Source organism: Peromyscus leucopus, chromosome 3 (assembly GCF_004664715.2).
Source record: "Peromyscus leucopus breed LL Stock chromosome 3, UCI_PerLeu_2.1, whole genome shotgun sequence".
Classification (NCBI taxonomy): domain Eukaryota; kingdom Metazoa; phylum Chordata; class Mammalia; order Rodentia; family Cricetidae; genus Peromyscus; species Peromyscus leucopus.
The window spans coordinates 66,903,471-67,159,420 of NC_051065.1; the positions used below are offsets into that span (position 1 = coordinate 66,903,471).

General features: G+C 45.7%; 3 protein-coding genes across 3 annotated transcripts; 2 read left to right on the forward strand and 1 right to left on the reverse strand.

The window, feature by feature from the left end:
- The first annotated feature begins 32,970 nt into the window (after positions 1–32,970).
- Gpnmb (glycoprotein nmb) lies at positions 32,971–67,049 on the forward strand. The gene is made up of 11 exons (XM_028864174.2): positions 32,971–33,156; positions 41,667–41,819; positions 42,452–42,595; positions 44,519–44,692; positions 46,497–46,655; positions 46,937–47,248; positions 58,220–58,318; positions 59,454–59,556; positions 60,403–60,611; positions 65,579–65,672; positions 66,121–67,049. The coding sequence occupies exons 1-11, from the start codon at positions 33,087–33,089 to the stop codon at positions 66,272–66,274; spliced, it is 1,671 nt and encodes a 556-aa protein (XP_028720007.1). The 5' UTR covers positions 32,971–33,086; the 3' UTR covers positions 66,275–67,049.
- A 24,662-nt stretch (positions 67,050–91,711) lies between these two features.
- Malsu1 (mitochondrial assembly of ribosomal large subunit 1) lies at positions 91,712–105,313 on the forward strand. Its single transcript, XM_028864173.2, has 4 exons — positions 91,712–92,006; positions 93,258–93,436; positions 102,572–102,653; positions 104,120–105,313. The coding sequence occupies exons 1-4, from the start codon at positions 91,769–91,771 to the stop codon at positions 104,314–104,316; spliced, it is 696 nt and encodes a 231-aa protein (XP_028720006.1). The 5' UTR covers positions 91,712–91,768; the 3' UTR covers positions 104,317–105,313.
- On the reverse strand, positions 104,845–239,224 carry Igf2bp3 (insulin like growth factor 2 mRNA binding protein 3). Its single transcript, XM_028864217.2, has 15 exons — positions 238,656–239,224; positions 237,663–237,723; positions 194,079–194,127; positions 153,048–153,099; positions 152,900–152,963; positions 136,883–137,164; positions 132,404–132,538; positions 130,911–131,033; positions 128,573–128,708; positions 126,649–126,774; positions 112,337–112,453; positions 110,612–110,686; positions 108,091–108,222; positions 107,557–107,670; positions 104,845–106,961 (listed from the first exon to the last, which is right to left on the reverse strand). The coding sequence occupies exons 1-15, from the start codon at positions 238,828–238,830 to the stop codon at positions 106,863–106,865; spliced, it is 1,740 nt and encodes a 579-aa protein (XP_028720050.2). The 5' UTR covers positions 238,831–239,224; the 3' UTR covers positions 104,845–106,862.
- Between the last annotated feature and the right edge of the window lie 16,726 nt (positions 239,225–255,950).

Here is a 255,950-nt window from a genome sequence, read left to right on the forward strand (position 1 = left end):
CCTCTGTGCACATTGGTCTGCAGGTCTGCTGTGAAGGTGTCCTCTTCCCCCCAGTAAACTCAGAAGTCGGGTGACTGTGACCAGTCCATTCTCACCAGGACCGTTCATGAGCTGCTTTTCAATGAACACACATTAACTGTACAAAATAATGGGGGATCATTGTGACGTCTCCGTGCAGCATGCACCCATCAAATCCAGCCATTTCTCGCACCCCACACTCATGCTTAAGTAACATCAAATACAAGACACGGTTCAATGTGCATCTCAGATAACAATGGATAGTTTTTAGTTTAAGTTCTGTCCAATATTCAGGGCACTTTTAACCTAGCAAAGTATTTGTCTTTTATCTGAAATTCACTTTTGATTGCCCACCCTACATTTTCCCCCTGGCAATTATATTTTAATTGTTCCAACAAAATCAAGTTTGATTGGACCTAGCTCTCTGCATATTTAGTAATGATTGTATTCTTATTTTTGTTTCTATTTTATTCTTATTTGTGTGTGTGTGTGTGTGTGTGTGTGTGTGCTTGTCTGTATGTGCACCATGTGTCTGCAGTACCCAAGGCGGCCAGAAGAGAGCATCAGATCTCCTGTAACTGGTGTTACAGGAGGTTCTGAGATGCCCATTATGGGTCCTGGGAACCAAACCCAGGTCATCTGCAAGAGCATAAGTGCTTTTTAACATACCTCTCCAGCCCGTGCAATAATGATTTTAAACAGTACAGACAAGTACATAATTAAAAGGAAGAGATCTTGTCATCAGAGTTCAACAACTTTATGAACATATCGCAGCAAGCCATTTACTGGACACTATCCACCTCAAAATGACCTGGAGCGCAGGGCGGTGGTGGCGCACACCTTTAATACCAGCACTCGGGAGGCAGAGCCAGGCGGATCTCCCTGAGTTCGAGACCAGCCTGGGCTACCAAGTGAGTTCCAAGAAAGGCGCAAAGCTACACAGAGAAACCCTGTTTCGGGGGGGAAAAAAAAATGACCTGGAGCACAAGAGACAGAAGAAAATGGTGTCTTTCTCCGGGGAAGCCTTAGAAGCCTCTTCATCTGCTAGCCCTCAGCAAAAATGCAGAGACCAAAAGCTCCTACCTGCTTTCAAGAGTGTGCTTTTCCGGCGAGAATCTAGAAGGATATCACAGGCATGTTATTAAAGATCAAAAGCAATGGCAATAATATCTTGAATGCTTTGAAACCGACAGCTCATTTGAAGCCCGGGGTGCAGCAGAACTACCTTGGGATATGTGTAAGCTTTGAACCAAGCATTGGGCAAGAGAGAAACCAGAGGGGTTTTCTTTCCACATAGACACTGTTGAGAGCCAAGATGGGAGCCAGAAGAGCAAAGGACGTGTTTGAGTTAGTAAGAAGGCATCCTGCCCACACAAGGAGTAGCCCAGTGAGCTGCTGTGGCATCAGCAGACAATGGCAGGTTGGCATGCCCCAACATGAGGTGTGGGCTTCTGTTGTATAGGCAGGTAATGGGGTACCATGGCAGGGTCTCGGGTGTGGACAGCTTCTCAGTTTGGGTATGTTGCAAGGGAGAGGCCAGGCAATAGATAGGTAAGAGCAGGCCGAGCTAGCTGTCATGAGGACCCAGGCTCCTGGGCAGCTACCTGCACAATCGGAAACCATCTCACTGGAAGTGACCTGCATCCCCTTGCCAGTGACCTGCACGCTCGCTCTACAAAGGGCTGCTCTCAGCTGGCTGGGAACACAACCAACCTCTCTCAGTTGGCATCCAGTTGCCACAAAGAGTCTGAGTCCCTTACTTTCTTGTTTAAATGGTTATTCCCCCATGGCCAAAGTCACCCCCCCACGTGATTTCCTTTTACTGCTTCCCACTTCATTCTTGGAGGGAGGGCAGGCAAAAAGCTCGTCCAAGACAGGAGACGGTTCAGTAGAAGTGGGGCCAGTCAAAAAGAGGCCATTGCCCCCTCATAGGAAGCACTCTGGTTCTTCCAATGAATGGCGTCTGTAGAGGCTTCCCCCAACATGTCTCCACTCGGGCCTTGCAAGAAGCCCTCCAGTGAAGCCCTCACCCGGCACAGGCCGGTGCCTTTCTGCTGACTTTACTAAATCCAACATAATGATCTACCTAGGATATAATATATTGATATAACATAATATAATATAATTAATATAATATATTATATAATATAATTGATTTAATATAATATAATAATCTACGGCTGCAGAGTGTCCCATCCCACTGTATGAACCCGGCATAATTTAACCTCTCCTTTTTTTTTTTTTTTATAGTAGGGGGCTTTTGTAGCAATTTACAAACAGAATTTCAGAGTGCACGGTTTTTTGGACCACACACTCAGACACACTCAGTTCTTTCTTCACCAGCCTCATGACTGCTGAGTTATGGTTTTTGCATTTTTAAGGAACTTTATGTCATACCACCCACTATCATGTCACACTGTTGGGTTCCTGTGACCACTGTGCAGAAGGGGAGAGAGCCAGAGGCTGCAGCTTCTGGACCGACTTTCTCTTCACTGTTTTTTGCTCCGCAGATGTAATCCCGTGTTAACACGAGGCAGCTTGATGTGTCCTCCAAATCAAAACACAAAACTCCGCTTTTCTCCGAAAGCTCCACTGGCCTTGTAATTCATCTTGGTCACCTGAGGTAGGGTCCCCCTCTCCTAGTCAATTCTGCTTCAGCCACAGTTCCACCGCGACAGTTCACAAAGTTTGTCGTTGGTGGTGGTCATGGGTTTTTGTTTTGTGAGCCAAGGTCTCACCAGCAGGCTGATCTGGAACTCAGGGTTGCCTGCCTCAGTTTCCAAAGCGATGAAACTTCAAGCTTGGGCCACTGCACTCAGTCCTCCAGAAAATACTGTGGGAAAAAAAGGAAGGGAGGGAAACTTGAAGTGTCTGATTTTCTCTCTTCTTTGCTGTTTCCTAAGGACTACCTATGACCCAAGCTAGAATAGCCTTGCCTTACCATTTCCTCACCTCAGGCCTTGCAGGAAGTCCTCACACGGTGAAGCCCTCACACAGTGAAGCCCTCACACGGCACAGGCCAGTGCCTTTCTGCTGGCCTGCTAAATCCAGTATAATTCATGGTCTACCTCGGTCTTTCTAACGGCTGCAGAGTGTCCCATCCCACCGTATGAACCTTTTGTAATTTAGCCTCTCTTTTTTTGATGGGGGCGGGGGAGGGCTTTTGTAACCTTCTAACATCTGTCCCCAAAGACTCTGTGATAAATGGTCCAGATTGTCCCATAGTGCCCGGTGCCTGCTGTAGTCACACTGAAGCCATGGCTTCCTACTTAGCTGATTTACCAGAGTGTATCTTAGAAAAATGCCATGTGTCCTTTCTGCTTCAGATACCTGATTTCTTCTTTTCTCCTCCTCCTCTTCATCATCATCATCATCATCATCATCTCACAAAACTCTCTAGGCCAGTTCATTTCTGACCTTTAGCATCATCCCGCGAGTTTTCACTTGGCGGGACTTCCCATCTCTGCTAAGTTGCTGCTAAAAGGCTTGTTTTGTTCCAGGGATTGGAGCAGGGGGGTGGGGAGGGCACGGACTCTCCAATTGGTCTGTCTCTCTTGCCTTCATATCCCCCACTTGTGCCCTGCTAAATGCCATCATGTCCAATTCCCAGCTCCATTTCCTACAAGAGACGTTCCCCTCCATCTTCTCTTCCCACCGACCCCCCACTCCCACCCCACCCTGCCACACTCACCCACCGTACTTTCAGCTCTTCCGGTTCCTAGGGAAAGTTCCGTGGCCATATGGAAGGCAGTTTCCCTCGGGCCGTTTGCTGGGTTTTGTTTTGAACACCTTTTACTGTCACAGCGCAAACTGACTGAATGAGAGCTCCTCGTCAATAAGGAAGAAGTTTAAACAGCAACATTGTTTCTAGCGAGTCTCACGGCCCTGCACTGCCGCCAGCATTCTCAGACACACTTGTGTTTGAAGGCTGTTTTAGCTGAAGAGAGGTACCATGGGAAATGGAAATGGTGTCCAAGTTCCAAGTCTGTGATTAGTGTCCGTGTGCAGGAACACTAACCTGCATACACGTGTTATGTCCTGAAACTAGTGCTTTACCCCAGCGTGGAGATCTGATTCCCATTTACTCATGACGTGTAGAAGAGAGGCGCTCTAAAGGAAAAACTCCAACTTAAAAACCATGCATGCATGCACCTTTAGTCCCATCACTTGGGAGGCAGAGGCAGGTGGATCTCTGTAAGTTCGAGGCCAGCCTGGTCTACAAACCGAGTTCCAGGACAGCCAGGGCAGATACATAGAGAAACACTGTCTCCAAAGAGAGAGAGAGAGAGAGAGAGAGAGAGAGAGAGAGAGAGAGAGAGAGAGAGAGAGAGAGAAGGAAGGAAGGAAGGAAGGAAGGAAGGAAGGAAGGAAGGAAGGAAGGAAGGAAGGAAAGAAAGAAAGAAAGAAAGAAAGAAAGAAAGAAAGAAAGAAAGAAAGAAAGAAAGAAAGAAAGGAAGGGAAAGGAAAGGAAAGGAAAGGAAAGGAAAGGAAAGAGGAAAGGAAAGGAAAGGAAAGGAAAGGAAAGGAAAGAGGAAAGGAAAGGAAAGGAAAGGAAAGGAAAGAGGAAAGGAAAGGAAAGGAAAGGAAAGGAAAGAACAAAAAAGAAAAAGAAAATTGCCAAGCCTGGAGAAATGGTTCAGCCCACGCTCCTCCTGCAGAGAACCCAGCACAAATATTATCAAGTGGCTCAAACCACCTGTAACTCTCGCTCCAATCCAATGCCTCTGATCTCCTAGGGCTCCTGCACTCATGTGCACATATTCCCCTCAACACACACACACACACACACACACACACACACACACACACACACACACGTTTACAATAAATCTTTTTTAAAAATCTTTAATGCCGATTTTCTAAGTAAATCATTAATATTTGAAGCAGAAGAAAATCCAGCCTGGGCCACTCTCATTGCTTAGTCAAGAAGAGGGAATTGACATACGTGTTTGCTGATTTGATTTATGTGTTTTGTCACTTAACACTCATGGCATTCAATTATGTCTTGGTCTATAACAGACTTTTGAAAAGAACAGTTTCTCCGGCTCTTGGAATCCTGCTCTAGCCAACAGCTCTCTAGGAAGTGCTGAAGATCGAGGGCCCTGCTTCTTCCCAGTGGTCTGGAATGAGCACATCTACCACAAGCAATGCATGCGGAGACCTCAGAAGCCTCGGGACCCGTTTTTTATACTAGTAGACGAGATATTTTATGTTAGATTAGAAAAATCACAGCTAGCGTATCAAATTCCCAACTTAATGAATAATGTTGCTTAGGATGCAATTAAAGCATAGCTAGTTGGGGCTGGAGAGACGGCTCAGCAGTTAAAGGCACTGGCTGCTCTTCCAGAGGACCTGGGTTCAAGTCTCAGCACCCACATGGCAGCTCACAATCATCTATAAGTCCAGTTCCAAGGGATCTGATTCCCTTTTCTGGCCTCCTCGGGCAGTGAGCACACACATGGTACACAAACGTACATCAGGCAAAACATCCATATACATAAAATAGTAATAAAAATGTAAATATATATAACTAATGGGGTTGGTGGGATGCTTCAGTAAGTAAAGACCCTGATGCCTAGCCCCACAATCTGAGCTTGATCCCTAAGACCCACATGGTGGGAAGAATGAACTGACTCCCGAAAGTTGTCCTCTGACCTACACACACACACACACACACACACACACACACACACACACACACACGAGTAAATGGATTTTTTTTTAAGTGTGGCTAGTAGATACAAAGATAAATATTGAGTAAGAAACTATGGTAAATTGTTCAGATGTGGTGGAACTACACGGTGGTAACCGAACTTGAAGAGGCTCTGCTCTCTCTCACGCTGCCTCGACACCGTGTCTTCATCCACGTGAAGCTCCGCGCTCCTGTTCCTCGCCCATTCTCTCTCCTGCTCCGCATTAGAGCATGAGCCGTGGCACAACCAGGTAACTCAGTGGCAGGCTTTCTGCGCTCCGTTTCTTGCTGAGCTGAGGCTAGGCTGAGGCAAGAGGAGGAACTTACCTGAGAGCCTCACAGTGCCACATTTGGGTATCAGAAAAGGTCACTGGGATTCGTCTGCCCCGTGGCTAGTGAACTGATTTGGATTTGAGATGCTCTTGAGAAGGGGAAGAGCGTGGCAGTGTTTCCCGTGCAGAAACTGACGCGGCATCACAGGGCCGTCTGGCCTGGAGGCGTTGCCACACCAGCCTCGTGCACAAAGAAGCCCCAGGACTCTGCAGAGCTCCCCGCCACTCTCGTGTCAGCAATACTGATTAAGGGAGTCGATTCTGAACCAGCTTTCTGTTTTGTTAGAAGACCGTGCTCAGTCTTGCAGGGCTTTATTTAGTCATTACAATTTATTAACATGATTATTTTCTAAAAGGGCTGTGCAATGACTTACAAAACTGCAGTATGGTTGGGTGCAGCAGCACACCCCTTTAATCTCAGTGTTAATCTCAGAGGCAGGTGGATCTCTGTGAGTTGAGGCCAGCCTGGTCTACAGAGCAAGTTCCAAGAAAGCCAGAGCTACATAGTGAGACTCTACTAAAAAAAAAAAAAAGCGTTACAGTAAGATACAGATTTAGAGGATTTAGAGCAGAGGATGGAAGGAGAAACAAGAAATATGACAGGAAACTGAGGCTGAGAGCCCAAAATGTGTTCTGCGCAGGCTTTTTGTTTGCTGCTGGTAGTAGCAGAGACAAGGTATAGCCCAGGCTGGCCTTGAACACACAATCCTCCAGCCTCCTAAGTGCTGTGATTACAGGCATATGCCACCATGTCCGGCTGAGAGGTTTCTCTTGGACCTGTAATACCGTCAAGGAAGCCCTCAGTGATTTCCCTGGGGTGTGGCAGTGGCTTCCCCGACCTGCGTCATACAATCTCCTCTAGCAGAGGTGGAGACTTCAGGCCACGGTGCACATCAGCAATCACTCTGCAGGAAACTAATATTGGGACCATCAGGGACACATCTCAGCTGTTTATCTTAGCTCCAGGTGGATTCCGGTGGATCTCTCTGCTAGCCACACCACCATAGGTATAACCAGTCAGCCGCTCTGCCCTCCTCAGCAGCAAGGGGTCAGGGAAACAGGTACTTCCTGCCCACAGCCCCTTGGTTTAAGGTGCTGAGCTGCAGTCATGATCAGGACTGGCTGCTTCGCTTGTCAGGTTCAATGTAAAATGAAACTCCCTTGTTCAAAACCCGAGGCTTCTGAGCTGCGGACATCCAACCATTAAGCCAACCATTGATCCTTTCAAAGAGTGGGGTCCCATGAGTCACTCATTTCAAAAGACGCTCTCACCCTTGATAGAATCGACACGTCATGAAAACAAATGAAAACTAAGGGTCTGGGGGACCCAGGCAGAAAAAGCCGTTTCTCCCTGCTCATGCTGACCCCAGAGTTGGAAACCGAGAGAATGCCCGCTCTCTATAGAGGACGTGCGTGTTGAACAAACTAGATGCTGCTGTCTTTTCCCAAGTTACTCTTTTATTCCAGTCCTATCTATATCTTATTGTTATATCTAGTTCTTATTGTTATCAGAACAAACAAGCCAGATCTCCAAAATGACCTTCAAGTGTGGTCCTTCCTGAGGACTGGAGATAGACAGTTTGATTATTTGAGTTTTTCAGGGTGAATTCCCACAGAAATTTCCTTCAGGAAAAGGGGCACATGTCCCCACAACCTAACAGAGTATGTTGAAGAAAGCTGGACTCCTCCACTGGCCTCTGAGTGATAGGAGGGTGTGGTACTAAGAACTGGCTGTATTTTCTAATAGTTTCATTGGTATAGAATTTCTAAAAAGTACAATCACTGACTTGTTCAATTTTGTTTATTTAAAATTACATTCACAGTTATGCAGCCACTGCTATAATCAATTTTAGAATACAATTGTTAACCTCAAGAGAAATCCTACAACCATTAGCAATCGCCCCAACCTCCCCAGCCATGATCCTACTTCTGTCATGTGGCTCTGTGTATTCTGGACACTTCACGTGTGTTGGGTCATGGAATATGTAGCCATGATAGTTTCAAAGCCCATCCATGCTGTAGTACACACCATTCTGGAAATGGTAATGGTAAATGGGATAGGACTCAGCAAGGGATTATATAGCTTATTAAAGTCCAGATAATTGGAATGACTGTCATTTGGGACATTTTGTGTTTGAGACACTTGTTATAATGGGATTGTTCATCCAGATGTAAAGAGTAGTTAATCATTTCCTTATACCTTACATAGAAGTTGCCTCTAAATGAACCATAGACCTGCACAGACCCAAATAGAAAGCTAAAATTGCTGTTAAAATTCCTAGGAGAAAATATAGGTGAAAATCTTTTGACTTGATGGTAGTAAAGATTTCCAAGGTAGAACAGTAATAGCCAGAAAGCATGGTTTTTTTGTTTTGTTTTTTGTTTTGTTTTGTTTTTTTGTTTTTTGGTGTGGTAAAGTGATACTTTTTACTTTATCAACATTTTAATATTTATCCTTTGAAATATATTTTTTAAAAATAAAAAGTCAAGTCAGAAAATAATCACAACACATAAAATACCCTTGTAAATTAATAAAAGGCCAAATAACCTAATTTTTAAAAGATTAAATTTGTGTGTATGTGTGTTCTTGTGTGTGCATGTTTGTGTGTGTGTGCATGTTTGTGTGTGTGTGTGCGTGCATGTGTGAGCACTCACATGTGCCATGTCATGGCACACACCGGGAGCTGGAGACAGTTTTTCAGAGCTGGTTCCCCTTCCATCTGTACGTGGCTTCCAGGATCAAGTCAGGGCTCCAGGCTTTCAAGGCAAGCACCTTTACCCTCTGAGCCGTCTCAGGAGCCCCCAGACAACCCAGTTTTTAAAATAGGCCAAGGATGGGGGTATAACTCAGTTTTAGAGGGTCTGCCCAGCATGCAGGAAGTTCTGAGTTCAGTCCTCAGCACCAAATACAGAGTTGGTGGTATACAACTGCGATCCCAACAATCAAGGCAGAAAGATTCAAAGTTCAAGGTCATTCTCAGCTACACAGAGTTCAAGATCAGTCTGGGATACATAAGACCCTGTCTCAAGGAAAAAAATCATTGTTGTTAATAATTCATAACTATAAAGGATTCTAATACTTTAGTTGAAAACTTTCAACATAGCTCATTATTAAGTTCTCACAATAAACTGTGTAAGACCAAATGTTCTAAACAGACACAAAAGGATATATAAAAATGCCCAGTAAGTACAGGAAAATATTCCAGTATCACTTGCCTATCAGGAAATGAAACTTAAAGCCACAGTGCTGTATCATTGCTATACCCATAAGAATGGTTAAAATTTTAACTTGACAACTGAGTGTCCACAGAGATGGGAAGTAACTGGAAGTCTCTGCATGGCTTTCCAAAATGCAAATGCTTTGTAAAACAATTTGCTGCTTCCTTCCAAAGTGGCATGTACACTTAATAAAAGATCCAACCATCCACTCCTGGGTATTAAGGGGGAAAAAAGAGCATGCATGTCCCTTCAGAGGCTATCTGCAAATGTTTGCTACAGATTTAACTATAATAGCCAAAGTTGGGAGATCAGCATGCAAATAAAAATTCTATTGATGCCCTCAACATGGAAGAACAAACTGGTAATACACATGACAAGAGGATGGATGCAAGAAGCCAGGCGCAAGCATGTTCACACACTATGAGTTCTTTGCACAGATGCAGCCGTGTTCACATGCCCTGAGATCATTTGTATAGATGCAACCTAATCTAAAGACAGGAAGGGATCAGTGGTCCTGGGGTTCAGTGTCAGGGAAGGAGACCTGCAAAGGGACATGGGAATTTTTCAGAGGATGGAAGCACTCTTTGTTGTGATTGTAGTTTGATGAGTATATACAATCATCAGAATGCATCCACTTGTGTACTTCAGATGGATTTAACATATATCATATTTATTGTATGTAAAATAGTCTTCAGTGAAATTGGTGAGAGAAACAAGGATCAGTTCCTGAGCTACCCAGACAAGCTTTCTGTGGAAGGGAAAGCTTGTCTGTATAGGTCAGGAACCCTTCTTTTTCTGTAGACAAATGGCCCACAGGTAACAGTATTGCTTTGGAGTCCAAAGGGTTGTTTTAAGCTGGGCAGTGGTTCTCAAGTAGCCCGATACAGGGTGGTTTTTGCTTTCTCATATCCGTACATCCACACACACACGTTCTGATACACTATCTGAGGAGATGCATCCTGTCTAGCAAGGGCTTGAGGCAAAAGCTTACGCATTCTAGTCTTATCAAGATGAACAGTCCCAGGGAAGCAGGAGTAGCGGGAGCCGTGAGTCAGGGAAGGAGAGGGAGTGAGTCCCAGAGATGCTCTCTCAAAGCATGCCACAACTCACAAGTAGATCCAGGGTTTGCTTTTTGCTGCAGGGCTTCTCGGGGCCCTTAGGAAGTGCTCGCCTTTGAAATAATTTGTTGGGGGTGGGGAGTAAATGGCACCTTCCCATCTCCTCTGTCAAAAATACCCAAGGAGCATGAGCTTCCCAGCCGCTCACCCCGGGAAGGGTGCCTCGGCAGCCCACATAAGCAGACGGGCCCCTTGTCACTGGCTACAAACACATGCTGTTAGGTCTGTGGCGGTGGCTGATTCTTGGGCAGGACTTTTGACCAGTCTGAGATTCTTCCCTGTGACTCCTTGGGCTGAGAGGGAGAGAAGCACGTGTCAGCCAGAGGAGAGGGTGGAGTTTGGTGTCTGTAGCTTGGAAAGAGGTTGTGGAGTCCAGGGAGGTGGGAAACATCACTGCTGTGCTGGTGTTCCCAAGCCCAGCAAGACTGGTAGACGCAAGTGTGGTGGTATCGCCTTTTCTAGGTGATACCAGATGTTATTAATCGTTTGAATATGAAGTATTCTTCAAAAGGCTTTCCCCCTAGCTTGTAGATTTGGTCATGTAGAGATCATCTCTTACTCCATCAGTGGAATCATAACTTGATGGCGTTATTGAGAAGTGGTGGAGACTTGGATGGTGGGGCCAGATAGGAGTAAATTGATCTTTGAAGGATTTATCTTGCCATGGTCCGTCTGTCAGTCTGTCTGTCTCTGCTCTCTGTGAGGTGGGCAATCTTTGTCTGTTGTGTTCTTCCACCACGATGTTTTTGCCACACACCTTAAGGCAAGGAGCCAGATGACCAGCAACTAAAACGTTTTAAACTATGAGCTAAAATAAAACCTGTTTTCATATGGATTTTGTCACGGAGACATAAATGTGATTAAGAATCTAGCTCTACTGGGTTTGATGGTGACCCAAGAAACACGTGCTTACCAGAAGTCTGCAGCCTTGGCTTTTTTGGTAATGTGGTCTGTACAGAAGTAAGTGAGTCAAGAGTCATCTCAGAACTCAGGATGCTTAGGTGGGATTGCCTCAAGTTACAGGCACATAGAAAATTTCTGGCTAGTTCGGGCTATAAAGTGAGACCTTATCTCAAAAGGAAGAAGAATAAGGAGAAGAAGAAGAGGTCACGTTGGACTAGTGTGGCCTCTGAATCTAATAACTGGGGTTGTAATATAAATTATATTGGTAAATTGTCATGTGCTATTTGTGCTTATTCAGAATGGATTCTGAAACCCAGTAAAGTCTTCTTGTCTCAGACTCTAAAATGTGTATTTCAAGTGTTCGCCCAAGACTCCTTGTCCTGGTGTAGGCTGGCCCCCTGGCTCTGTAAGAGAAAAGGAGAAACAGTAAACAGCTAAGGGCATCCAAAAACCACTATGCCCTTGGAACAGCTAGAAGGTGAACCATGTCCAGCGGAGGTAACTTTTCATGCCGTGGTATAAACGCGCGTGGTAAGGGTGAGAAGGCAGGAACTCTTCCAGGGAGGAGGCTCTGTCCTGAATGCTCTCCATCAAGAACTCCAGCAGCTTCGTGACTGTGTCCGTGGGATCCCCCCCCCCATCCTCTCTGCGGTGCATGTCAATGCCGACCTGAGGATGCCCTCCGTCTGCTGCTTGCTGCTCGGCACTTGGCTTTTGCTTATTCTCTCGGTCAGGCCACTCCAGCTGTTCCTGCAGTTGTGGTTGTTAAATTTCAAACCTGGGACACACGGCTGAGGTGTCTATTTAACGTATCAAAGTGGGCCTGGCCACCAGGTTCTCCCAGCATCCCTCAGTGCCTACCTGTTACCAGGTAGGCTGGAATACCCGCCCTCTACCCTGAGTTCTCCAGCCCAGGGGCTGGGCTGCCCTTCCCCCCAGAGGCCCTTCCCTATATACTCCAGACATTTTGGTTACCTGCCCCTTTCATACCTTTGGCCTCCTGGCGGCCGCACCCGGTTCCCCTGCTCTCTGCTCTCCCTTCCCCTCCCCCCACCTCACATGGCCCAGCTCAGTCTGGTCCTGTCCACTCTGGACTCTCCCAGAGGTCCCTGTCTCTGGCCATGCTCTCCCGTATATCTACAATAAACTTTCTTCTCCTAGGAATAGACATGTCCTGCCCCGTCCTTTCCTTCTTACTTCTTTTTCTTATTCAGTTAAGTGCCTGATTCTGTGAACTTCCCTCTCTGTTGCTCACTATTTCTTCTTGTACTTTTTGCTTGCTATATGCCTAACACCTCACTCATTTGAAATCAAAAGTACAGCTATCATAGATCATTCTCCGTGCAGAACAGGGGTCATTCGTTATAAGAATATGGAAATTTGGTCACAGACACACAGGAAGGGTGGCCCTGTGAAGACAAAGGCAGAGATCAGAGGGCTCCAGATTGAGAAACACTGAGGAATGCCAGTAGCCACTGGGAGCTGGAAGAGAAAGAAGTTGGGAACATGGCTGTGCCAGAGCCATGGTCTCAGACTTCTGGCCTCCAAGACTGCCATAAGATGATAGGTAACACATCTCTATTGTTTATCACCTGTCACATGAAACATGCAAAAGCTGAGACTGGTCTGTGAGGTCATGGTGGCCTTGACAAGAGGTGTCACACAGAGTGGTGAGACGGAAACCCTCATTAAAATGCTCTCACAGGCAGATGGGGAAGAGGGTCCGTCCAGCATGCATACTCTAGGCCTGGAGTTGCAAAGTGGCTGGCCACCAAGAAATGAGGAACCTGTCACATGACTGCCAGAAACTGAGTTCTGCTAACAACCACATGAGCTTGGAAGCCAAGCCTGGGATCTAGAAAGAAATGCTACCCAGCTGACATCCTACCACAGCCTATGTTAATTCAAGCTGTGCTAACCGCACACTCACTGTTATGGTTTGAACATGGGCTCACATGGTGAATGGTTGGTTTCCAACTGATGGTGTTACCTTAGGAGATGCTGGAAACCTCAGATGAGGCCTTCCTGGGAGGAAGGGGGTCATGGGAAATGCTCTTTTGAAGTCTATGTCTGGCCCCTACCTATTTCTTTGCTTCCCGTCTGTCATGAAGTGAATAGCCTCCTCCACATGTTCCCCCACCCCCAGCTGTGATGCACCCAAAATCAATGAGGCCAAGGTCTGTGGGCTGACATCTCTGGAGCTGTGAGCAAAATAGGCCATTCCTCCCTGAGTTGTTTCTATCAGGTATTTTGGGGACAGCTATACAAGATTAATGAATACAATCATGGAGATTATGATAGTGATCTGTGGGCTGAGTATGAAACACACTAAGTATTAACTTTTAACGTCCAATTTAGAGTTATACGTGTGTTCCTTAGTGACTCACACTAAAGCATTCAAGAAGCATCAGGAGTTTGTTTTAAAATAATAGTGAAGAAATTATTAGATTTTTTTTTTTTTTTTTTTTTTTTTTTTTTTTTTTTTTTTTTTTTTTTTTTTTTTTTTTTTTAGTTTGGGCTGAGTTGGGCAAGGAGCTTCCAGCGGTCAAGGGCCTGTCTTCCTCTAAGCTCTTTTTGGGTAGAATAGTCCAGGGCTTCTTGTTCCCTAGGCCCTTGTGGACCGTGAGCTGCCCCACCCCCACCCTGCTTCTATAGCCAGATTCACTGTCATATCAGGAACTGAACTTGACAAAGTAGTTGTTGAGGTCATTGGCAGCCCAAGGTCACTGCTGAAGTCATGGGAGACAGTCTGGTCCTCAGTGAAGACCAGGATGATCTTTTATGGGTCCTCTGGTGCCTGCCTCACTACCTTCTTCATGTCATCATAATCAGCAGCTTTCTCCAGGTAGTAGGTCAGATCCACAACAGACACAGTGGACTGAACTCAAACAGAGGTCAGTGTGTTATCACAACCAGTGCCCAAGTCAGGTCCAGCCAACCATCTTCAATGGGCCAATAAAAAGAGTCTAAGTAAATGTGGAAAGCAGAAAAATAATGCAGACATTTATTCAATATGGCCCCATTGGGAAGCGGGACAGAGATCCAGCGAGCCCCTCAAGTCTAGCTTGGGTCCTGAAGTGAGACTGAAGTTTAACTAGAAAGTCTAAAATGTCCACAGCCGAGCTGTCATGGCCACAGTGAGGTCACACACCCACCATTGTCTGGGCTTCAGTCTTATCCTGTAAGGTTGTTAGAACTGTGTGAAATCTCTTTCTGGAAGATAAGCGCGCGCACGCGCGCACACACACACACACACACACACACACACACACACACATACACACACACACACACACATACACCTGCTAGCTGGTGTCCTGTCCTCCCAGCATGAGATTCTTAAGGAAGTTCTCCTTTCTTCTGAAGTCTATTTCAGTAGTCTGATAGATTGAGAGATGCAAGGGTCTCTTTAAAATATCTTCACTGAAATGTAATACCAGTTACAATCCAAGGGGTCACTGATGCCAAAAACGTCTACTCTGTCAGAATTGAAAGTAGCATTGGTGACAAATTGTCCAATATGGCCACACTCATTCTCTCTGACTCTTCACCATCATCAGCTCATCTGGCACGCTGTGAGGACATGCAGTGTCAGTTGAATGGGGAGAAGCAGAGAAAAGATGTAGTGATTATTAAATTGTGTGTATATATGTGTGTTTGTATATATGTGTGTATCAGTGTGTGTCTGTGTGTGTGCATTTGTGTGTGTGAGGTGTCTCTGTGTCTGTATGTGTATCTGTGTGTATGTGTGTGTGGTGTGGTGTGTGTGTGTGTGTGTGTGTGTGTGGTGTCTCTGTGTCTGTGTAGCAGCAGCAAGAAAGATGTAGACAGATGTTTCCTGTCCCTCCTGGTCCCAAATAACCGACTCAAAGGCTACATATGAGTTATAAATGCTTAGCCAGTAGCTCAGGCTTGTACCTAACTAGCTCTTACATTTACATGAATCCATTTCTATTCATCTATGTATTGCCATGTGGCTCATGGCTTTACCTGTCCTCTCGCATGTCTTGCTTCCTCCAGCAGCTGGCTGGCATCTCTCCTGACTCCACCCTCTTTCCCATCATTCCCCATTTGGCTTTCCCACCTAACTTCCTGCCCAGCTACCGGCCTGTCAGCTTTTAATTAACCAAGGAGAGTAATATGTATTCATAGTGTAGAAAAAGGATTGTTCCACGGCAGGAAGAGAGGACTCAAGTCTTTAAACCTGTCTCCTTCGCATCCTCTGTGCCGCTTCCTGATTGTTGCTTCATCTTGTCTACAAGTATCTCTTCTGGCAGCCATCTTTCTGAAATGCATGCCTGTTACGCATAGTTTTATAATCTCTTAAAAGTTGGAGTAAGCCTTTGAACAGCAGTCTGTGTGTTGAGCAATGGGCATGAGCTAACAGAGCAGCAGGTCTGGCTGAGGCCTCAGGGGTTGTGGGGGTGATATGTTGTGGCACAATGGCCCTCATTCGAGCAGGAATGCCTTTCAGGTGCCTGCTGCACCCTCCTGGTGCCAGGCCCAGCTGGCTCGCCACCATTTCAGCTCTCCTTGGCCATGTCGGTCAGCCCTGAATTCCTTCCCAGAAACTCTGCTCTTCTGCCACACACCACGTGTTCAGCCAGGCCCCATCTGACAGCTGGGGCCCCAACCCAACCCCACAGACACCCAGTGTTCCTTTCACAGGCTCCGGTGTGTTCCTGACAGCCAAGTCCACTTCCTTGACGATCTTTTTAAAGGGCCTCCCTTTCTGAGGCCTTGTGTACCATGCCAATGGTACACACTTGATGAAAGGACGCGGGGGCTGAGAACTTGGATCAATGGGGTCTTTCTTTTTGAACATCAGTAAACAACACCAATCAGTTGAATGAGTGCAGCCCTGTTCACCATTCCGATGCTTGCTGTGGTCTCCAGCCAGCATCAGACCTACTAAGAATGTGCTTGTTGCCGCTCGCTAATAAAGAATGTGGCCCTTTCTCCTTCACTTGAACGGACTCCAAAATGCTGGCCCGAAAGATCAGTTTAACACTGGAGAGGCTGAACGGGGAAACCTTTAACTTTGCTTTTGAAACAGTCCACTGGCGTGTCTCATTCTCCTTCCTCTTCCTTTCGGTCCGCTCTCTGGCGCCGTTGGATCAGCTTGGTGCAAGTCTTTTCAAGACTGGGAAAGACATGCCAGCTTCGTTTCCGCTGACTGAACTACAAATTGTGTAATTAGATGAAAAGTTGCGGGGACCTCTAACTTGTGCCTGCGCCTTTGTCCGAATGGACCCCTGTCACTGTGTTTGGGGGTCCGTTCCTGTTGCTCTCGCTGTTTGTTTGTGGAACCGCTCACAGCTCATTCAGTGCGGCCAGCAAGGGGCGCGGCCTCCTCCTTTCGACTAAAAATAGCCACTGGTGTGGTTGAACCGCAAGGACAGTTTCCCTTAAAAAGACTTAAGGTCTTGAGTTGGAGCCAGCCTTGCGTGAGACCACACTGAAATCCAAGAATTTAAGGCCCAAGCACCTGTTCTGTCCCCGGTAGAACTGAATATTTAACAACAAGAAGAAGAAGAGCACTGGACTTTGGTTCCTGTTTGAAATACAAATGGCGTGAAGCACAGGCAGGTACAGCTACCACCTCCCCAAACCCTCCGCATGGCAGCAGGGTTCAAAAGCAAGTTCTGGACGCAGACAGCAGAGGTTCAAACCCCAGTCCCAGTACTGAGTGCTTGCCTATCTATTCATTGAGCAAAACATCAGTAGTACCTGCTCCCCGAGGCCCTGTGACCTCCCCGGTCAGGTTTACAGCATCAGGATACATTCCCTCCTGTGAGGTGGACCTCAAATTCAACCGCGATGCCATGGTAACCCGCCAACACTTCGCAGCGGGTCAGTCTTACCGGATGCGCACAGCTGGAAACCCTTGATGACTTTTCTCCCCCAGGGGCCTGCATAGCTCCTTTTGGCTAGCCAATATGGAAGACTCTTCCGGTTCAGTTCCAGCCTGGTTTTTCCGAGGACACCTATCCTTTACCTTCTGCCTGGAGCCCTGTGGTGCGCAGTCTTAGGTCCCATTACCCCCGGACCCCGGTAATGGACATGCCCTCTCATAAAATGAAAAACCCACCTCACGCTACAGACAAAGTGAAGTCTAGGTCAGTTAAAGGCCAAACTGTGAGCCATGCTTCGTCCTGCCTTCAAGTCATCCCAGCACTTTGGAAGTGGAGGCAGGGAGTCAGGGGTTCAAGGCCAGCCTCAGCTACTGAGTGACCTGGGAAGAAGTTCTTAGGCGGAACTTCAGAAGCGTAAACGTTCCACCACTCACGTTCCTTCCATTCAAATCAGTTTCCCAGGCCTCTCTCCTCTCCTGGTCAGCCCTCTTCAACTGCCTCAGGCTTGTCTTTCAGAAGGACACAAATGAGAGAAAAAACTTTAAAGCCTGCCCGTTCCCTAGTCTTCCCTTCCTGTGTGTGCGAGAGGGAGTTTCGTTTCATTTTGTTTTGTTTTCTAGGCTTCTCCTTTGCACAGGACAAGTCAGCAGACTATGGCCATGAGCTAAATCCAGCCTGCTGCATATTTTAGCACAGCTTTTCCTTAATTAATTGATTGAGCAACCCCACACAATTAAAAATACTTAGTGGCACAGGAACATTTCATAAAGTACAACTTCAATGTCTGTACATACAGTTTTCCTGGACTCATGTCCATGCTCTTGGTGGCTGTGCACTGGGGTGGCCAGGATGTAGGCCGCACTGTCCACAAGGCCAAAGTATTCACCAACTTCACTATTGTATGGAAGAAGATCCCCTACAACCTCTGAACTCAACTGCATGTCCATGGAGCGTAGTTACCTCTCTTTCATGTTATCACTGCTGTTCATATTATTTCTATTTTGGGGTCTCGAGAAATAGGATGCCTATGGCAAGAATTTTGAATTTTCACAAGAAAGTCTGCGCGTTGATTTTAGTCAGTAATGTCAGACAAGCCCCCTCACCACAGTCGTTACCTCTTTTTTCTTCTTCTCTTTTTTCAGTACAGGTGGTTGAACCCAGGGCCACATGCATTCCAGGCAAGTGTTCTGCCACTGACCGCAACCCCGGCACTACCTGTGCCCTCAGGGCTTCAAGATGGCGGCCACAGCTCCTTCAATCATTCCCTCCTGTGAGTATCTTCAAAGACAGAAAGCTGTCGGCAACATGGGAAAAGAACTTGACGTGGTATGCAGGCACACGCCGAGTAGTGACGTTGGGGTCAAGGACAGACACATAGAAGGTAACCCCGTTAGGTTACGAAGGAGCTGAGCTGAGGATACAGCCAAGTCGTAGAGCTAGCACGTACAAGGCATAATTTAAGAACGTATTATAACGGAGCTCAAGATGATCCGATAGCTCTCGTAACATCACAGTGCAGCATGTCACTCTGATTCTGGCGTGGACATGCCAACTGCACCGTCGGTTGCATACAGTACATGATAATTGATAATAGATGACTGGTTACCAGCTCACACACTGACAGTGGTATACGGTGGACTGATTATCGTGTCCTGCAGGGCTGGGTCCTGGACACCTGATCGGAGCAGTGCGGGAATGAAGAATGATGGACACAGAAGGAACTACAGACACACATACAGCAAAGCTGGGGTTGGGTGGGCTGTGCCCACTCTGATGGAGGACACCGGGAAATTCAGCACGTGATGTCCAGAACAAGGAGAAGGGCTTGGCTAGTCTCAGAAAAGAGGAGGACGCTGTGGTTGTTAGTTCTGCATACACTGGTGTTAGCTAAAGGTCCATCCATCCTCAGCATTTGTACTTAGCCCAGAGGAAGGCTTTCCCATCTACCTGGGCCTCCCCCAGGCAGAGCTTGGCCACTCTCATGGCTGAGGCACTGGGGTCCTCGGCATGGCTGTACCCATGTAAACAATACACATTCACTCAGAACTTCATTGACTCCCCACGTTTTTGTTGTTGTTGATTTGAAGCAGTCTCACATTAGCCCTGGCTGGCCTGGAACTCAGCATGCAGACCAAGTCTTCATCTTAGAAAAGAACCGTTGAGTCAGGCCTCATGCCTATTATGCTAACATTCAGAAAGCTAAGGCATATGGATTGCTATGAGTTCAAGGCCAGGCTGTGCTATGGGGTAAGACTCTCTCTCTCTCTTCCTCTCCCTCTTCTTTTCCCTCTCTCTCTTAAGATTTATTTATTTATTATGTATACAGTGTTCTGTCTGCATGTAAACTACAGACCAGAAGAGGGCACCAAATCTCATTCCTGATGGTTGAGTCACCATGTGGTTGTTGTGAATTAAACTCAGGACCTATGGAAGAGCAGTCAGTGCTCTTAACCATTGAGCCATCTCTCCAGTCCTCAAGACCCTGTCTCAAAGAAAGAGAGAGAGAGAGAGAGAGAGAGAGAGAGAGAGAGAGAGAGAGAGAGAAGAGGAGAGGAGAGGAGAGGAGAGGAGAGGAGAGAAGAAAGAAAGAAAGAAAGAAAGAAAGAAAGAAAGAAAGAAAGAAAGAAAGAAAGAAAGAAAGAAAGAAAGAAAGAAAGAGAAAGAAAAAGAAAAAGCAACCTCAGGTTGGACCTGGTGTGTAAGTCCAACACCAAGAGGTTGAGGCAAGTGGATTGCCATGAGTTCAGGTCCTGCCTGGACCTCATAATAAGTTCCAGGCACACAGCAAGATCTTGCCTTTAAAAACACAAAACAAATAATTAAAAAAAAAAAAACAAAGACAATCCAGCAATTTGTATTGCCTTGTAGATAGAAGGAATCTACAGATTAATTCAGCTTTTCCTAAGATAAGTACTTCATTTTAAAAGATAATAAAACAACTTTTCCAAATAATTTCAGGTGACTTCAAACCCAGAAGCACACAAGTCAGCTCCGGGGGTGGGGGAGTGGGGGGTGGACTTCTGTTAACCCTGCTTGGCCTTTGCTGGTGACTCCTCGTGTTCCATGGTCTGGACTCCAGATGGACAGACTTGGGTGATGCAAGGTCAGAGTTGGACAGCATCGCATGGGCCTTGCATGGTCAAAGCTCCTACAGACATAGGCTTGTCAGGACCGTCAGAATTACAGAAGCAATCAAATTGAAGTATCATAATGATTTATAGCCAAGGTACACAGAGAACCTAAAAGAAAAAGCTGGGGCGTGAACACACAGGTTCCAGCGAGTCCCAGAGCCAGAACTGGGCATGTGACCCTGGCCCTGGTGAGTCAGAGCCCACGAGATGCACCAACACACAGCTCCTTTGATGCTCCTCGCTCACATGCTCCATGGCCTATGTATGAACCCATGGAGGCCAGGCTCGGTAGATGAGCCCAGGAAGGCACACTCAAATACAGGCTCCAAGGCAAGCAGTTAGAAATCCCAGAATCCCCACTTCATGAGGACAGAGTTTTGATTTGATATGGTTCATACACCCCTCAAAATTTGTATTGCTGGGGCTCTAGCTAAGTACACTTCTACCCATGACTTTGGTGGACGACGTCCCCACAACACCCCACTCCCACCTCCACCACTTTTCAGACCCAGGTGTGAATACTCAACCCATACAGTCGCCCCTGTACATGCACCTGGATGCAATGGGGGCCATCATGAGCAGTGATGCACATTCAGAGAGCAAACAAAACATTAGTTTTCAAAAAGGCAAATTGTCTTGACCAGTCAAATATATAGCCCTGGCTTTGCACATGCTCCCTGATCAGGAAAGGGTGACCAAAATGTGTCCAATTTGTTGACGTTTAAGCATTGGTTTCTGCCATTAACTCTTAGTTTATACAAACTTCTCCCAGAAATTCAGATATTGGAATGGGCATGCTCTGCTTCAGTCAGACGATAAACTTTTTGCTAGTGACATAGATAACATTTATTATAGAAAAGTATGAGTAAGCTGCACAAAAACAGTCACATGATGTGGTTAGCACAATGCTGTCCCAGGCCTGTGTTCTCTCCAGCTGATTCCACCAGGCCATTCACAAAGGCTTCTCTTCAAACAAATAAAACAATTGCTGGAGACAGGCCTGCCAGCAGTGTGCTAAATCTCATATCTGGTAAATGGTAAAGAAGGGAAATATGCCCCACCATTCTGCAGCTACACAGTTCACATGTATTGAACTCTTCATCAAGAGCCAGTTTCCAAACTCCACTACACAAAACCACAGGGCCAATAGGAATAGCTTTGAAAATGCTTATAGTAGCAGATTTGAGAATGTGGCCTTTCTGATTAAAGACTGCCTGGATATTCTTTTTTCACAGCCGAACTCATGTAGTTATCAGAACAACACTAGAACATATTTGTCTTAGTTAGGGTTTTTATTGCTATGAAGAGACACCATGACCATGTCAACCCTTTTAAGGGAAACATTTCATTGAGGGGGCTTGCTTACAGTTTCAGAGGTTCAGTCCATTATCATCATGGTGAGGAGCATGGCAGCGTGCAGGCAGACATAGTGCTGGAGCTGAGAGTCCTTACATCTTGATGGACAGGCAGCAGGAAGTTGACTGAGACACTTGGCAGTATCCTGAGCATAGCAAACCTCGAGGCCCACCCCCACAGTGACACACTTCCTCCAACAAGGCCACACCCACTCCAGCAAAGCCACACCTCCTAATAGTGCCACTCCCTATGAGATTATGGGGGCCAATTACATTCAAACTACCACATTCCACTCCCTGCCCCCCATAAGCTTGTAACAATATCATGATTGAAAATGCATATAGTCCGACTTCAAAAGTCTCCAGAGTCTATCACAGTCTCAACAATGTTTAAAAGTCCAAAGTCTCTTCTGAGATTCATGCAATATCTTAACTATAATCCCCTATAAAAATCAAAATCAAAAAGCAGATCACATCCTTCCAACATATAATGGCACAGGATATATATTACCATTCCAAAACACAGGGAAGGGAGCAGAGTGAGGAAACACTGGACCAGAGCAAGACTGAAAACCAGCTGGGCACTCTGCAACCTCTGCATCTCCGTGTCTGATGTCGAAACACTCTTCAGCTTTGTGACTGCAACTGTGACTTCTTTCTCTTGGGCTGGTTCCACTCCCTGTTAGCAGCTCTTCTTTCTTCTATCCTTAACTCTAAACCCAGAACTAATTGGCCGAAACTGCCAAGTTCTTCTGCTCACTGGGGCTGGCACATAGCCTCCTTGTTCTCTTACATCTTCACCAACTTTCTGTTTTTGATGGGTTCCTCCACTGCCTAAGCTTGGCTGTTCTGGAACTCACTCTGTAAACCAGGCTGGCCTCAAACTCAGAGATCTGCTAGACTCTGCCTTCCCACTGCTAGGATTAAAGCTGTGCCCTACCACACCTGGCTCTAAGCTTTTCTTCAGTTTCTTTCCACAAGTTAGAAATTTAGCTGGGTGGAATCTTGCCCTGAAGTCACAATTCCCTTTATTCCATTTCTTAATCTGTTCATCTCCTTGAACATAGAACTTAAATCCATTCCACTTCCTGATGCTCTTTTTCTCCTCAAATTTTCATTTTGTAATTTACCCTGCTCAGCTTGCTCCTTTTCATTATAAATCTTCATTAGAATTACCACTGAAACCACATGACAGTCTCTACTAGGCTGTTTTGAGATTTCCTCTGCCAACAGAATTAATCCAAATCTCTTCATTTTAGCTTCAGGCAGACTCTTCAGGCAAGGGCAAAAGTCACTTTCTTCACCAAAATATCACAGGAACGATCTCTAGGCAACATACTAAAATTCTTCTCATCCGAAACCTCTTGAGTGAGCCTCCCATAGTTCAAATAACTGCTTTTTTTAAAAAAGATTTATTTATTTATTGTGTACACAGTGTTCTGTCTGCACGTATATCTGCATGCCAGAAGAGGGCACCAGATCTCATTTTAGATAGTTGTGAGTCACCATGTAGTTGCTGGGAATTGAACTCAGGACCTCTGGAAAAGCAGCCACTGCTCTTAACCTCTGAGCCATCTCTCCAGAGCCTCAAATAACTCTTAACACCACTGTCTTCCATGCTCCTACTAGGATGGCCCATTCAGCAGTGCTTAAAGCATTCCATTGCTTTCCAAACCTAAGGCACTAAAGTCCAAATTCCTTCAAGCAAACACATGGTCAGACCTATCACAACAATATCCCAGTCCCTGGTACCAATTTCTGTCTTAGTTAGGGTTTTTGTTGCTGTGAAGAGACACCATGACCATGGCAACTCTTACAAAGAAAACATTTAATTGAGGGAACTCGATTACAGTCTCAGAGGTTCAGTCCATTATCATCATGGTGAAGAGCATGGAAGCATGCAGGCAGACATGGTGCTGAAACTGAGAGTCCTTACATCTTGATAGGCAGGCAGCAGGAAGTTGACTGAGACACTTGGCAGTATCCTGAGCATAGCAAACCTCAAAGCCCACCCCCAAGTGACACACTTCCTCCAACAAGGCCACACCCACTCCAGCAAAGCCACACCTCCTAATTATGTCACTCCCTATGTGATTATGGGGGTCAATTACATTCAAACTACCACAATATTGGTGTCTATGTATGCATGTTCTCCCCATCTCCATCAAGAAAAGTGAGGCTCAGAAATGTCTACCTTGCCCAATATCACAGTGTCAGTATGAGGCAGAAGCAGGCTGTGGGCCGAAGTTGTCCTCTTACAGAGTGTGCCGTTATCACTGTGCACTCTGCCTCTCAAGCCCTCACTGAGTTCCACCAGGATGGGTGGGAGGAGAACCCTCAATAGTTGCACCTTCCTGGAAGGATCTAAATTCTTCAGAGGAGCACTTACCATCCACATGGGGATAGGATGTAAATCTTGTTCAATGGCCTGGCTGTATTTTAAAATGAACAGCAAATAGGAAGATAAGCTTCAGAAAGCTCATAAATCTGTGTTTTCGACCACACCTGGCTGATGATGAAGGGACCGATTTCTGCCGAGCGAGCAAAGTTCATGCTGACTGTGCAGAAGGATCTAAGTTACAGACATTGAAAGATATGGTCTGGCTATGAGCATAAAAACAGGCTTGGAAAACACCATAGTATTTTAGGAGGGAATCTTACAGGTTTAAAACCAAAGGGTTAATAGCCAGGCAGGCAGGCATGTGTGTTGCTGTCCAGTGCTGTGCCGATCATAGTCCACCCCTGTATCAACCAGCCAACTACAGTGTCTTTTTCTAAGAGTCTCAATCTAAAAGTTAAGTGGATTTTAAGCCAATACTGTGCAGGCTACACAGGCTTCTGTGCTAATTCCGGCCTCAGTGCAATCTTAAAACCCTTTGCTTGGCTTTCAAAATCTTCCCTTTCACACTGGAGTAATTTTTTTTAATTTATAAATCCCTTATTTTGTTATAAACCCTATTTGCATCATAGTAGACCCTGATCAAACCTTTAAAAATTAAAAAGAGCCGGGCGGTGGTGGCACACGCCTTTAATCCCAGCACTTGGGAGGCAGAGCCAGGCGGATCTCTGTGAGTTCGGATCTCTGTGAGTTCGAGGCCAGCCTGGGCTGCAGAGGGAGTTCCAGGACAGGTTCCAAAGCTACACAGAGAAACCCTGTCTCAAAAAGCCAAAAATAATAATAAAATAATAATAATAATAATAATAATAATAATAATAATTAAGTATAAGTGCTGTCATAGGAAGCCCTTCTAGAGCTATGGGATGTGAAAGGGGTTTTTCCGTTTGTTTTTTCTCTCCAAGAACCAGTGGCTCTACGTTTAAGAACACAGCCATGTGGAAGTGGTGATCACACTCACTTAGTAGTTCCAGGAGAGAGTTAACAGCCTGAGAGAACCAACGAGGCTCTTTGGAGACCAGGGGTTCTGCTGTGGACAGTCCTGTCTCCTTCAGTCGGGAAGTTTGTGAGCACTCTCAGAATTCACTCCAGACTGTTGGTGAACCTGTCAGGGGGAAAGGAAGCTATGCACACACACACACTCATTCTCATGCTCTCGTGCTCACATGTACTAGCACACCCTTGGCCTCCCTCGCACAGGGATCTGACTAGACTTTCCGTCTGTGGAGAAGGGGTGGAGAGGCAGAGAAGTGAGGCAGCACGGATGGGTTCCAGGCAAAATCCGGCAGGATCCGAGGTGCAGAGGTGATGCTACCTCCAGGTTCCCACTCTGCCCCGAAGCCTTCGCTCTGCAGCCCCACCTGGGTTCAGCCCCCCCAGCTGAGCACACTCCAGCCAAGCGGATTTCTTTACCTCTGTGTCCACATACAGCCGAAACCTAAAGAGCCTTGAGCGAACTCCCATCCTGCTGTCATCCTGTAAAGGATCGCTGGGGAAACGCCCATTAGCTCTAAAGGCCCGTCATCTTCATGTGCACAAGACTATAGAAAGGGAAGTAAATACGTAAACAAGGCAGTTATTGTCCCAACCTAGTGCACTAAAAAGTGTGGAAAGTAGAGGGTAGGGTGGAACACTTCCAGGTGGTAGCCTTTTCTAGAAACCGACCTGCTATAACAAGGAAGGGTGTGCTATTCTCTAAGTGAACTAAAGTATGTTTCATTACACTTTGTAAGCATCCCCCCATAAAATCACGCTTTAAACATTTTTCAGAGTCCCCTGTATACACTGAAATCAGAACAAGCTTGCTAGCTTTCATTGACACAAAGTGTGAATATATTGTATGAACAAGAATTAGAATGTCCCTCCTTAGTGACAGTTAGTCTCCCAGATTTTATCAGTCAACAATAACAGGAATGTCCCAGGTTCTGTGTCTTGCCCTGCACCATATGTAGTTTTTCAGCTGGCAGAGTGTGTACCTCGCTTACAGGAAGCCCTGGGTGTGATCTCCAGCACTGAATAAAACCTGGCAAAGGGAGCAAACACTTCACTACTAGCTACGTAGTGAGTTCAAGACCAGCGTGAGATACATGAGACCCTGAGTTAAATGAATAAATAAATCCCATCATCTTTAATTTATTGAACAAAAACAATACAAAGGCTACTGAGATGTGCAGTGCACCACAAAGGGATCGAAGTCACATATGTGGTGTCCCTGGCCCCAGTGTACCTGATACCAGCATCAGGCCACTCCAAGGTGAGGAGCCACGCTGCAAAAGCTAGTCTTTACCAGTGGTGATGTCATGAAACAGAGGACTGCGCTGTCAATATTCCAGATTCAAGGGATAAACATGACATAACTAAATCTGATCCGTGACCCCGGATATGATCTTGACTGAGATAGGGGTAGGGCAAAATTGCTCAGTATGTTATTAAGATGATTAGAAATATCAGATTACTGTATTGATGTTACATTCCCAATCTTGCCAATTGAACTGTGCTAACATCAAGAACATCCTCCACCTCAGAAACATCAGCTGAAGATGAGGGCAAAGGAGAATAATGTCTGCAACTTACAGTTCATTAAAAAGTGTGTAAGTGTGTGTGTGTGTGTGTGTGTGTGTGTGCGCGCGCGCGTGTAAATTAGGTACGCAAATATGATGAAGTATTAAAATTGGTAAGTCTGAGCAAAGGGTACATGTGTTCTTGTGTTAGCTTTGTAACTCTCGTGTGTGTTTGAGGTTGTTTCAGAACAAAGTTGTAGGCAGAGGCTCTGCACCCCCAAAGCCCCTTGCCTGAGAGACTGTTACCTCCCAGCTGACACTGAAACATTATCTTGAGCAAGACACTAATGACTAGTTAAGATCAAAAGCTTTACAACTGAGTTTTGCAAGATTCATTTCCACTTTGAAGAGTGCTGGAGACAGGCGGGCGGTCGAGTGTGGGAGTGGTCATTAAGTCAATTATGTGTGATGGGAACTTGGCCTCTGTTACCTCTTTTTAAATATCCACTCCTGAGAAATCAGAGCGGGGGGAAAGTGCCAGATGTGCAGGAAAACATCCATTGGGGACACTCTTTCCACAGGCCACACTCAACTGCACCCCCTCTGTCCTTAACACACCTCTGGGCCCAGCTTCCCATAACTTTCTCTGAGCATCTCAGGCCACCACACCTCAGAAAGCCCCCTGTGTCCCTCCAGAACTGCTGTCCAAGAGAATGGTGCCCGAAACACATGGTTTTTGAATTCTCACAGTGTGCAGGTCTATACTGATGCATGCTGTAAAACACACACTGGTTGGCAAAGGTTTTGCATGGTCTAAAAGAATATCTCCTTAATGAAACCATTGTAACAGCTTCGTGTTCGTTTGTTTGTTTCAATTTATTTTTATGTGCATTGATGTTTTGCCTGCACATATGTCTGTATAAGGGTGTCAGATCCCCTGGAACTAGAGTTACAGACAACTGTGAGCTGCCATGCAGGTGCTGGGAATTGAACCCGGGTCCTCTGGAAGAGCAGCCAGTGCTCCTACTGCTGAGCCATCTCCCCAGCCCCAACATCTTCGTTTTAAAAATGTAGCTAGGGGAGTTTTAATTTCTGTGGCTTTCACTTCATTTGTGTTAAGCAGATGGGCCTGTAGCCCCTCCCACATGCTTCCTCCCAAACCCTCACATGTTCAATCAGAGCATCCGACACACTTCTTCACCTGGCTGATGCTTCCTGCTGGCCAGGAGCCTGACTCTCCTGTGTTCCCTCAGGTTTAGCAAAACCCTTGCTGGTCAAGGCTGTTACTGAAGTAATAATTCGTCTTCACTCTTTGGTGCACATGTGTGTGCATATGTGCACGTGTGTGGGGGTGCCTGTGTGCAGGGTGGGTGTTGCATGTGTTCGTGCACACATGCATGGAGGCCAGAAGACCCTCTTGAATACCATTCCTCAGCTGGCATCCACCTCTGTTTTGAGACAGGGTCTTTCACTGACCTGGGGTTGCTATGTAGGTAGGTTGGTTGTCCTGTCTCTGACTCCCCAACGCTAGGATTCCAAGACACCATCACTCCCTGCCTTTTTAACACAGGTCTGCGGATCAAACTCAGGTCCTCATGTTGATGAGGCAAGTACTTCACTGACTGAAACATCTCTTCAGCCTAAAAAATCCATTATTTTTATCGATGTGAGATTCCCATGACAATATTAGCTATTTTAAGCGTGTGTGTGAGCGCATGCATGCACTTGCTCCAGAGGTAGATACTAGTGTCCTACTCAATTACTTCCTTAATCCCTTGAATCAAAGTCTCTCACTGAACCTAGAGTTGGCCATTTTGACTAGACTGGCTGGCTAGCAAGGGGCTCCATCTGTCTCCACCACCACCACCACCACCACCACCACCACCACCGCCGCCGCCGCCGTTCTCTAGTTATAGGTGTGTGGTCACACCCAGCTTCTTATGTAGGTGCTGTGGATTGAACTCAGGTCCTGTGTCTGCAAGTGCTCTCACCTACCGAACCATCTCCACAGCCCCCTTAATTAACCATTTTGAAGTAAACAAGTCAAGCCCAGACATGGTAAGGCAAGCCTGTAATCCTAACACTTGGGAAATGGAGAAGGGGAGATTTCAGGGCTAGCCTCATCTACCAGCTACATAGACTGAATACTATGTTCAATACTACCCTGGGCTACATGAGGCCTTCTCCCAGAACAAGATATTAATGGACTAACTGAGCAAGCTGGTGGCTTCTCGTACATTCACAACGTGGTGCAGCCAGCACCTCTGTCTACTCCCAACGGTGCCGTCCCTTGGTCCCTCCGTCTCCCTCCTCCCCACAGTCCCTGGCAATCACCAGCCTTCCTTCTGTTTCTGTGGATTTGTCTAGCGTGGGTATTGATACAAATGGAATAATGGTCTCAACAAAAGACACAGGTTCCAGATTGCCCAGCAGATAAAGGTGCTTGCCACCAAACCTGACAACCGGAGTCAGTCCCTGGGACTCACAAGGTAGAAGAATCAACCTCCACACATGCACTGTGGCACACAGATGCACACACACACACACACACACACACACACACACACACACACACACGTACACTACATAAAATGTAATAATAGAAGGCAAGCTAGGAGTGGAGGGAACCTCTTGAAAGGACATGGTGACCTGTGTGTTCCTTTTCTTCTCCTTCCTGAAGATACAGAAAAGATATGTTGGGGGAAGAGTAGGCTCGAAGCTCAGTGAACCTTAGAATCAAGGGCTTTAATTAGGCATTCACGCAGAGAGCCACTGAGATGGAAAGATCCAAGAACTGGGCACAGCAGAAGCCTCTGAGTCATTTGCTAATGCTTAAATCCGAAAACCGTGACTCTGCTCATAACACGTGCAAAAGCCCACATTGGGACCCTGCAGTCACGTGGGCTGCCCCTCTCTTGGAGCTGATCCCTTGTTTGGAGTTTATTCTTACCTTCCTACTGTGCCACAAGTTTCAACAGGTATGTGAAATTTGGGGGTTACTGTCCAATACCATTCCCATCACCCACCTTTATGGTTTTGTTTTTGTTTTTTGTTTTGTTTTGTTTTGCAAGCCACCTTCTGGATAACTGTGAGGAAGGATAATGCCCCCAGAGATGTCTACTCCTAACCCACAGGACCTATGACTCTGTGACATGGCAAAGACCAAAAGGTGGGGAACACCTTTACATCAAAAGTGACTGCCCACTGACAGTGAGTTAATAAATTTTAGTTGTGTTAAGCCTCTGAGTTTTGGCATTTTGTTAAAGGGAACTTGTAGCATGAATTGTTAGAAGGTCTTATTAATTAAAACAAATATAAGGTCAGTTATTGGGGTCCATGCTGGTAGATCAGAGAGACAGAACAAGCCACAGTTAACCTCACCTGGTCAACTTCTCAGCTGGTCTTGTTTCCTCAGACTGGAAACTTCTGTGTCCTCATCCCAATGGCTCTCAGCTGAACTGCTGCTCAAAGCCTAAAAGCTTAACCTGCCAAATGCTTAACCAGCCAAATGCTTCTAGTTTCTGGTCCTCACACCTTATATACCTTTCTGTTTTCTACCACCACTCCCTGGGATTAAAGGCTGGCTTTCTGGGATTAAAGGCATGAGTCACCATGCTTGGCTGTATCCTTGAACACATGGATTTCTGTCTCTGGAATGCTAGGATTAAAGGCGTGTGCTACCTAGTATCTAGTGGCTTTTCTGTTCTTTCACCCCAGATAAGTTTATTAGGGTACACAATATTTGGGGAACACAATACCACCACAGGAACTCTAGAGTAGTTATTTATGAGTCAGGGGTCTATGGGATAAAGAGATGATTCAGCAGTTAAGAGTACTTGCCACATGGTGACTTACGAGCATTTGTAACTCCAGGTCCAGGGGATCTGACACCCTCTTCTGGCCTCCACAGGCACCAGGCACACATGTGGTGTAAAAACATATAAGTAGTGAAAACACCCATATACATAAAAAGAACATTTTTAAGGGCTAGTGGACTAGATGTTAACTAGTTGGGTTTTTTTTTTTAAATCTTATTTAAAAACTCCAGTTTGAACTGAGCAATTTCTAAAATTAAAGGATGTTAATTCAGGGAGCATTGGGGATGAAGCGGAGGCGGTGGGGTGCTTGCCTAGAGCACATAATGCCCTGGGTCAGCTCCCCAGAGCCTACAGGTGTGGTAGCACACACCTGTTAGCTCGGCATTTAGGGGGTGGAAGCAAGATCAGAAGTACAGGACCATCTTACAAGTTAGAGGCCAGACCTGGGGTCCAGCCGTGACTCCTGGGCTCGGCTGCAGCCTGACACTCTGTGTGCCCCTTTGGGTGGCTGCTTCAGGCATCACATCCTAGGCACAGCTCTGAAAGCCAAGACAGCGGCCACCAGAAGGAGGGTCGGCATTCAAGGTACTGAGACACTGAGACACTCTTGGGGCGATTTCTCTGAAGATGACTACAGCTTACCACCCTCAACACCATTTCTAGGCAGAGTAATTGTAACTCCAGAGTCCAGCTGCTTCCTTTCTTTCAGTGAATTATTCCTAACTTTTTACATGATGATTTTTCTTTGAATAAACAAGATGTGAATAATCCTTCTCCCGACAGCTCTGACCTTGGGTACCTCGAGTTGCCATTGTCTGATTGTCAAAAGCAGGTTCTTCCATTTACAGCTCTTTGGAATCACAAACCTCCTTTAAAATTGTGACATGTATGAGTGATTTACCTTCATGAATTGTCTGTGCACCACAAGCATGCTTGGTGCCTGAGAAGCTCAGAAGAAGCTGGGAGAGCCCTTGAACTGGGCTCACAAATGTTTGTGAGCAACCATGTTGGTGCTGGGAATTGAACCCATACCTCCAGAGGAGGAGAAAGATAAAGAGGAAGGAAAAGGAAGGAGGAATAGAGGAGGAGGGGAGGGGGAAAAGGAGAAGAAGAGGAGGAGGAGGATTCCTGCCCTAGTAGCTACCACCTCTCCTGATAGGGCAAGGAAGGCAAAAGGTAAAAGATAATTCGACTGTTACAGCTATCTAAACAAAACTAAGATTTGCTACAGAAAAGTTTGACATCTCCAGTTTACTTAAAGACAGATCGCTCATCTCACAAAAAAATGCAAGCCAAAACTATGTCAGCCACAAAGGGCATTAACACCTGAGATGGTAATAAGACGATTGCCAAAAGTTGAAAACTTGTTGTTGGTTGTTGTTGTTGTTGTTTACATGTATTTGGGGGTAGAGAGATTGGCACATGCCACAGCTCTGATATGAAGATCAGAGGACAACCTAAGGAATTCACTTCTCTTCTGCCCTGTAGGTTCCAGGGATTGAACTCGGGTCTTCAATTGACAGTGGCTGCCTTTACTTACTAAACCATCTCACCAGCTCAAAAGCTTGCTTTTTTCTGTTTTTGTTTTTGAGTCAGGGACTCACTGTGTAGCCTTAGCTGATCTAGAACTTGCTACATAGATCAGGCTGGCCTTGAACTCACAGAAGTCTAGGTACCTCTGCCTCATGAGTGCTGGGATTAAAGGAGTTCACCACAATGCTTGGTGTTTGTTTTTAATTGAAAAGTTTTATGTGTTGTAAAAAGCAAATAGAACTCTCTATATATATTATTTACATTATACAAAACCAGTTTTTCCATTTTTCACTTGCTTCTCTGTATTGGAGATTTTGCTTTCTTGTGACTATGTAGAATCGTCCCTTCATTTCCAATCCATGTGTTTCTACACTCTAGCTCTAAGTCCCTGTGTTACAATGGACCATAAGTCAGTGTGTTCCATAGCCAGGACTTCTCATGCCCAGAAAGCAGCCATAGTGATACACACCTTAGAGACTACCACACCAGTAAGAGGTTCACATCGCCACATTTCCAAGTGTCTATAACCAGAAATGACTTGAGTGTATGAAATTTATGTTCCAGACAAGGTTGTTTCTACACTTAATGCAGTTACCAAATACGAAGTTTGTTCTGAGCAGTCATACTATGGAGTCAAGTAGATATGTCATAAACGGCTTTGGGCTACATTTCTCCACGGCCTGAAGCCTGTGGGCTATCTCGAGCTCATAATATCTGACCCAGCATGTAGTGTTTGTACCCATATATGTATAGCACAATGGCACCTGATTGGAATAACACCTTGGCATCTGTCTGCCCTGGGCGGGGAGGGAATGCTAACTAGATGCTGCTGTCCAAATTCTGGAAAGATGCATTGTGTGAGCATCAGCGAAGAAAGTTCACCAACAAGGAAGAATGTCAGAACAGGATGTTAGGAAATTCCCTTTAAGCTAGGAAAGGGGGAGGAGGGAGAGAAAAGAGAAGAGCAAATGTGGAATCACAAAATGAAAATACCGTGCATCCGAAGTCAATAAATAAACGCCAGGGGCGAGTGAGTCATGAGCACGAGTTCTTAAGAGATGGAATTTGAGAGATCAATCCACACTGCTTAAAACATCACATGATCTTTCCCAAGCCCGGTATTTCATAAAACAGGAGGCTGACTCGGTGACTCCCGGTGGATGGGACTGGGGAGTGCGAGTCAAGCCCTGACTGATTGCGGGCGCTCGGACTCATCATGGAGAGTCTCTTCGGGGTCCTGGGATTTCTGCTGCTGGCTTCAGGACTGCCGCTCCAGGCAGCCAAACGTGAGTCTCATCCTCTCTGGGCGATTGCATTAGCTAGTCCAAGCAATGGACCCGGGCTCTCGAGAGGAGTTTAGGGGTCTGCAGGAAGCGGGATCTGTTCCCGGTGCTGGGACTGCGTTCTTTGCTTTGGGGTTCATGTAGAGCAAAAGGCATGCAGCCACTGGGAGCCTTTTCCACCCTGGCCATATTGTGGCTGGAAGTGGGAGGAGAGCCTGTACCCCCAGAATAAAGCAAGTGTCCCAAACCACCCTCATCTGCTTCCTGCTCACAGGGCGGAGCTCTTAGATGAGGCTCTGGCTAACTTGGCAGAACTCCCCACCCCACCCCACCCCTGCACACAGGAGGGCACGCAGGGCGTGCTGCGGCTCCAGTGAGGATCCTGAGGGACGAGCTGGCTCCACCCTGGGTGGGCTCTACCACAAGGGCCCTACTAACAACGCTGATGGCCGGTCAGTGGCAGCGGCGTCTTCTGGAGTTGGGCGTCCTGGTCCAGCATCCTTGGTGCGCAGCGCGGGTGGAGCAATGCTCCAGCACGCCCACTTGTCCCCGCCGGGGTGTGGCTGTCCCGTTCCTGGCAGAGCTAGTGAGCAAGGGGGAAAGAAGAGCCACCCCATCTCCCTTCCAGGGGCCAGGCCAGGACCGGCATCTTCCCTGAGCCTGAGTGTGGCCGCCTGCCTGGTAATCTCAGCTAACCCGGGTAACCCCAACGCCACCTTGGCTTGGGACAGTTCCAGAGGCGCGGGCCACCTCATCTCCCTGCCTCCTCTAGTGCAAGCCAGTCCCTCTCTTAGGTGGTCCTGGCTGGGGTGGATCCCAGGCCAGGCAGAGTGGAACCGCTGGGGACCCTGCACCAGGAGATTGACTTGGAACCGGGAAGCCGCCCAGTCCCACCACACCCCCGCCCTGAGTGCTCAAAAGCCCGGGATGCTCCAGATTTGGGGCGCCCCGCCCGCCCGAGACTCCACCTCTGTCCCCTGAGGCTGTGACTGTGGGTTTGGACTTCAAACACAGAGACAGCAGCCAGCAGGGTTCCAGGTGGATGTCCCACTTTGTGTCTAGGTGTTACGCCTTCACAGAGCGAGGAGAATCTGACGTTGTGGTTGTTTGGTTTCCCCAGATAAGGAACCCCGCCACAGAGAGGGCCAGGAATTCGCCCTGGGTCACACAGAGAGCAGCTGGAAGGGAAGCATGCCATCTCACCCGCTGTCCTTCCTGCCAGGGTTTAGGGTAGGACAGTTGGTTCGTGCCAGCTGCTAGGCTCTAAGTTACTTCGCTAAGTTTCCTTTTTCCCATTTGCAAAAGTGGGTTCTAGAGTCTTGGGAGATCAGCTAGCAAAGGCGCTTGGCCAGAACACACATTCAGTGGCAGTTCTTAAGGACCCATCTGCGCCCCACCCCGCCCCCCACTCCCACCCCGCACCGTGCCTCCCACGGACAGACTGTTAAGAGCCTGGAGGAATAGGAAGAATAGGAAAAAGCTGTTAGTTGTCAAAGTCCTCTCACTAAAACCCGCGGCTGTGTGGGCTACATGGCTCACACCTTTAATCGGGAGAGGCAGGTAGACCTCCGTGAGACAGTCTAGTGTAGATAGTGAGTTCAAGGACCGCCTGAGCTACATAGGGAAATGCCGCCTTGAAAAAACCAACCAACCAAACAGTAGCCAGAAATTGAGTAATAGGGCTGTCAGCCGATGTCTCAAAGCCCCAGCCATTCTCGGGCTTATACTTGTGTCTGGACTAAACATTCCAGACACAAAGCAATACCTGTGGAGTTAGCAGTCCTGACTCTGGTATGATGGATGAGGAGTCAGAAGTGCAGCCCAGGTATCGGGGAGCCAGAGCGAAGAGCAGAACTCCTTAACTTTCACCCTGCCCCTGCCCCACCCCCCGGGGCTAAAGTTTGCCTGCTCTTGGGCTTCTCTGGTTTTCAGCTGAACTTCATTATTTTAGGACAATTGTGCACGCATGCGAAATTGAAAGAAATAATTCAGACAAGTCCCAATATAACCTTTACTCAGTTTGCTCAAGGGCAAAATTAGACAAAACACAATCAAGTAACACAGCCAAGATCCTAACGGGGTGGGGATGGGGGATGGGGGAGGCAGGACAGTCAAAATACAGGACATGCCCATTGCCACCCCAACAGTCCCATGACCTTTTATAACCAATACCTTCCTCTGCCCAGCTCCAGTTCCTGGCCACTAGCAATCTGTCCTTTAAACAATCTTACTTATTACTCTTATTTCCAGAATGCCACACAATGGAATTTTGTACAGTATGTAACTTTAGATGCTGGCCTGGAGTTTCTCCTTAGTATAGTTTCCTGGGGATTTATTGACATTGCTGTACTAATAGGCTGTTCCTTTTTCTTTCTGAGTAGTAAGTAGTCCATGGTAAGGACAGACCATTTTAACCCCTCACCTGCTGATGGGCATCAGAATTATTCCATTTGTGCTTTTCTGAGTAAAGATGGTATGAATTCTCACGTGTGGATTTTTGTGTGGTTACAAGTTTCGTTTTTCTGGGATTCATACCAAAGAGTACAGTTAAGACAAGTTATGCCAGGCATAATGGCACACGCCTTTAATCCCAGCACTTGGGGGGCGGGGCAGAGGCAGGTGGAGCTCTGTGAGTTCGAGGCCAGCCTGGTCTACAGAGTGAGTTCTAGGAAAGACAGAGTTACATAGAGAGACCCTGCCTCAAGACAACAACAACAAAAAGACAAGTGAGACAGTGGTTAACTGCATGTTGACTTTTATTAGAATTTAGCAGGATGGCTTCACCTTTCCACGTTCTCACCAGCAGTGTGTAGTGACTCAATTTTCCGAGGTCCTTGCTGTCACTTGGCAGGCACGGGCACTCCTTTTTACTTGGGAGGTAGTGACTCATCAGTGACCCTCTAATGTTTGATGTCTACACATCCTCTGTAGTGTGCTCTCGAGTCTTTTCCTATTTTCAAAATGAATTGCTTTTTAATATCGGCAAAAGTGTGGTGTGCTCCTAGCCTGTAGCTCTCCTTTGCTTCTTCCCACAGGATGTCACGGAGCAGAGGTTTCTTACTTGAATACGGGCTCTTACGTCAGTTTTTCCTTTTATGTATTATGCTTTGGGTGTTAATCTAAGAATTATTGTCTAGTTCTAAATCCTGATGTTTTCATCTCTGCTTACTGCTTTTTAAAATGTGTCTTTTCGAGCCGGGCGATGGTGGCGCACGCCTTTAATCCCAGCACTCGGGAGGCAGAGCCAGGCGGATCTCTGTGAGTTCGAGGCCAGCCTGGGCTACCAAGTGAGTTCCAGGAAAGGCGCAAAGCTACACAGAGAAACCCTGTCTCGAAAAACCAAAAAAAAAAAAAAAAAAAAAAAAAAAAAAAAATGTGTCTTTTCTCTATTGGGTTATTTTTCTTGTTAAAACCTTTAAAAAGGTGTATTTTCTTGTGGGGGGGTGGTGCTTGCAGCGTCCACTAGAGGGCGCCAAAGCTCCTGGAGCCGGAGCGTTTGTGAGTTCCCTGACATGGCTGTTAAGATCAGAGCTCCAGTCCCGGGCAAGTGCTGCGGGCACCCTTAACCACGAGTCGTCTCTTCAGCTCCTCTAATGAACCTATGTCTGGTCTGAGCTCTGGAAGGGCAGATCGAACAGGCTTGCGCCTGCCTTCCCTGTTCCTCCACTGTTCCCTGTATTTTTCTTTTCTTTTTTCTTTTTTTGAGACAATTTCTCTGTGTGACTGTCCTGGAACTCGCTCTGTAGACCAGGCTGGCCTCCAGCTCACAGAGATTGCCTGAAAGGCATGCGCCAGCACACCTGGCTGTTTTTCTTTGACTTCTGAAATGCACAAGCGGAGGCGCACTCTGTGTGGTTTTGTCAGCGTTGTTTGTTTGTTTGTTTGTTTTCTGGTGGTGCTGAGGTTCAAAGCTAGGGCCCTTGTATGCCTGCCAAGCACTGTGCCACAGGGTCACACCCTAACCTGAGCTGTGGATTGACTGCATCTCTGGAAACACTTCCTCAGAATCTGAGGGCAAAGACTCTGAGGGCAAAGACACTTCCTCAGAATCTGAGGGCAAAGAGGGCTTGTGGGCATGAAAGGGGGTGGCTCTCCTTTCCCACTGGATTGAAGATGACCTTGCTGAATCCTATCGCTCTAGACCTAGATGTCTTCATCTCTGTTGATGTAACCAACCGTCTTATTAAATAAGAAACACAGAAACAATGTAAAAGAGAAAGCCGAGAGGTCAGAGCTCAGAGCTAAAATCTCACCCTTCCGCCTGCGGTGTCCCAGCTTCCCGAAAAGAGACCTATTTCCTGTCTGTTCATCTATTTATAGTATTTTGTTCTGCCTTCTCATTGGTTGTAAACCCAAACACGTGACTGCCTCGTCACTGTCTGAATGTACAGCCCCCTAGGTCTTAAAGGTATATGTCTCCAATGCTGGCTGTATCCCTGAACACACAGAGATCTATGGGATTAAAGGCGTGTGCCACCACCGCCACACTCTTGCTATGGCTCTAATAGCTCTGACCCCCGGACAACTTTATTTATTAACATACAATCAAAATCACATTTCAGTACAATCAGATTACCACCACACATCTCTACAGTGAGTTTGAATGGAAGCAGCTTAATCCTTTCCACATGACTCCAAAGTGAACCTCCAGTTGTAAACATTGGTTGATAGACGATCTATTCTTCACTTAATGGGAACAGTCAGGTGGGAAGGGTCCTGAGACTTATTTGGGGTTTGTCTGGGTTGAAGGCTGAGGTCACACAGTCTATTTATGACCCAGACCATGCACCATGACTCCTAGTTCAATGCTACTTCCCACTGCCTCTGCCTCTCTCTTGAGAAAGGAACAGGAGGTTAAGGGATGCCTCAGTGGGTACATTGCCTGCCTCACAGGCACAAGCCTGAACTCCGTATGCAGCACCTACAAAAAAATCAGGGCATGCACAAAAACAGGACACACCCCACCTGTTAGTACAAAGAAGACAGAGACAGGCGGATCCATGGGGCTGTGGCCAGCCAGTCTATCCTAATTGGTGAGCTCTAGACCAATGAGAGACCACGTCTCAAAAGGAGGAAGACAGCATTTCTGATAAGGCACTGAAGTTGCACACACACACACACACACACACACACACACACACACACACACACTAAAAATAAACTGGGCAGGGGATGTAGCCCAGTTTCCTAACATGTGAGCATTTGCCTTAAATGTGAGGGGCCCAGAGTTCTAAGTATCCTGTCGAAAAAACAGATTAGTGTGTGCTTTCAAAATGGTTTCTCTGAGTAGCCACTAAATACCACACCTCATGGTATTTCTTCCAGCATCTAAGACATGAAGACAGTTTCTGGTCTACAAGAGTTCATGGCCAAGATGTAGGATCATATAAATTGATGAGAGAACAGTTGCAGACAGTGTGTGGTTAGAGGCTGCCTTTGGTCACAGTTAAGCTTTGGGCTGGAATATAAAAGATTAAGTTTCTTATTATGTCATACATTCAGCCCAGAAGTAGTGTCTTAGGGCTTTATTGCTGTGAAGAGACACCATGACCACAACAATTCTTATAAAGGAAAGCATTTGAGTGGGGCTGGCTTACAGTTCAGAGGTTTAGTCCATTATCATCATGGCAGGAAGCATGGCAGCATGCGGGCAGACATGGTGCTGGAGAGGTCACTGAGAGTTCTGCATCTGGATCTGCAGACAGCAGGAAGAAAGAGACACTGGGCTTGGGCTTCTGAAACCTCAAAGCCCACTCCTAGTGATACACTTCGTCCAAGAAGGCCACACCTACTCCAACAAGGCCACACCTCCTAATAGTGCCACTCCCCGTGAGCCTACGGTGGCCATTTTTATTCAAACCACCACAGATAGTCAGGACATAGCAAGGACTCAATAGTGTCATCTAGGCGGTAGTTCTTTCTTTCAGCATTCTAATCTGACACCACCGATGTGCTGGCAGTTTCTTCATATCTGCATCTTCATGGTTAAACATGGCTGTGATGTCCAAGAATCATGCCAGTTATACACCTCTGAAGTCAGTTCGGAAGAGAGAAGGCTGAGGCTATTTCTCATGTGTCTTCTGTAAAAGAGGAACACATCCCAGAAACTCTAGCAGACTTCTTCTCAGCTTCCCTAAGCCAGGATATAATCATCTTCCCCAACTCAAACTGCAAGGAAAGCTGGGGAAATGAGCCTTTGGAATTATCTTTTACAGATGAGGATCTATTACCAAGGGGATTCAAAGAGGAGAGTAGGCAGGCAATGGCTGCTGGGTAAGAATCAACCAATCTGCTACAATATAGACCACATGCATAGAGACCACATGACCAGCAAAGTTTTCAGGCAAGACCAAAACCAACAATCACCAAAAATCTATCAATTTGGGGCTGGAGAGATGGCTTAGTGGTTAAGACCACTGACTGCTCTTCCAGAGGACCCAGGTTCAATTCCCAGCACCCACATGGCAGCTCGCAACTGTCTGTAACTCCAGTTCCAGGAGATCCGACATCCATGGCGAAACACCTACACACATAAAAATAAATAAAATTAAAAAAAAAATCTATCAATTTAAGATTATAAAGAATTTTCAAAGAATTACAATAAACTTCAGAGAAACCATTAAAAAAAGAGAGGTACAATTAATATTCAACGGTGGAGATAAAATGGAATCCAGTTATAATCTCCCATACTACAAGAAGAGGTAGACTTGGTGCATGCCTATGGTCTCAGCCCTTGAGAGATAGAGGCACAAAGGTCAGAAGTTCAAGGTTATCCTAGGCTGCATAGTAAGATGAGGGCAACCTGGACCACATAAGACTCTGTTGCAAAAAAATAAATAAATAAATAAGAAAAAAAAGTAAAGAAAGATGGGATAGATAGAAAACAAGATGGTAGGTTCAAATAAGAATAAGAATTAAATAAGAATATGTGCAGGTTAGAAGTAAAAGAATGGAGGCTGGAGAGATGGCTCAGAGGTCAAGAGCACTGACTGCTCTTCCAGAGGTCCTGAGTTCAATTCCCCCAACCTCACATGGCAGCTCACAACCATCTGTAACTCCAGTCCCAGGGGCTCCAATGACCTCTTCTGGAATCCAATGGGCACTCCATGAACATGGATCACAAACATATGCAGGCAAAACACCTACACACATAAAATAAAAATAAATCAATCTTTTTTGAAAAAGTAAAACAATGGCAAAAGATAAATGCTAGCAAAGTAGTCTTCAGAGGAAGAAATATTTCCAAGAATCAGAGGGTTAATTACTAATAAGGAAATAGCCAATTCAATCACGAAAGTAATAATTCTAAATGCATGTATACCTAACAACTGAGCTTCAAGGTACATTTAAAAAGAGACAGAACTGGAAAAAGAAATAAGCTACAACCCTAACCCAGATAACATTTTTTTTAAAATTCACTCTATTTAGCAAATATAGACTATACAATGCATATGCTTTGAATGGGGGATGTTTGTTTTTGAGACAAAATCTCTTTCTGTAGCCCAAACTAACCTTGAGTTCATGGCAATCCTCCTGTCTCAGCTTCCTGGGTATAGGTATGATGCAAATGCCTCACTCTACAAATTTACATGGAATATTCACCAAGATGTATACATAGAGTTTTACTATGAACTCTTCCATGCTGTAAAGATATATATCTGTCTGTTGGCATTCTGAGAGCATCTCCAAGCTTGGCATTCCTTTAGACAAAATGGTAAAAGAGGGTAAAAACACTGGGGGAAGGGTGCAAATCTGCAGGAAGAAAATGGCATCCAAGTTTCCCTTTAAATACTATTTCCACATTTAAATATTTGGAGAATATATTGGGAAACTAAGTGAAGCTAAGAAAAACTGCCTCTCAAATTTTTTTCTTAAAAGCTGGGCTTTGTGCCCAATGCCTTTAATCCCAGCAACCCAGGAAGCAGAGGCAGGTGGATCTGCGTGAGACTGAAGCCTGATTGGTCTACAGAGTGAGTTTCAGGACATCCAGGACCATGCAATGAGATGCTATCTCAACAAATAATATTTTTTCTTTAGTTCTCTAAAAACAGCATCAGCAGACTTATTATTTTTACATTTACTTGTTTATTTGTGCTGGGCCGGGGCCTGTGTGGAGGTCAGTGGACAAGCCTCGGAATCCCTGCTTCAACCACGAGAGAACCCTGGTTGTCAGTCTTGGTGGCCAGTGACCTCACCTGCTAAGACATCTCACCAGACATTTTTTTTTTCATTATGTAGTTCTGACTGGCCTGGAAATCACTGTGTACACCAGGCTAGCCTCAACTTCCCAAAGGTCTGCCTTCCTCTGCAGCCTGAGTGCTAGGATTAGTGTGTTCCACTGCACTCAGCCAGACACCTTTTAAGCACCTTTATTTACTTGATATATTGGCAGTACTATACACAGGCTTCCCAATGTTCTAAAATGAAAAGCTTCGTTGACCATTCTCATAGAAGTGCTAAAAGAGAAATGGATGCAATAGACAAAATCTTTTGTTTTCTAAATACTAACATAGGATTTCGTGATGTGCTGGGCCATGAGCAGTATCCAGGTCACATGAGGGTGCACAGCCAGTTACGTGGCTGGTCTTCTGATGAAAATGAGTGGAATGAGAACTTGTACCCAGTGTGGAAGAGGGGAGATGGCAAGTGGAAGAACTCCTGGGAAGGTAAGTCGGAAACTCCACTCCAGAAGCCACAGCCTTGGGCGCCATAACAAGAGTCTTGGATGCCAGGGCTCAGGCTTCTGTGAGCAACAGTCATTTGGTTTTAAGATGAACATCTACAATCTTTAACATGTGCCTCCTCAATCCAAAACACAGACTTTTTTTTTTTTGCTAGTGTGTGTGTGTGTGTGTGTGTGTGTGTATCGGTGTTTTGTCTGTATGTATATCTGGGCACCACATGTGTGCCTGGTGCCCAAGGAAGCCATTAAAGGGCATCGGGTCCCTTGGAACTGGAGTTACAGATGCTTGTGAGCTGCCCTGGAAGTTCAGGGGTTAGACCAGGGTCCTCTGTAAAAACAGCCAGTACTCCTAACCACGGAACCATCTCTCCAATCCCGTTTGTTCTCACCTTCAGTGACTTTTTTTCCATGATTAGAAAATCCTGTAACTACTCTGACTTATTTTTTTTTCTATAATATTGTACTGTGAAAGCTAAAGTTAGTGTCCAGGAAATAAATTTAACCCACTGTCAAAAGGCATATGGACAACATGGTCCTAACAATAGGTATTACTTGGTTTTAAACACTTGGGGGGAAGGCCTTCTGGGGAATGAGCTCCCTTCTCTGTTGCCCTAGGGGGTCGTGTGCAAGCGGTCCTGACCAGTGACTCACCAGCTCTGGTGGGTTCCAATATCACATTTGTGGTGAACCTGGTGTTCCCCAGATGCCAGAAAGAAGATGCCAACGGCAACATCGTCTATGAGAAGAACTGCAGGAATGGTAAGAAGACGAGCTCTCCTCCCGCAGCCCCACCCAGGATTCCCCACCCAGGATGCTCCTCCGTGATCCTAATGCTCGTAGGCACTGTCACCACCCCTTGCCACCTCCTCCTCAGGCTGTCTGGTTCCTTCATCAACGCCAACCTTAGCCAACCCTCCGTAGCAAACTGGTGGCTCTCTGCTCCTTGGAACCTGCTTTTGTGGTGGTGGTGGTGGGGTGTTTCACTTCCTTTTCAATTAGCCTGTGTTCACTGTACAAAATATTTGTCCTGTATGTACACCATGGACTTTGATCCTGTCCACCTCCAATTCTCCTGTCTCGTCCCTCTCGCCCTCACTGGTTCTAGCTCTTCCCAAATACTCCCCTTTAGGCTCTACCATCGAGATGGGATGAACTCAGAGAATTAACACCTGCCTGGAAAGTGCAGGGCCCTGGGTTCCACCCCCAGGACTACACACACACATTCAAAACTCTCAATGTATATTTCCTCCATTATCACACTCAGCTTGTTCTTCCTGTCCACTCCAAGGACACAGACAAAGGGGTGTTCTAGATGACAGACGATGGCCAGGTTTTGCTTAGAATGGGACTAAGACACATTTGGAGGGACTATGCTCAGGCATGCAGTTGCTGGCCACACTGACCCCATTCCAGTGACACTTGTGCCCTGCCCACGAATATCTAACTTCCTTGTAAGTAGCTGCCGGGTGTGGTGGCACACACCTTTAATCACAGTGCTTGGGAGGCAGAGGCAGGCGGATCTCTGTGAGTTCAAGGACAGCCTGGTCTATAGAGTGAGTTCCAGGACAGCCAGAACTACATACACAGAGTAGCCCTGTCTTGAAAAACAACAACAAAAACGTGGTAGCTGAAAACCAGGTAGGCTGCCAGCACCTTGTTAAGCCCCTTGATGCTGCCCCTCTGCGCATTGATGCAATACCGTTGTAACCTCTCTGAAAGGCTCCTGCAATGCCTCTGGGGGTGGAATTCCACATCAGTATCCAGCTTGGCAGCTCTCCAGGTTTAACCTCCATAAGCTCCTCCTTCAGTGGTAAGAGTGACGCCATTTTGCAGTCCCGGTGTCTGCAAAGACGGGAGATTCTCTTTTTAGGCTTATTTTTATTTTAATATTTATTTATTTATTTTGGGGTTTGGGGGACAGGGTTTCTCTGTGTACTTCTGGCTGTCCTGGAACTCGCTTTGTAGACCGGGCTGGCCTCTAACTCGGAGATCTACCTGCTTCTGCCTCCCAAGTGCTAGGATCAAAGGCGTGCGCCACCACCACTCAGCTAGGATTTACTTTTATTATTTACTGATGTGTAGATAGAGGTGTCTGTGTGTGTGCAAGTGTCCTCAGAGGCCAGCAGAAGGGGGGTGGGATTTCCCCAGAGGTGGAGAACAAACAGGCTGTTGTGCATGGATGGCGATTCTTTTTATCTGACTGCTGTGCTGGATAGAGCTTGTGAGGACCTGGCTGGGGTGGGCGTGGCGCGGGCGTGGCGCTGCGCTGCTGTGAGGGAACACACTCTCCTTAGTGCGGTCCTCTTAGAACTGTGACTCAGGACTTAGCTGGGGTATCAAATGAGTGAGGAAAGGCTGAGGGACAGTGTGCCACACTAGAAGACGACGCACCCTGTTGTTTGGTTTGCATAGCACGGAGATTCGGAGACTCAACAGGAAGATAACATGTTTTAAGTAAAACCTGCAGATGGAAGTTTCCTGGAAACTGATAATATAATACTTTTGCACATGGACAGGAAAGTGCACCAGTCGTCATATGCCATGGATGAGGGATTCTGAACATTAAGATGTTAGCTCTGTAGTGGCTTTGACGGTGGTTCTGGGAAAACGAAGGGTTTGAGTGCTGAGCACTGGGCAATTGGAGGCCAGAAAACTAACTCGGCCTGCTTGTTTCTCGATTAGATTTGGGGTTCACTCCTGACCGATATGTCTACAACTGGACAGCAGGGGCAGAGGACGGTGATTGGGAAGGCAGCACCAGCCAAAGCCAGCACCTCACATTCCCTGACAGGAAGCCATTCCCTCGCCCCCACGGATGGAAGAAATGGAGCTTTGTCTACGTCTTCCACACACTTGGTTTGGTTTTTACAAACTCTTAGCTCTTCACATTTTGGTCATACTTTAACGTTGTCTCTCCACATTCTCTAACGAATGACAGCGCCCACCACTCTGTTGCCTTCCTCACTCGGGTGAACACTGAGGGAAAAATGAAATCCTGGTGAGGGAAAAATGAAATCCTGGTGAGGAAAAATGAAATCCTGGGGAGGGAAAATGAAATCCTGGTGAGGGAAAATGAAATCCTGGTGAAGGAAAATGAAATCCTGGTGAGGGAAAATGAAATCCTGGGGAGGGAAAATGAAATCCTGGGGAGGGAAAATGAAATGCTGGCTCACCTCGCCAAGTCTGCAGGACACCACAGAATAAAATGAGAATGAGAAGCAAGTGAATTTGACTCTCTTACACAACAGCAGAAGAATAATCTAACGTAGTGCTATGTAAAATATTTATTTGAACAGTACACGGTTGTTCGTTCACTAATTTGTTAGTGTTCTAAGTGAATAGTGAATGTTAAAGAAGCGTACACTCTATTGGAAATTTGGAAACAGAACACATACAAAATACAAGAATCATCTACAAATGACATCAGAAATTATTGCTATTAAATGATGATGTTTTCAGTGTTGGTATTTCTTGTTTAAGATCATAATGGATACACACTTTTATTTTGCTATCATAGCATTTGACTATATTATGTAACCTTCCTTACATTGTTTTAATGGCTCCATACTACACCACTGTGTGAGTCTGGTACGATCTAAACACCGTTTTTCTCTGGCATGGTCTACTCTCTGGTTTCCAAAAACAGAAAAGGAGTTCATTCACTTCGCCGCATTATTAGTAAAGAGTTACTTTAAGAGGAACAAAATTAATCATTATTAACAAGGCTGCTGAATTCTAGTACATCACTAGACTGCCAAGTATATGGATCGGTGGTAGAATGCATGCCTAGCATGTACAAAGTCCCGAGTTACAAAGTTGGCAACACACACACACACACACACACACACACACACACACACACACACACACACCCCTGAGGCTGAATATTTGGAATCTGCTCCAATTGAGCAACTCTTAGATTTCTAAAGGTTTCGTCCTTTCTCCAAGAACATCCTTTTACCTCAGCATTAGCAAAGCATGCCATTCGAACAGCAACAGAATAGGCCAGACATCACACCTGTCTGAACCTGGCTTTTCCCGGTGCCATCACAGCCCCGTTGGTCACGTCCCCAAGCCTGTCACTCACTGACCTGCCATGTCTGTGGCCAGCAACTGTGAGTTTCAGGATTGGCTGCAGCGGGAAATGGGACGAGTCAAATGTGTTTGTGGAGGCACTCCCTTTTTCTCTGTGATCCACAGTTGCTCTCTCAAGTCTTGCTTGGTTAGGTACAAGTACTTCTAGAAAGTGGAGGTCTAGCATGCCAGAAAAATCTGAACAGCCATGCCCATTTACTTACATAATTGCTTTTTAAATGGTAACAAAACAAGGTAGATTTGTGAATAAAGAGCATTTTCCCCAGACACCTCATCATGACATTAAATGCTTGTCATTGAAACAATAAAATGTTCATCTGCAAATTAGGAACGAATTTTATTGTCCCACCAAGGAGCTCTCCAGCCATAACCAGCCGTGTGCAATTACCTGCATGCAACTGTAGAGTCACTTCATCGGGTTTTGCATAGAGCCCAGCCCAGCCCCCCTTTCTGGAGCTTCCAGTCTGTTCTCTCCTCAAGGCAGCCTTTAACTAGCCTTTCAGAAACAGCTTTGTCTAATGATTGTGTCCTGTCACTAATAACTTGAAATATCCATCTTCCACAGGTCAGTATTTCCAAAAACTGGGTCGGTGTTCAGCACGGGTTTCTGTAAACACAGTCAATATGACACTTGGCCATCAGGTCATGGAGGTGACTGTCTTTCGAAGATATGGCCGAACATACATTCCCATCGCGCAGGTGAAAGACGTGTATGTGATAACAGGTGTGTTGTGTGAACTCGCAGCATTTAGTCCTTTTGACATCAGCAGATCAGGAGAGTCAGCATGTAGTGTCTGGGTGAGGGTAAGACTTACCTGGCCTCTGAGCAGAGCTGAAATATGGAATTCTGCGGTATCCCACCTGTTTCCCAGCTGGGACACTCTAAAGTTTAGTATGAGATGATCTCACTTTAATCTTCAGCCAGAAGGCATCGCTGTAGCCTCCCCCAACACACACAGTCATGCAACAATGTGCTTTCTTCCTTTCTTGTGTTACATCTTCCAGATCAGATCCCTATATTTGTGACCATGTCCCAGAAGAATGACCGGAACGCGTCTGATGAGACCTTCCTCAGGGACCTCCCCATTGCGTTTGATGTCCTCATTCATGATCCCAGCCACTTCCTCAACGACTCCGCCATTTCCTACAAGTGGAACTTCGGAGACAACACTGGCCTGTTTGTCTCCAACAATCACACTTTGAATCACACGTATGTGCTCAACGGAACCTTCAATCTTAACCTCACTGTGAAAGCAGCCGTGTCTGGGCCATGCCCTTCACCTTCACCCACACCGCCGACACCCAGCCCCTCTCTAAGTGAGTACTCTCTGGGTAATGGAGCTGGGGGGGGGATGTGGTGGATTTTCATTAGTTATTAAATAGCTTAGTCAATCAGCTTGAGACACTGTGTAGCCCTGCTGGCCTTGACCTTGATATTGAAGCTAGGCCGGCCTCAAACCTGGAACAATTTCCCTGCAGCTGTTTAGTTGCCATCGTCCATTTTTATTCCTTTATAGAATGTTTTACGTTGTAAAATTAACCCACATTTCTTAGTAAAAATTCAAGGAAACCATGAAGAAGCCTAGCATAAAGGCACATGCGTTCTCTTCCCGAGTTCACCCTGATGTTGCTGGCCATGTTTCTGTCCAGGTCATTTTCTACTTGTTTTTTGTTTGTTTGTTTTGTTTTAGATTTATTTATTTATTAATTATGTATACAGCATGTATGACTGCAGGCCAGAAGAGGGCACCAGATCTCTTTACAGATGGTTGTGAGCCACCATGTGGTTGCTGGGAATTGAACTCAGGACCTCTGGAAGAGCAGTCAGTGCTCTTAACTTCTGAGCCATCTCTCCAGCCCCAATTTTCTACTTGTTTACAAACATCCTGTGTGGACACATAGGTTTTGTCATTTGGGACTTTATGTAAACGGTTCATGCCATATGCTTTGTTCTGCAATCCCGCTCTCTTCACTAAAGAAACACCGACAGCTTTCGGTTATTGCGCAGAAATCTGTCCCACCTGTTTGGGCGGCGGCAAGTGTTCACAGGCTGTACCAACAAACACTGCGCATGCTTGTTGGTGAGCGGCTAAGGGATTCCCGGGTCCAGTCACAAATGTAGCAGGACTGGGCCGGTCCAGACAGACAGCTTCATCTTAGTACGTCTCTAGGAAAACTTCCTTCCTTCTTTCTTGAGTATTCTTCTAGCCTCCCCAAGGTCTCACATAGCCCAGGCTAGCTTCGAACTCCGGGTGATGACCCGGAGCTGCTCCTCCTGCCTTCACCTTACAGCTGCTAGATTACAGATGTGCTACACCACACCAAACACAGGGCTTTTCGAAAGCTGGGCAAGTCCTCTCCCAGCCAAGTACATCCCTAATCCCAAGAACCAGTTTCTTTATCTGTAAGTATGGGTCGTCTTCCTTACAAATAGGAGAGCTGTAAAATTCTAAATAAATTACAGATGCCTTTAGTGTCTAAAAACCTGGTTAAGTCACTTAATTTTGGCTTTTTAGAGCCGCATTTTTATAAAATCAGCATGTTTTTCTTAGAAGCTGTGTTATAGCCTATATCAAAAATATTTCTGAAGGCAGTTTTAAAGGGGGTTTTCCCTATGCTGTACTGTAAAACAAAAGCCAGTGCCCCTATGTGCTCAGTGTTACTGAGAAGGGAAGAGGCCTGCTTTTATGCAAAGGAGCCAACTCAACCATAATCAAGTGAGAACGCCTTAATGCAGCTGGGGTGGGGGAGGGCTGGAAACAGGGCCTGAAGTGATTACAGAAGTTAACCATGACTTTTTACATTTTTAGTCATTTGTGTGTGTGTGTGTGTGTGTGTGTGAGATGTATTCATATATGTGTGGGTCACCTCACTTCACACCAGTCTATGTATGAAGGCCAGAGGTTGATGCCAAGACTCTTCCACTATGGCTATATATATATATATATATATATATATATATATATATATATATATATTATTTTACAATACCATTCAGTTCTACATATCAGCCATGGGTTCCCCTATTCTCCCCCCTCCCACCCCTTCCCCTTACCCCCAGCCTACCCTCCATTCCCACCTCTTCCAGGACAAGTCCTCCCCCGAGGACTGTGATCAACTTGGTAGACTCAGTCCAGGCAGGTCCAGTCCCCTCCTCCCAGACTGAGCCAAGCATCCCTGCGTAAGCTCCAGGTTTCAAACAGCCAACTCATGCAATGAGCACAGGACTTGGTCCCACTGCCTAGTTGCCTCCCAAACTGATCAAGCCAATCAACTGTCTCACCTATTCAGAGGGCCTGATCCAGCTGGGGGCCCCTCAACCTTTGGTTCATAGTTCATATGTTTCCATTCATTTGGCTATTTTTTTCAATAATTGAGTAAAACTGAAATTTATTATAAGCCACAGTCATCCTAGGGACCTCCATGCTATATATATATAGCCTCCATGGTTCTATGGGTTGTGGTCTGATTGTTCTTTATTTTATATCTAGAATCCACCTATGAGTGAGTACATACCATGACTGTCTTTCTGGGTTTGGGTTACCTCACTCAGGATGATTTTTTCTAGTTCCATCCATTTGCCTGCAAATTTCATGCTTTCATTGTTTTTCTCTGCTGAGTAGTACTCCATTGTGTATATGTACCACATTTTTTTCATCCATTCTTCCGTTGATGGGCATCTAGGTTGTTTTCAGGTTCTGGCTATTACAAATAGTGCTGCTATGAACATAGCTGAGCATGTATCTTTATGGTATGAATCAGTATTCCTTGGGTATATGCCCAAGAGTGGGATGGCTGGGTCTTGAGGTAGTTCGATTCCTCATTTTCTGAGAAACCGCCATACTGATTTCCACAGTGGTTGTACAAGTTTACATTCCCACCAACAGTGGAGGAGTGTTCCCTTTGCTCCACATCCTCTCCAACATTGGTTGTCATTGGTGTTTTTGATCGTAGCCATTCTGACAGGTGTGAGGTGGTATCTCAGAGTCGTTTTGATTTGCATTTCTCTGATGATTAAGGATGTTGAGCATTTCTTTAAATGTCTTTCAGCCATTTGTAGTTCTTGTTTTGTGAATTCTCTGTTTAGCTCTTTAGCCCGTTTTTTAATTGGACTGTTCAGTACTTTGATGTCTAGTTTCTTGAGTTCTTTATATACTGTGGAGATCAATCCTCTGTCAGATGTGGGGTTGGTGAAGATCTTTTCCCATTCTGTTGGCTGTCTTTTTGTCTTATTGACTGTGTCTTTTGCCCTGCAAAAGCTTCTCAGTTTCGAGAGGTCCCATTTATTAATTGTTGTGCTCAGGGTCTGTGCTGTTGGTGTTTTATTTAGGAAATGGTCTCCGGTGCCACTATGACTCTTAACCTTACATTTTGATACATGAGCCATTGCTGAACCTGGGGCCTGCTGTGCCAGCTAGGCTGGCTGGCCAGGGAGCCACCTGGGATCTACCTGTCTCCACCCAGCCCAGGGCTGGGGTTACAGGTGTGTGCCACCAGGTGGCTGAGCATGACTTTTAAATGGATTTGTTTCCCTAGAGAACATTTCCAGCTATGTAGACCATATAAATGAGTTTGTATTTTTTTTACAAAATTTTATCTATTATTATTATTATTGGCAGTGGTGGTAGTGGTGTGTGTGTGTGTGTGTGTGTGTGTGTGTGTGTGTGTGTGTGTGTGTAGACACAGGGCATTGGTTTTCCTCTTCCACACAGGACCCAGGGATCAGACTCAGTTTGTCAGGCTCACACAACAATCTTCTTTCTCCACTGGACCATCTCATTGGCCCAGCTTGTATCATTGGACATTATTATTTGGCAATGAAGCATGTGCCCTGTGTTTTTGCGAGGAGCTTCAGGATAAAGTCCAGCTACACTCAGAAGCCAAGGGCTCCAGGAATGTAGCTGAGAAGCAGAGTGCAGGCCTGGCTCCAGTCCCAGCACAACAATAAATAAACAAGAACCAGCTTGAAGCCCTGTCTCAAAAATAATAAATAACCAAGTGCAACCCCAGACCTGAAAAACTGTAGCCAAGTTGAAGAGGGCACTAGGCAGCTGACTGAATCATGAGAGCAGGACACATGTCCTGTTTTTCTACTAAAGAACTTTTCCTTTATCTGATTGCTCTTGTTCATTTTTTAGACTTTTGTGAATAAATCTGAGTAACAGGACAACCTTTGTAAGACAGATGCTGGTCAGTGTAATGTCATGTGTATTACATTAAACATCATCATGTGCATGCACACACACATGCTCACACACACACACACTCACACATACACTCACATCCTATTGTGTCATGTGGTTTCATAGTCAACATCTCTCACATTGGCCTCTGGGTAAGATGGAACTGAATTTTTCTCACCCACCCTTTAAGGTCTTCATTTTCTCTCCAGTGATCTTTAATAAATGTGACTTTACAGATCCAACATCTGTAAACTCCACATGCATCTGTATAAGCAGTATCCACCTAAAGCAGGACCACTGACTCTCATGGTCTTTTTCCTAAGGAAGTTTTATTTTAAAATACAATAGAGTCACAGTTCTATACTCAAATTGACAGCTAAATTCTGCTCACCCTGAACTTTAAAGGGGATCCTACAGCTCTCGGGGAAGAACTAGGATTCTTCAAAACCTTGCACAAACCAGCCTCTAGAGCCCATCAGGAAAGACTGAGTGGATGTCTGCAGACATCTCCACAGGGCCATGGGAAAGTCAGGGATGTTCCCTGTCCTGTCCTGCTGATGAACCACTGCATGAGACTCCAACAGGGTCAGGATCTCTCTGGGCTTCGTGGAACAGCATTCTCCAGGTGTGGGCATGTTACCCTCAGGAGGCTCTGAGAAGCCGTAGAGATCTCCCAGCCGGCTTCCTCCTTACATATTATGAACTTGAGCACAGAACACTTTTTCTTCCTTTCCTTCCTTCCTTCCTTCCTTCCTTCCTCCCTCCCTCCCTCCCTCCCTTCCTTTCTTCCTTCCTCCTCTTCTTTATCTTCCTTCTCTCATTTTTTCTTTAAATCCAGACTCCAGTTTTCCCTCCTTCCTCTCCTCCCAGTCCCTTCCTCCACCTCCCCTCTTCCCCCATCCACTCTTCCGTTTCTCTCCAGAAAAGGGCAGTCCTCCCATGGATATTAGCCAAACATGGAATATCAAGCTGCGGTAAGACCAGGCACTTTCCTTGGTCTCAAGGCTGTGCAAGACAACCCACTGTGAGGAAAGAGTCCCAAAGCCAGTAAAAGAGTCGGAGACAGCCCCTGTTCCCGCTCTTAGGAGTCCCACAGAAGGACCAAGCAACACAACTGTCACATATATGCAGGGGCCTGGGTCAGTCCCGTGCAGGCTCCCTGGTTGATGGTTCAGTCTCTGTGAGCCCAGGTTAGTTGATTCTGTGAGTTTTCTTGTGGTGTCTTTCTTGACGCTCTGGCTCCTACAATTTTTCCTGTTTCAGGTTCTCGAGTCAGTAAAGTTTGATGTTGGTCTCATGTCTTTTTTTTCAGTTGTGTACTCTCTGATCAGCCATTTGCTGCAAATATGCTTCATTGTTTTTTTTTCTCTGCTTTTCTTTTTTTTTTTCTTTTTTTTTTTTTTTTTTTCTTCTTTTGTTTTCAGTTCTGGTATTACTAGTGTGCTATGAACTGCTGACAGTATCTTTGGTATGCGTTCCGGTATGCCAGAGTTCTTCGAGGTTCGATTCCTCATTTTCTGAGAAACCGCCATACTGATTTCCACAGTGGTTGTACAAGTTTACATTCCCACCAACAGTGGAGAGTGTTCCCTTTGCTCCACATCCTCTCAACATTGGTTGTCATTGGTGTTTTTGATCGTAGCCATTCTGACAGGTGTGAGGTGGTATCTCAGAGTCGTTTTGATTTGCATTTCTCTGATGATTAAGGATGTTGAGCATTTCTTTAAATGTCTTTCAGCCATTTGTAGTTCTTGTTTTGTGAATTCTCTGTTTAGCTCTTTAGCCCGTTTTTTATTGGACTGTTCAGTACTTTGATGTCTAGTTTCTTGAGTTCTTTATATACTGTGGAGATCAATCCTCTGTCAGATGTGGGGTTGGTGAAGATCTTTTCCCATTCTGTTGGCTGTCTTTTTGTCTTATTGACTGTGTCTTTTGCCCTGCAAAAGCTTCTCAGTTTCGAGAGGTCCCATTTATTAATTGTTGTGCTCAGGGTCTGTGCTGTTGGTGTTTTATTTAGGAAATGGTCTCCGGTGCCACTATGACTCTTAACCTTACATTTTGATACATGAGCCATTGCTGAACCTGGGGCCTGCTGTTGCCAGCTAGGCTGGCTGCCAGGGAGCCACCTGGGATCTACCTGTCTCCACCCAGCCCAGGGCTGGGGTTACAGGTGTGTGCCACCAGGTGGCTGAGCATGACTTTTAAATGGATTTGTTTCCCTAGAGAACATTTCCAGCTATGTAGACCATATAAATGAGTTTGTATTTTTTTTACAAAATTTTATCTATTATTATTATTATTGCAGTGGTGGTAGTGGTGTGTGTGTGTGTGTGTGTGTGTGTGTGTGTGTGTGTGTGTGTGTAGACACAGGGCATTGGTTTTCCTCTTCCACACAGGACCCAGGGATCAGACTCAGTTTGTCAGGCTCACACAACAATCTTCTTTCTCCACTGGACCATCTCATTGGCCCAGCTTGTATCATTGGACATTATTATTTGGCAATGAAGCATGTGCCCTGTGTTTTTGCGAGGAGCTTCAGGATAAAGTCCAGCTACACTCAGAAGCCAAGGGCTCCAGGAATGTAGCTGAGAAGCAGAGTGCAGGCCTGGCTCCAGTCCCAGCACAACAATAAATAAACAAGAACCAGCTTGAAGCCCTGTCTCAAAAATAATAAATAACCAAGTGCAACCCCAGACCTGAAAACTGTAGCCAAGTTGAAGAGGCACTAGGCAGCTGACTGAATCATGAGAGCAGGACACATGTCCTGTTTTCTACTAAAGAACTTTTCCTTTATCTGATTGCTCTTGTTCATTTTTTAGACTTTTGTGAATAAATCTGAGTAACAGGACAACCTTTGTAAGACAGATGCTGGTCAGTGTAATGTCATGTGTATTACATTAAACATCATCATGTGCATGCACACACACATGCTCACACACACACACACTCACACATACACTCACATCCTATTGTGTCATGTGGTTTCATAGTCAACATCTCTCACATTGGCCTCTGGGTAAGATGGAACTGAATTTTTCTCACCCACCCTTTAAGGTCTTCATTTTCTCTCCAGTGATCTTTAATAAATGTGACTTTACAGATCCAACATCTGTAAAACTCCACATGCATCTGTATAAGCAGTATCCACCTAAAGCAGGACCACTGACTCTCATGGTCTTTTTCCTAAGGAAGTTTTATTTTAAAATACAATAGAGTCACAGTTCTATACTCAAATTGACAGCTAAATTCTGCTCACCCTGAACTTTAAAGGGGATCCTACAGCTCTCGGGGAAGAACTAGGATTCTTCAAAACCTTGCACAAACCAGCCTCTAGAGCCCATCAGGAAAGACTGAGTGGATGTCTGCAGACATCTCCACAGGCCATGGAAAGTCAGGGATGTTCCCTGTCCTGTCCTGCTGATGAACCACTGCATGAGACTCCAACAGGGTCAGGATCTCTCTGGGCTTCGTGAACAGCATTCTCCAGGTGTGGCATGTTACCCTCAGGAGGCTCTGAGAAGCCGTAGAGATCTCCCAGCCGGCTTCCTCCTTACATATTATGAACTTGAGCACAGAACACTTTTTCTTCCTTTCCTTCCTTCCTTCCTTCCTTCCTTCCTCCCTCCCTCCCTCCCTCCCTTCCTTTCTTCCTTCCTCCTCTTCTTTATCTTCCTTCTCTCATTTTTTCTTTAAATCCAGACTCCAGTTTTCCCTCCTTCCTCTCCTCCCAGTCCCTTCCTCCACCTCCCCTCTTCCCCCATCCACTCTTCCGTTTCTCTCCAGAAAAGGGCAGTCCTCCCATGGATATTAGCCAAACATGGAATATCAAGCTGCGGTAAGACCAGGCACTTTCCTTGGTCTCAAGGCTGTGCAAGACAACCCACTGTGAGGAAAGAGTCCCAAAGCCAGTAAAAGAGTCGGAGACAGCCCCTGTTCCCGCTCTTAGGAGTCCCACAGAAGGACCAAGCAACACAACTGTCACATATATGCAGGGGCCTGGGTCAGTCCCGTGCAGGCTCCCTGGTTGATGGTTCAGTCTCTGTGAGCCCAGGTTAGTTGATTCTGTGAGTTTTCTTGTGGTGTCTTTCTTGACGCCTCTGGCTCCTACAATTCTTCCTCCCCGTCTTCCCCAGGATTCTCCGAGCTCAGCCTAAAGTTTGACTGTTGGTCTCAGTGTCTTTTTCTTTCAGTTGCTGAATGAAGGCTCTCTGATCCAGGCACCCATTTATGAGTCTAGCAGAATATCAGAACATCATTAGGAATCATTTCACAGGCTTTTTTCTTTCTTTCTTTCTTTCTTTCTTTCTTTCTTTCTTTCTTTCTTTCTTTCTTTCTTTCTTTCTTTCTTTCTTTTTTTTGGCCAGTCCTGATTGACTCTGTCCTAGGTCTCCGGGCTGTCCAGCCTTCGATGTGGTGGTCTCCAGTAGAGCAGGAGTATTCTTCTGAAACGGTGGGCCGGGATCCTCTCTTTTCTTTCTTCGGTTGTTTCGAGTGGGTCTCACTCTGTAGCCCCAGGACCATGCAACCCTTCTGCCTCTGCCTCTGGATTGCAAGTGTGCACCACGTCTACTCTTTTTCTGGCTTCTAAACTTTTTAAGTTACTTCCTTTGTGTGTATGGTCACTCGTCTGCCTGTGTGTCAGCGAACCACATACATGCCTGGGTTCCAAGTAGGCTGGAAGAGGGCATTGGATCCCCTGGCACTGGAGTTACACGTGATTGTGAGCCACCATGTGGTTGCTGGGAATGAACCCCGGTCCTCTGGAAGAGCAGCCAGTGCTCTCAACCACTGAGCCATCTCTCCAGCTCTATTTATTTTTTTTAGATGAGGATCTTTTAAACTTTAACTTCCTCCATTATCCATTTCAATACCTTGTGGGATTAAAGAGAAGATAAAGATGAGCATCATCATATTTTCCTTTTAGACTTTTTTGTTAGTTTGTTGTTGTTGTTGTTGTTTTTTCAAGACAGGGTTTCTCTGTGTAGCCCTGGCTGTCCTAGAACTCACTATGTAGACTAGACTGTCCTCGAACTCACAGAGATCCTCCTGCCTCTACCTCTGCCTCTGTCTCTGCCTCTGGAGTGCTGGGATTAAAGGCATGCGCCACCACGCCTGGCTTCTTCTTAAGGGAAGATGAAGCTGGGAGGGGTAGGAGCCCATCACTGTGGTGATGGGTAGCCTGGCAGCAGGCAGGCAGGTATGGCACTGAAGCAGCAGCTGAGAGCTCACTTCCCAACTCACAAACAGGAAGCCAAGTGCACTTTGAGGATGACAGGAAGCTTTTCAAACCTTAAGCACCCCTCCCCCATGACACCCCTCTTCCAACAAGGCCACACCTCCTAATCCTTCCCAAGCAGCTACAGGGGACCAAGCATTCAAATGCCTTGTGACTTACGAGAATCATCTCATTCAAAACACCTCAGTTGGTTTTGTTGTTTAAGACAAGGTCCCACATGGTAGCCCAACTTAACTATATAGCTCAGGTTGGTCTCAAACTCACAGCAATCCCTCTGCCTCAGCCTCCTGAGTACTGGGATCATGGGCATGAACACCACACTTGACAGAGAAGCAGGTTGTATACGCCTTATCTCACTTCAGTTTAAATGGTTCAACCCGGGAGGACAGTAATATTAATTCTCTTTTGTTGATGAGCAAATAGAGGCCAAGATGACTGAAATGATGTGTGAGCAAGCGAGGGTGCTAGCGTTAGGCCAGAACACACCTGCGTCCGATGAAAAGGGAACTCCTCTACCGGGGCTGTTCGTGTGTTCTAACGGGGCTTCCACTTCTCATTTGCTTCCTGGGTTCAAAAAACATCTGGGGGCTGGGCAGTGGTGGCGAATGCCTTTAATCCCAGCACTCCAGAGGCAGAAGCAGGCGGTGAGTTTGAGGCCAGTCTGGTCTATAAAGCGAGTTCCAGGACAGCCAGGATTGTTACATAGAGAAACCCTGTCTTGAAAAAAACAAAAACTAAAAAAAACAAACAAAAAAATCTGAGGTTGTGCTTTGAACTTGGGTGAGGCTCAACAGTACAGTGCTTGCCTGGTGTGGGCCACAGGCCTCGTTCCCATCACCAGCTCCACCTGAAAGGGAGAGACTATTTACTGCTGAGTCCTTGCTCCGCCTCCGGGTACTTGACCTGACTCGATATCCAGAGAATGAAGAAAAGACAGACAGACACATACTCAGACAGAACCCTGGAATCTGGTAGTCTGGGCTCTCAGATGGAGAAGCCTCGGCACCCCAGAAGCTTAGCATCTTTATTGTATACGGGTGAAGGGGGAGGCAGGGTTACTGCACACAGCTGGATCAAGGGGAATGGGTCAGCTCAGTGGGAGCAGTCTTGTAGGGGAGCGGTCTTCAGGCTGTAAGCTCCTGGGAGACAGCTGTAGTGGACATTTTCTGCACACGCTGTCAGCACTCCCAGAGACCCCCGAGGAAGGCTTGGCATTTCTCATGGACTGGAGACTTGGGGGCCCTTGATCCAGCCGTGCCCATGTCAACAGCACACAGTCATCCACTTAGGTCTTTACTCGGGGCTCCCTACCCTCCCTACAGTTTATGTATGGAATTAAATAGCTATAATGCCTAATCTATAGGAACCTACACACATTTACTTCAAATTTCTGCCTTAATTTAAAAGCCCTAGTTCTTGATGCTTGATTAGTTTGGTTTTGGCTTTTGGTTTTTAGTCCTAGCTGTCCTGGAACTTGGGATATAGACCAGGCTGGCCTTGAATTCACAGAGAGCCTCCCATCTCTGCCTCTGTCTCCTGAGTGCTGGGATTAAAGGCATGTGCCACCCACCGTGCCTGGCTTCTTCTAAGGGAAGATGGAGCCTGGAGCATGACAGTTCACCCTTAAAATCCTAGAACTTGGGAAGTAGGGGCAACAAGACCTGGAGTTAAGGCCAGCCTGGGCTATACAGTGAGTTTAGACCAGCCTAGGCTACGTGAGTCCCTGTCTGGAAAAAAGATAAACGCCAAAATCCAGCAAAACAAATAATAACATATGGACAAATGTCTTTATTTTGTGTTATATCATGTTACCTCTACTACATTCCTAGTCCCTATTTATTTTAAACTTTTATTACTTGAACTTTTTAGTGCCTACAGGTTACACCTCCATGGAGCTGAATGACATTTCCAATGAAAACTGCCAGATAAACAGATATGGTTACTTCAGGGCCACCATCACAATTGTTGGTAAGGCTAAAGACCGGAGGGGAGGGATGCCGAGGTTTGCAAGGTCACCCATTCACTTTGCTGACACTGGAAGGGTAGAGCTGAAGGAGCAGGGTCACCTCTCTTGTCCAAGGTGATGCGCACGTAGAAAGCAACATCTCGTAGCTTCTGTGTTCCACTCATCCACCCGCCTGCCTCATGCTTTCTGGCAGAGACTCATCCCCTGGGCAGTCCACAGGTAAAGAGCCTAGGCTTGGATCCCATGTGAGCCTCCAGGAATCTCAATGGATGGGGGGAAAGAGCCAGCATGGGGTGCCCATGCTTCCACTGTGACTTACAAAGTCACTCTTGTCTACCTGTGAAGGGGAATGAGCAGGCCAGCCACAGGGCTGCATACTTCAGGTCCTGCCCCAAGGTCCCAGCAGAGAAAGCAGGTGGTGCCACAGCCCAGCCTGGACATCCATGTATCTGGAGACAGAGCTGGAAACTCCAGCTGTGTGTGCACTGTCTCTGGGGACGGGATCAGCCACCTGTGACCCAGGAGCTGGTCACTCTGTGAGCGTGGGGGCAGCATCTGCCCAGTGCCCAGCCACCTTTTCCTAAATATCCCCCAGAAGGGGTGCTACTTTCTGCAAACTTCAGGCTCTAGAGAAAAGACTCTCAGTGGGCAGAACAGTTCCATGTGACTGTGAAAATACTGTATGGACATGAATGCAAAACTCTGGGGATACATTCCCATGGTTGGTGGCTTTCTCTTTAACAAGAAGGCGGTCTCTATTTTTCCTTCTCGTTTGTTAAGGGGCATCTCTTAGTCTAAGTGTCTGTAATAGGGTATGTAGGCGTGGGGGCGTTAAACAGTGGAGGTTCATGCTTGCTGTCCTGAGGCTGGATGTCAGATCCATGTCTGGTGAGGAGCACTTCCTGGTTCACGGAAGGCCACCCCCTTGCCATGTCCTCACATGGCAGAGGGGACAAGGGCATTTCCTGAGTTCTTCCCTAAGGGCACTGATCACATCTCCAACAGAGGCTTTGTCGTCCCCCCCCCCCCATACCATAATGTGGCTGGGATTCCAACACAGGAAAGAGTCTATGGCAGGGTGGCTTCCCTTGGTTTCTGTTGTATTTTAACATTTCTCTGCGGTGGCTGTTTTACTAGAGGGAATCCTAGAAGTCAACGTCATCCAGATAGCAGATGTTCCAGTGCCCATGCCCCGGCCTGACAACCCCCTGATGGACTTCACTGTGACCTGCAAAGGGGCGTAAGTACAGCAGCGTGCCAGAGGAAGGCCAAGGGAGGACCCCAAGCCTGCATAAAGGGCCTGGCCACTAGTCATCCCATTGAAGTTGATTCAAAATCCTACATGTTAGAGACCTCAGAGGAACTGGGTGTAGAAGAGGTATTGTATGTCTGTAATCCCAGCAGTCAAGAGGCTAAGTGAGGCGGTATAGTGAGCCTTTCTCTCAAAATAAAGAATAAAGAGGGGGCAGGGTAGAGTGCATCCTGGCACACACAAAGCCCTGAGTTCAAACCCCATCACTGCACAAAACAGGACATGGGGTACATGTGGAGGCTGGACAATCAGAAGTTCAAGGCCGTCTTTAACTACATAGTGAGTCTGAGGCCAACCTGGCTACATGAGACCCTGTCTTTAGAAAAGGGGGAGCCAGGCAGTGATGGTGGTGGTGGTGGTGGTGGTGGTGGTGGTGGTGGTGGTGGTGGCACACAACTTTGATCCCAGCACTCAGGAGGTGGAAGCAGGTGGATCTCAATGAGTTTGAGGCCAGCCTGGTCTACAGAGTGAGTTCTAGGACAGCTAAAGCTACTGTCTCAAAAAAAAAAAAAAAAAAAAAAGGTGGGGAGTGGGGGGCGGGGAGAAAAGCAAAAAGCCCTTGTTTAAAACTGTTATTACAGAGGCATGCACAGTATCTTGTCTATGCCTAGAATCCTAGCTGTTAAGGCACTGAGGCAGGAGGATCACCATGGGTGACCAACAGTGTGAAACCCTGCTTCAAAAATAGCAAAACCCCTCAATACCACCAAAAAACGTTGCCTTCTCTTCCCCGTCGTGTGATCTGCGTGCCTTCACCCCGCTCCCACGTCACAGCACTCCCACGGAAGTTTGTACCATCATCTCTGACCCCACCTGCCAGACGGCTCAGAACAGGGTCTGCAGCCCCGCGGCTACGGACGAGCTGTGCCTGCTGTCCGTGAGAAGGGCCTTCAATGGGTCTGGCATGTACTGTGTGAACTTCACTCTGGGTGATGAGACAAGCCTGGCCCTCACCAGCACCCTGATCTCTGTCCCTGGCAAAGGTAAGGTTTGATTTATAATTTTATGAGCATTTCCTGCTGCAGAAGTATAGATCCAATATTAATAGAGCCCTCAAAGGCTTCACTAGCAATGATTATCTCACAGCAAGATTCTTTGAACTCTTGTTAGTAAGGATTTAGGAACTGGCATTAAGCTGGATATGGTGGCGCACGCTTTTAATCCCAGCACTAGGGAGGCAGGTGCATTCCTATGAGTCCCAGGCCAGCCTGGTCTACAGAGTGAGTTCCAGCCAGCCAGAGCTACATAGACAGCTAGCATTAAAACCCAACCACAGATCTACTTAGCACAGTCTGGGGGTGGGGGGGACGACTTGATGAAAGACTGGCCAAAGAAAAGCCTGTCGGTGAAAGGGCATCATCCAGACCACAGGCCAGAGATAGTGAGATGGGATAGAGATGTGATTGAGATGTCATCACCGCACTGGCCAAGAGGTGTGTATTTCCAGAAGACACCCAACATTAAAACAAACAAAATGGCAATCATGAAGGAGAGGCCTGAAACCAGGGTTTCAGGAGAACCCCCCAGGGCACGGAGAATAAGCCAAAAGAAATGAGAAAGTTAGTTGATATCTCCGCCCCCTCTGATTCCCATGTGGCCTTTTAAAAATCTTCCTCAAGTCTACTAAGAGTTGCCTGAGACAGTACCAGCCAACTCACCCCCTCACCTGGAAGACTGCTCCTTGAGTCAGGCTTGGTGTTTCTTATCTCTGATCCTAGGATTCAGGCACCCACTGCAGGAGAACCACAAGTTCAAGGCCAGACTGGGCTACAGTGTGAGAGAGCTGAGTGTGGTGGATCACATCTTTAATCTCAGCACTGGGAGGCAGGGGCAGGCAGATCTACATAAGCAGCCTGATCTGCGGAGTGAGATTCAATCTACAGAGGGAGTGAGACTTTGTCTAAAAACAACAACAACAAAAACCTGTCTAAGAACAAAGTTGCAAGGTTTGAAAAGCATCCTGCCCCTTAAGGACGGGGTACACTGGAGCCTGCCAGGGAGCTGGGGAAGAGAGTGAGCGATACAGTGAAGCAGCCAGGCTTCTTGTTTCAATGTCCTGACCTCCAGGAGCTGTGGAGTCACAGCTGCCCCAGTTCCGTCTTTAGAATTACCAGTAGAGTCTTAGCTTGCTGGCCGCGATGAGGCACACCTTTAACCCAAGCACTCAGGAGGCAGAGGCAGGCGGATCTCTGTGAGTTCAAGGCCAGCCTGGGCTACAGAGTGAGTTCCAGGACAGCCAAGGCTACACAGAGAAACCCTGTCTTGAAAATCCAAAAAGAAGAAAAGAATCTTGGCTTATTCCATTTTGTTTCCTTGTGCTGGCAAGCCGCTGATCTCCTGCGAGGTTTGTGGGTTTAACTGTTAGCATTCTGTGATCTTTTTGTTCTAATGAGTAATCAATTTAGATATGACTTAAACCCATTATCAAAAATCAAATAAAGGGGACTGAGGTGGAGCACAGTGGTAGGGCACTTCCCTGGCATGGGTGAGGCCATGAAGCTCTGGGTTCCACCCCCAGCATCATAAGAAGAATAAAAAAAGAGAAATTTGAGGGGGTATGGTGGGACATGCCTACTCCCAACACTCAGGAAGTTGATGCAGGAGGGTTGCAAGTTCAAGGACTGCTTGAGCATAGGCCCATTGTGAAATCAGAGAGAGAGAGAGACAGACAGAGACAGAGAGAGACAGAGAGAGAGAGAGAGAGAAAGAGAGAGAGACAGAGAGAGAGAGAGACAGAGAGAGAGAGAAAGAGAGAGAGACAGAGAGAGAGACAGAGAGAGAAAGAGAGAGAGACAGAGAGAGAAAGAGAGAGAGACAGAGAGAGAGACAGAGAGAGAAAGAGAGACAGAGAGAGAGACAGAGAGAGAGAGAGAGAGAGAGAGAGAGAGAGAGAGTTGGGGGGAAATTTCAGTCGGTAAAATGCTTACCTTGCTAGCATGCAGACCAGAGTTCAGATCACCAGAACCCCCATAAAAAGCCAGGGGTGGTGACATTCACCTACAATCCCAACAAAGGTACAATTGGAGGTGGAGACAGGCAGACTCCTGGAAGCTCTCGGGCCATCTAGTCTAACATGCTTGGCCAAATTCCAAGCCAAAGAGAAAGCCAGTCTCAAAAAGAGGAGTAACATCTGCAGTTGTCCTTCATCTCCACATGTACCCATGTGCACCCACACGTACAACCATGTGCTTGTGCGCACAGGAAAGTCAGAAGAAAAAACTGTAACCCAGTGAGTCTTCTAACTTGGTAACTTGAATTTCAAGATCAGAATTTCAGAAATACTCATAGTTCAAAAGAAGCCCCACTGATATTTAGCTGAAATTCTTTTTACTGGTTGGTAGTCATTCAGCTGTGCCCTTCGATGTCCAGCACAGATCTCTGCACAGGATAGAAGTCTACACTAAAAAACAAAACAAGGCAGACCCGTGGCTTCCTGAGCAGTAGTAACATGCCATAGGAAAACATTTAGACCATTTCAGTTCCACAGACGGAGCAGCACCCGAGTCAGAAGAGGCCCCCGTTGAACGGCACCCTGCACAGGCTGCCAAGCCCAGGGACAGCCATTGCGGACTGCTTCCTCATTGAGGCCCGGAGTCAATCAATTAGGCTGCTTGTGATTGGCTGAAACTCAGCCGTTTTGTTTTAAAGATTTATCGTGTGTGTGTGTGTGTGTGTGTGTGTGTGTGTGTGTGTGTGTGTGTGTGTTTTGCCGATCTATGCCTCTGTGTACCACACTGGTGCAGTGCCTGCAAGGTCCAGAAGAGGGCAGCAGATCCCCCTTGGAACTGGAGTTAACTGTTAGCAGCCTTGTAGGTGCTGGGTATCGAACCCGGGTCCTCTGGAAGAGCAGTTAGTGCTCTTAAGCGTTGGGCCATCTCTCCAGCCCCCTTGTTTATGTGTGTGTGGGGGGTTGTTTTTGTTTTTTACAAAATATTCTCACAAGAGGTTGACATTTACTTACCTATGCACTTATCAGTTAGGTCAGAACTCAGAACACCTATCAGCCCTAAATTAACACAGGCAGTAAACAAATGAACAAGATGGCATTTGGAGGAAAGCAAACCAGGTCAGAGGAGGGAGGGGAGTGGGCTTGAGTGGGAGGTAGAGCAGTGGTTAGCGCCTTAGGTCAGGTGTGGGGGCAAGTCTTGCTGTTCAATGGTGCCATCTTGGTGAAGGACCTCCTTGACTAAGACCTAAATTTAAACAGTAAGAACACACGTAGGCTGCTGTTAGGGTCATGGAAGCTTCATTCTGTAAACAAGGGTGAGACCTTGGCAGGTAAGAAGATCTCACGTGCATGTACCATTTTTCTTTTGGGCCACCAAGCAGCTCCTATATCATGACATGGAGACTTTTTATTAGTTATGAATGTTCGACCTGGCCTAGGCTCATTTATGGCTAGCTTTTTTTTCCCCTTTAACTTAAATTAGCCCGTTTCTCCTTATCTACCTTTTGCCTCAGGACTTTTTACCTTTCTTTCTGCATGTTTTACTTTCCTGCTTCCTCCAGTTCTGGCTGGCTGTTGGATGCCTGCTTTCTGGCCCCTGGTATCTCCCTCTCTGCCTCCCTCTTTCTCTTTTCTTTCTCTTATTCTTCTCAAGCCTAGATTCCTCCTCCTGTTTATTCTGATTGCCCACCAGCCCTGCCTATCCCTCTCCTGCCTGGCTACTGGCCATTCAGCCTTTTATTAGACGAATCAGGTGCCTTAGGCAGGCAAGGAGAAACAGCAACACATCTTTACATAATTAAACAAATGCAGCATGAACAGATGTGACACACCTTTACACAGTTAAAGCACTATTTCACAGCATGAACAGATGTAACACACCTTTACACAGTTAAAGCACTATTTCACAGCATGAACAGATGTGACACACCTTTACACAGTTAAAGCACTATTTCACAGCATGAACAGATGTGACACACCTTTACACAGTTAAAGCACTATTTCACAGCATGAACAGATGTGACACACCTTTACACAGTTAAAGCACTATTTCACAGCATGAACAGATGTGACACACCTTTACACAGTTAAAGCACTATTTCACAGCATGAACAGATGTGACACACCTTTACACAGTTAAAGCACTATTTCACAGCATGAACAGATGTGACACACCTTTACACAGTTAAAGCACTATTTCACAGCATGAACAGATGTGACGCACCTTTACACAGTTAAAGCACTATTTCACAGCATGAACAGATGTGACACACCTTTACACAGTTAAGGTAGTATTCCACAACACGTGCACATGGTGGAGAGACGATTGTAAGGCTGAACCAATGAAGAGGACCCCCAGGAGGGCCTGGGGGATGGGATGGCCACAGTGGCGGAGCAGATGGAGGTAGCTGAGATAACTGGGTATGCTTGGGGTGGAGACAGAACTGGTTGTTTTTCTGGTTACAGCAGAGAGAGAAGACGAAGTCCCTGCCTTTGTGGTCCTTACAGGAGAGAGATGGAAAGAAATAATGATGCAATGTGATCCAGGCCTAGGCAGAGGCAGGCAGGCTAGTGACAGAGAAGGGCTGACTGGTGCCCTCAGGAATGCTGGGATAGCACCAGAATTGAGGGAACCTGAGGTGAACAGGGAAGGGAGGTCCCAGCAGGGGCCGTGATGGTTTCACAGAATTCCAGGGTTTTTAGCACAGGGGAGAGGCCCATAGCATGAGATGAGGCCAGAGGCCAGCACAGTGGAACATAAGAGCCTCTCAGCACCCAGGTGCCAACAGCTTTGGCAGTGTCTGAGAGGGTGTCCCCAGACTGTGACGTTTATCCATGCCTGTCCACTTACTCTCAACCACAGTCTATGTCGTTTAATGGGAAAGGTAACCCAGGGCCCAGATGGTGGTGTCTTCTGCAATAGCTCCCTTCCGTATTCAACGGCCTCACAAGCAGATGGCCTCCAGTGGAATGCAACTCACGTGGTTTTCTTTCTGCCTTAAGACCCAGCCTCCGCTCTGAGGATGGTGAATGGCACCTTGATCTCCATCGGCTGCCTGGCTGTGTTTGTTACCATGGTTACCATCCTGCTCTACAAGTAAGTTTCTGATTTTAACACTGTACATCTCTGTAGCAGATAGTCAAACTCAAGTAGCATTCTTCCATACGAACATGCCATGTTTCTTTTTTTCCAATTTAAATATTTTGTGTATGAGAAGAAACTCATCCATTGAACCATGAATACCAAACTGGGACCTATTAATTTTACTGTGGTTTTGGATTTGTTTGTTTTAATCCCAAAGGTGCTGCCAGATGTCAGTAACTTGGCAAAATTGTGTCCATGTAATATTTAACAAAATCTCAAAGTGGGCACTTCTTGCTTGAAGAGAAAATAGCTGTACTCCCCCAAGATGCTGGGGCGCCCTGAGGGACAGCCTGAGTTGGATGGGTTAACCCTTTTGCACCTGGCATGAAAAACTCTGTAGAAAGGAATTTAGTTCAGCTGAAGATATTTTTTAAAATCTTGTCCAACACATTGTTTTCAGAAAACACAAGGCATACCAGTCTATAGGAAACTGCCCCAGGAAGATGGGCAAAGGCAAAAGCCTGAGTGTGTTCCTCAGCCACGCAAAAGCTCCGTTCTTCCAGGGAAACCGAGAGAAGGACCCGCTCCTCCAGAGCAAGCCGGGCATGCCCTAAGTCTTCAGCCTGATTTCTGACCGGGAGCCTACTCCATTGTGTTTATGTGAGCTGCGCAGAAGCATGTGACTGGTAACGTGTTTCTGGGGGATTATTGTAAAATATGTATCGTGGTTTAGGGAGGTTAGGTAAAGGGCCTTTTAGAGAAGGGATGAAATGACCTAGTATTTCCTTACATTTGTGTCGTGACTTTTACACTGTTAGTAGGGATGGATACACTGTGTCTCAAGAGTGAGGGAAAAGTCAGGGAAGACTCCTGAAGGTCCTAGTTTAACTGGGAGAGGAGACTACATGCTTCTCCACCTTCCACATAACCATGTGCAGGAAGCCAGCTAGTCCTGACCTCAAGACCAGCTCCATCTAACTGTCCCAGCTCACTGAACTGCCTGAGCCCCTGGAAGAACAATAATACAAGCTTTTTGTATGGTGTGCGTGCCTGTTAGACAGTCTGATAAGCCAGTGTGATTATTCTATCAGGATGAAAACTTTCCCTGTCTAGATGAATGACATAGTCATCCATTCATTTATCCATGAACATTTGTTTAGTGTTTCTGTTCACCAACCATGATGCTGGGGCTTGGTCTTACATCAGAGTTGCTCCTCCTTTGTGCACATCTGGCTCTTGGTACATGCTGGTCCACAGATGTGGAATCCTGTGCTATGGCTTTCTAAGGGAGGCCACTTCTTTTCCTACCAGTTTCTGTGTGAAAAATCGTACAGGAAATAATCCAGGATCTCACCTCTATTTGTAAATAAAATCCTGTGCCATATGTTAGACATAACAGTCTTTTTTCTCCTTCCTGAAAAAAATAAAATATGGGAAGAAATGAGCCCTTGTTGTTATTTTTCTAGTGCATCGTTCACTTTTCAATCACATTTATGATTTTAGCACATAAAAAGTCCTTTAATGCCACCCAAGAAGCAATGATCTCATATTTTTTAAGATTTATTTTCTGTGTATAAGTGTTTGCCTTCGTGCATATATGTGTACATGTGTGCCTGGTGTTCATGAAAGTCAGAGGAGGAGGGTATGGAACTGGAGTTAAGGGTGATTCTGAGCCACCATGTGTATGCTGGGATCTGAACCTAGGTCCTCCGCAAGAACAACCAGGGTTCTTAACCTCCGAGTCATATCTCCAGCCCCAATATTTTCTGTTTTAAGAACCTGGGTATCATGATTCATGCCTTTAATCCCAGCACTTGAGAGGAACAGGAAGACCAGGAGTTCAAAGCCAGCCTCACCTACATAGTGAGTTTGAGGCTAGCCAGAGCTACATGGAACCCTGTCTCAAAAACTGTGTGTGTATCATGAAGTTTTAATTTAAAAACTTAATGTATAAGTGTTTATAATCAAAATATAAAAGAGTTTGAGGCCGGAATGCAGTGCCGCAGCAGAATGGCTGCCCGGCATGCACAAAGGCCCCGGGTTCGATTTCCAACACAGAAAAAGAAATTCAATTAAATAAGGGAGGTTTTCTGATGAAGAAGAGGCTTTTTGTCTTTGATTCTGAACGGCCAACATCGTATTAAAAATAATGAGAAGGGTCTAGTTTACAAGCTGATAAACTTTTTCTATGAAGTTTGCAAATATCTTAGCCTTTGTGGAGATATAGTTTCGGCCTTTGTGGACATGTAGTTTCTTTGGAAGTTACTCGCTAGCATGAGAAGTTATTAGCAGCATAAGAACCTGGGATGGTGCACCATTGAATGAGCACAGCTATCTTCCAGCAGAAGCCTGTTTCAAAAGCATGTGGTGGGCCACATTTGACCCAGGACACATTGTCTCTGCTACACCAGCAGAGATTTAACAGCAACAAGTACGATCCAAGAGTCCACATTGAATCTACCTTGATGGGGGGTGGGAAATGGCCACGAACAATAGTTTAGGGACAACTGGATAAATCTGGATACACCCTCAAATACTAGATAGTATTATAGAATAACCGTTAATTTTGAGGCCTTGCAGGGGACTAACGTTCAGACTGGTATTTTGGACCCTAGATGGCCTAGAAGCAAAAAGCAGCTTTTTGTTTGGAAATTGCCTCCAAAGAATGCAAAGATTGCTGGCCACGAGGTTATGTGATGGCTGTAAGGCGGGGACTCTGAGTCGGGGAGTGCTTGGCAGTGTTTGGAGAGATTTGTGGTTGTCACAGCTAGGGTGGGGTGCTACTGGCATCTAGTGGGGAGAGCCCAGGGATGCTGCTGGACACCCTGAAACCTGCAGGACGGCCCCACGACAGAGGAACCCTGCTGCAGAGCACTTGAAGTCCTGGGCATGGACATCCATACAGCAGCCTTGGATCTGAACCCAACCCTGACACTGAAAGCCAAGTGACCTAGTGCCATGACACTCTAGGAGTCTTTCCCACCTCTGTCTCAGCTGTCGGCTGGGTATGCTGTCCCTTAGAACTTAACCTCCCAGGGCTGCTGCAGAGCCATCGGCAAGAATGAATGCAGATAGAGCAGGTGAGAGGCGTGGGTGGTTGTGGGGCAGTGGCCTAGCATGCAGGTGGCCCTAGGCTTAACTCCCACCAATGGAAAAAATATGAAGGTAAAGGCACTCTTGATACGGCCTCAGGTTACCTACTGCATGTTGAGCCCGAGGACAGAAGCGGTGTGGAGAGGCTTTTTTTTTTTTTTATTTTTTTATTAATGACTAAAGAGCCAGATCATTAGTACCTAAAACAGAACAGCAATTCCAGGTTGCGGCAGAATCGATAGACTGCCGAGCCACCCTCCACCCCCACCCCAAGGCTTCTAAGGCAGTCTTGTGAAGGTGGGACCCTATGATTTGGATTTCTAAGAAGTCAGCAGAGGATCTTTACGCCGCTGGTTCCGGGATGTGAGCAAGATTAGGCTTGGAATCGGCTCTGCCTTTCTCCATCAGCAGGGGGCAGCAGAGAACAGCAAATTCATAACGGTCACCAAGGCCACAGGTCTTTGCCTTTATCTAGCGCCATCTAACCAAATTTTAATCTAACAAATAGCAGGAAAGAGGTCTGGAACTGTGGGTTGTGCCGCTTTCTGTCTTCCAAGTGATCCTGACGAGAAGTCATTTAACTTCTAAGGGCGTCATCTGCCAGACGGAGAAAACAGCCTAAGAGACAGTGGGGTGGCTTGACTGACGTGGGCTGAGAATTGGAACTTCCCGAGGAAAGTAAGTGTGTAGGTAGCAAATTATTCCAGGAATCTCTTATTCCTAGGGCTTTTAGAAATGTCTACATCCTGAGCACCTCTGAGTCATTCATAAATATTGGTTTCCTGGGGTTCAATTTCCATGATGTTTGCAGGGCGATAGATTCAAAGTACTCGTCATACCCAGAATGCACAAAACTCTTAAGCTCAAGTGACAAAGAGCAGATGAATGGACCGTCATCCAGAGGATGAAGGTGACCTCCTTGGGGTTGGACCCTGGTTGCAGGGTGGGGAGGGTAATCTTTTTTTTTTTTTTTTGGTTTTTCGAGACAGGGTTTCTCTGTGTAGCTTTGCGCCTTTCCTGGAGCTCACTTGGTAGCCCAGGCTGGCCTCGAACTCACAGAGATCTGCCTGGCTCTGCCTCCCGAGTGCTGGGATTAAAGGCGTGCGCCACCACCGCCCGGCCGGGGAGGGTAATCTTTTAAAGGGTTTTATTGTTGTTAAGGATCACCCCTTAAAGACTGATTTTGATCACTTAATCATCTTTTATTGAATGCTAGGGTGACTTTGTGTCAAGGAGAGAAGAAAGAAATGACAAGAGATACAGGGACTGAGTTTGTGGAGCTTAGATCCAGAGCAGTATAGAACATCACTGGGCAGCACAGTATGTTACCGGGCAGGCAATCTCTGCAGCGACTTCACTGACCTGGGGCCTGGCCAGATTTACTGGCCTTTGCTTCACCTGCAAGGGCAACTTCTGTTTATACGCCAGTAGCCATCCCTTTATTCTCAAGATGCTAGAATGAAAATTGCCTTAGAGCTCTTCCATGGGCCCTGTGGTGGTTTGAACGAGAATGGTCCTCATATGCTCATCTATCTAAATGCGTGGTCCCCAGTTGGTGGAACTGTTTGGAAAAGAATAGGAGGTGTGGCCTTGGAGGGGGTGTGGCCTTGGAGGAGGTGTGGCCTTGGAGGGGTGTGGCCTTGGAGGAGGTGTGTCATGGGGGGAGGGGTCAATGCCAGGCCCAACCTCACTCTTTTCGCCTGTCTGTCTGTGGATCAGATGTAAGCTCTCGAGCCCATGCTTTCCCGCTGCCATGCTTCCTGCCATGGTGATCATGAACTAACCCTCTGAAACTGCAATCGAGGCTCCAATTAAATGCTTTCTTTTATGAGAGATGCCGTGGTGGTGGTGTCTCTTCACAGCAGTAGAACGGTAACCAAGACAGGCCCTGTGGAACTTACGTGGGTTTAGTACTTAGCCAACTCTTGGTCTGGGCCTAACTTCCCTGAGCATCTCCCATCACTGGACTAAGCAAAACGCCTCTTACGCTCACAGTGCGTCGGCGCTGTTCAGTACAGCTGCACAGATGTGAACAGCACGAACATCAGAACTTGAGCTGAGTGAGTCTTACCTTGAACGTTTGTATGAAATAAATTCCGCTGTCCTGAAAAGAGAGGAGCTGTTGTTGAGCACGGGCAGCAGGGTTCTGTGGTGGTGGAGATAATCGTGAAATCAGGCTTGGAATTGAATGAGAGCCGGAAAGTAGATAGGCCTGGTGTGGAGAGGCCTGTGCTCCAGCCTGACGTCATATTGTCACTAGCAAGGGACCCAGAAGCCTGTCCCTCCATCTCTGCCCCTCATCTATCAAATGGAGGAGGGGAGGAGGACGAAGAGGAGGCGGCCACCTAGGTTCTGATGCTCTCTTGTGGAAAGTGAAGACAGTTAACTTTGCCCACAGGGACTCCAAGAGGCTCTTCTATATCAGGCAGATTCCAGTTTCCCGGCCAAAGCCACCCTCCTGCCCATAAGCAAAGTAGAGTTTTTATACTTGTAAATGGTTAGGGGAGAAAATGGAGAGTCAAAGTCGGCTGTGTGGTTCTTTCTCAGCACAGAAAGAAAGAGGAGGCAAGGAGAGGAAACAGAGTGTCATGATGATGGAGAACAATTATGTGAAATGCAGAGTGTCAGGATGATGGAGAACAATTATGTGAAATGCAGAGTGTCATGGTGATGGAGAACAATTATGTGAAATGCAGAGTGTCAGGATGATGGAGAACAATTATGTGAAATGCAGAGTGTCAGGATGATGGAGAACAATTATGTGAAATGCAGAGTTCAGTAACCATAGTAAAGATTTACAATTCTCTCTCTCCTCCTCCCCTTTCTTCTCTTCCCCTCCCCCCTCCCCTTCTTTCTTCCCCCCTTCCCTCTCCTTCTCCTCTCCCTCCTCCTCCAGACAAGAGCTCACTGTTACCTGGCCTTAAACTCATAGGCTCAGCGGATCTGAGATCTTTTCCTATCTGCTTCCCTACACCTCCAAATAGGTATGCCTCGGTGCTCACCTGCTGCTGCTGCTTATCCTTCAGCAGCACAGTTGTGTGGTTCTGAGGGCGGATGAGAGAGCCTTCGGCGCCTAAGAATATTCGCTGCCTGACCCTTTACAGAGAGTTTGCCCCTCTGTGACCTAGGGTGGTTCTCAGCTCTGAACTGTGTTAGGAAAACAAGAATTATCCAGAGAATTTCAAGTACACGTCATTTTCTCTCATTTTTAGATTTATTTTTATTTATATCCGTGTAAGAGGGGGACCCTCAGAAACCAGAAGAAGGCATCAGCTCCCTAGAGAGCTGGAGTCACAGGTGGCGTCAACTGCCTGGCATGAGTGCTGGGAACCAAACTGGTTCTTCTTAGAGAGCAGTCACCACTCCAGCCCCCAAGATGCCATTTTCTTAATCATTAGTTCCTGAGCAATCTGTCACATGGATCTGAACGATGATGCTATGCTGTGCTGTCTAGAGAAAGCTAGTGTACCTTGCCGCCGAATTGTTGTGTTGGGATGTCATACCAGGCCTTCGACAAGAAACAGCACCTGAGGATCCTGTCAGGAGATTGGAATAGGGAGTCACACCGCCTTTTAACACATGACTGAGCTGACAAGAGACCCCCACGCCCACCCCCAAAAGACAACTCTACCCAACAGGAGGAAACCAGCAGGGAGGCAGAGTTTTCTGAGGAGGGGAAACCTGGGGGCCTAAAGTGTGGGCATCAAGACTCAGTCTTTGGGGCTGTAGAGATGGCAGAGTGGTTAGGAGCACTGCCTGCTCTCCCAATTCCCAGCACCCACATGGCAGCTCACAACTGTCTGTAACTACAGTCCCAGAGGGGGTCGATGTCCTCTTCTGGCCTCTGTGGGAACAGCACACATGGTGCACAGATGTACATTCAGACAAAACAAACACACACATAAAAATAAAGAAAAATCTCAAAAAAAAAAAGTCTGAGTTGAAGATGAGCAACACGTCCTCCACCCCACTGCCATGCATGACTCTCCTGCACAGAGCTGGGTACTTGGTAGCAACCTGGAGGGAAACCGAACACTGACAGACAGCAGAGACCTGAAGCAGGTGGGGGTTCGTGTGCTGTCCCTGGAGGCTGAAGAGATCAAAATTCCTAACCAGGGGCCTCTCTGTGTGCGCCCAGAACAAGAATTTACAGGGCCTAGAGAGGGGGTACAGGCGTCAAGAGTGCTGACTGTCCCTCCAGGGGACCCGAGTTCAGTTCCCATGTCAGGCAGTTCACAATCGCCTGTAACTCCAGCTCCAGGGGACCCACACATACGTGGCAGACATTTATACAGACATGGAAATACAAATAAATCTTTTTAAAAAAGAACTCAAGTTAACACAAAAAGTAAAAGCTAAACATCATGTTTAAAGTGGTTCTGGATGCTTCTGTCTGCCTGGCAGAAGCTGTGTGAACTTTCTCTGCAAGAATGCCAAGCCACAGATAAAACCTCAAGAACATGGAATCGCAATTAAAAGCAACTCACTGAACACATGTACAAATAATCCTTTCTGAATGAGCCAAGAGAAACAGATTGGCAACTACTGCAGATACTAAACATAAGTAAATGTGTCTCATCTGGGCATGGTGGCGTGGACTCAGCCCAAGGAGCTGAGGCAGGAGGATCACTTGAGCTCAGGAGTTCTCAGGGCCAGCCTGGGTAATACAGCAAGCATTAGAATCTGAAAAAGTTGAGCCTGTCTCATACATTTAGGAAGAGGAAGCTGACATTACTAAAGCAACACAAGAGAACCAACTTTGTCTTAATGGACCTTCCACCTAGATGCTTTCTGAGACCAAAACCATGATACTAAAGGTTAGAAACAGTAATCAGGTTTCTGTGGCTACTGTTTTGGTTTTATTTTAATTTGTGTTTGATTTTTAGTTTTAGACTGGAAGATTTCAAATACAAACCAAAAACAAAAACAAAAAAAAAACCTCACAATGTTGACACAGTGTAATTTCAAATCATTATTCAGTTCATGGTCAACGTTATCTAATTGATCACTTCAGTCATTTTGATTTATTTTATTAAATTTTGTGTGTGTGTGTGTGTGAGACTGAGGGGCACACATGCAATATGGCGCATGTGTGGAGGTCAGAGGCAATGTCATGGAATTGGCTCTGTCCTTCTACCTTAGTTCCAGAGATCAACCCTAGGTTGCCAGGCTTGCTTGGAGAGTACATTTACCTACCAAGCCAACCACTTTAATTTCTAAAGAAAATTCCAGAAGTTACATCATTTTACTCAAAAATATTTCAGATACTTTTCCACAAAAATAAGACCTCTTAAGAAAATATGCAATACAATTATCTCATCACATATAAAGTAATTAGCAGTCATTTTTTTTCTACCAAAACATCCAGTTAGTCCTCAGATTTTGTGTGTTACTTTTTACATAATTTGTTTTAGTGTTTCACCAGGGTTTAGCAGCACACTGGACACAGCTAGAGAGAGAACCAATGAGCTGGAAAATACACACAAGGAATTCCCAGACTCTGTGGTAGTAGGAAAGGGAGAGAAAAGCCCGAAGAGACCGAGACAGAGTTCCGTGAGTATGATTCTGACAGCGGTGACCCTGTAGGGCAGTAAGAAGGGCCATTCAACAGACAGTGTCCAAGTCACAGCAGAGGGAAGGATCCTGACCATGCAGCACGCACAAAAACAGTTTCAGACAACCAAGGACTCCAATGTAGCGGATATGGTGGTTTGAATAAGAATGGCCCCCATAAGCTCTTAGATTTGAATACTTGGTCACCGGGGAGGGGCACTGTTTGAAAGGATTAGGAGGTGTGGCCTTGTTGGAGGAAGTGTGCCTTTGGGGGTGGGCTTGGCTCTCTCTTCCTGCTGCCTGCAGATCCAGATGTAGAACTCTCAGCTACTTCTCCATGTCTGCCTGCAAGCCTCCATGCTCCCCACCGTGATGACAATGGACTGAACCTCTGCACTGTAAGCTAGCCCCAATTAAATATTTCCTTATAAGAGTTGCCATGGTGATGATGCCCCTCACAGCAACAGAACACTGGATAAGACACAGATCAACTTTTAAATTTACAAGAATATACAGAATATTTTTGTGGCTTCAGGACAGTAGAATCTACTAAACAAGACCATAAACATTCAAGTGAAAAGAAAACTACCAACTTCAGAAAATAAAATGTCTTCTACTTAGCCTGGGAGGCTGAGGCAGGAAGATTGTGGGCTTGGGGCCCACTGGTCTACATAGTGATACCCTGTCTCAAAAGAAATAAAAAATGTTAAATCATTAAAAGACCTAATAAAGAACATGAAATATCATGTAACAAACCTGGAAAAGGTAAAAATAAACCTTTAGAACATACAACATGCAGAGCAGAATTATAACAGAGAACTCCTATACAAATCAACATTTAAAAAAAATTAATATGTGTGGGTATTCTATCTGCAGGTATGTCTGTATACCATCACATGCATGAAGTGCCTTTAGAGGCCAGAAGAGGGCATCAGATTCCCTGGAACTGGAGTTACAGTTGTTGGCCACCATGTAGGTGCTGGGAATTGAACTCAGAACCTCTGGAAGAGCAGTCAGTGCTCTTAACCACTGACCTATCTCTCCAGCCCAACAACTAGACTTTGTTTGTTTGTTTGTTTTTGAGACAGGATTTCTCTGTGTAGTTTTGGTGCCTGTCCTGGATCTCTCTCTATAGACCAAGATGGCCTCAACTCACAGAGATCCACCTGGTTCTGCCTCCCAAGTGCTGGGATTAAAGGCGTGCACCACCACCGCCCGGCCTGAGTTCCAATTTCAGGGATACATGCAGGCAGAATACTGTATACATAATAAATAAATAAATAAATAAATAGATAGATAGATAGATAGATAGATAGATAAATAAATAATCTTTAAAAGAAAAGAAAAGAAATTGGAACTCAGATTTTGAATTTTGATTTCCCCACCCCAGGATAGAAATATGTGGTATATAATATTTTCCCTGGTTCTGGGTAGTGGCCATAGACTTTCCCAGTCAGCTGATAATTCTGAGGAAAAACCGGTCCTCTGTGGTGCACGTGTTTAGTTGGATGTTGGGTAGGTAAGGAGTGTTGAACCCATCCCATTTTTACTTACCATATGTTCAATTTACAATTTACAATTTTATTTATATTTCATTTATTTGGGGTATACTTCATCATAAAGCAAGGAGAATCCGACAAAGACAGCTACTGAATTATGTGTCCCAACCCACCACTCACTGAAATGTCGAAGCTGTTTAAGGAGTTAATTAAGATTAAATGAAGTCTCATAAGGGCAGAGCCTGCTGGCTAATGTCCTTACAAGAAGAGGAAGTGTTTCCAGGGGCAGTGAGCACAGAGGAAGGAAGGGGCAGGTGAGAACACAGTGAGAAGTGAAGTAGATGACCCCGCCAGAAGCCAACTTGCCACCACCTTGATCCTGGGTTTCCAGCCTCCAGAACTGTGAGCACCTTAGTTCTGTCTTGTAAGCCATCCAGTCTGTGGTATCCTACTCTATCACCGCTGGCAGACAATGCACAGGACACTCAGGGAGCAATTCTCAGGCCCTGGGGTGGCCCATACCTGAAACCGCAGCACTTGGGAGACGAGGCAGGAGGATCAGGATTAGTAGTGGAGAGTCATCCTGGACTACACAGGGAGTTAGTTGAAGGCCAGCCTTGGCTACATGAAACATTATCAGAGGGGCTGGTGTTATTTATTTGCGGCGCTATTTACTGGGGGTGGGGTGGGGGGTGGGGTGGAGTGGGAGGGGAACACGAGGTACAACAGAGCCCACTCTAGGAGTTTTATTAGGGAGGGGGAAAGGGAGTGAACGTGGGTAGGCCTAACGGACACGAAACGTGGGGAGAAAAGGTCAGGGCGCGAGTGGAGCCTCCTTTTATTGGTCACCTAACACATGCACATATGGACTCGGGTAGCCATGCCACGCACGCACAGAGGTCACGTGCAAACGGATTCCGTAGGACATAGGGCCCTGAAGTGACCGAGCTTTTGCCTGACTGCTGGACAGCGCATGCGCGGCCATGGAGCCGGGAAGTGGCTAGGAATGAAAACAGCGGGAAGGAGAGGGAGGAAGCAATGAAGAAGGGAGGAAGCTGTCTGTGTCATCAGTCCTGAGGATGAAGAATGCCACAACCCCGAGGAGAGCCCTTTGCCTCTGCCCATGGAGGGCATGCTGCCTCGGAAATAACAACGGGAAACCTGTGGAGCCTCGGCTTCCAGACGTTGGCCTGTGGGCCCCACAGGCTGCCCTTGCTGAGGAAAGTGAGCAGAGCAGCCCAGAGAGGAGCGAGGGGGTCTTCACAGAACCAGCCGCCTCCTGGGGGTGGGAGACAGTGGGCAGAGTGGTGTGGCGTGGGATGAAAGCTCCGAGTTCCCGAGCTGGCCACAGCATCTGCAGCTCCTTCTGTATGGGGCCGGGCAAAGCTGTGGTCCATGAACGTTTGCTGACCGCCCCTTCCCTGTGCAGAGTGAAGCTGTAGTTTTGTCCCCGGGCCTAGACTTTTTTTTTTCCAGGTACCCTCTTGTTATTGCCTTTGGCATCAAATAATAAGACTCTTGCTACAGAGTCAGGGTAACTTCTTGAAATAGTTACCTGTGCTCTTTTTTGGGGAGTGGGGGAGTGTATTTATTAAGCAGTGCTGTTTACCGTTCGAGAAAAGCCAAGAGGTACAGCAAAACCCATAGAAGAGTTTATTGAGGGAATAGAGAGGGGGTGTGCATGGGCCTATGGAATGACCGTGCAGGAAGAGAGAGAGAAGGAATAGGTGGAACCTGCTTTTATAGGCAACTCCCCCCACCCCACCCCTGCACGTGTGTGTATGGGCTTGCATAGCTACGCCACGCATGTGCATAAATTATGTGATCACGAAGCTTACGGATTATGTAGGACGTAAGGCCCTACCTAGGCTGACCAAGTATCTTGCCTGGTTACTGGACAGTGCATTCGAGGTCATGTAGCTGGGGGCGTGGCTAGGAATGCTAACGGGTTACTCACACTTTTCTTTGTGTGTGTGTATACATGCAGGCATATGTGTGCAAGTGTCTCTATGTGTTCCTGTGTGTGGTTGGTATCATTCTGAGATGCCATCCACCCCATTTTTATTTTTTTTTTTGAGGGAGAGTCACTTACTGGCCTGGAGTAGCCATGTGGGCCAGGCTGGCTGGCCAGTGGGCCCCGGGCATCAGTCTCTGCCTTCCCAATGCTGACATTACAGGTGTGAACCACCGCAGCCAGCTTCTTACATGGGCTCTAGGTTCCAGCTTCTTACATGGGCTCTAGGTTCCAGCTTCTTACATGGGCTCTAGGTTCTAGCTTCTTCTTTTTTTTTTTTTTTTTTGTTTTTTGTTTTTTTTTTTTTTGTTTTTCGAGGCAGGGTTTCTCTGTGTAGCTTTGCGCCTTTCCTGGAACTCGCTCTGTAGACCAGGCTGGCCTCGAACTCACAGAGATCCACCTGCCTCTGCCTCCCGAGTGCTGGGATTAAAGGCGTGCGCCACCACCACCGCCCGGCGGTTCTAGCTTCTTACATGGGCTCTAGGTTCCAGCTTTTAACATGGGCTCTAGGTTCCAGCTTCTTACATGGGCTCTAGGTTCCAGCTTCTTACATGGGCTCTAGGTTCCAGCTTCTTACATGGGCTCTAGGTTCCAGCTTTTTACATCAGGTTCTCATGTTTGCCAGGCAAACTGTCTCTAGGCTGAGACCTCTCTCCCCAGCCCATAGTCACTTATACTCTTCCTCTCTGCCTTCTTACCCCTCATTTCTAAGAGTTACCCTTTTAAAGTGCATAACTCAGGCCACCTTTTAAAGTGCGGAACTCAGGTTCAGCAGGCAAAGGCCACCAACCCTGACAACCAGGGTTCAAGCTCCAGAAGCCACATGGAAGAAGGGAGAACTAACTCCCACAAGTTGTCCAAGTTGTCCTGTGATCTCCACATGAGTGCTGTGCTACACACACACACACACACACACACACACACACACACACACACACACCTTAGAAGACATTGATGGCTGGTAAAGATTGCAGTCTACCATAGCCTGGCAGCTTTCTCTAAGCTTGGCAATATGGAAACTCCCTCCCCCCCTCCCCAGCAAAGCTTTCTGCCCTCTCCCTGCCCTTGTCTGGAGGATGTCTCTAGGTCCAGGATGACCCTTGACACAGTTACCCGAAAATGCTCTTCCCTTGGTGACCCACATGGTAATTAGGCAAGTGCTCTGCCACATACAAAGCCTTGTGATAGGAACTTGCCACTTAATGCAAGTTAGAGTTTGTCCCCAGGCTCCCCAATCCTATATATTCCTTATACTCTCGAATTAAATTGAGCTGATTCCCCAAAGTCTGTCTGCTGGAGGGCTGTCTCTGTTCATGTTCATCGGCCATGTACAAGGCTTCCTGTCACCATTACTGCCTCTTGCCCTGGTGGCAGAGAGGCCGAGAAGGAAAGAGGCCACCATCCCTCCCTGCCCCCACCACCACCACATACACACAACTGTACAGGTTTAAAAAAGCATATAACTAAGAATGTTTTATTACATTTTTGTGGGGGCTTTTGTGATCGAATTCCTACGTCAGGTGTGGCAGTGGGGGTCGTTACTGGCTGAACCATCTCACCAGCCCTTACGTCAGCGCGCTTTAGCGTTTCCTCCACACGGCATCTTGCATCAGTCGAGGCATCCTTTTGAAGGGGCATGCAGGGCTTGCTTGGATAATTAGGGTGAGATGGCTTCAGGTCTGTAGCTTGATGTTGGAGACGCTGTCAAACACTCAAGTGGAAACGTAATTGTTCTGTGAGTTCGAGGTTTGGGAGGCAGGAGCAGACTAGAGGTACACATTGAGAGTCGGCAATAGTGGGGTGCTGGTTAGAGCTTAGCCACTGTGACAAAAGAGAAGCCTCAGGGGACTTGAGTCACCTAGGATCTCAGGAAGTCTCTGCTATTTTAACAAGGCGAGGGCTCCTAAATTCAGCAGCAACACCATTCCAGACTTGCTTCACCGCTCTTGGGTTGGGAAGGCATCCAGGAGACAGGGGAACAGAACAGCTGGACTTGAGTGAATGAATGTCTCTTGTGTCAAATGCTTTCCTTAGATGTGACCCAAAGCTGAGGAGTTCTAAAGCCAAGCTCACCTTGACCTCTTCAGGTCCAGCGAGTCACTGGTGCCTGCACCAGTACCCCAGCAAGCTCCCAGCTGGGATGAGAAGGCTTCCTGTGGGGCTCAGCCTGATTGTAGGCATGGGGGCGCTGCTCAAGGGCAGTGAGCGCCTGGGTAAGGAGGGAGGCTTTGTTAGTGAGGTAGCACACAAGGGTATACTCACGTGCTATCACCCTACTTGGTTATGAAATGGAGGAACCTCATAAAATGAGATCAAAAAGAGAAAAAGCAAAGCAGAATTCTCTGTGGACTGTTAACAGGTATGATCAGAAGAGGGGTGATGGAGAGCGGCTCAGTAAAAGTGCTTGCTTGTGTGAGCAGGCAGATCTCTGTGAGTTCAAGGCCAGCCTGTTCTACAGAGCAAGTTCCAGGACAGCCAGAGGTACCCTGTCACAAAAAACCCCAAAATCAAAAACCAAACCTGGATCCTCTGCCAGAGCAGCGAGTGCTCTTAACCACTGAGCATCTCTCCACCCCCTGATTCATTCTTTAATGCTACTGCATTTTGGCTCTGGGAATAAAATGTTTTCTAGGTCGGTTCAGTATGGAAGTAAATCCTATCTCTAAAGTCCCCACTGCTCAGGCGCGCAGTTCCCTCCCCATAGGATGCTGCTGGCTGGCCTGGTGTGTCCCACATTGGTCCCTTCATCTTACATCCCTTTAAGGTTTCGATCCAGCAAAGCACAATGTGAGCAAAACCCCTGGAAGTGACTGCTGTGGGGTCCTGCAGCCCCCTGCCTTTCTTGTGACTCAGTTCCCAGGCCTGTTCATGTTCCTCCCTGTGGCGGCCTCTCCAGCTCTGGCAGCCCCTTAGACTCCCTCTGAAACAGGGTTCAGGGTGTGTGCAGCCTGGCTTCCTGACAGCCTGGGAGCTTCCCCGGGCGAGAACTGAACTTCACCTTCCCTCCTCTGTATCTACCCAGTGCCTGGCACATGAATGAAGCTTGCTGCTTGAAACTGGGTGTCAATGGTGGGGGGGTGGGGTTGGGGATGTCCTTAAGGAAGTGGGAATCACATACTCCGAGTGATGGCGATTATGTAAACTGCCCCGCTTCTGTTAGTGTGAGGAGAGTACAGTCATTATCCAAAGATGGGGGGCTTGAGACAGACAGATCTCTAGCCAGTCCCTGCAGGCTATGGAAGGAAATGATAGCTTGGCTGCGGGCCAGGACCCAGCAATCCAGAGACAATGCAGGTGCGCAGAAGCCTGAACTCAAAGCAAACAATGGCCCTGGAAGCTCTGGAAACCTGCTGCCCAAGGCAAGTATGGAGAACAGAGCTTGCATTTTGGCTTAATTAAAGAAGTTATGAAGAAATGGTAGAAGAGGTGCCTCCCCAAGTGAGAACTTCTGTGTGAGAGGTTCTGGGGTGCCCTCAGGCCTCCATACCCACTCCTTGTCCTCAAGGTACTGGACATGCCTTGAGCTCACTGGACATGCCTCAAGCTCTGATATAAAACATCTGAGTAGGTGGACATCAGACTCCACATCCCTTAGGGTTCAGAGACAATGCTGTACCCCTACATTTACAATATGGTGAGTCCTGTTACTCATCTCTCTCTTATGGAGCTGAGTCTGGAACTCAAGACCTTGGACATTCGAGGTGATTGCTCTGCCACTGAGCTATGCCCCCAGCTCATCTCTTAGTTTTTTTTTTTTTTTTAAGTTAAATATTTTCTTATTTGATGTGTATGGATTCTTTGCTCGCATGTATCTGTGCACCACATGTGTGTGGTGCCAGAAGAGTCCAAAGGAGGCATCAGATCCTCTAGGACTGGAGGTATGGATGGTTGTGATCAGCCCTCTGGACACTGGAAAGCTGCACCACTGAACCACCCATTCAACCCCATTATCTTCTCTTTAGAAAGAATTTGTCCCTTGTGACTGCGGATCTTCCTTGTCAACTTGACTGTATTTAGAGTTACCATGGAAACACACCCCTGGGTGTGGCTATGAGGTCTTTCTAGGAAGGTTTAACTAGATAGGAAGGGCACGCTCAGTGTCCAAGACTGAGTAAGAGGGAGACCGTACACGGAGCGCTGGACTTGTTTCTGTTTTGTGACTATGGGCATAGAGTGAGCATCGAGCCTTCGCCCCAGGATGGACTGTGTCCCCTCCAAATGTAAGCACAAATAAATCCTCCTTCCTTAGGTTGCTTGTTGTTGGGTATTTGGTAACTGTTCTGGTGCTGCACCTCAGCCCCTGGCACCCTGGCATCCATATACCAAAGAGTCTGGAATGTTCTGGTGGAAGATCCACCTCAACTCCCCTCCCCCATCTCTTTCCCCAAACACGGCTCCTCCCCCAGAAATGCTCAAGGCCACTCCCACAGGGTATTTAAGCTGCATCCCAGAAAACAGACATGTGGTTTTCTGGTCTCTGCTCCCGGTCTCCTCTCTGCGGGGCTGGGGAAATCACTCAGAAAACCTTTATCCATTAAACCAGGGCTTTTTCCAATTCAGTCTGATTTGGTTTGATTTGGATTGCTGCATCAGCAGAGAGGCCTATTGGGGTGCAAAAACCTTTCAGTAACAGCAAAAAGAAAGGTAACCACCATATCCCTTCTTTCAAGGTAGGTAGCAAAATATTTTTAATGGAAATAGATTTCACAAATTCATATTTATTATTTTTGCAGTTTTTTTGTTTTATTACAAGATGATTTTATTTTATATGTGTGGGTGTTTTGCCTGCCTGTACATCAGGGCACCACCTGTGTTTCTGGTGCCTTCAGAGGCCAGAAGAGGGCACTGGATCCCTGGAACTGGGTCTTCTGGAAGAGCAACTGGTGTGCTCTTAACGGGTAGGTGAACCATCTCTCCAGCCCCAAGGTCATGTGAAGTATAATGTATTGTAATTCTAGGAGAAGTCATCTGAATCCTCCTGTAATGGACTTCCCTTTGACAAGATCTGTAATGAGCAGAAACAGCACATAAAGAGAAAAGTGCAGCAAAAGTATTCAGCAGTGGGAAGAGTGACTGTCTTGTTATGTCATAAAGAGTCACAGTACTGGGCCCAACATTTATGCCTGGAGTGACTTTTTGTTTTCTGGTTTGTTTTTTTTTAATGGAATTTTCCAGGTGTGGTGGCTCACGCCTTTAATCCTGGCACTCAAGAGGCCAGTGGGCAGATCTCTATGAGTTCAGCTTGGTATGTGTAGCAGGTTCCAGGCTAGCCAGAGCTACATAGTAAGACTGTCTCTCTCTCTCTCTCTCTCTCTCTCTCTCTCTCTCTCTCTCTCTCTCTCTCTCTGTCTCTCTCTCTCTCTCTCTCCCTCCCTCCCTCTCTCTCTCTCTCTCTCTCTCTCTCTCTGTCTCACACACACACACACACACACACACACACACACACACACAAATTGAAGTTCTTTAAATATCTATCAATACCTAGACAACAGAAAGCTGATTTGAATTAAGTAACACTTCAAAATAAAGTTTTACTCAATTCCAATTTGTTCCATCTGGTTAGGACACATTTTTGTGTTTTCATTGTTTTGTTTAGAAACAAGATCTTGTTCTGTAGCCCAGCCTAGCCTTGAACTCACAATCCTCCTTTCTCAGCCTCCCTAGTCTGGAGATCACTAGCATGAGTCTCCATGTGGTAGTTTGAATGTGATTGGCCCCCTAAGCTCATAGGGGAGCGGCACTATTAGGAGGTGTGGCCTTGTTGGAGTGGGTGTGGCCAAATTGGAGGAAGTGTGTCACTGTGGGAGCGGGTTTTGAGGTATGCAGACTATGGACACATGATGGAAGAGGTGACTTCCTCTGTGGGAATCTTCTGTGAGAGGTTCTGGGGTGACCTCAGGACCTGTATTTCCAGGAAGCTAACATTCACCGTGTCACAGGCTTCCACACCTACTCCAGGCTGGACTCCCTGGCCTCGCACTTGGGGCTAGCAGCAGAGAATGTCTTGAAATTGCAGTTTCCTACCTTCCCACCAAACTCCAGCAAACAGAGCTGGGGACCATTTTGCCTTGCTGCTAACAGATCAGACAGGAAACTGGGAGCACCAGAAGTGTAATTAAGGTCCATATTCAGAAAGGCCTCATAGTCATGGATCCTGGCAGATTAATAATCCCCAACTCCTTCAAGGAAGCTGCTTTGGGCTTCAACCTCCTGCCATCTAAGCATTTCAAAGGTAGGGCTATTAGATTATCTGATCCCACTGTAGAAAAGAAACTGATGTCTGAAAACAAAGTTTAAAGCCGATCACAGCTGATCTGATTCTCAAAGGACAGGGACATTTTCTGAGGTCCTCTCTCAGTGATCAGCATTTTCTGAGTCTTTATGCCAGGTAGGAAGTATGACTTTCACAAGCAGCCTTTGACGATTTATATATATTTGCTTTTCGAGAAAGGGTTTCTCTGTGTAGCCCTGGCTGTCCTGGAACTCATTCTGTAGACCAGGCTGGCCTCAAACTCACAGAGATCCACCTGCCTCTGCTTCCTGAGTGCTGGGATTAAACGTGTGTGCCACTGCCACCCGGCCAACAATTCATATTTAAGGACATGGTGCTGACAACCCTCATCTCTGAAACTGATAATGAGAAAGTCACATTGACTGCTGCGGGCCGCAGGAATATATCATAAGAACTCAGCTGGTTATGGCAAAGTCACTATCTGGAGGGATCATGGAATTCCTCCAGAGGAAGCCAAATCCCAAGGAGTTTTTGGTGTTACTTGGCTTGTTATAGATCAGCTGTCTTCTGTTATGAAAATCATGTGTGCCTTCACAGCTTTCCCAATTGACTTTTCCCTAAGAAGGGCTAACAGTGTAGACTGATCACTCTCTGGACATACACAATCCAGGTATTTGGAGAACAGCCTCAGGAAAGGCTTTCTCTGGAATCAGATATCTCCCTTGGTCACTTTCAAGGACTACAGGAAACACCACCCAGGTGGGCGCCCATTGTTAGTCCCAGGTGGACTAACAATGATAACAGCCCACATGCAAGTCTCCTGACTTACGGTAAATTCCACAAGGAGACACCGCCTAGGAGAGGTGGACGTTAAGTAATAGCTTTACACAATTTAGCTCGGACCCTCCCTTTATATACCGAGACTTCCAGGGCACAAGTAGAAGAGAAGAGAAAAGAGAATGGAAGAACTAGATGGGTAAGAACTTGAGAGGAACGAACTGAGATGGGGAAGAACTAGATTGAAGGGCTAAAAGAGAGGACTAGAGGAACGAGATGGAAGATGAGGAAGAGCCAGATGGGGAAGATCAAGATGAGGAAGAGCCAGATGAGAGAGAAGGAGACGAGAGAGGAGCTGATAGGGGAAAGAACTAGATAGATGAGAACCTAGAAGGGACAGAACTAGATGAAGGAATTAAGATAGAACCTAGAGGGGACAGTAGATAAATATAGAGAGAAATCAGGCAAGAAAGGAGCTAGACATGAGAACAGAACTGAAGCTGTGTATAAAGGATGTTATGCCAGAGGAATTAAAGCAAGTGGACTATAGAACTCGGTGTGCTGAGATTATATTTCCTGATAATAGTCCTCGCCGTTAGTAGTTCTCTCTCCTGAGCCCCTGGGATGTATAATATTAAGACTGGTCCCGCTAATATTATACAAGAATTGACCATCATTTCATGATTTATGGGACATCTTGTCTGCCCGGAAATGATTAGGCAACAGCCAATTCAGTGCATGGCTTCAACGTATCAGGACTCTTCAGCTCAGGAGCTCTGTAAATAAATGCAGCTTATCTGCCATCTTAGGAGCTGTAGGAGATACAGGCTCAAAGATTTCCAAATTGGTGTTCTTAAGAGTGTGGGGAAGGCAGGAACTCACATGTCATTCGAGCGAATATACAAGGCAGTGTAAGTTCTTTTGTGGGGAAACTTCTGTTAGAGCTGAGGAGAGGGACTGTACATCAGTGGCTAGGTGAGTTATAGATGGAGAAAAATTCCATAAAAGGGACCTGTAGCCTCTTGAGATGTGTCTTGAGTCTTTAACACAATGTTATCATCTTTTCCATGTAGCTGGAAGTTTTCCTGTGTCCCAGCCTGCCAGCGGTCAGGACAAATCTCTCGCACTCCTGTCCCCCAAGCAAGAGAAGGGGGACAGAGGCTTATATTAATTATAACTGCTCAGCCATTAGCTCAGGCGTATTACTGATTAGCTCTTACATTTAAATTAACCCATAATTCTTACCTATGTTTAGCCAAGTGGCTTGGTACCTTTTCTCAATTCTGCCTTGTCATCTTACTTCCTCTGTGTCTAGCTGGTGACTCCTGACTCTTCCTTCCTTTTCCCAGCCTTCTTCTCTTCTGCTTGCCCCACCTATGCTGTGGATATCGCGCTATATAAATAAAACACTGATGGCCAGTGACCAGACAGGAAGTATAGGCGGGACAAGGAGAGAGGAGAATTGGGGAAACAGGAAGAAGGGGAGAGACACTGCAGCCACGGCCAGGATAAGCAACATGTAAAGACGCTGGTAAGCCACCAGCCACATGGCAAGGTATAGATTTATAAAAATGGGTTAATTTAAGATATAAGAACAGTTAGCAAGAAGCCTGCCACCGCCATACAGTTTATAAGTAATATAAGCGTCTGAGTGATTATTTTATATGTGGATTGTGGGACTGCGGGGCTTGGTGGAACCTGGAGAGAAGCCCTCCAGCAACATGCCTATACTTCCTGTCTGGCTACTGGCCAATCAGCATTTTATTTATTAACCAATCAGAGCAACATATATTCACAGCATACAGAAAGACATCCCACAGCACTTCCTCTTTTCTGTCCAATCAAAAAGGAAGATTTTTAACTTTAACATAGTAAAATTACATATAATAAAACAATTATGAAGCAAGAATTACAGTTATAATATCTAGTCTATTTGTATTTGGCAAAATTAAAGAAAATATTCTATCTATCCTATATTTGTGAGTCTAAAGTTTCATATCTGATTTATCTTTTATCATAACCAAGGAAAATTATAATTGTAACTATCTAGTCTTTAACTACATCAAAGACCTCAGAAGGATATAATATTACCTAAGTAAACAAGAAGAGCATTGTAAGCAATTTCCAAAAATCTAGAATGACAGAGACAGCTGGCTGTCTGGACAGTCATCCAAAGTTCTTCTGTAAAATTGGGGCATCTGTCTTCAGTCCACAGGCCTAGAGTCTTTCAGTTACTTCTCTTTGTGTCCTGTAGAATATCTGGCAGTTTCCTCTGCAAAGCAGGAACCTGAAGGACCATTTCACCTTGCAAAGTTCAGTGGTCGCCTTCCTATGGGTCCTGCATGTCCAGTTGATACAACATTTTGTCAAGCAATCCAGGCAAGAACAGTTTCTTGCCCAAATGGCTATTTTTGCCAAGAAGTAGATAAACTCTATATGGAGTGTCTTTGATGCTCATCACCTTCCTTAACGTAATTGGTGCTGCCAGGGGCAGACATGTCTCATTGTCCAGAAAAGTCTAAGTTTTTAAAATATTTTAAATGCCATATTCTTTAGGTCTTTGAAGTGTTTGAAGATCATCTATCTAATTGAAATATATCTATGTATACCTAGAAAACTTAACTAACATGAATATAAGTGTGATTATCATAGATGACTATTAATCTGTATTTCTTGATTATACATTATAATTTCAAATGAGCTGTACAAGCATAATACCTTAAACAAGAGTAGAAATATACATACAGTATAACAAAATTAACTTTAAATTTGTAATAAACTAAAATCTATAGCAATGTAAAACATTTTACACAGCTGGGCAGTGGTAGTGCACGCCTTTAATCCCAGTACTCGGGAGGCAGAGGCAGGCAGATCTCTGTGAGTTCAAGGCCAGCCTGGGCTACAGAGTGAGTTCCAGGACAGGCTCCAAAGCTACACAGAGAAACCCTGTCTCAAAAAACCAACCAACCAACCAACCAAACAAACAAACAAACAAAAACCCAAAAAGAAAACCCAAAAACCATTTTACAGAAGATGTTGCTCTTTAAAAGTAGATTCAATAATCTACCCTTTTATCGTATCATATCTGTATCAGTTCCAGATGTTGCCAAAGGGCAGAGGTGGCATAGTTCACATTCTTAGGTTGCAGCTTGAATCATCCTGCCTCCCTTGGGGCCTTCCAACCATACTTCCAAACGTTAGTTTGCTTGCCTCATGGTTTCCCCCTCGCTAGCACCAGCACCACTGGTCTCCCAGGGCTAACACTCCACACCTTCCTTCTCCTTCCTCTTTTTCTCTTTTCTTTTGTCTTCTGGGGACCAGGTCTCACTATGTACCCCCTGCTGGCCCGGACCTTACTATATAGTTGACAATGGCTAGAAACATGCAGTGATCCTCCTGCCTCAGCCACCTGAATGCTGGAGTTACACACACACACACACACACACACACACACACACACACACACAGATCTGCTATTGCTAATTTGCTTCAGGACAGCTCCCTAGCCACAGATGACCCTCTTCCCCTGGCCTCTCTTTAGCTATGAGCAACACAAGCAAAAGTCCTAAGCCAAGGCTCCTCTTCCCACCGACTGGCATGCTCCATCCTTGTCCTCCTTTGGGTGTGCTGTCACTGGTTAACTTTGACCACATGAGCGTCTGGTGACCTTTTTCTAATAAATTTTATACCAAGGCCTCTGTTTGAAGCGGTTCTTCCCCATGAAGCCAATTCATAGCAAAATACTCTATAACCAAGCTCTACATGATAATTCCTATCAATGAGAGTGTTACTGAGCACAATATACTAGAGTAATTCTGTTTGTGCAAAAGAGAACATGGTATGAATTCTCTGACCTCTACATGTTTATAGTCTGGGAAGAATGAAGCAGAAACACACATAGCTAAAATACAAGGGGCAATGTGACATCAGAAGTTCAAGTTGCCATGGAGACCATGTAAAGGCCTTCTATGAAAATATTTTGGCCCCAGAAGATTACAATGCCTAATAATGTTTTAGCTTAGTTTAAGTATGACATTTGCACAGTGAAATTGATTAATCATGCCATTGTTCAGCGCATGTCACGGTGGCTGATAATGTATAACTACACTGATTTCCTTGTGGTCACATAAAGTTCTATGGTATATGCAGATAATCCTTGACAACAAGCACAGGTGTAAAGAACAGATGCAAACATGACAAGAAATACCAAATCCATGCCCACGGGGAGACGAACCTGCAGAGGAAGGGCTGAGAGCGGGAAGACAGAGAAGACAGCATCATCTGTAATCATTTACTTCTCTTAGTTCCAAATGTAACTTAGAACAATTGTAACTATTTGGAGTGCTGCACACAGGGACTTACACTGCAATCTGCATTGATTTATTTATTCTGTGACAGGGTTTTACCATGTAACCTTGGTTAGCCTTGAACTTACTAAGTAGACCAAGTTGGCCTTGAGCTCACAGAGGTCCACCTACCTCTATTTCCCAAATGTGGGACTAAAGGCATGGCACCACCACTCCTGGCAAGTTTTTGAATTTGATAAAACATTTCCCAGCATTAATGCTTAGTGTTCCTTAAAAAAAAAAGAAAAAAGAAAAAAGAATTGCAGCCTGGTCTGTAGAGTGAGTTCCAGAGTTCCAGGACAGCCAGGGCTATGAAGAGAAACCTTGTCTCAAAAAACAAAAACAAACAAATGAACAACAGCAACAACAAAAAGAATTAAGCAGTGTCAGTCAGCTGGGGGATACCTGCCAGGTATTTGGGGCGACTCAGGAAGCTGTCTTCTTAGAAACTTGCCTTTTTCTTTCAGTTTGTCCCCGAAGTATACGACCCTGGTCCCTCCAGCGCTCTCCCAGAGGTGGCCCCACTGGTGGACACGTCATGCAAGGGGGCAAGTGAGGGGCTGACCGGAGAACATTTCCCAAACAAGGCCTTCACCCCCTGTCTTTGTTGCTCTTTAATCCAGGATAGCAGGTTTGCTTCATGGAATTTCTCTTTTTCAAAGGAATCTGGATATTTTAAAAGCATATTTAAAAATTTATCCATAGGCAATTTTATATATGCCTACAATGTATCATATATATATATATATATATATATATATATATATATATATATATAAAATGTATACAGTATTCTGTCTGCATGTATGACTGCAGGCCAGAAGAGGGCGCCAGATCTCATTACAGATGGTTGTGAGCCACCACGTGGTTGCTGGAATTCAACTCAGGACCCATGGAAGAGCAGTCAGTGACTTAACATCTCTCCAGCCCACCTACAATGTATCTTGAGCATATCTATCTCCCAAATCTCTCCTCACACTTTGCCAAACACCCCTCCTACATTCCTGATTTTCTTTTTCTTTTTTCTTTTCTTTTTTCTTCTTCTTCTTTTTTTTTTTTTTTTTTGGATAGCCGGAGTTCAATTAGTGCTTCCCTTGTGCGCATGGATGTGCAGCCATGCACAGAAGCATGAGCAACCTACCAGTTGCTACACCTAGAAAGAAAAACAACTTCTCTTCCCCTGACAGCCATCAGTTGACAATAGCTCCTCGGCTAGGGGTGGGTTCTCGTGAGCCCCTTTCCAGTCTGTGTTGTAATTTCGATTGGTCTGATCCTGTGCAGGTAACCATGGCTGCCGTGAGTCATGGCCATAGGCTAGCGTTCCACAACACTCCTTCCTAATCCCCAGTTCTTACAGCTTTCCATCCCCTGCACCATGATGTCCCCTGAGCCTGAGGGGAGGGTTTGATATAAATATCCAGTTTAGAGCTACACACTCAACGTTCACATAATCTCAGTACTTTGACTAGTTATGAGTCTCTGCATTAACTGTTTTTTATATTTATTTATTTGTTTGTTTATTTATTTAATTATTTTTATTTTATGTGTTCAAGTGTTTTGCCTGCATATATGTCTGTGCACTTCAAGGTTCTGAAGAGGGCATTTGATGTCATGGAACTGGAGTTTCAGATGGTTGTGGACTGCCGTGTGTGTGTGTGTGTGTGTGTGTGTGTGTGTGTGTGTGTGTGTGTGCGCGCGCTGAGAATTAAATCCAGGTCCTCTGGAAGAGCAGTCTGTGCTCTTGACCACTCAGCCATCTCTCCAGCTCTTGAATCTAAAATTTAAAATTTCTTTTTTTACAATGGGAGATGGCTGAAAAATACTCAATTCCTGTCTGACAGGGTTCATTTCTGCATATTTGGGGGAGAAGAAAAAAAGAGAGGAGAAAGCTAGAGAAGCTTTGAGGTGGGGGGAGGAGGGGAGTGAAGGAGAGGAGAGAGATGAGAGATGTAGGAATGCTTTTGTTATTTATTTTTATTTTATTTATTTTATGAGTGTTCTATCTAAATGTATGCCTATATAACAGAAGAGGGCATTAGACAGAAGAGAACATCAGATCTCATTATAGATAGTGGTGAGCCACCATGTGGGTGCTGGGAATTGAACTCATATTTAACTGCTGAGCCATCTCTCTATAAAGATTATTTGGACTCACTTTTTTTTTTTTTTTTTGAGACAGGGTTTTTCTCTATGTAACCCTAGCTGTCCTGGAACTCGCTTTTTAGACCAGCTTGGCCTCGAACTCAAAGGCGCAGGACACTATCGCTCCCTTTCTTTTTTTTTTTTTTTTTTTTTTGGTTTTTCGAGACAGGGTTTCTCTGTGTAGCTTTGCGCCTTTCCTGGAGCTCACTTGGTAGCCCAGGCTGGCCTCGAACTCACAGAGATCCGCCTGGCTCTGCCTCCCGAGTGCTGGGATTAAAGGCGTGCGCCACCACCGCCCGGCTATCGCTCCCTTTCAACTCCTTAATAAAGAAACTACGCCTGAGCCAATGCGTCCTAATCTCCGCTTTCCGTCATGGCTCCGCCCACACCGTGACGTAGAATCCCGGCGCCGCCCTGAGGGCCCTCCCCCCAGAGACGTCGCAGCTACAGCCATGGGTCCCGGCTGGTCGCCTGCGCGGCGCCTGTGGCCGCTGCTCTGGCGCGGGGTGGTCTCGCAGCGAGCGGGCCCGGCGGTGTCTTCGGCTCCCCGGCTTCCTCGGCTGGCAGAGCGATGGCTTTCGGCGGGGCCCACGACCGGCCTACCCCGGAGGTTGGCGCGCGGCCTGCACCGTGGTCCTCGGCCGGAGGAGCGGAGCGATGGCGAGGCTGGCCCGCAGCCGGGAGCCGCAGGTACGCGGGCAGGACAGCTAGTGGCCCCGTCTGACCCAGGGCGCCCTGAGCTGCTCTGTGCGCTTCGGGGGTGAGCCGCAGAACTTACGCAGAGCTAGGAGGGACTGAGGTGGCTGGCGGAAAGAACGGGAGGTCAGGAGACGTGCGGTCTTCAAAACCCCGGCCCACATGGCTCGGCACACCCGACCCTTGGCATCACGGCCCAGGGTTCTCACCCCTCCTCAGGATCTACCCAGGGTCGTAGGAAATGAATTTTTGAGAGTGTTGGGGAGTGCAGATTCTGAGCAGCCTGGAGCTCCGGCCAGTGTAAGTTCTAAGAGGAGTTGGGGCCCACGTAAGATCCTTGAGTTATTGCCAGCGGCTTTAGACGCATGAGAGAAGGTCAGTAACAACAACATACTGAGAGATAATAGAATATGAGAGGGTGAGCCTTTGATGAACTTCCAGGTCCTTTGGAGTCAGATTTGAACTTAGAAATATTACACATTTATCCACTCAGTATTCGTTTTTTAGAACGAAGTGTCTAAATCTCTAACAAAAAGAAAAAGAAGAAAACCAAGATGTTTGAAAATGAGACCCACTTATGCGGTTAACTCTTACAGATTGGCTCAGCAGCACTTTTCTTTATACCGTTGAGGGCTGTGGACCAGATACTGCTTGAGAACCCACCTGTCTCCCAATTACAGTTCAGTAAGCTTTGTAACATGCCCATGCCCCAGGATATCATCATCTCCCCAAGTCGTGCTGCTGTGTAGCAAGCACCTCTGCTGTATACTGTTCATTTAAGTCCTAAGGGATAGAAGGCATTTGCTACCGCTTCCATTTACTAATAGCAATGGGTGTATGCAGTGTCTGTGTGATATCCGCATTCTGCCTAGAAAAGCTGAGCTGAACTGTACGAAACTGCTGCCCAGCTTCGGTTTTGAGCCGATTTTTGGTTGGTTTTGTTTTGAGTGTATTGGGTATTGGATCCAGGGCCTTGTGCATGCTAGGCAAGTATTCCTCCACTGATCCACATTCTCAGGCTTTTTTGTTGTTTGTTTTAATTTTTTAGACATTGTCTGAGTTGCTCAGGCCAGCTTTGAACTTGGAATCCTCCTGCCTGGTATTCTCCTAATCATTTTGGATATAAATACACTCTTGGAGGAGCAGTGCCACCCTCCAGGAGACCTCTGTGTTGGTCTGCTTCTCTGGATATCTGCAGGTCTGTTTTTTCCTTGGCCATCTGACTCAAGTATTTCTGCATTTCAGATCACATTGGCGCCAAGTTTGACATCGACATGCTGGTTTCACTTCTGAGGCAAGAAAATGCAAGAGACATTTGTGTGATCAAGGTTCCTCCAGAAATGAGATACACAGACTACTTTGTCATCTGTAGTGGGACTTCCAGCCGACACTTACATGCTATGGCCTACTACATTGTGAAGATGGTAGGGTGCTCTCTCTTGTTTTGAACCTTTAACTACAGAATGACGTTAGTACGTTAGGGTGGGAGTAATACTTGGGATGTATTACTCCGTAGCCATGAAAGGTTATGGAGAAAGCCCAGATTTCAGAATTTCTAAGAGTCATTTTCTGGTTTTCCATAGTGAAAGGCTTGGGAACAAGTATTTAGCTCTGTTGAGACCAGGTATTTCTAATTCTTGTCTTTTGTGATGGGAAAAATTAATACCCCGAAACAAGCCACAAGACAGTACACGTCAGAGTGTTCTCGAACAGCACCAGTACGATAGCCTCTATCCACAAGTGGCCATTGACAGCTTTTTAACATTTATTTAAAAGATTTAAATATTTGTATTTTATGCGTATGCCTCGTGTCAGAGGAAAGTGTGTGATCTCCTAGAACTGGAGGTAAAGGAAGCTGTGAGTTGCCATGTAGTTGCCCGGAATTGAGCCCAAGTGCTGTCAACATCTGAGCCAACTCTCCAGCCCTTAAAATCATTTTAAATTAGCCAGGTGTGGTGACCCCATATCTTTAATTCCAGCACTTGGGAGGCAGAGACAAGCAGCTCTCTGAGTTCGAGGCCAGCCTGGTCTACAGAGTGAGTTCCAGGACAGTTAGGACTGTTATGCAGAGAAACCCTGTCTCCAAAAACAAACAAACAAATATTAGATATGTGCCTCTGTGTGAGTATATGCACAGGCCACCAGATGTGGCTGCCAAACAGGTCCTCGGCTAGAGCAGCAAGTGCTCCTAACTGCTGAGCCCTCTCCCCAGTCCAGAAATGGCTATTCAAATGTGGATCAGACTTGGAAACACAGTTCTTCAGTTATACTAGCCACATTTCAGACAGTTTCCACATGTGGCTGTGATTTCTGCCTCAATGGACAGCCATATAAATTTTCATAATTTTCAAAAAGTTGTAGGCAATACTTCTGTTGCTATGGAACAACCATGATCAAAAGCAACTCAGGAAAGGTGTTTTAACAGAGGGACTCTGCTCTCTAGCTGGCTTAATCTACCTTGTTCAGCTACCATAGCCCAGGTCCAGCTGCCAAGGTGTTCTCCAAATCCTCTGCAGTATTGGGAAGGTAAAAGTGAAATATAGGTGTCCTTGCTCGGTGAATTCCCAGGTGTAAAAGGAGGAGAATGTGTTTTCCAATTGAATGTGATTCAGAACAGAAGAAGTACATATACAGCAGCTTCTGGCAGATGTGGCTCCATTCTTCAGGGAAATAGACCACTCTTGTTAAAAATGGGTCAAGGAAAAGGCAGTTAAGAACAACTGAGGATGCTTAGAAAAGGCTTATAAAATAAAAATGTGTTGGAAAGCAGACCTGGATATGCTTTATATAATAGAGGAGGATTTATTTTATTTATTTATTTTTTGAGACAGGGTTTCACTGTGTAGCCCTGGTTGTCCTGGAACTCACTCTGTAGACCAGGCTGGCCTTGAACTCAGAGAGATCCATCTGCCTCTGCCTCCTAAATGCTGGGACTAAAGGCATGCAACACCACCACCACCACCACCACCACCACCACCACCACCACCACCACCCAACTGAGAACTGAAATTCTTGCCCATTAGACGATAACTCCCTATTCTCTCTTCTTGTGTAACTACATTCTACTTTCCTTCTCTCTCTCTCTCTCTCTCTCTCTTTCTCTCTCTCTTTCTTCGAGACAGGGTTTCTCTGTGCAGCTTTGGAGCCTGTCCTGGAATTCACTCTGTAGACCAGGGTGGCCTCGAACTCACAGAGATCTGCCTGCCTCTGCCTCCCAAGGTGTGCGCCACCACCCCGGCCGGGCCTTTGTCTCTTAAGAATTTGACTTTTATGCCCAAGAGTGGTATGGCTGGATCTTGAGGTAGATCGAGTCCCAATTTTCTGAGAAACCGCCATACTGATTTCCACAGTGGTTGTACAAGTTTACATTCCCACCAACAGTGGAGGAGTGTTCCCTTTGCTCCACATCCTCTCCAACATTGACTGTCATTGGTGTTTTTGATCGTAGCCATTCTGACAGGTGTAAGGTGGTATCTCAGAGTCGTTTTGATTTGCATTTCTCTGATGATTAAGGATGTTGAGCATTTCTTTTAAATGTCTTTCAACCATTTGTGATTCTTTTGAGCATTCTCTATTTAGCTCTTTAGCCCATTTTTTAAATTGGATTGTTCAGTATTTTGATGTCTAGTTTCTTGAGTTCTTTATATACTTTGGAGATCAGTCCTCTATCAGATGTGGGGTTGTGAAGATCTTTTCCCATTCTGTAGGCTGTCTTTTTGTCTTATTGACCGTGTCTTTTGCCCTATACAAGCTTCTCAGTTTCAAGAGGTCGCATTTATTAATTGTGCACAGTGTCTGTGCTGCTGGTGTTACATTTAGGAAGTGATCTCCTGTGCCATTGGGCATCTACCCAAGGAATGCTCAATCATACCACAAAGATACATGCTCAGCTATGTTCATAGCAGCACTATTTGTAATAACCAGAACCTGAAAACAACCTAGATGCCTGTCAACTGAAGGATGGATTAAGAAAATGTGGTACATATACACAATGGAGTACTACTCAGCAGAGAAAAACAATGATAGCATGAAATTTGCAGGCAAATGGATGAACTAGAAAATATCAGCCTGAGTGAGGTAACCCAAACCCAGAAGGACAAACATGGTATGTACTCACTCATAAGTGGATTCTAGATATAAAGCAAAGATCAGACTACAACCCACAGAACCAGGGAGGCTACATAGCAGGGGGGACCCTAGGATGGCTGTGGCTTATAATAAGTTTTGGTTTTACTCAATTACTGTGCAAGCCTCAGTGAAACATTTCACTATTAGGATAAGAATTTATACTGTATCAAGCTGATAACAGAAAAATAAATAAAAATGAAAAATATTGACTTTTAGTTTCTTTTCTTTTTTTTTTTTTTTGGTTTTTCGAGACAGGGTTTCTCTGTGTAGCTTTGCGCCTTTCCTGGAACTCACTTGGTAGCCCAGGCTGGCCTCGAACTCACAGAGATCCACCTGGCTCTGCCTCCCGAGTGCTGGGATTAAAGGCGTGCGCCACCACCGCCCGGCCGACTTTTAGTTTCTTACAAGTAGAATCACATAGCATTTGGCCTTTTATGACTAGTTTATATCACTCAAGTTGTATTGTCAAGGTAAGTGCCAGGTTTTGTTTTGTTTTTCCTTGTTCAGTGATGGGATTGATCCAATGACCTTTGAGTCCTAGTGATCTGCCTTGGAGCTACACCTCAGACCACTTCTTCCTTTCAAAAGTTGAGTTACATCCTACTTTGTGTGTATGTGTGTGTGTGTGTGTGTGTGTGTGTGTGTGTATGTATGTATGTATACATACTTACCTTCTTGGTTATTTATTCACCCAGTGATGGACACTTAGGTTGTGCCCAGCTTTTGGCCATTGTGACTTACTTTAAATATGAGCATAGAACTATCTAGTCACGTTCTTGGTTTTAATTATTTTGGGTGTACACCTAGAGGTGTAATATTTAAATCATATCATCATTCTGTTTTTAACTTTTTTAAATTAAAAAAATTTTTTTTAAAGATTTATTTATTTATTATGTATACAGCATGTATGACTGCAGGCCAGAAGAGGGCACCAGATCTCATTACAGATGGTTGTGAGCCACCATGTGGTTGCTGGGAATTGAACTCAGGACCTCTGGAAGAGCAGTCAGTGCTCTTAACCTCTGAGCCATCTCCCCAGCCCCTAAAGTAAAATTTATTATCATTAACTTGTGAATAATAAACATCACGATAATGGGATTATGTCGCTAGCAATCCACAGAGTCTGCTTAATGATCAAAGAAATCTATTTGGGGGTTAACTCACAAGACAGAATAAAGGAATTTGTCATAGGATCCTGCAAGAGTGAGGCATGGTCCAATGCTGTACTCTGGCAAGCTCTGCCCCCCCATCCCCACCAGCTGCCACACTCCAGGGACATGTACCTCAAGGTCATAAGCAGGTGTAACAGTTACCTGCTACCGTGAGGGGTGGTGCTTCAGGGCCTGACGCAAACAGCTCCCTTCATAGTGAAATTAACCAACGTCTTTTATTTCCATGTACCCTAATCTGTTGAATTTGGTGCTAGTTCCTGTCCAGTTGTCCAGTTGATGTTCCTTTCAGAAATTCTTGCCTACCCCTATGTTTTTCTTTTAAAAGTTCCAGTGTTTCCTGTTGAAATGAAAGCTTTGGATCCACAAGTTCAGTTGATATTTGTAGAAGGTGCAAGATCGCAGTCTAATCTAATTCTTCTGTACGTAGATGTCCAGTTTCATCAGCACCGTTCATTGAATCAGCTTTCCCCATCTGTTTGTATCTCTCTTGAAATTAAGTAGACACAGCAGAGTTGTTTCTGGGTCCTCTCTGTCCCATTGGTCTGCAAATGTACTTAATGTAATTTTCTTAGACTTTTAAGTCTTTATGTGTCAGAGTTCGCTAGCGTGTATGTGTGTGCAGCGCTTATGTGCCTAGTGCCCTTGGAGGTCAGAAGATGGTGTTTGACCCCCTGGAACTGGAGTTACCAATGGTTATGAGCTACCGTGTAGGTGCTGGGAACTGAACTCAGGGCCTTCAAAAGCAGTACATGCTCTTAACTACAGGGCCAACTCTCTAGCCCCTACTTGTCTGTTTTTCTACCTGTGACAGGCTGTCTTTATCACATTAACTCTGGTATAGCTTGAGGTCAGCATTATTCTTACTTCTTAGGATTGCTTTGGCTGTTTGTAGCCTTTTGGTCCACATAAATCCTTTGTTTTTCTTAAACCTGTGAAATATGACACTGGAATTTTGGTAGGTGTTGGATTAAATTAGTAAATTAATTCAGGCAGTAAAGCTGTTTTCACACTTCTGCCAATCCAGGAGCAGATGTCTTTCCTTCTGAGTGTCTTCTGTGATTTTCAGTGTCCTGAAGTTTCTGTTGTAGAGCTCTTCCTCTTCTGTGGAGTGATAAATTCCTAATTATTTAATGTTTTTTGTTTTGATTTTGTTTTGATTTTGAGACAGGGTTTCTCTGTGTAGCCCTGGCTATCCTGGATCTCACTCTGTAGACTAGGCTGGCATCAAACTCACAGTGATCTGCCCACCTCTGCCTCTGCCTCCTGAGTGCTGAGATTAAAGGCACCTGGCTTAGTTTTTTTTTCTTTTTTTGTTTTTGTTTTGTTTTTTAATTTATTTAACTTTATTTTATGTGCATTGGTGTGAGTGTCAGATTCTCTAGAACTGGAGTTACAGACAGTTATGAGCTGCCATGTGTGTACTGGGAATTGAACCCAGGTCCTCTGGAAGAGCAGCCAGTGCTCTTAACCTCTCAGCCATTTCTCCAGTCTAGCTTAGTTATTTTTAATGGGATGTTTTCTGTGGATGTATCCAACAGTCTTATTAAATAAGAAACACAGAAACAATGTAAAAGAGAAAGCCGAGAGGTCAGAGCTCAGAGCTAAAATCTCACCCTTCCTCCTGCGGTGTCCCAGCTTCCTGAAAGAGAGCTATATCCTGTCTGTTTGTCTATTTATAGTATTTTGTTCTGCCTTCTCATTGGTTGTAAACCCAAACACGTGACTGCCTCGTCACTGTCTGAATGTACAGCCCCCTAGGTCTTAAAGTCATATGTCTCCAATGCTGGCTGTATCCCTGAACACACAGAGATCTATGGGATTAAAGGCGTGTGCCACCACCGCCACACTCTTGCTATGGCTCTAATAGCTCTGACCCCCGGGCAACTTTATTTATTAACATACAATCAAAATCACATTTCAGTACAATTAGATTACCACCACAGTTTTTCCTAGTTGTTTTCTCTGAGAGTACACTGTTGGTATATATGAAGGTGATTAAAGATATGTGTGTGTATATAGTTGCTTTCTGAGTAAATTGTTGGTATATATGAAGGTGATTAAAGGTGTGAGTGTGTGTATGTATATACAACTACTTTCTCTGAGAGTACACTGTTGGTATATATGAAGGTGATTAAAGATGTATGTGTGTGTATACAGTTGCTTTCTCAGTACATTGTTGGTATATAGGAAGGTAATTAAAGATGTGTGTACGGATTGACTGTATTCTGCAGCTTGAAGTTTCATTAGGCTTGAGAGTTTTCTAGCAGACTCTAAGGTCTTCTATGTAGTCATGTTTGCCTCTTTTTAGGGGGTTGGTTTGCCTTTTTTTTTTGAGACAAGGTTTCAACTGTGAGGCCTCCTGAGTGCTGGGATTAAAGGTGAGTACCATCACACCCAATTTTCCTGCAAAGTTAGTCTTTTTTTTCTTTTTGGTTTTTCAAGACAGGGTTTCTCTGTGTATGGCTGTACTGGGACTTATTCTGTAGACCAGGCTGGCTTCAAACTCAGAGATCTGCCTGACTCTGCCTCCAAGTGCTGGGGTTAAGGCATGGGACAGCACATCTGGCCCGGTCCTATTTTATCGCTTAGGTCTTTTTCTTACCTAATTGCTACAGCTGAGACTTAGAGTATTTTGAGTGAGTTTTAATAAAGTTTTCTACGTGGATATCAGATTTTCTCAGCACTGTTTCTTCAGCCTCTCTCCATTTTCCCACTGAATGGTCTCAGCACTTGAGTATCATTTGACCATGATATCATAGGAGGGTTTATTTCTGGACTCTATTATTGGTTTGTGTGTCTAACTATATGCTCATACTATACTCACCAGTTTGTTTTGTATTAAATTTTGAGGTAGTGGTGCTTTTTTGTTCTAGGGATGAACTTGGGTCTTTAAGCACCTTAAACACTCATTCAGTCAGGCCTCTACCCCAGTAGGAAGTTTTAAAATCTGAGTATGTCAGACCATGGACTTTATTTACTGTTTAGTGTTCCCAGAGATTCCATCTCCATGTGGTGGTGGATTCTGTCTCTTTAAAATACATCCTCGGATTTGGAAGGGGATCACATTGAGTCTGGAAGTCACTTTGAGAAGTATTGGTGTATGTAAGGGTTTGAATGAGAACTGTCTCTCAAAGCTGGGCGGTGGTGGCACACACCTTTAATCCCAGCACTGGGAGGCAGAGCCAGGCGGATCTCTGTGAGTTCGAGGCCAGCCTGGGCTACAGAGTGAGATCCGGGACAGATACCAAAACTACACAGAGAAGCCCTGTCTCAAGAAAACAAAAATAAAACAAAAAGGGTTTAGAGAAATGTTGGCTCAGATATATTTTATTCTTTTTGAAATTGTTTTTTTTCCCCCTCCAAGTTGGATGCTCTTCTTTCTTTCATTTAATTGTTCTGGCTAGAACTTCCAATCAAAGCGGACATCCTTGTCTTGTGTCTAGGTCGTCTACATTCTCACTTTCTTGTTCTTTACAGTATATATATGTGGCTGTTGAGCTGCAGTCAGGACTTCAGTACATGGGTCTGCATCTCCAAGTTCCCCCAGTAGTGCGTTTGCTGTATCCCCAAGTTCATGTTCATGTCTCCATGTCTGTCTGTCTCTTCTCTAACCACAGTAGCTCGAGCACACTGATAAAGTCTGCAGATCTGTAGGTTTTCCTTCTGTTGATTTCTAGTTTCATTGTCACTATGAGAACATATTCTATGTGACTAAAAAAATATATTAAGCTGGGTGTAGTGTTGCAGGCCTTTAATCCCAGCACTTAGGAGGCAGAGGCAAGCAGATCTCTTGAGTTTGAGGCCAGCCAGAGCTAGTGAGACCCTGTCTCAAAAAATAATTTTTAAAAGTTACTTATTTGTGGTCTGGTTAATATGTGTTGCCACAGACCATTCCTGGTATACCCAGAAAAGTATTCCTCAGTTGTGACGTAGAGTGATCTGTTTAGTGGATCTAAATGATAGCATTGATCAAGTCCCTTATGAATGTATTTGCTCTATCCAGTATTGAAAGTAGGCTAATTGAACACTCTTTCTCTCTCTCTCTCTCTCTCTCTCTCTCTCTCTCTCTCTCTCTCTCTCTCTCTCTCTCTCTCACACACACACACACACACACACGTTCAATCTTGTGGTATTTGACCCCCATAGACTATTTAAGGCAGGCTTCCTGTATGGCCAGACTAGCTTCCATCTTGTGGTGATCCCCTTTCCCCAGCCTTTCAGGTGCTGTGATTGCCAACATAAACCCCCACTCAGCTGGCCTTTGGAATTATGTTCATGTGGAGGCCAGCGGTCATCTAGTTTCTTCCTCTCTTCTCTCAAAGTTACTTTTTGAGACAGTCTCACTGAACTTGAGGGTTGCTGATTCAGCCTGACTAGCCCCTAAGATCTGCCTGGAGTTACAGGTGCACACTACTAGACTCTTTATTATTTGTTTATTTTTTGAGGAGGGGGGGTGGTTCAAGACAGGGTTTCTCCTGTACCCCTGGCTGTCCTGGACTCGATCTGTAGACTAGGCTGGTCTCAAACTCAGATCTGCCTGGCTCTGCCTCCGAGTGCTGGGATTAAAGGTGTGTAACACTACCATCCAGCTATACTCCGCTTTTTATGTGGATGCTGTGGATGGCGGTTCTGAGGCCAGCTAGGGCTACAAAGCACGACCCTCTCCAAACAGTGGAGAGGGGTTGGGAAGATGACTTGCTGAGTCAAGTGCTTGCTATTAAAAAGCCTCCTTTGTTTTGAATTAAGGGTGTGTAGTCACAGTCAGCCGCCTTTGTCTTTAGAATGTCCCCGTGTCTCTCATAGTTCTCTGCTGGTATTCCTGACAGGTGAGCGCTGACTGTCCATAGTTCTTTGGGGAAAACACATGAGACGCTTATCATATATCCTGAGCTTGTGTGGAGTCAGCACTGAGACTACCCTTCAACAGGAAAGTGGTGTCTGCTTGTCCCGAGAGCGAGGGCAGCTGAGTGGGCACATGTGGTAGGAACCAGACAGCACCTCGGGTACTTTCGTGGATGAGTGAGGTGGCCTGTGTGGAACAACCTGGGCCATTTGAGTCCAGAGAAAGAGAGCCCAGGAGAAGACTTGCGGAGAAAATTCTTTTCTCTAAATTATGAATCACGGGGCAATCATAATTGCCTATGATGGCTGTGAGAAATGAATTAGCTAGTCCCCAAATTCAGTTCAAGAAAACTCACTAGGTCTTAAGTAGACACAGAGACTCTCTCCTAAATGTATGGCCTGCTTTTCCCCCCCTAGTATAAACACCTAAAATGTAGAAGTGATCCGCATGTCAAGATTGAAGGGAAGGACACGGATGACTGGCTATGTGTGGATTTTGGTAAGTTACTATTGCACAGTTTACAAATAAATACCCATTATTTAAACTACAAAAAGATAGAAATAAAATTGCTGTGTGCATATTAATGTAAGATTTTTGAAATGTGTTTCAAGTAACAAAGTTTGATTTAATTATAGCTCAGGTGGTGGTATTCACATGTGAAAGCTTTGCCTAACCAAAGTACTCTGGATATACACTCTTAGTAGAAAACATACTATATGCCTTATAGTATAAGGCGCCACAGAGGTGAGTGACAGGTATATTACTATACCAGTTTCAAAACACCTCCCAGCCAGATCTGTACTAAGGGAAAACAGTAGCTGTATGCTTACTTGGGGGCCAGGAGGCAGGTGTTTGAGATTTTAGCCTACTTGTAAGCTGCCATGGTTAGTTAGGGTCACTATTGCTGTGCTGAAACACCATGACCAAACGCAACTTGGGGAGAAAAGGATTTGTCTCACACTTCCATATAACAGTTGGTCATTGAAAATCCATTCGGGCAAGAAGGAACATAGAGGCAGGAACTGATGAAGAGACCATGGAGGGGAGCTGCTTTACTGGCTTACTCATGGCTTGCTGAGTCTGCTTTCTTATAGAACCCAGGACTACCAGTCCAGAGACGGCATCACAGCATACATAAATCACTAATTAAAGGCCCTATTGGCTTGCCTGCTTATAGCCCAATCTTCTTGAGACGTTTTCTCAACTGAGGTTCCCTCTTCCCAGATGACCATAGCTTGTGTCAAGTTGACGTGAAACTAGCCAGCTCACAAGCTAACAATTGTCTTTCCAATTTCACGAACACAAGACCATTGTGAAAAGGCGGTGTGTTTCTTGCAGCAGAGGTGGAGGCCAGCATCATAAACTGTGCGGCCAGAGAACGTGTACACCAAGTCTTCTGTGGAAGAAGCCAGCCCACTTGCTGTGCTGTGAGACCGCAAGGCCCTAAACCAGGGCTTCTCGGCTTTGTCACATTCATGTTTTGGTCAAATGTTTTTGCTGTGAGCTTGGGGAACATCTTGAATACTGCAGAACAGGATGCTTATCAGCAGTAGCCACTCCGCTCTCTCCAGTTAGGACAGTCATAGCTGTCTATAGACAATGAAGCATCGCTGTGAGCAGAGCTGTCCTTTGTCCCGCAGGCAAGCCCTATCTGATAGAACTGTTGTCTTTGAAACCTCCTTTGCTCTCGGGATGTGCAGAAAAGTAAAATCTGGGAGACAGTTGTTGAGGGTATGACCAGAGGAACCTGGCACACCAACTTACATTCCCTTGGATAAGGTTAACAACGGTCATTGACCTCATTATTCCCATGCTTAGTGGCGGATATGCTAACAAAGGCACAGCATCACATTGCAGGAAGGGGGTGGATCATTTGCCCAGAAGTCCAAGGTGAAGGACAGATGCATTGATAAAATATAAGCAAATGAATCTTCTTCATTGTAATTTTTATCTGTTCCTCATAGGCAGTATGGTGATCCATTTGATGCTTCCAGAAACCAGAGAAACCTATGAATTAGAGAAACTATGGACTCTACGTTCTTTTGATGACCAGTTAGCTCAGATAGCAGCTGAGACATTACCTGAAGACTTCATTCTTGGACTAGAAGATGACACCTTATCCCTGACTCCAGTGGAGTTCAATGTGAATGAAACAGAGTGATGCCTTTCATCCCTTAGGTGTGACTGAGCCATCTGCAGGTGCAGGTCTTAGCCCTGTCCTCTTGGGCACTGCAAGTTTTGTCTACCTCTTGGACATTCATGCTGATGACGGCCATGCAGAGAGACTAGGTAAAGGAGCTCACAGACCAAGAACCAGTATTCAGTTCCAGTTCTTCAGTACACTGCCTTTACTTTTGAGATCCTACTAGGGTTACTAGCACTGATTGCCAAGATTAACTTAAGTTCTCTGTTCAGATTATTAAATTTGTTTAAATGTAAATCTTATTTACCATGGAATACTCCAAGTGGCAGAAGAAAGAAGAATATTTAGATGGTTAGGAAAAGCCATGCAAATCTGTAGCTATTAGTTCATATTAAATAGGATAATCAAGGTTCACCTTAATGTACCAGGGGCTGCTGAAGAAACAAAAAAACCAACAACTTCCTGGTAGATCGCTGCCTAGTGTAAGATACATATCGTAGGAACGAATTCAAGAACACTCAACTGAGAACATACTACAAAAAGCTGTGGCTTATGATGAAGACTTTATTCTGCATCAAGGTACCTGGAAAACAAAGCTGCATTTGGGGCACATTATAGATGAGAAATGATCCGTATATGGTGAATACAAACTCAGGTATAGAATTACTTAGTGCCAGGTACTCCAGACTACTAATGCTTAAGTGAAAGTAAAACATGATTTGCCACTTTAAAAGGCGAGACGTGAAACATGGCAGAATTGAAACCAGCAGATAGATATAAATGTAGCACCTGTAAGTTTAAAAAAAAAAAAAATACTGGAAAAGCCAGATATTGAGGAAGAGTTCTGGCCTTGAACACATCTCTCCTGAAATCAAAGCAGGAGAAAAGGTCACTTTTTTTTTTTTTTAAAGCAGTTTAAATCCATCATATGGAAAAAATATGAATGCTAGATGAATTCAGTTGTACAAGGGGCACTTTTTGGTTAAAACTACAAAATAAACTGGTTTTATGAAAATGTTTAGGAAAACATTTCAGATCACTTTTATAATGTCTAAATGATGCTGATATTCAGAAAAACTTAAAAGCATGTAGAAGTTAATCTTGAAACACAAATGAGGCAAAATGATTTTTGAAGGGTTACATGATGCCCTCAAGGCCAGTGGGCTATGACTGTAAGCACCTTATGAACAAAGTAACAATTTCAGAGAGCAGCATGGCCTTGAGGACCACCCACAAGTGTCCATACAGGTTTGCTCCAACCGTCAGACGCTCCACAGTCCTCTTCCCAGAACCATTTGCTGCACTCCCTACCTGGACGTCCTATCAGGGGAGCAGGGCAGGCAGAAACCTGTTACAGTCCTTGGAGTAGTTTCGGTGGACTGACTGCCCCTGCTTCAAAAACATCTTCCACGTAGCTTCGTCAGGCTCGTGACGGTGCCGGCACCAGGAGACAGAAGAGCCTGTAGTTGCCTTCACGGTCACACCTGACCCCCTGACCCCCCCAAGCATCACCTGATCTCAAGTGTGTTCGTAAGCTGATTTTGTGTAGATTCTGCATTCCGTCACTGACATGCTTTGTCAATAGTGTATGACGGAGCACAAAGCATTTATGCATTCACGCACATAGCCAAGCAAATCCCAAGTCTTCTGAAGCTCTTTAAACTAGCCGTTCCAAAACCTGCCACCGCTCTGCTGTTGGTCCCAGCAACCTTCCCAACTAGAAACAAAGGAGCACATGAGTTGGCTGCTCTCCGAGAACAGGCACTGCTCTGCATCTTTGAACATCATCGGACTTTCCAACTACTGTCAAAAGGCTCAAAAAATGCAAAATTCATTCTCCAACTTTACTGTCACCAGCCAGACGTAAAATTCCTCTCTCAATTATTTGCCTATCAGCTGATAACTGTTAAATTTTATTTTTTTTAAAAAACGGTTGGAGTTTCTTTATAAAGTATATAAAATTTTCAAAAAAGAAATAATTTTGCTTTTAACTGTATTACTGAGTACCTGAGGTAGTTGAGTAAAAATGCACGCTTAATACCCCGCCAACAGCGGTCAGCACTTCCCTTAGGTTATCCTCGTTAGTGTTAGAGAAACAGAAAACACAGTTCTACTCTAATGGCTTAACATCATGTTCCTGTGGTAATTCTACTTGGATCCAATTTCGACAATTGGACTTAGGAACGATCTATTTTTTCTGATTTATTTGATGAATTTAGTGAATGTACCATTTATGCCAATTTCTGGCATTATGGAGGATGTTAAAAATTAGCACGTTTGTGAGACTTTGATATCACAAGGGAAGTGCGGAGTTCTCTTTCCCTACCCCCACTTTTTTTTTTCTTTTTCTTTTTTTTTTTTTTTTAAAGCTGGGTGTCATACATTTCAGAGAGCATAAAGTATACATTCTCACAGAGACAGGAGTTCATGTTGCCTGGTCCTCAGAACAACCGGCTAGGGAAATACTCGCGCATGTGATTCTGGATGGGTCAGACCCGTCTGTTGGTTAAGCAAATCTGTCTTTGGTTTGGCATCTGCCTCTGTGGTGGCTGTCTCCGGAGCCCTTACTTCCGCCTTGACTGAGGGGGTCCGCTCTGCAGGGCCTTCTGCTGCTGGTGCTGCTTCACCTGATTCAGAATTTCCTGAATTTTCCTCTGGGCAACCTACAAAAGACAGACTTCATAGCGTCTACGAGTCCAAAGTTAACTCTTTCAAAGCATCAAGTTGAACTACTCACCAGTGGGCTGGCCGAAAGAAAACTAGATGTGCCAAGCACAGTCAGGCACAGTGGTGCCTGAGGACAGAGGCTGAGCTATGGGGACCTCTGGAGCCTAGGAGTTCAAGGCCACCTGGGGAACAGCAGGAACAGCATACTCTGACACCCCTACCCAACACTTTGAACCCTAAGCATCCAAGAAGTTCACTCACACACACACACACACACACACACACACACACACACACACACACACACACACACACGGAATGGAAGGCCCTATGACAGAGCTTAAGAACTTGTCATTTGAGGGGCTGGAGAGATGGCTCAGTGGTTAAGAGCACTGACTGCTCTTCCAGAGGTCCTGAGTTCAATTCTCAGCAACCACATGGTGGCTCACAACCATCTGTAATGAGATCTGGTGACCTCTTCTGGCCTGCAGTCATACATGTTGTATACATAATAAATAAATATTAAAAAAAAAAAAAAAAACCCACAACTTTAAAAAACAAAAAGAACTTGTCATTTGAGAAGCCACTCGCCTGGCAGGCATAGAAGTGGCCAGTTATCTTGACAACAACTTGGTTATTCTCATCAGGTGTCTGGTCACGGGGGACGACAACTTCAGCACTTGATAAATTCTGGAGTTCATTCACCTGAAATAGATAAAACCCTATTACTAATCGTTAAAAGCTTATTTCCAAGCAATTACTATATGCCAGACACAGTTCACTTCACCCATTAACAGTCCTCTGAGCTACAGTCCCATTTTAACATGACTAGAACCAAGATCCGGCCAAAGAAATCCAGTGCGTGCTCTGTGCTACTCCAAAGTTATAAATCTGGAAGACTTAGTTGAGACTAAACTAGTTAGGGTCTATAGAATAAAAAGCTGAGGTTCTATGCATCAGATAATGCTAGACTCCCCTTGCAAGTCCCTGGTCTGAAATAGGCAGACGTCTCACTAGCAGGTCATAGTCACAAGGGAACTTCCCCAAACCCTGGCCAAGATGGCCTCACTTGTGTCAACTAGCCAGAGCTCCTCCAGCGTGGTGTGGCTCTTGCTGGGTACTTGCCGTTTTGCCTCCTTTCCCAATAACTCTGCCAGCAGCAAAGGACGGCACTCTGATGTGAGCTTCAAGCTTCACCTCTTCTTTAGGACTAACGAAGTTTTCTTCTTTAATTTTCCCATAAATTCTTCCCTGAGCCTACAGACGACAATACAGCCCATCAGTGTCATTCACACTTGAAACAAAAGGTCAGTTAACTTTGAAGACAGCCTAAATCAGCCTGGGATACACATCCATTGCAGTGGTGCATCAGCATCTGGAATGAAGACCAACAGTAGCAGGACAGACAGCAGCTGTCTTTCCTAGGCAAGGCTAATGAGTCACCAGGGAGCAGAGTACAGCGATACACTGCAATGACGTCATTGTGAGACCCATCCTGCACACCAACTAAAAGGAATAAGCTGCGTTCTGCTGAAAATACATTTTTCTTGAGCAAAAGAAACTAGGAAAAAACTACGTAGCCAGGGACCCCAGGCTCACAAAGAGCCAAGCCCATGTCTAAAGGGGACAGACACCAGCCCGAACAGCTCTTCCTCTGCTGCTTTCCCCTTTCGGAGGCTCCAGTGCTGGCCACGACAGATAACGTGGTAGTCTCGGCACTTGGGAGGCTGAGGAGCATCACTGCAAACTGAGGCCAGCTTTGGCTACAGAGTGAGATCCTGCCCCCCCCATCAGCCCCCAAATAGATGCTATATTACATGGTTGTGTAACTGTTAATGTGTTTTTGTACACTTCAAAGGAGAAAGAGGTCTATGTTGGGAGGTCAGGCTAATCTGACAAGCTGCTAAGCCGAACCTTCAAAACCCAAACAGCCATACACTCGGGGGTGCAGAGATGCTAAGCTCATTTGAGGGGATCAGAGAAAGACAAAATTCACTTCCATGCTCCTCCATCCCATTCATTTTATTTTTATTTTGGGGGCTGGGGAAGATAGCTCAGCAGTTAGGAGAAATGGATGTTCTTCCAGAGGATCCAGGTTCAATTCCCAGCACCTACATGATAGTTAACAATCTCTGTAACTACAGTTCCAGGGATCTGATGCCATATCCTGGTCTATGAGCATATACCTGATACACAGACATACTTACAGGTAAAACACTCATATATAAAATAAAATGAATAAAATCTATAAAAAAATTTAAAATCTATTTGTATATGTATGAATGGTTTGTCTACATGCATGTCTGTACCATATGTGCGTGCATGTGTGGTGGGTATCAGGCCTATGGTTTCTCACAGGCTAGAAACTATCACACTCAGCTCAGTTCTTAACATTTCCACTTTACGACACGAACTGACGGACCACGGGGCTGCCGGGAGGGCTAAACTTCACCTTGATGCCTAAGCAGTAGCCACTCATCATATCTGTGTGTTCTGTTCTCTCTAAGGATGGGAAAGCAGCTGTGGATTTTCCTTGACTCGATTCTTTGATGGCTAAAACAGAGAAGAGGGTCCGGGATTCAGGTCAAGGCAGGGCACTTGCACAGCCAGGCTCTGGGTTAGTCCTTCCCAGCTAGGACGGCGAGTGAGCTGCAGGCAGGCTAACGGTGCGTGCAGACAGCAGAGACAGGCTGAGCGTGAATGCTGTTAGTGGACACAGGACCAAGACACGGGTGTTGGGCTGCTGAGGTGGCTGAGCAGGAAAAGTGCCTGTCACTGAGTCCAGCACCCACATGGTGGGAGAAGGCGGACTCACAAGTGAGCCTCTGACCTCTGCATACATGCCATGATGTGTATGCTTTCCGTAAATAAATACAGGTAACTTAAAAAAGGACGTAGGTGTTGAATTAATGAGTAGAATTTAGCCGCTGCCTAGGACAAGGTGCCCCACACTGACCGTTCGTTCACTAGACTGAAGGCACCTGTGGCTGTAGTGGCCTCCCTGATGGGCTCAGAGTTGGGATCACCAGGCCCAGCACGTGGGACTGTGCTACTGTGTCAGGCGCTAGTCTAAGCACTGTGTATGTTGCTTATACCTTACAGCTAGGAGAGAGGTGCTTCTGTCCGATCTACAGAAGAGGAACTGGGAGACCGGTAACTTGTCTAAGGACACACAAATGGGAAATGACCAAACTAGGATTTGAAATGAGGATCTAGCTGTCGAGTTGTCTCCTCCTCAGAATACATGGAAGTTTTGCCAGCTCCAAAGGACCCCAGATACTGATAAACGTGCAGTAGTTCAAGCCAGGCCACATGCCATCATAACTCCAGCCTTCCTAACTAAGATCCTAGGACAGTGAGGGCCAAGAGCAAAGGGCCTGCTGTGAGGGCTGCGGGGCCACTAAAGGTTAGAGCATCTCCAGACAGAAGGGGTGTAGAGAGCAGGTTTACAGGGCTCGATGAAGTCCCACCATGTCAACAGTGACAGTAACCAACACCAGACAGAACTAAAGGCGCCGGGTTTATGTTTGTGATAGAATTCTGGCATGGCGCCACCCTGATCTTTAGGATTCCCACTGATGCCGGGGCTGGAGAAGGCAGCAGCATCTTGCTCCCTCTGGGTACCTGTGCCCTCCACAGCACATACCTTGAACTGAGCTTCTGGTGGTCCAGTGATAATCACCATCCTCACTTTCGCATCCGGTGCTTCGGCTGGAGCGATCTGTAACAGACCCATCACCAGCCAGTTATGATACTTTCTGGTGTCATTGACACACCTTAGGCCCACCAGCCTGACATCTGCACATGACTGACTGAGCTGTGGAATTAAATGCCTTCTGGAAAGGAATTATGGAGAGGCTGTGATTAATACGGGCCAGTTAGATACAGCACACTATTTACTGAATACTTAAATGGTGCCTGACTCTAATGTAAGACTGCATGTACCATCACTGAGCCAACCCATACCTCATCTAGCTGAAGAATGATCACTTTTCAATGGGAGCACTGAAGGCTGAGGGCAATAAGGGACCTGGCCCATCACTGTATAGGTAACAGCCTTGAGAGGGCTGGGTGTGCCCACTGCCTGGCTCCCAGTAGCAATTCCACTGGTACATGAAGTGTGCTAACATATTAAGAGCTCTGGACTGCTAAGTTGTGAGGACTACATCCATGGCATCTCCTTAGCTGTCAGAGGAAAGGGGAGTGCTGTCTAGGAAGCTGCGCTTCTCAAACTTAAAATGAGGGATTGTTGAATTATTTGTATACTCTTGTTGCTGAGATTATTAGTAAATTGCTCCCAAGTCTGCTTACTGGAAGGACACAGGAAGTTAGCTAATGTTAACTGAGCAGGATCCAGGTAAACTCAGACTTCTCTGTTTTTATGGAATGTATGAAATCACAAAAGCTCAGGCTGGGGAAACAGGGAAAATGTTAGGGAGAGGAGCCAGCATGCCTGGAGCCACAAGGAAGGCCTCTGGGGCCCTTTGAGCTGAGGAGATGGCTCACTGCTGTGCAATGGCAAGGACTGGAATGTGGATGCCCACCTGTGAAACCAGCACTGAGAGTTCCCCAGATCAAACCAGGCAGCCAGCCAGCCTTACTGAAAAACTTGGTTCAACGGAGAGAGACCCTGACAATTACTACATATTTGCTGTGCCAATAAAACACCTAATTGTTTCACTGTAAAGCTAGAAGGACAAAACACACGAGTCAGCCCATTCTACAGCTGGAGATCATCACTGCCAATTGCTTGATGTCGTCATTTCAACAGAGGCTTTAGTTGAAATCCAGTCCTGCTTTCTGCTCCCTTCAAAAATAAAGCTAACATTTCTGTAACGTAGAGCCAAACTGACACCTAGACCTACTTCATACAGAGCAGTGCCTTGTTTAGTTCAACCTCCTGCGACTGTTCACAGAGAAACTGTAAGGCGTCATCCTTTGGCGTTCCAGATCTTTGTGGTTGCTGCTGAGGACACAAACCCCCGTTTTCCTGCTGTCCCTCTAGCTCTGCCTGGCTAAGTTCTGAGAATGTGATATAGGCAGAAATATCCCACAGCAACCAACAGACAACTCCCTACAGGAAAGACTTCACTACATCCTCCTGTCCTCAATGGCCAGGTGACAGATGTGACTCTTAAAAGCACTAAATGTGGAGATGAACCAGAGGAAGAAGTTGTAAGTCAAGATCTCAGAGGCGCCGAGATACTGTGCCCTTTCGCTTCTCCCCAGACTGATTCTTCTGGAGAGAGGTTATCTAACCACACTTAAGCCACTGTTGTAGGGTTCCTGTGGTATGTTATCTAACCCGAATTCAGCCCCCCACTTTCACTTTCTTGTATCATCAGGAAATCCACAGTGTGCAGAACAGTACCTTGATCGAAGCTCCTGCAAAACGAGAAAGCTGTTTGATGTGCTGGCCCTGCTTGCCAATGATGGCGCCAACTGACAGGGCGGGAATAAACAGGTGCACAGTCTCCGTTTCCGACTGCTGCAAGAGAAGAAAGCCAGGGCATGATGCTTATCTGCTACCAAACAAGTCAGTGACACCCTCCCTCACCTCTGGGATGAGCACGTTCTCATCCCGGCAGGAACACCAGGAAGGTTACGGGAAACGGCAATGAATCGACCAGAGTTTACCCACCATGGCCCTTTCATTGTGAAAGGATCAACCAGTCATTAGAAATCTCACTTTTGTCTACATATTTTCCTACACATAGCTTGGCCTTCTTTTTATCATGTATTTAAGCCATGTAGCCTATAGCCAAGGTGGCTTTCAGACTACACATCCCAAACTTGACAGTAGCAAAGGATACAAACTCCAGACTTAGGCAGGCCAGCCAGTCTACCTGCCTGGCTGCCTTTCTTTCCAGAGCTAAGGACCAAACCCAGGGCCTTGTGCTCTCTAGGCAAGTATTCTTCCACTAAGCTAAATCCCCAAGCCAGGCTTTTATTTCTTAAACAGAGAGTAAACAACTCGAAGGGAAAAACTCCTACGTATGTACAAACCACACCAAATACCATTATCAGCCCACACTTATCCCACAGAAGCGTAGCAGAGAACTAAAAAGGAACCCATTTACTTCAGTCGAAAATCACTGTAAGAAAGACGCTTTCCTCCCACGCACGTCTTCGCCCTCCCTTGGCCTCTTATATACAATCAGAAACCATGTCGACAGCGAAGTTCTGAAAGGTTATGCGCAGATGGACTTAGCTGCACACTTCATCCCCCTGCCTCACACTGGTCACACGTGCCCTCTCCAGGCTTTCTCGGTCATTACTGCAGTGCTGAAGGACCTGCTCGTTCAGAGACAGCCCAGCAAGTGAATTCCTCACAAGGCAGTACCAGTGGGGGAGGGCGAGTTTGGGTGGAGCAGCATCCCTGCTCCTGCACCTTATTCTCTGTTCACCCTTTAACAACAGGAAGTGTGTCCAGGAAGATTTTAACATTAGCCACTGTGGTGGTCTGAATGAAAACGGCCCCCATGGCTCATAGGGAGTGGCACTGTTAGGAGGTGTGGCCTTGTTGGAGGATGTGTGTCACTGGGGGTGGGTTCTGAGGTTTCAGAAGCCCAAACCAGGCCTGGTGGCACCTTCTCTTCCTGCTGCCTGCCTATCTGAATGTAGAATGCTCAGCTACCTCTCCAGCACCATGTCTGCCTGCACGCCACCATGGTTCCTGCCATGACAATAATGGACTGAACCTCTGAACCTGTAAACCAGACCCAATTAAATGTTTTCTTCTGTAAGAGGTGCTGTGGTCATGGTGTTTCTTCACAGCAATAAAACCCTAACTAAGACAGCCACCAAAAGGGTCTTGGGGAAGGACCACAGGTGCTATGTTGGGCTATGAAGATGTCAGAAAGGAATCCAAGAAGCTGAGATGGAGGAGGAAGCTCAGGCTTGAGGAAGCTGCTGCTTGTGGCTGAGATGATGCGGCACGTTTCTCTTCCTGTTTAAACATCCCATTTCCGCCTACCACCTTTGCCACCCATAATTAGGATAAAATATTGTTCCAGAGCTTGTTGCATTTAAGAAATTTGTTTCTTAAAAAAAAAAAAACCATATAATGGGGGCTAGAGCCATGGCTCAGCTGTTAAGAGCACTGGCTGCTCTTCCAGAGGACCCAGGTTCAATTCCCAGCACCCACATGGCTAACCACCATCTGTAACTCCAGTTCCAAGAGATCCACCCTCTTCCTCTGACCCGTGAGCACTGTACACATGTGGTGCACAGACATGCATGCAAGCAAAGCACCCATACACATAAAACAGCAAATTCTGAGGAAAAATACAGTATGGAAAAAAGATAAGTCACCGACTGAAGTGATTTGATTTTTCAAGAAAATGTTACACGTTTACATCTCTAGAGGTGGAAGAAGCTATTTGCAGAAAGAAATGTAAACATAAGTGACTTGGTGAGATTTCACAGAATTACTTCTTGAAGCCCCCACCCCACTTTGGAAAAGGAACTGTTAGCAGGAAACGGCTGAAGCGGCCACAACACAACAGTATCAGCAGCAAAGTGCGACGTGTGAGGAGTCTGTGCTGGTCTCAGTGTCCTGGGATGGGACGAAAACAGCAGCCCGGGGACCTGCCCAGCACAACAAGCCGAGCTTAAAGCAACGGCGCTTTCCGTCCAGGAGACGGTGCCGCAGCCCAGTGCTCAGCACGCACGCTGTTGGCAAGCGCATCTTCAGTGACTCATCGCCGTCTGAAGCAGGGTGAAGGCATTTCGGAACATCACCCAGCTCCCCTGGCTCCAGTTCCATTCCCACCAGCCATCTTGCTGGTCATAAATTACTTCACGAGGGAATTTTCCTCTGAAGACACAGGCAGCCCGTGGAAACGTCTGTCCACTGGACCGTCTGGTACAGCATGTTCTTACATGGAATTCGGCATGAGAAGCCATGTTCTCAGGATCCGTCTCAGATAAGCACCGATTTCATTTTGAATAGTGGCCCTGAGCAGACAGGAGAAAAAAGCCTCTTCTACCCACAGGTTTAATTAGCCTCTGAGATTTCAAGAGCCCCCTCTCAGCGTCACCCTTCCTGCTGACACGTTCCTTGGGCTTAAGTTCCCGGTCCTGATCCCGTAGGAGACCCTTTCCTGAGCACACTCTTTGAGGGTGAGGGCCAGGCACAGGACGCAAGCTGCTTCCCAGTGGACTGCTGCCAGATGCCTATGGCAAAGCTCCCTTCGGACTCTTGGCAAGCGCCGTCTGTGTCTTGAAATAACGAGAACAAAGCTGTGAGGCCGAAAGCTTTCGTAACTGGCGAAGTCTGCCAGTGAATAATTCCTAATCACCCGCTATCGAGAAGATACAAGCAACTGCAAACAGTGAGGTTAAGTGTATTTACTCTGCCGGGAACAAAATCTCAGGCATCACAAAGGCACGGAGACGTGCCTGGCAGCCAAGGGATCAGCCTCCAGGAACCTGGCAGGATGCCAGTGTTTTCCTTTGGCGGGGAGGATAGGTATTGGGGGAGGGAGGGGTGTTTTTAAGTAGATCTGGGTCTGGAACTGAAACCAAGGTTACTCAACTCTATGACCTGAACCAAATACTGAAGCTTTTTTTTTTTTTTAAAGAGGAAGTAAACCAAGCCTTCATATGGTACAGTGATTTATTTTCTTAGAAATGTTTACTGCACCCATGATGAAAAATCTTAAGACCAGGAGACACTACCTGACCTAAGGACAGGACAGCAGCTCAGTCTGTTTCTTAGAGGGTGCCTACAAAGACGTGCTCACCCATCTTTCTCGCCCCCTTCACCAGAATGCTAGTCCCTTCAAGGTCACGCTGCCATCTTGGAGCCCTCAGAAAAGAGTGTAAAGAAGCTATCACAAGTGTAAAGACAAGAGCCCACAGGCTTACTCCTGTCGACCCGACTGCAAGGAGCCAACATGGCCAGCAAGGGGGAGTGCGCGCCCTTCGCCAGCTCCAGCTCTTGCCCGGCTCACTAGCTGCCAATTCTCCCTTCCCTACTGTTTGGGCATTTCTGAAAGGAGCATTTCCTGTCATTTATAAACGAGGGACTTGCCAATTAAGTCCTGAGTGAGCCAGGTGCCAGGCAGGAACTAGAGACTTTCTGAAATCTGTTGGAAAATACAGCACTTCGGCTGTTCAGAGAAATCAACCTCACGGGTTCTAGGAGAGAAAACACTTTGGAAGGGGGAAGGGAAGGGGGAGGGGGGTAAGTAGGGGGTGAGTGAGCTGGGGATGAGAGGGGGATGAGTGAGTGGGATGAGTGGGCAGAGTTCTGAAATGGGAAGAGGCAAGAAGTTTCTCCACAGAGTACACAGCGTTCGCCTGTCACAAAGCAGAAATGACAAAATCTGCAGAAAGAAGACAATTCTAGAAGTCCATAAAAAGTCCTGGTGGTGGCAGCAGTGGGGGCAGTGGGGCGGTGGGGCAGTGGGGGCAGTGGGGGAAGTGGGGCAGTGGGGGCAGTGGGGGCAGTGTCGGCAGTGGGGGCAGTGGGGCAGTGGGGCAGTGGGGGCAGTGGGGGCAGTGTCGGCAGTGGGGGCAGTGGGGCGGTGGGGCAGTGGGGGCAGTGGGGGCAGTGGGGCAGTGGGGGCAGTGGGGGCAGTGGGGGCAGTGGGGGCAGTGGGGGCAGTGGGGGAAGTGGGGGCAGTGGGGGAAGTGGGGCAGTGGGGGAAGTGGGGCAGTGGGGGGGCAGTGGGGGCAGTGGGGCAGTGGGGCAGTGGGGGCAGTGGGGCAGTGGGGCAGTGGGGCAGTGGGGCAGTGGGGGCAGTGGGGGCCAGTGGGGGAAGTCAGTGGGGCAGTGGGGGAAGTGGGGGCAGTGCAGTGGGGCAGTGGGGCAGGGGCAGTGGGGGCAGTGGCAGGGGCAGTGGGGCAGTGGGGCAGGGGGCAGTGTGGGGCAGTGGGGGCAGTGGGGGCAGTGGGGCAGTGGGGGGGGGGCAGTGGGGCAGTGGGGCAGTGGGGCAGTGGGGGCAGTGGGCAGTGGGGCAGTGGGGCAGTGGGCAGGGGGAAGTGGGACAGTGGGGACAGTGGGGGCAGTGGCAGTGGGGCAGTGGGGGCAGGGGCAGTGGGCAGTGTGGGCAGTGGGGGCAGGGCAGTGGGCAGTGGGGCAGTGGGGCAGTGGGGGAAGTGGGGACAGTGGGGGCAATGTCACACACCAAAAACTACTTCTTGGGGCTGGGAAGATACGTTAGGAAAGTTAAGAGTTTGGATCGCCAGCACTTAAGGAAAAGCCAGGCACAGTGGCATGCTTCTATACAGTCGATCCCTGGAGCTCACTGGCTGTCAGCCGAGCCCAGTCAATGAGCACCAGATTCAGTGAGAGAACTTGACTCAAAAAATAAGGTGGAGGCTAGAGAGATGGCTCTGTGGCTCAAAGTGCCTGTCATCCAAGCACGATGATCTCTGCGAAAAGGCAGAAGTCTTTCCACACGTGAGCTGTGGTGCATGTACATGCTCTGCACGTGTGCATGCCTGCATGTGTACACACACAGTGCATGCCTGCATGTGTACATACACACCATACACAGACTCAGACACACACACCATACAAACAAACACAAACACACACTATACACAGACACACACAAAAAGATAACAGAAAAAAAATAAGGTAGAAAGTAAGAGGGCCGGGTGGCGGTGGTGGCGGTGGCGGTGGCGGCGGCGGCGGCAGCAGCACGCCTTTAATCCCAGCACTCAGGAGGCAGAGCCAGGCGGATCTCTGTGAGTTCGAGGCCAGCCTGGTCTACAGAGTGAGATCCAGGACAGGCTCCAAAGCTACACAGAGAAACCCTGTCTCAAAAACCATTAAAAGAAAGAAAAAAGGAAAAAGAAAGCAATAGAGGAAGATGCAAGATATCCATCTCTGGCCTCCACATGCACATTGATGCATGTGTACCCACAAACACAAACACACACACACACACACAAACATGTATGTATGTACACACAAACTCTTCTTCTTAGTAAGCAATATGCATCTAAAATAAAACTATAGGTTCACTCTTACCCCACAGGACATCAAAGATTAAGATGACTTTAATAAGTAATTGGAATTCTCTGGGATAGTTGCTAATAGCAAGATTTTTTTTTCTTTGGGGGCTGGACATCAAACCCAGAACTTTGCACAGGAAAGAAATCTACCACTGAGCTACCTCCCTAGTCAGGGACAGAAAGCTTCCTGCTGTAGCATGATCCTTCTGTACACTGTGAATATGTTTTACTCTCACTGGTTAATAAAGAGCTAGTTGGCCAGCAGTCAGGCAGGAAGAACAGGCAGGAAAGCTAAACTGAGAATGATGGGATGAGGAAGGGCAGAGTCAGAGGAGTCGCCAACCAGATGGAGAAGGAGTCGAACACATGAAATAGGACAGAGGTAAAAGCCATGAGCCTCGGGGCAGCACAGATAATAGAAATAGGCTAAGTTGTGAGAGCTAGTTAGTAACAAGCCTGAGCTGTTACTTAATATTACTTACATTTATAAGTAATATTAAGGGCTGGAGAGATGGCTCAGCGGTTAAGAGCACTGGCTGCTCTCCCAGAGGTCCTGAGTTCAATACTCAGCAACCACATGGTAGCTCACAACCATCTGTAATGAGATCTGGTGCCCTCTTCTGGCCTGCAGTCATATATGCAGGCAGAACACTGTACACATAATAAACAAATAAATCTTTAAAAAAAAAAATTAAGCCTCTATGTTGGTTATTTGGAAAATGGCTGCTGGTACAGGAAAACTCTGCCTACACTTCTCATCACAAGTGTGGTCACCTGAATGTGGCAGAATGTAACCATTTCCAGAGCAAATACTTGAGAACCCTGGGCTCACACCCAGTTTTAAATATGACATCACAGACCTACAACAGCACAAGGTAAAAGCAAAAGGTACGGACAAGAGAGTGCAGAGGGCTGGAGGTATAGCTCCATGGGTAGAATGCCCGCTTAGCATTTGCACAACCCTGAGTCCAATCGCCACACAACATAAAACTCATAAAACTAAACACAGTGCTTCACACCGGACTCCAGCACTTCAGAGGAAGAAGGTGGGGATCAGAAGTTTGGGATCATCCTTGGCTACAAATGTGAGTTCAACCTTGTCTCCAAACAAACAAACAAACAAACAAACAAACAAACCAAACAAAAAAAAAACCCTGCCCTATTGCCCTTAAAAATTATATTTTCATGGTTGGAGAGATGGCTTAGCAGTTGAGAGCACTGGCTGCTTTTCCAGAGGACCTGGGTTCGAGTCCCAGAATCCACATGTTGTCTCATAATCTTCTGTAACTACTGTTCCAGGGGTTCCGCTGTCTTCTGGCCTTCTCAGGCCCTGCACACATGTGGTGACATATGCAGGCCAAACGCCCACACACACATAATAACAAGTTAATTTAAAAGAATTAAATTACAAATATATTTCCCAGAGTAGTGTTCACCAACCAGATATAAATAATAGGGCGTACAGTTACATACACTACTCGCTCCCTTCAAGACCCCCAGTGGGTACCTAAAGCCATTGATCCTTCAAAACCCTACATGTACTGAGAGTTCTCTATAGACAACTTCCTGATAAGCTAGAGAGTAATTAATAAACTAGAACAATAACATAATAGAAAAAAAGCTGTACAAAAGAGGCCCCCCTCTCTCTCCTTAGTAAATACTTTTGGCAGTGGTCAATTGTGGGTTAATTCAGAACCACGACTGGGGGATTAACACATCAGTGATCTGGATTGAGAAATAAGGATGAGACTCACACAGCTACATGAAAGGAGTTTATTCTAAGTGGTTTCCACAGACACAAGATAGTTCTTAGAACACCTGTTTATGCTCTCTCTGCATGTCGATAAAAATAACCCACAAACATAGAGACTGCAACATGAAACTTCCTCCCCTAGAATTAAATCTCCCTTTCTCTCTGAAAGAAACCCCAGGCTCTGGGAGTTTCCTTTAAGATGTAAAAAGGCTAAGTCCACCTAGACAGCCATGAGGGGCTGCTCCAACATCTACTTTCCTGTCCATGTTTAATGGGTACACTGCTGCCCGCTAGAGAGATTGTTTCCCAGCCTCCCTTGCAGCTAGACAAGGCTGGGTGTTATTGTCCAGCTAATCCGGTGCCAGTCAAGGGTTAAATACTCAACTCTTGCTTCAGGCACTGCCCTTAGAGACACTGTCACCATTTTTGGCTGGACTGAAAACCAATGGCTGGAGACCGGTGTTACACAGATGGAGTAATAGTCCTAAGAGGTACAGTAGGCTCACCACCAGCCTTGGACCGGCTACCCTTGAGCTCTTCTTGTGAAGAAGGAAAACATTTAAGCTACTCCTATCCCCCTGTAGCATACAGGCACGCACAATCTTGATCTACACAGCATACCAAAATAGATTCACAAGAGTGAGAACAGACACATGGCAGCATCCCACAGATGGTTTTGGGGCTTGACTGATGCCTAGAGTTTGAATGACAGATGCTCTAAAGATAAAAGGGTAAGGGCATTTTTTGTTGGCTTTTAAACTATTCCCTAAAATAAAACAGAACGGGGTAGAAAGAGAAACACATCAGTGGGGGTGTTTATACTCTCCTCAAATCTTTTCTCACATGCACTGGTGTGAAAAGAAAATATTCTTCCCACTAGCAATTCCGTCCCCTCTCCTGCCTAGTAAACATTCTTGTGGAACAGCTCTTGACAATGAGTAAGCAGCAAGCAACTTCCCCTCCACATTGACAAAGCCAGTCTGCAAGCTCCGCCCCCTCGGCTGAGATTTGATTCCCCAAAGTGGGGCTCAGGTCTCCACCTGGTTGTGACACAGGACAGCTGCCGCCAGTCACCTGAGGAGCTTTCGAAAGGAAGCTGCAGGGCTCTTCCCTGGGGGTTCCAGGCAGGGGTAATTAGAATGTTCCCTCAGGCAGGCAGATGTTAATGCTGAACTCCACAGAACAATGCAATGAATGTGTGCGAAAGGGACCAGGGACAGAGGAGACCTTGAGGCACTATCGAAAGGAAGACAGGGAAGCAAAAAGGAGAGGCGACCTTCACCCGAAATCCAGTTTAGATTTCCTGCTGACTCCAACAGGACGCATAAAACAAATGTCTATTTCTTCTTTAATTATTATTTTATTTTAGGTGTATGTGTGTATATTTGTGAACCATATGCATGCCTGGTGCCTGTGGAAGCCAGAAGAAGGGCATTAGATCCCCTGGAACTGGAGTTACAGGCAGTCATGGCTGGGAATTGAACCTGGGTCGGCTGGAAGAGCAGCCAGTACCCTTAACCACTGAGCTATCTCTCCAGTCCCCTAAAACCAGTGTTTCTTAAAGACCTCTCCAGTGAGAATAATCAAAGCAAAAACTAAGCTACACTTCCTTCCTGGAGTGCTGCAGCCTTGCTTTACTGGTGTTAGGCGCTCTCTCTGGCGCTCTCTCTCTCTCTCTCTCTCTCTCTCTCTCTCTCTCTCTCTCTCTCTCTCTCTCTCAATCTATACCTCAATCTATATCTATACCTCATGAAACTACTGTATGAGTCCACTGGCAAAAGGACATTTTTAAGAAAAATAAGTAAATCACCTATGTTTTTATGTAGTTTTAAACTCTTTTTTTTTTTTTTTAAAGACTAGGCATGTATATAGCTCTGGCTGTCTTAGAACTCACTATGTGGACTAAATTGGCCTTGAACTCAGAGATCCACCTTCCTCTGTTCTCCAAGTGCTGGGATTAAAGGCGTGTGCCAGCCACCACGTCTCTCTTGAAAAAGGTAATTTTAAGCACATATGTGTAATCTACAAAAGAAACCCCTCCCCCCCAATTCTGGAGAAAAAAAGATAAAGGAAATAATAAGCCTCCTTTCTGTTTCTCAGGTCAATGGTTAACTCCTGACACTCTTAGGGGCCTGGTACCAACAGAAAGGTGAAGTTGAAGTGTTTCTCAGCGACATAGACCCAGCAAGCAGACCTGCCAGGACACAGAGCACCCTCTGCTCTTTCATCCTTCACATTTCAGTAGTATCTCCTACACTTTGTAGAAATGTCCACACACACCGAGGACTCCTCTTCATCAACCAGGAAGAGGAAAAGCTTCCCAGCATCCTGCAAAGTTGGTCCTTTGGGAATGAGTGCTTCCCCTGCCGTCCTTGCAGCCGGCCCCTAGGATGTCCTCAGTTCTTGCCTACAGCAACACCTACCTTACTTGAGGGTTTCTAGGGACCCAACCTCTGGGCTGTAACCCCATCCCTCATCTCATCTGACTGAGCACAAATACCTCTATAGGAGCAAAGGTCTTCATTCTGTGGTCCTTTGTGAGCCCACTCGGCTAAACGTGAGCCGAGTAAGTGAGCATCTCCAGCTTCCCTATTCTTAAAATTTTGTGCAAGCCACCTTTAAGACATAATGTGGCTTAGGACAGGCAAAGGAAGCACTTGTTTCTACGGCGACCAAACACGGACCTCTCAGCTGCTTGTGTTCTTTACAGGATACTGGTGAGCCTTTACTCTAGATACTTAAAACGGGCTTCAGAATGAAGACTGTTAATATGATCTCATACTGCTAAAACATTGGTCTATTAACACAGATATATGATGTTTAAAACCACAGTATTAAATCAGAAAAATGACTAGAGGGCAGTTATGATCTTTTATTTGTAAATTTTAGAAGAATTAAAGTTTTGGATTTTTTTTTTACTTTATGTGTATGAGTGTTTGCCTAGATGTACGTATGTACACTGCATGAGTTACTGGTACCTATGGAGATCGGAAGAGGGTGTCAATCTCCCGGAACTGGAATTATGGGTAGTTATGAACCACCACATGAGTGCTGGAAACCAAACATGGGTCTTCTGGAAGAGCAGCCAGTGCTCTAACCGCTGTGCCGTCATGCCTGCCTCCATAGACAGCTTTGGAGCCAGTCCTGGATCTCGCTCTGTAGCCCAGGCTGGCCTCAAACTCACAGAGATCGGCCTGGCTCCGCCTCCCAAGTGCTGGGATTAAAGGCGTGCGCCAGCCCGGCCTTATTTCTATATTTAAAAAGCAGTCACGTAGCAATTCACTTTAGGACATTTTGCTACTAAAGTATCCAAATAAGTGTAAAAGAATAGACAGTAAGACTGTTTATCAGTTTACCGTCTGTAATTGAGAGGTTGCTCTCCAGAGACAGAACAAGAACAACCAAGAGTTAAAGACATAAACTAATTTACAGCACCTCCATGTACAAACCAGGAGCCCGAGCAACAGAACAGACAGGACCTGCCCAAAGAGACAGCTGGGTTAGGGCGGTGAGCAGCAGTGTCCATCAGACTCAGCCTTATGTGGCACAAGGACTTCGCATAGTCAGCACACTGTAAGTCTGGGTGAATGTCAGGGATGCATCGTCTGTAAACATGAACCTAGCACAATGTGTCCATGTGTGATAAACTATGGGGTCTATCAGAATTAAACAACTGTCCCAGCTTGCTTGCTATTGCTGTAATAAATACCATAACCAAAGCACAAGGAGGAAAAAGCATATTTGGCTTATACCTCCTGATCACAGTGTATCAGGAAGGGGAAGTCGGGGCAGGAACCCAAGGCAGGAACCGCAGAGGCCATGGAGGAACACTGTTTACTGTCTTGCTCCCTACGGCTTGCTCAGCATGCATTTTTATACAACTCGGAACCACTCGTGGGGTCTGGGGGCGGCACCATTCTCAGTGGGCTGGCCCCTGCCACACCAGTCCTTAATCTAGAGAAGGCCCCACAGACTTGCCTACAGGTGAATCTGACAGAGGCATTTTCTCAGTTGAGTTCGTTCATTCCAGATGACCCTAGTTTGTGTCAAGCTGAAAAACAACAAACAAAGCCCCACCCCACACAATTACTGACTTGAATGCACTCTTGAATTTCTATTTTAGGCCTTCCACCTTACTACCAATGTACACAGTACTCAAGTCTGTAGACAAAAGAAATACTTGACCTGAAAGCCTTCAGAGATCATTCATCCAACACAGGTCTCCGACCCCCACACTGGCTTTCGGGTTGAGGTTTCACTCCGTAGTCCAGGATTGCCTGGTCCCACCAGAGAGCCTAAGCTGACCTAGAACTCCCAGCGAGCCTCCTGCTCCTGTCACCCTGCTCACCCTGTTTTCACTATGAAAACAGACCCAGGGCAGTGAAGAGCCTGACCTTCGGTGGCAAAGTCACAGCAGAGCTAGGACAGACCCGGAGTGACCCCACGCTTCTTCCCCAAGACTCCTCTCAGGGCACAAACCTGCCATCCGCTTCACACACAGCACCTTCATCTGAGCTGAAGGCTTCAGGTGACACCTCAGGAATCCATTCATCCTTGACATTTGGTGGCCATTCTGTGGCCACTGTTCTGGAGACACCAGTTCTCTAGGTTGCCCAAGGTGATTCCCCTTCTTCACCTCCCAGGTAGCTGAGACTGTAGGAGCACAGCCATGTCCAGGTGTTTCTTTAGTCACCATGGTGAAAGCTACCCTCAGAGTTGTTACATGATTTCTAGGTCCAAACAACTACATAGGGCAGGTGAGTTGCAGAGAAAGAAACAAGATTTGAGGCAGGAGCTGAAGCCGAGCAGAGGTCACGGAGAAACACTGTTTGCTGACCGCTCCCCATGGCTTACTCATGGAAAAGCAGAAACACACACCAGAGGGAGACAGCTTACAATACCATATCAGCCTAAAAGACTCAAGTACAGGAAGGAAATTCTCATTTCTGAACTGGTAGAGCACCGACAGTCTAGTAATTGGTGTTCCCTGAAGAATGCCCATGTCAATTTTCTTGTGTATTTACTCAGGGCAGCAACACAATTAAATTCTTGACCTTGAACACCTGAACATCTCTGAGTGTACATGGGAATTACCATTCACATATTTCATGTACTAAGAGAGTCTAACAAATGGAGAGATAAATTCATCATGGATGACCTTAGAACGCTGGATACTAATGACCACACACTGAATGATGTTCTGCTTTCCTGGACAGATGCCCTCTGGGCTGCAAAGCTATTCTCAAAAACCAGATATCAAAGTAAGACTTAGGAAAAGCCCGATGGCTCACAACACCGGTGAAGCAGGGTAGGAGAGCAAGTGTGAGACCAGCCTGGGCTACATGGCAAACAAATAAATCCCTGTCTCAGGGCTGGAGAGAAGGCTCGGTGGTTAAGAGCATTTGTTCTTCCTGAGGACCTGAGTTCAATTCCTGGCACCCACATGGCAACTCACAACCATTCATAACTTCGGTTCTAGGGGATCTGACACCCCTCTTCTGACATCCGTGGGTACGAGGCACACATGTGCACAGACATACATGTGAGAAAAATACCCATGCACATAAGACAAATTGTAAAAATCCCTCTCAATAAATAAATACATTTTGTTATGTGATCTCTATAAAATGCAAGCTGTTCAATGTCCTGTCCCTGAACACAGTAGAATCAAAGAAATGATCTTGGTTCACTGACCAGAAAAATATACAACAGTCAACAGTCAACAAATCCAGCCTATCTAGACTTTCTAAAGCAGTTAACTTCTAGGAGGTAAAGATGAAAGGACAAAGTGTCTTTGTGAGACAAAGTCTTGCTGTGGAATCCAGACTGACCTTAACCCCACAATCCTCCTGCCTCAGCAGCAGTGCTGGACTTAGAGGTGTGCACACTGTGTCCACAGCATGAAGTCTCTAAAACCTCTCTGCTTCAACTCTCTCAAACAGCAGCTCTCAACCTGTAGTTCAGGGCCCCTTTGGAGGCAGACGGACCCGACCCTTTCATAGGGGCCACCGAAGATGATTGGAAAACAGACATTCACATTATGATTCATAATCATAGCAAAATTACAGTTCTGAAATAGCAGCTAAAATAATTTGATGGGGGGAGGTTACCACTGAAGGGCTCTAGCAGGCCCAAGCATGGCACACGTGGCTCTGGCAGGCCTTGCCCCTCCCCCACTCCCTCGGCCTTACTAACCTGTCAGATGACTTTCCTAAAGCCAACCACTAAGGTCTATTCCCTTATTTGGCCGCTTTCTCCTCCTGAGGCTGACAACCTCTGAGGCTACCAAAGTACTGAAGTCCAGCAACCAAAACCCCCTTTTGGCTACCCTAATGAACATGCCCAATCAGAACCAACCAACGCATCCTAACCTGAGGCTTCCCCTTTCCCATCATAAACTGTCACTTGCCTCAGGGCCACGGCTGTCTCCTACTCTGTCCAGAAGCGGTCCTTTGTCCCTTGGGGCAAACACCCTTTCCCCTTCTCCTTTTCTCCTCTTTCCTGTCTCTGTCTCTTATTTCCTGCCCTCTGTCCCTCTGGGGCAAATCCCCTTTGTGCTGAGAACTTGGTCTTGGTGTGTCTTGTGCCCACACGGGTCCTTTCAACCACACCACGAGGAACTGTATTAAAGGGCCGCAGCATCAGGACGCTTGAGAACCGCCGTTCTAAGACAACCAGCCCTGACCCAGAACTGAACCAAAAGACAAAACAAAGCCAATCCACCAACACTCAAGTTTTTATCGAAATGACACATTTGCACAACTCTACCAAGCCCCAAAACTTCAAAACAACTCCTGCTTACTATTTTATGGTCAAATGAACAACAGTCTCTATTGGCATGTGCTCCGCACAGGTGACAGATCACAGAGCGTACAGTTTGGCATCAACATTATACCATTTAGCTCTGACTGCGGCAATTCTGTGGCATAAAGTCTGATGGCAAGGGCCAGAGAGCTTACCTCAAATTGTGGGTAGGGAGGAGTCATGGCTGAGGGGGGCCCTGAGGTGGGAGGTGGCATCCCTGAAGTGGGTGGGAACAGACCCAAGGCATTCAGATTCAATCCAGGAATTAAATGTGCTTGAAGCTGCAATGGTTTAAAAAAAAAAAAAAAAAAAAAAAAAAGTCCCTTAATTTTCACTCAGAAGAACCGAGGGAGTGAGCATTTGTAAATGACAGTATTCAGATTGTGACCTCTTATCTAATGAAGAAAATGAAGTATCACATTAAGACTCCAGGTTTTGAACACAGCAAGTGTTCCCACAGAACTGCAGGCACTGTTTACACCTCTCAGCAGTTGCATTTGAGGGCTGGTTTGCCCGGTCTTGATCCTCAGGGCCAAGGGATGCAGCTCAGAGCACTTAAGACAGAATGGCACTCTGCATACGGTGGCCCTTGGAAACACACCCTGGCAGTCTTACACTATCTGAAAGGTAAACAAGTGAGATGCGCTTTCGGGAATCACAACAGACACAGAACAAGCTGTGTAAGATCTTCATTCCTAGCCCTCTGGTTGAATCCTTCAGAAATCAGGTCCCATCTTCAACTGCAAGCGCCACAGCTAAGCACATCTTCAGGTGGACACAGGAGCCGTGAAGGGAACACTGTTTGGTTTAATTTTTTTTTTAATGTTTTAAACATATGTGTGTGGTGTTTTGGTTGCTTGTAGAGCTGTGCACCATGTGCATGCAGTTCCCACAGAGGCCCCTGGGAATGGAATTAAGGATGGTTGTGAGCTGCCATGTGGGTGCTAGCGATCAAACCCTGGTTCTCTGGAAGAGCAGCCAAGTGCTCCTAAGCACCGAGCCGTCTCTCCAGCCCTAGTTTTATAAGAGTTGAAAAAGGTGGAGGCTGAACTGGAGTGTATTGGACACTGTGAACCAGGCCTATGAGGGTGGATTAATTCCCAGTTATGAAACATTTAGATAAGCAGCAATCACGTAAAGATAGCAGGCTACCATGTGGGAGTAAATGACCGGCATTCCAGGTTCTTCTCAGAAAAAACACTGTCCTATTCCCTTCTCAGGCTACCGTTTCAGATGACAGGCCCAACCCAAGTTTGGTAAATCATTTACCTCATGTTTAGGGAGCGCCGTTTTAAAAGACAGACTTTTGCGTTCCGTGGTCAGCACCATTCCATCCATTAAACAGTGGCAGGAATTGGCTTTCATAGCCTCTGCTACATTTGCCACATGGCACTCTCCACCTCCCAGGTTTATAGGGGCAACACAGTAAAATTCAACCCTGTGTTTCTGCCGTTTTCATTGTTCTGCAGAGCAGGAGCCGAGGCCCGCCAGGCTAGCACTCCAGCGTGGAGGATGCACTCACAGCCTTAAACCTGCATCACTGTGTTCATGACAGGGCCCTTCTGAACTGCTCAGGGTGGCCCTGAACTTGCAATCCACCTCCCTCAGCCTTCCGAGTTGCCGGGCCAGCTTCACACCGCCTGGCTCTCAAGCCTGTGTTTCTGACAGTGACTCTGACATGCGTGGCACTTGTGATCCTAAGCAGCAGGTAAAATAGGAGACAGCGCTATCTGATACAGAGAAGGGAGCCGCTGCTCATGAACAGGAGGCAGGGACTCAAACTTAGTTCCCCTGCCTCTAATCCTCACATCCTCCCTGCACCAGGGCCCTCAAATTAACACAGGAAAGGAGGTCATAAATGACCTTTGGTAGGCGGGCATTAATCATCCTGCATGTATCAAGAAGCCGAGGCTCAGAGTTTTCTAATCTGTTAGAAACCACGGGGACAGCTAAGCCCCACGCCCGGGCTTCTTTCTGTGTTACCCCCGGGTACTGGGGATGGTGCGGACAACTCATTTAAACCACTTCTCACGATGAAGTGCCCCGAAAGCCGTCTTTTAACTCTCCATCAGAACTAACATTCATGGAAGCAACGTCGTTTTCGTAAGACTCCCTGATTTTCTTCATTATCTCCTCCTCAGCCTTGGCACACGTCTCCACGCTGCCTTTAACGGTGATGGTGCGCTCTGGGTTGTACAGCGTGAGCTCCTGCAACCTGGGGAGGAAGACAGAGAACGAGGGTGACCGAGGAAGGCGGCCGAGGGCCTTCAGCTGCAGTGGCAGGGCCCACATCATGAGAAAGCGAAAGATCAAGACCCAAAGACCCAAGATTTGTGGGAACTTCCTTCCCACTCCCTCAATGACTGGGCGCACAGTTTCATTACGTCAATGTTTTAAACACGACTTTCTTCCTTTTTTTAAAGGTATTTTTAAATTTTTATTTAATTTTATTTCATGTGCATTGGTGTGAGGGTGTCAGATCTCCTGGGACTGGAGTTACAGACAGCTGTGAGCTGCTATGTGGATGCTGGGAATTGAACCCGGGTCCTCTGGAAGAAGAGCCAGTGCTCTTTACCACTGAGCCATCTCTCTAATCCGCACAACTTACTTCTTGACCCCCTCATCTCACCCTGTGACAGTGAACTGCGGAGGAGGGACCAGAGGGATGCACGGTACTGCCAGGGTGCCCCTAGTCTGTACTAGCCAAAACGAAGCAGGGCCTGCTAGGCTGTGCAACTGCATTTTCTAGGGCAAGCAAGGAAAATACTTCCCAACGCAAATCAGCATTTGTGTGATGGAACTTAGCGTCCTCCAATATTTTCAGAATTTAGATTAAAGTAAGCTGAAGGAATAACATAAATCAAGCCATTTTGACTAAATTTTTTCTTTTTTCTTTTATTTTTTGGTTTTTCGAGACAGGGTTCCTCTGTGTAGTTTTGGTGCCCGTCATGGATCTCACTCTGTAGACCAGGCTGGCCTTGAACTCACAGAGATCCACCTGTCTCTGCCTCCCAAGTGCTGAGATTAAAGGCGTGCGTCACCACCGCCACCGCCTGACTAAAATTTTTATTTATAATTAATTTATTTTTGGTTTTACAAGACAGAGTTTCTCTGTGTATCCCTGGCTGTCCTGGACCTCACCCTAAACACCAGGCTGAAATTGAACTAGGAGATTCACCTGCCTCTGCCTATGAGTGCTGGGATTAAGACATGTGCCACCACCACCCAACCACTCAATTTTTTTAAATGTTTTCACATGACTTGATTTATAACCCCTAAACAGACATTAAGGAACTTGCTTAGCCTGGTCCTGCTGAAGCTTCAAAGCCAGGAGAAATTCTGTCTGGGTGACCTAAGCCTACAGTAGTCAGCAGCCTTGAGAGGAAAGGCAACATTTACCCAGGAAGAGGACTATGGACCTAGGCTCAAAGGATGGAGGGAAGGAGGATGACCATCCTTCATGTTCTCAGAATTAAAGACGCACTTCCCTGCTGGAACACAGTGGAGACTAGCCTTGCACCAGGTGGATGGGGCAGTATTCATTCTCCTCATGGGTATAAAATGTGAATCATATAGTGAAGAAGTGAGTTCTGTAATGGAGTCTAAATTTCCTTAGACATGTAAGTAAGCACGCATGTAAGCACGGGCATATTGAACCTCCCCTCTCAAGCCATCCCTGTCAGCGTTTTGTGTGTAATTCTATCGTTCATTCTCAGCTCATCAGCACATCTGAGGTCCTATGATAGAGACCAAGGACTGTCACCTCAAGAAAAGAAAAACTTTTCTTTATTATCAGAGCAGCTGTGTACCCCAGACATGATAGCCCATCTCTAAAATTATGCCCCTTGCAAAGAAATCTGCAGTCCCCATACACATGGAAGAGGGCTGACTCGTGCAGACCATACAGGAAACAGCTAGTTTGCAAACTCGGAGATTTCATCATAAAGACATTACAACTTCCAGCACCTTCTCTTTCTTGGCACACTCCCTCAGGGAGAGGGCAGTAGCCCTGTGAACAGTACTGCAGCACTGGCTGCTTGTGGATCCCTAGCCCATAGAGACAAGCCATGCGATACATGTTGACTATTGCCTTAAGCTGTCAAATGGTGGAATAATTTGTAACACGGCAGAGAAGAATGAATTAGGTTACAGATTCTGACTTGGGAAATAAATGTCAAACAATACCATGAAGACTTCAGCTAGAAAATACGAATGTCATGTCAAGTGTTAAGCTTTCCTTTCCACCTCTTCGAGAACACACCACACTTCAAGATGGTTAGAAACAGGGCAGGCTGAGGAACAGGTTCTCGTTCTGACAGGAGAGCCCAAACAGCTGTAAGCAAGGAGCGGTGTACAAAACACACAGCTTAAAACCAGATCTGAAAGCCCCCCAACTCACAAACAAGATGGCACTTACGGAGATATTGTGATTTTAGTGTCTGTGTCTTGCTCGATTTTTTTAAGGTTTCTTCCTTCTTTACCAATAAGACGGCCTACAAAGTTGTTGTGAGCTAATATCTTCAAGGGGATCTCCTCTGTGCTGTAAGTAGAAGAATGGTCATCAAGTCAGGGAGAGTAAAGTACTCTTGGATACAAGACAATGTTCTTTCATTAAACATTCACTCCCTAACTGCTGAATGAGAAATGTTATGCTGCCTCCAGTTTAGAGTGAGCTGGCAATTAACCCACATTCCAGCAACTCAGGCAGGTCGGTGGGTAAACAGTAGCAGATATTGACACAGGACTCCATCTTTTAGTCACATCAGGGAATATCTACACTCAGTGATGGCTTCTCTTAGTCATAGCAGAACACAATGTGCCCATCAAAATAGTGCGACCTAAGATAACCCTGAAAACACACACCTGGAGAAAAATAAGCTCTAAAAACTCAACAGGTCACGCTTAGGGAGACTACCAGCAGAAATGGAGCTTCCACACTGTATTCTGTGCCTTACTTTCCCTCTGTGTTGAGGTTGTATTTGAGTCTATACACACACAGGTAGGTACACTCGCCCTGAGTGCACACATGTTGGCCAGAAGTCAATGTGTCGAGTGCCTGCCTCTGTTACACTCCCTCTGTCTCCTGAGACAGGGTCACTCGCTGAGCCTGGAGCTTGATGATTTGCTAGGCTGGCTGGCCAGAGAAGCCCCAGGATCTGCTGCTGTCTTTATGTCCTCAAAGGCGGAGACACACAAATACACCGGAACGCCAGCTCTGACCTGAGTCTAGGGACCCAAGTGCAGGTCCTCACGCTTACACAGCAGGTACTGGACCACTGAGCCTTTCCCAGTCCCCCTTTCAGAATTTCTAAGTTACATGTCATGCTTTTTAAATGTCACCGGGGACTATATGATAGTGGGCTTTCCCTTTCTTTTCTTTATACTAAAAAACTACTACATCATATAAGACACCTATCACTGAAACATACAGACATATTTACAAAATAAACAGAGGCGATGTGGTCTCAGGGCACCTCCTTGGGCCCCGCTCTGGGCTGTGTCAGTTCATCAAAGTGGCACAGAAGTCAGCTTAACTTTCCAATGGCAGAGACACTGGGAGTTCCAACCCCCACCACCCAAATCAATCTCGAGCTGCCCTTAGCACAGAAACAGGGACTTGCACACTCCATGCCCTATTGCGCATAGAGGGGCTGGGTATAAAAGAGCATGCCCAAGGGCAGCCAGGGAAGGCCTGGGTAAATCCCAATGTCTTGGCCCTCGGTTGGCTGTGTCCTCCCATTACTGCTGCCCGTTCCATATCTAAGTAGGAACGAACGTGGAGTGTTTCGGTATGTGAAAGACCTAGTGTTTCATGGCACGTCACAGTGGCAAACACCAACCCCCAAGAACGTGTCCAAGAAGCTACGACAAAGCCCAGAGCCCTCTCGGCAGGCTCGCCTCGTTACTCACAGTTTGGTGTCCTGCGCTTCCTTATGCATGATCTCCAGAATAGATTTACAAGCTGCAGAGGCACCCTCAGGGGTAGAGAGGATGGTAATGGGCTTCTCGGCAGCCCCTGTATTCTCCTTACGATGGACGTCGATTCTGATGGCAGGCACAGAGGAAAAGACAGAACAGTCAGTGCACACTCACCACCAGGAGTCTTCAATCGCCAACTGCAAGTGTGTGTGCGCACACACACACACACATACACACACCAACTAATACATATGTTTTTTGCTCTGGACCTGTAAGTATTTTAAGATGCATAAAATTAAATATTGGTGAAGTGAAGGGTAATGAGGCTGATCCACATTTTTGGTGCCAAACTGGCAGGACTAATTGAAGGTAAGATGCTGATTAAAACAATTATTGCTGTGGATGACGTTTGTGAGTATGGGCACACACATGCCACAACGATGCAAGGAGATCAGCGAAAGCTGTCTCCCTCCTTCTACTTCGTTGAGCAAGGTCCCTCTTGTTTCTGCCATGTTTTGTCCCCCAGGCTGGCTGAACTGCAGCTGTCCGGAGTCTCCTGTCTCCACCTCCCGTCTCCCAGGAGGAGGGCTGAGGTTTACAGACAGGTACCACTTGCATCCACATTTTTACGCGTTCTCTCAGAACCAAACTCAGGTGTTAGGCCCACACTTTGACCAGCCGAGCCACCTCACAGGCTCATCAGCATTTTTGACCGAACAATTCAATAGGTGGGCTGAGATGGAACCTGGCCACCCCCAACACTCATACATTTTAGGTCCAGTTCATTCTTTCTGTGGACCCAGAAGCAGCTGTGGCCCATGAGAGGACAGCAGCACCTTTCACTCTGGTATGACCATCAAAAACATTTCCAGAAACTGCCAAATGCTAACCCAGAGAACCATCTCTGGTCAGAACCCACAGGTGTGGTCAAAGTCATTGTAGCACTATTCCTAGTGAGAAAAAACTCTGCAATTATCACTATGCTTGTTAGAATGGGATGGCTAAGTAACAGCCTGTGTGTACCTGTGATGCTACACATGAAGCCCAGGACGCTAGGTGCAAGGAGCAGACACCATAAAACTACGTCTGCATCTACTTTTTACCAAATGTGGTAACACAGTAAGTGTCCTTGACCTTAAGTGAAAATATGCAATACATACCATGTGTCATTTTTTAAAATTACAAGTGAATGGATGCAAATAAGAAGTCCTATAAAAAGATAACAACAACCCCAAACTTAACAACTCTGGGGTGACAAGAATCTAATTCATTCTTTTGAAAATGTGTGCATTTGTACATTTTTAATTAACCATGAATTAGGTTTGCTGTTGTAAGAACATTAACTACCTGAGCACGTGTTTGAGGGAACTCTGGGTGGTCCTCTGAGTCTCTCCATCTCTTAAGGACTCACTGCATGAGAGCGGCCCTTCAACAAGCCAAGAAAACTAAGGCTTGCCTTTCATTTTATGAGAATTTGCCCCAGAATTAAAACCTGTACCTTAAGGTAATGTAGAAATGAAGCAAGTAAGAACTATGACTATATAACGCATGAATGTGTATCCAGATAACAGACCCAATGCCAGGGACCATCTTCCAAGGAGTGTAAAACCCAGCCACTATCAGCCATGTGGTCTTCCACGAACACGGCCACAGCCCCTCCTTCAAGCCCTCGTTCGGTGTATTCCCACCCTTTTACTGGGCTGAGGGCTATAAAACTCTGATCCTGAGAAGGGAATGTTGCTCTGGTGATCAGCACCCTCCCCTGGGACTATTCCAGAAACAGGGGTTCTGGTAATGATTAGTTAGAACGGCAAGAATAATTAACTGCCCCGGCAGAGCTCTCCGGCGGAATCATCAGCTATGACACAACATTCCCTCTGCTTTGCCCCCGTCTGCCTACCTTAAGTAAACAGTTCGGCTTAAGCCACAGCTCCTTTCTCTGACAGATCTCATTAGCAGCTCGGAAAGAACTAAGCTGCTACTGCAAAGAGCAGCCTGGTACTAAGTTCCCAAAGGTAAGGGATGGAAGGAGGCACTCTACGCTTTCAGACGAAAGGTAGGTGAACTGACCAAGCCCCAGCTTCTTAAACTCTATGGGTTACAACCTCATATGGGTCCCGTTACTCAATGTGATGTTACTCGATGTTACTCAATGGCTGTGAAATTTTCTGTAATAGAAAAGGTTGTGGTGATATAGTGTGTACCCTAATAAAACTTCCCTGAAGAGCAGAGAACAGAACAAGCCACTAGATTAAACATAGAGGCCAGACAGTGGTGGCGCACATCTTTAATCCTAGCACTGGGGAGGCAGAGATCTATCTGGATCTCTGTGAGTTCAAGGCCATCCTGGACTACATGAGATTGACTCGGTCTAGGAGAGAAACAGCCAGGCAATGGTGGCACACACCTTTAATCCCAGCACTTGAGATCTCATGCCTTTGCTTGGGAAGTGAACACGCCTTTAATCCCAGGAAGTAATATGGCAGGGCGAAGAAAGGTACGTATATAAGGCGTGAGGAGACAGGAACTAAAGGCTCTTTTTGGCTGAGGCCTTTTGGGTGAGAACTAAGAGGCTTTCAGGATCAGCTGAGGAGTTGGTAAGGTGAGGTTGGCTTGGCTTGCTCTGCTTCTCTGATCTTTCAGCTTTTACCCCAATATCTGGCTCAGTTTTCTGTTAATAAGACTGTCTAAGATTCGAAAAACAAAAGGTTACTGAACACTGTTAGGTTTCAAACTTGGGAATAATGGCTGAAGCGTCTATTGAACATATCAAAACGGATGCTAGTTGCCAGGTCCCTACTTGTTACAGGGTATGGCTGGCATATCCCACCCCCTACCCTGAACTCTCCAGCTCAGGAGGCTGGGCTGTCCTTCCCTATAGAATCCAACCTTTTTTCTTTTTTTCTCATTCAAACACATGGTGGCCAAAATTTATTTCCAATTCTCAAGTGGACTGGATGAGTCGATGTGCTTCTGGAAGCACTTGGACATGGATCATGTCATTTCACTGCAGCCTCGGTTCTGAACAAACAACATGTGCGCTCTGCATAGCACACATATGTGCTTACACCAAGGAACCGCGCTGCCTTCAACACCTCCCGGTCAGGATCATGTGAAGAACCAGCACTAACTGTACACCCAAAGCGGTCCGTTCTCAGCCGAACATTGTGGTTGAACTGAGAAAAACAGACTTAACATTTTCCAACCACCCTTCCTCGACACACGGCAAACTGGCCTGTCTCTGAATTATACTGGGTAGGAATATTTGGTTTTAGGAAGTGGTGTTTGAGTCGCTGATTTGAGTTTCATTTAAAAAAAAAATCATTAATTTTGGCTTGGGATTCGGACAGAGTTTCCAACAACTTATAGACGGCCTAAATATACTTGTGCCATTTTGTACTGCATATTTATGTGAAGCAGTGTGCTCAATCCTGAGCGCAGAGTCAAAGCATTGATCTGCTTGGAAAAACTTGAAGATGCTCCATGTCCTACAGTGTCAACAACTTGGCCAAGATTTGATTCTTTAAAGTCAACAAAGAAGGCATCTATCCCATTACTATGCAAATCAGTTTTCCTCTTTAATCAATTGTAAAATTACCAAAGAATTATTTTAAAATATATTTTTTTTAGGATTTATTATGCTTGACTTGAACCTTACAGACCATTTTCTGAAAGATATGTAAATTGTCTCAGGTAAAAAGGGGTCACAAGTAAAATGTAAGAAGCCCTGACCTAGATAATGGTTTAAACATTCTCCCCACTCACTAATTATGAGTTTGGGATCATTAGTGTTGCACACAGTACCCAACAGTCAGTGTCTCCGTCTTCAAAGCAGGGGTGAGCAGGATAGGATGTCCCAGCAGGGCTGGGTGAACTCAGAACCATCACTAGAGACAATTCTTTTAGATTCTCCTTGAAATGAGTCTCCCAGTTCACTGCAGGCAAGGGGCCCGTGATGAATATGGATGCCTCTGAGGCCCATGGAACACACCCAGGCACAAGGGACACACTGCACCATGGTGCTGTTTCCAGAAAAAGACCATGCTCTCTAATCACACGAAATCCTTATTCTTACCAAATGTAAGAAGTAAAATCACTGAAGTGAACCCAGGATAAAACGCCATCTCTACAATGATGCCAAGATAAAACGGGTCGGGCACTGTGGGCTGGCGAGGAGAATGGGAAAGAATGATGTGCACACTGCCCTGAAGTCTGCCAGGGCCTTTCCCATCACAGTGGCATCATGTACCTTTTGTTTTCCATTCACGTGGGAAAATGAGGTTTCCTTTGAGGGTTTACACAACCAACCATGCATGATCAGATCACAAGGCTTCCCCATCACAGTCCCCGGTACTGTAAAAGAGAGCCCCCAACTCTGTTCAGAAGGACACCAAGTCCCTGCACACCGTACCCCGACACTAAGCACAAAGGGGAAGAAAACAGAGCGGCCACCCCTTCCCACATACTCACTTAGACTGGGTCTGCTTGGTGATGTTCCGAATGGTGGCACCTTCTTTTCCTATAATGGCTCCAACAAACTGGGTAGGCACCAGCAGGCGCAGAGGCAGGTCACAGGGTTTCTGCTTGGACACTGATCCTGGAGACGCCTGCCTGGATGAGCCCCGCGGCCCTGGCCCCCGGCGCCCTCGGAGCTGCAGCGAGGGATTCTGCTGAGCAGCCGTTTCATCCGGGATGTAGGCGACCTTCAGGGTGAAGTTCTCTAACTGGAATCCATTCAGCTTGTCTAAGGCTCTGGAAATTCACAAGAGACAGAGGATGGGAAGGGAAGCAGGGTCATGACAACTGTGCACACAGCGGCCACCCAGCTCCTCCACTCAGAGGCGTCAGTCCCAAAGCTGGTGAAGAAAGCCACCATACGGGACCTACCAATCCTACCATCACCACACTCTTCTTTGAGGTCTACACCTAGGGAAGGCCAATGGGTTCCAAAGGCACATAATTCCCATCGACCAGGGAGAAACAGAAACGAAAATCAACTTAAATTCTTGACTCAGTTCAACAGCTTAGAAATATAACAAGGGAAGGAGCGCACGCTCCGAAGGAACTCAGCTGAGCAAACACCCTAACAACTGCAGGACACTGCCACACGCGGAGTAAGTCTGTGAGGAGCCACGCCCGGATGACAGCAGCAGCTTCCTCACCTTGGCTGGGGTTTTGATCTGATCTCAGGAAGGGAACCCACAGGAGGGAGAGGGAAGAAAGCTCCTTTTCTATTCACCCCTGACTGTACTTTGTATCTCCTTGGTGAGAGCCTCAGCGTTTGCCCACATTTCCAGCTTTACTGTGACTTCTAGGGCACGGCACACAATTCTGGCACACATCCAGAGTTTTGAAATGAAGTGTATTGGCGGTGGGGATCTCAGAGCACACGTGGGGGGCAGAGGAGGACTCTGTGGAGTCAGTTCTCTCCCTCACCTTTGTGCGGGTCCCAGGGGCTAAGTACAGGTTGTCAGGCTGCACCGTGAGAAGGTGAGGACCGTCACCTGCTGAGTCATCCCACTGTCCCGCCAGACCGAGAGTTAGGACAGAGCAGTGTCTCAGGAGCCCTGTCCGGGCCCTGCTCCAGTGACTCCTCACCTTCTCATCCCATGAACACAGACTGATTTTGCCTTTTAAGAAAGTCTATGTGAGGACACGTGCGTGCACACACTAAGTACCTCTCAGGTCAGCTCCCATCTCTATGTAACATGAGCTCCATCCCATTATAGTCCACCTGGTGTACTTCAGATGGGGAAGCTGAGTGATATCTATATACTGGTGCAGTGTATAGAGCCAAGATTTCAAATGTTCTTATCTCATACCTTCCTATCTCCTCAGGGCAAAGCAAAATGGGGGGGGGGTTCCCACTTTCCTAGGTAACTCAAGCTCTGTGTGAGCGGACTCTGAGCCCAGTTCATGCAGGAGAAGATAAAAGCATCGAGTACTCCCTCTCTCGTGGTCCATGTGGTCATTTCTGGATCTTGGTTCTTTTCCTTATTTGAACATCTACTTTCCGAGTCTTAGATGGAAAGAGGAGGAAAGGAGTCTTAGCACCACACAGGTCTCTGAGAGACAGGATGGAAGGCACAGGCAGCAGCCATGGGGACTCATGGTGCCCTTGGACACAGAATTCTGCTTTCTCCTCATTCCTATCTTGTCCTACATTCCCCAGCACACGTATGAACCCTTGTCCAAGATCTGCAGTTCCCAAATATAGCAGAACAAGGTGCTGTCACCTTTTCTGTGGCTGCCAAGGGCAGCATCTCTGAAAAGGGATCAGCCCTGCCTATCTCACAAACACGAGGTCAGCAGCTCCTCCTAAAGCTATAGCTGTGACGTGTGACACTCTGGGCCTGACTTTTCTCCAGATACGTTGTGTCATGGGACATTTCCACATGATTTTATGTCAGAGGGCGTCCTCCACACAAGCACCAGAGGCCGACTTATTACCAATGCCCTGGTGACAGAACCCTCACACACTGGTCTCTGCTCCCCTCTTCTCCCCCTTCCTCTTAAGCAAATGTAGATTAAGGGCTATAAAATATATTGCCCATTTCTGAAAGTAGAAAATGGAGAGGTTTTATTAATACAGAGATGCACATTTACTATACAAAATTGAAGTTTCAACAATTTTAAAGATTTAAAGTAATTTTAAGCCATTTTAAATGTCAGAAATCATTAAAGATTCTTCCAAAAATCTCACCTAGCTGAAGAGATTACAACTCCTTATATAGACATAAAAAGAGGCCATTCACTGTCTGCCCTTCATTATAAAATTGGGAAGTGAGAAGACTCTTACCATGGAATGAAGGCAGGAATGTTACAAAAGAGAAAGACAGACACACAGACATCCTTCTTCTGGGGACAGAGGAAAGTATATGTTGCCAGATGCTTCTGTGTATTCTGGAACAATCTACACAAAGATATACGTGTCCCAAGAAACAACTCTCTACTTGGCAGAAACTGACTGGTACATTCTACTGCACTGCTTTAAATGGGGCTCCTCTGAAGGAAGAGGTTCTCCCAGGGGGAAGTGAGAAAGCAGAAAGTCGTGGTTCCCAGGGCAGTCGGGGACCCACGTTCCAGTTCAGGTCACTCCCGGCACCCCACATCATGTGCATCAGCTGTGTGTGTGACTGACAGCTGAGATCCCCCTCAGATCACAGCACTCCAAACAAGGCTGCGGAGCAATAGCTAAAGCTCCTTAGTTCGCGGGTTTTAAATCCACCGCTGAAACCTTCGCGTACCCGGTCTGATATTCTGCGCTGCCCTGTGGTGGTGGTGGTCTGCTAAGCACAGGAAACAAGTGTTGTGTTTTCAGTTTCCTCCCGTAGGACCTGAGAGAGGGGCTGTTATAACCATGCAGCAGAACTCAGGGCTGTTATAACCATGCAGCAGAACTCAGGGACCTGAGCCAGCGTGCACTGCCTCGATCCCGCTGTCAATCAGCACTCCAGCAGCTCTGTTGCGACTTTAAATCATTTAGAAGATGTGGAAGGGCCAGCGAGAAGGCTCCATGGGTAAAGGTGTTTCTGACTTACTGGCACAAGACCGAAGACTGGGTTTGATCCCAGTGGAAGACAGAATCAACCCTAGAAGTTTTTTTCTGACTTCTACATAGGCTCAGGCTCACCTGCGCCCACACACATCCCCCCCTACACACACACACACACACACACACACACACACACACACGGATAAAGCCCATACTCGTGTGTACAGACAATAATAAATAAACTTTAAAACAATTAAAGTATGTTTGAGAATTTTTCTGGTTTATAATAATTAACTGTATTGAGTTTATTAGGGCAACAAAAAGGCCTTGCTAGACTAGGAAGTTCACTCTGAGGACCAAGGGGAGGGAGAAGAAAAAAGAACTGATAACCAGGAGTTACATTTACCCCCACATAGCGATCTGAATGATAAAGAAAAGTGGATGGCTTGTAACTAGCATTCTCATCCAGCTTGACTAATAAGTAATCATGCTGCTACACAGAGAGACCATTTTTGGTTTGGTATTTGCTGGCCCACATATAAACTAAAGATTAGGTTCTTTCAATGTCTTTCTAGCAACTGAACCGTGTCTTATGCCTGCTAAGTACATGTTCTTCTACAAAGAGATGCCACTGTCCTATAGTCTCCTTTCCTCACCCCCAGTATCACTGCTATCTGAGGTACATACTATCTGAGTACATACTGAGGTTTAACTACCTCTGAAAGGTCGGGTACCTTGTACCAGGATAGTTTCATTGCTTCCAACAAAACTCATGGTATTTGGGGATGGAACCTTTGGGGTGAATACGGGTAAATAATAGAACTGTGGCTTCATTAGAAGAGGCAAGACCTGAGCAAGGATGGTCAGCTTTGCCATGGGAGGTTCTGCATAGCCTTGGTACTCTACAGTCCCCACTAGCAAGAAAAACCTCATCAGATATAGCCACTGAATCTTGGCTTTTCAGCCTTATACCCATGGATCATATAATCCTTTATTAATGCCTGCTGGGGCATTCAGTCGCAGCTGCAGGAAACAGGGAGGCATATCAGGAATTAGAGGTTGATAATAATTGAGTACAGCCCACTAAGATCTTAGAAACACCCCTGTATGGATGCATCGTAACTGTGGACAAAACACAATCACTTACCTACAAAGGGCTTTGAGACTAAAGTGCTCCTAAAAGAAAAACAAAAACCTATATCGGGGGCTCAGAAGCCAGTCAGTCAGTAAAGTGCGTGCCATGGAAGCATGAGGACCACTGTTTGACTGCCAGCACCCACAAAAAAGGCCAGGAACGGTGGTGCACACTTGCAGTGCCAGGCCAGGGAAAGCAGAGACAGGTGGATCCTGGGGCTCAGTGAGTTCCAGGTCCCAGCAAGAGACTGTGTCTCCAAAACACATCCAGTGAGATGGCTCAGCCAGTAAGGGTTCCTGCTGCCCAGGCTAATGATCTAAGACCCGGGCCCAGGGCCCAGAGGGTGGAGAGATGGAGCTGACTCTCAGAAGGTCTCCTCTGACCTCCACACATACACTACAGCAGGTGCATGCATGTACACATGCAAATAATAATCGTAACTTAAAAGGAAAAACCCCACAGAGCATTGCAGTAAAACTAATTCTGAAATATGTAACATATAGGACGAAGACCGCACAGGTGGAAAATGTAACTGTTCATTTCTGAATGACATGAAATCATTAGCTTTTCTTTTATTTCTTCTTTTGATGTTTTCAATTTGTTTTTATTGAGACAGGGTTTTGCTACATAGCTTAGGCTAGCCTGGAACTAACAAGGCTCTTGCATCAGCCTTCTGTCTTCTTTTCCCATACTTAATCTACTTACATAGTCTTTAAAGTCTAAAAGGGATTTTCTTCCTCAGAGCTCTCAGCCAAGTTACTTCGAACACTTGTAATGGTAATTTCATGAGCTACACAGCAATCTGCAAGGATGGACTCAAAGCTCGGGCAATTCTGGGGGTTTATTTTAGTTTGAGATAGGTGTCAATATTCTGATCTGCCCCTTGAAATCCCGCCCCTTGGTGCCACTCTGCGTCCCGATGTAAAAGCCTCATTCTAAGGAAAAACTCTTCCCCTTCCTCTCTTCTTCCGCCTTTCCTCCCATGAGGTGTGCGCCCTCGACACCTCTCTCTCTCTCTCTTTCTCTCTCTCTCCCTCTCTCTCTCTCTCTCCCTCTCTCTCTCCTCTATCTTTCTCCTCATCTCTCTATTATAATAAACTCTCCACGTGGATGCGACATCAGGGCTGTGTATTACTGGCCGCCGCCGCCGCCATGCCCATATGCTGTGCATCTGCCCAGCATGTTTCCCTGCACACGTGGGATACCTTCTCGGGTTCCCCCCACCCCGACTCCCCCACACACACTGTGCAATGATTCTAAACAACAGAGTCTTGTGTAGACTAGCTTCCCACTTGCTTTGTAGCAAGGATGACCTACTGGGATTACATGTTTGTACACTGCCGGGAGCCGCAGAAATATTTAGTAGGATTCAGCTGACTATGACAAAAGCTATTACCTGGAAGAAGCCAAGGGCCTTCAAGAGTTAAAGCCAAGGCTCAGGGAGACTTGGTGATATTGGCTCTTGAATATTAAACCGTTTCTCCTGCAATAAATTTCTTAGGTGCTATTGTAGCCTCTCCATTTCTAGAGCAACATATTGATTAATCTGTGGGCATAGTTTTTCCATACATAATTAAGGTACTTGGATAACAGTCACACAGGCAAGGCTTCCTTCTTCCAGGCTTTTTGTTTCTCATTTTTTAGCATTAGAATCAGGTATCTTCTTTGCCAGCATCCAAAGCCAGGGCCAGCTCCAGACAAAAGCATTTTACTTGAGATACCTCTTAACCATTCAAGGGCAAATGACAGACAGAATAAGCATTCCAGACCACCTGCTAGTCTCCTGAATTAAGGTAAATATCCATATGGAGACACCACCTAAGCCAGGCAGACATTAGGTATATAACTTGGCTTCTTGTGCAAATTAAGCTCAGACCCTCCTTTCTTACACAGCCTTAGTGGTATCTTTAGACTTCCCTTTTGACATTCAACTTAGAACAAAAGGGCTTTTTTCATACCAGGTACATCAAGCTGTGACACAGACTGCCTAGCTCCACCCACCACCACCACCACCAGATAACAGTGACAGTTACAGTTCCTAAAGAAATATAGGCAGTTTTATTTCACTCGTGATCTATACTAATATTGTAGACTCCTAACATTTTACCTAACCACTTCTAGGAAATTCCCCTTTTCTGATACATTAACCGAGTTCAGCTCCCAGTTGACCCCTCCCCCTCCTTTGACCACCCCCCTTGGGGATGTAAAGGAAAGCCTGACAGTCACTGCCTTTGTGACCCTGTAAGAATTCAAGCCTTGTGACCTTGCTATATGTGACCAAGCCTTGTATGCTGTAACTGAGAACCTCAGAGACTTGAGAGGACTAGAGGGACAAGCCATGATGAGGAGAGAGCCAGGATGAGGATGGAGACGAAGGAACTTAGAACAATGAGAGGACAGGAGAGGAAGGGACAGACAGGAGCCAAGGGTGAGGACAGAACTGAAGCTGTGTAGATAGATTTTTGTTTGTTTGTTTGTTTTTTCGAGACAGGGTTTCTCTGTGTAGTTTTGGTGCCTGTCCTGGATCTTGCTCTGTAGACCAGGCTGGCCTTGAACTCACAGAGATCCGCCTGGCTCTGCCTCCTGAGTGCTGGAAATAAAGGCGTGTGCCACCACCGCCTGCCTTAGATAGATTTTTGACTCAGAAGAATAAAATGAATGGACTAAAGAGTTTCATGTATGTAGATTCATTTTGTATCATTAAGATTAGATTCCTCAGCTGGTTGTTAGATTCTTCCATAGACCCTGGGAAAAGGCATTGGCTGGACCCCAATAGTCTTTGAGAGTACACCACACCAATTTACACAGTGCTGGGACGCAGACCCTAAGCACTGTACCAACTGGGCTGCGTTTTCTGATTTAAAAAAAACAAATAAACAAACAAACAAAAACCAGAAATAAGAATCTAAGCAAAATTGTGTGTGAGGTTTAAATGGCTACACACCTAGTAAGTTCTTTTTCACACACACGCCCTCAGAGAGCAGTGTCAGCCAGAGACTTCAGTTTCTCCAGTATGGAGTGGCTCCTTACTTCCAAATTTTTATTACTTATGGAGTAATACAAGACGTGAGCTTAAAAGTACATTTCTGAAACATGTGCTATGGACTGACTTTTCTTAGCCACAAGGTGGCAGGAATTTCCAGGGGAGATTCTGTTCTAGACACAGCTGGATCCGAGGAATCCTCTCAAACACAACACAGGTCTATGGAGAAGCACCGCACACCGAGAGCAATGGCCATGTGGAGGAATACCCAGTGGCTGCTCCTCTGAGCTCTCACCACCTCCGAGCTGTTAGAAGAAATCTTTTGGAAGGAACAGTTTAGTTATAGCAGCCTCGTGAGCTGGGGTGACAGTGATTCCCACTTAGAGATGAAGATGGACTGGGTACAGGGTTTCTCTGTGTAACCACCCGGAGCCACTCTTTAGACTAGGCTGGCCTGGAACTCACAGAGATCCCCCTGCCTCTGCCTCCTGAGTGCTGGGAGTAAAGGCATGCGCCACCACACTCGGCATTCAGATGGTAGAATGTTTAAAGGGGGAAAAGGGCAAAAAAATAAGGCCACCAGGATGGGCATCCAGCAATCTCTAAAAACCCTTGGGTTCAGAGCCAGGCGAATCTTTGTGAGTTTGAGTCCAGCCAGGTCTACAAAGTGAGATCCAGGACAGGTTCCAAAGCTACACAGAGAAACCCTGTCTCGAAAAAATAAAATAGAAAAAAACAAAAAAAAAAAAAAAACAAAAAAACAAAACAACCCAAAACTCGTGTTTATCTTATATTTTCCATCCAGCAGGAACCTAGCTCTTCTGGCTACTCCTACACATCACTGTAAACATGGGGCATTCCCCACCGACCTCCTGGTTTACTGAGGGTTTACTTGTTGCTCACACGCTTCTATCCTCACAGTTTTAAAAGGTTGGACATCCATGGCCTACAACATCCATGGTGTTTTCTTGCTCTTCGTACATGACATAGTTGAAGAACACAATTTGTAAAACATTGCCTTTACAGTCCTACAACATAATACACAAGGTCTCATAAAATACTGTATTTTTTTTTTAAATAAAGAATACAAACAAGGACAACTAAGAAGTTTAAACACATTAAAAGCGTTCGGGCTCACTTATAAGGGAAATTACCACAAGCACTTTCCCCTGCTAGACTGGTGAGGGTTCACAGAGCCCTATCCTCAGAGAATATGAGAAGCAGACATAGACGAGTCTAAGCTCTGTGAAGATCACACATTGAAAACATAATTCTGGGGCTGGCAGGATGCTAAGCAGGTAGAGGTGTTTTCTGCGCAAGTCTATGACCTAAGTAAATGCTCAGAACACGCGTATCAGCCAAGAGAGAGAACTAACTCGACACAGTCCTTCTTTGACCCTACATGCTCATCGAGGCACATACCCCCACATGCCCCTAATGAATTTTTAAATGTATGTTTATCCTGTGGATATACTCACATGTACCTATAAAAATAAATCTACAAAACTGATTTTCTAACGGTTCATAACTGAAAAAAAACAAAAAAACAAAAAAACAAAAAACACCTTGAAGTTGATTTAAGTACCCAATTTGGAATTAGCCAATGAAGTCATTACACATCCCTATAATCCATTCTACACATTTAGAGAAATATCTTTACAGAGGTGTATTTAAATATATAAAACAGTTGTTACGGTGAAAGAAGAGAGAAAACCACATGTATCTGTCTTCCTTGTGGCTGTCTCACAGAGGCCAAGTTCACTGGCACCAAGGCTGGAAGGTCAGCACTACACACATCTTTACACCTTCAACACCCTAGACCTGAGATTATCATCAGATTTAAAGGAGTCTCACTTGTGTCAAACAAACTCCCATCTTCCTCCCTAGCTTCTCTTTCCTTTCCTAGTAGAATCAAGACTATTGCCTTCGGGGAGCGACCTAGCTGAACTCCTACTTTAAAAGACATTTTTGGGGAATGTGTTAACTTTCTGAAAGCTTTTACGATTTATTATTTCAGGTGACTGCATGCTCGAAGTCACCAGAGTTATCGAAGGGTGGGAGCTGCCCCATGTGGTGCTGGGAAGTCAACTCCAGTCCTTGGTGCACTGCCGAGCCATCTCTCCAGGCCGGAGAGTTATTTTAAAACACGGTGCTGCCGGGCGGTGGTGGCGCACGCCTTTAATCCCAGCACTCGGGAGGCAGAGCCAGGCGGATCTCTTTGAGTTCGAGGCCAGCCTGGGCTACCAAGTGAGTTCCAGGAAAAGGCGCAAAGCTACACAGAGAAACCCTGTCTCAAAAAAAAAAAAAAAACCCAACACGGTGCTATATTACACAAGGACATTTCCACACCAGTCTATTCTCCTTGTATACCACCGCCCCTCACCTTTCTACCCCTCTCGTTAGCCCGCTACGGTCCCACAGTTAAACTCTCACATCACTTATGCATACACAATCTTGTATTTAAAATCTAGGAACCATAAATGAAAGGTAACATTCATCTTCCTCTGACTGGCTTAATTCACTTAGGATGATCTCTAGCTACCCATTTTCCTGTAGATCATGTAACTTCATTATTTTATGGCTATAAACAATTCACTCTATATACACCACCCCTTCCCTGTGCATTCCTCTGTTGCTAGATAGCTCAGCATGCTCCATATTCTAGATGTGTAAATAACACTGGAATAAACATTAAGTGCAAGTGATGTGTTCACCTCGAGTCCTTCAGGTAGCTAATTCAAGGGTAGCAGAGCTACGCCAGACCTCCATATTGATTACCATAGCGACTGAACTGGTTTCCATTTCCACCAGCTATACATAAGACTTCCCTTTTGCCCACATCACCACCAACATCTGTTTGGTTTTTGTTTTGTTTTTTAATGGGTATTATTCTGACGGGGACATGGAATTCCAAGGTAGTAGCTTTATCTTACATTACTAGTAAGGTTGAACTTTTTTTCCATGTTTATTGGTTCTCTTTTGAGAGGGTCCACTCATTTTATTGGGTCATTTATTGACTGGTTTGTCTGGTTTCTTGTTCAGTCTTTTATTTCATTGGATATTCTAGATGTTAATCCTCTGTCAAAAGTATGGCAGAGAAGACTTTGTACCCTTTGGTAGGCTGCCTCTTTACTTGATTACTTATTGCCTTTGCTGTTCTGAAGCTTTTATGTCTCATGAGTTTTCCATTTGTCAACTGCTAACACCGGTTCCCTATTTAGAAAGTCCTGCCTATGCCCACCAGCTACTGGGATACCTCCAGCATTATTCTGTGCTCAGGATTCCTTTTGTTATCCAGGGTCTTTTGCGGTTCCATATCTTATGACATGGACTGCACTAAATTTGTAGATTTCTTTTGGTAGCATAACCAGGTTCACAATATTAATTCACCAAGTCCATAAACGTGTGAAGTTTTTTCATCTTCTAGTGTCTTTAATTTCTTTGAATGTTTTACATTTTTCATTGTAGGAGATTTTGTTTGTTTTTTGCTTCCTTGGTTAGATTTATTCAAAGGTATTTTATTTATTTACTTATTTATTGGCTTGTGGATGGGATTATTTCCCCAATTTCTTTGTAAGTCTGTCATTGGTATATCGGAAGGCTACTGATTTTTTTTTTTATGTTAATCTATCTCCTGATACTTTGCTCACAGTGGTTATCGGCTTTAAGGGTTTTCTGGGGGAGTCTTTAGAGTTTAGAATAATACCATTTGCAAGGAAGGATAGTTGAACTTCCTTTATGATTTATGACCCTTTTCGTCAAGCACTGTATTAACTAAGAGTGGAGAAACCAGAGGCTCTTGTTCATGGGTCAGTGTAAATGTTCTGAGGTTTTCTTCATGTGGTGTGAGAGTAGCTACAGGTTTGTCATAACAGCCTTTATTAGCCTGAGATATTTTCCTTCTAGTTCTAGGGTCTTTAGGGCTTTTCTCATGAGGAGATGTTGGATATTTGTTAAAAAGCCTTTTCTGAGCCAGGTGATGGTGGCACACACCTTTAAACCCAGGACTTGGGAGGCAGAGGCAGCCTGGCCTGTAAGTTTGAGGCCAGCCTGGTATATTAAATGAGTTCCAGGACAGCCAGAGTAGAGTGTCAGGAGCCGAGCAGCCTAATCTCGAATTAGTGTATGAATGCCTGTCCAATGGATCTCTGCAAGGTAAAGCCCTTAGAGATGGTTTCTCACTTGGCAAGGACAGTGGACCACAAGGCAGCGATGGACTTTGCTGAATTCATGCAGCCTGCAGGCTCTTTTCTCTTTCATTATATTGTTGATTCCTTTAATGGTTTTTAGTTTCATTTGTCAATCACACATGCAACAGCTGTAATTTTCCCTGGAAATTCTGTTCTCGAATATTTTCCCCTTAGAATCAGCAGGTGGCTAATGCTTCTCAAATTTCTTATCCGGAATTACTACTACAACTTCTAATCCTAGGAACTTTTCTGACTCAATAGAGACAGTTAGATAAATATGAGAAAACAACACTTGGAACATTAACCATGTCTCACAGTTCTAGAAAGGCATGCCTACACAGAATAGGGGAACAAGGCTCAGGAATACACATAGTGCTCACTGTCGACAGTAAGTTCTTTGGACACCAAGTATATAGAGCCAATGGTAGGATCTGGTATGCTCCAAGTGGAAAAAATACAATACAAACTGTGGGGTAGAGAGATCCATCTTTACCATCCACAGGAGCTTCTTCTATTGGTGGAAGAAGGACTGGTGAGGCGGGCGGGAAAAGAGTGTTTTATCAAAGTCTGCCTTTTACAGAGAGACTGAGACATGGGACCCTCTTGTATAAACAGCAACTGTATAAAAGCATTATCTTACAGACATGAAAGAATTGTCAGGGTTTAAATATTGTTGTCCTTAAAGAAATGTACCCATGTCTATTACTTTTGAACGTTGTAACCTCAGGTAGCTGCCAGCGGACTTAAGTGCTGTGAGAGCAGGATGTGTCTGGCTGGCTATTTAGTTAAGCTGCAAAAAATGCTGAACTCTATGTCTAGAGTAATGTTATGTAGGGGGTGGAAAAGTGTATTTAGGGAAACAAGGGGAACAAGGAGGGTTTTATAATGATTATGATGTATTTCTTTTTTTAGTGTCTTTTTTAAATTTAAAAAAATTTTTTTTTAAAGATTTATTTATTTATTTATTATGTATACAGTGTTCTGCCTGCATGTCTGCAGGCCAGAAGAGGGCGCCAGATCTCACTACAGATGGTTGTGAGCCACCATGTGGTTGGTGGGAATTGAACTCAGGACCTCTGGAACAGCAGCCAGTGCTCTTAACCTCTGAGCCATTTCTCCAGCCCCAAATTTTAAAAAATTTTAAAATTCATTTTACATACTAACCACAGATCCACATTCATCCCTCCTCTCGCTCCTTCCCAGCCCTCCCATCACAACCCACCCCCCATGCCCTCCTCCAAAAAGGCATGAGCTCTCATGGGGAGTCAGCAAAGCCTGGTACATTCAGTTGAGTCAGGACCAAGCCCCTCCTCGCTGCATCAAGGCCTACCAAAGGCATCCCACCATCCCACTGTAGGTAATGGGCTCCAGAAAGCCAGCTCATTCCCCAAGGATAGATCCTGATCCCACTGCCAGGGGCCCCTCAAACAGACCCAGTTACACAACTGTTTCCCGCATGCAGAGGACCCAGTTTGGTCCATGCAGGCTTCACAGCTGTTGGTCTAAAGTATGTTACTTCCTACAAGCTTGGTTCAGTTGTCTCTGCAGATTCCCCATCGTGATCTTGACCCCCCTTGCTCATACAATCCCTCTTCCCTCTCTTCAACTGGACTCCCAGAGTTCAGGTGGTGCTTGGCTGTGGATCTCTGCATCTGCTTCCATCAGTTATTGGATGAAAGCTCTATAATGACATTTAGGGTAGTCACCAATCTGATTACCGGGGTAAGCCAGCTCAGGCACCCTCTCCACTATTTCTAGTAGTCTAATCTGGAGTCGTCCTTGTGGATTCCTGAGAATTTCCCTAACAACTGGTTTCTTCCTATCCCCATAATGTCTCCTTCTATCAAGATATAATGTATTTCTTAAAAGTCAAAAATAGAAGCCAATAAAAAAAAATGTTCATGTAAGCCTTGTTAAACAAAACAAAAAAGTCTTAAAGTATAAATAAAAACAGCTCGAGCTACTGGTGGCCACTTGAGTTCAATCCACCTGGTGGTCAGAATCTTCCTTGAGCAGACACTCCTTCCCCATCTCAGGACCTGAACCTAAGCTGAGGCTGGATCTCAAGGGGGGAAAAAAAAAGCCTTTTCTGCATGTATGGAAATTATGTAATGATTTGTCTTTTAGGCTATTTGTGTATATTGACCTGAACTATTGACCTGAACATGTTGAAGCATTGATGCATCTGGAATGACGCCAAATTGATCATGGTGAAACATCTTTCTGATGCATCATTAATTCATTTTGAGAAATTCTACATCTGCATTCATCAGGAGGAATTGCCTGTAACTTTCTCTTCTTGTTGTCTCTTTATCTAGTTTTGGTATACAGTTAGTACCAGCTTGGTAAAGAGTTTGGCGGTTTTCCTATATTTTCTAATGTAGGGACTGATTTGAGGAGCACTGGTGTTCCTCAGACAGCTGGTAGAATTTAGCAGTGGATCCATCTGGGCCTGAACGTTTTTTAGCTGGGGGACTTTCTTATTAGTGTTTCAATCTCACTGCTTTATCTACTTAAAATTTTTATGCTGTTTTAGTTTAATTTTGTTAGGTCAATAATCATCTAGACATTATCCATTTCTTTCAGATTTTCCAATTCAGTGGAATACATGGTTTTGTTTTGGTTTGGTTTTAAGGCAAATTAATGATTTTCTGCATTTCAATGGTATCTGTTGTGATGCCTCCTTTTCAATGAAGTCTTGATTTGGGTTTTCTCTCTCTTGCTCAGTTTGGCTAAGGATCTGTCAACTTTACAAAGAACCAACTCTGTTTCGATACTTTGTATTATTTCTGTTCCATTTCATTAATTTCTATTCTAATCTTAATTACATCTTTCCCTCTGATGGGGGTGGTAGGAAAAGTAAACAGAAAGGAAAACTTGGGAAGAGGGCAGTTTTGACTAATATAATGAAAAGAACAACATAAAGAAAGATAATCAATCCGACAACCTGGAAAAGTCCCAACTCCCAGGACACTCAGACACTGAGCCCCTGGAAACCACGCTGCACACCTTCTTTGTAAAGGGCTGTCAAAAGGAAAATGAAAAAGAATAGAGAAAAAGGAGAAGAAAAATGGAAGAAAAAGAGCAAAGACAGTAACAGAGCAGGGCAGAGCCAGCCTGCTAAACCAACAGGAATATTAACAAAGGAGCAACAATCGTGGGGAGAAAGAGCATGATGGGGCGTGAGTCTGAATACAGTCTTCTTTGCTGGTTCCGGTGTCTCTGGGCTCCTCCCCCAGCTCTCAGATGCCTTCCACACTTCTGGGCAGATCTTTGCAAGCTCAGGTCATGGATGCTGCTACAGCGGAGATGGTCTTCCATTGGTCAAATCACAGCTCTAGGCAAGTCCTTCAGGAAGGGGGTGGGCTGTAAAGGTGGTTCTTGCTCCTGGCAGACCCTTGCCAAGTCAGGTCACAGGTCCTGTCATCCTGGGTGAGGCTGGGGGACAAATGCTAACCCTATACCTGGGCAGTCACCTCCAAGCTTCCAGTCACCCACCTGGATGGCTGCGCTGCAGGTACAGATCTCTTACCAGCTGACTGGAAATGATGGCCCTGCCCCCTCAAGTCCTTTCTGACATCTGGTAGATAGTCTAGAACCTGAGTCTGTGACCCTGCAGACTCTGGATCTGCTCAGCTTCCCCCGGCTTAGTTCTGGTACAAAGTTCATCCCCTTAAGTCTAGAGGCAATCAGCTGGCTAAGTTTTCAGTGTACAGTCATCCCTAACACTTGCTCTGGGGCCATCAGGCCATCCACTTGGCAGGGGTCTTTGAAAAAGCTTTCTCCAGATGAGGACCAACTGGCTAGACTGTACCAGCAACAGGGCTGCCATGGGCTTCCAGAAGTCTCCTAGCACAGGAAGACAGGCAGCACCCAATGTGAGTGCACTTCAAGATCTGGATGGGACTCCTCCGCTCCATGAAGAGGTTGTTCCTCAAGCTCAACCTGAATTCTCACTGTTAAAGTTCATTTCCCATCCCCCTTAGGACTTAGGGATGACCAAAGGGGTCCTTCCAACTCTCCCACAGAAAAGACCAGTGCATTCTTGCCCTCTGTCTGGAGGGAGGGGAGACCAGTCCTGTTAGGTACTCGGTACCATGTCTGCGTTCATGGTCTAGGCAGAGCTATCAAAGGCAGTTTCTGTGGGTCCCTTTTTTTTTTCTCCCAACACCTATAAAACTATCATGGGCTGATCTGAAAAGCTGTTAGTTGCAAGGTGTATTCACTTTGCAAGGTTCAATGTCCGCTCACTCTTAGTGAGCTGGGTAATTGTGACTGACTTCAGGGAGGAAAATGCTAAGATTGAACTGGTGTGAGTTTCACGCGGTCAACTTACCAGCTGCAGATAAAAGGTGTGCTAAGGCACCAAAGGAGAGCTAAGGAGGCAAATGACAGAATTTGGAAAAAAATACTCAGGCCCAAGGCTTTCTGCAAGCAGGGTGCAGCTTAGCTCTCTACGTCATTCTGTAAATGGCGTTAAAGATAAATTTAAAGTGGAGCAAACCTCAAACGCAGATTCCCACTGGTCATGCAGATTGAAAAGACATAATTGCAGAGTCAAACGTACAAAGTAAAATTTCGTTTTGTGACCCACCTGCCCTTCTTCAGTCAAAGAGACCACAAATAGAAGTGATTGGACTCAACCTAGTTATTAGAGACAGACAAGAAGGGTCAGACTGCTTACTGTCTGGCTTGGTCCTTACTGGAGTAGGTTACATTTACAACTGCGGTTTCGGAGTCCGTGTTCACTAGGGGGAGAGAGAGAGAATTGGTTAGTTTTCTTTCTGCTTCCTTCCTATTATAAATTTGAAAGCAATTCAGAAGACAGGTACCTTGCTCACAGCTCTCCACCACTCCATACTGGACTAGTAAACTATCCAGCACCTAGCAGGATGGGGAGAGAAAATTGTAAGTTTTGAGTTTCCCACGTTATTAACCAGGGCAGGAATATACAGTCTCAAATCACAAGTAATCACGATGGAAACGAGTCAACGAATTACTGGGACTTGGCACTACAGAAGCGCAAGGCCACACTCACTGCTCCTCTGTCTCCTACGCCTGCCCATGCCTGTCCCCCAGCCTGCAGCTCTCTGCTGGAGGGCACCTGCTGCCCTCAGCACACCCCACTCTCCAGGCAGAAGGCAAGTTGCACGTTATTTCTCACACACGAATGCATCATACATCTTACTTCCTCCGTGGATTCAGAGTCATAAGACAAGGCCTGTGTGGAAGAGTTTTATCTGTAAGATGATCCTTAAAAAACAAAACAAAACAAAAAAAAACACCACCACTTCCTTTTTTAGCGCTACTGATTCTAGCAAGACAAGATAAGCACAGGCACAGAGAGAGCAACCCAAAGCACACTTGAAGTAGCCGTCAGCACGTAGGCAGCTATGAAAGGCGTCAGGTGGTGCGAACACTTCTAGATCGGAACTAGAGTGGAACATGTAAACACAAAGCTGTTCCCTCTCTCCTGAGCTGTAAGCTACTCTGACAGAGAAGCTATTAAAACAGTAACTATAGGTCCGTTATAACAACATCACAGAAGCCAACTTCAGCTGCCCTTAGCCTCCAAGGTTTTTCTCCCCTTGAAATGTTAAGCAAAATTAGCTTCTATATATTTGTAGCAAATTGCTTACTAATTTAATTGCCAAAATATGAAAGGCTGTAAGCAGCCCCTGAAGATGCTGGTGCCGGGACACAGTAAACTGCTGAGAAGCATGCTACATTTTAAAGGCAATTTCCTACTTCATCGTGAGTCCTTACTTCCTTCAAAGGATACTTCACTTCACCTTCTGTGGTAACCCTTCTGCTTCGGCCTACTAGTTGTCTGGGAACGTGCTCTCATCAAGGAAGGCTGACTCCTAACGTGTTAATAGAATGCCCTTTCTCTTTCCTTTTGAGACAGGGCCTCACCTAACTCGGTCTGGCTTCCAACTCACTATGCAGCTGTAACTTGGACCTGTTGAAAGCTGAGGTATTAGGGTGGTTGAGGAGGAGGGAGCAGGCAATAAGGGATAATTACTTATTTAGTATGTTTACTTAATCATTCTTAGCTCTTTCTAACAGCAATTTGCTTGGTAATTAAATGTGTTAGCTTTCAGTTTTGCGTCTGCTACCTCAGCTTTATTACTCCAGAGAGTGCTGAGTCCTGCAGCCTGTGGACCTCGAGGTAAAACCTACACCATAAATAAACGGGCGGAGCCAATGCTCTCCAAAAGCTCCGCTGGCAAACGGGTCCATCTGCACAGTGTACGATGCTCATACACTCATGTGCGCACACAGAATGCACACGCGCACACGCACACACACACACACACACGTGCACAAGTAAAAGTTGAAGTTTAGGAAGCATATTTCAAATTTTTACAGTGTATTATTTAATCAGATTTAACATATTCAAAACAGAACTTCTTGTACCCTTAAACTTTTTTGTTGTTGTTGTTTTGGTTTTCTCAAGACAGGATTTCTCTGTATAGCCCTAGCTGTCCTGGAACTTGCTTTGTAGACCAAGCTGGTCTGGAACTCATAGAGATCCACCTGCCTCTGCCTCCCGAGCACTGGGATTAAAGGCACACACACCACCACCGCCCAGCTCACTTAAACATCGTATGCCCAAGAATAAGTAGATGCTGCTGGTTACTGAGTACACTGTATAAAATCTGCCATCTACTACACTCAAAATGGTAAACTTCATAGAATATAAATCATACTCAAATAAAGGTAACTTTAAAATCAGACGAAACCAACAAAACTGTAATCCTTACAAGAAAGAGGTCCAGCATCAGTCTTGGTATCCAGTTGTGAACAAATTAACAACACAACCTGGCACCACATGAGCAGCTTACATCCAGGCTGCAGGGGGATTTCATCCTCTGCCCATTCTCAGAGAATGGGTAGAGAATGAGCAGAGTCTGCCAATGGCCTAACTATCCTGGGCAGGTGCAGTGGCGCCTTCAATCCCAGCCTGGCCTACATAAGGAGCTCCAGGCCAGCCACAGCTACATAGAAAGACCCTGTCTCAAAAATTAAGTAAATAGCTGGGCGGCGGCGGTGCACGCCTTTAATCCTGGCACTCAGGAGGCAGAGGCAGGTGGATCTTTGTGAGTTCGAGGCCAGCCTGACCTACAAAGTTAGTTTCAAGACAGCCAGAGTTGTTTAACACCGAGAAACTCCTGTCTCGAAAAAACAAATTAAAAAAATTAAGTAAATAAATAAAATCCTCAAAAATGAAATGGGGCCCTGTCTGATCATGGTTTTTCAGGTCAACAGTCACTTGCCCAGAGCACCAGCATCTCCTAAGGCTGACACTTGGGCTCATCCTCATGACGTAGATGATATGCTGCTGTGTTCCTGTACCAGTCACATCTACTGCCTAAGCCCTGGCTCTTGCTTCTTCCCTTACATAGTTCTAATATTTCCACAAACCTCTCAGGAACCGGAATCCATACTTAAATGACTTTATCTCACTCAAGCTGGATTAGAAACATTTCTCCATGCTCAGTGAAGTTTAAATCCAACAGAAGGAGAAAGAGTATGTCAAAGCAGTGCCATGGTGGGAGTTCCTCCTCTTAGGACTTAGAAACCCCCCGGACGTGAAGGACCCCCTGTTATGTTGTTCCCCCGGAAGCACAGACAGCAAGGACAGAGTCAGAGGACAAACACAAAGGTTATGGCTTTCCTGACCGTGGTGGTCAAGAGTCAAGGTCACTCCCAACAGCCTAGACTGCAAACAACCTCCACATCTATCAACAGATGGGTGAAGAAACATGGTCATAAAAGGAAGCATTTACATACACCACAGCATAGATAAACCTTGAAAATACTCTGCCAAATGACTGAAGCCAGGCACACTGACTGATCCCACTGTATGAATGTCTGGAATACCAAATCCCACAGAGGCGGGAAGCAGACAACTGGTTTCTGAAAGACAGGTAGGAGGGGAAGTGGCCAGCAACAGCTGGAGGTTCTTTCTGGGGTTATAAAACCTTTCCAAAGTCGCAGTGGTGGTTGGAAATAAACTGTGACACACTAAAAACCAGTGCCCCGTGCACGTCAAATGGTAGACTGCAGAGGACATGAACTCCAGCTCAACAAAGCTGTTGAGTCTTACTGAAGTTCAGCAAATGACACAAAATTTGATATATTCTGATATTCTGCATTGTTGTGTAACAGTTTCCTCTGAGACCAAAACATTCCATCATGGAGGACGCTCCTTAAGCATAGGAAGGTAAACAACTCAAAACAGTTTAAGGAAGTCCCTGAAACTGACCACATTCACTAGGTCCCTCCCACAGAGTAAACAATAAAAAACCCCAGACGCAGGAGAGCTGAGCTGCAAAGACGACTGAGACCAGACCAGCACCTGGAAGAAGCAGAAACCAGCAGAGCTGCCTCAAAGGAGTGTAGATCAACGGGGGCACTGGACAGGGCGCTCTCCAGCCTGCTGAGCTGCCCGCAGGCTGTGCAGTGAGCTCCAGGTCCCCAGCTTTGTGAGCTGTCACCCATTCTAGGGTGGGCTTTGGTGATATGGCCATCTTTGAGTCATTTTTGCTCCTGTAACCAACCCATATATGTTCCTATAAGCAGCCTCAATAAAACTCCTTGGTTCAACAAGTTGGACTTGGGTGGTATCTCTACTTTGGTTTGTTGTAGATTTCCTGAGGTAAGAAGATGTGTATGTGTCTCCCCAGGAAAAGTTCTGTCACAGAACATGCCTACACTCGTGAAACCATCACAATCATCAAGAAAGCAGTTTCCTCCTGTGTCTCTTCAACTTAGTAGTGAGTGCTATTTATTCCTATCCATCCACGATGATTTCAATAGACAGCTGAAAATACCCATGTAACTCCAGCTTCCTCTGCCACCCTGGCCTCAGCAACTCCAGCTTCCTCTGCCACCCCGGCCTCAGCAACTCCAGCTTCCTCTGCCACCCCGGCCTCAGCTCTACCGAAACCTCCTCTGGTGTTCCTGCTGCTTTCCTACCAGCATCTCATGCTGTCTGAACCATGAACCCACAGTGCCTGCCTCCAGTCCGGCTCTGTCTTCCTGCCAGAAGCTACATAATCCTAAAGGAGTTTCAAATAACGGATGTGTGCTGTCCATACTTCAACATGGCTATGTGTGTACACACACACACACACACACACACACACACACACACACACACACACACACACGTTTAATCCCAACACCTATGCTCCAGCCATACTTTCAACACTGAGTGGTAAAGAGTCTGCCTCTGTGTTTTTTTTTCCCTCTGAGTGTGTCTGTTTCTCTGTCTATCTCTCATCCCCAACAACTGATCCTGGAAATGAAAGCAGTATCATTTTATCATCTCCTTCCTAAACTTTTCTCACACACTATACTAACAATTATTACTCTTGGTGACATTGATATCCGGTGTGTGACAGTAATCTATTTGTCACATCACACTAGCTGTTAAAGCTGGAAGGTAATTCATAACACACACACACACACACACACACACACACACACGGCCTCTTTGTAAGCTTTCTGTGCTAAAATGGTCTTTAGCTTTTCACATGGTGGGGCAACACTGGGCACAACAGTCTCCATGCCAATCTATATCCGCCGGTTCTCCTTCATCCCTCCTCCAAGCAAAGATGTACTGAGCTCTAGTACTGTGAAACAAGCTCATGGCTTACATTTGCTTAGTCCATGCCTAGCTAAGTGAGAACGACTGAAACAGATGAACAGGAAGACACAAAGTAGCACTTGTCCACTGTGGTGATACATAGCTGTAACTCCAGGGCTCAGGCGGCTAGGCAAGAGAACTGTCAAGGGTTTGAAGTCAAACTACACTATGTAACAAGTCCTGACTTTAAAAAGAGGTTTTTGTCCTGAGTGCAAAGAAAGCTAATCTTCGGTTCCATTAAAGGTCCACGGTGATTTAGGCTAACAAATTCATGCCAAAAGCACAGCCTGAGGTCACTTTTAGCACCCACACTGCCGTGAAACTCAAGTACAACTCAAAAGGCAGGGGCGTGCAAACACACTATCACCTAGCAACCTCCCGACACTGAAGCCGGTCTTTAGACACCAGGAAGGCTCAACACAGACACGATCATTCCTCATGTCAGAGGAGGCGGAGCCATGCCGCTAGAAGTCACTTTGCAGAGCTCGGGATGGGCAGACAAGGGAAGGAACTTCCTTCAGATGCACCCAACACTTTCTCAGGAACAGGCCCAGGAACTTTGTTCTTACTTTCCCCTCCCTGCACTGGGTGGTTTTGTGTGTCAACTTGACACAAGCTATAGATAGAGTCATCAGAGGAAGGAGCCTCAGTTGAGGAAAGGCCTCCATGAGATCCAGCTGTAAGGCATTTTCTCATTCAGTGATCACTGAGGGAGGCCCCAGCCTATGGTGGGTGGTGCCATCTCTGGGCTGCTGGTCCTGGGTTCTATAAGAAGGCAGACTGAGCAAGCTATGAGAAGCAAGGCAGTGAGCAGCTCCCCCCCATGGCCTCTGCATCAGTTCCTGCTTCTGGATCCTGCCCTGTCTGAGTTCCTGTCCTGACTTCCTTCAGTGATGAGCAGCAATGCTGAAGTGTAAGCCAAATCAACCCCTTCCTCCCCAGCTTGCCTTTTGGTCCTGGTGTTTTGTCGCAGCAGTAGAAACCCTAAGTAAGACACCCCCCACGTCTGTTTCTTTGTTCTGCATCTCTGTGAAAAGACGAGCTATGTGACAAAAGGCACCATTTCTAGTAAATACTGACCCAAACCAAACAAAATAAAGGTGCCACCTTATTGTTTCTCTAAATATCACCAACACAACACTTTGGATAAGACGTCTTACAGCACATCTCAGGACAGCTTCCGGGTCAGGAGGGCTTGCACTCACAGATCATCGGCTGCACAGCATTCCCTATCACCAGGAAAGCCCTCCCGGGCTCACACAGATGCCCAATGTGGAGTCATCAGAGTAAAAGCATGTCTTCTGGAAACTGTAACTTTCACTAATTAGACCCTCTAGCCAGGTGAGGAGGAGGCCCTTCAGCATTCATTCAGTCATGTGATGAGAGGCAGAAGGGCAGTCGTCTCTCCCAACCCCCCGCCCACCGTCTCTATGGTCATGTGAAAGGGCATCCGGAGCGCCCATGTTTCCACTGGGCAGAGCTGAGCCACGCTGGCTTTAAAAAGCTGAGTGAACAAGTCACACCCTTGACTAAATCCCTAACAAGTCCCGGGAAGTCCCTGTGTGACCCGCTCATCCTGTTTTGCATATACCATTCTCTCCAATTCACCAGCTGTCTTTGGTTATGAATTGTGCTGTCTGGAAGCACTCTGTCCATCACTCACACCACACACTCCCATAATGTAACAGCATCTCATTTCACAGCTAGATGAACTGGCAAGGAGGCTTAGGAGTGGTGGTCACGTGACCTCCCCCCACCCCAAGCTGTCAGGGGCGGGAGCCCAAACTCTTTTAACCTCCTGGTCAACTAAATTGCTTCAATTCCAAGTCCATCTAAACCAGAACATAAACACACCAACAAGAACGGGTGCAATTCTTGCTGGGCCATCACCTGCGTCAGAGTGTACGCTGCCCTGAGGAAAGGGCTTTATCTAAGCCCTGGGCTAAGCTCGGGTCCCAAGCATTAGCTCCAAGTCCCCATCTCCCACTTCCTCAGACAAGGAATCCACAGCATCGCTCCGGGCTCAGTCTTTCCCAATGCTGCAGGCAGGATTCCACTTACACAAAAAACTGAGTCCACTGAAAAAGGAACAGGGTTTGTGGAGGTCAGGGCTCAGGAGGAGGCGAATGGGGAGCAGCCGCTACGGAGGTCTCTCAGGGATAACGAAATGGTTCTAAAATGAGTGGTGGCCATGCAATACACTAACACCTGATTGTGCACGGTGGTTAATGTTATGGGGTGTGAATTGTACCCCATTTCTTTAAGAGCTATTTCTGAGTGTTTATGTTTACACATCTACACGCACACTCAGGGCAGCAGCCCCCTTTCATTTTCACACTTGTACACCCAGTTCCACTTAAATCCCTCCCACACACCCCAAATGCACCCGACGTCTCCATCACAGATGATGAGCCGGGGTGGATTTTAAGTAACTGGCCTAAGTGTGGTCTTCCTCACCTCGCTCCCCAGCCAGCCGATATCTTGAATAATCCATGTTAACAAACACAAACCTATTCTTCTTTTCAAGTGCCACAGGACATCTCCAGAACCAACTGTCACTATTTATTACCTCTTTCTTCAGCCCACAGTCCACCCCAACAGAAGAATCCAAGAGACAGGACAGTGACAGCCTGGCCCTTCCAGGCCTCAGCCCCCAAAGCCAAGGATGAAAGGCTGGAGAATTCTAGAACCAGCCAGCATGGTGGCACAAACCTGTAACATGAATCTGACAAGCTGAGCCTGGAGGGCTTTGAATCAGGGGCCAACTGGACTACACGGTAAGACCTTGTCAAAAACAAAACCCTACAAATCAAACAATTTTAGAACCCACTAACTTATTCCTTAAACAGTAGAGCAGAACCATGGCCAGAGGAAAATGGAATGGTAGGACACAGGGTCAAAGTCTAGTCAGCACTTGCCTGGCACGTGAGGCCCTCACTCATCTCTAGAACCGTGGAGAGGAAAGCGGTCCAGTTACAATTCTCACAGAATTCTGAGTGCATCACTGGTGTGTAGTGAGACTAGGTAGTGAGACTCCACTGGAGGAAACTAATTTTTAATTTGCAGGTGGTCATCAACTGCAGATAGCTTCTAGGTTAGAGGTGGGGGCTTCTCCCCATCCCACTCTTAGCACTGACACCCCTCAGGCCTCTCTTTGTCCGGGAGCTCATCGGTTAGGCTAGGCTGGAGGGCAGGTCAGCAAACTGCAGGGACCCTCCAGTCTGCCTTCCCAGCGCTGGGAAGACAAGCATGAGCCACCATGTGGCGATTTTGCACAGGTTCTGGGGAGCAAACCCAGGCCTCCACACTTTGGAGGCAAGCACTGAACCTTCTCCAGCCCTCTTTATGGCCTTCACCAAACAAGTAAACATGGAAAGATGAAGAGGTGCCCTCCAAAGTCAGTGCTGTTAAGGATGCTGCCCACAGATGAACACCTCGTGATAAAACTTGCCGGAAGACTAAATGAAAGAAAAGGACAACTGTCTCCCCTTCATGTTAGGACTGAGCTTAGCATAAGAGGGTTTCAGTGTTGCATCTAACGAGCATAGTTAAGAGCGCCAGACCAGCAAACACACAATTTGGTGCACCAGCAGTTAGGAAAATCACAGCAGCTCCCGCTGCAAAAAAAAAAAAAAAAAAAAGCAACAATCTCAGCTAGTAAATGTCAGAGCCGATACACAGGGGGGCACTGAAAGAGGCCACAGAAAATCCTTCAAGCTAGGTACAGTGGTTCATGCCTGTTGTTCCAGAAGGCTAAGGCAGGTGGATTGTTGTGAGTTCAATGGTTAGCCTGGACTACAGAATGAGACTGTTTCAAAGACAGACAGACAGACAAAGAGGCGGGGGGGGGGGGATTTTAGGTAGATATGTGGTGATGCACTTCTGTGATTCCAGCTGATTACAGCTTTCAGAAGGCTGAGTCAAGAGAACAGAGGGTTCGAAGGCAGCCTGGGCAAAATGGAGAGAAGCTATTCTTTACCTTTGACGCACTAACTTCATTTCTGTTTAGTCAACATTAAAGAAATCACCTGGAATATGAGTGAAAATCTATGCACAGACATGTTCATTGACGGGTCAATTGCTAGAATGAGGCTAAAAATCACTTTCATAGGCAGTGATGTGGAATGGTTTAGATAATTACAAACCACACAGAAAACAGGGTAATTAACAATCATTAAAAACACTTACAGAGGCCAAGGACATTTTTTAAATGTTAAAACTTTTGTGCTTCAGCTGGGCTTGGTGACACAGACTTGGCTAACCCAGAGAGCTGAAGAGAGATCCCGTCACACAATAAATATAAAAAGAGGGCAGCTGTCTAGCCAGTTTGAACCCCTTGATTCAATCCCAAGTAATGACCCCGAGGCTTCACAGAATGCTTCAAGAAAATGAAGACAGCCACAGAAAGGGGTATTTGCAAACCATGTATGTGATGAGGGGTGTGTATATGGGGTATTTAAAGAACTCCCAATTTTCCTGTATCATTCAGGCACTGCTAGTAGGAATATAAACTAGTCCAGTCATTTTGGGAATCAATCTGATAGTTCTTGGAAAGCTACCACATGCCTCACCAGTCCCACTCATTAGGTACATACCCTTCAAAACTCTGACAATCTCTACCCACCACAAACACGCACACAGCGTTCCCAGGGGCACTCACACAGCTTACAGCTGCTATGACCAATGGACAGACTGTACTCGGTATATTCACATAAGTCAAGTACATGTTAAAATACGGCACCTTGAAAATACTATGCTGAGATGCCACCGTGAGCATGCTGATGGTGCACCTATAAGTCGGGGACTCGAGAGACTGAGGCAGGAGGCCTGCCAACACCAGACTACCCTGGTTACATAGTAGGACCTGGCCTAAAACACCAAACCCAACAATAAAGCTGGGCATTCAAGTCCACACATGGAATAACTATTTCCATTAAATATCCAGAACAGGTAATCTACAAAAACATAGGTCGGCTAGTATTTCTAAGTTCGAGGAAGAGGCTAGTTAGCAAGCAAAGAGGCAATTGTAACACCCTCAGGTTGTTTTAGGGGGCAATAAAAATATTATGAAATTAATGGTCATGTTTCTGAACCTGTGGACACTCTAAAAAAGCCACTGTATTGTGCACTCTATAGGGTGAATTTTATAGTCTATGAATTATGGTTCAATTTAAAACATAACAGAGCATAAAGTAAAACATGCCTGCCATGCTAAGAAACTGAGTCCCTGGCCAGGCAGTGGTGGCACACACCTTTAATCCCAGCACTTGGGAGGCAGTGGCAGATGGATCTCTGTGAGTTCGAGGCCAGCCTGGTCTGCAGAGTGAATTCCAGGACAGCCAGGGCTACACGGAGAAACCCTGACTTGAAAAACCAGAGAGAGGGAGAAACTGAGTCCCATAACAGAATTACTTCAGGAGAAAGAAAAACCTGCCTCTTCCACCTTTATCACTCTCCCAATTTTCTACTGTGAGCGTGTACTTTTCTAGTCAGGAAAAAGTAAAACCAACAACAACCAAGAAAACCCAACATGAATTATGTAAGTTACACTGACTTTCAGAAATTGTTTGAAGAAGTAAGGAATGCCAAGAAAACAGTGTGTCTTTCTTATATTTAAGGTTCTCCCTGAGGAAGTGAGAAGCCAAGCACGGGGAACAGTTCAGCAATCCAGGACTCCACTTGGCTTGGACTATGCACATCCCTGTCCTAAGAATCCGCCTGCACCAGCTGCACAGAATACTCTGGACTGTGGAATAAGCCCCCCCCCCATCAAAACGCATACTCTGTCCTGTTCCATGCATAGTTTCTATCCCAATGTATGTCTGGAGAGTCCTGATTCAGAGGGTAAGCAGAGGATTACTTTGTCAATGAAAACAGTCGGTGGCCCACCACCACTTCCGACTCATTTGTACTGCTGCTCCATCTGGAATAACGGGAGCGTGTGGTTCCATCCCTGAGTAAGGAGCAGGAACCTGGTCCAGCCCTTGGGCACACGGGCCACAGAAGCACACTGAGCCAGAGGAGAGCAACATGCGGCAATGACCTGGGAATTGGTGGAAAAGAGAAAGCCACTGGCTTCCTTGCCCCCCGGAGTGCTGAGCGCGCCGCTGAGACACGGCCAGGTTGGGTCAAGGCCCAGTGGAATCCCTCCCCTTCACAGTATTTGTTTTCCATGACAGGCCCACCCACATTTCCTAAGGAGTCTGGTTCCTTCTTAACCTCTGGACATGGGTGCTGGGAATTGAACCCGGGTCCTCCGGAAGAGCAGCCGGTGCTCTTAACTCTGAGCCCTCTCTCCAGCCTCTTGTTTCTTTTTTCTATTAGTTTTTTTGCTTTTTGAGTCTCCTGTATATGGCTCAGACTAGCCTGGGACTCATGATTCTTTTGCCTTAGCCTCCCAAGTGCTGGGATTAGACCTGTGCCACCATGACTCGCTTTACCATAATGCTTACATTGAAATTTGCATTGTGTAGTAGATGAACACACACACACACACATATACACACACATATACACACACACACACACACACAAAAAAAAAAAAAAAAAAAAAAAAAAAACAATAACAAAGGCCTTTTGGTAAGACAACTCCAGATTTAGGTTCAAAATACTCCTTATGAGGAGTAAGGGAATGTTTTAATCTCCCAGGTCTGTTTCCACAAAACAAGAAGCTTAAAACAGAAATCCATCCTATCACAGACTAGAAGTCTCTGAGATTCTAAATATGAAATCAGAGCTCAGGGAGGCCTGGCTGCTGGCTGCTGGCTGCTGTTGCTAACAATCTCAGGCACTCCTCTGGTTCTGTTAAAAACTTTTAGCTTCAGGCCGGGCGGTGGTGACTCACGCCTTTAATCCCAGCACTCAGGAGGCAGAGGCAGGCCTGGTCTACAAAGTGAGTTCCAGGAAAGGCACAAAGCTACACAGAGAAACCCTGTCTTGAAAAACAACAACAACAAAACGCAGCTTTTCTCTGGTTGTTGGGAGGAGAAGTGAAATCCACAGAATTTAATGAGGTCCCTCATCCACTCTCAACTGAATCCCCACTAACTATCCTTCAGCTGGAACACACTTCAGGGTTCGTTACCTCCGGACCGAGGCCCCTGTGGCCTCATTTTGGTTAACCGCTCAGCCATAGACAATTAACCCCTTCGATCTGCATAGTAACTACCTTGCACCTAACCTTGTGTCTTGTCTGAGCACAAGTCAACAGGCCTTTCACTGGTCCGTGTCTGGTAGAGTCCTCGCTTCCATGCTCTATCCAGAACAGGCCCTGGCTCACACATGCAGATGAGATGAATAAAGACAGGAGAGAATTTCACCTCACCTCTACACACATGATCCTAGCTAGTCATCCAACTATCCGCCCACGTAGACACTAACCCCGTTTTCAAGATGTACCATATGCTCTAATGAGGAAAGGCCGCTTTCCCAGTCTGACCGCAGACATTGGATTTGGACCCACAGAATAATCTAAAGCCACAGCTCACTCGGCAACAGTGTGCTATTTTTCAGAAAGTTGCCACCTTACATGGAATGAGTTCCCCAAAGCTCTTCAAAGCAAGTGATAGGCAGAAACTTAGTAAATGCTGAGGCTGGCGGACAGGAGCATGTGGACTTATAACCATATACAAGCAAAGGTCACTTAAAAATCAATGCTGAGACTCGTTCAAGTAAAGGCAGATTTGAATCCTACCTCAGAAGTCAAAGTTACAAATTAAAATTAGCACTAATTCTTGGGCAGGTATTTAACTCCTGCCCTGTCCATCAGAACCTCCCTGTGTAACACGTACTTCGGACACTCCCTATGCGACTGTCTGAGGACACTGAAAACAGACCCCCCCACACCCCGGAAAAGCTCCTTCCCCCCTTTGCATCTTATCATTTGGCGTGCCATGTGTGGAGGTCAGAGGACAACTTGCAGGAACTGGTTCTCTCCTTCCACCGTGTGTGTGGGGGGAGGGTGGGGGGGTTTCCGAGGACAGAATTCACATCTCCATCAGGCTTGGCAGCAAGGCCTTCACCTGATGATCTCACCAGCCCCAACTGCCTCCTCTTTCGGTGAACCTAGACTTCCTGGGTAAAATGAAATCTGATCACCAGATTACTTTTCCAAATTAAAAATCTTCAGGATTTCAATTTAATAATAAGAGGAGGGGGGAGCAAAAATGAAAAAGCTCAAGTGCTTTATCTGTTAGAATTTCAGTTCTGACCAAATGTTTAGTTACATACAAATTCAAGTACATCCGTGTGTCACCTGTCACCTAAATAGTTGACACTCTCACTTTTTAAACAACTGCCGTTTTCTCTATGATGAACAAGGGAGACACTGCAGCATGAATCTTAAAAGGTCTTATTAATAAAAACAAACCTGGAGCCAGGTACTGGGGTCAACGCTGGAAGATCAGAGAAGCAGAACAAGCCACAGCTTCCTCACCTCGCCAGTCCTCAGCTGATCCTGTTTCCTCAGACTGGAAGCCTCTGAGTCCTCATCCAAATGGATCTCAGCTGAACTGCTGCTCAAAGCCTAAAAGCTTAACCAGGCTCTAGTTCCTGGTCCTCACACCTTATATACCTTTCTGCTTCCTGCCTTCATTTCCTGGGATTAAAGGTGTGTGTCACCATGCCTGGCTGTTTCCAGTGTGGCTTTGAACTCACAGAGATCTGCATGGATCTCTGCCTCCAGAAGGCTAGGATTAAAGGTGTCTGTGCCACCATTTTCTGGCCTCTATGTCTGTCTAGTGGCTGTTCTGTTCTCTGACACCAGATGTTTATTAGGGTACGTGATACATTGGAGAACACAATATCACCACAGAGACACACTTTGAACAGTAAAATAAAGTGGTGCTAAATTGTACCCCAAAACAGATATCCTAAGCAGGCTGAAGGGACGGCTCAGCGGTGAAGAGCACACTGTCCTGGCAGAGACACTGAGTGTGATGCCCAGTACCCATGACGGACAGCTCAGGGTCACTCAAACTGCAGCTCCAAGATGTCTGAAGCCCTCTTCTGGATTCAGCAGAACCTGCACTCACATGTGCACATACTCCACTTAGGCACATCATATATGCATAATTAACATAGACACATACATGTGCACACACCCCACACACAGGCACATCATATATACACAATTAACATAGACACATACTCACATGTGCACAAACCCCCACACAGGCACATCATATACACATAATTAACATAGACACATACATGTGCACATACCCCACACACAGACACATACTCACATGTGCACACACCCACACACAGGCACATCATATACACACAATTAACATAGACACATACATGTGCACATACCCCCACAGGCACATCATATATGCATAATTAAAATAAACCTTTAAAAAGAGACTATAGAGGCTGGGGGATGGCTCGGAGACCACTGGCTGCTCTTCCAGAGTCTTTGGGTTCCACTCTCAGCACCCACATGGTTGCTCACAACTCTTCTGGCCTCCTGGGGCACTGCACACATGTGGATCACAGACATACCTGAAGGCAAAACAACCACACACATAAAAGAAAAAAAATAAACAATCAAAGTGTGCGTGCGTGCGTGCGTATGACAGGAGGAAGGAGAGAGATTGAGATTATACCCTAAGGTACAAAATACACTGCCTCAAGTCCACATGACGAAACAAGGCAGTGCAGACACCTTCAGCAGCACTCCTGACTGCTGGACCTCCTCTGCAGCCTGCAGTGACCTCCTTCCGGCGGCGGCGGCGGCGGGCGGTGGGAGGCAGGGCAGGGGCTCCACAGCAAGCAGTCCCCCTTCACCCAGACCAGGGCTGCTGCGAGTGGCAGGTCATGCTGACAGCAGAGTCCACTTGAGATGAGTAATGACTGTGGCCTTTTCTCTCGAATTTATACACTCAGGCTAGCCAGGAGAGAAACCTGAGTGAAGTCCCAACTAAGATGGTCTACATAATATTCACCACTGCTAAAAACCGCCCAGGTCACCAAAACTAATGAGAGTCGGAAAGGGCTTCACCACCGGCACCCGAGGAGAAACCACAATGGTGCGCGGTGCAGAGGCCTGGGTCTGGTGTGCGTGGGAAGCTTCCCCGCTTGCTTTTCGGCTTTCTGTAAATATCCCACTATTCCGGAATTCAAAGTTCATTTCAAAAGAGAAATGAAGCACCAGTACCTGCTGCGACATGCATGAGCCCTGAAGAAAAACTAAGTGAAAAGACTTACCCACAAAACAGCACACAGTGCAATCGTATGTGTAGTTTATGGACTGTCTAGACTACAGAAAAGTACAGAAACAGAAAGCGGAGGCAGCACCAAGTGAGCACCTACTGGTGAGGGCTGCTCTGGGGGGCAGTGAAACGCCCTCAGGCTGGACAGCGGTGCTCTGCCACCACCCTGCGGCAGACACACTGAGAATCACTGCATGGTGTACACTTCAAAGCTGATTTGGGGTGAGCAAGACAGCTCAGAGCGGAGAAGAACCTGCCACCGAAGCCTAATGACCTGTGTTCTACTCCTGGACCCTCTGACCCACACATGTGAGCCCCCACACTCACACACATATACTATAATAATATGGGACAATAAAAGAATTAACATGAATTTCTTAACAAAGCTGTCTAAAATAAAATCATACAGCCAGGCGGTGGTGGCACACGCCTTTAGTCCCAGCACTGGAGAGGCAGAGGCAGGTGGATCTATGAGTTCAAGGCCAGCCTGGTCTACAGAGTGAGTTCCAAGATAGCCACAGCTACACAGAAAAACCCTGTTTTGGGGAAAAAAAAAACAAAAAAAACAAAAAACAAACAAACCAAAACCCACAACAGCCTATTAGAAAAGCTAATGCTAAAACGGCAGCTGTGTGTGTGTGTGGGGGGGGGGGCTAATCTGCCGGTGAGCTAAGGCAGCGGGGTGTCCTGTGACAAGGGGGACTGCTATCCCACCTTAAATAGAGGTCAAAATTAAATGAAAGAAAGGAAAACAGAATGACATGGATTCTGTACTTCATCCCATGAAGGCTGACACACTGTGGATGCCTTCCCTTATGGTTTTAGCTACACACCACACCAAGTCACCCAGAGCACACGGGTCAGTTTAGACCGGCTGGCCAGTAAGCGCCAGGAATCCTCCTGTTCCTGTCTTCCCAATGCTAGGATAAGAAGTGTGACCCACCACTCGCAGCCACGCCCTGTTTTTTGATGTGGCTTCCAGGAAGCGAACTTGGGTCCTCATGCTCACAAGGTAAACACCTCAAGTCTCCTCAGTCCATTTCAGATCTTGAAAGAAACATTTCTCGATTGTCTCGGGGATCCTTGATTCTAAGGAAGGCATCTGCCAGGCTTTAGTCCTTATAATAATGCTTCTATTTTATTTGTTATAAACCCCTCTGCTTTACTGAGGGCTCGTGTCTGAAGAAGTTAAAACTGTCATGCTGTCCCAAGTACTTTTTAAAAAGCCTTCTGCTTTGTGTGATCTTTATTATTGTTGTTATTTTGTATTTTATTGAGACAGGGACCCTTCTGCCTCAACCTCTTGAGTTCTCTTCCCACTTTGAGATGTCAGCATTTATTTAGTCCCCCAGTGCTGCTCCTGCTGGGGGTATCACCCACATGTGTACAAGCATGTTTATCTTTGTGTACCTAATATTAACTCACTCTACAGACCCTTAATCACTACACCTACATTGATAAGGGGGGAAAAAGATTTTTCTCAGCCTCCCAAGTGCTGAGATTACAGGCATGTTCCCTTGGACATGAGACTTTCATTGATTACAACCAGCTGTCAGCACTAGGAATGTCTGAGTGAGCACGGTGTGGTGGCTCATGCCTGTAAAGGGTTTCCATTCAAACGTGACAGCCTGAGTTCTGGTGCCTAGAACCCACGAAGAGTTGGGTGAAATGTGAGGGTCTGAGTTCTGGTGCCTAGAACCCACGAAGAGTCAGATGGAAGGAAGACACAGAAGACTGTCCAGAAGGTCTCAGGCCGGCTAGAGCTTGCCATCCACAGTGAGTCTCAGACAGGGTGGAGGGAGGTCACACAGGTCGTGACACACACATGGATTACAGTTTTAAGATTCTAAGGGTGGGACTATCAATCTAATTCACACGCAAGGTCTTTTAGATTAAAATTTTTTATTTATAAAAAAGCAAAACCACAGATGCAAAAAAAAAAAGATTCCTCAAAAGAATGAAGCAACTTAGAACTATTACTTTTTTTTAAAATATCCATGACAGAGAGGGAGAGAGGGAGAGAGGGAGAGAGGGAGAGAGGGAGAGAGGGAGAGAGGGAGAGAGGGAGAGAGGGAGAGAGGGAGAGAGGGAGAGGGAGAAGGAAGTCCAGGGAAACGAAAAGTTAAAAATTAATAAGAAGTCAGTGATAATACTCTAAAAACATACAGTAAGGGAGAGGTGACCCTTCAGCTCGGCAGCAAACAACTGCACACTGAGCCTGCTCTGCCAGGCTGCAGACTTTGTCACGTGCTGCAAAGCTCTGTCTCCAGTAGCAGAGGAGCAGCTGGAGCAAAGGTCCTTTTTCTAAATAACCACTGATTAAACAGCAAGTCAAGATAAAATTCTTACGACAGAAACAAAGCCGTGACTGAGGACAGACCTGCCATGTTTTGTTAGGAAGAAGCCACATCTTTAAAAGAAATAATGAAGATTGTTACAATCACAACCATTTGCTCAGCCGAGCTACTTCAAGTGATGCTAGATTCAACCACACTGGGATCCTGGAAGTGCCCAGAGTGTGTCTGGAGTCGATGAGCAACAGAACTGCTCAGAAGGGAGAACGTGGAGCAATGATGGATGGAGGCTTGGAAGGGCTTAACATGAATCCACCTGAACGAGGCTGCATCTGGGGCTTTCAGTGCCATGGACTGTCGCTCAGAGACACTTCCAACTCTTTGTGACTCACTTCAACACTAGAGCCAGAAGTTTTCCTTAAAAAAGAAGAAACTGAGCTGCCTTCAAACACAAAACTTAGTACCACGACCACCTACTATTACAAAGTCTAGCCGGGCCCATTCGATGGCTCAGTGGATAAAAGCTTTGCCACACAGGCTGATGACCAAAGTTCAGTCCCTGGCATCTACAGTGAAAGAAGAAAACACTGAGGAAAGCTGCCCTCTGACCTCCACGGACAAAGCAAACTAACCGAAACTGAACTACATAAAACATCCAAAGCAATAACCAAATTGAGATGAAAAAAAAAATGGACAAGATAACTTGTCCCATGACAGTAAAAGGATAACATAGCTTACACCATGAATCAAGTCTGTCCCGCTAAAACCAAAACAAAAATTACCTAAAAAGAACCTTTAATAATTGATTTCTATACCAATAAAACTTGAGGCAACAAATTTACATTCCATTTTCTTAAACCTTATACACCATCCCTGCACACAAAAGTCCAGTGATTAAAATGGACAGAACAAAGCAGGGGTGACACCAGGCTGGAGAGACTGTCCACGCACGTGAGGACCCAAGTTCGACCCCCAGCACTCACGCAATAAGCCATGCTTGTACTCTCAGCACTGGGGAGAAAGGACAGGCGGACCCCTGGGGCTCGCTGGCCAGACAGCCTGTCCTAACCAGCAAGCCCCAGGCGAATGAGAGCCCCAGTCTCAAAAACCAGAGTAGACTGCTCCTGACATAGGACACTCACAGACTCAGGCGTTAACACAACCACAGACCTCTGGCCTCTACATACACATGTACACTCAACAAACACACGGGCATAAGCATACAAACATGTATGCACACTTGCACATACAAAAGCAAAAAATAACGCTTATGATGGAGCTGGAAAAGTTTCTGACCCAGACGTGTCCTGTGAGTAGTACTGACTAGCTGCTGGTCTACACCTTCCGGGTCTTTGGGAACAACATGGGGGAAACACAAGCCGTGTCCCCAAAACTTGGAGTCTGCCAGGCAGAGACAAAGGTCAGAAAGCAGCAATACAAATATAAAAAGCAGTGAGTGCTACCACGGTGCTGTTGGGCAGAAATATGGAGACAACTGACCCAGGCAGGGACGGAAGATAAATGGCTTTGTGGACAGTAACAGCTACGATGGGGACAATTAGTGGTGACTGAGAGAGATGGAGGGGAGCAGTGGGATGGATCCTTGGCAGACAGACTCTACGAAGAGCCCCGGGACTGAACAGAGAGATGACGGGATTGAGCAAGTCAAGTTCCTCACGGCAGGACTCGGGACTTCAGCCAGAAGCAAGCAGCTTGTGGAAGCTGATGAACTTGGAAGACACACACCGCACCTGTGACATCTGCCTGTTCCCAGGACGGCCCTGTAGGGGCTGTCTTGGTGAATCCCCTTTGAACAGACAGGAAAAGGGTTCTTTACTGCTCGGTCCCTTTGCCCAAAATGTCAGTCAGTAAAGGGCTGCCCCCAAAATCTGCAAGCTCCACTGTGCCCTGGGGCTTGCTGATGTTTGACACAGAAACCCCACCACTGCTGGCTTACAGGCTATGCAACTACTCTCCAGATTCAGATGGAGAATATAATACACAAGGCCTTAGGAACGGTGAAAATCTGGGCAGGGAGCTGGGGCTGGGTTGGGTTGGTTCATTTTGCACAGTCCAGAGCTGCCTTACACAGATAAAGGTGTCTGCTACCAAGCCTGATGACCTCAGTTCAAAGGTCATGATGGAAGGAGAGAAATGACTCCTGCAAGTACTTCTGACTTCCACATTCCCACTGTGGCACAGCTGGAGCATGCATGAATGCATGCAAACACAAATAAATAAACAATACAATAAATTTTAAAGAGGCAGAATGCTGTGTTCCTGTAACTCCAGCATTTGGGAGGCTGAGGCAGAAGGATTAAGGTGAGTCTGAAGCCAGGTTGGACTACACAGAACTGTCCTTTTTTAAACTGGGGGTTGGTTTGTCAACATAGGATCTCACTATGTCACCTGGCTTGCCTGAACTCATTCCCAGCTCACAGAGATCCACCTGCCTCTGCCTCTAAAGTGATGGTGTGTGTGTCATACCCAGCTGAGAGAGACAGAGAGAGTTGGGGGAGGGGGAGAGACAGAGAGATAGAATGGACAGAGACGAGCTAGACTTAGATGCTCTGGTGGGAGAGACAAGAGGCTATTAGCCCTGAGAGAGCACCATGCTCTCAGCTGGCTCCACTCAAGCACCAGATCAAAGGCTCCACCTCAGCACTAGTGACTGCAACTGACTCCCAAGTCTCCAACGGTGCCAGCCGTTGACAGGCCTCGCTCGCTCGCTCATGCTCGCTCATGCTCGCTCATGCTCCGTGCACCTGACCATCTGTGGGGATGCACATCCTCTACCCAATGTGACACGATTCATTTATTCTGCACAGTGACCACTCTAGGTTCTGAAAAACATCTTTGTTGTAGAATATCATTTCAAGGTGTGTTACTTTTGTTTATGCTCTGGAACATTTGTCTAATGATGCAAAGATGTGTTTGGTTAAATAAAATTCACCTGCGGTCAGGAGGCTGCGTCAGCAACCAGCTGACAGGAAGTGGTGGGGAGGAGCCGGTGAGAAAGGGTCTATGAGGAAGGGCGAGGAGAAGCAGGAGGGTTTTTTGGAGGACACGAGCTACTTGCTGTCCAGTCTCTGAAGAGCAGAATTTCATCCTAACCTTTGAATCTTGAGTTCTTTAGCGGGACAGAGGTTTAGTTAAGGTCCCTCCGCAGCTCTAGAACCCGCTGGCTGTGGCTCTTGCGGCCTCACCCGGGCTGGCAGCGGCAGGGCTGCAGATGCTGATTCAGACAGCTGTGGCTTAAAAGGCAGCAACAAGTTGTTTTAAAAAGAAAGTTGTTTTTTAAAGGTTTGTTTATTTATTATGTATAAAGTGTTCTGTATGTATGTGTGCCTGCAGGCCAGAAGAGGGCACCAGATCTCGTTACAGATGGTTGTGAGCCACCACGTGGTTGCTGGGAATTGAACTCAAGACCTCTGGAAGAGCAGAGAGTGCTCTTAACCTCTGAGCCATCTCTCCAGTCCCAGAAAGAAATTTTTTAAAAAAGGACAATATGTCATCACATCTGCAAGCCTTTCCCTGAATAATTTCCAACTTAGGGTTTACTTGACATTTCTACACTACTGTCCTGCTGTGTTCCCAGAGTAACGGTCCTCACACAATCACCTACTACTTCCTGAAACCAGCGAATGCCTCTCCTGTGGCAAAGGCCTCTGTGGGTGTAATCAAGGGCCCAGTGTTCAGGGACTCGAATGGCTGCTCCAGGTGGGCTCAGTGTGATCACTAGTGTTCTCATCTGTGAGAAGGAATGTTGGGAAAATGAGAAGGCTCTGATGGCAGAGGCAGATGGGGATTCTACACTCTGAAGATGAGGAAGAGACCACAAGCTAAGGAAAGCAGGCAGCCATGAGACCTTAGAAAAGGAAGCCTATCTCCTACACTCACCCACCCCTACCGACATACAATCAGGGTTCTTACGTCGGGCTGTCGCAACTGCCCAAGAATAGATAGATTTCTATTGCTTTAAGCCACAGCATGTGGGAATCTGTTCCTGTCCCCACAGGAGGTACCATACCTACTGTTCTTTTAGATTAGCACATGAAATAAAACATTTTAAATCTCCAGTCATCAAAACCATCAAGAAACAATAATCGGAAGGTTTAGATGCCTTAGACTTCTTACGCTGTCATCCTGCTCCTACATGATGGAAGGTGGTGATGGGACCTTTGGGAGGGGATTATGTCACAAGCGCAAAGTTTCATAGTGGGGTTGATACTGATAAAAACAGTACCCCAGAGCAGCCCTGGCTGGACTCGACCTGCTGGTGCCTTCATCATAAGACTTCCCAGTCTCCAGATTGTTGTTTGTGAGCACCGGTCCGTGATAATGTACAGCAACCCAAAAGGACCCAGTTAAATACCTCAAAGTCAAGCCCTTCAGTTTACACAAAGCCAGCAGCCTGGTCCTGGATCTAACCATAAACATCTGGAGCCAATCATCCAACACCATGGGGAAGGGCCCAGTGTGAGCCAAGTCAGCTGGGAAAGCAACGGTGTTCCGAACGCTATCAAAACAACCATGGCCTTAGGGCTGGGGAGATGGCTCTGCGGGCAAAGGGCTTAGCTCACAAGCACGGGGAAGCAATCCGGCTCCCAGAACGTACGCACAGTATAGAGCAGCCCTGCAATCCCAGACACAGAGCAGAGGCAAGCATCTCCAGAGCAAACCAGCCTGGCAGAAATGGTGAGCTCTTGATTCAGTGAGAGGCCCGGCATCGACATATACGGAGGATAAGGAAGTCACCCAATCAATGTCAGCCTTGGACTCGGACCTACACACACATTAAACACACTTACATACATACACACACACACATCTTGGCTGGAGAGATGGTTAAAGAGAACTACCTATTGCCTATTCCTCCAGAAGATCCAGGTTCAATTCCTAGCACCCACACGGCAGCTCCAGGAGATCTAATGCCCTCATCTGGCCTCCACAGGCACCAGGCATAAATGTGTGGCACATATACCCATGTAAGCAAAATACTTGTATAAAACAGAAGTCTGAAAAATAAATAAATCGGGAGGAGTCTTAACCAGGAGTGGTAACACAGGTCTTTAATCCCAGAAAGGAGGCAGAGGCAGGTGGATCTCTGAGTTTAAGGCCAGTCTGGTCTATATATCAAGTTCAGGCCAGTCAGAGCTACACAGTAAGACCCCATCTTAACAGAGGGAGGGGAGGGCTGCTGGGCTATAGCTTGGTTATAAAGTACTTGCTTCACATGTGCAGAGCCGTGGGCTTGATTTCCAGGGCCACAAAACCACAGAACAACAATAAAAAGTTCATTGCTCAACTGAGAGAGTCACCAAAAGTGAGGCAAATGAGAAGAGTTCCATTTCAGGTCTAGCCCACCTGAGTCCTAAGAAGAGCTGTGGACCCTGGTATACAGCTCACTATGAGCACAAATCACAGAAGCCCAGAACCCTTCCGGCTCAGGACTTCTACTGCTGTGAAGAGACACCATAACCACGGCAGCTCTTATAAAGAAAACATTTAATTGGGGTGGCTCGATTACAGTTTCAGAGGTTCAGTCCATTATCGTGACAGGGGGGCATGGTGATATGCGGGCAGACGTGGTGCTGGAGAAGGAGCTGAGAGTCCTACATTTTGCAGGCAACAGGAAGTGGATTGAGACACTGGGCAGTATCCTGACCATAGGAAATCACAAAGCCCACCTCCACAGTGACACATTTCCTCCAACAAGGCCACGCCTACTCTAACAAAGCCACACCTCCTAATAGTGCCACTACGCAAGAAATTATGGGGGCCAGTTACATCCAAACTATCACACCTTCCTACCTTGCTACTGGAATGTTTTGACCAAGACTCACAGAATGAAAAACATACAGCAGGAAGCCTTCTAAAATCCTGGCCTGAAAAGCTTTGGCTTCCTTGTGTATTGGCATGAATGAACACAGATTTTAAACACATAAATCTAAGAATAAAAAACCAATGATTTATGACTGTAAACTCTTGCAAATTCAATCATGAATCAAAAGGGACCCCTTGAAGGCAAAGCAGTTAAGTTCATGTCCATCATCAGATGTTTCTCTAAAATTGACTGGATTATTTATGGACACAAGAAGGTAATCAGGTGTTGTGGTCCACACCTGTACTCCTAGCTGCTCAGAAATCTGAGACAGGAGAATTATTTGAGCCTAGAAGTCTGGTGCTGGGGGTGTCTTTCTGTATGCTGTGAATGTGTGTTACTCTGATTTGGTTGATAAATAAAACTCTGATTGGCCAGTAGCCAGGCAGGAAGTAGAGTATAGGCGTAATAAGCAAAGAGGAGAATTCTGGGAACAGGAGTCGCCAGCCAGACACAGAAGCAAGATGTGAAGGCAGAACTGAGAAAAGGTACCAAGCCACGTGACTAAACATAAATAAGAATTATGGGTTAATTTAAGTGTAAGAGCTATAATAGTTATCCTGAGCTAATAGCCAAGCAGTTTTCATTAATATAAGCTTCTGAGTGATTATTTTATAAGCGGCTGCAGGGTCTGCGGGGCTGGGCAGGACCAAGAAAACTTCAGCTACAGTCTGGGGTCATCCTCAACAACAAGGCAAGACCCATTCCCAAAACAACAAGAAGGAACAGGGAAGCACCAGGGATGAGATACAGGGCCTCGAAGGAGTCAGAAACAGAAATCTTCCGAGAGGAACAAGTGTGCAGAAGCAGTCATTCTCCAAAGGGAAGACCTGAGTTCAAGTCCCCAGCACCTACAGAAAAGCTGGGCATGGGCCCCAGCACTGTGTGGGACTGAGACAGGAGGATCAATGGATCTTGCTGGCTGCCAGCTTAGGCTGAGTTTCTGTGAGACCCTGTCTCAAAGGAAGAGGCAAAGCTAGAGCAGGATACTGACACCCTTCTCTTGCTTCCACAAGCAGGTGGGTGCACGCAACACACTCTCTCTCTCTCTCTCTCTCTCTCTCTCTCTCTCTCTCTCTCTCTCTCTCTCTCTCTCTCTCTCTCTCACACACACACACACACACACACACACACACACACACACACACCCACCCAACAAAAAGCAAAAACAGGGATTCTCCACTGAGTTTAAATTTTCCTCTTCTAATAACTCATTATAGTTTAAAGCCAGCAACTGCTTGGAAATCACTAATCTAAGAGTCCTTCACCACTGCAGGGAAAGAAGGCTCCAGCACCGAAGGAGAGAATGAATGAATGAATGAATGAATGAATGAATGAACAGATGAGCAAACAAATGTATGTGTACCTGCAGAAGCCAGAAGAGGTCATCAGACTCCCTGCAGCCCAATGTGGGTGCTGGACCCCAAACTCCGGCACTGTAGCAAAGCTCCAAGCGCTCTTAGCCACTGTATAGCTGAACTTCTACTAAACAGTGGGTGGAGACCGCTTGGGGTCAGAGGACTGAATCTAGGGTTGCAACAAAATGTGTCAACAGTAAAGGTTCCCGAAGGCACAGCAATCACAAGGCAAACCCAACTGCGGATGAATGAGGTGCTTCTGGTGCAACTTCACTGCAGCCTTGGCTCTAAACACACAATGTGTGTGCGCTGTGCAAGCCATCACACCACCCAACATGGATGAATGCCGCCTGGAACACCCTGGCTCACATTCCAGACTGGCCTGTGTTTTACTGGACACACACAGGTTTGCATTCTTACAGAAACATAATGGTTTAATTGTGGAAAACAAAACATTTCACTTTTTCAGATTGCCATTCCTCATCGTGTGAGTATCAATTGTGGGTATTCTTGAGTTGTACTGTGTTAGAATGTTTGATTTTAAAACCTACTGTGTGAGGGCCGGGCATTTAGCTCAGCATGTGCAACACACTGTGTTCAATCAGTGCCCACCCACCCCCAAACACCTGCCATTTGGATCAATGACTTGAATTTCATTTTTTAAAAATAACTAAGTGAATTTTGACGAGATTAGGGCAGAATTTCCAACAATTTTCCAAATGGCTTTAAGCACATTTCTGCTATTTTTTCTGTATCCATGTTTGTGTGTGCAGATATACATTTATATATGGATATAAGCCAGAGTGACTTCCTCATTCATTCCCACTCAGGCTTTTTACACAGTGAATTAGTTACTTTTTATTGCTGTGATAAATCATCATGACCAAGGCAACTCACAGAAAGATGGGTTTATTTGAACTTAGGTTCTCCAGGGGGTTAGGGTCCAAAATGGCTGATGACTAAGGACTTAACATTTCAAACTTCAAGCAGGAAGCAGAGAGAGAGCGCCAACTCCTGTCCTCTCAAGGTCTTCACACAGGGACTCCCCTGCCACATGTTGCCTGGCCTCGAGGCTCTGAAACCAGGCAAGAAGAATGCGCGACCTCCCCACCCCCTCCTCCCTTCATGCCTCTAAAGCCTCCCAAACACAATCACCACTGGGGATCAAATATTCAAACGCCCAAGACTATAGGGAACATCTCACTCAAAATACTACACATAGGGGCTTGGGGGTTCAAGCCCCCAAATCCCGATAAAATAATTTGGACTCAATAGCATGTGTTTATAATCCCAGTGTTAGGGAGTTGGAGACTGGTGGAGATGAATGGGACTCACTGGCCAGGCAGGCCGGTAAGATGCCATGTCTCTAAGATAAATAAGAAGGTAACTTTTGGACACTTCCTTAAGAATGACAGCAGGAATTACCCTCTCTCTGGTTTCCACAAGCATGCACACACACGGGTCCTCATGAGCAAAGAGAATCAGGTGAGTGAGCTCAGCTGGCCACAAGCCATCCGTCTGTCAGCACCAATACTGGCCCACTGGGGGTTGTTTTTTGTGTTCTACCATTCTTCATTATTCTCTAAGCTCTGGTCATGTCCAACACTTCTGTGTGTGCTGTTTATTTTCATGTCTTGACATGGAGGCACACTTCCAATAACAAACTTTTGTACAGTTTAGTGTCATCACACACACTCACCTGTTCTAAGCACTGCCTTCCATCGTTAAACTCTTTCATCCCACAAAACTCAAACTCTGGAATATCAGTTAAGGAGGGATTGTAGATCTGTATAACACTAGACTGAACAAGATGAATGCAGAAACCTTGATCTCAGTCATCATGGAGTTTGGAATGACATAACCCGACTCTAAGAACCTCATCTGTCAGTCAGGAATCATAGATGGAGGAAGCCTTACAAGCCATCGGTGCATACATCCTGACATCCAGGAAAGACCACAAAAAATGAAAGCCTGCGTGCGAGTCACTGCATGAGGACTGTAAACAACACAACTGCATTTTGCAGGAGATAAAGCATGCCCTCCCTTCAGCAAGGCAGAGAGAACAGTAGAAATAGACTTAGCCCCGGGCACACTTGCTGTTCTGGATGCTACTGCCTTAGAAACAGATCTAAACAGGCCGTTCTCAACTGCGTATTGTTCAAAATCCCCACCAGAGGACCATCTCCTTCTCCCACATTAACTTTATTTTATTTGTTAAATCAGAGGCAGAAACAATAAAAATGAGAGCACCAATCAAAGGGGTTTATACATCCAAACAGCACCTGTGACTGGCATGGCTCATGCTGAGTCAATCATGTGGACACATCCCTAACGCACATCTTAAAAACTAGTTATCTGTAACAGATAAACTTTAGAGCTCTTACTGATAGACAGTGGTGTATTCTTGGGAAATAAAGGACTCAGCCCATCCCCTTTGAAATTTAGAAGGAATAAAAACTACATAGTCAAGGAAACTAAGCTTTTGGACCAGGTTCTGTAGCCAGATACAACTGAAAGGTGAATTCCACTGTTTATCTCACTGCAAGTAGCTTTAAAATCTGAACCACACAAATACCAAGAATGGCTGGGCAGTGGTGGAGCACGCCTTTAATCCCAGCACTCGGGAGGCAGAGCCAGGCAGATCTCTGTGAGTTCCAGGCCAGCCTGGTCTACAGAACTAGTTCCAGGACAGGCACCAAAACTACACAAGGAAACCCTGTCTCAAAAACAAACAAAAACAAACAAACAAACAAAAAAAAAAAACAACCAAAAAATAAAACCAAGAATGACACAGATGTAAAATTACTTGACAGACTTCAGAGATGTTTATCATAGAAAAATCCCACAAGGGTGAGCGTTCTCCAAAAGAACGACAAGACATCATCAAAGAAACAGGAGATATTAACAAACGTACTGGATGGGTTCCCAGTAGACTGCAGATGACAGGAAGTTGTCATTACCCATGAACACAGACCAAATGCAATCGCTCTGCACAGCTTCCAGAAAGGACTGAACAAAAGGAAGAAAGGCTCAAAGACCGCTGGGAAAACATCAGAAGGCCAAAGTCATGCCATCAATAGCCAAGAAGGAAAAAGGGAGTATTTGCAGAAGGAGAATGTATAGCAGTGATGGGCAAAACACACACACACACACACACACACACACACACACACACACACACACAGTGAACCCCAAACAAGGCATTCCCCAAACCTGTCTAATCATAACTAATATTTTTTGTTTTGTTTTTTGTTTTCCAGACAGGGTTTCTCTGTGTAGCTTTGTGCCTTTCCTGGAACTCACTCTGTAGCCCAGGCTGACCTGGAACTCACAGAGATCCACCTGCCTCTGCCTCCTGAGTGCTGGGATTAAAGGCGTGTGCCACCACCGCCCAGCCCATAACTAATTATTGAAAGCCAAAGGAACATCTAAAAAGAGCCTCAGAAAAAACAGCATTGCTTACACAGCAACTAGAAGTCTTGCTGTTCCTAGAAGTCATTTGGCAATGTCTTTGGGGCGCTTTTTTTTTTTTTTTTTTTTTTTGATTTTCGAGACAGGGTTTCTCTGTGTAGCTTTGTGCCTTTCCTGGAACTCACTTGGTAGCCCAGGCTGGCCTCGAACTCACAGAGATCCGCCTGCCTCTGCCTCCGGAGTGCTGGGATTAAAGGCGTGCGCCACCACCGCCACCACCGCCTGGAGAGGCAGAGGTTGTGGGAATCTCCTGAGCAGAGATGAGTCTACAACACTACCATGTTCTGTCTTTAAGTAACTCATTTCAAAATCTACAGTGCAGGTTGTCTCAAAGTACAGGGTTATCAAAAAAAATACACGAATCAAAAGAAAGCTGGAGTGAGCCTTGACAAAACAGACTTCAAAACAAAGAAAGCTACCAGGATAATGAGGGACGTAACTAACAGCTGAGAGAAGCCTGTTCATTTTTGAAGACACAGCAACTCTGGATGTATCTGAAACCTAACAACCAAGTTTAAAAATACCTAAAGCAGATGGACAGAACTGAAGAGAAAGGTAGGTAAGTCTGTCATTACAGCGTGAGACTCATTTTTACTCTCAAGAATAAGTAAACATATTCAGAACTGAATACCATCAACCATCACAGCTATTATATATAACAAATGACTCAGTAACATGAGACCATCAAGCACAGATATAAAACAAATATGAACAGATCTTACAGAATTATAAACATACAAGGTATGTTCAGTCCCCATCACAGAATGAAACTGCAAGTCATCAATATCTCTAGTCATTTAAAAGTAAAAAGAATATATTCCTTTTTTAAAATTTATTTATTATTCTTTTATATACACTAGGGTTTTGCCTGTATGTATGTCTGTGTGAGGGTGTCAGATCTTGGAGTTACAGACAGTTGTTAGCTGCCATGTGGGTGTTGGGAATTGAACTCAGGACCTCTGGAAGAGCAGTCAGTGCTCTTAACCGCTGAGCCATCTCCCCAGCCCCTATATTCCTTTTTTCAATGTTTATTTCTTTGTATGGTGTTTTGCCTGCACGTATGTCTGTGTGAGGGTGTCAGATCTTCTGGAACTGGTGTTGCAGCAGTTGTGAGCTGTCATGTGGGTGCTGGGCATTGAACCCAGGTCCTTTGGAAGCATAGCCAGTGCTCTTAACCACTGAGCCGTCTCTGCAGCCCCAAAAGAATATATTCTTAAAAGGTTAAAAATCAGGAGCTAGAGAGATAGCTCAGAGGTTAAGAGCAGTTGATGCTCTTATTCTGTTCCCAGTACCCATGTTAGCTAGGTTGCAATACCCTATCTCCAATTGTGATGGAGCTCAACACCCTCTTCTGGCTTCTACAGGCACTCACATACATGTGCACACTACCCACATGAAAATAAAACAAATCCTTTTTCAAAAGAGTAAAAACAAGCCAAGCACAGTGGTGCACAACTTTAATCCCCGCACTTTGGAGGCAGAGGCAAGCAGAGTTCTGTGAGTTCAAAGCCAACCTGGTCTATATAGTGAACAGCCCAGGCTATGTAGAAAGACTCCCCTCAAGACCAAACAAACCAAAAAAGTAAAATGAGGTCAGCAAGATGGCTCTACAGGTACATGCACCTGCCACTGAGTTTGACAACCTGCACCGGTCCTTGGGACCCACAGCGTAGAAGAGAACTGACTTCTGAAATACGTCTTCTGACCTCCACAGGTTTGCCATGGCATGAGATTGCCACCACCCCTACATACACACAAAAAGTAAAAATGTAATAAATTATTTTCAAAACAGTCAAGTCAGTAAAACCCAGTCTTTTTTCTTTTTTCCTCCTCAAACAGGGAGGGGTTCAACCAGGGATAGAGCACTTGCTGCTCTTGCAGAGGACCTCAGTTCAGTTCCCAGCACCCACATGGCAGCTCACAACCATTCCAGGGGATCCAACACCTTCTTCTAATTTCTGTTTGGCACTAAGAATGCACATAGTATATATACAAATACATAGGCAAAACACTCATACACATAAAATAAATCATAACTTCTAGTAAGACTGAGAGATTTAAGAGAAAGACATTGAAATGAGCAGTGTCCGGATTAGAAGAATTAGAAAAGAGAAAAGATGATTAAAAGAGAACTACAGATTCCACAGATTTCTAAAGACCAATAAAGGCATACTACAAAATATTATACATCTCTATCGATTAACTTGGTAAAATGAACAAATCTTTCAGAAACTGTCACCAGGGCTGGGCGTACAGCTCAGTGATACACCACGGGTCTAGCAAGCACAAGGTCCAGGTTCAATGCCCATTGTCACAGCAGGAAAGGAAAAGTCAAAGAACTCTTACCAACTCCACACCCGAGGTGAAAGAGCAGTAGGGTCTTTAACTACTGAAAGACTGAGTTCTGTTCATGTGGCACAGTCCTTAATTTACTTGTTGCTATAACAAAAGCAACTCAGTTTGGCTCAGCGTCTGAGGTTACTGTCCACCATGGCAGAGCAGGCCTAGCAGCTGGTCACCTGTGTCCAGGGCAGGAAGCAGAGAGAGGTGAACGCTGCTCGGCTGCCTTTCTTCTCCCACAGAATGGTGTCACCCACATTTTGGGTGGGTTTCCCCAACAGTGGTGGTGTGAATGAGAATGGCCCCCAAAGGTTCATATGTTTGAATACCTGGTTCCCAGTTGGTGGAACTGTTTGGGAAGGATTACGAGGTGTGGCCTTGTTGGAGAAAGTGCCTCACTGGGTCACTGGGGGTGGGCTTTGAGGTTTCAAAAGCTCACACCAGACCTAGTGTCGCTCTCCTCTCTCTGCCTGTGATCAGGATGTAGCTCTCAGATACCTTCCCAGCACCATGCCTGCCTGCAGCCACACTCCCTGCCGTGGCTGATATGTTCTAACCTCTGAAACTATAAGCAAGCCCCCAATTAAACGCTTTGTTTTGTAAGTTGCTTTGGTCTTGGTGATTCTTTACAGCAATAGAACAGTAATTAAGCTGGGCGGTGGTGGTGGTGCATGCCTTTAATCCCAGCACTCGGGAGGCAGAGGCAGGCGGATCTCTGTGAGTTCAAGGCCAGCCTGGTCTACAGAGCGAGATCCAGGACAGACCCCAAAACTACACAGAGAAACCCTGTCTCAAAAAACCAAAACAGTAATTAAGACACCACCTCAATTAGCTCAATCTTAAAACTCCCTCCAGGTTTTAATCCATGGTGATTATAAATCCTATCAATGATGAAAATGAACTATCATGGGTAGTTTCTATAAAACATTTAAAGACACAAACACACAAAATATAAACGTCTCCCCAGAAGAAAAAGATTACACCAATTCAGCATCATCTCTTCGAGAAAACATAAGCATGACACTAACATAGTGAAGCTATGTTACCCAATAACAAAACCAGACAATAAAAATATAAAACTATAGACCAATATCCTTTACGAACAGAGACACAGTAAGTCTTCAACACAAATTGTCACCAAATTAAATGGAACAATAGATTAAAGAACTAGAATAAGATCATGAAATAAGAGTTTAATGACAGGAATGCAAGGCTGGTTTAGTATTTGAAAACAATGGGGGGCCTGTGGCAGAGTGCCTGCCTGGCACCTATGAGGAGCTACCTTCAGTCTCTAGTACTGAGGGAAAAACAAAACAAGACGGAGGAGGAAGGGGGGGGGGGGGAGGAGGAGGAGAGGGGAGGAGGAGGGGGAGGAGGAAAACAGCAGCCCTACTGTGTGACTTGATCAGCAGTTGAGCAGCAGAGGCAGCAAGTTGAGCACAGGATCCAGGCCAGCCCAGTGACAAAATGAGTTCCAGGCACCTGGGCTAGAGTGGAACCTGCCCCACCAAAGAGCAGCAGTCCAGCAGGCACGGTGCATCTTCTCTCCCGGCGCGCGCTCGCTCGGCGACAGACAGAACTCTGAGTTCTAGACTAGCCAGGGCTACAGAAGGAACTTGCCTGAGGGTGGGGTGGAGGGAGGGAGGAGGGAGGGAGGGAGGGGGGAGGGAGGGGGAGGGAGGGGGGAGGGAGGGAGGGAGGGGAAAAAGAAAAAACCATGTAGTTTATCTAAGAAGCATCCTAAAACCACGCTGTGCGGTCTGTCCAGTTTGCAGTGCAGACCCAGTGTGAGGTCCGCTCTTCGTGTGGACTGTCAGCAGACCAGGAACAGGAGACAGCTCGCTCGTCAACTTCACCAGGAGAACCTACAGCGGACGCTTGCTTCACAGTGAAAGGCTCACCACCTCTGCCATACAGGCTAACCAAAGACTGCAGAGTGTTTCACTTCACTGGCGTCCTAGGAAACGCACGAAGGAACAAGGAGGCAAGGCAGAGCTGGGTGTGGTGGGACACTCTGCAATCCTAGCACCTTGAGGACGAGGCAGGAGGATTCAGGGTCTAAAGTCAGCCTAGGCTACACACACTGTGAGATTATGTCTTAACATGCAAACAATTAGAAAGCAAAATTTAAAAGACTGTTTGCCCATTCAGGCAGCTACTCTTAAAAAAAAATTAAAATAAAGTAAAACCAAAAACCAGCAAAGAATTGCTGGTAAGGCTATGGAGAAATGAGAACACTTGCCCATCACTGATTAAGAATGTAAAGTGGTACTGTGTTGATGGAAAGACGCTTCTTCAAAAACTTACCATGGGGGAGGGCTGTAGTTCCATTGGGAGAGTACTTGCACAGCATGCATGAGACCGAGTTTGATCCTCCAAACACACGCTAGGTATGGCAGCACACGCCTGTAATCCTAGCACTCAGGAGGCAGAGGCACAGAACCAGGAACTCCTGGTCAGTTTTGAATATCTAGAGAGTTTGAGGCCTATCTGTGATACATGAGATCCTGTCCAAATCATTGCTTATTTGCTTGTTTTGTAAACTGAGGCTGGAGATGCTTTGTTAGGTAAAAACACTTGCCACCAAGCCTGGTGGCCTGAGTTTGAGACATGGCACCCATGTAAAAGAAGAAAATCAAATCCTACAGGCTGGTCTCTGGCCTCCACAGGTGCACAGCCACAGCATCCCTTCCAGACACACACACACACACACACACACACACACACACACACACACACACACACATACACACACACTTCAATCTAATAAAAAGTTTTTCATTAAAAAATCAGGGTATAGCCAGGCGGTGGTGGCACATACCTTTAATCCCAGCACTCGGGAGGCAGAGGCAAGAGGATCTCTGTGAGTTGGAAGCCAGCCTGGGCTACAGAGCGAGTTCCAGGACAGTCAGGGCTACACAGAGAAACCCTGTCTCAAAAATGAACAAGAAGGGGGGAGGGAGGGAGGGAGGGAGGGAGGGAGGGAGGGAGGGAGGGAGGGAAAAATTCAGGGCATAGCTCAGTGGCACAGCGCTTGCCCAGCAAGCAGTAGGACTTGAGCTGCACCCCCAGAACTGAGGAGTCAAGAACTGTGTGATGGACTCGCAATATTAAACTCCTCAACAAGATAAAGCACCCTATGACACAGAGGGGAAAAATAAAACAAGGCTAAGCCTACAGTAACTGAAGACATAAATGTTCCACAGCATAGTAACCCTGGGAAGGCTGAGGGCTCGGTCCCAAAAGGGTAATGACTCCACGGTGATCACCATGGATCATTGATTTCCCAAGCAGTTAGGACAGAAAACATGCATGATAAACCTGGGCCTTGTGCTACAAAATGAGGTAACTTAGTGCCGATGTGGCATAAAAATAACACTGGTCTGAAAAAGTCACCACGTTCACTTCAGGGTACAAACACTGAAGAAAGTGACTCCAACCTGAAGCCCGAAGATACCCAAACCCATGAGTTTGTAGTTATGCGCGCGCGCGCGCGCGCGCGCGCGCGCACACACACACACACACACACACACACACACACACACACACACACACACTGGCTCTGAGAAAGGTACGTAATAAAGGAGGGAGGGATGAGCCTCGGTTTCGTGTTTTCTATTCAAACTATCTCAAATAACCAAGTAATCAAGTAACTGCTGAAGACAGGCTCCTCTTCACCCCATCACAATCAGGGAATAAAGACATGGTAGAACCCGAAGGCGACCACCTCAGAAGCACACCACAATGAATGTTAGGAAGGACCAATGCCATTCACATCAGAGACAGACACCACCCGCCTCTTAATGAAAGAAACACACCATGTGCTGTCCAAATTAGCAAAAGGTGAACCTGTATGTAATCCGAGTTCCATGAGGGTCATAGGAATGCGTCAAAGTGACCACACGTGGACACATTCAGCAACGGGAGACCGTGAATGCTACAGTATAAACTAACATCCACAGATACACTGGGAAAGAAACTGCAGCCCTCAGAGGAGTGCATCAACCTTTTAAAGATGCTTCTGGTATTTCATAGCCTCTAATTCAACATCAGGTTTTCAGTCATTTACTTACGTATCTGCTCGTGCATTTGTTTACTGTGCGTGTATCACATGGGTGCTCACACACCATGAAGTACTTGTGGAGACCAGAAGGCAGCGTGAAGGGTAGTCTATTCTCTCCTTCCATGATGGGGAGCCGGGGACTGAACTGAGGTTGTCAGGCTTAGCAGCAGGTGCCTTTACCTGCTGAGTCTTATCGGTGAAAATTTAAAGAGCCTTTTTTTTTTTTAACTCAACGATACCTTCTCCCCACCAAACTTTGTATGACTGAGTCCTAATTTGCAGTTTCTCAGAATATGACCTTACTTCACGAGCCTTTGCAGAGGTAGTACAGTTACAAGAGGCTTGGACGGAGTATCTTAACCCAAAGCTACCGCCTCTTTATAAAGTGGGGTCTGGAGCCAGAACACAGCGGGAACACCATGTGAAGGGGAGTTTTGCTGCCACAAGCTAAGAACTAGCACAGAGTGAGGAGACTTCAACAGCTCCTTCCCTCACAGCCCTGGGAACTGACAACCCTTCAGGCACCCTGGCCTCCAGGCTTCCAGCCTCCAGAAGGACAAGGCCAGCTGAGGCAGAAGTTCTTGTTTAGATTTGTACTATGGAAGCTCTGGTGATCCCAACTGAAATATCTAATGATGGTGTGATATAAAATAACCTAAAAAGAGTAAAGAGGTCACATGTGTACACAAAACAAAACCAGCCAAGCATATATTGATAATGGTGAAACTGGACTCCACTGTATTAGTCTACTTTTACATTTAATATTTTTATAATAAAATAAGTAAGTTATGGGGATTTTAAAGTGACATCTCAAAGCAGCAGCAGCCCCTGCCACCAGAGAACAGACAGCCGGGCATCATAGGGCAATGGAAAATGGAATCATAAATTCCTGAAGGAAACGTGCACCAGCCACAGGGCCTGGAATCCACCCCTCCACGGACACACCGATCACCAGATCAGTTCTAATGATGTAAGAGACTGATCATCCCCAGAGCAGCCATGCAGAGAGAAAACAACCCAAGCCCGGCAGTGGTGGCCTTTAATCCCAGCCCTCACCGGACTCCTCCTGCCTCAGCCTCCCAGGGGCTGAAATCACAGCCGTAAGCCACCATGCCCAGCTTCAGATGAAACAACTAAGTGGGTAAGCAGCTGGACCCAAAACGTGGAGACCGAACTGTGGCGATGGAGACGGAAGCCTGTGTGTTCTCGTGGTTCTAAAATGGCCTCCTCGGCACTGGTCCCCAGGAGCCTGGTTCCAGGGACAATGAGCCCAGCAGAAATGCTAAATAAAACATTCTGTTAGGGCAATTAGGGGTCTCCCTTGAAAGAGTCCTGCAATGTTCTCCCTAAACTCATCCACGCTCATAAGGGAAAATCATTAAGACAACTGTGTGGGACAGGGGAGGAATTACACCAGCATTTTATGTTTCAGTCTCCACCCGATCCCCTCATCTTTCTTGCTGTAGTGCACTGGTCACTTGATTTCTATGCCTAACAGCAAGGCTGATCGGCCAGCGACTCAGACGCCTGGCCCTCACTTTACCCCACTGCTCAGCCCAGGAAACGGTTTCCACTTAACCAACCACACCAGACAACGAACTGGAAAAAAAAAATGGACCTTATGATATGGAAGCTTCTTAAGGACTTCTTCCTAAGATGTTCATCTTCCCAGAGCAATTAAGTTGGGGGGGGGGAGGGTAGTCAGACACCCAGGTTTTGAAGTAAAGCTAAAAGATATTATGGGTTGGGGGTTTTGTTGTTTGGTGGTGGTGGTGTTTGTTTGAGACAGGGTTTCTCTGTGTAACAACACTGTCTGTCCTGGGACTCACTCTGTAGACCAGGCTGTTCTCAAACTCACAGAGATCCACCTGCCTCTGCCTCCCAAGTGCTGGGATTAAAGGCATGTGCCACCACTGCCTGGCATATTTCGTTTTATAAGTGAGACTGTGATTTTCAAGTACATATTCTTAGGTCAGCAAGCTAATTCAGCAGGTAAGGGCATTTGCTGCCAAGCCTGGCATGGTGAGAGAACAGACTCCCTCAAGGTGTCCTCCAGCCATGAGCATCCAGTCATGAGCAATGACACGCACATGAACACACAGACACACAGACACAGACACAGACACAGACACACACACACACGAACAAAATCCAAGTGATTTAAGTAAATAACGGAATGAATAGAGCACACATTCCCTGTGTGTCAGACTACATACGCTACCCTTTGCCTTGGCCAACTCTAGTCACCGCAGCCATGGGCAGGGCCGGGTCCTCAGCACAGGGAGCCTTAAGATACAGATGACTAACTCTGGCTCAGCTCTGTTTCCAAGCCACTCTGGAAACACCGCCCTCCACTTCCCCACAGAAGACCCTAAACTGCTCTTTATTCTAGGACCACTTCACTTCCACGGTCAGGGGCTTATGGGTTTCCTTCTGCATTTCATGAATGCAGCTAGGGATTCTGATTCTTCCGATCAGAGAGCAACTGCCAGACAATCACAAAGTCCTCACAGAAGTTCTTTCCTAAGACAATGGAAATTAATCCCACATACAAATCTTCCTTAAATCTAACAGGTGGAATCACCTTGAGAAAGAGCACAGTGAAAGAAAAGGATGAAGTATGGTGTTTCAGGTCAGTTCCCTGGCCGACCATCTAAGAAGGGCATACCTGGACCTCACGGCATTCTCTTTGCCGAGGAGGTGAGGACGGGCGAGAGGACTCTACTTCCATGTGCATCCTACACGTGGGAGAAGGCTTTCCTAGTGCTCCAACACTCGATCCTCCAAAAGCTGTTTTCTTATATCTTTATCTGCCACAGACACGAACGTTGTGGAACAATCTCCCACCCTGGTGTTCATAATGCTTTATTTACATCATCAAAAACGAATCGCCAGAAACCACAAAAGCCCCTTGGACACACAGTACGAACGGATGCTACCCAAGGCATCTGAGAGGAAGCTGCTGCTTCTCTCTTGGTTGGAAGAGGAGCGAGGTGACAGGAGTCCCACGGGATGGTGTTCATTGAGATGCTAACAACTCAGGACAGCGCCTACAAACCAGCGCACAGCGCCGTGACCAGCGTGGCCATCATGCTGACTCTGTGGAGAAGTCAGACCCGGTTCACAAGCGGTCGAATGCAGGCAGTCACATGTTTCCAGGTTAGCACTTCAGCAGGGAACTTTCTCTTTGGGACTCTGGGAACTCCAAGAAATCCCTTTCCGCAACCTCCTCCCTGTGAGCTTCTACCACAGAGAGGACGGCCAGGCAGAGGGAGGCTGTGGGATGAACTCCCTCTGGTCCTGTCCCCATTTCAGCAGTTGGCTTGAGCCTTGGATGGCTGTGGGCCTCCGGGAACAAGACTCAAGCAGCAGTCGAGAGCTTGCACCGCTCAGAGAGCCCAGCCTCAGCTTCTCTGACTCTCCCTGCAGGTTCCTACGATCTGAATGCTGCTCCCCTCAGTCACTTTCGCTCTTCAGCCTCTCTCTCAGGATCCCACGTGATTCTCCACGTTCAAATGCCCTGGCGAAGGCCTAGTGTGTGCACTGTGGGACCTTAACCCAGGCTGAGAAGCGAGGAGTTTGTTTTGTCCCACGCATATGTGATAACAGGATGCTCACAGAACAAGCACTGTCTCTAGGGCCACTGTAGGGTGAATTTTTTTCTTCTTCTGAGGCAGGGTCTCACTATGTAGCTCTGGCTGTCCTGGAACTCACTATGTAGACCAGGCTGATCTCAAACTCACAGAGCTCTGCCTCCCCAGTGCTGGGGAGTGCTCCGCAGGTGTGAGTCTTTCTAATGTGCAAAGTAAATGAGTGGGGTGGCTGCTGTAATCATCTCCAGTCAGAAATGAGGAAAATGAGTCTCAGATATGTTTAAAGTGTGTTCAGGGTTGGCAAGATGGCTCAGTGGGTAAAGGCACGTGCTGCCAAGCTGACAACCTGAGTCAAGTCCCTGGGACTACGTGGTAGAAGGGGAAAACAGGCTCCAACTGCCGCATGCATGCCATGCTGTGTGTGTGTGTGTGTACACGCACACGTGCATCTGTGCGCACGCATATGTATGCACGTATGTATGTAAAACCCTGTTCAGAAATAAAGTCATTGTGCTAGGCTACAATTTAAGTCTCCCTACAAGCTGCCATGCTTCCTGTAGGCTGTTCCACTGGGCTTGCACACTGCTCACAGCTCACTACAGGCATGTGCACAAGTCATGTTCTAGCAATCTCCTTCCTTTTATCAGGCCACTGGTTGTCAAAAAAAAAAAAAAAAAAAAAAACCAGCGTTGTCTATGCTGTGAAACAGCTCATACCCCAGGCTTGATTACCACTGGATCTTACACTCCATTATCCACAGTTCCTGCAAACATTAATGAAAACAGATGTATGTAGTCAAATGTCTTTTTCAGGCAGGAATATTTTGTCTGTGCAATGCATTTCCTTCATCAAATCATGAGTCACATAATGTCTGGCTGTTCCACTCTCTGTGATCCTAAGATTAATCAGTGGACTCCAAGTCTAATCCTCCCATTATAATGGAATCTGGACTGAAAGCGCACAATTATCACTGTCTACAGTAAGGCTTGGCACAAGGCGGCTGGCACACCCAGGGTGCACAGACAAAGATGCACGAGTGCCCTTTCCCGGAAGGCAGGAGGTGCTCCCCAAGTCCTCAGAAAAAGGAACTGCCTGCCCACCCTACTCTTAGCAAGCCTGATCAATCTGGTTTTTAATCATGAACGCTGATACATGCCAGGAATTCCAGAGCTCAGGAGGCTGAGGCAGGAGGACTGTGTAAGTTTGAGGTCAGTCAAGGTTACACAGCAAGACCACCCTTTCCAAAGGGGGTGGGAAATATTTGTGTTAATCAATGTCAAAAAAAGTTTCAGAGGGAATCAGAGCTGAAAAGATTCTAAATTCTAGTTCTTCCACATTCTCTCTTTAATTTCTTTTGCCCCTTTAAAAAGAGACCAGAAGCGGTGGCCCAGGCTGTAATCCTAGGACTCAGAAGGCTGAAGGTCTAAGTCTAAAGCCAGCCTGAACTACACAGCAAGACCTTGCCAAAGGAGGGCAGCGACGGAGGGACGGAAGCAAGGGTGGGGGGAGGGGAGAGAAAATTAATTATGAAGGAAAACTTAGGGCAAATAAAGGATTGCCTTATTAATTAGATCTTACTCAGAACAAGGGGAAAATACAAGTAAGAAAAGCATCACGACAAGCCATACGATCTCAACGAAACTGTGCCGCTAGCCCAGCAGATAGGACACTTGCCCATTAAGCGTTCACTTGCCCATTTTTGGTTGCTGTATTTGACTCTCTCACTGACAGCCATATCACACTAGATGTGATTCCTGAGCAGATAGCTGATGACGCCATATTTAATAAGGCTCATCTTAAAACGGGCAGTTTGAGACCCACCCCTCAATCTAATTAATTTCCTAAACAAATATTACTCTAAAACATCTCTAAAATCTAAAATCTCTGAAGTCACCATTCAACCCACAAAGTTCTTTTTATTAGGTAACAAAAACATTTAGAATATATTAAAGAACTAGCCACCCTTTCCAAGATCAAACACAACAGCTATGTAACAAGACAGCATTGCATGAAATAGTCTAAGCACAAAGGATTTGATACCAAGCGGGGACCTTGGGGAGTCAAGACTCAACAACTTCCCTCAGCTCACTGCCAAGGAAACCTGGAAATCACACTTTGCATTTTAATAGGAGCTCTGGTTTAATGACGCAGCAAATTCACTTAGAAACCTAATCTGAAACCACAAAACAAGCCGCTCTTGATATTTATGTTCTAATGATACAGGCAGGGAGCAGTTCCCTTGCAAAGCTTCAAGGCAAGATTAAAAACCTTTCAGGAAGCCAGTAAGACGACGGCTCAATCCACAAGGGTGATGCGGCAGTCAAGCCTCAAGACCTGAGTTCAATCCCTGGGTTCCCTGGGTGGAAGAGAACCAACTCCCGAACGGTCCTCTGACCTCCACATGTAAGTGTACAGACACACAAAGCAAACATAATAATAAGATTTTCTTTTTTAATCTCCAGAGTTCATAGTCTGGAAGAGTTAATCACTTGCTTTGACCTCTTCAACTATCGGTGTCTCCAATTCTCACCATGACACCGCCATGATGCCGTGGAAATTGCTGACACGGGCCGGCCAACTGTGCTACGGAGTTTCTGTTGACATGCAATCACTGCAGAGCCACTAGCTAAGCCAAAAGAAGCAGAACCACATTTTTCAATCAAGTATTAAGTAGCAGGTATTTTTAAAAATTCTGCCAAGGAAGGAATGTCCTATTTTATTTTAATGGGCAGTAACTCAGATTGACAGGACACTGTCCGGATAAAGTTGAGTAAGAAAGGTCATTACCCTCAACTATTGGGCATCTTAGAAAATATTTCAAAGACCAGAGCTTTAAGGGGTTTAGTTCTACAAAGAAAAGTCCATACCACAACCATAGGAGAAAAGAATTAGGTTCTAGAACACCAGAGAGCTGAAGGAAAAACCTTGGGGAAAGCAAACACTGGACTCCGAACCTGAGATCTTAGCTTAGAATGTAGAAGGTCTTACCTCCCATTGTAAGTGGGGCGGGATATTTCGTATCTGAAGTTTCCGAATCCTGCAGAAGAATTAAAACGTTTTAAGGAACAAAACATAAAACAGCAAAACACACCAGTAGCCAACATGGAAGCTTACGAAATACTTAAAATATGATTTTAATTTAACTATACACCAAAATGTAATGAGGAAATGTGGCCCATGCAGAGGACAAACTAACCCCAAGGTGTACCCTGAAACACTTGAACTTGGCATTGTTAAATGATTGATACTTCATAAACCGCTAAAACAGACAAAGTAAATTTGTTCTGATGACTATGTTTAGCATCTGAGCCTCAACATAAGCCTCCCAGGGCACAAACAGAGCCTTAGTCCAGATGTTTTTGTTCTGAGATCACAGCCAAGGGGCTCACGATAGCTTTCAGGGAACTTGCAACTGGAGGAAACAGGGAACTCACACACTTTCACTACTTCCTGACTATAACAACAACACATTCTCCATCATGAGTGTGGTAATAAGCCACAGTACCTGTAACTCTCAAATCAACAAAAATCAGGCATTTTCATGCCACAAAAGGTGTAGTAGTCTTTTCAATATCATCTGTATTCAGTGCTGTGAAATTTACTATGTTGCCAAAACTTATACATACACACACAAGCGTGAATGTGTGCACACATGCAAACCCATGAGGTCTCATGCAGAGCAGCCTAGAATGACCTTGAACCCGAGGCTCCCGCCTTTACCTTTTGAGCAATGAGCTTACAGCTGTGTGCCATCATAGCTCATGCAGTGCTGGGCATTGGACCCAGGGCCTCAGACATGTGGAAAGCACTGTCAACAGAGATCCATTCCCCAGCCCCCCACGATTAGACTGAAAAGCACATATTATTACACTTTGTTAACTGTACGGGTTTGGTTTTCTTTTCTGGAGACAGGGTCCCCTGCTCTGTATCCCAGGCTGGCCTGGAACTTGCGGCAATCCTCTTGCCTGAGCAGACTTGAACAAGCACACTAGGCTTTGTGAACTGCATTTTGAAATAGTTTCTTTAGCAATCCCATGCATTTAAAGATCTCCTAGGGCCTATGAGGATGCTGGAGTAAAGTCTATCAAATTGTGCAAACAGGTAAAGTGTATAAATTACTTGTCAAACATTTTATAAAACGTAACAAAATAAAAAATAAAGACATCCTAGGACTATGGAGGTGGCTGAGTCGGTAAAGTACTTGTACACAAACATCAAGACTTGACCTCTATCTTTTGCATCCTTTTAAGAAGCTGAGCACAGTGGTGCATGCCTTTAACAGCAGCATTCAGGAGGCAAAGAAGGCTCTGTGAGTTCAAAGCCAAGGCTACATAGTGAGTTCTAGACCAGCCACGGCTACATAGTGAGACCTTGTCTCAAACAAACAAACAAACAAAAAAGATTGAGAAAGATACTTAGCTTTGACCTCACATTCATTCACATGAACACATACACACTAATAATAATGATGATAAAGCCAGCACTTGGGAGGGTGAGGCAGGAGGATTATTGTGATTGAGGCCAGCCTAGCTTCAATGTAAAACTTGAATCAAAAATAAACAAGTTAGTAGGTTTCAGGCTAAGCAATCCACAACAGAGAAAACCCGAGGAATCCTCACCTTTGTTCAAATATTCCCCACCTGAACCACCCGTGTGGTGTGTGAGGGCTGGAGGGGGGGCATGACAGACTGTGAGACTGCCCTACAGGCATCGGACACCAATCAGCCTCCAGCTGCTAAAACCAGCATTGCCTGGCACGGTGGTGCACACTAGAATATTCCACAGGGACACTGAAGCAGGAGGATTTTTGAGGTTGGGCCAGACTTGGAGCACAGTGATATGTGCCTTGGTAAAAACAAACAGTGAGAATAACCTAGCAACTCAGTTTGACAAAAAGAAAGTAATTCAGGGGCTGGAGAGATGGCTCTGCATGTAAGATCATACACTGCTCTTCAGAGGACCCAGCAGCTCTATCCAGTGGCTTATAAACCACCTGTAACTCTAACTGCAGCCCAGAGCCTCTATGGGTACCTGGACTCATGTGCATGTACTTACACATAATTAAAAATAATAATAATAAAGTAATTCAATTGTTCAACTTGCAAAAATCAGAACCACAGTGAACTTCCTTTTCCCCATCAAAGAGTCTATGATTTTGAAGTTTCACAGCCTGTAATGTTTGGAGTAGCCTCTTGTGAGTTATTTACCTCTTTCCTTTCCCACCGAGCAGTAGAATAAATGTCATAGCTGCTGACTACTCAAAGACACCAAAGGAAACATGAACTCAAATCAGACTCCCCACTCACAGTCTACATGGAGCAGGAGAAGGGAAACGAATTCTGTAACTCTCTTGACATAGTAAAACAGCAAATCGCCAGGGAGAAAGTTAAGAAAAAAACATCTGAGCACCATCTAAGTTGAATATACAGAGGAAATGATGCTTTGTTCAAGAGTAACCCCTGTGTCAGGAATGTGAAGAAGGCACATAGTCCCAAGCACTCAGGAGGCTAAAATGGGAAGATCAGGAACCCAATGTTATCCTGGGCTACAAAGCCAGATTCAGACTCAAAGACCACCACCACCACCACCACCACCACCACCACCATCATCACAGCTCACAATCACATTGATATTACTTTTCTATAAAAGGATTAAAAATACACCCAAAGGCTAGAAGATGGGTCAATGAGTAAAGTGCCTGCCTTACACATGGGGACCTAGAGTTCAAATCCCTAGAACCTAAGTAAAGCCAAGCACAGTAGCTCATATTAGAGATCCCAGAAATGTCCTCTGACAAGACAGGAAACTGTCTGTGCTCCAGCTAGCCTGCTCTAGACAGCAGAGAACAGCAGAGATGCTCTGTCTCAAACAAGATGGAAGGCAGGAACAAGCGTTCAAAGTTGTCCTCAACCCCACGTGCAAACACCTGCAGTCACACAAATTGAGTGAGTGCACGTGTGTACACTAACGAGCACGGGAACACACACACACACACACTAGTAAGTTGTCTAATATGTTTTGGCTATGCTCTATACTGCTTCACTCACACTGTAACTATTTACCCTGAGTAACTAAGGAGACAATATGCAGATGTGAACCTGTTTTACTCAAGCATCTGACAGGGTTGGAAGCACACTGAAGAGGCTGAGTCTCCACCTACTCTAGACTCACTGTGGGAGTGGATATCTCCATAAAAATTTCCCAAAAGTCAATGTGTAAACGTGCATATACTCACACTATAAAACCAAATGTCCAAGAAAATTTTTTAGGGTAATCTTCTTTGAGAATCAGCCATGTTCCCAAGGATGTTTAAAAATGCACACAGCTCACCTGGCGGTGGTGGCACACACCTTTAATCCCAGCACTCAGAGACAGAGCCAGGTTGATCTCCGTGAGTTCGAGGCCAGCCTGGTCTACAGAGCAAGATCCAGGACAGGCACTAAAGCTACACAGAGAAACCCTGTCTTGAAAAAACAAACAAACAAACAAAAAGCACACAACACTCGTTTACTGATTAAATGTCCCTCTGGAATAATCATTTCCTAAATGACTGTCCAGCTTCCTAATCAACCAAGGGTGCCAACCATACTCAGGCAGCAGAGAAATACCATCATAGTCAAGAGAGCACTGGAGAGACAACCCAACCTACACTCCGGCGTCTGTCTCCTGGCCATCGCCTAGAATAACATTGTAACACGAATCTTAAATGGTCTTACTAAAAACAAAACAAACAAACAAACAAACAAAAAACTCAGGAGCCAGGTATTGGGGTGAATTCTGAAAGGTCAGAGAAACAGAACAAGCCACAGCTAACCTCACTTTAACTTCTCTACTGATCCTGTTTCCTCAAACTGGAAGCCTCTGAGTCCTCATCCGAATGGATCTCAGCTGAACTGCTGCTAAAAGCCTAAAAGCTAAAAAGCCTCTAGTTCCTGATCCTCACGCCTTATATACCTTTCTGCTTCCTACCATAACTTCCTGGGATTAAAGGCATGTGTCTTTCCCAAGCAAAGCATGAGATCTCAAGTGCTGGGATTAAAGGTGTGTGTCACCATGCCTGGCTGACTTGGTGTGGACTTGAACTCACAGAGACTCTGCCTCTGGAATGCTAGGATTAAAGATGTGTGCTATCACTGCCTAACCTCTATGTCTATCTAGTGGCTGTTCTGTTCTCTGACCCCCAGATAAGTTTATTAGGGTGCACTATATTTCAACCACATGACATCATATCTAGGTTGATTCTAAATGCTTAGGAATCAAGTAAACATTGATGTTTATAGGCAGTTTCTGCTAAGCGTGGTGATACACACGTGTAATCCAAGTACTCTGGAAGGTCAGGAGTTCAAGGTCAGACTTGCCTACATGTGGAATTGGAAGCCTAGAGCCTGGGGGACACTTGAATACATACGTGCATGTATGTAACAGTTCAGTTCCAATATAAGCTAAATACTGTTTCATTTCCTCCAAAATTTCATCATTTCTTAGTTAAGGTTTTTATTGCTATGACGAGACACTATGACCATGGCAACTCTTATAAATAAAACATTTAATTGGGGGCTCACTTAGTTTCAGAGGCTCACTCCATTATCATCATGGTGGGAAGCATGGAGGCATGCAGGCAGACATGGTGCTATAGCTGTGAGTGTTACATCCTAACCAGAAGGCAGCAGGAAGTCAACTGACAGTCACACTGAGGGAAGCTTGAGCCAGAGAGACCTAAAGCCCGCCCCCACCATGACAACTTCCTCCAACAAGGCCACACCTCCTAATAGTGCCACTCCCTTTGGGGGCCATTTTCTTTCAAACTACCACACACATATATCTCACATACATAAGATATGGGATAACAGGGTTATCTTGGGAGTATAGAACAGTGCTTGGCCCCAGCTAAGTACTCAACAGGTTTAAGCTTATATGTTTTTAATAGAAGGGAAAGAAAAGCCAATGTGCCTGTAATCCCAGGCAGGAAACAAAAGCAGGAGGTGTAGAAAATTTGAGGCCAGCCTGGACTACACACAGGACATTTTTCAGACCAGCCTGGGCTAGATTTCAAAACAACAACAGAAACTCCAAAACAAGAAGAAAGCATGATATTAACATGATATTAACAATTGGCATTTCTGTTGAGTTTCTTAAATCTTATGCAGAAAGGAAAAAAAATCACCACACTTAGTACAAGAATGGAAACTAGAAAACCACTTAATTATTTAAGTACACAAATTATTGAAAAACAAAACCCAACTTTCAACACAACCTATTTATAAATTTAAGAGATTTCTCCCCTGAGGGGGAAAATGGGTTTTTAGAACACATACTTATACGGAGCTGGGAAGGGAAGGGACTCACTACACTACAGGGCACATACTCAGCATGTCCAAGGCCCTGGCTCCATCCCTCGAACTGGGGGAAAATATTCATATACTGAAATGAAAATTCAATAAGCAATGTATTTTTTAAAAAGCAAGTTTAATCATAGAACAAGGAGACTCAGAAATTCTAAAGAGCACCTTCAAGATCTTTAGTTAACTGATATGATTTTTTGTAAATTTTCAGATTGACACCAAGTTCTTTTTCACGATGACTCCTGGGTAGCTGGCTGTGTCAAGATACCACAGGCTGTGAGGAACTCACTGAAGTGGATGATGAACACAAACTTTGTAACTCTATGCGTTCTATGAGAAGCACATGGCCATGGAAGTAGCTGCTGATGCTCTGGGTGAACCATGGAAGGGTTATGTGTTGGGATCAGTGGTGGGAATGATGAACAAGGTTTTCCCATGAAGCAGAGTGTGCCAGCTGTTGATAAGGCTCATTCTTGTTATAGACCAAGGAGAACAGGAGAGAGGAAGCGCAAGTCTATTCGGGGATTGTGGGAGCCCATTCTCGGGTTCCTCGTGGTTTTACCCAGCAGGTCCGAATAGAGGATGATCAGGACCACAGGCCTGAGTGCAGGTGTCTGAGATGGTCTGTACTTGGCTGTGCTGGGGGAGGAGGTCTTTTGCTCCACCCCTTGGCGTCTCTATAAAAACCCTGGGCCAGAGACAGTCCGGGCCCGTTGGAAAAGGTTCCAGGCCCTCTCGAGGCTATCCTTTATTTTCTATCTGTTTATCTCCGCAAGATTCTCCGCTATAAATCCTTTTATCTAATATTTCCTGCTGATTGCACTCAAGAAGACTCTGGGGAACTGTGGAGGTGGTGGGTAAACGCCCCACAGGGGATGAATTGAGGATGCCAGTCTGAATGTTCTCCACTTGGTTATTGTTGAGAGAGAGAGAGAGAGAGAGAGAGAGAGAGAGAGAGAGAGAGCGCTTGGTGGCACACGCCTTTAATCCCAGCACTCCAGAGGCAGAGACAGGTGGATCTCTGTGAGTTTGAGGCCAGCCTGGTCTACAGAGTGAGTTCCAGGACAGCCAGAGCTATACAGAGAAACCCTGCCTGGAAAATAAATAAATGAAAAGGAGGAAGAGGAGGGTATTCCTGGCCTGACAAATACTACTGTGCCTTGGTGGTCAGGGGCCAAAAGAGCAAGCAGAAAAGTTCTCAGTCTCTCTAAAGATGATGCTGTCTGTCACTATGTTGTCAGAAAGCCCCTAAGCAAAGAAGGAAGACGTCCAGAACCCAAGCACCCAACATTCAGTGTCTTGTTACTGCACCTGTCCCGAACAAACATGGCCGACACACACACTGCTCTGGAGAAACACTCTAAGACAAACGAGGAGGAGGCTGCAGACTATGCTAAACTTCAACCACGAGAATGAAGGAAGCCAAAGAAAATCACCAAGAACATACTGTCAAGAGGTGTCGGCTGCATATGCTGAGAGCTTCTAAACGTAAGCCCAGTCAAAATTAGGTCTTTAAGACTAGCAAACAATCAGACCTTAAATTTCAAACAACAAACCAAAACAAAAACAGCAACTGACGCAAAAGCAGGAAAACTAGTAAGCTGAGGCTCCATACTTCCATTCCCGGCTTCAGTGGTCAAGTCTGACCTGGATCACGTTTCCTTCTACACCCCGCCTCCTCCAAGCCCCATCAGGTGGATCCTGCTGCAATAGTGTAAACAACTCTTAGACAAGGGCCGGATGCAACAGAAGCGCAACCCGAGCGAGCGCTGCGCAGGGCCGACTAGCGAGGCTCCGGTTGGTGAGACCCACTGGCTGTTCACTCCCGTTGCTCAGAACGCCCCCTCCAGTTGGTATGTTCACATGGAGGTCTTAAGATGCCTTTCATTTTCTTGGCACAGTCCCAGGTCATAAATGCTTTCTGATTCTAGATTTTGCCTATGGCTTCCCCTCTGTCCAACATCAATAACCATTTACTAAATTCAGTGTGACATACAAGGATAGCATGAAACACCCATAGACTCCCCAAATTACCGAGAAACAAAACAATTCAAGTGGGGCACTCCTGTAACCCCAGCCCTGGGGAGGAAAAGGCAGGAAGATGGGAGTTCAGAACCAGTCTACACAGCAAGACCCCATCTGCAACCCTTACCCTCCCCCCAAAAAAGACAAAGGCAGCTGGCGCTGACCCCCACACACTTGTTCCTACTCTTCCTCCCTAGGGTAGTCATCAGCCTTAAACAGTATCCGTCTCATGACTTACTTATAAATACAGGGGTCTCTAAGAATGGTTTAGGCTGGGCGTGGTGGCACATCTCTTGTCCCAGCATTTGGGACACAGAGGCAAGCAGATCTCTGAGTTCAAAGCCAGCCTGGGTCAACATAGTGAATTCTATCTAGGTCAGCCAGAGCTACATAGAGACCCTGTCTTAAAAACAAACAAAACAAAAACAAAACACTAAATAAATAAAGGCATTAGACTATCAAGCATGGTTGCTCATGCTTGCGATCTCAGCTGAGGAAGGAGATTCAGCTCAAATTCAGATCAACCAGGATTAGACTAAGACCCGGAACCTCATGGGAAGGGGAGGGGCAGGTAAGAGGGGAAGAAAAAAAATCAAGCAAGCCAACAAAAGAAGACTTTAAACAGTTGAATGCAGTGGGCTCAGGCCTGGAATTCCAACACCCAGGAGGCAGAAGCAGAAGGATCCTGCTCAGGATCATCCTCAGCTACATGGAGAGTTCAAAGCCAGCCTGTGAGACCTGCCCATCCAATCTCCATTCCCAGCCTCTCCAGATTACTCCGGAGAAAATGCTCTTCTCAAATCGAGGACTCAACCCGCCTGGCGGGTGGGGAAACTGACAACCTGCATCTGATTCCCGAGTCCCAGGAGGAGAGGCCCGACTCTCACAGATGTCTTCTGATCCTCACATGTGCTCCATGGTACACTTGTGTACACACTGATAAACGTAATAAGGATGTTTTACATTAGTAAAAGCCAACATTAAACTTCTAGAGCTCAAGTTTTCCTAAATTAAAAACTTTAACAAGTGGTTGACCCACGTTACACAAGTAAGATCCACATACTGCATCTGGCTCCCTTCTGACGACCCTCATGAGTCCACATTTCACGTCTCTCTCTTCACTTACCAGTTTGCCAGTGCCTGGATTTTGCCAATTTTCTGTCCCATATAAAATGACAGACCCAAAGGCTTGATGTGCTTTTTACTGTTGCTTGTCTAGCCAAAAGGAGCAGTGCCCCCCAGGGTGTTCAGTATTGGTTTGTTGTTTATTCAAATCCACATACTAGTACGGTCTACCTCTGAAAACGGATCTTGTTCAGTAGCTCAGGCTGACCTAAAACTCACATACCCTCTCTCTTTTTCTTTTCAGTTTTTTGAGATAAGGTGTCTCTCTGTAGACCTGGCTGTCCTGGAACTCGAAATGTAGACCAGGCTAGCCTCAAGCTGAGCTCTTCCTATTTCTGCCTCCTGAGTGCTGGGATTAAAGGCGTGAGCCACCACATCCAGCCTGGCCTGGAACCCTTGATCCCACCTCAGTCTCCTAACTGCTGGGATCCCAGGTGTGCCTCCACATGCCTAGCTCTCCAGCTGCCTTTCTATACTGTGGTCATTACCTATAGTCATTATTTTATTCAAGTTGAATCCACGATTTTCTCGCTCTGCCAAGCCACCCATAGGGCTGAGCTGGAATTCTCCCATCAAGAATTACCAGCAGGGTATGGTGGCCATACCTAGAATCTCAGGAGTAAGAAGGAGGAGGATCACCACATGTTAAGAGGTCAGCCTGGTCTACACAGTGAATTCTAAACAGCCTGGTCTACATTATCAAGCCCTTTCCCTCAAAGGCTAGAATCGTCTGAAGAGCAGGAAATACAGAAGAATCAGGATAAATGTAATGTTTAACTCTTTCCTTGCCACAAGGGATGGTGCATGCCTTTTATCACATGCCTCTCTCACCTCTGAGGTCACTGCAGCCACGCACACTAAGTTATCTCACCTCACTCCAGAAATTCACATATACCCTTTTTATTGATTTTTAGAGCTCAGTGCTTTCTCAAGAGACCTGAAAGCTCGGAAACATTGGGAAAACTGAAACTCTTTAGAATAATCTGCAGGACTGGGTGTGATAGCATGTTCCTTTAACTGCAATACTCAGGAAGCAGAGGAAGGCAATCTCTGCAAATTTAAATCAGCCATGGCTACATAGAGAGGCCCTGTTTTTTTGTTGTTTTGTTTGTTTAATCAATCTGCTTCTCTATCATGTGGCGGCCCTAAATTCAATCTCAATATTCATTTTTTAAAGAGATTAGTCTCCAATTTTCACCGGCAAGGAATGGGGGGGGGGGAGCCATGTGAAGGTCACCTGTGGCTTGACCCTGCCTGCCCAGTCTTTCAGATGGGTGAAGCTGGGAGGCAGCTGGATAATCTCGAGTACGGTTTCCTTACAATACATTTGATAAAGTGCACCCTGGAACTGCCTTCCGAACTCACTTCGTTCACTCTGCTCACTCACCCGTGACTTCTTGAAATCCCCTCCAAAACAAACCAGCCTCAAACAAATACGTCTCCACCTCCACCTTCAGGAGTCCGTGGACACCCCTGCACCTTTCAGGATGAGCCCTGCTCTGCTGTTTTCTAAAGAGACCAAATGTTTTTAGCACGGTTATAAAGTCAGACTCAAGTATTCTGTGTATTAATTGATCTCATTAATTCTTTCTGATGCTCAATTTATCTCACATTTGGTCAGTGAAACTGCCTCTTCCTGTTGACTCCTACAACTTCTGGATAAAATTCCATTTGAGAGCAGTTTTGCTTTCTGTTTCTGGAGGGGAGGGGCAAGTACTACAGTCGGACTTGTGAAGGCAAGCACTCCACCTCTTGCTTTCATTTATAGTATTTCAAGTACTGTGTGTGTGTTTCTAGTTCCCATCTGCAATCTACATGACACACTCATCTCCTCTGGTCAGCAACAGTGCAGAGTCCACAATCTGACCATGGAAGAGTTCATCCTTACTGGCTTGATCCCAGCTGAGAGAGAGAGACAGAGAGCAGAAACATATGTTTTCTTGTTATTTTGTCTTTTTTTTTTTTTCTTTCAGAGCTGAGGACCGAACCCAGGGCCTTCTAGCAAGCGCTCTACCATTGAGCTAAATCCCCACCCCATATCATGTTTTCATACTGATAATTTCTAATTCAAATGTTAGTTTGCATATTTGATATTTCCATCTAGGGATAGAGCTGACAGAAGGTGTAAGAAATACAGACACACACAAAAGCATGATCTCCTTTAACCCTCACAACCATCATTTTGTAAGTTAGGAAATAAAGGCAGAAGTATTTGGATTTGAAATGCACACAGCACATGTGTATCAGGGTCAGGGACCACCTCTGGGCATTCTGGAGCCAATCTACTCCCTCAAGCCCAGTAACCCACATCCCGGTAATAATATGTGGGCAAGTTATAGATTTCAAAAGTCCTGAGTCCAAAAATCCAAACTGTTCAAGATTGGGGATTCTCTGAGCAATGACATGATGCCACAGGAGGAACTTCTCACATCTCACTCCATGGGCAGGGTTCATGGTCACAATGCAGTGATTGTCAACGTGACAAGATCTAAAATCACCTATGAGACAAGAAATCACTCACAGGGACACACTTGAGAGAGCTTTTGCTTTTCGGTTAGCTGAAATGGGAAGAGCCACCCCAGATGTGGATGGGACCTTCAGTGGTGACCAAGTCTGAGGTGGGAAAAGCACAGCTATCCTCCCGCCCCAGCCTCCCAAGTGAAAGCCCGCCCCCACTTCAGATAAGCCATGCCATGTGCACAGGGTCATGCAGTGTGCCTCTTCAGGCCACCACCTAGTGGCTCTCTGTGGAGGTTACAAGCTGCCACTCCAGCTGTGCCAAGGACAATCCAAGTCCAAAGAGGATCTGTTCTTCCGGCTACACTCAACACTGTTACACCCCGATTATACCTCTCTTTTTGCTCTGTGTGATTACGAATTAGCTCTTTAAACTTCTGTAACAGTGAACAATGGACTACGCCTTCTCTGTAAGACCTAGAGACCCAAGCGATTATTATGAGTCTACAGGTATTGTTAAGTAGAGCAAGCATGTTTAATTTACAACATGAATACTCCTATCAATTTTTAGTTTGTTCTGCTTCGATCAAACTTGGTGTATGTTCATGCTTATCCCGCCTGAATATTGTTTCAAGCTTATATGGGAAATCATAGCCAAACGGTTCATTGTCCCCAAACAGGCAAGACTCTACTGCTGTGACATATAGTCATCAAATCATCGCTTTTCCAGAAATTATTTCTCCTCTTCTCCCTTTAAAGATTCAGTAAATGAGCTGGGCGGTGGTGGCATACACCTTTAATCTCAGCTCTCAAGAGGCAGAGGCAGGCGGATCTCTATGAGTTCGAGGCCAATCTGGTCTACAGAGTGAGTTCCAGGACAGTCAGGGCTACACAGAGAAACACTGTCTGGAAAAAAAAAGATAGATTCAGTAAATTATATTTGTGAAGCCACAAAATGCATAACATTTACATTTTGATCTAAATTTGTGCTTTCACTGTAATAATTATAGATGTACAATGAAATCTCATTTTTAATCAGAAAAACCACTACAAAGGATATTTAGAAATTAGTTACTATCAATAAAATTGGCTGTGAAAATCACAAAATGTAGAAGTTTTGGAACTCATAAGAGGCAAAACTGCCAGGTATAGTGGCGCACACCTTTAATTCCAACACATGGGAGGCAGAGGCTGCAGATCTCTGCGAGTTTAAGGCCAGCATAGTCTACAAAAGGAGTTTTAGGACCAGGGCTGTTACACAGAGAAACCCTATTTAAAAAAATAGGAAGGGAGGGAGGGAGGGAGGGAGGAAGGAAGGAAGGAAGGAAGGAAGGAAGGAAGGAAGGAAGGAAGGAAGGAAGGAAGGAAGGAAGGAAGGAGACAGACAGAAAGAGAAAGCAAGCAAGCAAGCAAAACCAGAGAGAACACATTGCTGTCTTAAAATGATGCAGCTGGGCTGGGGAGATGGCTCGGTGGATAAAATGCATAAGCCTGAGTGTAGAGAAAGCCTTGAGTGTGTCAAGTCCTGAGCAAACGTGTTGCTGACACAGGGACATGGGCACAGCCATGTCAAGGATCATAGCTTCTGAACCATATCGCTCTCCTACCCCCATGAGGCTCAGGTCATGCTAAAGCTTTCCTCCGGTCTGTGTGTGGATGTTGATGGTGTGTGAAGAAAATGACCAGCATCGCTTTCTCCCCGCCTTCCCCCCGCCAGATATTTAAGGCCTGAAGACTGCACTGCTCCTCCACAGAGAATGCTCCTACCATGATTAGCTAGACCTGCTTTGTTCAGCTGTATATAATATCCTGCCTCCTTGTTCTCTGTACACAATAACCCCAACTCATTGTTCAGCTGTATGCAATAATCCTGCCTCCCTGCTCAACTGTATATAATAAACACATGCTGAGCTTTCAAGGTACTACAGCTTCCCCATCAGAGATCCAATCCAGCCAAGCCCAGCTTTTCTGTCCATGTGCCTGTGTGTCCTTGGAGCTGTGCTGGATAAGGCACCTGAAGACCCGAGTTTGAATCCCCAACACCCACATAAAAGCTGATTATAGCCACAACTGTCTGTTACCCTAGCATTGTGGGGGTGGACACAGATGGATCATGGAAGATGACTGGCAAGTCAGCCTATCCAGTCACATGCAAATAAGGCAAATGACACAGCAGGACACCCAAAGGACTTCTCTCTCCTCTGCATGCAAAGGTGTGCACATCTGCATGCACGAGTGCACGCAGTACAAGATGGTGCTAAGGAAGTAGCACATGCCTTTGTGTGTTCGAGAGCCTGTTGAGAAAGATGAGCTTGGTTATTTACATCTTTTATTTTGTTTTGTTTTTCGAGACAGGGTTTCTGTGTGGCCTTGGTGCCTGTCCTGGATCTCACTCTGTAGACCTGCCTGGTTCTGCCTCCCAAGTGCTGGGATTAAAGTTGTGCGCCACCACTGCCCAGCAGTTATTTACATCTTTTCATTAAGTTATCCAGATCATAGAGGCAACCCTCAACTTTTAAAAATGCTAGTTCTGCACATAGATTAACACCTGGGGACATGATCAGCATCATGTTCCTGACTCTGTCACCTGGCACACCCACCTTATGACTGCCAGGGTGGTACCTTACCCAATCCTCTCACAAAGGTGTGGTCTCCCACAAAGAGAGTTTATATCATTTCCTTTCGGTTTATATCATTTCCTTAGGGAAAGTTGAGATATGATCAAAGACTTAGCTTGAACCTTTAGGAAGGGCCTAGAGGTCCAGCCAAAAGAGATTCACTAAACAGATCACACCATATGCCAGGCAAAGTAGCATACACTATCCAGTGCCTGCAATCCCACAGGAGGCTGAGGTAGGTAGCCTGGGCTACATAGTGAGTTCCAGGACAGCCAGGGCTATATAGAGAGATTCTGTCTCAAAACAAAATAACAACAACAAATCAAATTTATGAAGAAAGCACATTATAAAAACAAAGTGTGCACTTAAAATTTCTCCACCAGCAGACATATGACATTAAGCATTACTAGAGATGAGGAAGGAGTTTTAACTAAAACACTAACCACAGAAAGTCCTGGCCACTATAATCATGGGCAACTTTCAACTTGCGATTTATAGTGAACTCTTCTAAATGTTAGGAGAGAAATAAGCCACTTCTCCAGTCTGCAACAGGACATTAACATGAACCCAGACAAAAACCAGTTGAGAGTCTGTGGGAGTCTGTCTGAGTCCAGCTTTCCAGAGGGCCCTGGGTCAATACCTAGCTGCCTCATCCTTTATTCAAAAGAGCTTTTTATAATATGCCAAGGGGAGAGGCAAAAGACCTCCGCCCTTGCAAGATCAAAGCACAAAGTACCGACAAGTGTAGACCCTTCCAAAGACCTGGTAGCCACACCCCTGGCCAAATCATCCCATTATGCAGCGGGGCTGGGTAAAGCAAGCCCAGATTCTCTGACCCTGTGTAAGGTCTCACTTGATAGCCGTTGTGGGCTCCCACAAGAGTCCAGTGGTTCTAACTGAGCATTATAACATCAGCCCACGATTCTAAACATAGCCGAAGAAACCAGGCATCTTTAGGACAGTCTTAAAGAGGGTAGTGAAATGCAGAGGAGAGTGCCCCCTTGAGAGTGAGGAGAGGAAGTACAGCCCAGGCTGCAAACCCAGCATCCACGGGATTGACGGGGAAACACAGGCACCTAGAAGAAAAGGATATTTAGCTGGGGACATAGCTCAGGGGTGAGTGCTTGCCCAGCATGCACGAGGCCCTCCCTCAGTTTGATCCCTAGTACCACACAGAATCATCCAGGCCTGGTACACATGCCTATGAACCTAGTACTCAGAAGGGAAGACAGGAGGACCAAAAGTTCAAGGTCACCCTCCACTACATATAGCCAAAATTGAGGTCAGCCAGGATTTCATGAGATCTAGTCTTGAGTGGAAGGGGAGAGGAAGGAAGGGGGGAGAGGAGGAATAGGGAGGAGAGGAGGAAGGGGAGGGAAGAGGAGATAGGCAAGCTAATTGAAGGGTGGATTTACAGAAGACCAATGCCGTCCTCACCTCCCTCTAGCCCTCCACCTCCCACCCCACCCCAGCACTGCCCGTCTGAGGGAAGGACAGCTCAGGTGGTAAAGCGCTTGCCTTGCAAGCGTGAGGACCGAATTCTGGACCCTAGAGCCCACACACTAAAAAGAAAAAAAAATGTACTGGAAATCAAACCCAGAGCCTTGAACACATCAGGTCCACACTCCAGAACTGAGCTACAGTATAGTTATCATGCCCTTCTTCAGGGAGACTAAATGTTCTTTCAAGGTAGGGGTGGAGAAAGTTCTCATACTTCCTTCTGATACGCGCAAGGCGGGACACAGAATGCTTCTGAAAAATCGCGGGGACAGCAGGGTGATCGGAAACAACTTACTGTACACCCAGGAAAGGACACTGTGAGCACCACACAGAAGTGACAGATGCTGGAGCAAGAGAGATTTAATCTGACAAGAGCATCACACAACAGACACATACGCCTGGCTGGAGTAACATCTTATTCGTACGATTTTTAAAGTTTTTATGTTACCAGTTTAAAATGAACTTGAGCTGAAGATATGGCTCAATGCTTACAAAACCCTGGGTGTAATTCCCAGAACCACCAAAAATAAAAAATAAAATAGAGGGCTGGAGAGATAGCTCAGTTGGTAGGCATGCTTGCTGAAGACCTAAGTTCAAATCCCAGCACCCATATAAAAAGCCAAGTGTAGCTGCTGTACCTCATAACCCCAGAGGTATAGAGAGCCAGAATTGGATGACACTGGGGCTTAAGGACACCAGCCTAGGTGGAGTCTCAGTGGCAGGGCCTGTCTCACAGGAATAATGCAGTGTGAAGGAGCAGGACAGCGGTCATCCTGCTGACCTGGGTGCACAGTGACACACCCACACACATGTGTACATACACCCTAGGAACCCACAAATAAAAATAAATGATTTTAGAAGGAGATTAATCCAGTAAGTGTTTGTAGCTGGCATAGGCATACAGCAACAATTCCAACACTTGGGAGGCTAAGGATGGAGGTTTGCAAGGTCCAAGCTAACCAGAGCTACAGAGCCAGTTCCAGCCACGCTGCCCACGGTGAGCCCTGTCCCACAAACAAAACGAAGCAATCAAGAGTTAGCCTTGAAGACAATAGTGGAATAGGGTACAAACTGACCCTTGATATCTTAATAACAAAAGATTCTGTAGCCATCACCGACAGAGCTAAGAATGTACCTCTCAACAAGTCACCACCAGTGTGTAAAGGAACCACAGATGCTCAGTTGGACGGCAACAGTACTATTTAAAGCTTTGCTGTCTGTGTGAATCCAAAAACAAGCTCCTTCAAAAGTCCAGCACAAAACAAAACACAGCGAGTCACATCACTTCCTCCAGGGCCTCATGCATGCCAAGCAAATACTCTTACCTTGCAGCTAAATATCCAGCCCCTGATGGTAAGCACATTTAAACATCATACTTACTTTTTATTTCATTAAAAACAACCACCACCATTCCTTGTCTTCTGTAGTTAACATTATTCATGTTACAAATAACACTGCTGGAGCTGATATAGCATACTTTTGTTTTTGTTTGTTTGTTTTGTTTTTCGAGACAGGGTTTCTCTATGTAGCTTTGGTGCCTGTCCTGGAACTCACTCTGTAGCCCAGGCTGGCCTCAAACTCACAGAGATCCGCCTGGCTCTGCCTCCTGAGTGCTGGGATTAAAGGCGTGCACTGCCACCCGGACCAAGATAAAGCATACTTTGAGCAGTAATTTCAAAGGTTATCTCTTGTACTGTGTGGGTATTAGCAAATGAAATATTGCTAGTACAAATCAACAGTTACGGAACTATAAAATACACATTGAACTTAAAGACTTAAAAAATGAAAATGTCCTCGACAAGTGGGTGGTAGCACATGCCTTTAAGCCCAGCACTTGGTGGACCTCTGAGTTCAAGGTTAGTCTGGTCAACAGAGCCAGTTCTAGGACAACCAGGGGCACACAGAGAAACCCTGTCTTGAAATACCAAAAAACAAACAAACAAACAAAAAAACCCACAAAAATAACCATATACAAGCTAACTAGTTTTGGCAGCACATGACTGTACCCCATAACTTGGAGGGTAGAGGCAATAGGATCAGGAGTTTGAGACCAGTCTTGGCTACATAGCAAGTTCTCAGCCAGCTTGGGCTAAATGAGAAGAAAAGTACCAATCACTATCTGCACAAACAATAAATCAGTCAAAACCAAATGTTGGTCTAAATTTCATGAGTTCCCACTAGTTTGGTTTAGTTGTCTCTGTAGGTTGGGGGAGAGTTTTTTCCTCTTAAAAGGAGCTTTTACATCAGAACTCAGTAAGGGTCCCCAAGGGGCAGGCCAGAATGCCAACAATTTGTCTGTTAGCTGTTTATCACAGGCAATGTCTTTTACCTTTAAAACTTATCTTAAAAAAAAAAGTCATACAGGATGTGGACACTGTTGAAGAATGAGACTGGCCTGATGGCATCCCACTTACCTACCACTCGAGGTCCTATTTTGTATCCAAAACCAGTTACCTATTAATTAATTACAGTTATTATTTATTCATTTTATTAATTTATTGTTATTTTGAGACAGGGTCTACTAGGTAGGCCAATCTGGCCCTGAACTTGGATTCCCTGTCTCAGCTTCTGCTGCTGGGATTAAAGGCATGCATCAAGGCTGTTCAATTTAAAAGGTAACATAGGAGCTGTGTGTGTGTGTGGTGTGTGTGTTCAAGAGGCTGAGGCAGGAGAAGAATCCAGTTCCAGCCCAGCCTGGGATACATAGTAAGACCTTATCTAAAATTTAAAAAAATAGTAAGCTTAAAAAAAAAAAAAATGACTGGGCATGGTGGCCCATGCCTTTAATTCCAGGGCAGAGGTGGGCGGATCTCTGTTTGGAGGCCAGCCTGGTCTACAAAGTGAGTCCAGGGACAGTCAAGGCTATAACACAGAGAAATCCTGTCTCGAAAAAACAAAAACAAAACAAAAAATGGCCAGGCATTGGTGGCGCCCGCCTTTAATCCCAGCCCCAGGAAGCAGAGGCAGATGGAGCTCTGAGTTCGAGGCTAGCCTGGTCTACAGAGTGAGTTCCAGGACAGCCAGGACTACACAGAGAAACCCTGTCTGGAGGGAAGGAAAAAAAAAAAAAAAAAAAGGAGGCCTAGTGGGTCTATAATCCCAGCCATTGGGAAGGCAGAGGAAAGAGAATTACAAATTCAAGGCACCTAGCAATTTAGTGAGAGTTTTTCTCAAAATAGAAAGTAAAAAGAGAACTAGAGGGAGGAGGGAGGAGGTGGGATCTGTGGGTGGTATGTAGAGTGAGTAGAAAATATCTTAATAAAGAAAAATGAAAGTAGATAGATAGAGAGATAGAGAGATAGGTAGATAGATACATAGATAGAGAGAAAGAGAGATAGAGATAGGTAGAGAGAGAGAGAGAGAAAGAGAGATGGAACTAGGGATAGAGCTGGCATTTGCCCAGCATGCTCAGTGCTCTCAAACCACCACACACACACACACACACACACACACACACACACACACACACACACGAGATGTTAAACAATGTTAATATTCTGTCTCTTGAGACTTGGAGATGGAGCTGCCTCACAAGCCTCACGACCTTCGTGAGACCCTAGAGCCCACACAGGAGCCAGAGGCAGGGGGATATCCCACTTCTACACCAAGATGGGAGGCAGAGGCAGGAAAGTCTCCCATAAATTTGGAGGCCAGACAGCCTGCAGGAAGGCAGAAGGGGGGAACACACTCCTGAGTTACCCTGACTCCCACACTTACTGTGGCATGACACCCCACCCCCCCACACACGCATACATTTGAGAATGCCTCTTATGACAACAACCCTGCCCACAGTGTGCTCACAATCAATGTGTGACAAGTGTCACTCACACTTTCAAGCCCATTGTCTTAGTCTGCTTTCTAATGCTGTGATAAAACCTGACAAAAGCCACTCCGGAAGGAGTCTCAGTCATCAAATCACAGGCCAGCAAGAAGGAAGCCAAGGCAAGAACTCAAGCAGGGAGGGAACCAAAGTAGAGTCCATGAAAGAACACGGTGGTCTGCTGCTCTGCTCCTCATAGCTGGCTCAGCCTACTTGTCTACACAGCTCAGGAGCACCTGCAGGGTGACAGGCCTCACAGTGAGCTGGCCCTCCCACACGAATCATTAATCAAGAAAATGACCCATGGCCAATCTGATGGGGGTTCCTCAACTGAGGATGCCTCTTCTCAGATGACCCTGGAGTACGTCAAGCTGAAAACAAACACATTTTAAAAACCTAACTAGCACACCCACAAGGGCACAACTCTCTCTCAAAGAAACTCTTGGTCTCCCTTGCAATACTGATATAATTGGCCCAGACGCCCGGAATTGGGAGAGGGCTACCAGTACTGAGAACCAAAGGCACAAGCACCTAGCTGTCCTTTGCACAGCCTCACCTTGCAGCGCATCCGGGCATCCACCTGCCCATGGGATTCCTCTCTGACAGACACCAAGCATTTAAGATGGTCATTTCCCCATTGCCAAGTGTTCTAACCCTCTTTAAAGCTTTACAATTAGAAAAAGGGCCATAAACTAAATCTGTAATTAACAATCTGCACAGGACATTAAACTTTAGTAGGCTGGGCTTTAGACCTTAACACCTTGTAAAAATGTTAAAGTCAGTGTTTGGAAAGGTACACACTTTTAAGAATGTGTTAAATGGCCAAGCGGTAAAATGACAGCCTCAAGACTGGCTTGTAAGAAACAAGGGCAAGATGGAAGCTACCAGAACAGTCTGTCCATGGGGGGCGTGGGGCAGCACAGCAGGACACTGCTTGCTCCTCTCCAGCCATCTGTCCACAGGGGCATTTGTGTTTTCACAAACACTTTTGGAGATGCCAAAGTAGAAGTTTTAGATCATTTTTTCCAAGAAGCCTTGCGTCATATGCATGGGCTTAAATTGAGTCTACTCATAAGTAAAACTCAAACACATCTTAAATTTACGAATACAATCTCTAAGACAAGAATCTGTGATTCTAAATCTCTTCGCTAGTGACTAAACATCATGCCATTTAGCCTACGTTTTTAAATATAGACCCTTGAAATGGTTTTAAATATAAAGAAAGATTTTTTTAAATCATCAATGAATTTTACAAAAAAGGCTCAGTATATACTTCAAGAGCATATGAATTCAGATATTGTTATGAAACTGAACAAGTAGGAAAATAGGATTTACTTACAACAAGCAACCAACACATCTTCAAATTCTAATGATTCTAACACAGACGAGCTTCCTTCTCTTCTAGAAACTACAAATTATCTAATCAGACAGTTTGAAAGGCCCAGAAGAACTATGCATTTAAAGTTACCACCAATTATGACAATGGTTACAGATACACTGGCGCTCTTCTCAGTCACATAAATCTGCCTTCCTGATTGAATAAAATTACTTAGTAAAACACTAATGTTTTAAGAAGTTGTAGCATTTCAAATTTAACTGAAAAGCTCAACTATTAAGTTTAGGTATTTTGATGCTATTTTACTAAAATTCCTGTAATAGTCTTTTGATGAATTCAGGGAGCTAGGATGACAGTATGTGCAGCGGTTTGAATGAGACTGGCCTATTGGCTGGTGTATTTGAATACTTGGTCTCCAGTTGGTGGAACTGCTTGGAAAGGATTGGGAGGTGTGGCCTTGTTGGAGGAGGTGTGTCACTGGACTCCAAGGTTTCAAAAGACTCACATCTTCCCCTTGCCTGTGGATCAAGGTGACCTCTCAGCTGTTCCTGGCACCACACCTTTGTTCCATCATTATGAATTCTAACCCTCTGAAACCATAAGCCCCAAATTAAACACTTTCTTCTGTATGTTGCCTTGGTCATGATCTTTTATCACAGCAATAGAGAAGTAACTAAGACTAATATGTAGGCCAAATTAAAATTCACTGTAAAACTAGGCAGCTAGAACTTCGTATTTAACTAAATCACTGGTGAAAACTCAACCTTCATTTGTTACTTAGACTATCATAAAATTAAAAACTTAAGGCTGGGCATGGTGGCACAGGCTTTTAATCCCAGCAGTGGCAGGCATATCTCTGTGAGTTCAAGGCCAGCCTGGTCTACATAGTGAGTTCCAGGACAGCCAAGGCTATGTAGAGACCCTGTCTCAAAACAAAACAAAATTTGTGGGGCTAGAGGGATGGCTCAGCTGTTAAGAGCACTGGCTGTATTTCCAGAGGACCTGGGTTAGATTCCCAGCACCCTCACGGCAGCTCACAAACCAACTATAACTCCAATCCCTCCGTGGGTACTTGAAGCGTATAGTGAACAGACATACATGCAGATAAAACACCCATAAACCTTAAATAGTTTTAGAGACTTGTTTTAAAAACATTACATACTAATACAAATACACAAAGTTATCCTAGTCAAAGTAAAGTGTATCAGCTGGATCTATATTTCACTCCCTTTGGTTTTGGTTCTACATAGTTAAACAGTAGCCACCAGTGGTAAGACCCATGGGTAAAAACACTTGCCACACAAACCTGGCGACCTGAGTTCAAACTCCAGAGCACAAGTAAAGAAGGAAGGAGGGAACCGACTCCACGAAGTCATCTTCTGACCTCACATGTGCACCATGGCACACGGACCCAATACACAATAATGAACAAATAATTAAAACACAGCTCGCCGGGCAGTGATGGTGTACACCTTTAATCCCAGCACTGGGGAGGCAGAGGCAGGCGGATCTCTGTGAGTTCAAGGCCAGCCTGGTCTACAAAGTGAGTTCCAGGACAGGCACCAAAGCTACACAGAGAAACCCTGTCTCGAAAAAGCCAAGAAAAATAAATAAATAAAACACAGATCATAAAATGTTGACAGTTTAAAGTGAACTCAATGTTTAATGTTAAAGACATACAACTAATCTTGGACAGACTACAGCATTAAATTACTACCTAAGATTCCATCATGAGGTTCCTAATTATATTTAATTACAAATTTTATTTTAGAACTGTTAAACAAGTCTGTAAATTCAGAATCATTCAGACCAATGTGCACTGAATGAACATTTTGGTCATCCATCTGGAACTGAACATGTTACTGTTTCAAAATGTGTTATTTACGTTCATCTTGAAAATAAAGTACATGAGGCAGTCAAGATGGATCGGTCAGCAGAGGCGCTTGCCAGGCCAGCCTGGCAACCTGAGTGCAGCCTCAGAACCCATGGAGACCCAGCTTCACAACGTTGACCTCTGACCTCTACATGTACACCTGGGCATTCACCTACATCATACACACATCATAAACAAAAAGAAAGCATACTACTAAAAATAAAAAGTATACTAGTAATACTTTAAAGACTCACAGTTCTTTCCTTAAAATCATGACTTCATTAAATTTTAGTATTTTCAGCTTATAGCTATTTCAGGGAGGGGAAAAAAATCACAAATTTTTCTAACAATCTAGTAATTTAAGCATTAAACAGCAGATTCAACACCCAAACATAAGTTTGAAAATACCATTTAAAAAAAAAAAGAGAGACTGGGAATGTTCGCATACGTCTTTTATCTCAGCACTATGGAGGCAGAAACAGATGGATCTCTGAGAGTTCGAGGCCAGCCTGGTCTATAGAGAGAGTTCCAGGATAGGCTCCAAAACTACACAGAGAAACCCTGTCTCAAAAAACCAAAAGAACTCCCAGCTCTAAGCAAGCCCAACCTATCCAGAGTAACGCTCACATGCTACTTAGGAGCACTCCTGGAGGGTTTCTCAGAGCTCTGGGCTCTTTGGTTAAACTGTACATCCCCTTCCTTCCTTCCTTCATAACTGATAATGGAGTAAACCACGTGCTGAAGTTTTCTCAACAGAACAATCTGAAGCAAGCACAAAGATCAACAATAAAACCTGGGTCTAGAGAGGAGACTCGGCGGCAGTTAAGTGCACTTGTTCTTCAGTGGTTCGGTTCCCAGAACCCACATGTGCACAGATCCAACCGTCTCTAACTCCAGTTCTGGGATCAATACCCTCCTCTTCTGACCTCTGTGGGCTGGTACACATGCATACTTTCAGGCAAAACAAATACATCCTTAAAAGCAAATGTGTCTTTAAAGAAAAATTACTAAGATATGGAGCTAGCTCAGAGGGTAAGGGCACTTACCAAGAAGGCTGACAACCTGAGTTCAATTCCCCAGAACCCACACAGAAAAGAATTTTTCCACTTGTTTTTAAGTTCCTTTTAATTAGTCTAAATACTTTCATGCATTTAGATTTTTCCTCTTTGTGTTTACTGTTTTACATTTCTGTCCTCTACATCTGGTTTTTGGATGAAATCCCCTGCCAGGCAGTTGTAGAAAAACTCACTTGCTCTGCATCTACTACATATTCACAGAGAACGCCTGATCCAAGAAGACACAGGAGAGTGGAGCAGCCTTTGCATCTCGGGGTTCCCGGGGTGCTTTCAGGGGGGCCCCAGTGTAGACTATCATTATGACATTACTAAGAGTCACTCCGCCCCTTCGGTGTGCTGACTTTTGTGCTGACGGCAATGCTAGCTGTCTAGTCCCTGTGTGCCTGCCTCACTGGCACCTACAATAAAAAATTAGGTGTGGTTTGTTTTATAGTGGCCTTAATATAAAAGTGGCGAAAATAAACAAATAAATAAAGTGAAAAAAGCCAGGTGGTGGTGGCACATGCCTTTAATCCCAGCATTCGGGAGGCAGAGGTAGGTGGATCTCTGTGAGTTCGAGGCCAGCCTCATCTATAGAGCGAGTTCCAGGACAGTCAAAGCTACACTGAGAAACCCTGTCTCGAAAAACAAAAATAAACAAACAAAAAGTGGTTAAAATAATGAAGTTTTAGTCAGTCTAAATTATTGAGCACACATCCTTTTATTCATCTCTAGACTGAAAACAGAGGTACACACAAGCGCTTCAGCTACCTGCTGTGGCTTTCTCTACTATACAGAGTCCAGGCAACTGCTTGAAGCACCAGGTGAACTAGTCTTACTTTTTCTCTGTGAGACAGGGCTCCATTGTATGGCCCAGGGCTGGCCGAAAACTCCCAGTTCTGAGTGCTGGGATCACAGTCAGACACCATCAGGCCTGAAAGCACCGTGTCTACCTGAAGACACTTCAGGAGAGCTGTGGCTGTTTATGCTTGGGTGTCTGACGGTCTCAAAAAAGAATCAGGTGTCCATATCACTTAGAAAATGATGTTTCCTCACATGTTTATTTCCAAATGATTAAATTTGAGCTTTAAGCAAAAACTAGAATTTTGAAAAACTTTTATCTACTACCATGACTTCAATTAGTTTCTCAATATTCACAGGTAAATATCCACTCAAAACACAAGGGAAAGCAATGGATCTGAATGTCACAGTGCCCAGAATTCACTGATGTTTCAAATTTCAGTCAGCAGCCTTTCTGGGTAATATAAACAGTGTCTGTTAACGTGACATTAGGGGGCTAGAGAGATGGCTCAGTAGTTAAGAACACATATTGCTCTTGCAGAGGACCTGGGTTTGGTCCCCAGTACCCACGCGGTGGTTCACAACCATATGTAACTCCAGTTCTAAGGGATCTGACACCTCTTCTGAACTCCAGGGGCACCGTGTATACATGTGGCACACATATAAGCATGCAGGCAAAACACTTACACACATAAAGGGTTTTTCATTAAAAAATACAATGTGAAGCCAGGTGATGGTGGCACATGCCTTTAATTCCAGTATTTGGGAGGTAGAGGCAAGTGGATCTCTGAGTTCGAGGCCAGCCTTGTCTACAGAGTAAGTTCCAGGACAGCCAGAGCTACAGAGAAACCCTGCCTTGAAAAATCAAAACTAAAAAAAAAAAGTGATGAGTACAGTGGTTTGAAAGAGAATGGTCCACCATAGGCTCATGTTTAAATGCTTGATCCCTGGCTAGTGGAACTGTTTGGGAAGGATTTGGAGGTGTGGCCTTATTGGATGAGGGGTGGCAGCGGCAGTGGGCTTTAAGATTTCAAAAGCCCACTCCAGACACAGTGCTCTCTCTTGCCTGCTGCCGCCTATGATCAGGACATAAAGCTCTCAGTTACTGCTCCAGCACCATGTCTGCCTGTGTGCCACCACACTCCCTGCCGTGATGGTAACTCCCTCTGAAACGATAATCCCTCAATTAAATGCCATTTTCTATATAGTGCTTTCTTAGTTAGCATTTCTATTGCTGCAATGAAACACCGTGACCAAAAGCAAGTTGAGGAAGAAGGATTTATTTGACTTACACTTCTACATCATAGTCCATCATTGAAGGGAGGAAGTCCATCACTGAACAGAGTAGGAACCTGGAGGCAGGAGCTGATGCAGAGATCATGGAGGGGTGCTGCTTACTGGCTTGCTCCCGACAGCTTACTCAGTCTGCTTTCTTATAGAACCCAGGACCACCAGCCCACAGGTGTCTCTACCCACAATGGCTGGGCCCTCCCCCATCAACTACTAAGAAATGCCCTGTAAGCTTGCCTACAGCCAGGTCTTATGGAAGCACTTTCTCAGTCCAGGCTCCCTCCTTTCACAGAACTCGAGCTTGAGTTCAGCTGACATAAAACTATCTAGTCCAGGTGCCTTGGTCAGGGCGTCTCTTCACAGCAACAGAACTCTAATGCAGAAAGAAGCTAGTGTCAGGACTGGGGCATCGCTGTGACAGGCCTGCCCATGATGCTTGTTGGCAGAATGTGAAGACTTAGGGACTCTGGACTAGAAAAACAGTTAAACTCTTTAAGTTGGGCTTAATGGGCCATCCCAGCAGGAGTTTGGAAGACAGTAGAGCTGAAAGCAATGTGGGTCCACCTCACAAAGTGTCAGAGGGGAAGAGCATTAGTAGCTGGCCACTCTTGGTATATTTTGGCAAAGAATATGGCTGCTTTCCGTCCCTGTCCAAAAATTTTGAAAATTCTGAAATCAAAATTTTTTTTTTATTTTTTTGACTATTGAGATCATAATTCAAAGACTTAGGTTTTGGATTTTTCAGATTAGGGATGCTCAAAAAGTTCATATAAATATTCCCAAATCCCCAGACTCCCAAATCTGATACACTTCTGGTTCTAAGTATTTTAGGTAACAGACACAACCTGTACTGCCAAACGGAGCACACGCCAGCCGTCTGCCAGCACGCACGCCGGCTGTATGAACATCACTTCCTCCCACTCCTGCCAGCACCAGATACTCAATCTTATTCATTCTTCTCCAAGTTGGTAAGACAGAAAATGCCACTCTAACCGGCACTCCCTAACTAGTAAGACTGGGTGTCTGTTGTACAGACAGTCTTCCATCGGCTCCTCCTCCTATTCCTCGTCTTTTGTCTGGATTCCTTTATGATCTCTCAGGATAATTTCACAACTAAATACATTTTGAAAATCCAAACATCTATGTATCTGGATTTAAGTACAGCTTCTTATGCTTCCCTATGCATAACCAATACTCTACACGAAAATTTAAAACATCCTATGTTGCTGTACATATCCAAAGCCTCAACAGTGGGACTGTGCAGGGGTCCTTCTCACCTGCCATCACTGCACCAACGCCACACAGATGGCAGCCACCCCAGGAAGTCCTCTACAGCCATCACTGACTGCTAACCACCCTGTGCATCGGCACCATCACCCCTTCTTACAGACACAAAACCCAGTACAAACTGGAGAGAAAATTCCATCATCAGTCTGCTGAGGACCACAGAGCTACTAGCGAGGACTCCCACCAGTGGTTTGTAGAGCTCCAATCAAGATGACCCTGGCCCCCCTCCCTGCGCTGAGCTGAGCTGCCGTCTGCCCCTAACGTCACTGTTAGCAGTATGTGCACGTAAAAGGACCAGTCATGTTTTTCTTTAAAGGCTCATTACATCATTTGTAGTGCCTTTAATAAAAATCAAATAATGCCAGGAGCTTTAATCATCACCATTGGCAATTGTCTTGCCATAACCAATGTTAATAACATGAGCACAGCCATCCTTATTACAGGCTTGGTAGCCCTAATCATACCTTACCTTAATTACCCTGTCAGAAGCTTACCCTAGGATGGCTACGAAAGCTGTGGAATGTTATGGGGCACAACCCTCCCCAGGAAGCATTAGAGAGCAAAAGCAGCTCAACAAGCCCTGGGGGAACAGATCCCAAGACTGACCCAGACACCAAGCCTTCCACAATACTCCCCAACCGCTATCAACCAAACAGCATTCACTAACCTGAGAGCCCCTGAAGGTACCCGTGTGAGGAAGTCACTCCGAGAGAGACACCTCAGCTCCACCTACCCTTCCAAGGCCACGTCACGGTCACCCTCCTCACACCTGAGCCTCTTTAATCCTGGACAGCTTGTCCTTTGTCTCCCCCAACCAAACACGCACACACGCACACATGCACGCACGCACGCACGCACGCACGCTCACATGCCAGGATATTGCACACTTAATGCCTTGGCTCCTGCTATCTCCTCTGCCTCTTCCATCCCTGGGTGAGCCAATGTCTGCTGCTCTTCACATCCCTCTCTGGGCCCTAGAGTACCTACCAGACACATTACAAGAATGTCAGTCTACTTTCAAGATCACTGTTAGAACAAACCACTAAAGCTACTAAATAAAAACTAGGGGCTGAAGAGGCAGCTCAGTGGTTACGGGCACCTGCCACTTGTTACCAGTACCAGTCAGGAAGCTCACAGCTGTTTCTAACTCCAGGTCCAGAGGCTCTGATGCCTCTGGTCTCCACTGACACCTATATTCACTTGCACATACCCATTGTGCACATGCACACACATGTACGCACACACACACACACACACACACACACACACCTATATGTAACTAGAAATAATAAAAATATATCTTGAGCAGTGGTGGTGCACGCCATTAATCCCAGCACTTAGGAGCCAGAGGCAGGCAGATCACTGAGTTCAAGGATATCCTGGTCTACAGAGTGAGTTCCAGAAGAGTCAGGGCTACACAGAAAAACCCTGTCTCAAAAAAGAAACAAAAACAAAAACCAAAAAAAAAAAAAAAAAACTTGAAAAATATTATAAATGAACATCACCCAACAATTTAACTAGAACAAAATGAGAACGACTTCTCTTCAGACAAGGGTGTTTTTCTAACCCATGAAACTAAAACAGAACCAACCATCATGTGGTTGTTCCATCTGCGTGTGGCCAGAACAATTCATTTCTGAAATCAAAAACCACAGAAATAAGGCAGGCAAGGTGGCAAACTTTGAACTCTGTCTCAGTTCAAAGCCAGCCTTACACAGTGAGACTCTTTCCCCACCCACCCCCCAAAAAAGGAAGGAAGAAGGAGAGAAAAAGAGAAACAGGAGATACAGTATCATATACACAAAATGCAGAAATGGCTCAGAGGTTAAGAGCACTGGCTGCTCTTCCAGAGGTCCTGAGTTCAATTCCCAGCACTTATGTGGAGACTCCTAACTGTCCATAAGGGGTCCAATGCCATCTTCTGGTGTGCAGACAAAACACCCATATACATAGAATATTATAAATAAACCTTTAAAAACACCCCAGAGCTAGCAAAATGTCTCACCGGGTAAAGATAGGTGTCTTTCAGGCTTGACAAACTCAGTTCGAGCTCTGGGACCCACACAGAGGTGGGAAGAGAGAACTAACTCCACAGGCTGTCCTCAGACTTCCACACATGTGCTGAGGCATGCACACATCATGCACACAATGATAAAAATCTTAATCTGTAAAAGAATGTCTACCTTTGTGTAAAACTTGCTAATCTTAAAAAGGGGAGAGCGTACCAGGGAAAATGGCTCAGTGGTTAGAGTGCTGGCTGCTCTTCCAGAAGGCCTCAGTTTTAGCCCTAGCACCCTGTTAGGAAGCTCACAACTGCAGTTACTGGGGATCCAACACCCTCTTCCGGCCTCTGTGGGTACCTGGACACAGGTGGCATACACTCAACACACACATATAAATTAAAAATCTGTATTTAAAAAATAAAAATAGAAGCTGGAGAGATGAGTTGGTGATTAAGAGCCCTTGCTGTTCTTCCAGAGGACCCATGTTCAATTCCTAGCACCCACACGGTGGCTCATGACCATCTGTAATTCCAGTCCCAAGAATCTGATGCCCTCTTCGGGCCTCCTTGGGCACCAGGCATGCACGTGATGTAGAGACATACACACCGGCAAAACATCCATATAGATCTGTATAAAAATTAATAATCATTAGAAATAAAAGTCAGCTATCTTTTAAGACTGCAGTGGAGCACAATGGTATATACGTATATAGCTGAGCTCTGTGGATCCCCTCAGCCCGACAACTTGAGGCCATCCTGGGCAACATAGCAAGACTTCTTCACGTCAAAAATAAACTAAGTTAATTAAGTTAGATTAAAATAAACATCTCAGAGTCTCTAGGGGGAATTCAATCACTTCCAAGATTTAACAACGTCACGGTCTCTCATAACTCAGCTGCTTATCCATTATCCACACAGCTGGACACTACCTTCTTTTCTATTGTTCCAAGAAATCCCTGGGTTTTGCTTTAACATGCAAGACTATTTTTTAAAATACACAAATAAATGTAATTACAAATAGAACCACACAAACTAAATATCCAGCAGAAAGACGCATTTAGTAGTCCAAAGTTAGGTGAGCTGAGAAGTGGCTGGTGAGACAGTTGTACCACCAAAGGGGTAACATAAAAAAATCGGCAGAATATAAATAGTACCTTCCCCCCTTTGGGAAATGATTTAATACAGCTCCCACTACAGGGAGCTATCGATTCTTTCTGAGGCAAGATAAAAACTTCAGGGTTCTAGTTATAAAACCAAAAACCACAAACCTCAGACGCATGAGGGATAACTTATGAGATTGAATTTTATAGGGTTTTCTTTCTTTTTTATATATACAAAGGACAAAAATGAAAAGGGATGCAGACTTATTAGAGTGAGCACATCATCTCTGACAGAGAAGGAAAGCATTTCTAAGATCACATAGACCTGAAAAGACAGGTTTGGTTTTTGCTTGTATTGGTGTTTGTTTTGTTGCAGACAGGACCTCACTTGGAAACATAGGTCAACCTCAGCCTCCATCCTGCATCGCCTCCAGGGTGCACCCTCACATCACAGCCCTTCCTGACCCTCAGCCTCCACCCTGCATCTCCTCCAGGGTGCACCCTCACATCACAGCCCTTCCTGACCCTCAGCCTCCACCCTGCATCTCCTCCAGGGTGCACCCTCACATCACAGCCCCTCCTGACCCACTGTCTCACTGCACACCATCACAAGAGGCTTTCTTTGTTGTCCGCCTATAATTAATTCTGTCAATAATAGAAATTTCATACCCCCCCTCCCTGCTCCATTGCATTTACAAATTTAAGTTTTAGTTGTTTTGTTTTTTGGGGGGTCTTGTTTTACTTTATTTTGTTTGAGACAGGGTCTCACTGTATAACCCTGGCTGGTCTGAAATTCACAGAAATTTGCCTGCCTCAGGCTCCCAAGTTCCAGCTTTTAAGCAGACACCATCACACCCAGCTAAATATATATGTTTGATGTAACAATTCCTGATCTAAGAATTTGTGTTATAGCCGGGCGGTGGTGGCACACGCCTTTAGTCCCAGCACTCGGGAGGCAGAGCCAAGTGGATCTCTGTGAGTTGGAGGCCAGCCTGGGCTACCAAGCGAGTTACAGGAAAGGCGCAAAACTACACAGAGAAACCCTGTCTCAAAAAACCAAAAAACAAAAAAAGAATTTGTGTTATAAAGTTTTCCAGACTAAAAGCAGGCATGGTGGTACATACTTATATCCCAGCTCTCAGGAGATTAAGGCTAGGGGTTAGAATGTTGGAGACCAAACTGAGCTACACAGTAAGATATTATATTAAAAAAAAAGAAAAAAGAAAAAAAATTTCCCGGGCCATGGGTACAGTAGTGGTTGCCCAGCACAAAGGAAGTCCTGAGTTTGAGCCTCTAGCACACACAACTTGAAAAACTTCTGGAGAGTGCAATGATACATATGTAAGAATATTTGACGGATGTTATCATGAAAAAAGTTAAATTACTGCATAAATATACCTCACAACACAGCTAGCTAGTGGTTAAATCTATCCATACTACACTTAAGAGTCTTCAAAAGATATAATAAGAGCACTAGATAGAATGATATTATAAGCCAGGTGATGGTAGCACGCACCTTCAATCCCAGCACTCGGGAGGTAGTGCCAGGCAGATCTCTGTGAGTTCAAGGCCAGCCTGGTCTACAGAGCGAGATCCAGGACAGGCACCAAAACCACACAGAGAAACCCTGTCTCAAAAAAACAAAAACAACCAAACAAACAAAAGAATCATATTATGAACAGTTTTTTAAAGCCAGGTGGTAGTGATGTACTCCTTTATTTCCAACACTCAGGACACAGAGACAAGCAGATCTATGAGTTCAAGGCCAGCCTGGTCTACAAAGTGAGTTCCAGAACAGCCAGAGCTATACAGAGAAACCTTGTCTTGGAAAAAGTAATTAAATATTATATATAATATTTAATTATAGGCATGGCCACCTGCCTATAATCCCAGTTCACAGGGGATGAAGACAAGGAATTTCTGGAGCAAGCTGAGAGCCAAAACATTGAGCTCCAGCTCATACTGAATGCTTCATATCTTATAACTCCAGAGAATCTGCCACCTCTGACTTGGGAAGACACTGGTACTCACATACATAGAACAGCCCCCACCCCCACCAACACACACACACACACACACACACACACACACACACACACACACACACAATTAAATGTAAAAATATTTTTTGAGATAAAGTCTCACTATGAAGCCTAGGTTGGCCCAGAACTCACTATGTAGACCAAGATGGTCTCAAATTCAGAGATCCAGTGGTCTCTGCTAAGCGCTGGAATCAAGGCATTTTCACCTGCCTCTCTGAAAATAAATCAAAAAAAAAAAAGGAAGAAAGGAAGGGAGGAGAGGGAGAGGAAGAGAGGGAGAGAGGGGGAGGGGGAGGGAGAGAGGGAGAGAGAGAGAGAGAGAGAGAGAGAGAGAGAGAGAGAGAGAGAGAGAGAGGTCTTTTATTTTACCTTGTGGTTGTTTTTTTTTTTTTTTTAAACCATTTATTTATTTCCATGAGTAGCACACATGTGGAGGTCAGAGAACAACTTATGGAAATCAGTTCTCTCCTTCCATCACATGGTTACTGATCAAACTTGGGTCACAAGGCTTGGTGGCAACCGTTAACTCTTTACCCACTGACCATTTCATAAGCCTTTATGTATTGTTACTGTTTTTAAATGAAGATGCTTCTATTTTTGTCTTTATTTTTTATGTATGAGTGTTTTGTCTACATGTAGGTCTATCCGCCATGTGCATGCTTGGTGCCCTTAGAGGCCAGGAGAGGGCACTGAGTCCCTGAAACTGGAATTACAAAATGATTGTTAGTTGCTATGTGGGTGCTGAGACTAGAACCCAGGCCTTCTGGAAGAGCAGCAAATGCTCTCAAAACTATTTGGCCATCTCTCTGCCCTCACCCTCACCTTTATGCTTTAAGTTGATTTAAATATACACCAAAAAATGTAAAGCTCACAAGTTCAATACTTCCACAGTCTATTGATGGTCTATTATATCTCTGCCAAACTGTGAGAAAAAAATGAACACATGCTCATTATAAACAAAACACCCAGAAGGTAACATGCCTATAACCCCAGTGCTGAACATTCTGGGAGATCAGACAGATGTTCAGGGCCAGCCTAATGGAGTACGTTAGTCTCTATCACAAACAAACAAAAGAAGAAGAGGAGGAGGAGAAAGGGAGAAAAGAGAGAAACTTTTAGTTTATTTTTAGATAGGATATCATCATGTAGCCCAGGCTGGCTTCACCTCCCAAGTGCTGGGATCCCAGGTGTGGCACACTACACCCAGAAGCACAAGTTTCTAGGTAAATGAGTAGATGTCAGGAAACAGAACAAAGATCTTTTACATTTGCCATCACCTCCAAATCCAATCTACCTTCATCCGGTTTTCACATCTGACCCTCAAGGGGCCCAAACCTCTCAGCAGCTGCCAGTGATGTCACTACTGAGTCAAAGTACGTCTGTGCTTTACACAAAACACAGTCCCAGAGGCTCCTACAGGAGCCATGAAGAAACCCTCTCTGGCCTCCACTTCCTGATCCTTAAACACGAGCATGCCAGAGTAGAGTGTTAGCTAGAGTCAGGTTCCGAGCATTTGCTGCTCTTTCAGAAGACCCGGGTTCAGGGCCCAGCTTCACAACTGGGCTGTAACGCTAGTGTCAGGGAGTCCAGTGCCCTTTCCTGGCCTCCAAGAGCACAAGGCACACACATGGCACACATACATGCATACAAGCAAACATTCAGACACACACAATAATAATAAATCTTCATTAAAAAAGAAAGAAAACACTACCCTTTATTATGTGGAATTAGGATTCAAACCCAAAGCAAAGCTCTCACATTCCAGATCCTGTAGGCTCTACTGTAGCTGCTGTAGGCTCTTCAGTTCTCCAAAGACACATAAAGTCAAGTCTCCCCTCCAAGGCTCCTAATCCCCAACAATAGGAGGAATTAAAGAGACTTCCCTCCGCAAGGCAGGGCCCTTCCAAACAAGCTGGGACAAACAGGCACCATTTTATAGCCTGAGAATGTATTCCCAGAGTCACACTCAAGGGAAAAGGCTGAGGCTTCTCTATATACCCTGTTCTCACCCTCTCAGCTGCCACCCCACCCCACCCCACCCCGCAACGCATTCAGAGTTAGATGAAGTTGCCAACAAATGTATCAGTGCTCAAGGTCTTGGTTTTTGGTTGTTGTTGCTGGTTTTTGGAGACAAGGTAGTCCTGGCTGCCCTGGAACTTGCTTTCCTGACCAGGCTGTCCCAGAACTCAGGGATCCACCTGCCTCTGCTGGAATTAAAGGCATGAGCCACCATGCCAGGCTTTGGTTTCCTTCTGAAAACTGGGGACAGAAGAGACGGCTCAGTGTTTAGGGGCCTTGACTGCTCCTCCAGAGGATTCATGCGGCACCTCACAACTGTTCTGAAAATTAAAAAACAAAACAAAAGAAAAACAAAAGCTGATGTCTGGGCTGGGTGTGCTAGCACTCGCTTATGACCACAGGGCTGGAGAAGTGATGTAGCAGTGCCCGGCACTCCAGGGCAGCCTTGGCTCCAGGAGACCCTGTCTCCAAAAACAAAACCAAACTAGAATCCCTGAATGTCGCACTCTGTAATAAACCATGGTTCCCCCACTACTCTGAGCTGTCTTTCGTAAAGGAAGACTGTAATAAGTCACCCTTCAAAGACTTCCAAACTTCAGAAACAGCAAGAAACCAGATGTCTCTGCCCTGACTTGTCCCCACAAACACGATAGCGTTGCTGTAAATCCTCAAGTAAGCCACTCGAGGATTTGGGCAACTTGATGGGGAAAGTGAAGTCAGGCTGTGCAGAGCAATGGGGCCAGCAGGAGTGTGCTGTGGGCCAGTCTCCTCGCCCAGGGCTCTGTGGAGAATCCTTTAGGAAAGCAACCAATCCCACAGAAGAACTTACTGCTGTGTCTCTTTCATTTTCCTTCCTGAAAACAGTAGGTGTCTAATACACTGAGAAAGTAGCACTTTTTAAAAAAAGATTTGTGTGTGTGTGTGTGTGTATGTATGTGTGTGTGTGTGTAAGCAGCATGTATGCAAGTGCCTGTGGAAGCAAAGTCAGACAGATCCCTTGGGGTTGGAGTTACAGGTGGTTATGAGAAGGAGTTGAGAACCAAACTCTAGTCCTTTGGAAAAGTGATGTCTGCTCTTAGCCTTTTAACTGCTGAGCTGGCTCTTCAGCCCCAAACAGCATCTTACTGATCAAAGGACTTACACAGACAGACACAAATCTTGACAGGAAGCCAAATCCCTCCAGATCAGTGGAGCTAAGGAAGGAAGCACTTCGTTCAGGCAGGTATGGTGGCCGTCAAAGGTGAGCGAGTTCACAGTTCAGGAGCCTGCTCTCAGCTAGGATGAGATTCTCACGGAAGCCAAACTAAGGAGGAATTTAGGCACGTCCAAAAGATCATATTTCTTGTGGCATAAGTTTTATGAGTAAAATGAAAAGAATGTTTAACTTCTCCCAGCAGCCAAAAATAACCAAATGATTGAAGTGTTTTAAAGAGCTAGGTGTGGTGATACACACCTGTAACCTCAGCAGTAGGAGAGGCTGTGACTAGGGAATTTAGAGTTCTAGGCTAGCCTGAGCAAGAGTAAGACACTAGCTTAATTATTAAACCTAGCCAATGCTATACATAATGACTTGACCAACAGTTTCAACCTCTGCTTGTCAAGTCATTATGCTCTATAGAAGATCTGAACTTGACCTCACCCTTTTGCAGCCTAAGATAGCTTCTGGAGGATTTCCCAAATGCATGTTAATAAAAAGCAGTATGGTTTATATAAGAAACTGAGCTCACAAAATACACCAGGCAATAGGTCCTAGCCAGATGTCACCAACAGGTCTTGTCTGTTGGGCAAGATCATCTACTAGAGTTAGGGGACTCTTCCAGGTCTAACAGATTACAAACAATAAACTCATAAATGTTTCTAGAAATTAGGACGACAGCCCAAGAGCCTTAAATGAAATCTGGAAGAAAGACAATATTCCAGGTCATTCTTATAAATCCATCCACTTACAGCAGTACCAGAAGGTCCAGTTAGTTGTTTTTCTCTAAGATTTACTTATTTTGGTTAACTAGGTGTGGTATTGATGTCTTTAATCCCAGCACTCTAGAGGCAGAGGCAGGTAGATCTCTAAACTGGTCTACAGAATAAATTCCAGGACAGCAAGAGCTACACAGAGACCCTGTGGGGGGGGGGGATTTATTTTGGGCCAACGAGACGGCGCAAATGGTGGCCCACACCATCTTACATAAATCGTGTTTTCAGTTTTATCTTATGTATGAGTGGCTTACCTACATGTGTCTTTGTGCATCGTCTGTATAACTGGTGCCTACAGGTCAGAATGGGGTGTTGGAATTAGGGATGGTTGTGAGTTACCATGTGAGTGCTGGGGAAAAAAACCCAGGTCTTTTGCACAAGCAGCCAACATGCTTAACTGCTGAGCCATCTCTTCAGCCTCAAAGGCTAAGATTTAATACCACCTCCACTCACATAGTTATCCACCTCACAAAACTCTTCAGTAGTACCCAACACGGGGATTACATCTTCCTTTTCCACAGTCTACTTTACTTTTCCTCAAAACTCTCTCTACTGACCATTATGAAGAAAAGGTTTTTTTTTTTTCTATCAAAGGTACTAAGCCTAATAAGGACCCCTGAAAGCTGAGTGTGGTGGCGCACGCCTTTAATCCCAGCACTCAGGAGACAGAGGTAGGTGGATCTCAGAGTTCGAGGGCAGCCTGATCTACAGAGCAATGTTCCAGGACTTCCAGGAGAGCCAGGGTTACAAGACTGTGAGATCAAACTCCCACAATGAGATGAGACAGTCACCACATTAGGGACAAAATAGAGGCTATCTCTTCTCAGCCATTCCTACTCACTAGACACAGACACAAACACACACACCTTCTTCCCCGCCCCCTTAAAGATTTATTTACTTTCATGTGTATGAGAGCTTTTACCTGTATATATGTATGGGCATATGGGTGCCTGCCTGGTACTTGTAAAGATCAGAAGGAGGCAATAACCACTGAGACTGGAGTTATATATAGACAGTTGCGAGCTGCCATGAGGGTGCTAGGAACAGAACCTGGATCCTCTGGAAGAGGAGCCAGTGCTATTAAACACTGACACATGCTTTTTACACAGAGAAATTGCCTTACCAAGTTACTTTCACTTTGTTGGTGAACCCATCTAATGAACCTCATTTTTATCTCTACCTGCTAGCTTCCCTTGAGCTCCAGACTAAAGGATACAACAGCCTTCTCCACTTCTTTTGTATCTCTAAGTACTAGAAACTTGGCAAAACTAAAGTTCCTACCTTCACCCCAGAATCTGTCCCTGCCCCAGGAATGCCCCTTTTGGTGAATGTCACCATTTTCCACCCTGTTGCTCTGACCAAAACATCTGTCATCCTTGATCCTCAATGCTCTCATCTAGTTCATCAGCAGATACTGTGACTGCTTCTTAGAAATGTACAGAGCCTCTGCTAATACTAACACACCTCCTTTGAGGGAATAAAAGCAGAGAACGGCTCCCCATTTCCATTGATAAAAGCAATAAAAAAAACCGCTTTCAGTGCTGGAAATTGAGCCCTGGTCTTGTATATGATAGATAAACTACCACTAGGTTATACCTTTGGTCCAATATTCAAATATTTTATGTTCCAAGCACTTGCAGTCAACAACCCACTTTAGCAGAAATAGCATCAATTTCAAAGAATTCCCCAAATATTTTAAGGCCCAAGATAAGTCCTGGGTTACACAGTCATTTCAAACCAGCCTTGAGCTACATGGAGAGACCCTGTCCGAAAAACCAAAGGCCTGGGCTAGAGCCCTGAGGTAGAAAGAGCCGTCCTAGACTGACTACAATCCCCGCCAGCAGCAGGACAATCAAAGATGGCCACCACCCACCAACTCCTCCCTAGATAATCATGCACACAACTCCACCATCTGCAGACAGAGACAGTCAGGCCCCTTATCTTTCTTGCATCTAGTCTGGCCTGGTGAACTGCCTTAATTAATGGATTGGGACAGAGATAACAACGTGGCAATCTCTAGGGGGTGGGGGGCACCCTTTGGCTACTAACTGAATGAGACGGCACCTGGACAAGGATAAGCACCTGAGGGCCAGCTATGGGAGTGACTCCTCCAGAACTCTTTAATCCAGCTTTAGTAAATCATCCAAAATGCCATCATGTGGGACAGACCCAACCACCTAACAGACCCTGAGGAACAAGAGAAAGAGTGAGCTGTGCTGAGTGTTGAGGTCACCCCTGTGAACACAGAGCTCAGGAGGTTGAGGCAGAAGGCTCTCCAAGTCAGCCTGCATTCCACAGTGAGAGCCTGTCTGGAAAAAAAGACACTGAAGAAGGCTGGGGAGGCAACTCACCCATTGTGGACTGCTTGCCTGACATGCACAAAGCTGTGGGCTCAGCCCCCAGCACACACAGGGCATGCTGGCAGATGCCTGTAACCAGCACTCAGGAGGTAGAGGCTGGAGGATCAGAAATTCAGGATCATCCTCTGCTACACAGCCTAAGAAACAGGAGACACTGTCTCCCAAAAAACTTATTTGAACCGGTAAGTTTTGCCATAGTTTGCTGGGCAGAATATACAATACCATGGCTACCCCAGACTCTACTCCATAGACAACTATAAAGTGATAATAATGTGAGGTAGTCTAAGAACTTTGAGCCTGGTGTGTGGTAAGAGACGCCAGGAATCGTGGCCCCCAGGAGCCCGAGGCAGGAGAACTAAGAGTCTGAGGCCAGCCTGGGTTACACGGCAAGATCTAGCTTCAAAAGAAAACCACAACCTCGGTCCTTTCTCATCTTATCTACTACAGTTTTCTTGGGAAGTTCAAACTATTTCTTAATCAAGCTAAATGATCTCAGGATAATTCTCTAAAACATGCACAGTTGTTGCAGTGTGAGGTCATCCCTGCCTTTGGGGGCAACAAAATTCACACACCATGTTAATATTTGCTACTATTAGCCGGGTGGTGGTGGTGGTGGTGGTGGTGGTGGTGGTGGTGGTGGTAGCAGCGCACGCCTTTAATCCCAGTACTCAGGAGGCAGAGCCAGGAGGATCTTTGTGAGTTCGAGGGCAGCCTGGGCTACAGAGCGAGATCCAGAAAAGGCGCAAAGCTACACAGAGAAACCCTGTCTCGGAAAAAAAAAAAAAAAAAAAAAAAAAATTGCTACTATTTATTCACCAATACTAAGCACTTACCAGACAAGACTTCAGGTCATGGTAAATTACACCCTCGATTTTAATAGCGCTCTCCAAAGTCTGCCTACCACCAGCCTTCAAGCAAATCCTGGCAGTAAAAGCCATTTGTAAACATCGGACGTGTGGGGCAGAGATCCTAACTAAGAGTGCCAACCCTTCGGTCACTGCTACCACAGTGCCACCTCCTGTCTTGTGACTCTGGAAGCTTGAATCAGAGGCAACAGTCGATAAAGGAAACAGAACTAAGAATAGCACGGCTAAACCATCTTTCCGGCTCTCCTTCCTCCCAGACCAAACCAACTGCCAGAGTTAGTGAATGGATAATTCATACCTTTCACAAATGAGTTACTGCGGGGAAAGCTGCTGCCTGGAAGCTGCTAAGGACAATGGCAAGGTCCCTCACAAAGATGGGGTGCTTCAACAGCTTCGCTTCAATTCAAGATCCCAGTCCTGTGACAGGACAACCTCGGCGGCGGCGGCGGCGGGGCTCACAAAGGGTTTCAGAGCATGGCAAAGATAATTTTCCACTCGCTGACTGCCTGAAAGCGGCACACAGGAAAAAGGCGGGGAAGCCACAGAACTACTGTACTACAGAAAACTTCAAGTCAAGCTCCTTCGAGAGGAAACAGCAGATCTCTACAATTCCAAAGATACTTTTAAATTTTAAGCCTATCTGAGAACCCATTTGCTTCCAGGAAAAGTGGCAAAACCTCAGATCAAATTACACCCTTAGAGTCTGTCACAACAGATTCTGGCCTGAACAGAGTCCCAACAACCACACAGGTCAAAAGCAAGAGCCAAAATCAGAAGTCAGGTTCCCGATTCCCACTGGCTCTGGATAGATGTCATATTTCAGTGACATCTTCCTCGGGGTTACTGTGAACAAACCATGGTAGAAGCTACTTAGCATTTCCTTTCTAAAAATTCTAAGGCCAAAGTAAAAAAAAAAAAAAATCTCACAAATTCTTTCTAACTGTATTGAGCAAATAGGAAATTAAAAAAAAAAAAAAATCCCTCCAGCCACAACCACTTAACAGTCAGTCACTGGTGATCTTAAGTTGTACACTCAAAAGATAACTTTGCTTGAAATTCTTTCCCAACCAAGTTCCCTAACATTAAACCTCAAGTATCTGCATGTGTGAGGAAGTCCATAATTCAAGAGAGACTCATCTGTCCCACACCGCTAAGGAAGAACTATACCTGTGTTTAAATGTTCAGCATTTGAAAACAGCTTTTGCCATCCTAAGGCTCTGGAGCCGGCCCCACGGTCTGCAGTTACCATGCCAGGACTGCTGGGTAACTGCAGTTACCATCCTGTATTAACAGCCACCGAAGCAACACGCTGGCTTTTAAGTAGCCACTTACAATGGGATGAAACCCCAGTAATTTCTATAACGTTCTACTCGGCTGATGTCATGAGCACAAGATTCCAGTATCAAAATAAGTTGTTCCCTTTATCGTCTCATTCAGAACATGAAGTTCTTGAGCTTCCAGTACCACAAACTATTTTCAAGGATCCTTCTTGGTACACATTAACTATAACGTCCTATAATTTCTCTCCTTTATTCAAATATTCATAACCAAGGTTAAGAACTAAATCACAAGTTTGATCAAATATGAGTAGGCTGTGAAAAACTGAAAATATGAAAAATCAAGGATCTGAAAGGCATGGAAATTTAACTGAAACCACCATGTCTCAGTTCTGCAGCGTCAGCAACTTTACCAGTCCCTCTCCCGTGCCCAACAGCCCACAACATAACAAAACCAGGGCAGCAGTGCGCCTGTGTAAGCACACAGGGGCGTCCAGACCCCAGCGGCCCCTTCCAACCACTCTCTTCTATGATCCTTCCTAGGTAAAACTATTTCCTCACTCACCTTATGGGGGGGGGGGGATCGGTCCTGATCTGGAAGCTATCAAGCCTTCTTAGGCTGTATCCTTTGAATTTGGGACTGAGGGTGTAACACCATCTGAGTCCAGAGCAATCCTCTCTTCTGGAAACAGGCATCCCAGGCCCTGTGCACTCACTCTGCTGTGATCTACAACAGAGGGGCATCTGAATGCAGAAAAGCCACATTCCTTCCACATTCCCTTGAGACTTCAGTAATGGGGAACTAAGCGTGGTTTGAACCAAACTCAACAATACCCCTTCCTGAAAGGGTCCCGCCCAGCTCGGCTTGCAGTGAGAGCTAGGCTAGGCTGCAAAGCATCCAATCACCTCTGCGCCTGCTTCCCCGTTCATCCATCTCAGAGTGCTGCCAGAAGCATTCCCCAGCAGCCGCTTCCCAACATGCCTTGCAAACAGGTATAAAGGTCACTACCCTACAAGTGGGCGTGCCTGACTCAGATGCCCACATAATGGTGGAAAATGACTGCTAAGCATAACAAACTCTATCTCAAAGTTCAGCAGGCTGCCTTGGCAATCTATTGATCTGACTGAGCTGTGCAATCAACTCACTATCAAAGTAATCTACACCAGAGCCACCTCTTAACCTAGTCACAGGTATGTGAGCATGTGGCTGCCAGGTCACTTCTTGGCCTTCTTCCAGAGCCCATGGAGATGATGGAAGAGCCCAGATAAGCAAAACTGCACAACTTCAAGGTTCAGTTAAAACTTCATCATAATATCGATGAACAGTAAATTTCCCAGGCAGATAAAGAAGGCTCTACTTAAGACAGTTCAGTAAAGGATTTCGAGCACTCAAGTCAGAAACAAAATGTACTCAGTCAGTTTACTCCACTCTGCTAGCACTACAGCATTTAAAATGCTAAGCATTTTAGTAGGGGGGGAAAAAGCTGGGACCGCTCATTATTATTATTACATTGTTAATAAACTGAAGAAGCTTCCAGCAAACATTTGCTCATCTGTCTCTTAGCTTTCCAAAAGAGGAACACACATCCAAAAGTAACAATTAACTGTTACTTTTAGGAGTAAGACTAGCAGTTGTTACCAAAGTTCCAAAGTTAATTCTCCACACCTAGGGAGACATTAACTCGGAACTGAAAAAGCAGAGGGCACTGAGAATGGAGGTCAATACATGAACTGTACCTGAAAAACCCAAGACTGTTAATGTTTTAAATTCCAAAAGGTCCCTTTGATTATAACCATTTGCCCTTCCTGGCACTGGAACCCCAGGCCTCTAGCATTCTAAGCAAGCATTCTTCTACTGAGCTACAACACCTTTTTTTTTTCTTTTCTTTTTGCTTACTTTTAATTCAACAATTGATAAAAACCAAGTACTGGGGATGTAGCCCAAGTGGTAGAGTGTCTGCCTGCATAAACGAAGCCCTGGATTGATCCCCAGAACAGGGGGGGGGGGTTGTCAACAAGAACCAAGATATACTGGATAAACATGAAACCAACTAGCATGTGTACAGTAAGTTTCATTTTTTCAAAGTGGGTGATTCACAGGCTAGGGCTCTAAACTTCTTAAGGGCACATGATTTGTCCCTCAATTGTTTAAATTCCTATGAAACCAAGATCAACTTAGTACTTTTCATCCACATCTATTTTAGAAGATTGGGGGGGGGACCTGATTACATTCTACTGTATGAAATAACTTGGCCCCTACCAAAATTCCTTAACTGGAACTAAATCAGGCTGCTCAAATATCTTTCCAATTATCTTAAGGAAAATTAAGCAAATACTTAAAAAAATAATAATGTACAAATCTCCACACCAGTTTATTCCTAAAACCAGGAATGTGAAATGATTCATGTGGAAGAGAGCTTCATTCAAAACAGTCACATAGCATTCTTCTTGCCTCTATCTTTACAGGGCAATTCCCTTCTGTCCCCCAGAGCACACTCTCACAAATACTTAACCAGATACACACAGCCCTGGTTTGAATTAACTTCAAGCTTATTGTTTGGTCCAGGTTAGGAATGAGGGGAGCGAACAAAAGGGCAAGAAAAGAAACTGTAGCCCCACCTTGCAAAACCCAGAAGGGCATAAAGCTAACCTCAGTCTTTCCAGTTAAGAGTTAGAGTCCAGAACTGGCCTGTGCCAGGGGAAAAGGAGCCATTTCTCCAAAAAAGCTTCAGTAGTTAAAACAGCCTGCAAATATTTTGTAAAGTGACAGCTCCAGATGCTCGGAGAGAAAGCCCACTGAAGGAGCACAGATCTCCCGGCCCTCACCACCTCTTGGTGGTTATTTGTAAGCAAAAACACACCAAAGGCAGGAGCGGCTGAACAAAGGCGCTGTTTGCAAAAACTTTGAAAGGCTGCAGGACCCGGCATTCACTCTCTCTGTATTCCAATGGCCGCTGGCTGGCCAGTGAACCAGGGCAAAGGCAACTGTGTTCCTCCTCTCTCAGAAGCACCCACCACCTCGGACCAGTCCCCACCCCACCCCCCATCCGTCCTGGCCCTGCCTCCTAAATCCCGTGCGTTCCCAAAGACTGTTTTGCCCTTTGAAACTCGGGTTTCCAGTTGAAGCGACTAGACCTGCTCTGACAAGAACATGTAGCAGCGAGAGCTTCCTTGACAGGCTTTTCTAACAGCAACAATAACCCAGAAGCAGGGGCCACCGACAAGCCCTCGATTACTTCCCAGAATTATCAACGCGCATACACACCTGCCATAAACTTAAATGCAAGAGAAAAAAAACAGCAAGCTGAACCGCGGCCCCAGCGTGTAAGCCAGAGTGGTCCTAATTTTCATTTGTGTTCAGTGCTTTCTCCCTACAAAGCGGTGAGAAAAAGGGAAATCGGCTCACCTCTGCCGTTTGGGGACCGAGTGCTCAACTTCCATCGGTTTCCCGTGCAGTTCCATTTTACCTGTGGACACACAAGAGGCGAGAAGAAGGGCTAGTCTCCCCGCCTTGAAACTTGCAGTCTTTAAGAGAAAACACAGCCCGCTCCGGGGACCTCCGGAGGGCCCCAAGATTCCCACCAGGCTCAAGGACAAGGGAGGAGCAGGGCACCGCAAGGGTGCGGAGCTGACCCCTCGGGTGGGTGTGGCCTTTTAACTTGCAAGAAGGCTTGGGAGGGAGACCAATAATCAAACTCAGCACTTGGGTTGCATTTTCGCTCCCTGACCCCCTCAGAGGGCCACCCAACAACCCAAAGTCTGCAAAAGGGACACCCCCAACAGACAGCTTGCGATGGGGGGGGGGGCGCGAGGCCTTCTTCCTGGTCCACGTCCAGGCTGGCCTGGAGCACTGGGCAGTGGGACGGAGGAGCCAGGGTGCCAGGAGGGGATGGGGCGGCCGGGGTGCTGCTGGTCACCACGCTCCGACCGGGCAAGGCGGCGGCCTCGAGTCTGGCTGGGGAACCGAAAGGCATCGGCAGCGGCTCTCCCCTCGGGCATCCGGGCAGAGCGCGCCCGGGCCGCGGTTCTGGCGACAGCCGGCCGCCGCCGCCGCCGCCGCCCACCTGCCCCTTTCGCTCCAACGACCCCGCGAGGTGGACGCGGCGGCGGCGGGGTGGAGCGGGACCGCCTGGACGCGGCCTCCCTCGGGCGTGGGGCTGAGGCCACTTTCTGTTCTCCACCGCCGGGGACAGCGGGTAGGGAGAGGGCCCGGCGGGCGGGCGGGCGGGCGGGCGTCCACGCTGGGCCCCGAGGCCCGCCGGGCCCGGCCTGCAGCACGCGCCGCGCCCCGGCGGCTGACAGCGCGTCTCCTCCCCACCCACCCCCCGCTCCCCGCAATCCCGGCCCCGGATGGCAGCTGGGGCGATGGGGACGCCCAGACCACGCGCTCGGGCCCCACCTGAAAGCGCCTCGATGGCCTTGAGGGCCCAGCCCTCGTCCGGGCAGTCCACGAACGCGTAGCCCGTCTTCACCAGGAAGGGGCCGGCCACGGGGATCTTAGCGTCCTTGAAGACACTTTCCAGGTCCGCGGGGCCGGCGTGGTCGCTTAGATTCCCGATGTACAATTTGTTCATTGTGGAAGAGGGGGTCGTTTTAAAAAGCCGAGGCAGACGCTCAATTAAAAGCCCCCACGGCGGTGGATGGAGCCGGTGGGTTTTGTTCCTCTCTTCTCGCCTTTCAAACCCACACACGGTGGCCCGAGCACGGGAGCGGCGGGCGAAAAGCAGATCCCAGGGTCCTTTTTCCTCTTCTGGGTATTAAAAAAAAAAGGAGAGAGAGAGAGAGAGAAAGAAAAAGCCTAGCGACGAGCCCAGCGTCGAGTCTTCCTAACTCTGGGGAGGAGGCGGGATTAAGCGAGAGAAAGGAGGAGGCGCGGGGGGGGAAACTACTTTTTGTCTCTTCCTCCCCAACCCCTTTGGCAGCGGCCAGCGGGCTGTGAAAATATCACACTACGTGGGGCAGGCGCCGCCTCCCCGTAAAAAAAAAAAAAAAACCCGAGGGGTGACTGGCAGCGGGGAAGGGAGCGGGGCGGGGGCAGCCGCTCCGAGTGTCCGGCTTTTTGAATGAGCCACGTGTTCAAACTACAAATCAACGTCTCACGTGAGGAATCCCAGCGCCTCAATTAGAGTGGGTTTCGGAGGAAAGAGGAAAAAAAAAAAGGCAGAACGAGAGGAAGAGGGGGAGGGGAAGCGAGATTGGACCAGGGACCCCGAGCCGGGGCGGGGGCGGAGAGCACCGAGCCGCAGCCGCGGGCGCGGGCCGCGATGGGCACGGCGAGTTTCGAAAGGGTGCGAGCCTCGGGAGGGTCGGGCGGTCGATCCTGTTTTTTTTTTTTTATCTGAAGACGAAGCAGCGGTTTAGGGGTCCCGCCGCTGCAGTTACCGGAGTTTTAACCATTCGATTTTTTTTTTTTTTTTTTTGAAAAAAAAAAATGGGTCACTTAACAACGACCAGCTGAATGACAATCGCGAACTCGCGCGCGGTGGCTTCGATGACGAGGGAAAGTGGAACCCCCGGGGCGCCACGGCGCAGCACCCCGTCGCGGGCCCCGGGGGGGGGGGGGCCCGAGCGAGCGAGCGGGGCGGCCCGGGCTGGGGGGGGGAGGGGAGCCGGCGTCCTGGGCGGGTGTCTGCGCGACACCTCCTCCGCCGGCGCTCCGGGTGGCTCTCCGCCTCGCCGCTCATTGGCTGCTGGGCGGCGAGCAGGCTCGGGATAAATGAGGCCGGGGCGGGCTGGCCGCGTGGGGGAGGGGCGCGGGGCGGAGGCTGCGGGGCTGGGGGCGGCCGAGTGGGAAAAGTCGGTGCTTAAAGGGAAACCCTCGCTTCCTGTGGGCTTTCGAAGGGGGAGGGCGGGGGGGGGGGAAACGACGACACTGCGACTTTTATTTAAATCATTTTTAGTTAGAGAACTTGGGACGCTCCTGGATCCCCGCTCGGCGTCAGCCCTAGGTGGTGGCCGCGCCGGGGAACTGTTGCCTCGGCTCTCTCTGGCTGCCTCTGGCCGTGCGAGCCATTCATTATTTTCCCTGTAGGTAATGAGCACAATGGTGGTTAGGGGGTTGGGTCTGGGCCCGGTGGAGCCTTCCTGAGCCTACAGAATGTGAGCCCCGGAGAACAGGGATACGGAGAAAAAAGGCAGAGCTCCTGTCCTTGTGGGCACCTTCGATTGTGGTTTAATAAGGTTGTGTGCTCTCCTCAAAGCCCTCACAAGATAACTTGTGATATATTTTTTAGCAGGTCTTTTATGGAAAAGATAAACGGATGGTTTTTGATGTCTGAAATTAAGTTCTGTGTAGCCTGCAAATATAGACAAAAATCTAATGTTTTGCTACTCTTACTAGTAGACAAATGTGAATAGAGAAAATATGTGTTTCATACTTCAAACGTCTTCAGCAATTAATAATTTGATATAGTTTGCTTCTCTTTGTCAGAAACCTTATTAACACTTAAAGTGTATCTCTCAAAGAACACACGGGTAGCCGTTTATTTTTAAAACGTGGAATTATTGTAAGAGCTAGATTTTTTTGCATTTTGTCAAGTAACCGGAAGGTGTCAGATCATCCATTTTAAATGCAACTGTTCTAACAGTTTTTTTCTTTCCTGCCAAGCAAACCCCACTGTATAAATGTAAACATACTTTAACAGTATTTTCACCTAAGCTTAATTTAGTCTTTATGAGATGGGGCAAATGTGTACTTCTGACACTGTGTTTAGAATTATTAAAAGTCTGGAAAGAACACTTTGGAGGTGAAATTTTTTATGGCTAAGTTTAGCTATTTAAAAGAGCTATTCTTCGCCTACATGCTTTTTAAAAAGAGAAACAGCTCTCAAGGAAAATATGTATTCCTTTTAGCTTCTGTGGCATTCAGAAATGTCAGTATAAAACTTAAAAATTTATTTTTGTAGTAGTTCATTCGAGTGACCAAAGCCTAGTTGGAGAAATATGTTTTTATTCGTAATGTTAGCTTTTCTGAAATCACTTTAAGAGTGTGATCTTATAACAGTAATTTTTCGTAACAACAAATTGATCAGCTTGCTACAAAATTGTACTGACTTTTTTTTTCTGAATTAACTGTATCTGGTTTTATTAAAAAGAAAACCTAACGAAATAACTGCTTTTAAAACATGGGATAAATTATTTATTTTTCTACAAATATTAGCCCATGGTTGTCTGTCACTGCCAAACAAATCTTAGCAGCTGGAATTTAAGCCAAGTGTGTGGCGTTTTAATGAATATGTTCCTGGGCTCCTGTGAAATTAATGTGTTATTATTGTAACAAACTGGATACTCTGTCTAGAACCTTACTACTCCAGTAATAAAGTTGAGACATCAAAAAAGGAGGTGGATATAGCCCACTTTCAATCTAAGCATTTGAGGGGTGAGTATAGTCTCTGTGGCAAAATAAAAAACAAAAATAAAACAAAAACAACGGGTTAATTGTTAATTAGCTTTTCGAGTGCAAAAAAAAATCTTACATGAATTTTCTAGAACCAATATGAAGTCAGTGTTCTTCAAATTCGCAAATTGTGTAGATGCTTTCAGGAGTTTTCTCACATTGTTGTATGTAGACTACTCCAGATTCTTCAGCAATTGTAGTTCCCTAATTAATATTAATTACACGGAGGAAGGACTCCCACCCATCTGTTTACCCACTCGACAGCTGCATCTCTTTTCTACTGACCTGGAAAAGTAAAAGTGTTTGATATGCCTAGAAGGTTCGTTTCGGTTGCTGTATCCACAGGTTGTGAGCTGGGTAGGCAGAGCATCGGCGGCCCTGGGGCTCCCCTGCCCCGGCCTGACACCCTCACGCCGGTGGGCACATTTCACTCCTCGAGAACCGCTCCCCTGAACTCTTCGAACCAGTGGCGAGATCGGGGACCTGACTGCTCTCGCTCCAGAATCTGTCACTCCTATCTGCATTAAACATGGTGTCCGGGAGCTGGGAAGATGGGGTGGTTTGTTTCCTTTCTCGGGCTCCGCGCAGAGAGGGCGAGACCCTGGAAACGCACTCTGGGGAAGGTCCTCGTCGGCCACGGCCCGCCCTGGAACCCTGGCCATCCGGCCGTACCCACGCGTGGGGCCTGCGTGGGACGCGCGCGCTCGAGGATGCTCGGTCCCCACGGAGAGGCAACGAAGGCTGTGTCTGCTCGGCAGGGGCGGGGCGGGCCGGGCGGGGATGGCGCGGAAAAGCGGCCTGGGGCGGAGCTCCGGCGCTGACCCGCCGCCCGGCAGACCCCAGATCCGCACCCAACGCCGGGGGAGGCCCCGCCCTCGCCGGAGCCGCTCACCGATTGGTGGAGGCAGCGAGCCTATCGTCGAGAGCTGCCGCCTCCGGAGTCTTTGCTGGTCTCCACCCATTGGCCCTCGGGCCGCCCCTGCATTTGCATATTTTGTGGCGCGAAAATAACCCTTTGCTCCCTTGTTGGCTGTGCCGTGGGTGAGGGGTGGGCTTCCGCTCGCCGCGCCCTGCCCTTTAACTGCTCGCCCCCAGCCCCGCAGCGCGTGGTCGGTCCGCGGGGCCGCCCTGGGGGTCGGGGTCCGCACGCGCGGTGCCGCTGGGCTCTTCTTCTGGGTCTTCGAATGTGTCCGTGTTTTTTCCTCTTTTTTTTTCAAACCCCCCCCCCTATTTTTTTCCCTCATTTCAAAGAACCGCAACCAAACGTTCCCAGGTGCCTGAACTTAACTAGTCTTCCAGAGAGCTCGTTCAGTCCCCTCCCTCCCCAACTCCCCTCCTTTGTGGTCCGCGAGGTTGTTTTAAGCAAAACCAAACAACCTCTGCAAAAAAAAAGCAAACGAAAAATTCCGGGTAAAATCAGCTATGCCAAGACCACGTTTTCGTTGAAGCGGCCCTAAGACCGGTGAAGTTGGGACCGACCTTGATGGATTAACGATTTCTGTAGCTGAAATGTACTAATTTCACTGACGTTTGGTGGAGACGGTGAGAAAAAATAAATACAAAACTGGCTTGGGAAAATACGAAACAAACGAAATAATCATATTTTACTTCGGTAGCCGAGAAGGTAAACATACACAGTGTGTGAGTTAGGTGCTGGTGGGTTTGTGTTTAGAAATAAATTTCTATTTTTTTTCTCAAAAATCCAGCGATCAGAACTCTGGTTGTTACAGAAAAGAAGGAAGTGTAAATTTGTTTGATGTGTCTACATGCATAAAATATTTTACCAATCTTTATCTGGAAAAAAAAGAAACGAACCAATCAGAAATATTACAGAAATTTATCCACAAATAATTTTAATTATTTTAAGGTGTTTGCAAGGGAGGAAAAACTCAGTTTAGTTAAAAAACCGGTAAAAGATTATTCTTCAGCAAATATTTAAGACTTTGAAGAAATAGGTTTAAATCAGAGCGTTCAAAGAATTTTCTGTGTATTGTTAACTTTCAGTTGTAGTAGGTCACATTATCTTCCAAGTGCTTTGGGGGAACTTTAGTTCTTTACTGTTTAGATCTAGTCTCTCAAATCGAATTAAAGTAACAAACTACCATGGACCATGTCTTGAAGCAGTTACTCAAGCAGCTTCTAAAAACAAATTCTAAATAACTGAGTTAGTTAAGAAGCTGAACAGAAGTAATGATTACACATTGTTTTAATTCCACTACATGTCACTAATGTGGTTAATAAATGGTGGTTTTTAAGCTTTTATGTAAAATCACTTAGAAAGAGTCACAAATGATTTGAAATGAACAAGCTGATTAAACCTTAGAGACTGAATTTAAAGTGCAAAGCTAAAAACCTTAGGAAAAATTCCTAAATAAGCCCATATCTAAGAAACTTTAAATGTGAAGCCATGGTTACTTGAAAATGATTTTAGGTTGGGATTTATTTTTGTATTTTGAAACGGCTCAGTATACAAAAAAAAAAAAAAAATTTTTAAAGAATTTTAAAGAGAAAGTTGCTATTTGTAAAATAAACTCCAAATAAGCCAAAACTCTAAAACCTGAGATTATTTTCAAATGTTCTCTCAAAAACAAAGGTTTATACAAACAGTACTTTTCTTTAATCTGGTTGAGAAATTTATCGTTTTAAATTTTCATCTTGAAGTCAGAAGTTGGAATTTCATCTGTCTGTAAACTTTATGTAGGACTGGTAAGTAGTGGCTAGCAGGATTCCTCTTTTCTGCAACCATATCTTGTTCTCTACTGCTTCCCATGGGCTCATTCTTCTGTGGAACGGGAGAATGAGACCTTTCATGAAAAGACTCGGTGGGGATTGGCGAGTTCCTATGTATTTCCAGACCGACCATAGAAAACAAAAGAGCTAGGCATTTGTTTGTAGGGGGAGGGGCCTGAAGAGGCTGGGGAGAGTTGGGTATTTAAACTTAGTTATCGGTTGCAACTCATCTATTGTCCATGTGTCCTTGCACAACAAAAGTGCAAGGAAGCGTTGAGGAGAATGTATCACTAAAGGGTGAAATGACACAGGAATCCAAACATGAAAAGCCCACTACAGGAACAGTCCAAACCTAGGCTTCCTCCCTAAGATACCCTGAGAGCTGGGGGCACGTAGGGCGCTCACCAGTGCTCAGCAGCCTTTTCTAACTTCTGTAATTCAAAGACACATCTTGGGTTACTGTTTTCACAGTTGGACTGTTCCATCCCAGAAATCTATTCTCCAAACCTTAGGAATTAAAGTTCCCTTCATAAAACAGCACAGAGTCCCTCCTAGGAAATCTTCGAGGCCAGCAGATGAAGCCCTCATGCTGTCAATACACGAAGAGGTCATTTTTAGATTTAATAAAGCAGACGTTCTCTAATTCCTTGCTTGCCTAAATCATGATGGCTCATTACCATGTCCACTTTACTCACCAAAATTCATTCTCTTTTGAGTTCAGTTTTGTTTTGATACTGAGCCTTCCTGCCTGATGACCCCAGCTTTAAAGGGGGAGCCCCCCACTGGGTGCCAAACTCAAGCTTTTGATTTGATTTCAAAACATTTCAGCTGAAGTTCATAAAGAATATGGCACCATTAGATAGTTTAAAAAAAAAAAAACTAATCTGAGATCCTTATCAAAATTGACTTCTAAAACATTTACTTCCCTTTTTTAGTATTGTTTAATAATATAAATGTTAGTGGTAATTTTTTGTTTTGTTTTGTTTTTTTTAATCAACCAAGATAGAGTGAATTTTGTTTGGTTTTAAGGAGCCCAGGCTGACTTTGACTTGGTGATCTCCTGCCTCAGCCTCCCAAGTACTGAGTTTACAGGCTTATACCAGTGAGCAGTTAAAGTATACCCCTGCCTTCCTAAAGAGAAAATTTTGTCTGAGTGGAGGTTTCATTTAATTATCAATAACTGGAACTGTTTTATGTAAGTTTTATTTAGTTTTGATTTTTGATGGTCTAGTGTCAATCATTAAGATAATTTTTCTGTTTTTTTTTAAATATTTTTTCTAAAAAAAACAAAACCAAATATTTTTCCATGGTAAGGTAAACTATTCCTATCTACCTAAAATCTAAAATGTTTTTCCTAGGATTTGTAAAGACTTGGATTTTTTTTTTTTTGAACATTTAGAAGCAACTAAATCTTATTTTGTAAAATTCATGAGGACTTTTAAAGATATGTATTTGATATAAACTAGAATAAAACATGTTGCTATTGAAAATCCCCCATGTAGCTAAAATAACTGTATGACTCTTCTCTTGTGAACATTCTAATTCTAGTCCAGCTGCTAAAACCTAATTCATAAAGAGGACAGGAACAAAATATCATCAAAGTCAGTCAGAAAAAAAATCAGAAAAAGGTATGATTTCTGTCATACTGTAAACATTTGGTTATGGACTGTTGAGTCCAGCGAGATAACACAGCTTTTGTTTCTGTTGAAAGCTACTAGAATTTTGCCTCTTGGCTCAGCTTTCTTTGCTTTTATAATTCTATACTGCCACAATTCAAATGGACCTTTGTTTTTCACTGAAATGCATAGCCATGTGTTAAAAAGCCAAACAGAAAATAAACTTTAAAAAAAGCAAAATATCAATAGGTACACTAAAGGTACTTATCTTGGACAACCATAGAAATAAGTTCAAATTTTAGCTAAAGCAGAGCCAATATTGTAACTTTTCAATGAAATTGAGTAAAACATAAATCAAGTGGAGTTTCTGGTGACAGGGACATCCAGGCTAAAAGCAGCATATCTCTGTTCCCTCAGCAACAGATCTTTCTGCTGGGGGCAATTTTATCTGGGGATGGACTGCAGTCAGTGTTTGACTGACACCTAGATACCTCTGCACATCTGCTGAGGAGCCCTCTGGAGAGGTCTGTGAAGGTGTAAAGCAAGCTGGAACTTGTGTTCAAATTCTGAGGTTGCAGGTTAAAACAAGTGAGTAAGCACCGTTTTCAAAGGATTTTTTTCCTCAACCATCAGAATACCTCAGGATGTTTTCAAAGCTGGGGGGATAAGGCTACCAGGGCAGACTGAACTGGAATTAGGGGCTGTCAGTACATCCAGTGTACAATTACTAAAATAATGCAAACATCTTCTCAACTTTGTAGCTTCCTAGACCTGTTTTTTAAATGCTATTAGTATTATAGTTATAAAATATCAAAAAGTATTAAAGCATAAATATAATTAGCTTTAGGACCAATAAAAGTAATCCTGGCCACATATTTTGATAAATGTTAAGCTTATCCACAAAATGTGAAGTCATCACAGTTTCTTTCTCTTGGCTACGTGTAAATAATCCATGTGTGAACAGGGCTAATAAAAGTAAATAGAATTACAGGAAATGCCCATATGAAAAAAGTGCCAAAGATATTGGTCCACTTTTGTGAAAATGATGTTTGAAACAATACAAAAAGAAAACATTTTAAGTAAAATCTGAGTCCTGTAATTTATATTTGCTTGATTTGCTATATTTTTACTGTGTTAAGGGAGCTGGGAATAAATTTGAATGTTGTTCCCAGGCAGATCACTAATAAAGTTCTGAGTGGTTAGAAATGAAGAATGATGTTTGAATCCAGTGATGGCCCCTCCTGGTATTGTTCTAAAGCTCCCTTAGTTATTAGTTATTAAGTATTCCTACATTATTTCATTACAAAGTGGAGGGAACAGTCCTATACCAGAGGATAACAGGAATTTTAACACATGGAGCCTTTAAATATAAATGACCACTTCTTTTTAAGCAAACCAAACTATTTTTGTTTTAGTAAATAAATTCGGGTTTGTTTGTTTTTTCTTTTTCCTTTTCTGTTTTCTTTTTTAGTGACAGGGTGTCTCTGTGTAGCCCTGGCTGTCCTGAACTCACTCTGTAGACCAGGCTGGCCTCGAGTGCTGTGATTAAGGGTGTACTCCAACACACCCCACCATGAATTAGTTTTCTTTATGTACAGCCTTGATCTACTAATTGGTGTGGCAATCAATAGAAATAAATTTGTTATAGTCAAGCAAAAAGGTAACAAGGGAAAAAATCAAAATCCGTTTTATCCAACTCTTTTAACTCTTAAAAAGTCTTTTAAAAATCCACTAGTCAACTTTAGTGTACTATTTAAAAATTTGTAAGAATAAAAATTTGGGTGTGCAGTTAGTGCACAATTACTGCTAATTATGGGAAGAATCGTCTAATAGTTTATGGTTTCGGGTTCTTGTTTTGGTTTTGGCTTTCCAGTTCATGTAACTTTATGAGTGAAATCAAAAGCAATTGCTTGTTTACTGACGACTGTCTAGTTAAAGACTTGGAGTTACTATAAAAATCTATCATCTGTGCATTAATTTGTGATATATAACCTAAAAGCCAGATTTAACAGCACTTACCAACTCATAAAAGAGATTCTGTTAATTTTTTTATTTTAATTTTAACTGATATAAAAACATTAAAATTACATGCCAGGCAGTGGTGGCGCACTCCTTTAATCCCAGCACTCGGGAGGCAGAGCCAGGCGGATCTCTGTGAGTTCGAGGCCAGCCTGGGCTACAAAGTGAGTTCTAGGAAAGGCGCAAAGCTACACAGAGAAACCCTGTCTCAAAAACAAAACAAAAAAAACATAAAAATTATAACTGGGTTATTATGTAATATTTCAATATATAATATACTTTATATCTGTTTAGGTCAGATTTAATTTACTTAGGTCCTAAAGCATGTATCATTTCTTCTAGATTTTTGAGGCATAGCACACAATATCATATCAAAGCTAGTCGGTGGTGGCGGACACCTTTAATCCCAGCACTCTGGAGGCAGAGGCAGGTGAATCTCATGAGTTTGAGGATCAGCCTGGTCAACAGAGCAAGTTCCAGGACCAGCCAGGGCTACACAGAAAAACCCTGTCTCAAAAGTAAAAATTAAAAATACTCTGCAGTGTAATAGAAAATTGTAAATTCCACACTTTGAATCCTGGTGTGTATAACAACATATTCTTTTTTTTTATAACTTTATATTCAAAAGTCCAAGCTAGAATGGATGAAAAACCAAGAAATGAGACCAGTGTAAAGGAAGTTTTGAGCTCTTGTAACAGGCAGTGGATACACAAAGCCGAAGGGATCTCAGCACCATCTAGCCTGTCGCCTTGTCTGTATGTAACAAAGGAGTTAGTTAGGTGGTGTGGTAGGTCCTCGTACTGGAAGCTTCCACGTGGGAAAATGTCTCCATGTATGTGCCAAAGGTTCTATGTAAAGAAACTATTCAGTAACAGATGAGTTACACAGAGCTTGTCTCTTCTATGACTTATGACTCAAGATTGAACCTATTTCATAAGATAATTTCAGAGGCAGCAAGATGAGTGATCTATCTTCCAGTTGGGGAAACAGACGATGTAAGGTCAGTGAAGGCAGACATGCTGGGCACCCAGTGGAGGACCGAGAGGCGAACTGAATGGCATCACTTGATAACCGTAACTCAGATCATAGTGATGCCATTTTTTTAATTATTTATTTGTTTGTTTGTTTTAGTTTTTTGAGACAGGGTTTCTCTGTGTAGCTTTGGTGCCTGTCCTGGATCTCGCTCTGTAGACCAGGCTGGCCTCAAATTCACAGAGATCCGCCTGGCTCTGCCTCCCGAGTGCTGGGATTAAAGGCATGCGCCACCACCGCCCGGCTGCCTTTTTTTTTTTTTTTTCTTCTTCTTCTTTTATTTTTATTATCAGGGAAAGAGACTCCAGGGCAAGATTTGCCCAAACCCAGTATCATTACCCTTTATACCTTCCTATTTCTCGGCCAGAGGTTCTGGCTGTGATTGACAGCTACTGCTGAAAACACAATGGTGGAAGAGTTCTTGGAAAAACAAAATCACCTGCTTCGTCTCCGGAACTTCAGTCAGGATCTGATTTAAACTCTCCCGGCTCTGGAGCTGCAGCCCAGAGGCGGAACGGCTGCCCAGTGTGCAAGCCCTGGCTTTGACCCCCAGACTCTGCCCGACTGCTAACATCAGATGTGAAAGCTGGGGTGGGGAGACGCTCCCATGATCTCACTCTTTCTCGAAAAGCTTACTTCTGTGCACAGCTGTGTCGGTCTCCTGGGCTTTACCCACAGCTGCCTTGAGCGCTCCTGGTGGTGAGCTAAGGCAGTCCTCCCACATCGAACTGGAGAAACGTAATGTTTAGGTTGCTCCTACTTCACTTCCTAGTGGGCTCGAGTCTTTCTTTCACTCACTCTTGCTTTCCTGTTCTTTCAGGGGGTGGCAGGGAGGGAGTGTGGGTTACTATTTACTTGTGTGAGTGTGTATCCAGAGTGTGGTCCAGAGAGTTCCCTTTGGTCCCATTTCCTGGAGAATTAGTTGGAGGACAATTGCCAGAAACATTGGGGAATGGTGGACACTGGCCATGAGCCCTCCCCCGATTCTCACCTCTGACTAGAGATACATGAAGTGACCCAGGCTGATGACTCGAAGCCTTGGCTGCGCCTTCAGGTCCGAAGTCTGCTTCCAGAGCTTCATTTACCTGTAAATCATATGGTCATCCTCAGTGTCAACAAAGACCCTGCTGTGACCCTGGGTCCACGGCCTTTGTTTCCCCGGCTGTAAAAAGGGTTAAAGGGTTTATACAGCCCTCTACCTTCCTTACAGCACAAGGCCACTGAGTAACCGTCAGCAAATATTTGCGGAATTCAGTGTGCAGCCAGGACACTAAGATGGGGACTGTCGATTAGGGACCACTGCCCTTTGAGGAAGGCTTGTGGACACTGTGCAGCCCAGAGTCTGGAAATTCTCGTCTCTGAAACCTGGAAACACCACAGGTGGGAACAACGGCCACATCTCTCCCAGTGAATCCCAGTGGACCCACCCGACTGTGGCTGTCACTCAACAGTGGAGTGCTTTGCTTGCCCATCTAAGCAGCAAGGCTGGGTTCAGCCTCCAGGGGGAGGAGGGGACAATGAACAGATCCCCCCCCCTTATTTTAAATAAATGAGAAAAAAAATGCCTCTCATATCACTCACTTTGTGCGATCAAGACATTTTATAGAATGTCCTAAAAAAGTGCAAGAGAGGAAGGAATTACTGTGGGTTGACACCGGGTGGATAGAGGGAAAGAGAGTTTATGAGGAAGGCAAAGAAGCAGAAGCGGTCCCCTGTGAAGTGTCCCTCTGTCACAGACCACTGTCCTGACAGAAAACGGTAAAAACAACTCATCTTCACAGAAGAGTTCCCTCTGTGTTCCGTTTATATTTAGAAAATAAAGTTATTGCCATAAAACAATTTAGAGTGAAGATAAAGCCATACAAATAATAATCATCAAATGTCAAATGACTAGGTGGTCAATAATGTGGATGTTTAAAATGCTTTTCTGCTTTCATTAGCTTGTTTGTTTGTTTGTTTGTTTGTTTTTGTTTGTTCATTTTGAGACAGGATTTCACTATGTAGCTCTGGCTGTTCTGGAATTGGCTCTGTAGACCAGGCTGGCCTCGAACTCAGAGATCCGACTGCCTCTGCCTCCCGAGTGTGCTACCAAGCCCCGCTTTCCATTAGATTTCTAAAGACATCTCTTTTTATGTCTTAATTCTGTAGAAACTTTGGATCATTAGAAAGAAAAAAAAAAACTGTAACCTGTTGAAACCAGTTGAAAGATATTCTAGTGAAAGCAAGTCTCACTGTGCTTAATTTTGTTGTTTTTTTTATCTTTAGATTTAGACTGTAGGTATTGAACTTAGAACACTATAGTGCTCAGGATAGGTACCTGTTTTCACTTTATTCTTGCTGTTTTCTTAAGCACAACTTGGTAAGAAAAATAGATATAGAAAGTTCATCTGTTTTAATCCTAGCCCTTGGGAGGCAGAAGCAGGTGGATCTCTGTGAGTTCGAGGCCAGCCTGGACTACAAATCGAGTTCCAGGATAGCCAGAGCTGTTACACAGAGAAACCCAGTCTACAAAAAAAACAAAAACAAAAAGGAAGTTCATCTGTGAATTAGTGAATAGCTCTGGCTTACCCTGTCTCCCCATAAAACTGAAACATTCATTGGAGCAGCGTTTAAGAATCAAGACATTTTTCATAGAGTTAGAGAATTTCGGCACAGTCGCTGCTTCTGAGTAAGTTTCACCAAAGGAGCTCTTGAGACTTGCCAGAGCAACGGGACTAGCTGGGCGCGGTGAGGGAGGAGATCCTGCAGGGGGCTCAGACTCCGGATGAGTTCCGTCATCAGCGCTCTGCCCGAGGTGTCCCGGGAGCAGAGCGCAGGTAATTCGTTCTCAACATGAAAGCCCAGCGTGATGGAGTGAACGGAATGGCTTAGGAGCCATCTCTTCTTCCTCACTTGCTTAAAACTAAAGGGGAAAAACAAGCAGATACTGGAACTTACCGGAAGTGATTCAGCTGCTGGTTTCACTGAGGATGTTTAACATTTTTGGAGGGACTAAACTTTGCAGAGTTTAGGCAGGCTGAGAAGAGATTTCGTTAAAGCCAATTTTATTATGCAAATGATAAGAAAACGGTGAGTTAGTAGAAAAGCTTAATTAGTTTATAGCCCCAAATGCCAAGTAAAAATAAGACACTTGGCTCTGCTACCTTGGAGTTATTATTAGTAATACAAACAGAAAAAAGAGAAAATTATTTTATAAAACTTTTATTCCACCTCAAAATTTTAAATACTTTGCTACTTGTTTTTTGTTCTGAGACTGGATCTTGCTATGAAGCCCTTTATGTATAACTTGTAAGAAAAGAGTCAGTATCATCTAAAATCAGAAATAATAATTAAGAAAAAGACAAACTTGTCCTTACTTCGCCTTAATTTTTAGAGCTGACAGTTTTTGACTTGCTACATATTTCAAACTGAAAATCTTTCAAATCCGTGACCAGACCATGGTGATATTTTATTTGTACTGAAATGTGATTTTATTTGTATGTTAATAAATAAAGTTGCCTGGGGGTCAGAGCTAATAGCAAGCCATAGCAGAAGCCGGGCAGTGGTGGCAGAGCTAAGCAGGTCTCTGTTTGTTCAAGAATACAGCCAGCATGGAGACACACGCCTTTAATCTCAATACCAACCATAGAAGACCTGGAGGTCTGTGTAGACAGGCAGTGACAAGGAGGTCATGTGGTTGGGTTTACAACCAATGAGAAGGCAGAACAGAAAGTCAATAAAAAGACAGACACACAGGAAGTAGGTCTCTTTCTGAGGGGAAGGACAGCAGCGGCAGTGAAGGGTAAGAAAGGGTTTTTAGTATCAGCTCTTAGCTACTGCTCTGACCTCTTGGGTTTCAACTCTGCATTTGGCTCTGTGTTTCTATTTTAATAAGACATTTCATTTACACCAGACAGATGGTGCACCTGCAACTTTAAACTCTTTTTATTTTGTAGCAAAAGACTATAAAACCAACTAAGCACCAGTCTTGCCAGCCTGTGTTTGTAGGAATGCCTCAACTGAGTCACTCTATTGGAACCTACACTGTCTCTTTCATAGGTAAGTGAACTCCATGAGAGATTTTTTTCATCTAAGTTCTTAACTCCTAATTACCGGGTACTTTAAATGGTGCTTCATGTAAAGTATATGCCTAATAAATATTTGTTGAATGAATGTGCGATGTTATTTAATAGCCACCCTTCAATGTATAAATTCTCATTAAAAGTGGTTGGACATCTAATTGCTGGTGTGTGTTTGAGTATGGCAAGTGCATATTCCCCTGCCCTCTAAAAGCTATGTGGTGCCTTTTAAAATGAAAGCCACGGGGTGGCATGTGTCTATACCCCAGCTACTCAGGAGACTGAAGGAGAGGCTCTCTTGGGCACAAGAGTTTGAGCCCCATAGAGAAACCCTGATTCAGGGGAAATGTTTTTTTCCCTTTAGGATTGAGAATACAGACCAACTTTTTTCCAACTCAAAATATAACTTTTGTTTTTGTTTTTGTTTTTGTTTTTTTTGTCCCAAAGATACTGAAAACCTTAGTCCTGACAGTGGTACCACACAGAGTATCATCATCATGCTGTTTCATCATTTCCTAAGTTAGGCATCTTCTGAGGACTTAAGTCAGAACTGAACTGAAGGGCAGGACAGAGTAGATCTCACCACACTTGGATAAATGCAAAGATACGTTTGTTTGATATATTGAGTATAATCCAGACTGTATCTCAAGTCTACAGTTCTCTCTCTGCTGTAATAAAAAGTGATGTGCTGTTTACTTACTTATTCAACAAATATTTGTGTCCCCAAACTGCAGCACTTAGTGGGTAAGAAATGTGTAGGTTTGGTTGGACCCCAAAGCTCCTTAGCATGCTTAGAAAGAAGCAGTCTGCCATGCTCATTATCCTTAAAGACATCTGTGATATGCCCAAGAGGCCCTTAGCTTTCTCTCTCTCTCTCTCTCTCTCTCTCTCTCTCTCTCTCTCTCTCTCTCTCTCTCTCTTTTGTTTTTTTGAGACAGGGTTTCTCTGTGTAGCTTTGTGCCTTTCCTGGATCTCCTCTCTGTAGACCAGGCTGGACTCACAGAGATCTGCCTAGCTCTGCCTCCCGAGTGCTGGGACTAAGGGCATGTGCCACCACCACCCAGCTAATAATAGCTTTCTCTAATGACCCCCTTTTTTTAAAATTTTTTAAAAAGATTTATTTATTTATCATGTATACAGTGTTCTGCCTGCATATATACCTGCAGACCAGAAGAGGGCACCAGATTTACAACATTGTACATCATTACAAACAGTTGTGAGCCAACCGTGTGGTTGATGGGAATTGAACTCAGGACCTTTGGAAGAGGAGCCAGTGCTCCTAACCTCTGAGCCATCTCCCCAGCCCCTAATGGCCCATTTTAAAGCTTTTCTTTGGGGAGATTTATCTAGATCCTCCCTTTCCCCCCAAAGTTTCGGGACCAGTGCACACCAATGTGCACATGGAGTCCAGGAGAGGGTGCAGTGTCCCTTGGGGTTACAGGCTTGAGGGCAGACACCTGACTTGTTCCATGGATGCTGGTCATCACGAGTGTGCTGTCCTAGAAGAACTGGTAGTGAGGAGCATGGGAAACTCCGTTACCACCTAAAGGACCTTTTCCCTCCTTGCACCTGGACTGAAAGCCGGTTTTCTAACTTGAAATGCAGGATTTGGTGAACAAGTTGCTGATCACCCTGTTTCCTGTCAGCAATATGGAGCCTCAATTATCGACCCTTTGATTTCAGCTTTCCAGATTAACCGTCTTGATTCTTAGCATGGTTTCATGAAAGGGTGCATTTGAGCGAAACACCTATTTGTCACCTTTTCCCAGATTTTTGTTTTCCTTGTGTTTTTCTGGGTAATATTCCACACCCCCAGGCATTAGCGGGGAAGAGAGAGAGAGAGAGAGAGAGAGAGAGAGAGAGAGAGAGAGAGAGAGAGAGAGAGAACAAACACTGTAGAGGGACAATCCATTTCCTGATAAGCATCTCCCAGGGAGATCTTTATAGCTGTTGATTGAATGTCATGATACAGAACTCTCTCTCTCTCTCTCTCTCTTCTTTTTTGTTTTTGTTTGATTTTTGTTTTTCCAAGACAGGGTTTCTCTGTGTTGCCCTGGCTGTCCTGGAACTCCCTGTGTAGCCCAGGCTCGCCCCCGACTCAGAGCTCCACCTGCCTCTGCCCCCGAGTGCTGTAATTAAAGGCGTGCGCCACCAGGCCAGGCAGAGCTTGTCTTTTTCAGGGGGTAGTGAATAACTCAGAGCAGAACCTTTCCTTTCTCTTTTCGTCCATCTTCACTTCCTAGCTTTAAACTTGTTTTGCATTTGTTTGTTGTTTTCTTGGGAACATGAACACATGTTGGCAGCTAGTGTATTAAAGCAATAAGTAGAAATTATTATATGAGCCACTGTTATTTTTCTTGTTCTGTTCTGGTTCTGGTTTGTTTTTTTTAGACGGGGTTCACTACACAGCCCTGGCTGGCCTTGAACTTGTAGTGAAGGCCAGCTGCTGTCGTCCTGCTGCTACCTCCTAAGTCCTAAGAATACAAGTATGTGCCACTGTGCCCAGTTAACCCAGTCCTGTTTCCACCAATAGGCTTCTTTCCCTTCTTTGCAGAGCTAGAAACAAACAAACAAAAAACCAGAGCTTTGTTATGTTAGACAAGTGTTCTACTACTGAACACCTCTCCAGCTGCTAGAATATTCTTATCCACTGATCATGAGACACACTAGATTCATGGCAGTGGACACTGTTGTTTGTTTGTTTTGTTTTTAGACAAGGTCTCTCTACATAGCCCTGGCTGTCCTGAAACTCAGTTTACAGACCAGGCTGGCCTCGAACTCACAGAGATCCACCTGCCTCTGCCTCCCGAGTGCTGGGACTAAAAAGTCTAGCACCACCACAC

Excerpts from the sequence above, each read along its gene's own strand:
- Malsu1 (XM_028864173.2), top strand. The coding sequence starts at position 91,769 with ATGGGTCCCGGCTGGTCGCCTGCGCGGCGCCTGTGGCCGCTGCTCTGG. Across the intron at positions 93,437-102,571 it reads CCTACTACATTGTGAAGATG|TATAAACACCTAAAATGTAG; the intron begins GTAGGGTGCTCT and ends TTCCCCCCCTAG. Across the intron at positions 102,654-104,119 it reads CTGGCTATGTGTGGATTTTG|GCAGTATGGTGATCCATTTG; the intron begins GTAAGTTACTAT and ends TGTTCCTCATAG.
- Igf2bp3 (XM_028864217.2), bottom strand. The coding sequence starts at position 238,830 with ATGAACAAATTGTACATCGGGAATCTAAGCGACCACGCCGGCCCCGCG. Across the intron at positions 132,539-136,882 it reads ACCAAGCAGACCCAGTCTAA|AATCGACGTCCATCGTAAGG; the intron begins GTGAGTATGTGG and ends GCCTGCCATCAG. Across the intron at positions 126,775-128,572 it reads ACGACGTTGCTTCCATGAAT|CTTCAAGCACATTTAATTCC; the intron begins GTTAGTTCTGAT and ends AAACCATTGCAG.
- Gpnmb (XM_028864174.2), top strand. The coding sequence starts at position 33,087 with ATGGAGAGTCTCTTCGGGGTCCTGGGATTTCTGCTGCTGGCTTCAGGA. Across the intron at positions 59,557-60,402 it reads ACTGTGACCTGCAAAGGGGC|CACTCCCACGGAAGTTTGTA; the intron begins GTAAGTACAGCA and ends CCCACGTCACAG. Across the intron at positions 65,673-66,120 it reads GTTACCATCCTGCTCTACAA|AAAACACAAGGCATACCAGT; the intron begins GTAAGTTTCTGA and ends CATTGTTTTCAG.